The sequence below is a fragment of the Vulpes vulpes genome, chromosome 10, assembly GCF_048418805.1.
Source record: "Vulpes vulpes isolate BD-2025 chromosome 10, VulVul3, whole genome shotgun sequence".
In the NCBI taxonomy this organism is placed as follows: Eukaryota; Metazoa; Chordata; class Mammalia; order Carnivora; family Canidae; genus Vulpes; species Vulpes vulpes.
Window position 1 is genome coordinate 56,071,559 of NC_132789.1, and position 284,415 is coordinate 56,355,973.

A 284,415-nucleotide genomic window follows, 5' to 3' on the forward strand; every position below is an offset into this window, starting at 1 on the left:
AGAGAAAGGGATGGTCACTGGCTTCCAGGATGAGCAGACACTAAAAAATGACCCAAAATGCTATGCACCAATTCTATAATCAGAAAAATTGATTTCATTTAAAATAAGTAAGGTCCTTATTCCTGAATGCCTAGTCTTTTTTTTTTTTTTTTTTTTAAAGTAAGCTCCACAACCAGCATGGGGCTTGAACTCAGAACCCTGAGATCAATAGTCACATGCTGGGGATCCCTGGGTGGCTCAGTGGTTTGGCACCTGCCTTTGGCCCAGGGTGCGATCCTGGAGTCCTGGGATTGAGTCCTGCGTCGGGCTCCCAGTGTGGAGCCTGCTTCTCTCTCTCTCTCTCTCATGAATAAATAAATAAATCTTTCCAAAAAAAAAAAAAAATAGTCACATGCTTTATGAGCTGATCCAGCCAGGCACCCCAAAGTATTTCATTTTTCATTTTAAGTAATCCATTCCCCAGTGTGGGGCTTGTACTCACAACCCCGAGATCAAGGGCCACATGCTCTACTGACTGAGCAGGCCAGGCACAACTTAGTCTTTTTTTTTTTTTTTGGCACCACTTAGTCTTAAAAAGTGGTCAATACCACCACAAAAAAAAAATGCTGGTGTGTCATGTCCCATCAAGAATGTATTGATAAGGGATCCCTGGGTGGCGCAGCGGTTTGGCGCCTGCCTTTGGCCCAGGGCGCGATCCTGGAGACCCGGGATCGAATCCCACATCAGGCTCCCGGTGCATGGAGCCTGCTTCTCCCTCCGCCTGTGTCTCTGCCTCTCTCTCTCTCTCTGTGACTATCATAAATAAATAAAAAAAAATTTAAAAAAAAAAAAAAAGAATGTATTGATAAATTCCCCCTACAACTAAATGCAGCCTGCAGAAGATATCCTAAAGTTGGACATAATTGACTGGATTTTTCCTTTATTTCAGTGCCCTCTGGGATCTCCTATAGCTTGGGAACTGATACGACATCACATCTCCTGCGTACAGCACATCAAAGGACCTATTAGGGATATAGACTGATACCTCTGATGGTACCAGTGTCGAAAGGTAAATTGTGTCTGAAGGTGGACATCTTTTAAAATCAAAACAATAGGGCAGCCCCAGTGGTGCAGCGGTTTAGCGCCGCCTGCAGCCTGGGGTGTGATCCTGGAGACCTGGGATCGAGTCCCACGTCAGGCTTCCTGTATGGAGCCTGCTTCTCCCTCTGCCTGTGTCTCTGCCTCTCTCTCTCTCTCTGTCTTTCATGAATAAATAAATAAAATCTTTAAAAAATATAACATCTTTAAAAAAAAATCAAAATAATATTCAGTCTGTCATTGTGGGGCATCTTGCCGGCCTCCACAGTAACTGCTTTGCTCTCAGCTCTCTTCCTCAATCTCCTCAACATTTTATTCCTAAATTCTTATAACACAAGTTTTACTATGTGAATTTAGGAGATAAAGCTAAACACCACCACGACAAAAGCGAAGAACAAGTGAGTGGTCTCGTTCCTCTATCCATGTGATTAGCCCCTCACTCTCACTAAGTAGGGTGGGCAATCTAAGATGAAAGAGCACAACCCCACAAGACCTTCTTCCACACTTACCTTTTTTGTAACTTTGTTCCTAGTCTCCCACCACTCAATCTTAACCATAGCTATTATTGAATCTATGTTCACTTGATTTCACCTTTATAAAATTTTTTCAAGGGTAGGATGCTTTATGCACTGTCCATGGGTGCATAAATGGTGAGATCACTTGGGAAAAAAGCTTGGCATTATCTAGTAAAGTTGAACATGCTACTTTACTGCTGGGCAAAAAATTTGCAGAAATTTTTGCAGTGTGTACCAGGAGACATATACCAGAATGGTCATAGCTGTGTTATTCATAAGACAAAAAATGGAAACAACCATAAATGTCCACAGTTCAGAAAATGAATGCACATTGATATATATTCATACAATGAAATTACACATGTATTTTCTTTATAATAAAATAAATATAATAGTATTTATAAAATTATGAAGAAATATGAGGTAGTAATAATAGAACAATCAAGATGGTAGTCACCTCTGGGGGAAGAAAGAAATAGTATGGGTGGAAACTTACAGAAGGTTCTTCGTGTACTAGTGATGTTCTGTTTCTTTTTTTAATTTATTTTTGATGTTCTGTTTCTTTTTTTTTTTTAATTAATTAATTTATTTATTTACGATAGTCACACAGAGAGAGAAAGAGAGAGAGAGAGAGAGAGGCAGAGACACAGGCAGAGGGAGAAGCAGGCTCCATGCACTGGGAACCCAATGTGGGATTTGATCCCAGGTCTCCAGGATCGCGCCCTGGGCCAAAGGCAGGCACCAAACCGCTGCACCACCCAGGGATCCCCTGATGTTCTGTTTCTTAAGCTAGTATGTGTGTTGGTGTGCACCTTATTCTTCTTCAAACTGTCCATTTATATTTTATTTCCTCATTCATATGTGGGAGATGTATACACTAACATTTTTATAATAATATATATATGTTGTAATAACAGTTTTATTGGGATATAGTTTACATGCCATAAAATTTGCTCATTTAAAGTGTACAATTCAGCAATTTTAAGCATATTCAGAGTTTTTTGCAAATTCACCGCCACTAATTTCAGAAAATTTATTCATTTATCTATTTATTTTTAAAAGATTATTTATTCATTCATTCATTCATTCATTCATCCATTCATTCATGAGAGACACAGAGAGAAAGGCAGAGACATAGGCAGAGGGAGAAGCAGACTCCCTGCAGGGAACCCGATGTGGGACTCGATCCCAGGATCCCGGCATCACAACCTGAGCCAAAGGCAGATGCTCAACCACTGAACCACCCAGGTGACCCAATTTCAGAGCATTTAACTACCCCAAAAACAAACCCCGTAGCAGACATTTCCCGTGTCCCTACATAGGGCCCCTAATAATCTCTTATCTGCTTCTAGGCTCTATCTTTGCCTATTTTGGACATTCTTTGCAAATGAAGTCATATAACATGTTATTTTGTGAGTCTGGCTTCTCTGACTTGGCATAGTGTTTTCAAAGTTCATCCATTTTGTAGCATTTATCAAAACTTTCATTCCTTTTATTGCTGAATAATATCTCATTGTATGATCATACCACATTTTGTTCATCTATTCATCATTTGGGTTGTTTTCACTTCGGGGCTATGATGAATAATGCTGCTGTGAACATTTGTGTATACGTTTTATGTGTGGACATGTTTTCATTTCTCTTAGGTATATACCTAAAAGTGGAAAAGCTAGGTCATATGGTAGCTGTATGTTTGACATTCTGAGGAAATGCCAAACTGTTTTTAAAGCAGTTGTGCCCTTTTATGTACCTACCAACAATGTATGAGAGTTCCAATTTTTTCATATCCTCCCTTGTTATTGAAGTGATATCTCATGTGGTTTTTAAAAATTTCTTTCTTGGGATCCCTGGGTGGCGCAGCAGTTTGGCGCCTGCCATTGGCCCAGGGCGCGATCCTGGAGACCCAGGATCGAATCCCACGTTGGGCTTCCAGTGCATGGAGCCTGCTTCTCCCTCTGCCTGTGTCTCTGCCCCCCTCTCTCTCTCTCTCTCTGTGCGACTATCATAAATAAATTTAAAAAATTTATTTAAAAAAATAATAAAAAATAAAATTTTCTTTCTTTTGTGGTTTTGATTTGCACTTCCCTAATGAATTATCACACTGAACATCTTTCTTGTCTTTATCAGCCACTTGTATAGCTTCTTTGCAGAAAAGTCCCCTTAGATCTTTTGTCCATTTTTATTTTTTAACGATTTTATTTATTTATTCATGAGAAACACAGAGAGACAGAGAGAGGCAGAGACACAGGAAGAGGGAGAAGCAGGCTCCATGCAGGGAGCCAGACACGGGACTGGATCCCGGGGCTCCAGGATCATGCCCTGGGACGAAGGCAGGCACTAAACCACTTGCTGAGTCACTCAGGGATCCCCTTTTGTTCATTTTTATTTTTATTTTTATTTTTTTCCTTTTGTCCATTTTTAAATTGACATGTCTTTTTATTGTTGGTTATAACAGTTCTTTGTGTATTTTGGATACAAATCTCTTACTGGATATATGATTTGCAAATATTTTCCCATGCTGTACATTGTCTTTTCACTTCCTTAATAGTGTTCTCTGAATCACAAAAGTTAATTTTGATGAAGTCCAATTTATATATTTTTTCTTTTGTCACTTGTGCTTTTAGTTTCATGTCTAACTTCATAGTGTCATGTTTAACACTGCCTAATCCAAGATCACAAAGGTTTCCTTCTGTGTTTTCCTCTAATTACATTTTTTTTCATTTAAATTCAATTTGCCAACATATAGTATAACACCCAGTGCTCATCCCGTCAAGTGCCCCCCTCAGGGCCTGTCACCCAGTTACCCCAACCCCTCACCCGCCTCTCCTTCCACAACCCTTTGTTCATTTCCCAGAGTTAAGAGTCTCTCATGGTCTGTCTCTCTCTCTGATTTTTCCCGCCCATTTCCCCTCCTTTTCCTTATAATCCCTTTCACTATTTCTTATATCCCATGTAAGAGTGAAACAATATGATAATTCTCCTTCTCCGACTGACTTATTTCACTCAGCATGATACCCTCCAGTTCCATCCGCATTGCCTTCTGTGTTTTCTTCTAAGAATTTTGTAGTTTTAGCTTTTACGTTTAGGTCTGTGATCCATTTTGAGTTAATTTTTTTTTTTTTTAATGATGTGAGATAAGGATCCAACTTCATTCTATCTAGTCACCCAGTGACCATTTGTTGAAAAAACTATTCTTTCCCCTTTGAATTTTCTTATGTTTGTTGGAAACAAACATGTTGGCATGTTTGTTGGAAAGCATTTAACTGTAAATGTAAGGGTCTACTTCTGGACTCTCAGTTTTATTCCATTTATGGAATTGGATATGTTTCCTATATCAGTACTCTGCTGTCTTGATTATTCTAGCTTTATAATAAGTTTTGAAATCAAGATGTACAAATCCTCCTACTTTGTTATTTTTCAAGGTTATTTTAGCTATTCTGGGTTCCTTGCATTTCCAAATAAACTTTAGGATCACCTTGTCAATGTGTGGGGAAAAAAAGCCAACTGGAATTTTGGTAGGGACTGCGTTGAATTGTGGAAATCTTGGCATCTTATCAATATTAAATCTTGAAATCCATAAACATGGGATGTCTTCCTTTTTTTTTTTTTTTTTTTTTTTAAGATTTTACTTAAGGGCACCTGGGTGGCTCCACTGGTTAAGTGTTTGCCTTTTGGCTCAGGTCATGATCTCAGGGTTCTGTGATCGAGCTCCGCCCCCCCCCTCTGCCATGGGGCTCCCTGCTCAGTGGGACATCTGCTTCTCCCTCTCCCTCTGCCCCTTCCCCTGCTTGTGCACATGCACAGGCTCTCTCTCTTCATCTCTCAAATAAGTAAAGTTTTACTTCTTAATGTGTTAATAAATAAGTAAAAGTAATGTGTTAATAATGTGTTAAAGTTTTACTTATTAACGTGTTAACAAATAAGTAAAGTGTTACTTATTTATTTGACAGAGAGTGAGTGAGGTGGTGGGGAGGAGCAGAGGGAGAGGGACAAGCCGACTCTCTGTTGAGCACAGAACCCAGTGCAGGGCTTGATCTCATAACCCAGAGATCATAACCTGAGCTAAAATCAAAAGTCAAACACTTAACCAACTAAGCCACTCAGGCACCCCACATTGATTGATTTTCATATGTTAAAACCAGCCTGTATTCCTGGGATAAGTTCCCTTTGGTCATGGTGAAAAGCCTTTTTATGTGCTGTTCATTTCAGTTTGCTATTATTTTAATGTTAATTTTTTTCAAATTTTTATTTAAATTCTAGTTAGTTAACATACAGCACAATGTTGGTTTCAGGAGTAAAATTGAGTGATTCATCGCTTACATACAACATTCAGTGTTCATCATATCAAGGGCCCTCCTTAATACCCATCACCCATCTAGCCCATCCCCACCAACCTCCCTCCATCAACCCTCAGTGTATTCTCTATCTGTAAGAGTCCTTATGCTTTGTTTTCCTCTCTCTCTTTTTTCTTTTCTTTTTTTCATAGCACATCTTCTTTATCCATTCACCTATCTTGGGTTGCTTCCATATCTAGACTATTCTAAATAACGCCAAAGTAAACATAGGGGTGCATATATCTTGTCAAATTCGTGTTTTGGGGTTTTTCGGGTAAGTACCCTGTAGTTGAATTAATGGATCGTATGTTAATTCATTTTTAATTTTTTTAAATTTTTATTTATTTATGATAGTCACAGAGAGAGAGAGAGAGAGAGGCAGAGACATAGGCAGAGGGAGAAGCAGGCTCCATGCACCGGGAGCCTGATGTGGGATTCGATCCTGGGTCTCCAGGATCGCACCCTGGGCCAAAGGCAGGCGCCAAACCACTGCGCCACCCAGGGATCCCCTCATTTTTAATTTTTTAAGGAACCTCCATACCTCCACATTTTCCACAGTGGCTACACCAATTTATGTTCCTACCAACAGTGCACGAGGGTTCCTTTTTCTCCACATCTGTGCCAACACTTGATATTTTTTGTCTTTTTGGTACTAACCATTCTGACAGATGTGAGGTGATATCTCTTTGTGGTTTTGATTTGCATTTCCCTGATTATTAGTGATGTTGAATATCTTTTCAGATCTTAGTTGTTGTTGTTTTTATTTTATTTTATTTTTTTAAAGATTTTATTTATTTATTCATGAGAGATACAGAGAGAGAGAGAGGCAGAGACACAGGCAGAGGAAGAAGCAGGCTCCATGCAGGGAGCCCGACACAGGACTCAATCCCAGGTCTCTGGGATCATGCCCTGGGCTGAAGGCGGCACTAAACCTCTCAGCCACCCGGGCTGCCCCTGTTGTTGTTTTTAATTAAGCTCTATACCACATGTGGAACTTGAACTCAAGACCTCAAAATCAAGAGTGGCATGTTCTGCTGACTGAGCTAGCTAGTTTGGGACCCTATAGTTTCTTGGCTTTGTTTTTTCTATTAAGTAGGCTCCATGCCCAACATTAGGCTTGAACTCATGACCCTGAGATCAACAGCTGTGTGCTTTACCGACTAAGCCCGCCAGGCGCCCCACTCATATCTTTGTCTTTTTTTTTTTTTCCTTTTTTCACATCTTAGTTTTTTTTTTTTTTTTTTTTTTTTAATTTATGATAGTCACACAGAGAGAGAGGCAGAGACACAGGCAGAAGGAGAAGCAGGCTCCATGCACTGGGAGCCCGACGTGGGATTCGATCCCGGGTCTCCAGGATCGCGCCCTGGGCCAAAGGCAGGTGCCAAACCGCTGCGCCACCCAGGGATCCCCACATCTTAGTTTTAAATATAATTCTCCACTAGAAGGAACCAGGGGTTTGGGCAAAAAAACGTACAAGGTTAACCTAGAAACATCTTATTATATCCAAAAATGTGGAAATTCTCAAAAACTCATAGAGATATTTCTAAAGGACACCAGAACCAGCTGAAAAGGCTCACACTGGCTGAATCTGGAACAATTTGAGTGTCAACATGAATAATGATATTGATGGATTATTCACCCATTGAATAAAATAGGAATCCATGAGATTGCATACATATAAATAAATATATTAATAAATAAATGTAGTAAAGAGAAATTTTTACCTTATAGTAGAATTCCAATTAATAAATGTAGAAGGAATAATAGAATTAGAATTATACTGTGGTTATGTCCTTATTTTCAGGAGATATACAATGAAGTGTTTAGATGTAATGGAATATCATTACAATTTACAATGTACAATTTACTTCCAAGTGATTCCAAGAAATAATAGAGAATATATGTAATATTACATATTGTGAGATATATATATTTGTAAAACAGTTGGACAGATTTTTTAAAAATATTCTATTTATTTATTCATGAGACAGAGAGAGAGAGAGAGGGAGAGAGAGAAAGGCAGAGGGAGAAGCAGGCTCCATGTGGGGAGCCCGACATGGGAGTCGATCTTGGGTCTCTAGGACCAGGCCCTGGGCTGAAGGCAGCGCTAAACCACCAAGCCATCCGGGCTGCCCAGACTTTTAAAAAGTTAAACATACACCTATCTTATGACCCAGCTATTCCACTCCTATGTATTTACCCAAGAAAAATTAAAACATGTCCACACAAAGACTTATACAAAGATTTTCATAGCTGCTGTATTTGTAACAGCCAAAACCTAGAAGCAATTCAAATATCCACCAACAGTAAATGGATAATAAATTATGGTATATCTGTACAGTGAAATGCTACCAGCAATCAAAAGAAACTACTGATAGAAGAAACACCGTGGATGAATCTCAAAATAATTATACCAAGTGAAAGAAATCAAACCACCCCTCTAAACTAAAAAATAAAACGAGTACATAATGGATGTTTCCACCTATATAAAATTCTAGAAAATCAGAACTGTAGCAACAGAAAACCATCATCAGTGGTTGCCTGGGGACTAACATGGAATTGGTGTTAGGGTAGGGTGGAGAGCAATGGATCACAAAGGGGCACAAGGAAATTTGGCAACGATGGATATAGTCATTATCTTATGTGATGGTTTCACAGTTATATACAGATGTCAAAATTAACCAAATTTTTACACTTTAAGTATATTCAGTGTATTACATGCCAATTACACTTCAATAAAGCTGTTTTTTTTTTTTTTTAAATGTATGATTTCCAAAGTCTAAACCAGAGTGGTGGTAGTGGTGGCTGCAGTGGTTCTGAGACTGAAGTTCTGAACTCTTTCCTCCAGGAAAGGAGCTATATTTTGAGCATTGGAGTCTTAAGATCTTTCTCATGAGATCAGACCTGACTGTGGGTCAGTGAACACTCACACACTGAAAAGGTACTCTACTTTCCTCTGCTTAGACCACGCAGATGCTCTATGTCAAGGAGGCAAATTTGGGGACAGTTTCTCCAAACCACGAAAACAAATGAGATGACTTGGTAATCAAGAAAGGTTTCTATCCTTTTCCTTAGTAAGGGTTTGAAGACAGTTGTGGGCACAACTTTGTCTAGGTCCAAATTATCTAGTAAGGAGAAAAAAACAGAAGAGTAAATTAAAAAGAAAAGTTAAGTAGATTAATAGCTTTGTTCGATATTTTTATTTTTCTATTTTTTGTTTGATATTTTTATTTTTTTAAACATTTTTAAAAAATTTTTATTTATTTATGATAGTCACAGAGACAGAGAGAGGGAGAGAGAGAGAGAGGCAGAGACACAGGCAGAGGGAGAAGCAGGCTCCATGCACCGGGAGCCCGATGTGGGACTCGATTCCGGGTCTCCAGGATCGCGCCCTGGGCCAAAGGCAGGCGCCAAACCGCTGCGCCACCCAAGGATCCCTGTTTGATATTTTTAAAAAGAGAATGTACTTTCTTTCTTTTTTTAAGATTTATTTATTTATTCATGATAGACATAGAGGGAGAGAGAGAGAGAGAGAGAGGCAGAGACACAGGAGGAGGGAGAAGCAGGCTCCATGCAGGGAGCCCGACGCGGGACTCGATCCTGAGACCCCAGGATCGCGCCCTGGGCCAAAGGCAGGCGCTAAACCGCTGAGCCAGCCAGGGATCCCAGAATGTACTTTCTAGACAGGATGTTGAGTCATACCTTATGCTGGAGCAGTATGGAATGATATTCCACATCCAGGAATGATCTGAAATGATAAAGAGATCCATTAGCATGCATTTCATATCCTTCCTGAATTTTCTCTCAAATCAAGATAGACTGAAGCCCTTTGGACAAGATGTGATGAGACACCTGATGGGTTAAAAAAAATTACATGTAAAATAATCCCTATGTACCCTTTCCTGGGACTTTAGGTAAGAATATGAAAGCTCAACCACCCTTGAGCAGAATGAGCCGGGAAGAATTGGAGGACAGCTTGTTTCGTCTTCGTGAAGAGCACATGTTGGTGAAGGAGCTTTCTTGGAAGCAACAGGATGAGATCAAAAGGTACCTTGTATTCTCCTTAAGACTTTTTTTTTGGTAACATTTTATTTATTTATTCACAAGAGATAGAGAGACAGGCAGAGACATAGGCAGAGGGAGAAGCAGGCTCTATGGATCATGGACTCTGGGATCACACCCTGAGCCAAAGGCAAACAAAGCTCAACCACTGAGCCACCCAGGCATCCCCTCCTTAATTCTTTAAAAGCTGGAGAACAAAAGGGCAAGTAAGAGAAGGAGGTTTTTATTTGCAAAACAAAACCAAAAATCATATTGGTCATTTACTGTATGTAAGGCATGTTGTAAGTTCTTTATATATGTTAACTAACTTACTGTTATAAATGCAATTAACTTATTTAATACTAGGAGGGAGGTGTTAGTAAGAGGAAAAGGAAACATAAAGAAGTTAAGTGACTTCTCTAAAGTCAAAGCTAATGGGCAAGTGGCAGTGCTGAAAGCTCTTAACTCTGAAATTATACCATGTACATTACAGTATTGGCTTTCAAAAGTGGATCTCTCAGGTGAGGACCTGGAGAGGAATATGAGATGGATTGTGTCTAGATAAACAAATGGGAAGAATGGGAGTTCTGAAAGTTCAGACTTTATCTCTAGGACATATTTTGAAGATATTGGTATCAATGTCTTTTGGCCAAAGACTAGCAGGAACATACCTGTAGTTGAATAAGTTTGGTTTATTACCCGTTGCAGCTAGAGAAATGCACTCCATGGGGAACTATAGTCATCTCAGTAAGAATGTGTTGGAAAAAATCTATTATAGGATTTGAATTTCATTTGGGTGATTTGTGGGAGGGTCCAAGGAAACAGGAGTTTGCTCCAGATTTGATACCGTTAGAAAGCTGGGACAATCCTGTATTTGGTATCTCAGTAAATTTTTTTGTTTTTTTAGTAAATTTTTTTAAAGGTTTCGTTTGCTTATTTTTTTATTCACTTTAATTTTTTTTAGAGATTTTATTTATTTATTCATGAGAAACACAGAGAGAGAGGCAGAGACACAGGCAGAGGGAGAAGTAGGCTCCCCTTGGGGAGCCCAATGTGGAACCTGATCCATCACCAGGACCCCGGGATCACGGCTTGAGCCAAAGGCAGACACTCAACCGCTGAGCCACCCAGGCTCCCAGATTTTGTTTATTTATTTGAGATTGCACGTGCATGCACACAAGGTTTGGGGGAGGGACAGGGGGAGAGGGAGAAGCAGATTCCCTGCTGAGCACAGAGCCAGACACATGGGGGCTTGATCCCAGGACCCCAAGATCATGATCTAAGCTGAAGTCAGACACTTAACTGACTGAGCTGCCCAGGTGCCCTGATACCTCAGTAAATCTTATCCATGGGGAAGGTAGACTAGAGTGAGGCTAAGCTAATTGGTTAGAATAGCAGTCATTCATTAACTAGGAAAAGACAGTGTTTGGTATTTTGTGTGTAGCACAGTGACCTTGTTTTTGTCTGTGTTTAGACAAAGTGATGCGTTGGCCTTGTTCGGTATCACTCCATCATGATTTCAGTGGCCTTGTCTGATGTCGGTGTTCTGTGGGATTATGTTCAACAGGATAATAACATGGTCTAGCTGTGAGCCCCCAGCCCACTTCAAACAATACTGGGAACTAGTCATGTCAGACCAATTCCCCAATGTCAAGAGCAACTTTTTGCTTTCTCACTGGTAATCCCCAAGAGTGGTTTAGAGCTTCATTTTGAATCTACGGGATACAGGGGCACCTGGGCTCAGTTAGTTAAGCGTCCGACTTTTGATCTTGGCTTGGGTCTTGGTCTCCAGGTTGTAAGTTCAGGCCCTATATTGGGCTCCACATCCAGCATGGAGCCCACTTAAAAAAGAAAAATCTGGGCAGCCGAGGTGCCGCCTGCAGCTCAGGGTCTGATCCTGGAGACCTGGGATCGAGTCCCAGGTCGGGCTCCCTGCATGGAGCCTGCTTCTCCCTCTGCCCCCCTCTCTCTCTATGAATAAATAAATAAAATCTTAAAAAAAAAAAAAAAAAAGAAAAATCTGCAGGATACGGGCTTCCATTGTATGTCAGCACTCTTCAGAGTAGAGATTCTTTTATAATGGGGAGAACTCTAAATCTGGTGAAAGCAGGAGGTTGCATTGGCCAAAAAATCTTGCTTCTTGGTTGATAACTAAAAAGTACTTGAGAGAAAAAAAAAAAAAGTACTTGTGATTATGGATGTTAAGTAGCTAAATTAGATTCCATTCCCCTGACCCCCCTTGCTTTGGGCAAATTACCTGGCTATATTTTATGATTTGTTTTCTCTATCTGGATATAATGATATGTAAGAATAGCTAACTCGTACAGTCCTCACAATGCACAGCACTGTTTTGAACACTTTACATAGATTAATTGATTTAATCCTCATAACAATCTACTGAAGTAAATGTTATTTATTTATTTTTTTAAAGATTTATTTATTTATTCATGAGAGACACAGACTGAGAAAGAGAGGCAGAGACACAGGCAGAGGGAGAAACAGGCTCTTTGCAGGGAGCCTGATTTGGGACTTGATCCTGGATCCTGGGATCATGACCTGAGCCGAAGGCAGGTGCTCAATCGCTGAGCCACCCAGGCGTCCCAGTAAGTGTTATTTTTATCTTTATTCATAGATGAGGAAACTGAGCACAAAAGGTTAATGATATGCCCAAAGCCACATAAACAGTATGTCAGAACTGGCAGGTGTGGGGGACCACAGACTCTAATGGTGAAGGTTGAAAGCATGATTTTAGGTCAAGATGACAAATAGTGAGGGGGGTGCCCAACTGGCTTAGTCTGTAGAGCATGCAACTCTTGATCTTGAGGTTATAAGTTCAAGCCCCACCTTGAGTGTAGAGGTTACTTTAAAAAGATGGGATCCCTGGGTGGCTCAGCGGTTTAGTGCCTGCCTTTGGCCCAGGGCGTGATCCTGGAGTCCCGGGATCAAGTCCCACATCGGGCTCCTGGCATGGAGCCTGCTTCTCCCTCTTCCTGTCTCTGTCCCTCTCTCTCTCTCTCTATGTCTATCATAAATAAATAAATAAATCTTTAGAAAAAATAAAAATAAAAAAAAATAAAAATAAAAAGATGGCAGGGACGCCTGGGTGGCTCAGTGGTTTAGCTCCTGCCTTTGGCTCAGGGCATGATTCCAGGGTCCCTGGATCAAGTCCCACATTGGGCCCCCTGTAGGGGGCCTGCTTCTCCCTCTGCCTGTGTCTCTGCCTCTCTCTCTGTGTGTCTCTCATGAATAAATAAATAAAATATTTAATTAATTAATTCATTAATTAATTTAAAAATAAATAAAAAGATGACAGCGATTGACTATCCACTATAAGTAAGGCTCAGAGTCTACTGGGGGCTGTAGAGGAGTACATGTACTTAAAGTTGGGCACATGTACAGGGGTGTGCAGACAAATGGGATGGGAGAAGTAAATATTAAACTTTGTGCTTATATTTAATTATCTCCCCTTTAAAAATTAGCCTTTTTGTTTATGTTGTAACATGACCACGATTTATTGGGACAGAAGTAAATGCATATAATCTAAAAATAAACGTGCAGGTAAACATCTTGAAGAGTGTCCCCCAACAGTCTTTACTAAGACGATTGTGCGATCACTGCGACAGAATGGACACCACAGTGTCCCTGCCCTCAAAGAGTTAATGGGGGATAGAAAGTCAACTTTTTAAAGTGTGAAGACTAGACCACAGTAGGTAACTGCGTGTCACAGGTTGGTCCACGGTTATGTGCCGCCAAAGCAACTGTAGAAACTGATTCACAGAAGGGGAAGGCTTGCCACCGTCTGTCCCTTTGCTCGCAGGGCGAGGACCGCGCTGCTCCGGTTGACGGCTGCGCGCCGGGACCCCAGGGCCCCCGGGGACCCCAGGAACCCCAGCACCCCGGGGGCAGAGGCGGAGAAGCCTGCGAGGCAGCGGCAGGTGCAGCGCCCCGCGGGGCCCCCTGCTCCGCCCGGCCGCCTGCCCCGGGCCCGCGGGGTGCACCGTGGGCTGCGCTCTACGCGGGGACCCGACCGAGGCCAGAGGGGTGAGCTCCGACCCCCAGCAGCGCCGCCCTGGGGGAGCATCTGCGGCCGGTCGCTCCGCCTCTACCCCTCCAGCCCCTGGCCCCCCCATGCCTCCTGCCTCCTTGACGTCTTTGTCCCGGGTGCTCGTCCAGGGTCCACGTCCCCAGTTCAGCGTCAAGGGCTGCCCAGGAGAGAATCAGACCAAAGAGGAATGTTGCTGGTCACGGTCTGCAGCATCCCCAGAAAGAAGACTAGAATGCACAGTGGTGTCCCCTCCCCGGGAGCACAGTCCTCAGAACAGGGCCCTCTGCAGACACAGGGGGACCCCGCATCCCATGGCCCTGCCTCTAGGGCCCACGGTCTTTAAGGGCACTCCTTTGGAAGCACAGTCAAGGCGAGGCCTCCTCTCAAGAAAAATGCGCGTACACAGAGTGGAAAGTGTGCATGCTGTGCATCCGGGGAGCTGGCGGGTGCCCCAAGCCCACTCCTGAGGTCTAGGCCCAGAGGTCAGGCCGTTTGGACAAGTTGAGCCTCTCTTCCTCAGAATTCCCACTTGCTAGAGTCTCTGGCGGCTGGAAACCCAGCACTGGATTCAGTAAAATAAATACGTTTCAGTTCAGTTTGGCGTCAGCATTAGGGAGCACCAGTTACATACCGGCCACCAGATAAAGATGCACTGGAGTCAGACCCGGGTCCCTTTCTTGTATTCTCCTTCTTCCCGCTTATACTCCTTCACTTGACAATCCGTAGCCTGCGGCTGTAAGCCTGCAGGTGCGCATCTACGCGGAGGAAAGACTGAGAACCTCTGCTCTGCGATCAGAGACCCTTAGGAGGATTCACACACCCCCACCCCCTCACCCCCTACCCCGCGGGTCTCCAGGCTCCCTATTTCTAGCACTGGGTGGTCTGGAGAAATCTGTTGCAGAGTCTACATCTTCTGCTAAACTTTCAGAGCCCAGGGACCGGCCGAGCTACACAGCCCCTCCTACATTCAGGGACCAGGCGACAAGTGAGAAGACCCGAGGTGAAATACCCAGTGAGCCGTGAGTTCTTTTCATTTACCTGTACCGTTTGTTACTCTTTCTTTTCTTTTTTAAAGATTTTATTTATTTATTCATGAGAGACCCAGAGAGAGAGGCAGAGACCCAGGCAGAGGGAGAAGCCTCTTTTGTTACTCTTTCAACTTTTAATTGGAAATACATCATTGGGCAGCCCCGGAGGCTCAGCGGTTTGGCGCCGCCTTCAGCCCAGGGCCTGATCCTGGAGACCTGGGATCGAGTCCCATGTGGGGCTCCCTGCATGGAGCCTGCTTCTCCCTCTGCCTGGGTCTCTGCCTCTCTCTCTCTCTCTCTGTGTCTATCATGGATAAATAAATAAAATCTTAAAAAAAAAGAAAAAATGAAATACATCATTTAGGGAACAGCGAATGGTGCATTTTCAGGTCTTCCCAGCATAATCAGAGAAGATGAAAGCCAGCTTTAGGTCATATTCCAACTTCATTGCTTAAAAATGGGAAATAAACATCTCTCTGTCTTTGAAGGAAAGGCAAAGGCCTTTTCCTTAATTGAGGGTATTACCTCTCTTTCCGTTTCTATTTCCCCCCCTTAGGTTGTAATTCATTTATATTTCTTTCTTTTTCTCATTTATATTTCTGTTTGGCACTTGAAAGCTGTATTTGGTAAGATTATCCATTGCACATACCAAAAATTACCTCCTCTAACTTTCCTTCATATATGCGGGGACTCAGTTCTAAGCCCCTATAACAGCAGTTTCCATTTTTTCTTTTTGTATAATGTTCCTACTTCTAACAGTGCAATTTCTTTCAGCAAAGTCATAATTATGCCTAAAATCATTGGTCTGTATATGCCTAATGCTCTTCATGTTATGACCAGCAATACTCTGCTAGTGGAAGAGCCACCCAAATCTCTGGAGAAAATGTGGTCCAAAGGTGAAGAGTTTGAGCAGAGAAGCTCTTTGGAGTGTGCGCAGAAGGCCGCAGAGCTGCGGTAAGAGCGTGGCAGTCCCCCCCAGACTGTGCGAGCTGAAGAGGTCAGAGCTTCTTATTTGCTTCTTTCCTGTGTCAGAGGAAAGGCGGATGCTCGGGGTTAGTCAGCCTGCGAAATAGCCCTGGCTTCCCACCCGGGTTAGGAAATGGATTCAACCTAAGAGAGGGTTTACGTATCTTAGAAGATTTGCAGTTTCATGTCACAGAAGGAACACTTTTTCATCCTTATCACCAGATAGGCGTTCTCAGTTGGACAGCTTTTTTTTTTTTTTTTTTTTTTTTAAGTAGACTCTTCCTTTTTAGAGAAGTTTTAGATTCACAGTAAAGTTGAGCAGGAAGTACTGAGACTTCCCATATACCCCCACCCCAGCTCCCACTCTAACAACAGCCCATCCCACAGGCATTCTTGTGACAGTGGATGAACCTGCACTGAACATCATTATCACCCAAAGTCCATAGTTTACCTTAGGGCTCACTGTTGGTGCTGCGCCTTCGTGGGCTTGGACAAATGTTGAATGCGTGTATCTCCCACTGTGTATCACACAGAGCGGGTTCAGCCTCCTAAACATCCTCTGTGCTCTGCCCGTTTATCCCTCCCTACCTCCTTACATCTGGCACCACTGATGTTTTTACTGCCTTTATGGTTTTGCCTTGGCCAGAATGTCATATGGTTGGAGCCATACATGATACAGCCTGTTCAGACTGGCTTCTTGCGCTTGGCTCTAAGCATTTCCGTTTCCTCCATTTGTTTCCATGGCTTGACAGCTCATTTCCTTTAGCATGGAGTAGTGTTCCATTGTCTGGATGGACCACAGTTTATTTATCAATTCACCTACAAAAGACGTCTTGGTTGCTTCCAGATTTGGGCAATTATGAATGAAATGGCTGTAAACATCCATGTTCAAACATAGTTTTAAATCTGGAGACTTATTAAAACCACAGAAGCCTGGGGGGAGGTGTGGGGAGGTAGGTTAAATGGGTGATTAGTATTAAGGGAGGCACTTGTGATGAGCACTTGGTGTTGCATGTAAGTGATGAATCACTAAATTCTACACGCGAAACCAGTTTTGCTCTGCATGATAACTAACTGAAATTGAAATTAAAATTTGGAGGAAAAAAAAGAAGTGTTCTATTCCAAAAAAGACAATATTGATTAAGAAACTAAGAAATGACATATGAGGTAATACAATATGGAACATATCCATCCATATGGAACACAAAAATCGATAAATAAGTTAATTAAATAAAATCAAAAGCTTGTACATATTATATAATTTATTTCATATAAACAGATCCTGAAAATTAAAAACAAACAAATGTAGAGAACCTGGGCCCCACCCCAGAGATCCCCTGTCAGTTATTTGGGGGTGGAATTCAGGCAGTATAATTATAAAGATTTCTTCTTCTCTAGATGATTCTAATAAGCAGCTAAGACTGGGAACCACTGAGATAGAGCTAATGAACCCAAATTCACCTCAATACCTTTCAAATAATAAAGAAAATACAATATCCTAGGTTGAGAAATCATCTTCGCTTGGATTTCCCTCCATATCCATACCTTTCTGGTTTCTTTAAGGAAACAGGACTCAGACTCAGCTGGACTTTGCAAAGTTTATGGGAAATTGTGAGCACCATAATTTTAAAAATAGCTATTATGTTTTCTCAGAACAGAGTTTAAGGTGGGAGGTGTCTCTATCGAATGTCAGGCAATGTGAGGAAAAATGGGAGAATGGTTATTTATTGGCGTGTAGATTCGCTTCCTACGTCTGGTGTGTTGTGGCTGAGACAGAGATGCAAGAGGCAAGAGGAAGATATTCTTATTGGGTGCAGTGTTGGGGGGAAAGGTGTTTAATTCTGTCCATTCACAGAATGTTTTAGCAGAGTCTTCTTTTTCCAGAGCTTCCATTAAGGAGAATATAGAGCTGATTCGGCTTAAGAAGCTCTTACATGAAAGGAATACTTCATTAGTAGCAACAAAAGCACAGTTAACAGAAGTTCAAGAGGTGAGGCGCCAGGGCAGGGCAGTGTGGGATGGTCTGGGGTACTCTCAAATCACAGATCCCTGGGGTCCTTGGCTGTTTGAGAAGCCCCAGGCCCAATCAGGCCTCTAGTTTCAACGAGAACTCTCTGTCGCCAATTTGGGGTGGGGGAGAGAGCCAGTTAGTAGTATTTTCTCCATTATATACACAGGAGACCACAACGGAGGGAAATTAAATTATTTGTCACACAACTTAAAGGGGATATTCAAATCCATGCCTTGCAATTCAGAGTCCGTTCTTTTTCCAGTACTTCGCGTTATCTATTAAGAAGGCTCAAGCCCTGCCCTTCTAAAGTGGAATTAAGTGTGGTTAACCTGGGCCAGAGTTAAGGTCCCAGCCAAGGGTTACAACCAAAATGTAATTAAGTTGGGAAGCCAAGAGCAGTCACAGGGGAAGGGAAGGAGACTATCTTCACTGAGCACTTGGTATGTGCTGCACTCTGACCCAGTTGCTTACACTCATGATCTCATTTAAGGCTGACGCAACCCTCCATGTAAGTACGTTTAACAGGTGAGGTCACTGACCCTCAAAGAAGCCAAGTAACTTGCTCAAGTCATAAAAAGAGCAAGGGTAAGAGCAGGCTTTGAGTCCACGTTTAACTGGCACCAAGGCCTATGCTCTTTTCTTATTACCACACAAGGGAAACTCCTGTGTGAATGGCTGGAGTAGGGCAACAAGGGTCTAAGTGATTCTTTTACTGAATATTTACTGAGTACCAGGAACCCTGGAAAGCACCTGGACTCAAAGATTACAAAGTAAAACAGCTCCTGCCTTCAAATAACTTACCAGAGCAAGAGAACCAGATGTGAACAATCCAGCCATCCACACAGAGGGTATTGACAGGCACACACAAGAGCATAGCTCTCCCAGAGAATGGGATGTGGGGTCCATAAAGGATTCCTTTTTTTTTAAGATTTTATTTTTTTTTAAAAAAGATTTTATTTATTCATGAGAGACACAGAGAGAGAGGTGCAGAGACACAGGCAGAGGGAGAAGCAGGCTCCATGCAGGGAGCCCGATGTGGGACTTGATCCCAGGTCCCCAGGATCATGCCCTGGGCCGAAGGCAGCGCTAAACTGCTGAGCCACCTGGGTTGCCCTAAAGATTTTATTTATCTATTCATTAGTCTCTCTCTCTCTCTCTCTCTCTCTCTCTCTCACACACACACACACACACACACGCACACACACACACACATGCACACACACACACACAGGCAGAGACACAGGCAGAGGGAGAAGCAAACTCCAGGCAGGGAACCCAACTCGGAACTCCACCCTGGGACTCAATCCGGGGACTCCAGGATCATGCCCTGGGCCGAAGGCAGCACTAAACCGCTGAGCCACCCAGGACGTCCCGAAAAAGGATTCTTTTTTTTTTTTTTTAAGATTTTTATTTATTTATTCATGAGAGACAGAGAGAGAGAGACCCAAAAAGGATTCTTAAAGGAGTATATTCATGAACCAAATATTGGGATTCTGAATGATTAGCAGGTGTTAATGAGTGTGCAGGAGAGGGGAAGGTTTTCCAGGGGAGGAGAGATTGTAGGTCAGGACATGGAGGTGAGAAACATCAGGGAAGCCTACCAGGATTTTAGACTTTATCCCATAGACAATGGAGAGCTGCAGAAAGGTGTTTTTTTTTTTTTTTTTTTTAAGATTTTATTTATTTACTCATGAGGGGCACAGACACAGGCAGAGGGAGAAGCAGGCTCCATGCAGGGAGCCCGATGTGGGACTCAATCCCGGGGAATCCAAGATCACGCCCTGGGGGCGCTAAACAACTGAGCAACCCGGGCTGCCCAGAACGGTTTTAAGTAAGTTGATAACGTGATCAGTTTTTTCCCCAAAGAGATCACTTTGCGTTTTTCTTTTTTAATGTTTGAATTTTCTTGGAAATACATTTTAATAAGGAAATATGCCTTTAAAAACTATTATAAAACAATAGTAATGATTAACTCTGGGTAGTAGAATTATAGATGACTGATATTGTAGTCTTTATATTTTTCTGAAATTTTCAACTTAATCAAAAATCACAAAACTACAAGGAAGTATCATCTGGCAGTGGAGTGAATGGTATAGGTTGGCTGGCAAAAGTAAAGTGATCGGTGAAAAATGATTGCAGTTGTCCGGGGGAGACAGGATGAGGGTCCCAACCAAGGCAGTGGGAGAGGCCCTCGGAGAAAGGACTGTACTGGGAACTTCCAGGAAGTAGAGGAATGGACTTCATCGCCAAAAAGGAATGAGTGGAAGAAAGGGGGAAGTGAAAGGCAGCTCCTGGGTGGTTAGCATGGGCGAGCAGATGGTGGTGGTGGTGTCATTCATCCGGATTGGGGATTGGCTACAGTTACCTCTGCCCCCGGTACTTCTGTTCTGATGGAGACGAAAGGCATCTTTATCTTTACGAGGTCAACCCCCAGACCTGTGTTTTGGAGAGAACTATGCACATGCTTGTATTTTTTGACTTGGTTAATTTGGGTAGCACTTACCGAATGTGGAAAGAGGAGAAGGAAGGTAATTTTAAATTGTACAGGTAAACAACAATATTTATAGGATTATATTTTTTAAAAACCCCATCTATTCCTCCATTGCATTAGAGGAAGAAAAGGAAGCAAGCCGTTCTAAATCCTTAGCCATGGTAGCGACAGAGTAGAGATGACCTAAGATGGTGAGTAATCACCAATAATTGTTTAAAATGTAGGTTTTATCATTTGTTTTCTCCAGAAGTTTGCCTTTCTAGTCATCCTTTCTTACACATGTACTTGAAAAAGTTTGCCTTTTCCTGCTCCCTTAGCAGTAAACTCTGTTCATCAGTAGCACCGACTCTGGGGTCAGGAGGCTGAGGTAAGGCCCGTGACTCTGAGCAAGTGACTTAGCTCTCTGAGCTTTGGGTCCCTCGTTTTTAAGGTTTTGGTAATAATAACTCCCTCTCGGATATACTGTGAGGGTTAAACGAGATGATGTCTGTAAAATAATTACAACAACCATAGTGTAACAGGTAATTAAACACACAGTTCTGTTCAACCAATAACAGCTGTTGTTGTTAGTTTGCTTAGCGTTGCTTTTTCTGTTTCTAAAACCGGAAAGAAAACTTTTCCGAAGCATGCTGAGTAAGAGCACCTACTCTGAAAATAAGTACTTTTCTTGGATACTCCACCAAACGCGATACAAATGTGAATAAGTGACCCTCCGTGCTTTTTAAAGAAATTGTGTTATCTTGGGATCCCTGGGTGGCGCAGTGGTTTGGCGCCTGCCTTTGGCCCAGGGCGCGATCCTGGAGACCCGGGATCAAATCCCACGTCGGGCTCGGTACATGGAGCCTGCTTCTCCCTCTGCCTGTGTCTCTGCCTCTCTCTCTCTGTGACTATCATTAAAAAAAAAAAAAAGAAATTGTGTTATCTGTTATGTTCACAGACTTCCTGGCAAGCTAGGGCGAGGGAAAAGTAGCAGCAATTAGTAAACAGGGAGTCAAATGGACTTGATTTCTCGGAATTTTTAAATCTTCCTTAAACTAACCATTTAAACATTTGTGTTATAGAGATAAATATCAAAATAAATATCAAGTAAATAAATCAGTAGAATAATATGTATTTCTTTCTTTCAGGCATATGAAACTCTGCTCCAGAAGGTACTTGATAAAGATTCTTTGAATCTCTTTTTCTTAGTAGTAAGAATAATAAAACCCAAAGAAATTTGTATTAATCTTCAAGTCACATAACGCCAGAATTTAGCCAAGTAAATCGAAGTTATTATGACCTCGAATTCCTATTAAGACAAACGTCCTATTACTATGATCAGAAGATATTTATTGTGGTTTTCTCATAAAACCAAAATATGAGGTCTGAAATACATGGGAAAGTATTTTTCAACCTGTTGCTGGAGAGAATTATATAGCATTTGTTCGAAATTCCTGAGTATTCCTCTAGTGTGTATAAGGTGACGAAATATAACAAAGTTGTTGCATAGTTTCTGTGATGTTCTGAAATGTTCGGTGCCATTTAGTCCTGCCAGTGGGGTGCAGGTGGAGCTGGGTGAATGGCCACGATTAAGACAGTCACTAAGGCAGAGTTCCCAGCCTGAAGAGCTGTTCCTCACCAGACATGTCCACCAGAAAGAATGCACACTTCTAAAGTTAGCATGTCACTTTGCTAGGTCAAAGGGAAGAGTGTATCACCCTAAGAAGCATTCAAATAGCTTAGATACTAAAGGCAACTGTGACAGGTGTCACTTCACTTAGAGCCAGGGTTTAATTTGAGCCTCGGGAGAAGGAACGCTCCAATTATGGATTATAGTTTCCTGGAGTGGAAAATCCTCACTAATAGGGAAATGATACTTCCCGAGAAACTCTAGGGTGATAAGCAAGGCCAGTTTATAGTACAAAGGTACCTACCATGTTATCAATCAAAGCCATTCTTCTTGACATCCACTGGGGAACGCTAGGGCTGCTGGTATCTTGAGATCAGGTCTGCTGGGTGATACGACCGTTCCCAGAGTAACTTCCCTTTTGATCCAGAATCAGGGAATCCTGAGTGCTGCCCATGATGCCCTCCTTGGGCAAGTCAGTGAGCTCAGGGCGGAACTGAAGGAAGAGAGCAAGAAGGCTGTGAGCTTGAAGAGCCAACTGGAAGATGTGTCCATCCTGCAGATAACACTGAAGGAGGTAAATAATAATAACTGGAAGGTGGCATCAGTCGTAAGTTACATTTCAACTTCAGAGGTGTTAAAAAGCATGTCTTAGCAACAATACGGCTATTTCATTTTTTCAAATGAGAAAAATAAGACTCCAAGTGATTAAGTAATTTGCTCAAGTTTACACCATTAGGGGGAAAACTGGGATTTACATTTGCGACTGTTCCCCAAAGTTTTTGCTGTATTATAATGTTCTGCTGCTTCCTTAACGGTAGAAACCCAGGCACCATGAAAATTTGCTTCAGTGAATCCTCATTATTTCCAATAAAAGTTTCTATCACACCTTCAGTTGGTTCAAGTCTTTCTAGTTGAGTGGCTCCTCGTAGACATGAGACGTGAACATAGAAAGCCTCCTGCCCAGGCCCCACTCTGCCACAGAAGAGGGGAGACGTGCAAGGCAATAGGTATTACGATACTATCTCAGGCATTCTACTGTCATTCTTAGTTTCAGGACAGAGTTGAAGATTTGGAAAAAGAACGAAAATTGCTGAATGACAATTATGACAAACTCTTAGAAAAGTGAGTACCAAGTTTGGGTCCTGTTATAAAAGACAATTATGGAAAAGTGCCCTTGCATTATAAAACAACGCCTAGTGCTCGCTTTGGCAGCACATATACTAAAAGAATGCCTAGTGTGGGTAAGGATGTAGGGAAGCTGTTACTCGACACTGTTAGTGACAATATTAGTTGGCACAGTCTTTTTGGAAGGGGATTTGATGCTATCTATCAAAATGCTAAACGTGCATATGCATGTATTTGCAAAGATAATGTATAATAAGAATATTAACTACTACATTGTTGCTAATAGAAAAAAAGTGGAAATACCCAAATTTCCTTTGATAGGGATTGATTAAATAAGTAAATCATATTGCGTCCCCACAATAAAATACTATGAATCTATTAAAAATGAGGTAGACTTGGGACACCCAGTGGCTCAGTGGTTGAGCACCTGCCTTGGGCCCAGGGCGTGATCCTGGGGTCCCGGGATCGAGTCCCACGTTGGGGTCCCTGCATGGAGCCTGCTTCTCCCTCTGCCTGTGTCTCTGCCTCTCTCTGTGTCTCTCATGAGTAAACAAATAAATTTTTTTGAAAAAATGAGGTAGACTTATATATATATGATATATTATTAAAAGAAAAGTCAAGTTACAATGGACATGTTAACTTTGACTTACTTTATGGGGAATATGTGTGTGTGTGTGTGTGTGTGTGTGCGTGTGCACGTGCATGCATATGACAGAGAGAGAGAATCTGCAAACTTCTAATGAGATGAAAGAATTCGAGTAGGGCCAAGAGGCACCTTAACTTTTAATCTGTATACCTTTGTATCATTTAAATTTTTCACAAGCATATATTCATTTATTAATTTTGAAATTTAAAATATTGGAAGTTTAGGGGCATCTGGGAGGCACAGTTGGTTAAGTGTCTGACTCTTGGTTTCAGCTCAGGCCATGATCTAAGGGTCATGAGATCCAGCCCCACATCGGGCTCAGCACGCAGTCTGCTTAAGACTCTCTCTCTCTCCTCCCTCTGCCCTCCTTCCTCATGCTCTCTCTTTCTCTCTCTCAAATAGATCTTTAAAAATAAAATAACTAGAAGTTTAAAAAATTTAAATATACCTTCTGACTCAGTTAAAGGCAGCAGGGGATAGTTTGGGGAGGTGGTATTGGGAGCATCCTGGGAATATCTGATGCTCTTCAACTCAGTGAAACAAAGTAGTGTGGGGATTATCACTTTGAAGACTCTGTGTAGCCTCTTCCCTCATCACTCAGAATGTTATCTGCTTGGATTATCATGTAACATGCGGCTAGGAAGTACCAGGAACTTTTTTCTTAAAGTAGGCTCCATGCCAGTGTGCAACCCATTGCCGGGCTTGAACTTACAACATTGAGATCAAGAGTCAGATGCTTAACCAACTGAGCCACCCAGGTGCTCCAATAACTCTTTTTTTTAAAGAGTTTATTATTTTTTTTTATTTATCTGAGAGAGAGTAAGCACGTGAGAGAGAATACGAGTGGGGAGGGGCAGAGGGAGAAGGAGAAGCAGACTTGCTGCTTCCCAAGCAGGGAACCTGACAGGGGGCTAGATCCTGGGACCCCAGGATCATAACCTGAGCTGAAGGCAGATGCATCCCCAACCGAGCCACCGAGGCGCCAGCCCCACCCCTCGCAAGAACTCTTAATACTGGCTTAAGCAAATTGTTTTTATTTTTTAATTACATTTATTTATTTATTTATTTATTTATTTATTTATTTATTTAAGAGAGAGAGTGAGAGCAGAGAGGAGAGGGAGAAGCAGACTTCCCACCAAACAGGGAGCCTACCATGGGGCTTGACCCCAGGACTCTGGGACCATGACCTGAGCTGAAGGCAGATACCTAACCGATTGAGCCACCCAGGCGTCCCTAGCATGTTGTTTTTAGACCACATTTATTCAAATGATAAATAGGAAAAAGACATCTACAGAAGTAATAGCTTGATTATTATCAATGTCCTTTCACTTAGGTAAATAATCAAAAGCAGATTGTGTGTGTTTTACACTCCAAATGGGTCTGGCCTGACAGCCAGTTACAATGGTGTGCAGGGTATTGTCATTGAAAAGGTTAGTCCCGGGGATCCCTGGGTGGCTCAGTGGTTTAGTGCCTCCCTTCAGCTCAGGGCATCATCCTGGAGACCTGGGATCAAGTCCCACATCAGGCTCCCTGCATGGAGCCTGCTTCTCCCTCTGCCTGTGTCTCTGCCTCTCTCTTTCTCTCTGTATCTCTCATGAATAAATAAATAAAACCTTTAGAAAAAAAAAAAAGAAAAAAAAGAAAAGGTTAGTCCCTGCCCTTCTGTGTAGTAATTTATTAATCTGGCTCAAAGGCAAATATTGTCTAAACCAGCCATTGGTGAAGGTAGATAGAGGAAAGGAGTAAGAAAAAGAGGAATATTTTTTTCCTCATTTTTTTGAAAGTCTATTTATATAAGTAACCTCTGCACCCTACATGGGGCTCGAACTTACACCCCCACAATCAAGATTCATGTGCTCTTCCAACTGAGCCAGCCAGCTAGGTGCTCCTGTTCCCCATTTTTAATTCAGCAGGCCTGAGAATGTCCTGGTACACAGTATCATGCCTACAGAAAGCCATCATGCTGGAGGAATTCCTTGGGAACTAGATGTGATTTGGGTGGTTTGCTCAGTGGGGTAGCTGAGACCTGAACAGAAGTGACACTAAGGAACTCTGCCACCAGGCCCAGAAGTTCCGAGGCAGTTGGTAAATGACAGTTACACAGAAAGCAGGGACAGTAAAACCATGTAGGGGAACGAATGATGCACTAGGCCCAGGAGATGCTGAAACTGTGCAATAAAGACGTCACATCACACACCTCTGAGTATTTATCTGACAACTCTCGCCTCGCTTCTTACCTGCTCCCCATTCCCAGCATGCTGGCCAGCAGTAATCAGCCTCACTGGAGCAGTGAGCTCGTGGGGGAACAGCTACAGAAAGTCTCCCAGTTGCAGGACCAGCTGGACGCTGAGCTGGAGGAGAAGACAAACGTCTTACTTCAACTGTCCAGAGAGAAAGGTAGGTCAGGCTGTGAAGACCTTTCTCAAATGAGGCGCCTTCTACGTCTTGTGTGGGACAAGGGAACTCGGGCCAGCAGTTCTCCAATCCCCTCACCTATCCTGTTTTTGTGTAGATCACAGATAACTGCAATAAAAACAGTGGCAATCAGGTCAGATTCACCATCAAGAGAGGTGACACCTACCTCACATGCATACATTTTTACATGTAATGAGTTTTCATTTGAGAGGATGACAACTCTTAAGTTTATTGGTTTAATTTAATTTATTTATTTGGCGGAAGGCAGAGGGAGAGGGAGAGAGAGAATCTTAAACAGGCTCCATGCCCAGTGTGGAGCTCCATGTGGGGCTCGATCTCATGACCCCGAGACCATGACCCATGCCGAAATCAAGAGTCAGGCACCCCTTAAATTTATTATTTTTAAACATTCACTTTATTAAAAGTATTGAAAATGAATTTATCTGCCTTTTTTTTTAAATTTTTTATTTATTTATGATAGTCACACAGAGAGAGAGAGAGAGAGGCAGAGACACAGGCAGAGGGAGAAGCAGGCTCCATGCACCGGGAGCCCGATGTGGGATTCGATCCCGGGTCTCCAGGATCGCGCCCTGGGCCAAAGGCAGGCGCCAAACCGCTGCGCCACCCAGGGATCCCTCTGCCTTTTATTCTTACCCATCATTTTAGAGGTGATCGGGAGTCTTGTTTTTTGCTTTGTTTTGTTTTAGCACCTGCTACCTCAAATTGAGAAGCAGATGCCCGGGCAGCCCGTGTGGCTCAGTGGTTTAGTGCCGCCTTCGGCCCAGGGCCTGATCCTGGAGATCCGGGATCGAGTCCCACGTTGGGCTCCCTGAGTAGAGCCTGCTTCTCCCTCTGCCTGGGTCTCTGCCTCTCTCTTTGTGTGTCTCTCATGAATAAATAAATAAAACTTAAAAAAAAAAAAGAGAGAGAGAAGCAAATGACTGCTCTTGGTCACCACTGCCATTTCCCCCTGTCTTAACTCTGAGATCACAGGAGACAAATCTTCAAATACTATCAAAGAGACCTTTGTTCTCACTTTTTCCAGGCTGGACCTTGATACTTAGTCATCTCAAAGTTAGATTTCATTAGATTCCAGTATATTTGCATAAGAGAGTGAAGGAAAAGAGGTATGACATCAAGAAAAATATGGACCCAGAACCATAAAAGAATAAAGCTGAGGACTGTGTAGTATGTATGAAGTACAGGACAAGTATTGTGAGGACCTTGGGATAATCTAAACTCCCCCCACTATCCGGGAAGATTGGTGCAGCTCCTGCTTCTCCAGGCGGGGCTGTCCTGTTCTGGGGACACTCGCCCCGGCCTTAGCCAGGTTCCTCGGGGGCCCCTCCCCCTTGGATGCCTTTTGTTTATTTGTTTTTCCCCCGTCTTCCTACCTTGATAGAAGCATGAACTCTTCTCACTGTAGCGTTTCAGCTGTTCTCTCTTTAAATCTCAGGCCGAATTCGTAGATTTTCATGATGATTTGAAGGTTATCTAGGTAATTTGGTGGGGACAGGTGACTTGGGGACCCTACTCTTCTGCCACCTTGCCCTGCCTCTAAACTCCCCCCACTAAACACTGATCACCTTCCTTCCCTGAGACGCCCACCCGAACACATGAACACAGAAGTGCCCAAATGCCCAATCTCTCTTCTTTCAGGTCAGGTGGGAGTGGGAGGTGCCACAGGGAGCCAATAGCATAGAAATCAGAATGGAGTTGGGGAGGAGCTGGAGAGATACTGGTTTGGCTGGTGCTATGACAAAGTTTGCACTGTAGGGACACCTGGGTGGCTCAGTCGATTAAACGTCTGTCTTTGGCTCGGGTCATGATCTCCGAGGTCTGGGATTGAGTCCTGTTTCAGGCTCCACACCCAGCAGGGAGTCTGCTTCTCCCTCTCCGTCTGCCCTTTACCCCCAAACTTGTGCTTTCTCTCTCTCTCTCAAAAAAAAAAAAAAAATACATAAAATCTTTTTAAAAAAAATTATGCAGTAAAGGTACCTGGTTGTCTCGGTTAGTAGAGCATACGCCTCTTGGGAGGCCTGGGTGGCTCGGTGGTTGAGCGTCTGCTTTTTTTTTTTAATAATTTTTTTTTTATTTTTATTTATGATAGTCACAGAGAGAGAGAGAGAGAGAGGCAGAGACACAGGCAGAGGGAGAAGCAGGCTCCATGCACCGGGACCCCGACGTGGGATTCGATCCCGGGTCTCCAGGATCGCGCCCTGGGCCAAAGGCAGGCGCCAAACCGCTGCGCCACCCAGGGATCCCCGAGCGACTGCTTTTGACTCAAGTTGTGATGCCTGGGTCCTGGGATCGAGTCCTGCCATTGGGCTCCCTGTGGGGAGCCTGCTCTTCCCTCTGCCTGTGTCTCTACCTCTCTCTGTGTGTCTCATGAATAAATAAATAAATAAATTTTTTATAAATAAAATCTTAAAATAAAAATAGTAGAGCATACAACTCTTAATCTCATGATTATAAGTTCAAGCCCCACATTGGGTGTGGTGGCTTCTTAAATTAAAAAAACAATTTACAGTACCCCAGTCTGTCAAACGGCTATTTGCTGTTAGTGGTGGTGTTTTCTACAGTTCTACGGGTGTTTTTTGTTTTTTGTTTTTTAAAGATTTTATTTATTCATGAGATACACAGAGAGGCAGAGACAGAAGCAGAGGGAAAAGCAGGCTCCATGCAGGGAGGCCCTATGAAGGACTCGAACCCTGGGATGGCAGGATCATGCCCTGAGCCAAGGCAGACGCTCAACCGCTGAGCCACCCAGGTGGCCCTTTGTTTTGTTTTTGGAGTCTAAGTGTCAGCTCAGTTTAGTGGGTCAATATTTCTCTCTTTTTTTCTAAAGACTTATTTATTTCTTCATGAGAGACACAGACTGAGAGAGACACACAGAGACACAGGTAGCAGAGAAGGAGGCTCCTTGCAGGGAGCCTGATGTAGGACTGGATCCGGGATCCTGGGATCTCGCCCTGGGCAGAAGGCAGCGCCCAACCGCTGAGCCATCCAGGGATCTCAACAATATTTCTCTTTGTAGAAATAAGAGGAAATTGCTTCTCTAAAGGCAAATTTATTTATTTATTTATTTATTTATTTATTTATTTATTTATTTATTTTTGAAGACTTTATTTATTCATGAGAGACACCGAGAGACAGAGAGGCAGAGACCCAGGCAGAGGGAGAGGCAGGCCCCCTGCAGGGAGCCCGAGGCGGGACTCGATCCCGGGACCCCGGGTCACGCCCTGGGCAGAAGGCGCCGCTCAGTGCTGAGCCCCCCAGGGGTTCCCAAAGGCAAATTTATAAAGTGAACTAAGCATTGGTGGGAAAATGTAATTCGCACTGGGTGCAGCTTTAAGCCTGGCTGCCACCAAGCCGGGCGTGCACTCCCGGGTGACTTGTCCCCAGCCCAGAGCCAGGGCCTGCGGCTCGAGATCGCCAGCCTGCGCGGGGAGCAGGCGCGGGAAGCGGAGCTCGCGCCCTCGGGGGACAGGCTGTGCAGCGGTCCCCACGGGCCGGCGGGGGTCCAGGACGCCGGCCCGGCCCAGGTAAGAGCTCGTCTACGTGGGCGGGCGGGGCCCCGCATAGAGGCCGCTGCGGGGGGACGGGGGGGGGGGGGGGGGGGGGGGGCAGCGTGTCCCAGGGTCCCCCCCGCCGGGCGCCCCCCTGACCTCGGCCTTCCCGCCGCAGCCCCGGGACCCAGGGGACCAGGGGGACAAGACGCTGGCGCAGGTGGTAAGTGAGCTGCAGGCATCCCAGGCCGAGACGGCGCTGGAGCTGGAGAAGGCCAGGGACATGCTGGCCCTGCAGCGCGCCATCAACGTGTGTTACCAGGTGTGGGGGGGGGCGGGGGGGGCCGGGGGGGGCACCTGGGCGGGCACCTGGGCCTGGGAGCCCGGAGGGGCCCTGATGACAGCCACTGGGGACCGTAATCCTAAGGCTCGATCAGCACAAGTGGTCCAGGAGGAGACTGTGATGAGCCCAAGACCTCTCCTAGCTCAACCTGCCTTGTTTTGTTTTTAAAGATTTTGTTTATTTGTTTGAGAGACGGAGAGTGAGCGAGCCAGAGGGACAGAGAGAGCAAGCGCAAGTGGGGTGAGGGGTGGAGGGGGAGGCAGGCCCCCTATGGAGCAGGGAGCCTGTTGGCTGGGCTGATCCCAGGGCCCCGGGGTCATGACCTGAGCTGAAGGCAGGTGCCCACCCCACCGAGCCCCCCAGGCCGAGTGTCCCTTACGCCCCTAGGGCCCCCTTTCTGTCTGGCTCCTGGATGCTTGCTCCTGAGGCACAGCTCGGACGTGGTTTTGTCTCAGGAGGAACTGGAAGCAGTGATGACGAAAGCGGACAATGACAGTAAGGATCACACAGAGACACTGCAGAGGCTGACCCGCCTCCTGGACCTCAAGAGCCACCGCATCCGTCAGCTGGAAGGTATATTGAGAAGCCGCGGCCTGCCACTACCCGGCAAGTGTTAGTCCCTGCTCTCACCTGGACCCGTCACATAGCTGAGGCCCGTGCACCTGGTGGGAGGCGGCCTTTTGTGTCTCGGCATGGACACGTCCCTCCTGCTCTTTGTCCTGTCGTCCGTGGTGTTGTCATACATGGTCAGCCGCCGCTTTCCCCCCGCGTGTCCGTGTCCTCCTCCAGTTTCTCAGAAGAATGGCAGAGGCCCCGCAAGGCCTGAGCCGGTTTTGAGAATTGAGGGCAGACGGCCGTTGGCCCCCAGAGTGGGGTGACCCCCGCCCCCTCTTGAGCCCAGGCCCATAGAGACGCTTTATCACTTGGCTCTCACCATCCTTTTCTGTGATCCCCGAATTCTTTGCTGTAGTTCGAGGATGTCGAGGCGACAGGGCAGCTGGCCAGACACTTGTGCAGGGTGCGGCGGGCCGTGCTGGCGGTACTTAGCGCGGTGCCTGCCGACCAGGAGCGGGTCTCGGCCTGGCCTGCCCGAACAGGGGCTTTGGTATTAGACCCAGTTGTCAGAGACCTGACCTACACTAGACCAATTCACCAAAGATCATTATTTAAGGAGTAGCATCTTTTTTTTTCAAGATTTATTTATTTTTATTTATTTATGATAGACATAGAAAGAGAGAGAGAGAGAGGCAGAGACACAAGAGGAGGGAGAAGCAGGCTCCATGCCAGGAGCCTGATGCGGGACTCGATCCCGGGACTCCAGGATCGCGCCCTGGACCAAAGGCAGGCGCCAAACCACTGAGCCACCCAGGGATCCCCCAAAGATCATTATTTAAATCAGAATATTCATTAATAAAAAAAAGAATATTCATTAATTACTTTTTGGTAGTGGCTGTTTTGTTGCTGCCATGAGACCTTCTGAAACTGCTCTTCAGGGCAGTGCTCCCCCTGGAAGGCAGAACCAGTGAGCAGGTTACAAAGGAAATCCTCCCTTGGGCTGAAAATTCTCATCAGATTCAGGGTCTTTCTCCTGGGACAGTGGGATAAATAAATACTCTTAACTACTTCTGAAGATTCATTTGCTTTAACTTTTTTTTTTAAGATTTTATTTATTTATTCATGAGACAGAGAGAGAGAGAGAGGCAGAGACCCAGGCAGAGGGAGAAGCAGGCTCCATGCAGGGAGCCCCATGTGGGACTCGATCCCGGGTCCCCAGGATCACGCCCTGGGCCGAAGGCAGGCGCTAAACCGCTGAGCCACCCAGGGATCCCAATTTTTTTTTTTCATTTGCTTTAACTTATAGGTCTTTCATTACTGGTAAGATCAAAGAGTTTTTCAAAAAAAAAAAAAAGAGTTTTTCATATGTTTAGCAGTTATTTGTATTGTGTCTTTTGAGAATTACCTATTTCTGTCCTTTACCTGTTTCTTGATAGCATTTTATTCATTTGTAGAATTCCTTTATATGCTGAGATTATTGGCCCTGTGTCACATAATGCAAACCTTTGAATCTATTTTAGTTATGTTAACCTTATCAATTAAGAAACCATTAGTCTAATCTTTATATTCCATTTATTTTGGGCAGGAAGACGTTCTGATGTGTTCAAAATATTTTTATTCTACAACATTAACTCTTAATATAGGACTTTCGCCAATGACACATTGTGACCATTCAAATACTCCCCAGTTTGAAGCAAACTATATATCATAGTTTCTGATTGGTTGGACATGGCAGGTAATGCACAGATTTGGTACATGTCTATATGTCTACATCCCATGTCTACCTCCCTACATGTCTTTTCATCCCATTGCCAATATTTTCAACCTATTTCCAGTAAGTTTCCTCTCCAAATTTTTATTCCATTACTCTTTGGCTTACAGTGGATTGGTTGATTGATTGATCGATTTTTGCCTTCTTATGTTAAAACCAAATTCTTAACGGAATGAAGATCCTTGTGACTGATCTGGCTGGGAGGGAAACCACTTCTTGGTGGACTCTCATGTAATAGGCACTGTGACTATAACTTGGCATTCTCTTGATGGCCCGTATCCCAAATTTTTGGAAATACTCGTATTTTGTGTATCTAGTGCTTCTCTTGGAATTAACAATTAATTCATAGGACCTTGCTATAAAACAATGACATCTGTAGATGAAACTGTGTCTCCAGTGTTTTCCTGAACTTAGCATTTACTTTCCAATCAGTCATTTTGTACCTTATCTCTAAAGCAGGCCTTGGGTTATTTGGCCCTCAGAATTCATGCTCTTGCTTTTTCCTTTTGAATTACATAGTGTCTCAAAATAATCAACAATTTGGACTTTCATCATGATTTTTATTCTCCTTCTGTCCAACTTATTTTACCCTAAGGAAGAGCTCTCTATGCTTTAATGGATAGGCAGTTTTCTTTTCCCTCTAGAACAGCTCAAAGATGTGGTTTATGGGACTCGACAGTTGTCATTATGTCTGGAAACACGGCCAGCTCATGGAGATGAGGATAACGTGGACATTTCTCTACTGCATAAGAGTGACAATCTTTTTGAACTGCACATCCACCAGGCCTTCCTGACATCTGCTGCCCTGGCTCAGGCTGGAGACACTCAACCTACCACTTTCTGCACCTATTACTTCTATGACTTTGAAACCCACTGTACCCCACTGGCTGTGGGGCCACAGCCCCTCTATGATTTCACCTCCCAGTATGTAGTGGAAACGGATTCCCTTTTTTTGAATTACCTTTATGGGGCTTCAGCTCGGCTTGATCTACATCAGGCTGTAGCCAGTGAGCACCACACCCTTGCAGCTGGCTGGATTTGCTTTGAGAGGGTGCTGGAGACTGTGGAGAGGGTCCATGGCTCTACCATACTTACTGGTAAGTGCTGTCAGCTTCCCACAGCTCCCGGGACTAATGTGGAGTTTCCCAGAGTCTAGAGTTGCTCTTCTGGTGGTTTCCCATCTTCTTCCTCTGCCTTTATTCTTAATCTTCGCCACACCATCTGTATCCTTCTTGCCTTTCCTACTCTGCTATCCAGGAGCTGGTGGAGAAGATTTCGGGGTGTTAGAATACTGGATGAGGCTGCGCTTCCCCGTAGGATCCAGCCTACAAGCATCCAATAAGCGAAAGAAAGCTCAGGCCTATCTGTCAGCCAATGTGCCTGGAGCTTGGGAGGCCCAGGAGGATAAGGTGAGAAAAAGGATGTGCCCATGCACCTCAAAGGAGCCTCAGCCACGAGCTCATGAGAACAGCGCAGTCTTCCATTCTCAATACTTGTTCGTTGAATGTGAATGAAGGAGAAAGCCTGTCATTCCACAACTAATCCAGATTCTTCCCTGGTCAAGCTTGAGTTTGAAATGAAAGCATACCCTTGCAGCCAGCTGCCCACCCCGCTATGAACAACATAGCTTCTCCGTTCCCTTCTCTAAGATAAGGCTTGAGGGCCAGCACCTGTCTGGATGACTCTGCCTGAGCCAGTCTGCAGGCAGGGGAAGGTCCTTAGGTTCCTCTGCGCTCGGTCAGAATTCAGCACTTCCTGGGGTCAGAGCTCGTCCTCCTCGGGGTGCTGGGCTTCACGTGCGGCAGTTCTCTCAGGCTGCCCTTTTCCTTCATCCAAGACCAACATCTTTCCAGTCCAGATTGGAGACTTGGAAGCATCAGAATGAGCTGCGGGTGGAAATCATCAGATGCCACGGCCTCCGGAGTCAACGGCTGGGAACCCAGCCCAGTCCATACGTCATGTACCGCTTCTTCACCTTTTCTGACCACGACACTGCCATCATTCCAGCCAGTAACAATCCCTACTTTAGAGACCAGGCTCGATTCCCAGTGCTTGTGACCTCTGACCTGGATAAATATCTGAGGCGGGAGGCCCTGTCTGTGTATGTTTTTGATGACGAAGACTCAGAGCCTGGCTCGTACCTTGGCCGAGTCCAAGTGCCCTTGCTTCCTCTTGCACAAAACAAATCCATTAAAGGTGGGAGTTCAACGTTATTACATCTTCATGCTCTCCACCCAGTGTTCCCTTCCTGTCCTACTTTTCTTTGATTACTTGCTTGGAACAGTCTCTCTTAAAAAACCTGCTAAGAGGATTTTAGAATATGGTCAAGAGCAATGGAGCAGAAGACTTGGTGCCTCACTAATCCTATGGAAACATTGGCTTCTGCCTTTTTTTTTTTTTTTTAAAGCAAGATTCTTAAGTCCATACATCCATCTCTGAACAAAAAAAATTTTTAGTGCTACTCAGTATTTGTATCTACTTAAGGCCTATTGTTTCTTAGCACCTGACTAGATATCAGATTAAAGCTGTGTCCTTAATACTCTCCCATAATTCTCTTGCTTCTTTGAAGCACAAGTTAAATTTCATGCTGCATCATGACAAAGGCAAATTTCTTGGATCCTTTTTCCTCTTTTCCTCCGCTATGGAGCTGAGGTGAACTTAGGAAGGGTCAACTCTCTGGTTCCAGTATTGGGAGTGTGAGGCAGGGGTGTCTGTGCTCTCATTAGTAAGTATGGATGGGTAGAGCCAGTACCAACCATGTTTAACAAGCTTCTGGATGTGTGAGGCCTCTTTCCTTCCAATACCACAAGAGCTAAAAAAAAAAAAAAAAAAAAAAAAAGCCAACACTTTTGCTCACCTCATTCTTTGCCAAAAAGAAGAGGCAATATGGGCCATCTGTTAATTTAATCAATGTTACAAATCAGAAATCTGGCATTTAGGGATCCCTGGGTGGCGCAGCGGTTTGGCGCCTGCCTTTGGCCTGGGGCGAGATCCTGGAGACCCGGGATCGAATCTCATGTCAGGCTCCCTGCATGGAGCCTGCTTCTCCCTCTGCCTGTGTCTCTGCCTCTCTGTCTCTCTCTGTGTGACTATCATGAATAAATAAATAAAATCTTTAAAAAAAAAAAAAAAAGAAATCTGGCATTTAGAAAAAGCCATTTTGCTGAAGTTTTCTTGGCTTTTGTTATTTTAGAAATAGGGACCACTTCAGTATATATATATTTTGTTTTGTTTTGTTTTTGGTACACCTAAGGCCTAGCAAGCATTAGGTAACAGCAATAATCATGTAATCATGTTTATTGGCCAGGTGACTGATAACAAGCAAGATATACCTTTCCATACATCTTTATCTTTTGACTGTCTCTTCCTGAAACCTGGAGATACCCATCTTCCATCTTCCCCTACAAATATTCTAAGTGAATATTAATATTTACTGCTATTTTATGTTATTTCTGAATATATTATCATCATGCTTATGTAATGGATGTTAATGACAAACAAAATATGGGAAAATTCAAAGTGGGGGAATAGATAAGGTGCTGATAAATACTTACCTACTTCACGTGATCAGATTTTATTAATGTCTGTGTGTCTCTCAGGTGATTTTAACCTCACTGACCCTGCGGGGAACCCCAATGGATTTGTTGAAGCACAACTGGACTGGAAGTCTTTCTACCAACCCCCAGAGAGCTTCCTGAAACCAGAAGCTCAGCCTGAGGAGAACAGCACCAAGGACAGTTTAGAGAGCTCATCTAAAGAGGTAAAGGCTTCCTTTTCTCCCCAGGTAGCAGATTTCCACCGATCCTGTGAAGCATATTTGAGGAAAACAGTATTAAAATTGTAGTATAAGAAATGCCTTCTGTGAATGCCATGTGTTCTGCAAACTTATTCTGCATCCCTCGTAATGCATTAGCCTACTGAAGAAGCAAAATCCTGGGGTTTTTTTGTGGGGAGAAGAGAGAGATGGCATCTCCCAGCTCTGTGGCAGGAGAGGCACAAAGTCTCATGCTAGCTCATAAATCCCTTCCTTGAGTATCAAGGCTGTTAAACTCTTTTTTTTTTTTAATTTTTATTTATTTATGATAGTCACAGAGAGAGAGAGAGAGAGGCAGAGACACAGGCGGAGGGAGAAGCAGGCTCCATGCACCGGGAGCCTGATGTGGGATTCGATCCCGGGCCTCCAAGTTCGCGCCCTGGGCCAAAGGCAGGCGCCAAACCGCCGCGCCACCCAGGGATCCCAAGGCTGTTAAACTCTTATCTGGTAAGGCTGTCTCTGATCCTTCTATATAGGACCAGATGGCATTTGCTGAGATTCCCACCGAAGCTGGCCAGTATCAAGCTAAGCAAAAACCTCCACAGGTGGGAGAAAGAAAGGAAAGGGAACATCAGGTTGCAAGCTACTCAAGAAGAAAACATGGCAAAAGAACAGGCATCCAAGGAAAGAGCAGAATGGAATATCTTAGTCGTAACATCTTAACTGGAAATACATTACAAGTAAGGCCTTAGAAACCCTGCAGAATTAAAATATGGGTTGTAGTGTCTCCAGATATATTATTCTCACGTAGAAGCAGACATCTAAGATAAGCAGTAATCATGGTTCTTTTGTGGCCAACATGTGTTTCAAACATATGTAGTTTAGGGACGCCTGGGTGGCTCAGCGGCTTAGCGCCTGCCTTCAGCCCAGAATGTGATCCTGGAGACCTGGGATCGAGTCCCACATCGGGCTCCCTGTGTGGAGCCTGCTTCTCTCTCTGCCTGTGTCCCTGCTTCTCTCTCTCTCTGTGTGTCTCTCATGAATAAATAAAATCTTAAAAAACAAACAAACATATGTAGTTTAATAAAACTCTGAACTGTTCATTTTATTTATTTATTTTTGTTTACTTCATTTTAGTGTAATTTAGTTCAATAGTTTATGGACTCTGCAATTTATGCTGAGAACTTTACCAGTCCACCTCAACTGTAGTCAAAATAAGTTAAAAAACAAGTATTTATTGAACACTTATGTGTTTAATACTCTCTTTTCTTCATTGGAAACATAGATTAAAGTTACTATGTAGCACCTAAAATTATATATATGAGATTATAAATATATGTAATCATATTATTTAATCATATAATCTTTTACATGGTATTGATTGTATAATAATATTAGCATATAATTATTAATTTTATGAAATTATTATAATTATACTATATATAGAGTTGACTTTTTTTTTGTTTAAGATTTTATTTATTTATTCATGAGAGACACAGAGAGAGGCAGAGACACAGGCAGAGGGAGAAGCAGGCTCCATGCAGGGAGCCTGACGTGGGACCTGATCCTGGGACCTGATCCTGGGACTCCAGGATCATGCTCTGGGCCAAAGGCAGGCACCAAACCGCTAGGCCACCAAGGCGCCCCTAGAGTTGACCTTCGAATAACATGGATTTCAGCTACATAGGGTCAACTTATACATGAGGGTTTTCAATAATACAGTATTATAAATGTATTTTCTCTTCTTTATGATTTTTTTCAAATTTTTATTTAAATTCCAGTTAGTTAACATATAGTGTAATATTAGTTTTCAGGAGTAGAACTTAGTGATTCATCACTTACATATAACACCTAGTGCTCGTCACTACAAGTGGCCTTCTTAATACCTACCACCCGTCTAGCTCATCCCCCTCCTACCTTCCTCCATCAACCTTCATTGTTTCTCTATTGTTTGTTCTCTCCTGGTAAGAGTCTCTTATGGTTTCCTTCCCTCTTTTTTTCCTTCCCAAGTGTTCATCTGTTTGGTTTCTAGAATTCAACATATGAGTGAAATCATATGGTATTTGTCTTCCTCTGACTCATTTCATTTAGCATAATACACTCTAGCTCCATCTACATTGTTGCAAAAGGCAAGATTTCATTCTTTTGATGGCTGAGTAATATTCCATGGTGTGTGTGTGTATATATATATATATATATTTTTTTTTTTTTCTTTTTACCTCTTCTTTTTCCATTCATCAGTCAACGGACATTTCAGCTCTTTCCATAGTTTGGCTATTACTGATAATCCTTATGATTTTCTTTTTCTTTTTTTTTAAGATTTTATTTATTTACTCATGAGAGACAGAGAGAGAGAGAGGCAGAGAGAGACACAGGCAGAAGGAGAAGCAGGCTTCCTGCAGGGAGCCCAATGTGGGACTTGATCCCAGGACTCCAGGATCATGCCCTTGGCAAAAGGCAGATGCCCAACCATTGAGCCACCCAAGCATCCCCTTATGATTTTCTTAATAATTATTTTCTTTTCTCTAGTTTCTTTTATTGCAAGAATATAGTATATAATACATATAACATACAGATGCATTAATCAACTGTTTATATTATTGGTAAGGTTTCTGCTCAACAGTAGGTTATGAGCAGTTCAGTTTGGGGTGGAGGTCAAAAGTCATACACAGATTTTTTTTTTTCATACACAGATTTTTGATGCCCCTAACTCCCATGTTGTTCAAGGGCCAGCTGTAATTATATTTGTTGTCTGTATTCTAAAGCAGGTGAACTACACTGAATGGAAGTTCTCAGGACTGAAGAGCTCCATAGATGATGGTTTAAAAGATCAGCAAAAGGAAAAGGAAATGACGTCATCTCATTCAGTAGCGATCCAGAAAGAAGCCCTAAATCCTGTGAATGGTATTGTCTTTTTAAAATCTCATTTCCTGTTTAATCATTGGATTGTTTTATCAAGCCAGTTATTTACATTTTTTTCTTCTTGCATTGCTAAACTTTTCATGGAAAATTAGTACTGAAGATTCTAGGCTTAGTTTTATGTTACAAGTGCCCTGGTTAGACCAACCAAGGCTGGAATTCTCAGAATAGCTTTCTATGTATTTAAAGCTAGTTAGCGGGATCCCTGGGTGGCGCAGCGGTTTGGCGCCTGCCTTTGGCCCAGGGCGCGATCCTGGGGACCCGGGATCGAATCCCACATCAGGCTCCCAGTGCATGGAGCCTGCTTCTCCCTCCGCCTGTGTCTCTGCCTCTCTCTCTCTCTCTGTGACTATCATAAATAAATAAAAATTAAAAAAAATAAAAAAAAAAATAAAGCTAGTTAGCCTGCCAGTTTGGTTACCTAGCAAGTATATCCTGTGAATTATGGTTACGAAGATATAGGAGAAGGAATGTGATTGGCTTATTTGTGATGTCGATCTAATTTTTTTTTTTTTTTTTTAATTAAGGCAAGGCTTTTTTGTGTTACGGTGAAAGGTAGAAATGATTTCAGGTTATGGTATGGGCAAACCAGATAATTCAGACCAACTCTCTCATTGAGGACAACTAAAAAGCTAAAGTTAATATATTTTTAAAGATCTTAACATTTCTTAAAAAGCATTAAATAGTCGATAAGGAAGAATTACTTACCTTCGATCAGGGACATGATTGAAGCTCAGAGAGGTGAGATGGAACTGCGTCAGCCCTGGGACATTGTCAGTCTGGAAAAAGTGGTGGAGAGGCTGAACCATGCTTTTGCTGGACTTTTGAGGTGGAGAAATAGGCTACAGTGTGAATCTGGTGTCTACCCAGTAGAGGAAGAGGTCCGGGCTGGGCAGAAGGGCCCACTGGTCGAGACCCCTGGAGGCAGCACCATTCTGAGTCTCGTAGGTTCTGGGAGGTAGCACTGCGCTTCAGGTACCTGCAGGGCTAGGTACCTGCAGCCAAGGGCTGACCCAGTGCCCACCAGGACTCAGATATCACAGTTATCAGACATAGCCTGTGTAACAGCTGTGCTCACAAGCTTCACGGAGATAAAAGCTGAACTTTAAAATTTCAACAAAGAATTGGCGCTATGAAAAAATTGAGATCATAAGTTTTAAAAAACATTTTGTCTTAAGATAATTTCTAACTTACATAAGAGCTGCATGACTAGGACAGAAAAATTCATATACACACAAATTCACACATTCACCAACTTTTAGCATTTTCCCACTTTCTGCTTTATCATTTTTTTAAGCATTTGAGAATAAGTTGTCCACCTCATGCCTCATTACTGCTATATATTTCAGTAAGGAAAAGGATATTATATGACCACAGAGTTATCAAGTTTGCAGACTTATCTTGGATACATAGTACCTATTGTACAGTCAGTTTTCAGAATTTGCTGGTTGTCCCAGTAACATCCATTATTAGCAGTCTTTTTTTTTTTCTCTTATCTAATCCAGAATCGTACATTGCATTTGGTCATGTCTCTTTAGTTTCCTTTAACCTGGAACAGTTCCTAATCTTTGTCTTTCCTGATAATTGACATTTTTGAAGAGTATAGGTGGGTTGTTCTGTAGAGTGTTCCTCAATTTGGATTTGTCTGAGGTTTCTTTGTGATTAAATTCAGGTTATGAATTTTTTACAGGAATACCACAAAAGTGACATTGTGTCCTTCTCACTGCATCACATTAGGAGGTACATGGTGTCAGTTTGTCCCATTATTGGTGATGTTAACTTTTATCACTTATTAAGAAAGCATCTGCCAGGTTTTTTCAGAAGTTATCATTTTGCCTTCGTAATTATTAAATAATCCATGAGAAGATATTTTGAGACCACATAAATATCTTGTTCCTCATCAAATTTCACTTGATAATTTTGGCATTCATATATGGGCTTTTTGCTCAAATCACAAAGTCTTTACAAAATACATTGCAACTTTTGGAAGTGAATCAATAGAAATTATAGCACTGTTCAGTAGAGAAATTTATCAGAGGAATAGATGGTTCAAAAACAGATTAGATACAACTGAAGTGAGAATTATTAAGAATAAAGCAAGGAGAGATAGAAAGATGGCAAATAGAAAAGAAGGAGACATAAAGAATAAAATGAAGAGCTCTAGACTACATTTAATTAAATGTAGAAGAGAAGAAGGGGCAGAAGCAGTATTTGAAGTGTTAATGGCTTCGAGTTTTCTAGAATTACTAAAGATATTAATATTCAGTGAAATGAAACTCAAGTAGGGTAAGTTTAAAAAAACAAAAAACAAATATAGGAGTGCCCGGCTGGCTTAGTTGGTGGAGCATGTGATTCTAGATCTTGGGATCGTGGGTTCGAGTCCCATGTTGGGTGCAGGGATTAGTTAAAAATTAAAATTAAAATTAAGAAAATTTAAAAAATTTTTTTAAAATTCAGATCTAAACATATCAGAGTCAAAATGCAGAAAGTAAAATCAAATAGAAAATACAAATAGAAAATATTAAAAACATCCATCTAAAAGTAAAAGATAGGGGCACCTGGGTGGCTCAGTTAGTTTAAGCATCCAACTCTTGATTTCCGCTCAGGTGTTGATCTCAGGGTCACTAGTTCAAGCCCTGTGTTGGGCTCCACCTCCATGCTGGGTGTGGAGCCTATTTAAAAAAATTTTAAAAGAAAAAATAAAAGAAAAAGATAGTCATGAGTCCATTGATAAGATGGATAACCGACTTGTCAACAGCTACAATATAGCCAGAAATCAGCAGCAAGATGCCTTCGGGATGCCAAAAGAAAATAGTTAACCGCCAACGAGGAATTCTCCACACAACAAAAATATTCTTCCAGAATGAACACAGAATAGACAAAGACAAACCAAAATGGAGAGTTTGCTTTCAAGCTACATCTTGAGGTTGCTCTGTAGGCTGAAGGAAAATTATCTCAGAAGGAAACACAAGGATGCAACAAGAAATGAAAAGCGAAGAATATGGGTTAGTTTAAGTGTATAAAGCAAAAATATCAGCTTGTGGGGTTAATGGTGGCCCCCAAAAGCAATATCCATGTTCTTAACTCCAGAATTTGTAAATGTTACCTTATTTGAAAACAGATTTTCTTGCAGATGTAACGAAGCTAAGGATCTTGAGCTTTAGAGATCATCCTGGATTGTCTGAGATGCATCCTGTGCATCTGCACAGACAGAAGCAGAAAAGGAGGCGATGTACACGCAGAGGCAGAGTTTGGAATGACGTGACCACAAGCCAAAGACTGCTGGGAGCCAGGCATTCCAGAAACTGGAAAAGGCAAGGGAAAAAAGGAAAAGGCAGATTATTCCCTAAAGCCTTTGGGGTGAGCATAGACTTCCCAATACTTTGATTTTGGACTTCTAACCTCCAAAACTGTGAGAGAATAAATTTCCAGTTGTTTTTTTTCCCCTTTCCGTGTGAATGTTTTCACCTTTACTTCTCTTAATATTCCGGAGATAGAGATGTTTCATCCAGAACGAGTTTAAGAGACGCGTACATGCTGTATGTACCCCAGAGGCAAAAACCAAGGCTAAAATAATATCTGGCCCAGCAACTAACATCACTGAAAAAGCTCACGGAAAGTTCACTATCATCTTATATATCCGTTACTTTACTGTAGAATGAATGGCTCTACAGAAAAAAGACAGATGAAGGATAAAATGAGGAGGTCTAAGCTACATTTAATTAAATGTAGGAGAAGAGCAAGGACGGAGACAGAGGCAGTGTTTAAAGCGATAAAGAAGTAATTCACATCCGCATTCAGAAAATGGAATCCTGAGAAGAGGCTGTTTTTTCTGGGCTCTCAGTTGTTAGAACAGCTTGTGAAAGGATGCAGTTGCCTTCAAAATAGCCCTCAATAGTTAGTTGCGGATTGCTTTCTTTGATGACTTTCAGGAGCTTCTAGATTTGAGCCTCAGATTCATCTGTCTTCATCCTGTGTGTCTTGAGGGGGCAGTTTTGAAGTTTCAAGGCTTCACACAGCATCTTTACTCTACTAGACCACCAAGGAGTTCTGACCCAGGCCCAGCATGACCAGTTCTGTTGCTGCTGAGGGCAGAGGAGAGGTCTGCACACCTGAAAGAAGCGATGGCACATCCACACAACCACAAGTATCTCAGGTTACGCAGTGGTTTCTTCAAAGCCTTACAAAGAACCATAGTAATTCCCGTGTCCCTTAGCCCCAGATGCAAGGGTATTACCTTGATTTTCTTTGAGAAACTTTGATGATTGCGGCCATCATTGGTTCTGTTGCAGCACCATAGTGCCAGAGTAATGTAGCTTTACGGTGGGGGTAACTCAAGCCCTCACACAGAAGTTTGAGGCTGCCATCCATCCCATTGAGACTTCTTTGTGCAGAACAGGTATGTCAGGCCCATTTGACTTTCATTGACATTTGGAAGTCAAAAGTCATCTCCAACTCCCGGCTCTCTTTTTTGTTTAAATGGTGGACTAAGAAGTCATCACACTTGGGTCAAGTTGGCATTGTTTAGTCTTTCTTGGAGAGTGGCCTCTGCACATCCCTAATGTCCCACCTGAGGCTTTCCCTGTCTTCCTCCTCTTTACTCTCCAGAACATAGAACATGGTGGCAAGAAACTGCTGGACACTGAGGTGGGTGAAGGAGTAGCGGCCCTTACGGTGTTTGCCCTCCTGGAAGATATATTTGTTCAGGAAAGGAGGGAGGTTGGACATTTTTGACACAAGTCTGCAAACGTCATCAAACACAGATACCTGTGTCCACGTGCCCTCAGCAGCCAGAAGACATGGAGCCTCCATTGGAGTTTGGTGGTACTAAGTGGAACAGCTGTTAGGTGCCTGCATGAACTGGCTGCAGAGGAAACAGAAACAGCCATGTGGTTGTTTGGCCAGTCTTCCCCCTTCTCCATCTGCAGGTTCAGACAAGTGTAGATGATCCAGCACAGAGCAGGAAATGAGCTCATATGGAACAAGGTGGCATTGCTCTCATCAGGTCAAAAGCTCACAGCACTTGATCCTTATCTTCAAAGTATTTCAGTGAATGTGCCTTCTTGCCCAGCTCTGAGAACCCTTCCATTTTTATGCAGAAGGATTGATCAACCAAGAGTCCGCACTCTCTCAAGGCCCTGGGTTAGGTGGTGATGAGTAAAGTGGCCTTGGGTAGCATTTTTCTCTTTAGCAAACTACCCAAGAGGAGGACACCAGCTTCTGGTTCTTCCAGTCACCCCAAAATCATGGATAAGTGTCCCCGAGGAGACTCTCAGCTCATCAAAATCATGGATAATGAACAGAATTTTCTGCCCTTGGGCTAGAATCTCTGGGACGGCATCCTGCAGTTCAGGATCCTGGTCCTGGAGACCAGCTCTGCAAAATTGTACAATCCATTGTGGTTGAGTTCTTGGCACCTGAGATAGAAGGCAGAAAGAAATCTTTGTGAGGTTGACCTCCGTATAGTCCAGCATCAGCTTCTTTTCCAGTATGGATTTCCCCTGGCCTGCAGGACTGTGCAGCACCACCATGTGTGGAAATGCCCTGCAGACATTTTAGGATTTCGTAATGGGATCAGCATCTCACATATTGGAAGGATATTGACGTTTTCACTAGCCCCAGGCCAAAAGTTACTCTTAAGCCACTAAGTTTGTGGTGTTTTGTGACAGCAACTGTAGAAAACTAATGTGGGCAATAACAAATATTTGTTAATTAACCAACATATTTCTAAGTAACCCTTGCATCCCAGAAGAGCTGCTAAGGAAAATTAGAAAATATATTACACTGAATGAAAATGAAAATACAACATATCACAATTTGTGAGACGCAGCTAAAGCAGTGCTTATAAGAAAATTGTTATAGCTTTAAATGCTTATCACAAGGAAAAAAAACTATCTAAACTCAATACCCTAAGCTTCTACTTTAAGAAGCTAGTAAAAGAAAGTAAAATCAAACCCAAAGAAAGAAATAGTAAAGATCAGAGCAGAAATCAGTGAAACAGAAACAGAAAAGGGATAGAGAAAATCAGTGACCCCAACTTCGTTCATTTGAAAAGGTCAACATAAAAAAAAAAGGTCAACAAACATGATGAGCCCTGAAAACAAAGCAAAACACTTGATCAGCCTTTATATAAAATGGCTACTGATTAGATCCAACCAGAAATTGCCTAATAATTCGGATAGGAGAAGCTTAATATAAAGAGTTATTAACTATAATAGGAGATTGGACTGGGGGGAGGTAGATGAGGATTGACTAGTAAAAAGTAAAAAGAACTCCAAAAAATACAAAAGCAGATTTATTTATTATTATTTTAAGATTTCATTTATTTATCTATTCCTGAGAGACCCAGAGAGGCAGAGACCCAGGCAGAGGGAGAAGCAGGCTCCCTACAGGCAGCCCTATGCGGGACTCGATCCTGGGACCCGGGGTCACGCCCTGGGCCGAGGGCAGAGCTCAACCCCGGAGCCCCCAAGCGCCCCGGAAGGGCAGGTTTAAGGAGCACCCTTTGGTCCCCAGAGCAGAGACAGTCCCCACAGGAGACGCAGGCCGCATCCCGGACCCGGTGGAGGCAGCGGAGCGGTGCTGCCCGAGGGAGGCCCAGGCACGGCCCGCACATGGGGCTGGGGGCACCGTGAAGCCAACCTCTGGGGCTCACAGGCAAACCATTCACAGGGGCCACGGGGCCTTTCCCCGCAGAGCTGCCTTGCTGGGGGGTGTACCAGGAACTGTGCCCAGGGAGGTGCCCTGTACGGGCCCAGAAACTGCTAGAACTGGATGCTGCAGAGGCCACGTGCTACCAGGGATGTGCTCTGCAGGAACCTGTGCTGCTGGAGCCAGGCCCTAAGCTGCGGAAGCCTGTGTGGGAGCCTGGTCTGCAAAGTCCCTGTCTTCTGCAGGAGTCCACCTTGGTAAGCATATTGGAACCAGGGAGAGATCTTTTTCTTCTCCAGTGATCCTCCTGTGCTCTCTACTGACGGGACAACATGGTGCCAGCTGGCAAAGAGGAAATATTTACAGGGTCCAACCCCATCATTGCAGAGCAGGCAATGGAGCTTTTATTTTGAGCTGAGAAGCAATTAATTGGTGACTGGCTGCTGATCAAGAAAAAAAAAAAAAAAAAGAACGAAGACACAAGATAGCAAAATCAGGAATGAATGTAAGGCCACTACAGACTCTATAATTAGGACTCTAAAAGAATATTATGAACAACTTTATGCAACTTAGATGGAAAAGACAAATCCCTAGAAATACTAGAACTGATTTAAGAAGAAATAGAAGAGCTACATTAACATATAAAAACTACAGATGAAAAAAAATAAAAAATAAAAAAATTAAAAGTACAGATGAGAATTAGTAATTTTAAGTATTCCCCACTGAAAAAGTCCAGTTCCAGATGACTTCAATGATGAATTCTCTCAATTTTTGAGGAAGAAAAAAAAATGCTGATCCTTCATAGTCTCTTTCTGAGAATAGTAGAGCAAGGGAAACTTTCTAACTGATTTGATTACAAAGTGGTATTGTCTTGATACCAAAGCAAGCCAAAAAGACATAAAAATAAAGCAGCTATAGACCACTATTCAACATGGACACAGATGCAGTATCCTAAATGAAATATTAGCAAACCAATCCAGCAAATATAAGAATATGAAAAGGGTTGCTCATCATGATCAACTGAGATTTATTCCTGGAATGCAAGTTTAGTTTAATAGCAGAAAATTGTTTAATACACTTTAATAGAATGAAAGCTTTATGATCATCTCAATAGATAAAAAAGCCTCTCACAAAATCCAACTCCCATTCTTTTTGTTTTAGATTTTTAAAAATTTTATTTAGAGAGAGAAAGAGTATGAACCTGGGGAAGGACAGAAGGAAAGGGAGAGGGACACTTGGGTGGCTCAGCAGTTTAGCACCTGCCTTTGGCCCAGGATGTGATCCTGGAGACCTAGGATCGAGTCCCACGTTGGGCTCCCCACAGGGAGCCTGTTCTCCCTATGCCTGTGTCTCTACCTCTCTCTCTCTCTCTCTCTGTCTCTCATGAATAAATAAGATCTTAAAAAAAAAAAAAAAGGAAAGGGAGAGACAGAATTTCAAGTAAACTCTGTTCTGAGGGCAGAGCATGATATGGGGCTCAATCCCATGATCAGATCATGATCTGAGCCGAAACCAAAAGTTGGTCACTCAACTGACCTAGCCACCCCCACACCCCCCAACTCCCATTCTTGATAGAACTCTCACCAAACTAGGTAGAAGGAAATTACTTCAAACTAATAAAGCATAACAAAACCTGTAGTTAACATCCTACCATGTGGTAAAAGACTGAATGCTTTTCCCTTAAGATTGAGAACAAAGAAAGGATGTCTGCTTTCACCACCATGTTTGAACATTGTAGTAGAGATTTTATTTTATTTTATTTTTAATTTTTTAAAATTTTTATTTATTTATGATAGGCACACACACAGAGAGAGAGAGGCAGAGACACAGGCAGAGGGAGAAGCAGGCTCCATGCACCAGGAGCCCGACGTGGAATTCGATCCCGGGTCTCCAAGATCGCGCCCTGGGCCAAAGGCAGGCGCCAAACCACTGTGCCACCCAGGGATCCCTGTAGTAGAGATTTTAATCATTGCAATAAGACAAGAAAAAAAAATTAAAGTCCTACCAATTGTAAAGAAAGAAGCAGTGCTGTCTTTATTTGCAAATGACATGATTTTATATTTAGAAAATCATGGGCAGCCCCGGTGGCTCAGTGATTTAGCGCTGCCTTCAGTCCAGGGCCTGATCCTGGAGACCTGGGATTGAGTCCCATGTTGGGCTCCCTGCATGGAGCCTGCTTCTCCCTCTGCCTGTGTCCCTGCCTCTCTCTGTGTGTCTCTCATGAATAAAAAAAATATTTTAAAAAATGCAAATAATTTAGAACAACTAAAACAACTTTGTAAAGGAACAAAGTTGAAATTTTTGTACTACCTGATTTCAAACCTTACTATAAAGATAGAATAATTCAGGCAGTGTGGTTTAGCATAAATATAGACTTGCAGATCAGTGGAACCGAATTATGAATCTGGAAATAAACTTTTACATTTATGGTCAATTGATTTTCCACAAATGTCCCAGGACAATTCAATGGGGATATCTAATTCCCATAAATGGTGCTAGGACAATTAGATATCCACATAGAGGAAGAACTTAGACCACTATTTCACACCATACACAAAAATCAACCAAAATACATCATAAATCTAAATATTAGAACCAAAACTATAGCATTTCTAAAAGAAAACATCAGATAATAAACTGTTTGACCTTATTCTATTTCTTAGATATGAATCAGAAGCATGATCCATAAAATTAAAAATTGATAAAGTGGGGATCCCTGGGTGGCGCAGCGGTTTGGCGCTTGCCTTTGGCCCAGGGCGCGATCCTGGAGACCTGGGATCAAATCCCACGTCGGGCTCCCGGTGCATGGAGCTTGCTTCTCCCTCTGCCTGTGTCTCTGCCTCTCTCTCTCTCTCTCTGACTATCATAAAAAAAAAAAAAAAAAAAAAATTTAAAATTGATAAAGTGGACTTTGGCAAAATAAAAATTACATGCTTTTCAAAGGACACAATTAAGAAAATGAAAAAATCAGCTACAGATTAGGAGAAAATATTTGCAAATCACATTTCTGATAAAGGGCTTGTATCCATAATCAGTAAGGAATTCTTACAACTCAGTAAAAAGACAACTCAATTTAACAATAGCCTGATTGTACATTGCTTTTTCTTGGTTTGGTCATTTTCTCCAGCCCATACAAAAGGACCAGCCTTCTATTTTCCTTCCTTCCATTCTTTCTTCTTGCCCTTTCTTTCTTTTTTTTTTTCTCCAAAAGGAAGCTCCTTATTTGTCAGGTTTCTGAATCAGTGAATCTTTGAAAAAGAGGGTTTGAATCTCAGTAAATGAAGCCAAAATCTAGGTACTCAGAACTTGTGCCCAGACAGTGGATCGCAGATGTAGGTACTGGGCAAGATAGGGTGCTTGGAAATAGTTCTGTAACTCCAGCCTCTTCTCTTGCAGATAAAGAATCCTGTGAACAAGCTTCTGAAGCCAGTGAAGCACAAACTACAGATAGTGATGACATAGTGACACCAGTATCTCTGAAATGTCCTAAGGCAGTAAGTACTGGGATAATCACTACGTATGAGACAAGGTTGTAAATAATGACATTGTGCCTAATGGCCACATAGGTGAAAATAATCCAGGGTTAATGAGCCCAATGAGAAATTTAAGCTATTTAGTTAAATTTCCATTGTGAATGAATGGAAGTCTCTCGATACAGTCTCTGTTGGAAGGATCACAGTCTTGATTGGATATAAATGAGGACTTGCCTCAATCCTTCTGTTCTTTATTGGATCCCTTGCCTGGTTCCTTCATTGTGTGCTGTGATCCATGTCCAGCTTGAGTGATGCCCATTTCTTAAATCCACCTAAGGAAAGCAGGCTTACTTTGGGAGGTGGAGGCTAGAAAAGAGGGCAAGCTCAGAGAGAGCATTCAGTTTCCAAAGTTTTAGGCCTAACATTTAAAACCTGTAATTGTAATTATTTATCAAATATTTCAGCCTCAGATCTCTTGTGGAACTAACTGGAATACATACATACACATAAATATATATATGACTAAATATCCACAGATATATTTAACAATCATTGTATTAGAGTCTTGTGGGGGGATCCCTGGGTGGCACAGCGGTTTGGCGCCTGCCTTTGGCCCAGGGCGCGATCTTGGAGACCCGGGATCGAATCCCACGTCGGGCTTCCGGGGCATGGAGCCTGCTTCTCCCTCTGCCTGTGTCTCTGCCTCTTTCTCTCTCTGTGTGTGACTATCATAAATAAATAAAAATTTTAAAAAATTTTAAAAAAATAAAAAATAAAATAAAAAAATATTAAAAAAAATAGAGTCTTGTGGGGTTATAAGTGAGGTAGGAAACAATCACTCTCTTGAGTGCTTTCTGATACATTTGTAGGTGCCCAAAAATATTTGTTGAATGAGTGACTGAAAGATTGAAATCTGACTGAGGATTATGAGCTTCATTAGAAACAATATGAGTATAGTGTGACCTCAAATCCAGTGGTTGGATTATGTAATAGAAACTCTAGGGTTTGTAAGAATTCAGAAAAGTGAAATTATTGCTGCTTTTTGGAAAGGTCAGAAAGCTCTTCCTTGAAAGTCAGAAAGGTTATTGGAGTGAGGAGAAACCACTCAACATCAGTAGACCTGGGACTGAGTCACTCAGTGGTTGAGCTTCTGCTTTTGGCCCAGGGTGTGACCCTGGGGTCCTGGGATCGAGTTGCACATGGGGCTTCCTGCACGGAGCCTGCTTTTCCCTCTGCCTGTGTCTCTACTTCTCTCTCTGTGTCTCTCATGAATAAATAAAATCTTAAAACAAAACAAAACAAAACAAAACAAAACAGTAGACCTAAACAGTTAAGATAGCAAATACTTAAGTGTATTTTCTTCTGAATTTTTACCTGTCTTATTTTTCTTTCGCCATTACATAATTAATATCTTGAGAAATGCTTATAAGATAGATCAGAGCCATAAGATGTTGGAACAGAACTATAACACATTAGAGATCATAAAGGTGAAGAAGATTAACTGATGTGTCCAGGATAGAGAGCTAGCTAGCAGAAGAGCTGATCTGCAAAGTTTCTAAACTAAGCCACCTCTCAGATCACCCTGAAAAGCCGTCAGCTGGTCAGCAAATTTTTTAACTACAAGCCAGACATATTACATTTAAAATATTATTCAGGGATCCCTGGGTAGTGCAGCGGTTTGGCACCTGCCTTTGGCCCAGGGCGCGATCCTGGAGACCCGGGATCGAATCCCACGTCGGGCTCCCGGTGCATGGAGCCTGCTTCTCCCTCTGCCTGTGTCTCTGCCTCTGTCTCTCTCTCTGTATGACTATCATAAAAAAAAAAATATTATTCAAAATTAAAGGCTCCTCAATAAGATCTCTTTTTAGAATACTGTTGTGCATCCAAAAATGCTATTGGAGAAACTAAGTATGAAAACTGAGCTTACTGGGGATCCTGGGTGCTTCAGTTGGTTAAGCATCCGACTTGGTTTCAGCTCAGGTCATGATCTCTCAGGATGGTGAGATGAAGCCCTGCACTGGGCTCTGCGTTCAGCACGATGTGTATTTAAGATTCTCCCCCTCTCCCTCTCCCTCTGCTCCTCCCCTGCTTGCACTTGCTTTCTCTTACTCTCTTAAAAATAAAAAGAAAGAAAACTGAGCTTACTTAGCAAAAACTTAGTGTTATCATCAAATTAGAATCATAGCACAGACACATAGAGTTGACCTTTGAACAACATGGGGGTTAGGAACATGATCCCTGGCACAGTTGACAATCCACATACAATTTTTGATTCCCCCCAAAACTTAACTATTGATAACCTACTGTTGACCAGAAGGCTTACCCATTATATAAACTTTTGATTAACTTGTATTTTGTATGTTATATGTATTGTATGCTGTATTCTTACGATAAAGTCAGCTATAGAAAATGTCATTAAGAAAATCATAGGGAGAAGAAAGATTTACAGTACTGTACTGTATTTTTTTCTTTTCTTTTTTTTTAAATATTTATTCATGAGAGACACACACACACAGAGGCAAAGACACAGAGAGGCAGAGGGAGAAGCAGGCTCCATACAGGGAGCCCAATGTGGGGCTCGATCCCGGAACTCGGGGATCACGACCTGAGCCAAAGGCAGTGGCTCAACCGCTGAGCCACCCAGGCATCCCTGTATTTTTTTTTTCTTAAAGATTGTATTTATTTATTCATGAGAGACACAGAGAGAGGCAGAGACCCAGGCAGAGGGAGAAGCAGGCTGCATGCAGAGAGCCCAACGCGGGACTTGATCCTGGGTCTCTACGATCACGCCCTGGGCCGAAGGCGGCGCTAAACTGCTGAGCCACCCGGGGCTGCCCTGTACTGTATTTTTTAAAAAATATTCAAGAGAGAGAGAGCATGCCTGCAGGAGCAGGAGGAGGAGAGAGGGAGAGGGACAAGCAGACTCAGAGCTGAGCACAGAGCCCACACGGACTCAGTCCCATGACCCTGAGATCACGACCTGAGCTGAAATCAAGGGACTGAGCCCCCGGGTGCTCCTGTACCGATTTATCCCAAAAAATCCACATATAAGAGGACCCATGTCATTCAAACCTCTGTTGTTCAAGAGTCAACTATACTCAATCATTATTATATTTCAGAATAGCTATGCATAAAGATCGAGGGGTTGTAGGACCAGAGATGATACTTGAGCTTTTTTTTTTTTTGCTTTCTTATGAATGATATTAAACAGTACATGTTTTTCTTTTTAAAACCTTCAAAAAAAAAAAACCTTCTTATTTTGGGGCACCTGCTCAGTGGTTGAGCTTCTGCCTTGGACCCAGGGTGTGACCCCGGGGTCCCAGGATTGAGTCCTGGGATCGGCTTCCCCGCAGGGAGCCTGCTTCTCCTCTGCCTGTGTCTCTGCCTTTCTCTCTGTGTCTCTCATGAGTAAATAAATAATATATTTAATAAATAAATAAAAACATCTTATTTTGAGATGACTAAAGATTTGTAAACAGTTGCACAAAAAATGTACAGGCAGGTGCCATGTACCATTCACATAGTTTTTTGAGTGTTTTTTCTTTTTTGGTGTACATTATTCTGAAATGTGCATTTACCATCAGTAACATTTTGGAGTCCATGCATGTTGATATATTCAGCTTTTTCTAGTTCATTTCTCTTAGCTGCTGATCAGTATTTTGTTAAAATAATATGTGACTTTTTATTTAGACAGACCTCAGTGGGCAACGCTGACTGAACTTTAATGCTCTGTACTTGACGTTCATTAACTCACCAAAGCCTCAGGGCAGCGCTGGGAGTTGTTAAGTCCTTAGTAATTGCGGGATGTCTTAGTATTTGCCAGGCTCTGTGGACACAAGATGACGACTAAGCCAGACTTGGTCCCTTCACTCTTGAATCTTACATTCTACTGAGGGAAAACAGATGTAAATCAGTGAACAAAGAAATAAGGTATTTGTTGATTTTAAATACAACAAAGAAAATTTGAATAATAATTAGCAATAGAATGGGTTGTGGCACCTGGCTGGCTAGGGGGTTGTAGGTTTGAGCCCCAGGCCGTGGGAAGAGATTACTCAAAAATAAAGTCTATATAAAAAGAGACTCCTGGGTGGCTCAGGGGGTGATCCCCGGGTCCGGGATCGGTCCCGCTTTGCGGCCCCCCCCTGCCCCCCGCAGGGAACCTGCTCCTCCCTGGGCCTGTGTCTCTGCCTCTGTGTGTGTGTGTGTGTGTATGTGTGTGTGTGTCTCTCCTGAATAAATAAATGAATCTTGGGCAGCCCTGGTAGCTCAGCGGTTTAGCGCTGCCTTCAGCCCAGGGTGGGATCTTGGAGACCCGGGATCAAGTCCCATGTCTGGCTCCCTGCGTGGAGCCTGCTTCTCCCTCTGCCTGTGTCTCTGCCTCTCTCTCTCTATGTCTCTCATGCATAAATAAATAAAATCTTAAAAAAAAAAAAAAAGAATCTTTAAAAAAATCACTAGTGAGACCCACCTAGCTGACCCATAAGTGTCAAAACCCACACTTGGGGAACACTGTGCAGAGCCGGTGTTTCCTGGGCGGGGATGGTAGGAGGGCTGTGCGAGGGTTGCCGAGAGGGCCGCATCATGGTTCTGATGTGAATTTATTGAGAAACACGGCCTCTGAGCTTCCTAGAAGGCCCAAGAGCTCTGCTTGCTTCTCAAGAGAAGAAAAGACTGGGGTGGGGGTAGATCTTTGGAGAAGTGAGGGTATTGGCCCGGCAAGCTGCAGGACCGGAGAGCGCTCCCAGATGACAAGGGCCAGCCGGGGCCATTGGGGCCATCCCGGATGCTCCTTGTGTGTCATGACAGGGCCGTAACCCTGCCCTCCGCTTATTTCTTGGAACTGCAAGGAACTCCCGGTGTTCCTAATACAAAAACGGGCACCGGGCGTGGGGAAAGCGAGGCCAGGGCCGCGGCGGCAACTCCGCAGCGGGGGCGAAGGCCTGGCCCCCTGGCAGGCACCTGTGGGGTGGGAGGCTCTGGGGGCAGCTTTGCCTCTCGCCCATTCCCAAGCTCCGTTAGACGGAATATGTCTAAGGTTGCGTCCGGGAGGGTAGCGTGCTAATCAGATGGAGCATCGCTAATCTATAGGAAATAAGTAAGAGTTTTCCTTGTCAGGACTCGGAGAAGATGTGCGTTGAAGTTATCTCCCTGGCCTTCAACCCAGAGGCCGAAGTGATGGGTGATGAGACTGTGAGGCAGGTGTACGTAGAGTACAAGTTCTGCGATGTGCCCTTGTCAGAGACAGAGACTCCGGTGTCCCTGAGGAAACCGAGGGCAGGAGAAGAGATCCACTTCCACTTCAGCAAAGGTGACGCATCCCTTGTGATTGGCTGGGAGGCGGTTCTGAGGGCTCAGGCCTGCCCAGCCCAGCCAACGGGCTGGAGGCAGCCATTTTCTTTTATTTATCAAAGTGATATATGCATATGGTCTTACTTAATTTTTTGTTTTTAAAATATTTTACTGTTTTTTATTTTAATTCCAGTACAGTTCGCATACAGTGTTATAGTAGCTTTAGGTGCACAACATAAGGTGGGACAAATCTATACCTTATTCAGCGCTCCTCGTGGTGCACACACCCTTGCAATCCATCACCTATTTCACCCATCCCCCTACCCTCCTCTTCTCCATACTTAAGAGTCCGAATTTTTGGTTTGTCTCTTTTTTTTTTCTGGTGTTCATTGTTATTTCACTCACCCTTCTATCCTCTAGATCCATCCACAGTGGCTGCATCAGTTTGCATTCCCACCAACAGTGCAAGAGATTTCCTTTTTCTCCACATCCTCGCCAACACTTGCTGTTGGTTGTGTTTTTAGTTTTAGCCATTCTGACAGGTGTGAGGTGAGATCTCATTGTGCTTTTGATTTGCGTTTCCCCGATGGTGAGTGATTTTAATCATCTTTTTATGTGTCTGCTGGACATCTGGTGAAATGTCTGTTCATGTCTTGTGCCCTTCTTTTATTTTTTTGTTTTTTTATTTTTATTTTTTATTTTTTTTCCTACTTTTAAATAAGATTATTTGTTTTTTGAGTGTTCAGTTATATCAGGTCTTTATATATTTTGGGTACTAACCTGTAAAGGGTGTGTCATTTGCAAATATCTTCTTCCATTCACAAGGTTGCCTTTTAATTTTGTTGATTTTTTCCTTTGCTGTGTAGAAGATTTTTATTTTTATTTATTTTTATTTTATTTTTAAAGATTTTATTTATTTATTAGAGACACAGCGAATGAGAGAGAGAGGGGCAGAGAAACAGGCAGAGGGAGAAGCAGGCTCCATGCACCGGGAGCCCGATGCAGGACTCGATCCCGGGTCTCCAGGATCACGCCCTGGGCCAAAGGCAGGCGCCAAACCGCTGCACCACCCAGGGATCCCCAAAGATTTTTATTTTGATGTAGTTCCAGTAGTTTGTTTTTCTTTTATGTCACTTGCCTTAGGAGACATGTTTAGAAAGAAGTTGCTATGGCCGACGTCTGAGAAGTTACCGTCTGTGCTCTCTTCTAGGATTTTTATGGTTTCAGGTCTCAAATTTAAGACTTTAATCTATGTTGAGTTTATTTGTGTGTGTGATGTAAGAAAGTGGTCCAGTTTCATTCTTTTGCTGTAGCTGTTCAGTTTTCCTGACACCATATGTTGAAGAGACTTTTTTCTGTTGCATATTTTTGCTTCCTTTGTCAAAAATCAATTGACCATGTAATTGTGGTTTTGTTTCTGGGCTCTCTATTCTGCTCCATTGATCTATGTGTCTGTTTCTGTGCCAGCACCACACTGTTTTGATGACTGCACCTTTGTAGTGTATCTTGAAATCTTGGAGATTGTGATCCCTCCAGCTTTTTCTTTTTCAAGATTATTTGGCCTATTTCGGATCTTTTGTGGTTCCGTACAAATTTTAGGAATATTGATTCTAGTAATATTTATTTTACTGTGAAGAATGCTGGTGATATTTTGATAGGGGTTGCAATAAATCTGTAGATTCCTTTGGATAGCATGGACGTTTGAACGATATTTGTTCTTCCAATCAATGCACATGGAATATCTTTCCATTTGTTTGTGTCCTCTTTAATTTCTTTCATCATTGTTTTATAGTTTTCAGAGTACAGGTCTTTCATCTCCTTGGTTAAATTTGTTCCTAAAAAATATTTTATTATTTTTGGTGCAATTGTAAATGAGATTGCTTTCTTAATTTCTTTTTCTGTTACCTCATTATTGTACATAGAAATGCAATGAGGAGTGCCTGGTGGCTCAGTTGGTTAAGCATCTGACTCTTAATCTAAGTTCAGGTCTTGATCTCAGGGTTGTGAGTTCAAGCCCAGTGTGGAGCCTACTGAAAATAATAATAATAAGAAGAATAAGAATAAGAATAAGAAAAGCAGCAGATTTCTGTTTTTCATTTTGTATCCTGCGACCTTACTAAATTCATTTATCAGTTCTAATAGTTTTTTGGTGGAGTCTTTAGGGTTTTCTATACATAGTATCATGTTATCTGCAAATAGTGAAAGTTTTACTCTTCCTTACCAATTTGGATGCTTTCTTTTTTCTTTTTAAGATTTTATTTATTTATTCAGGAGAACACAGGATCAGGATCAAGCCCTGGGCTGAAGGTGGCGCTAAACCACTTAGCCACCTGGGCTGCCCTAATTCTTTTTTCTTATCTGATTCCTGTGGCTACTACTTCCGATACTGTGTTGAATAAAAGTGGTAAGAAAGAACATCCTTGTCTTGTTTCTGGTCTTAGTGGGAGAGCTCTCAGTTTTTCACCATTATGATGTTCGCTGTGGGTTTTCCATTATGGCCTTTTTTATGTTGAAGAATGTCACCTCTAAACCTACTTTGTTGAGGGGTTTTTATCATGAATGGATATTGTACTTTGTCAAATGCTTCCTCTCCATTTATTGAAATGATCTTACTGATGCGATGTATCACATTGACTGATTTGCAAATATTGAAATACCCTTGTATCCTGGAAATAAACCCCACTTGATCGTGGTGAATGATTTTTTAAATGTATTGTTAGATTTGGTTTGCTAATATTTTGTTGAGGATTTTTGCATCTGTGTTCATAAGAGACACTGGCCTGTAGTTCTCTTTTTTGTAGTGTCTTTATCTGGTTTGGTATCAGGATAATGCTGGCCTCATGGAATGAATTTTGAAGTTTTCTTGCTTCTTGTATTTTTAGGAATATTTGAGATATTAGGTATTAACACTTCTTTAAATGTTTGGTAGAGGGATCCCTAGGTGGCTCAGCGGTTTAGCGCCTGCCTTTGGCCCAGGGCGTGATCGTGGAGTCCCGGGATTGAGTCCCATCAGGCTCCCGGCATGGAGCCTGCTTCTCCCTCCTCCTGTGTCTCTGCCTCTCTCTCTCTGTCTATGATAAATAAATAAATAAATCTTAAAAAAAAATAAATGTTTGGTAGAATTTGGGGATCCCTGGGTGGCTCAGTGGTTTAGTGTCTTCACTAAGACACTTCAGCCCAGGGCATGATCCTGGAATCCCGGATTCTAGTCCCACATTGGCTCCCTGCATGGAGCCTGCTTCTCTCTCAGCCTGTGTCTCTGCCTCTCTCTCTCTCTCTGTGTACACTCTCATGAATAAATAAATAAGATCTTTAGAAAAAAAAAATGTTTGGTAGAATTTGCCTGTGAAGCCATCTGGTCCTGGACTTTTGTTTGTTTTTTTGGTAATTGGTCTATTCAAATTTTCTGTTTCTTGTTTCTAGGAATTTGTCTGTTTCTTCTGGGTTGTCCAATTTGTTGGCATATAATTTTTCATAATATTCTCTTACAATCCTTTGTATTTCTGTGGTGTCAATTGCTTTTCATTTCAATTTCCTCTTTCATTTCTGATTTTGTTTATTTGAGTACCGCCGCCCCACCTGTGGATGAGTTCGTCTTTCCAAAGAACTAGTTCCTGGTTTCATTGATCTGTTCTATTATTTTTTTTAAAGTTTCTATTTCTTTTATTTCTGCTTTACTTTTTATTATTTCCTTCCTTCTGCTGGTTTTTGGTCTTGTTTGTTCTTGTTTATTTCATTCCTTTAGGTATAATGTTATAGGTTGTTTTTTTGGAATTTTTCTTGCTTCTCGAGTTAGGCCTGTATTCTTATACACTTCCCTCTTAGAATAGCTTTTGCTGCATCCCAGGTTTTGGACCATTGTATTTTCATTTGTCCCCATGTATCTTTTAATTTCCTTTTTGATTTCTTGGTTGACACATTTGTTGTTTAGTGGTGTGTTATTTAACCTCCATGTATTTGTGCTCTCTCCAGACTTTTACTTGTGGTTGGTTTCTGGTTTCATAACATTATGATCAGAAAAGATAGATGGTGGGGCACCTGGGTGGCACAATTGGTTGGACATCCAACTCTTGGTTTCAGCTCCGGTCATGATCTCAGGGTTGTGGGATCAGGCCCTGAGTTGGGCTCCTCACTGCTTGGAATTCTGTCTTCCTCTGCCCCTCCCACTTCTGTGTGTGTGTTCTCTCTCTCACAAATAAATAAATCTTTAAAAAAAAAAAAAAAGAGGGGATCCCTGGGTGGCTCAGTGGTTTGGCACCTGCCTTCCGCCCAGGTTGTGATCCTGGAGTCCCAGGATCGAGTCCCACGTCAGGCTCCCTGCATGGAGCCTGCTTCTCCCTCTGCCTGTGTCTCTGCCTCTCTCTCTGTGTGTCTCATGAATGAATAAAATCTTTGAAAAAAAAAAAAGAGCAGATACATGGTATGACTCTGATCTTTTTAAATTTTTTGAGACTTGTGGCCTTATATGTGATCTATTCTGGAGACTGTTGCACATACACTTGAAAAGAATGTGTATTCTGCTGTTTTGGGATGGAATGTTCTGAATATATCCGTTAAATCCATCTGGTCCAATGTGTCATTCAAAACCACTGTTTCCTTGTTGATTTTCTGTTTGGATGATCTGTCCATTGATGTAAGTGGGATTGTGCATATGGTTTTAAAATATCAAATAGGCCTAGAAAGATTTTTAATTAAAGTTAAACAGTCCTGTGGTACCTGGGTGGCTCAGTGGTTGAGTGTCTGCCTTTGGCTCGAGTTGTGGTCCCGGGATCCTGGGATCGAGTCCTGCATCATCAGGTTCCTTGTGGGAGGCCTGCTTCTCCCTCTGCCTGTGTCTCTGCCTCTCTCTCTCTCTGTGTCTCTCATGAATAAATAAATAAAATCTTGTAAAAAAAAATAAACAGTCCCTTTTTTCCATTCCTTCTCCACAAATCAATCCGTTGTCATCCCCAGCCTTCTCAGTCCACCAACCTCTTATCACTTTTTCTGCTGTATCTTGTATTTTATTTATTTTATTTTATTTTTTTGTAACTTGTTATTTAACTCCATATTTCTGAGTAATGTTTCTGTTGCAATTTCCTAACACACCAGTTTTAGATATTATCTGCTCACTTCCTGTCATGGCACATAAAATTTGTCTCTTACTCTACATCCATGTTCCCTTCCTCCCATATAGTTGGATCATAACTTTCATTTAATCCAACCCTAGTTGTCTCCATTATTATGGATATGTAAATATTCTTTTTTTAAAAAAAGATTTTATTTATTTATTCATGAGAGACACAGAGAGGCAGAGACACAGGCAGAGGGGGAAGCAGGCTCCATGCAGGGAGCCTGACGTGGGACTGGATCCCAGGTCTCTGGGATCAAGCCCTGAGCTGAATGCAGACGTTTAACCACTGGGCCACCCAGGCATCCCTGGATATGTAAATATTCTTATAGAACCAAGTGGCATGCCATGGTTATATTTCCTTTTTTGTTTATTATTTTGCATGAATTTTTCATTTGCTCCATTTTCATTATGCCTGTTGTAGTTCTTTTCACATCCTCTAACCACTTTCCAAGTTTTCCAATAATCAAACCTGTCAAATGATGCATCAATTGTTTTTCCTTGAAGACCTCTCTTCAGCCCAGCATTCAGCAATTACCGGCTGCTGCCATTTGGAGAATTTGATTTAATTCTCACTATTCTAGATTTCCTGTCTCCTGGGTTCTCTGTAATCCTCTGATTCACTTCTAATGGATCATATTTTGTCTTTTAGAGAAAGAATATATTGGAAGGAAACATTTTGAGAGAATGATGCATGAAATCTCTGTATTCTACTCCTTTATTCAGTTGATTATTAGGCAAGCATAGAAATCTGTTTTTAAAACATTGTTATTCAGAATTTCAAGGCAGTTGGTCAGTGGTCTTCGCCAGGAGTCTAGCCTTTGTATGACAGCTACCTCTACGTGTCCAGAAGGCTTTAACATTTTGTTATCTTTAGTGTTCTTAAATTTCAGAATAATGTGTATATTTTCCTCTAATTGTTCTAGCCGTTCAGGGGGCTCTTTCAATCTGGAAGCTTGTGGCTTTTAATTCTGGGAAATTTTGTTGCATTTCTTTGATAATTTTGTCCCCACGATTTTCTTTTTTTTTTTTCTTTTTTTTTGATTTTCTTTTTTTTAGTAGAGTTTCTGAACTTCCGAATTGATGTTCTGATTTTTTAATTTCCTTCCTATAATCCTACCTCTACCTTTTCTTTGTATTTTGGGTAAATTTCCTTAAGTTTTTTTTAAGATTGTATTTTTAAGTATGGCTCGGCCCGTTAAGCGTCTGACTGTTGGCTTCAGCCGAGGTTGTGAGGTCCACCCGGTCCGCGGGGGCTTGGAGCCTGCTTAGGGTTCCCTCTCTCTCCTTCTGCTCGTCTCCCAAAACAAACAAAAACAACGCACACTGTAAGGAGGGGTGGGGGTGGGGGCTCAGTTCCCACCGGGGTCTTACTCCGTGACCCGCGGGCCCGCACTTCCTCCTTCCTCCATCACCAAGGTCCTGAGGTCGGTCCTGGATGTGCGCGGGCCGCTGGGGAGGCAGCCTGGGGGCGCGGTTCTCCCTCGGCCCCCGCTGCAGGCTGCCCCCCCCGCCCCCCGCCCCCCTGGCCCGCGTGCCCCGCACCCCTGCGGCCCCGGCTGCTGCAGCGGAGGAGGGTCTGGGGCTGCCGCGGTCCTGCGCAGACACGGGGGTGGGGTGGGGGAACTGGGGAGGCGGAGCTGGGGGGGACGGAGTTGGGGGGCCCGGAGCTGGGGGGGCGGAGCTGGGGGGCCCAGAGCTTGGGGGGTCAGAGCTGGGGGCCCGGAGGTGGGGGGCCCGGAGCTGGGGGGGCAGAGCTTGGGGGGCCAGGAGCTGGGGGGCCCGGAGCTGGGGGGGCGGAGCTTGGGGGGGCAGAGCTGGGGGCCCGGAGGTGGGGGTCCCGGAGCTGGGGGGCCAGGAGCTGGGGGGGCGGAGCTTGGGGGGGCAGAGCTGGGGGGCCCGGAGGTGGGGGTCCCGGAGCTGGGGGGCCAGGAGCTGGGGGGGCGGAGCTGGGGGGGCAGAGCTTGGGGGGCCCAGAGGTGGGGGGCCAGGAGCTGGGGGGCCCGGAGCTGGGGGGGCGGAGCTTGGGGGGGCAGAGCTGGGGGCCCGGAGGTGGGGGTCCCGGAGCTGGGGGGGCGGAGCTGGGGGGCCCAGAGCTTGGGGGGTCAGAGCTGGGGGCCCGGAGGTGGGGGGCCCGGAGCTGGGGGGGCAGAGCTTGGGGGGCCAGGAGCTGGGGGGCCCGGAGCTGGGGGGGCGGAGCTTGGGGGGGCAGAGCTGGGGGCCCGGAGGTGGGGGTCCCGGAGCTGGGGGGCCAGGAGCTGGGGGGGCGGAGCTTGGGGGGGCAGAGCTGGGGGGCCCGGAGGTGGGGGTCCCGGAGCTGGGGGGCCAGGAGCTGGGGGGGCGGAGCTGGGGGGGCAGAGCTTGGGGGGCCCAGAGGTGGGGGGCCAGGAGCTGGGGGGCCCGGAGCTGGGGGGGCGGAGCTTGGGGGGGCAGAGCTGGGGGCCCGGAGGTGGGGGTCCCGGAGCTGGGGGGCCAGGAGCTGGGGGGGCGGAGCTTGGGGGGGCAGAGCTGGGGGGCCCGGAGGTGGGGGTCCCGGAGCTGGGGGGCCAGGAGCTGGGGGGGCGGAGCTGGGGGGGCAGAGCTGGGGGGCCCGGAGGTGGGGGGCCAGGAGCTGGGGGGCCAGGAGCTGTGGGGGCGGAGCTGGGGGGGCAGAGCTGGGGGGCCCGGAGGTGGGGGTCCCGGAGCTGTGGGGCCAGGAGCTGTGGGGGCGGAGCTGGGGGGGCAGAGCTGGGGGGCCCGGAGGTGGGGGTCCCGGAGCTGGGGGGCCAGGAGCTGGGGGGGCGGAGCTGGGGGGGCAGAGCTTGGGGGGCCCAGAGGTGGGGGGCCAGGAGCTGGGGGGCCCGGAGCTGGGGGGGCGGAGCTTGGGGGGGCAGAGCTGGGGGGCCCGGAGGTGGGGGTCCCGGAGCTTGGGGGCCAGGAGCTGGGGGGGCGGAGCTGGGGGAGGTCCCGGAGTTGGGGGGCGGAGCTGGGGGGCCCAGGCGGCCCTCGGGTGCCCGCGGCGCGGCGGCGCTGACCCTCGGCTTCCCCTCCCCGAGCCCAGTGATCCACCTGGACCCGCTGACGCACGCGACCCGAAGGCAGTTCCTGCGCGACGCGCTGAGCGGACAGGGCCCCGAGCAAGGACGGTAAGGGCGCCTGCGCGAGGGGGGGGGGATCCCGGCAGCCCCAGCCCGCCGCCCCCTGAGCGCGTCCGCCTCCGGCGACTCCGACCCGGCCTGGGGCCGGACCGCGAGGCGCCCCCACGCATGGCCGCAGGACACAGGCCGCTCGCCGCCCGCTCTCCCGACGGTTCCATGTTTAGGGTCGTCCAGTAGCCTCCACACCCGGCTCGGAGCCCAGCGCGGGGCCTGAACTCACAACCCCGAGATCAAGGTGTGACCTGGGGGCAGCCGGGGGGCGCAGCGGTTGAGCGCCGCCTTCAGCCCGGGGCCTGATCCTGGGGCTCTGGGTTCGAGTCCTGCCGGGCTCCCTGCGGGGAGCCTGCCTCTCCCTCTCCGTCTGTCTCTCTGTCTCTCTTGAATAAATTAAAAAAAAAAAAAAAGGCCGTGCCCCGCCCGAGAGCCGCGCAGGCCCCGAGGCTGGGTCTTCACAGCCCCGTCTGCAGGGTCGCGCTGACCGTGGTGCGGCTGCGCTGAGCTGTGGGCTGGCCCCGTTTCAGGCCGGTGTCCCTGCTACTCCCGCGACCCCAGGAGACCCCCCCCCCCGGAGGTCCCCAGCGAAATGCACGGGACGGTTCCGAACAAACGGGCTCACGGTTTCGCTGACATCTGGAACTCAGATGTGAGTGGGCGTCTGCTTGCGGTTTTCGTTTGGGGCCGGATCAGCGACCGGCGTCCCCCCAGGCGTGTGGCGGGAGCCTGCTGGGCGCCGCCTTGGCCCCGCACGTTCCTGGACTTGCCCGGACTCCGTGTGCCTCCGGCCGGGAAGGGCCCCACGAGCCCCGGGCGCGCAGGGTCTGGGCAGGGTCACCCGCGCAGCCGGCCTCCAGCCCCCGGCCTCCCGCCCCCGGCCCCCGGCCTCGGGCCCCCGGCCTGCAGCTGGCCCCCGGCCTCCATGCCCGACTTACTGTCTCTCTTCCGCCCCCCGTGTTCCTGGGACACTCCCTCCCTTCCCTCTCTCGCAGTGGTAGGCCTTTTTCTGGGGGGCGGGTTTCCTATTCAGTTTTAGGTCCCGATTTCTACCTCCCTTCCTGCCGCCGCCCCCGGGCCAGGTTGTGGGCCTCTAAGGAGGCCGCGTGGCTCCAAGGCCTGACCCCACTCGGGGCCCTCTCGTCCCTGAGCATCACTGGGCGCGGCCTCTGGGCCACACCTGAGACCACGAAGTGTGTCGGAGGCGCCAGGGTCTGGCGCGCTCAGGGAAGCCTCCGACCCTGATCTCAGCGCAGCTCTTGACCTCGGGGCTGTGAGTCGAAAAATACACACACGCACACACACAAGACATTCGCACAGCGGCCTGGACCCAGAAAGGGCGACTCGGCGGCGCCGCGACCCCTCAGCGGCTGACCCCTCACAGACGAGTGTCGCTTGGGGCCCAGCCAGGTCACTCTCAGGATTTCTGCTTTTTGGCTTGATCCTGGCCAGCTGCGATTTTAAGAGCCTGAGGTTTTAGCCACACTCTTGCTTCCTTAGCACTATTAGTGACCAGTATCTGCTTTTAAAAAATTACTAGGGATCCACAGTGTCCAGAATAGGAAACCCAGCAAAGGGCAGGTTGCCTGGGGGCCTCCCAGGGGAGGGGCGTGCCACCGTGAGCACAGCCTGGGGGCAGTCTGAGTTCACCGAACACACCGAATTGTGCACTTTAAAATGGTTGAGATAGTGAACTTATGTGCGAACTTTATCTCAACGAATCTAGTAGGTGCTAGGTGTTAGGTGCTAGAACTCAGTGCCGTTGTTTGCTGGGCCGAATCCAGAGAACAAGGGGGGTGGTCGCCTGCTCACCACGGGTGGAGGTGCCGGCGCCCCAGGGCCCCTGCCTCCAGGCTTGCGGCTTGGAGGAACCCGCTTTTTAACATATATATTTTTTTTTTAATTTTATTTATTTTTTTTTTTAAATTTTTTTTTTTTAATTTTTTATTTATTTATGATAGTCACAGAGAGAGAGAGAGAGAGAGGCAGAGACACAGGCGGAGGGAGAAGCAGGCTCCATGCACCGGGAGCCCGACGCGGGATTCGATCCCGGGTCTCCAGGATCGCGCCCCGGGCCAAAGGCAGGCGCCAAACCGCTGCGCCACCCAGGGATCCCGGAACCCGCTTTTTAAACATTTTGCAATTCTGTATTCCTTCTGTCTTTCTCTGCTCCAGCTTGATACCCAAATTTTCTTTTATTTAGTAATCTAAAACTCTTCTCATTCTCCTATAATCTTGGTTTGTGTGCAGATACCTTCACTGCCCTGGTCAAATCTTTCTTTCTTTCTTTCCTTTTCTTTTTTCTTCCTTTTTGTTCTTAAGATTTTATTTGACACACACACACAGAGAGAGAGAGAGAGAGAGAAAGAGAGAGAGAGCGCACAAGCAGAGGGAACAACAGACTCCCCGCTGAGCAGGGAGCCCTGGACCCTGGGACCATGACCTGAACCTGAACCCCAGGGCAGAGGCTTAACTAACTGAACCCGCGGGGGCTCCTGCTGGCCCCAGATCTTTCTTCAGAGCTGCAGGCTCTCTTGCAAAGCATCTCGTCTAAACAGTTTTGACACAACTTGATCAACTACACCGTCTCAGTCTTCATTCCAGCCTCCCCGGGCCTGGCGTTGCTTCGCACAGGCTCCTTACTCTGGCTATTCGTCATGTAGGATGCAGGCCAGGGAAGAGTGGCTCAGGGGAACATGGTATAACTTGTGACGGCTCTGACCTTCGTGTATGTACTTTAGGCCCTACGGTAGCAGCAGTACCGAGTTACATGGAATTTTCCCCTCTTTAGTTTAAAGTTCACGGTGGTAAGTGATCCTCTGGACGACGAAAAGAAGGAATGTCAAGAGGTGGGATACGCGTTTCTGGAGCTGCGCCAGGTCATGGAATCAGGAGACCTCGTGGAACAAGAGCTAGAGAGTGAGTAATGAGTTCTCATGCTTCTCAGTCTGACTTCTTTCTCAGGCGGTCAGCCTCATCACGAATCCTTTTTCTGTTTTACCTTCATTTTGTGATGATCACTGTGAAGCTGATTATACGAATTGGGTCCAAATCCCTACGGGCATAATTACTTCTGGAGCAAGCGTCAGGGCGCTCTGTTGTCTCGGTTGGCCTGTGTGCATGACATGCGGTTCAGGACAACTGGAATACAGTTTTTTTTTTTTTTTAAAGATGTTATTTATTTACTCGTGAGATGGAGGGAGGCAGAGGGAGACGCAGGCTCCCGCGGAGCTTGGTCTCGGGGCTCTGGGCGTCCGGGGTGCAGGCTTTTAGGACTCTGCAGTGTCTGAAATGGGGATTTTGGAGAGCCGTATATGTAGAGATCAGAATCCCTGATGGCTCTTCAGGATGTGAGGTCCGTAAAGGCGGCCCGTGCGCCTCCTGTAAGGCACAGCCTCGCCCGTCTCTCCCACAGAAGCCGACTCTCCTGCCCCCTTGGGATTTGTTGCCAAATTCGTTTTGGTTCCCAGAGCTTACCGGCCTTGCTCCAGAAGTGGCCGCATCCTCTCACTTCCGCCCCATCTCCACCTGCTACGGTGCTTCTGCAAAGTCTGACCACCACATTCTTCCGAGGCCCATTTTTAACATTATTTGCTGCAAGACTGGTGGGCTTCGGAAACCTCTGCACTGGAATGCCGGCGGGCAGGCTGTTCTGCGCTTGCTGGGGTCTCCCCGTCACCTCCCCGCAAGGCTCTGTAGGCTGGGGGGCTGCCCCCAGCGGCTGCTCTCCAGGGGTCCCGAGGCCGCCCTTGCCCGCCTTCCCCAGCTCCGCTCCCCCGACGCGCCGGCCCTTCGCACTGTGCAGGGATCCCCTCAAACCTTCTCTAGTCAGGACCTCGACATTTCTAAAGCCAATGAGGTTTCGATTCTTTTGATTTTTTTGATCATCAAAAGAGACACTTGTAACTTCCTGGTTGTGGCTGCCCCTTCTCTCCACTCAGGCTTTAAATCCTGTTGGTCTGATTTGAAAACCCAGAGCCTGTTTCCTAGCCTGCTTCTCTCTCAGACTCAGCTCCTTGAACTACTTGCTCAAGTCCGTGCAGTGCTTCAGCTACGATCAAGTGTTTTTTTTTTTAAGATTTTATTTATTCATGAGAGAGAGAGAGAGAGAGAGAGGCAGGCAGACAGGCAGAGGGAGAAGCCGGCTCCATGCAGGGAGCCTGGTGTGGGATTTGATCCTAGGACCTCGGGTCCCGCCCTGAGCCCAATGCAGACGCTCAACTGTCGAGCCCCAGGCATCCCACTCCCAGGATTTTAATTGTGGTCTAAGAATGATCTCAAATCTAGGTTTCCAGTCCAGATTTTTAATAAAACCTAGGCTTATGGTGGACCAACAGTCCCTACCTGTGTCCCTTAGTACATAAAGCTGGACCCTCTCTGCACCTCGTGTCCCCTGACCCACCCCCAGTTCTCCAAATGACAGTGCTTGACAGTGCTGTCCTGGACTCCAACCTACTCCTAACTGCCAACGGTAATCACATTTCAGTACTTTTCTCTCTTCAAGTGCAGAACCCCGTCCTGTCCCTCAGCTGCTTCACAGCGCACTGTAGAGGCTCCTAGTAATGGCTGCTTTTCTGGAACCCAAGTATGAATCCCCACTTCGCTTCCGTTAAAGCCAGATTCCTTAGAAGATAAACAGGGCCCTTTGTGACCTGGCCTGGGCTTATCTATACAGATTCGCTTTTTTTGTTTTTTTAAAAAGATTTTATGCAGTTATTCCTGAGACCCAGAGAGCAGCAGAGGGAGCAGCAGGAAAGCAGAGCCTGACCGCTGGGCCGCATGAGCCACAGCGTCCCCAGATTCACGTTTTAAAACAAAAAATCGTGTCCTGCGGGCGGGGGGCGGGGGGGAAGCGAGCCCTGCCCGGTAGCCGCCTGAGGAGCCGCCGCCTGACTGAACACCCGCCTTTCCTCTCCCGCAGTCGTGAGCCCCACGGAGCGCGCCCCCATCGGGAGGCTGAAGGTGGGCGTGCGCGCGGCCGCCGCCCTGCGGGCCGTGTGCACTGAGACGCGGCCGCCGAGCTGAGGGAGGCCGCGGAGCTAAGGGAGCCGGAGCTGAGGGAGCCGAGGGGGCCGAGCTAGCGATCCGGAAGCAGCGGCCCCGCCGCCAGGGTGCTCTCCCGCAGCCCGGCGACCTGGCGACCCGGCGACCCCGGCCTCTCAGGAGCCGCCCAAGAACGGTCACAAAAGGTGAATTTACAAAAACAAAACAACAACAAAAAAAACCACAGTTTATTTATCTTTTTAGTTCTTCCAAAATTGAAAATATCAAGTCCTACTGCTAAGGAGAAAAAAAACAAACGAACAAATAAAATCCGAGACCCCTCCCCCCCTCCTCTCTTAAAGTCACAGAACATGGAAGGGACTGCAGCGCGGCAGGTGGGGGCAGAGAACCAGGAGGGGAGGACGGCGAGAGAAACTCCCCAAATACTTAAAAGCTGTTCAACAGAAACTGTGATAAATACAGGACAAGGCAAGACAAGTAAAAATAAGGAGCAGCAGTGACGAGGGGCTGTGCTGCAGCCGGGCCTCCCTCCCTCTTCTCTTCTCTCTCCGGGGCATCCCAGACCCAGGGCTGGCCTGCCCCTCTCAGAGCTACGCGGGCTTCCTGAGCTCCTGCTAGGGCCCCTAGAAGTGGCGGGAGGCACAAACATCCTTCCTCGGACACACCGGGAAACACACAGTGGTAGTTCTGCCCCTGAACCATGTGTGGGTCCATGAGGAGGCGGACCTCGGGCAGGCAGGCCGCTGCGACCCAGGTCTTCCAGGGCAGCAGAGGCACCTCTATCTGCATGAGGCAAAAAAAGCAGGAAAACTCAGGCGGAGGTACCAGCCCAATTTGCCTCACTAGCTCAGGTTGTACACTTTGTCACGGCTACTAGCCGATCCCAGGAACCTTCTCTTGAGCACTGCAAAGATGGAGCGTAAAGAGAGGTGAGGAAGGTCATGGCAGGTAGGGTGGGATGGAGGGTCGAATCTGCTGGTCCAGAACCATGGTACAGGTGGTCAGGGGTCACCCGGTACCAGTGTCTTGGAAACACAGCTTTGAGACATCAAAGAATAAGCTGTCCGAAGCCACTGATGTCCCGGCAGAAGGTGGCAGGAAGAGAGAGGAATGAACGGTATTAACAGCGGAAGCCTCTGCCCTTCTTCAAGAACACCTCCTCCCTCGCCATCTGGATGGGGCCACTGGCACGTGTCCTGGTGGGCCTGGAATTCCCCGAGTAGATTGGTCCACACAAATGGCCCCCTAAACCCATAGACTCAAATGGCAAAACTTCAAAAGGGGAAAAAAAAAAAAAAAGGAAAAATACAGTTTCTATGTCATGTAAAATTTGTAGGGGTTGGCTGGATAAAGAATGGAGGTGTGGACCAAAGTTCACAAGTTACTTCCTCTTTTTCTTGGGGGGTGCAGAGCTGTGTCTGGAACCACGGTTAGAGCCACGGCCTGAACTGTGCACAGATGCCTTCCTCTTCCGGCTCATACTTCGACTCTGTTCTTCTTCTTCCTCGTAACGACTTTCTCGGTCCGCTAAGCAGGAGAACGAGGCATTGCTAGTTAACGACAGGTTAGCTGTGATACTAATAGCACGTGATAGCAGAACTACGACAGGCAGCGCACCCTGGAGTCAAACTTAGGTTTTAATCTTTCAAATCTCTAACGCTTCTTAGTTGTGTGATCTTGGGCACGTACTTAACCTGGCCGAGCCTCGGTTTACGTATTCATTCGATGGAAAATTATTTCACGATTCAATGAGGTGATCCCAATGCTTAGGATCCAGTAGGTATTTCCCTTTCATCTTTGATCTGGCGTTTGGTTTCAGTCATTAAACTGATAGTACAAAAACAACCCTAACCCAGAAGAGGCCCAGACAGGACTTAGATTTGGAAACTCACAGCCTAATTCTAGAGACTTCCCAGACTATGTGGCTATCAGCACAGCTGTGAGCCCACATGAAGAAAGCATCAGCTAGTCACGCCACCTGGGAGACTATGCATGCGTTCCAGAGCTCATCTGCTAAAGTCGGAGCTATAGCTCCACAGGAATTTTTATAGTGTTCATTTGTTATTCTTATTAGGCAAATAACATATCAAAATACTAAAAATCTGTTAGAAATCTGTGCCTCAAAACTAACACCACACAATTTACCTTTTCGGGCTTCTTCCTCCAGTTCATCCCAATCCTTTCCACTCTCTTCTTCACTGCCCAAGGATTCCTTGGAATAGTCTAGAATAAAATTAAGTAGGTCATTAGACGGAAATGCAATGCCAAAATTCTTCCCTCCTTTATGGGTTTCCAGAAATGACATTAGATTAAAAAGTCATGGAAAAAAAAAAAAGTCATGAAAAATTTTCCCTATAAAGACAAACCTGATTCTTCGGCTTCTGATGAATAATCTTCATCACTGTCCTCCTCCTCCTCTTCATAATCATCCTCTGAAGGATTAAAAGTCTCATCTTCAATTTCAGACTCTGAATCCCCTTCCTCAGCATCACTCCCCTGGTGAGTCAGAAAGCATAATACTATTTACTGGGTTCTTTTTTTGACATTCACTTGGTTAACTTAATGAATTAATTCAACCCACTTAGCACACCAGCATTATTTCTATTTTACATGAAAAACATAAAACCCCAAAACCTCAACTGACCACAAAAGGACTAATAGATATTTATCTAGTAATTGCACTTCACTAGTAATTTTCAAATTCATATATATATTTTTGATTTTATTTATTCATAGAGACAGAGAGAAAGAGGCAGAGACACAGGCAGAGAGAGAAGCAGGCTCCATGCAGAGAGCCTGATGTGGGACTCGATCCAGGGTCTCCAGGATCATGCCCTGGGCGCAGGTGGCGCTAAACCGCTGCGCCACGGGGGCTGCCCTCAAATTAATATTTCTTAAAGATTCACTTCATCCTTCCTACCCATGAAAATTAACATTAGAAACACTCTTGGTAATAATGCATTATGCAGAAGCGGAAGAAACATTTCTTAGAAAACAAATTTTGCAAAATGCCCTAAAGTTACACCTGAAACTAGTATTATGCTGTAAGTTAATTATACTTAAAAAAAAAAAAAAAAGGTAAAGTGCTCTGAAGTATTTTCCCCAAGTGTAAGACAGAACAATTCTGCAATTTCAAAGCCGTGTGACTGGCCGCCAGGCCCCAATCAATTCCCATCTACCCGCGAAACTAATGGAGACACGACATGGTGTCTCCCTGCCTGCTCCCTCATGTGCCACTTCCCTGGCATTTCCTAGCTGCCCACATAGTAACAGGCACCACTGTGACCAGAAAAGAAACCCCACACTCACGCACCTCACCCTCAGGCTCTAGGAAAGACCAGCCACCTTGTTCGAAGAAGCCCTCGGGGTCGTCGACAATGGTCTTCATGATTTTAGTCCAGTTGAGGGACTGCACTCCTTCCGTGTACTTTAGGTCACAGGAACTGAGAGAGAGGATATTATTATGAAGTCAAAATCATCCTCTGTGCTTTCTGTGAACGTTACTGTGTCATCTTCTCATAAGCATGTCTGAAGAGGAGATAACCTTTCCCGAAATACAGGAGAGCAGACATTCTTTGCGTTATGCCACCAGGATAGCCCCCAACAGCTGGTAACTGGTCTCCGGGACAGCAGCCCCTGGGACAGAGCGGCATTCCAACTGAAGCAAGCTTTGGCCCTCAAACAAAGCTCGTCTCCTTGTTGTATCGTTTTCTTTCTTAAGCATCAATTTCCCTGTTCCTCCTTTAGCCTTTCTCCTTTTCCCCTGCATTTTCCCTTCTCTGACTCCACTCTTATTTGCAAGTAGTTTCAACTTATAAGCACTTCTCTAATTCTTACTTTTCAGCTCTGGATCATTCACACCGCTGCGGTTCAGTATTAGGAACCGGCCCTAGCTTTCTCTCCCCAATCTCCTACTGATTTCTTATGTATTACTTATTTGACGTAAGGTCTATCTGAAAGGAGGGATAAGTTTTTTGTTTGTTTAGTACCTAAAGTGCCCTGTATTAAGATGTTCAAATGACTTTCTGTTATGTACTTCTGTTGAAAAGAGCTCAAATCAATTGAAGTGGGTGGGAAGGAAGAGAAAAGACAACCGAAGAAATGACAATAGTGAGGATCACAAGAAATATGTAACCACTGCCAGAAGTCCAGGACAAGCATTACATCATACACACTGTAACCTCTGCCTCTAGCCCTGGTGGAAAAACAAGAACTAGATACACCTTTTCATTTAAAAAAAAACCCACAAAAAACCAAGTTATGAAACAGCTTTCAAAGACTGGATAAAGGGGGCCCTGTGTGGCTCAGTCAGTTAAGCATCTGCCTTTGGTTCAGGTCATGATCCCGGGGTCCTGGGATCGAACCCCCCCGCCATGGGGCTCCCTGTTCAGTGGGAAGTCTGCTTCTCCCCCCTCGCCCCGCTTGTACTCGCTCGCTCTCATATATCTTTTTTAAATGTCCAAGCTTTTAACTTTTTAAAATTTTTATTTATTTATGATAGTCACACAGAGAGAGAGGCAGAGACATAGGCAGAGGGAGAAGCAGACCCCATGCACCGGGAGCCCGACGTGGGATTCGATCCCGGGTCTCCAGGATCGCGCCCTGGGCTAAAGGCAGGCGCCAAACCGCTGCGCGACCCAGGGATCCCTCAAATAAATATCTTAAACCCACAAAACATTGGATAAAAAGTAGCACAGGATTATAGTCCCCTAAAGAAGGAAACAAACGGGGTTCTGTTTTATGACTCCCCAAGTTCTCTGCCTGGAGGCGGTTCCCAGGCTGCTATGAAGGGAAGGGAACCCAATCAGAACCTGAGAGACAGAGAAGGATTTGAGGAGGCTGAAATAGAATTTGTGAAGCAGAGAGTACTAGAGGAGAGACAGTAATAGGAAATGTTCTGGAAATATGCAGAGGGATCCCTGCCAATCGTAGGCCGAGAATGTATCTGCACACGCATGAGAGGAAGCTCAGGAGAGGTGGGCAAAGCAGCATTGGAAAACAGTAGGCCAGACAATTCCCAGACCTCACACTAAGCTGGAAATAGTTCCTGTTCCTACCAGCCTCAGTAGAAAGACCTTGTAACACACAGGGAATCAAGAGTCCTCAAAAGAGTACTGCCTCAGCAGTGGGGTAAATCCTAGACAAGTTTGAAAAATCAAGTGGTATCCAAGTCCCTAAATTATATCTAGAATGAAATCTAGAAAAAAAAAACTAAAAAAAACTAGCACCCAAAAATGTGTAGTTACAATGTTTGGCAGTTGATCACAAATCACCAGACATGCAAAAAAGCAGAAGAAGGGCAGCCCAGGTGGCTCAGTGGTTTATCGCCATCTGCAGCCCAGGGCCTGATCCTGAAGACCCCGGATCGAATCCCATGTCAGGCTCCCTGCGTGGAGCCTGCTTCTCCCTCTGCCTATGTCTCTGCCTCTCTCTCCCTCTCTCTCATGAATAAATAAAATCTTTAAAAAAAAAAAAAAAGGCAGGAGAAAAACCAATAGAAATAGACCCAGAAAATACAAAGATGGTGGATGCAAGTATCAGATAATGATGTTGAAAGAACTATAATAAATATGCTCCATATGTTCAAGAAGGAAGAAACTGGAAGATGTTGAAAAGTGATGAAATGAAATACATGTAATTAGTCTCAGGGAACAAAAGGGGGGGGGGGGGAAACTAAGCAAGAATATTAGAAGAAAAATGGCCAAAACATTTCTAGATGTGATGAAAACCACATACCCAGCAGATCTGAGGAGCCCAATGCATGCTAAGCAGAATAATTATTAAAAACAAACATACCAAACAAAACACAGCAAAGCATCTAACAAACTGCTAAAAACCAATGATACAAATAGAAAATAAAATATCCTGAGGAGAAAAGACCTATAAAGAGGTACAAAGAACAAGAGCAAACACCTGAGCAGAAACCCAGTAAGCTGGAAGATGGTGAAGCAGTATCTTATAAATATTAAAAAAGACCATCAGCTTACAATTCTACATGCAGCAAAAAACATCTTTCTGAAATGAAAGGGAAATCTTTCAAGAAAAAAGCTGAGAGAATGTGTCACCAGAAAACCTGCCCCTCAAATACTAAAGGAGATTTATGAGGCAAAGAAAAAGCAGATAAAAGGTCAGAACCACACAATGGAATGAAGAGCACCAGGAATGGTAAATACATGAGTAAATATCCAAGACACTTTCTGCAATTTTGTCAATTAAGAGATAACTGCCCAGGGGCATGTGGCTGGCTCAGTCAGAGGAGCGCATGCAACTCTTAATCTTGGGGTCATGAGTTTGAGCCCCATACTGGGTGTAGAGACTACTAAAAAAAAACCGGGAATCCCTGGGTGGCTCAGCAGTTTAGCGCTGCCTTCAGCCCACGGCCTGATCCTGCAGTCCCGGGATTGAGTCCCACATCAGGCTCCCTGCATGGAGCCTGCTTCTACCCTCTGCCTGTGTCTCTGCCTCTCTCTCTCTCTCTGTCTTTCTTGAATTAAAAACAAACAACCAAAACCAACGCCCCCCAAAACACCTTCATATACAATCATAAAATTAATCCGAAAGGTGGCATAAACAGAAGAGAAAAGCAACAAAGAACAGATAAGAAAACGAAGAGCAAGGTGATAGATTTGAACCCAACCATACTGATAGTTAACAATAAATAAATGTAAATGGTCTGTTTTCACCAATCCAATGAAAAGAATAGATTAAAACAAGCGAGACTCAAATGTTGTCTCCAAGGAAGCCACTCTAAACGTAAAGTTTGAAGGACAGAAAAAAGACATGTTATACAAACACTAACCAAAATAAAGCTAGAAGTCCACAGTAATGATATACATCAAGTAGATTTTGAAACAAGGACTGCTATCAGGGATAAGGAAGGACATTTCATAATGATGGGAAAAAAAGTAAAGTTAAACTTCTAGGCAGACTGACCAACAAAAAGATAAAACAAATGATCAATATTAGGAGGAAAGGGAACACCATTATATAAATTATACAAATACTAAAACGGTAAATTAAAAAGACCAGTTTGTTGAAAGACACAAGATGATTCTAGAATTTACAGAGAATAGCCAATGCAATATAGCCAATTGTGAAAAGGAATGAAATTGGAGTTACACCACCTGATTTCAAGAATTACTATAAAGCTACAGTAATTTTGACAGCAGTACAAGGACACACAGATGCCAATGCAACAGAACACCATCCAGAAATAGACCCTCTCCTACATGGTTGATTTCTTTTTTTAAAAAAATATGCCAAGATAATTCAGTAACTAGGGGATAATCCTGTCACAAATGATACTAGAATAATCAGCTATATGTAGGCAAAGTATGAGCCCTGACCCTATGCTACAGTAAAAAAAATTAGCTCCAAATGGATCACAGACCTAAATATGAGACCTGAACCTGTAAAACTCTAGGAAAAAAACAGAAAATGATTTTGGGTTACTCAATTTAATAGATGAGATGTAAAAAGCACAAACTACAAAAGAAAGAGTAGATCTAACAAAGTTCATGAGAATTTTACACATCTAGTCTTTAAAAGACACTCAAGGAAATGAAGAGGCATAGAAACCACTGAAAAGGGCAGTCTGGGTGGCTCAGTGGTTTAGCGCCGCCTTCAGCCCAGGGCGTGATCCTGGGGACCAGGGATTGAATCCCACATCGGGCTCCCTGCATGGAGCCTATTTCTTCCTCTGCCTGGGTCTCTGCCTCTCCCTCTGATGAATAAATAAAATCTTTAAAAAAAAAAAAAAAGAAAGAAGAAACGACTGAAAAAATACATACAAGGGGAGCCTCTTGATTTCAGACGAGATCGAGTGCGTTCAGGGTGGTATGGCCATAGACGCACCTCTTGATTTCAGCTCAAGTCATGATCTTGAGCCCTGCACTGGGTTCTGTGCTCAGCAGAGTCTGCTTAAGGATTCTCTTTCAGGGCACCTGGGTGGCTCAGTCATCTGCCTTTGGCTCAGGTCATGATCCTGGCGTCCTGGGATCGAGTCCCACATCAAGCTACTTGCTCATTGGGGAGCCTGCTTCTCCCTCCACCTGCTGCAACTCTCCCTGCCTGTGTGTGTGCGAGCGCAGATGATTAAAAAAAAAAATCCTGTCTCTCTCACTCCTAGGCTCAAGCTCTAAAAGAAATAATCTTTTTTTTTTTAAAGAAGAAAACATACACAAAACCTATATTTGATTAAGGATTTACATCTAAAGACTTTTTAAAATTTAATTTCTTTTAAAAGATTTTATTTATGCATGAGAGACATAGAGAGAGGCAGAGACACAGGCAGAGGGAGAAGCAGGCTCCACACAGGAACCTGACATGGAACTCGATCCCAGGTCTCCAGGATCACACCCTGGGCTGAAAGCGGCGCTAAACCGCTGAGCCACCAGGACTGCCTTAAATTTAATTTTTGGAAAGATTTTATTTATTTTAGAGATAGAGCGAGTACACGAGGGGGGAGAGGCAAAGAAAAGATCTCAAGTAGACTACAAGCTGAACCCGGAGCCCGATGCAAGGCTCAATCTCATGACCCTGACATCATGACCTGAGGTGAAATCAAGAGTCAAACACTTAACCACCCACGTATCCCTAACCAGTCTGAAGAATTCTTACAACTCAGACAAGCAATCTCCTTTTTAACTTAACATGGGCAAAAAATTCAAAGTTACTCCCTCTCAAGACACGGGATGACACATAAGCATATGAAAAGATGTTCAACATCAACATCAAGGGTCGTCACGGAAATACAAACTGAAGCCACGATGGGACCAGCACTGCACACCTACTCTAATGGTCAACAGCAAGTGTTGATTCGGATGCACGGCAACAATTCTCACACATTGCAGGTTTTTCCAGGTTTTCTGGAAAGTGATTTGATAGTTTCTTGCAAAGATGAACACAGAGACTTAAAAACAAATCATATGACCCAGGAGTGCCACACTTAGGTCATCTACCCAAGAAATGAAAACATACGTTTACACTTTAAAGACCTGTGTGTAATGAAGTGTGGAGTTTCCATGCTCCGGCATGCTCCCCGTAACGAACAGCGGTGATGCACTCAGCAACTTGAACAAATTTCCAAAGTACTGAGTTAAGTGAAGGATGCAAGATACAAAAGATAACATACTGTAGGCTTCCATTTTGTGTGAAATTCTAGAAGCAAGCTGTACAGTGATAGAAACCAGGGATAAGCCTATAGGAAGGAAAATGACTATAAAGGAACTTTTAGGAGTGAAGACATATTATCCTAATTATGATGGTAGATTCCAGACTGTGTTACATTTGTTAGAACTTCTCAAATCAGAACTTAAATTGGCAAATTTTATTACATGTAAGTTTTCCCTCAACGAAACTTGTTTTTCAAAAGTCATATATGCATTTACACATAATGTCTGTGACATTACATCACCTACCTACATGTTTCGCAGGAAAATCCTCAGGGAAACCATAAATTTGTATCTTTCTCCTAATTTACTTTTTTTTTCTTCTACTATTTCTACATTCTCTCAACCCACTTCATAAGAGGAGGTTTATTTTTTTTTTTTTTAAGAGGAGGTTTATACTTACAGCACTTCCCTGTCACAGGTAATTGGGGGGTTGGGGGTGGAGGGCGGAGCAAACTATACTCATGGCTACCCAAGCTCACCCTTTACACCTAGGAAATAACATCTTCCGGATATAGAGTTCTGCTACTTCCACTGAAAAATCCTTTGAGCTGAAATGTGTATATATGGATGTCAAAGGCTAAAATAAAAAGAATTTCTATCTCATCTTTCAGTAAAAATAAGAGAACTAGTAAGAAATATGCCCCCCTTTTTATAACTAAACTATTACATGTGTTTAGATTTTTTATACCCCTCTCAAGTAGAGTTGAAAAAAAAAATCTAAAGATCGTATGTGTGTGTGTGTAAAGATCCATCAACTACTGTTGGAATTTCAGGAAAAAGTTAACTCTTAATCCAATAGATCCCAAATTTTTGAGTCCAAATTTTTAAGTCCTGGGCTATAACTCAACCCAAAGGCAGTTTCACCCTTAAGCACACCAGCAGGTTTTATATACAACACACCACACTTATATTCTGTAAACCAGGCCTCTTGGGGTAAATGGGAGACTGCTGGCTGATTTACTTACTTCAACCATTCCTTGATGGGGTCTAGGGAGGCTACAGGAATGGCGTTGATCATCGTGACTTTCTTGCTGTAGTCCTTGTACACTATCACCATATCAAAGTTCTTCAGGTGAAACTGAACCCGCTCGAAGTGAATCAGCTCCACTTCATCCAAGGTCACCACAAAAGGTGGCTGTCAGGGAGAAACTGGATCACTACCACATAAATCCCCTAAAGCATTAGCATTTTCAAATTGTGCCAGAATCCAAAAATCACTCCTGTTTTTTGGGAAAGACTAAAAGCAATACAATGTATTGAGAAGCGCCAGTAAAAGGATTTGTGAGATCAAAATCTTTCCTCAGGAGAAAAAATTTAAGGAAACTATAAATAAATTCTTCAAAAAATTATTTAAAGAGACCTTTGAAGAATCATCTATTCAATAAGGTATGCCTAAGAAAAGTAACTATCGAGGTACCTGGGGGGTTCAAATGAGTTAAGCAACCCTCCGACTTGATTTTGGCTCAGGTCAGGACCTCGGGGTTGTGAGATCGAGCCTGGCATCGGGCCTTTGCACTGGGTGTGGAGCCTGCTTAATTTTCGCTCTCCCTCTGACCCTTCCCCAAAAGTAACTATCAAAAATGAAAATCATCAGAAATGATGATAGTTTTCAAAACACCTATCCTTCTGCTTTCTTTTCTCTAACAATTTTCTTCCTAAAAGGAGATAAAAAAATACTCACCCACTCTGTAGCGTTTACCAGCGCACTACTAGTGGGCTGAAGGAGGCAAGTACTCCTGTAAGGAGCTCCATTAAATCTGAAAAAGAATAAGAGAAGAGATGCACATAAGGTCGGGCCCAGTGCAAGAGAAACTTGCTGCCAACAACACACTTCTTTCCTTTTCCCTTCTAAATCCAGGTCCAGCACACTCACTGGAGCCTCATTTACAGGGAATCCCCCCAGCCCTAAAAATGTTCAAGGGGAACGGATGTCTCAGAGCTCTTCAAAGAAAGAAAGAAGGGCATGATCTGTTATGTTGCTTTATTATAAAGGAAGAATAACTTTTCTAATAGGGAGACAACACATTAGGCCAAAAAGAGATGTTACCCCAAGTCCCTAAAAGGCACTTCAAATTCCAGTTCCTCTTTAGTTAGAGCCTCTACTTTCTCAATGAAATTTTTAAAGGCTGTTTTCAGTTTGTGCCTCATTTCTCGTTCCATCTGTGGAAGAATAAAATACTAATCAACCATAGCCATCATCTGTTAACAGTACATCCGAGTTCTCACACCCATGCTGCCGACACAGACGCTTTCCTAGAGACCACACCATTGATCACACAGCCACACTCGCAACCGACACGTAGCCCACGAGCCCCTGCCTGGACCATTCGCACACACGCCTGTGGGGTGCTGCAGGAAGATTCAGGGGTTACTTGTAAAATACCATGACCAAACTCCGATCCGAACCGCGAGCCACCTCAATACCCTGCAAATAAAATATGAAACCTCACAGACCTGCTCGGCATAGAGGTCATCTCGGTCATGCATGTGCTGATGTTTGCCCAAGTCCGTGGTGATCTCCCCCACTTCTGTGTAGAACTGCACGTCTGTGTGCCGCTTCTTCCCAAACATGATGGCATTCTGGGGGCGCAGAGCAGAGAGGACAGAAGTCAGAAACCCCACAGGGGCAGGTAATGACAATAAACACCATGGAAACAACATCTATGCTGGAAACTGCATCTGTTATGTAAAGATGGTGAAACCATCCCTGGTATCATCACAAATAACGTGAGACTGTACGAACTTTAAAAGTACTATTTGTTAGGATGGACTTTAGACATGATGCTGGCAATAAACTGCATCCAACGCCACATTTTTCTATTTCAGAAACAGGAATTTGGAGGAAACCTTAGGTTTCAGTGGTCATTAGATATTACAACAAAGGAAGATACACGCTTAGCACCTTCTAGATTTCAGACACTGTGGACTTCATAAACATTATCCTATTTGGTCCTCTTAATAATCTTCTGTGACAAGTGCTATTTTCATCACAATTTTATTTATTTATTTTTAAAATATTTTATTTATTCATGAGAGAGAGAGAGAGGCAGAGACACAAGCAGAGAGAGAAGCAGGCCCCATATAGGGAGCCTGACATGGGACTTGATCCCTAGTCTCCAGGATCAGGCCCCGTGCCAAAGGCAGCGCTAAACCGCTGAGCCACCCGGGCTGCCATCATCACGATTTTAAGGAAAGAGGGTGACAGGAAGATCTTGCCCAAGATCCGACAGCTAGTAAGTGGACAGGCATACCTTGAGGTGAAAGTGCAAGACAATGATCATTTCTCCATCACACGGCTGGAACAAAGCATGCTTGATGTTATTGTACAGGATATCCACTTTGTCTCCTCGAACAGATGTGAAGCGGAAGCCTGAGGACAAAGGAATGACGCTGCTAAGCATCAAGCAGCATCATGAGGGGAGGCCAGAAGACACTGCTTTTCTGGCTGGTTTGAACAGGGTTTAGAGAAAATGCCAAAATCTATACAGTTTTCCTTTCCTTGTGCACATAGAGCAATGTAATAAGCACATTCCTCCCAGCATTTCCCTAACATACTGTATTATCTGATAGGTCATTCCTACAAATGTGCCCCAGAGACAAAGCCCAGTCCCACGAAAGATCATCCGTACCATTGACATGGGCCTCCAGTGAACCCTGCATCCTCTTTTGGGCAATGTTTGGGCGAATGTATAGATCTTTCAGTTTGGGATTACTCCGGTTGAGATTGATGACCAGGGAGTCTTGTTTCACAATGCCCTAAGAAGAATGAGAATGAATGTGAGCCCTCATGCAGCTTTGTGGTATCTCCCAAACCCACACACACCCTGTTGGGTGTCCAGGCGCACCTCCTTCTCCTTCTCTTCTGCTTCCCGGGTCTTATAACGCTTCTGTACTTCTTTTATAATTCGGAAAGCATTCTGGAGGTTCAAGGCTGGTACTGTCTGTTCTCCAGGTGCCTTCATATTTGAAGCTCGGTATGTACTGTTAAAAAGGGGAAGCCACAACTTATGTTACATCATCAGGCCAGGTAACTTGCACTCTTTACTCTATTTTTAACTGACTTAGTAGCTTTCAGGAGAAAAAGGTACCAGTGAATGGCGACGCTGTCTGCAAAGCTGAAAAACATCTCTCTTCTCTCTTAAAGACAGAATCTTATAAATGCCTAATCTATTGGGTGGAAAATCACACTTAGTTTTCACACCTGGCATAGCCAATTATTCCATCCCATCCCATGAAGGGAAGGACTCCAATGAGGCACACATTTCCTTATTTATGATTCTATTGCAAAATACATGTTATCAGTTTAACATATTTTCATGAGGACTCCAAATTGGGTTCCATCCTTAGAACAGTACAAGGCTAGCAGGATGATCCTAAACAGGTGCCACTGAGGGAGGACACAGCACATGGATATGTTTCTGAGAGTACCACTCCAACCAGCAGGGATTTGGGGATGGTTGTTTTCCTGGAACTCACATTTCCTTGACAAAAGTGGCTTCTGGGTTAGGAAAGATGTTGCCCTCATTCCTGCCCAGAGCACTGCCTGGGCAATAGAAGTTGATTCGCAAGTAAGTATAATCTCCTTCCACGGACATGCTTATATTCTGCTCAAAGAAAAGAAAAGAAAAGCATTAACAAAATAAATAAACGGGTTTCTCTCCAAATAAAAGATTAGTAGTTATGGAGACACTAAAGTTAAGATGAGAGTTAAAAGCTGGCTGATAACCCTAACCTGTAACCCTTGATCTAGATCAAATTGTCTGTAGCTTATTATTTTTCTTTTATATGACCAGAAGAACCAGACTTCTCAGAGTACCTGGAGCCACAAGTCCAACAACATGTTAAAAAATGCACAATGCAAATGGTGTTTCTAGACTAGATCACTGAACTTTCTAACAAAGTGAAAACTGGAAAGGAAGGAGAGTGAGGACAGGAGGTAAGGAGAGGGGGACCCTGTAAAGTGAGAAGGGCAGAGTCGGCGAGAGCCGGTGCAGTGGGAGCAAGAATCTGCAGAGAGCACAATTCCCGGCTTGAGCAGTAGTCCGGCCGGAACCCAACGCAGCACTCATACCTTGATTGTGGCAATGTGAAAGGGGGTCGCGATACCGAACACGGGCATTATCACAGTTTCGTATTTCTTGTCAATATAGATCTTCATTTCCCGAATATGCGGCTCTTTAGGCATCAAAGATGGGTTTTTATAGGACACGTTAGATTTGCGAGCTCTGGAGTGGGAATAGAAACATTTTTTTGAGAAATTTCTACCAATGACACACAAGTCCACAACAAACTTGTGGCCCGATGCCGACCCTTACTTCTGAATCTGTTGTTCTCCTTTCTGTTCGGTCAATCGCCTCTTTGCTTCCTCGTTGAGCTGAGCTGCCAGTTCCTTTTGATGCGCTCTTCGTTTCTCTTCTGCAGTCATCTCGTTCTGGAGAAGGGCAAAGCCAAGTCAGCGAACTGCCATCCCTACAAAGGTGCTCCAGACGGACCACAGGACAGGCGGTCATCACTGGAGACTGAAATAGTAAACTCACTCGTGTTCTTTCCGTAAGTAACGCTGCCCGAGAACCTCTCCCCAACAGGTCCTCGGCTTCATCTTTCTCCTCCTCCTCCTCCTCTTCATCCTCATTCTACAGAGGGAAAAAAATCAGACTCAGAAATCCCGGTTTTAATCTGCTTAGCCCTTATGATTTTAGCCTTTTCACAGTTCCAAACTTCCCACACCATTTATTTTTCTTTTTCCTACCTTCAGGAAAATCCCCACATTCTTCACTTTCTTCTTCACAGAAGTAAGAACAGTAGCTGGGCCATCCTGGAATAAAAACAAGAAGCCAGACATTTATAAGATTATTTAAACGAGGCACTTTCACTTTCTAGCCTAGTACATAGGGAGGCAATGCTTTGAAACTTCTAGGTACTAAAATCTTAGACAATGAATACATACAGATTTTATTCTCCCAACCTCATGAGGAACTAAAACTTGGGAGGCAACACTGAGATAACGACTAAGAATACAGGCTGGATTGGAGACCTGGCTTAATCACTTCGTAGTGCTGACATCTGGCTACTTACTGCTACTGTTCTGTGTCCCAGTTTCTTTATCTGAGGGTAGAGTATCTGCTTCGTAGAGTATTATAATTCATTGAATTACTGCATAAATGTCCTTACATAATAAGAATACAGAAGTTGCTATTAACATTTAGAATCAGTTCTAAGTGAAAAAAAAAAAACAAACCAGTTACAAAAGGCCACAAAGGCCTAGAACAAACATATCCTTAGAAAGTGGGTTGGTCATTGCCTAGATTTGGGGGGCTTGGGAGAAAAGTGGGAAATGACAGCTAGCATATAGTGTTTCTTAAGTGATAAAAATGTTCTAAAATTAGATTGTGATGATGGTTGCAAAACTGTGATTATACTAAAAATCACTAAATTATACACTTTCACAGTGGGTGAATCGTGTGGTATATACATAGCTCCATAAAGCCATTATTAAAAAAAAAAAAAAGGAAAAAGGAAGAATCAGTTCCCGATATTATCATTATCAAGGTTCAAGCCACAAGGTGGTGAACGGTTTGGTTTATTTCATTCCCCGTACTTGGAAGACGACCTCTATTCCTGGCTGTATTAGGTCACTGTCACAGACCTCTCCCTTCAGCCAGCATTTAGCAAACAGTTTCAAGATAAAAACCCCACAGCGTACAAAACATACTTCAAATGTCAGTTCATGTGCACTCCAATGCCGAAGCAGCAATACCCACCTCATCCACAAGCACTGTGTCACCAATGAAGAGAGCATAGGTTTTCTCTTCTGGTTTCTTCCCTTCCTTGTTAGTCAGATCTGAGAATCCCAAATTGATGCTGAAAACCATCCCTACAACAGCAAACAGGAATTAGTCTCTGACTGTGGGAGAATGGAGAACGGTAGATTTTACACAGAAAAGGGGGACATAAAGCTACAGAAAATTATTCAAAAAAGGATTAACCTACTGCATGTCTGTAAAACTCACCTTTTTTCAGTTTGTACTGATTTTTACTATTAATTACTAAAGAGCCTTCACGGAATTCAATTCCCATTCCGAACCTAAAAAAGAAATGAAGGGAAACTGCAACAACAGGCTACAATCTCTCTCTCTCTCTTTCTTTTTTTGGCTACAATATCTCTAATGTGGGTCCCGTATGATGAATTCTATTTCAACTTTCGGGATAAGGCAGGCAAGTATGTTGAGTGATTGGTCTCTGCTCTTTAGTCAGTTAAGGAAAACAGGATTCCGGGATAGTCTCCGAACTAACAATAAGTTGAAAAGACTCTCCTAAAATTAAGTACCTCGTGTTAACATTTCTTACATCAAGCCCTCATTTCAGCTTACTCACAGAGAGTTGAATTTTAATATTGTACCATGAAATCAAGTTAAGAGGCTTCCTATAAAAATTGTGGCAGACTGGGGCAGCCTGGGTGGCGCAGTGGCTTAGCGCTGCCTTTGGCTCAGGGCCTGGTCCTGGAGTCCCGGGATCGAGTCCCATGTCGGGCTCCCTGCATGGAGCCTGCTTCTCCCTCTGTGTCTCTGCCTCTCTCTCTCTCTGTGTCTCTCGTGAATAAACAAAATCTTAAAAAAAAAAAAAAAAACAACCGTGGCAGACTGTTAATGGGTACACTACCAAGCCTGTAATAAGCGGATCAAGCAGGGTGACTGTTAGTGGAATACTGATAACTAGGATTCATGAAGTCATCTGGGCCAAGACGTGGTACAGGTTGATAGACTTCCTCTTGTCCACTGGAGAAATCCAGAAAGAAACTATCCCAAACTACTTTCCATCTAAGGAAACTGTCCAGAGCCAGAGCCACTGTTCCCAAAATGTCTTTGGTTCTGTAAGATGTTCTTAAGTATTTGTGGGTGTTCAATGTTCAAATATATTTGAGAAATGTTGAATTAAATAAAAATGGAAAAAAAAGGTTAAGTAGTAAGACATCTCTGAGTATTTCGTTTTGTTTACAAAGTGAGCTGCAGTATTCTGGGAGGGGAAACCTAGTCCACAATGTGTCCCAACACAAGTAGTTTAAGCCTAGAACATCTATTAGGATCCACTATATTGGTCTGGAAAATCTACTCCCCATCCCTGGGAACAGAAATGAAATCTCTCTTACATTCTCTGATAACACTGCATGCCTGGCACGTAAGTTCAGTATTTAGTAGTCCATACACAGGGTTCGGGAGGCTCAGTGGGTTGAGCATCTTTCCCTTGACTCAGGACACGGTCCCGGGGTCCCAGGACCGAGCCCCACATAAGGCTTCTTGCTCAGCAGGGAGCCTGCTTCTCCCCCTCCCTCTGCCTGCTGCTCCCCCTGCTTGTGTTCAATAAATACAGAAATCCTTTAACAGAAATAAAAGCCCACACATGTTGGGTGAATCAATCTAGAATCAATCCAATTCAGCCTGACCACGCCAGTCATGAAAATGGTTTGAGTGACAGTACATCATCACATCTTACCCTAGATTTTTGGTAATTTTGTTCAGCAGCTCTGGCTTCTGCTTTTTAACCACGTCCATGACAGCATTATACACGTCACATATCTTCACACCTAATGACAAGACAGGAAGGAAAGAGTATCTTTCAGAAAAAATAAAACCAAATCAAATCTTTTTAAAAAAGATTTTATTTATTTCTTCATGAGAGACACAGAGAGAGGCAGAGACACAGGCAGAGGGTGAAGCAGGCTCCCTGCAGGGGAGGGACTCGATCCCGGGACCCCAGAATCATGCCCTGGGCTGATGGCAGCCACTCAATCGCTGAGCCACCCAAGTGTCCCAAACTAGCTCTTAGTCAACATTTTCTTACCTTCCCCTAAAAGCAGAATTTCTCAAAGTGTGAAACAAGAAATTCAGCTGTGGGGCGCCTGAGTGGCTCAGTGGAGTGAGCCTCTGATTCTTGATTTCAGCTTAGTTCACGATCTTGGGGTCAGAGGATCAGGCCCCAGGTAGTGCTCCAATTATCCTTGTCCCTCTCCCTCCCCACCTGCCCCTCCCATGTGTGCACACATGTGCTCTTTCTAAAAATATATTAGTAAAAACTTTTAAAGATTTACTTGAGACAGAGAGAGAGAGAACACACGTGTGTACACATGCAAGCAAGAGCACAGGGAGGGGAGGGAGAGGGAAAATGTTAAGCACACTCCGGGCTGAATGCGGAGCCCAATGCAGAGATTGATCTTATGACCCTGAGATCACAACCTGAGCTGAAACCAAGAGGTGGACGCTTAAATGACTGCACCGCCCAGGTGCCCCAAAATAAAAACCTTAAAAAAAAAAAAAAAAATACAGCTCCAGCAGTGGTAGGGCTTAGAAATTTGCATTTTTAATTTTTGAAATTTGTGTTTCTAAAAACAATTCACCTAGTTAGGATGCTAGGTAGTCTCAGTGAAATAATTTAAAATCTGAGAAGTGGTATGACAATAAAGTTATCATACATTTTGAGAAAAAGAAAGGTAGGACCTGAATGGGTAAATTACTATTGAAAGGACTCTGGCCTTAATTTTTCATGATCTAGGATAGGAACAGACATGTCAAGTCAGAATAGTTTAGATATGGTGGCTTCAAAGGTCTATTTTTTTTTTTTAATTTAGGATTTTACTTATTAATTCATGAGAGACAGAGAGAGAGAGAGAGAGAGAGAGGCAGAGACACAGGCAGAGGGAGAAGCAGGCTCCCTGCAGGGATCCTGACGTGGGACTCAATCCCGTGGACTCCAGAATCACACTCTGGACTGAAGGCGGTGCTAAACCGCTGAGCTCCCTGGGGTGCCCTCAAAGAGGTCTTAATCCTAACCAAGCTACCTGTGACTATCACTTCCAATAGGATTTCTCAAGATTGACTTGAGGTCATGAGGAATGTTTCCCAGAAACAAAGGGGAACATGGGTGGGCTTACAGACTGTAGTGGCTTAAATGTATAACACATGAAGTCCCATTTAGCCAACTGGAAGTGTTGAGTTTCAAGACCAAAGAGGTGTGGTATCAAGCACTTTGCCGCCTTTTGAGGTAGGTAATTGCCTGCTTGGCAAAATTGCTACCAGTTCTGCTCTTACACTATGATTCTTTGTATCCAGTTGATGCAGAATTAACAATACACATTCTATTGCCAGAGATCCTAGTTCCTATAACCTTCTAAAGAAAATAAGGCCAGGGTATTTTATGAAGATCTGGACAAAGAGGCCTAACTAGTCACATAAGTTTTTTGTAAACACCAATGTAAAACCACAGTTAACTACGCATGACTAAAAGACGACTGAAGAATGAAATGCTAGGATGATTCAAGGTTAGTAAAATCTGATTCTATTTTTAGTACAAGAGCCTCAGGGAAAGAAATGTACATAAACACTAGAAACATTTATGTTACATCATTTCCAAACCTTCTTTTCTAGGGCACCTCACCATGTCTTAATTCCTTCAGCAGTTCCTCTTGAAGTTGGAGCAAAAAGTTGTAATTTTCTTGGACTTCCTGAGAAGGGTCAACCATCAAAGTGCGAACAAGGTTGGAGCAGTAAGATTTGAAGCGAATACCCATGGCACAAGTGATGGCCCCAAAATGCATGTGATTTTTGTCACTAGAGACCAAAGGAAGAAAGCATTTCATTACACAAACCAGTAAAGTCCTTAGTATCACTGATATATGACATCTGTAATCACCACCTTTCCCTGCTCCATCCCAAAGCTGAAGCAGAAGGACCTAAACTCTTTTTCTAAATAAACAAACCAGCTTATAAGGGAGTAAAGTTACGGACCCTCATAGGATAAACATTCAGTGCAAAGCTGCTGTGGTATCCTAAGTAGACAAACAATATACTAAATTCTGTTCATTATGGTTTGGCAGTTGGGGGTAAAGCATCACTTACCCACCCTACGAACTGTGCATTCGTTATGCATTAGTCCCTTCAGCCCAACCAAGAAAAACAGCATTCTTTACAATATTTTTTAAAAATTAAAAGAATAAAATTATGGCATATCTAATAATATTTTAATGGGCTTTCTCAACACGTTTTACATTTTTTTCTTGGTATTTTTAATCATCTGGAAAAGCCAAATCAAATAAATGCTAAAGTAAGAAACGAGTACCAATGTGAAATAAAACAGAAATAAGCAGGGGCATCTGGCTGGCTCAGTCGGTAGAGCGGGCAACTCTTGATCTCTCGGTTGTGAGTTTGAGCCCCACACTGGGTGTAGAGATTAAAGATAAAATCTTAAAAAAAAAAAAAAAAAAGCATAGAATAATATAAGAAGATAATGGAGAAGGTAAACTAATGGTTATTGTATCTCTTCCCACTTTTCTGAATTCCAGAATGAGTCCAAGAAAAAAAATACGCTAAAAGTTGAAATGCTCTGATTGTTGTTACATTTGAAGTTCTCTCTTTTTTTCCCTAAGATTTTATTTGAGAGAGAGAGAGAGTGAGTGAGAGAGCGCGCGCGAGCGTGCGCGCAGAAGCGTGGGGGGAGGGGCAAAGGGAGAAGCAGACTCCCTGCTGAGTAGGGAGCCTGATGAGGGACTCGATCCCAGGAGCCTGGGATCATGACCTGAGCCAAAGGCAGACACATAATTGACTGAGCCCCCCAGGTGCCCCATATTTTGAAGTTCTCATACTTACCTCACCACACTGAACTTGAGATTATAGTTGCCACCACTCTGAATGATAGGAGGGTAACACATTTCCACAGTAGAAGGGTCTGCCCCGGCTAGGTATTTTTTCTCTTCAATGGCCTTTTCCACAGACTCAGCCAGTTTGCTGTGTCGAACTTTCTGTAAGTATGCCCAGAAATAACACAATATTTATAATATTCATCAGACACTGGCAAAGAGTTTTGGGGTTTTGGACATTATTGTTTGAAGACAACATATATGGGATTCCTGGGTGGCTCAGGGGTTTAGCACCTGCCTTCAGCCCAGGGTGTGATCCTGGAGACCCGGGATCGAGTCTCACATTGGGATCCCTGCAGGGAGCCTGCTTCTCCCTCTGCCTGTCTCTGCTTCTCTCTTTCTCTGTCTCTCTCATGAATAAATACATAAAATCTTTAAAACAAACAAACAAGAAAGAAGACAACATATATCCTGATATCAGGATGTTATAGAAGTATTACAAAACAGTTTACACGTCAGATAATACAGTGGTATACCTGCAAAGCAGATTTTGAGCATGTATGAAATTCACAACTGCGCATGGAATTGTTAAATAAAAATACTGAATAACCTCAAGAAACTACAGTGCAGGTTTATAGTTACTTTGAAAGACAACTGACAGGGCACTGGGTGGCTTAGTCAGTTGAGTTTGGTCAACTCTTGGTTTTAGCTCAGGTCATGTCTCAGGTCATGAGATCAAGCCCTGCAACAGGCTCCCTGCTCAGCAGGGAACTAGCTGGAAATTCTCTCTCTCTCTCTCTCTCTCTCTCTCTCTCTCGCGCGCGCGCACGCTCTGCCCCTCCCCTAATGCAAGCAGGTACATGAGGGTGCTCTCTCTCTCTCAAATGAATCCATACATCTAAAAAAACAACAAACGAAAGAGCTGGCACAATTATACACCACCACCGTTATGTGTCAAATGCCTAATTTCAAAGGAAGCTGAACATACACCAAAAAGCCCTGCATGGCAGGGACTGACTTCTGCTTCATTCCAAAAGTGAAGACTTTCCCCTTCCATTTACCTCATCCGCATCAACTATTTCCATGACTCTTTCCTTGAAGAATTTGTTGAAGACCTCAGAAGTGATGCTGGCTGCTTTCTTCATTAGGTTCAGCTCTCCGTCCTCCTTTACAGCAATGGTATAGGCCACAACCGCACTGATATCTATCTGCAGTCAAAGCGGTAAGAGTTGCCAACGTGCCGGTACAGAACTGCTAAAGAATGCCTCTCTCCCAGTTTGACTGTCATCAGTGAAGATACCTGGTTATTTAACATACTATTCATCAGTAGTTTACAGAATACTGAAACACGTTTTTCTTGGATTGAATAAACATTTTAAATAGCTCTGCACTGGGTCATGGTGTGTATTCTAACAGGTATTAAACTAATGAATCATTTAAATGTAAACCTTCTTCTCTAGAGGATTTTGTATGAACAAGGAAGAGAGGCAGGACAGCAGGGAGAAAATATGTATATACATACACACTTTCTGGATAAGAGATTTTTCTGTTTCCCTCTGAAATAGCAGAACTATCTTCCCAATGCCTCATCCCTGACTGAAAAGTCAAACTGGCTTACTGGCTCAGCCAAGCAGAATGAAAAATGGAAATGTGAAGGAATACACAGTTTCCCCCAAACAAATACTTTACACTATCTGTTATGGAAGCCTGCCACACTTTTGTCTTCTCAACTCTCAATTTGCTGGTTTCCCAGAGTATTCTTACTTTGTCAAAGCCCTCTTTGTTGAGGCAGTCATTCCAGTTCTTCATAAACTCTCCAGGGAATTTGTCTTTGCTGAACACTCCAATCTTCTTGCCATTCTTGCTTTCTTTAATGGCTTCAATCATTTTGTCAAAGCTGCTCTTATTGCTTTCATTCTATTGCCACAAAGAAAAAAAGGGGTTTGTTAATTAGTTTTAGAATTAGATATCTATGTTATACTAGTAACAGGCAGAGATGAATATTTGGAACCAGAGAAAGAATAAATTCTCTCCTTATGTCCCATCTACTTCCTTGGAGTAGACTATAACATACTAAAAGTTAACACAAAATTTCTTTGGATATTTTTACATACTGAAGTGCCACATAAGTTGACATACTATTCTTTTTCTTCAGGAACAGCTAAAACATTCATACAGGTGAACAATATTCTGAGAAAAAATGTCAGACAGAAAGGACGACAGAAAGATCACATGTGGGGTGCCTGGGTGGCACAGTAGGTTACGTGTCCATCAGCTCAGGCCATGCTTTCTGGGTCATGAGATTGAGCCCCGTGTCAGGCTCTGCACTCAGCCTGGAGTCTGCTTAAGACTCTCCTCCCTCCCCGGTGCCAGCACACCCCCCTCCTCTGTACCTCCCTTACATTGCACATCCACACAACACACTCACATGCACTCTCCCTCAAATACATCTTAAAAAAAAAAAATCACATGTGATAAAAACTGAAAATGAGGTAAAGCTCAGTTTCCTTAAGGATATTTAAAGCTGAGACTCCTGGGTGGCTCAGCAGTTGAGCGTATGTCTTCGGCTCAGGGCATGATCCTGTAGCTTTGGGATGGAGTCCCACATCGGGCTCCTTTTGGGAAGCCTGCTTCTCCCTCTGCCTATGTCTCTGTGTCTCTCATGAATAAATAAAATATTAAAAAGAAAAAGATATTTAAAGTTATTTACAAAAAAAAAAAAAAAAAAAAAAGGGATCCCTGGGTGGCGCAGCGGTTTGGCGCCTGTCTTTGGCCTGGGGTGTGATCCTGGAGACCCGGGATCGAATCCTACATCGGGCTCCCTGCATGGAGCCTGCTTCTCCCTCTGCCTGTGTCTCTGCCTCTCTCTGTTGACTATCATGAATAAATAAAATCTTATAAAAAAAAAATAAAGTTATTTACTGTAGGGGCACCTGGCTGGCTAGGGCAACAGAGCATATGACTCTTAATCTCAGGGGTTTGAGTTCCAGCCATATGTTAGAGGTAGAGACTACTTAAAAAAAAATTATAATAAAGTTATTCTGATGAAGGAACTAAGATGAAAACAAGTGGACAGTATTCTCGATAATGCACAGATAAAGTGAATGTTCAACAGACTATCACAGCCTCTATGTTTTGCTGCAGGACAGGGTTATCGAACTTTTTTCTAACAAACACAACAAAGATGTGACTAATTACAACCACAGTCAGCTAAACCCATCCCCTGTATCCTTTTAAATTCCTAGAGGGCATTTCTGTTCATCACTTTTAAACATTCTTTCACATTTATGATACATTCTTTTTTTTTTTTTGATACATTATTAGTTCTGACCTTTTCCCTTATCAGCAGTGTGATCGCAGGGGCTCCGTTAGCATTCTCATTGCCCTTAGTGTTGGCAATCTGTTTTAAAAACTCCACTTTCTTCTTGCTGGCCATAAAGATGATTTTGTCATCACAGAAGACCATGATAGTATCAGTTAGTTCATAACCAAAGAGCCATGTCTATAGGAGACAATAACGGTAACAGTATTTACAGATTTTTAAAAATCAATATATACTTATTCAGAAATATTTATAAAATATCTGGAATGAACTTCAAAATAATGTAGATGTGGGGGCACATGGGAGGCTCAGTAGTTGAGCACCTGTCTTTGGCTCAGGGTGTGATCTCGAGGTCCTAGGATCAAGTCCCACATCAGGTTCCCTGCAGGGAGCCTGCTTCTCTCTCTACCTATGTCTCTGTCTCTGCCTCTCTCTCTCTCTCTCTCTGTCACTTGTGAATAAATAAATAAAACCTTAGGGGAAAAAATGTATATGTGGATACAAATAAAATGAAACTGGCTAAGAGCTGGCAATGGATAATGGGTACATGGGAGTTCAATATAGTCTTTTATCTACTTTGATGTTTGAAATATTCCATAATAGGGATCCCTGGGTGGCGCAGCGGTTCGACGCCTGCCTTTGGCCCAGGGCGCGATCCTGGAGACCCGGGATCGAATCCCACATCGGGCTCCCGGTGCATGGAGCCTGCTTCTCCCTCTGCCTATGTCTCTGCCTCTCTCTCTCTCTCTCTCTCTGTGACTATCATAAATAAATTAAAAAAAAAAAAATTCCATAATAAAGACCATCAATTCATCTGGATGTTTCATGTTTATAGGAACTATATGGTTTAGTAGGACAGAAATGCATAAAACCAGGGACACAGTAGCACATCAGGCAATTGCACATTCTACCTACCCCAAAGACTACTGGTTGCCTACCAATTATTCATTTCTGCTTCCTCAGAAAGATGGGATTGTCAGCTGGGCACAGTTACTCAGCATTAAGACTATTTCTCCTCTTTGGTCACAGCTAAGTATGACCATTAAGTTCTGGCCAATATGTTATAAGTAGAAGTATTTGGTGGGACTTCAAGCAAGTCTCCTTATAAAGAGAAAAAAAGTGTCCATTTTTTCCCGTTTTCCATTCTTTGTTTGGATTGTAGATGTAATGGCTAGAGCTCTTGCACCATGGGCTAGACTCTATTTTTAGCAGAGACCTCAAAAATGCTGCGCCCCTGAAGCATTGGGTTCAGGGCGCCTGGGTCACTCGGTTAGGCTCAGATCATGATCTTGAGGGATCCCTGGGTGGCGCAGCGGTTTGGCGCCTGCCTTTGGCCCAGGGCACGATCCCGGAGACCCGGGATCGAATCCCACATCGGGCTCCCGGTGCATGGAGCCTGCTTCTCCCTCTGCCTATGTCTCTGCCTCTCTCTCTCTCTCTCTCTGTGACTATCATAAAAAAAAAAAAAAAAAAAAAACTTAAAAAAAAAAAAAAACTTTAAAAGAAAAAAAAGATCATGATCTTGGGGTCCAGGGATCAGGCCATGTGTCCTGTCCCACACTCGGAAGGGAGTCTGCTTCTTTCTCCCTCTGCCCCTCCCCCCACTCATGCCTGAGCTCTAATACAATTTTTAAAAATAGGAAACTATTTTGCTTAATTCACTGTTCGATTTTTGTTATATCCCAACTTACAGACTTCTCTGTCCTTATGTTCTAAATCAGCACACTCCAGTAAACTTTTATGTTCCTTTTTTCAGTTGAAATATAGTTGTTTCTTTTTATATAAGGATGTGTTTAAGTTTTTAAATCTTCCTTTTTTCTTCTTTTTTTGGGTCCACTGAACTTTTAGTGAGAATGGAATACTCTCTACCTGCTCTAACATGGTAGCCAGTACCAAGTACTCAAGACTTGGGCTTGAGGAATTACAGTTTTAATGTGGCTAGTGACTACCACACTGAACAGTGCAGGTGATGATTCAATGACTCTCAGGGCTGAGACTGCCATAAACCTCTTACCTGTAAGGCAGTTGATTTGGCATAAACAATTTCTTCATCAACACCCACTGATACAACAATGGCATCAACGTTGGCATATTCATCTTCTCCTTTCTGAAAAGTAAAGAGTGGGTAATTTGGTCATTTTCTTTTTATCCTAGAAAAACTGGAATGCAGAGTTCAGTATTTACCCAGGGTGTATATATATATATTTTTTCCTAATAAAAATTCCAACTTTAAGGTACACATTTCCTTGGCAGCCTCACAGTCATTAGTTACTCTATTTGTTAAATAGCTTTCCTGAGAGATAATTCACACACAATTCATCCATTTAAAGTGTGCGATTCAATGGTTTTAGTGTATTCAGAGTTATGTAACCACCACAATCTAATTTTAGAACATTTTCATCTCCCCAAAATGAAACCCATGAGCAATCACTCTACATCTCCTCCCAGCCATAGGCAACCATTAATCTAATTTGTCTCTATGGATTTGTCTATCTATTCTGGACATTTCATATAAATGGCCTTTGTCTGGCTTTTACTTAACATGCTTTCAAGGCTCACCCATGCTGTAGCATGTGTCAGTACTTTGTCCTCTCTGTCACTGAATAACAATCCACTGTATGGATCTACCACATTGTATCTATTCATCAACTGCTGGACATTTGGGTTGTTGCCATTTTTTGGCTACTATGAATGGTGCTATGAACACTCATGTAAGTTTTTGTGTAGACATACTTGAGTATATACCTAAGTGAAGAACTGCTAGGTCATATGTTTAATTCTATGTTTGACTTTTTGTTTTTTTGTTTTTTATTTTACTTTTTTATTTATGATAGTCACACAGAGAGAGAGAGAGAGAGAGAGAGAGAGGCAGAGACATAGGCAGAGGGAGAAGCAGGCTCCATGCACCGGGAGTCCGACGTGGGATTCGATCCTGGGTCTCCAGGATCGCGCCCTGGGCCAAAGGCAGGCGCTAAACTGCTGCGCCACCCAGGGATCCCTATGTTTGACTTTTTGAAGATAACAGTTTAACCAGACTGTTTTCCAAAGTGACTACACCATTTTATATTCTCAACAGCAATATATTAGGGTTCTAAATTCTCCATATTCTGACCGCTTGACTTTTTTATTAGAGCCATCCATTGGGTGTGAAGTACTATCTCACCATAGTTTTGATTTGCATTTCCCTGACCGCTAATGATGCCAAGCACCTTTTCACATGACTATAGGCCATCTGTATACCTTTACGTGCCTATTCAGATCCTTTGCCCATTCTATAACTGAACTACTGCTTTATTAAATTTTAAGAGTTCCTTTTATATTCCAGATACAAGTCTCTTATCAGATAGGACTTGCAAATTTTTCACCTTTCAGTGGATTCTTTCACTTTCATAATGATGTTGTCCTAAGAAATAAAAATTGAGTCCAAATTATTTTCTTGTGCTCTTTCATCTCATACCTAAGAAGCCTTTGTCTAATCCAGAGACATAAAGATTTACCTGTTATTTCTACAGTTTAGTTTTAGCTCTAATATTTAGATCTAATGATTGATTTTGAGTTAATTTTTGTGAATGGTGTACAGAAAGGTCCTAACTTCCTTTTTTTGAATAAGGATATCCAGTTTGAAAAGACTGTTCTTTCCTTCATTGAACTGTCCTGGGGGGCCTAGGTGGCTCAGCTGGTTTAAGTAAGTGTATGACTCTTGGTTTCAGCTCAGATCAGGATCTCAGGGTCATGAGATCAAGACCTGCCTCAGTCTCTGAGTCCAGTGGGGAGTCTGCTTAATAAGGTTCTTTCTCTCTCCCTCTGCTCCCCTCACTTGCATGCATTCTCTCTCAAATAAACACATAAATCTAAATAAAATAAAAAACAAATGATACAAATGTAAAGGTTTATTTCTGGATTCTCAATTCTATTCCATTATCTATGTGTCTACCTTTACACTAATAGCATGTCATTTTGGTTATTGGAGCTTTGTAATCAGTTTTGAAATTGAGAAGTATGAGTCCTTCAACCATGAGCTACCCTTGAATAGCTCAATAAGATCACGACTGGTAATTATGGGCTAGAAGGTCACATCTTTAACTTCCCCCACAAAGTCAAGAAAAACACATACATAAGATTCTTCACCTGTCAAGGCTTCTGGTTGCCAGTAAGAATCCAAATATAATACCAATTGAGTTTTAAAGACTTTATTTATTTATTTATTTATTTATTTATTTATTTATTTTAAGACTTTATTTATTCATGAGAGACACACACACACACAGAGAGAGAGAGAGAGAGAAGCAGAGACACAGGCAGAGGGAGAAGCAGGGTCCACACAGGGAGCCTGATGCGGGACTCGATCCCTGGACTCCAGGATCACACCCTGGGCTGAAGGCAGGCGCTAAACCGCTGAGCCACCAAGGGATCCCTCCAATTGAGGTTTCTATTGAATTTCTCTACCACAACAAAATATATAACAAAGAAATTGCTATGTAGAAACCATGCATTCACTTACTGATTGTCAGTGAGAAAATGTTTTCTTCAAGTTGGTAAAGTTTTATAATTAGTTCTCAGTGATGATGCAAAAACAATGGTAGTTAAAAATGGCCAGTGCCTTTTCATGAATCTAGGCAGTGGCACCCAAGTAATTCTTCACTACTGCACTCTCATGGAAGGGGGGTGGGTGGGTATGAGCAGCTTCTCTAAGAATGTCCTTGATGCAGCAAAAATGATTATAGTAAGAAATCCTTGAGGATGTATTTTCAACATTCTGTGTAAAGAAATGGGAAGTATACTAAAGCACTTCTGTGTGCAAACTGAAGTATGATGGTTGTCTTAAGGAAAACTTTACAATCACTTGAATAACAAGTTGAAGATGCCATTTAGGCCGACCTGAGTATCTAGCATACATTTACTTGAAAATGAAGTGAGTCTGTTACTTCAAGGAAAATGATGTCTTATGTAGTTGATAAAATTTGAGTTTTTAAGCAAAAATTAGAATTCTGAAATAGCTGATTCACCACTGTGAACTTAGTTTCCCTGTTAGTGGTGATATTAACATACACAATTCTTTGATATCATATAATAAAATGTTTAACATTTAGAACATCTGCACAACTGAGAACCAATGCATGATATTACAAACTCATCCACAGGTAAAGGATCAAAGGTACAGTAACTAGAGTATAAAAAGTAGAAGGTTTTGGTTTCAAATTCCACATTACAACTAACTTTTAAAAGATTACCACTCTGGGGCGCCTGGGTAGCTCAGTTGTTGTTGGGCATGTCTTTGGCTCAGGTCATGATCCTGGGATCCTGGGATTGAGCCCCAAGTGTCAGGCTCCTCACTCAGCAGGGGGTTGGCTTGAGGATTCCCTTTCCTTCTGCCTCCCTCTCCTTGCCTGTGCACGTGCACACTATCTCTCAAGTAAATAAAATCTTTAAAAAATAAAACATTAACACTTCTCGAGTTTTAATGTATCAAAGAATAGTCATAATTATCTAAAAAGGTTATTAAAATATCCTCCCCCTTCCAGCTTGATGTATGTGTGAGGCCAGATTTTCTCTGTATACTTGATGCAACCAATACAAAGAAAGGCTCTTTGGGGTCCTGCTATCAGAGCTTGAGAACCACTGTGTTATATGATTCCTATGACATAGCAGTAATACAGTAATTTTGGCATTCAACATTCTGTCCTCTTCCAATTTTTGCTACATTTGCTTCAGTTTTTCAGTAAACATGGATTTTGTGGCAATACTAGTACCACTACCTTAAATCTCCCCCAAATTTGCAATAGGCACTTGCCTATATTTAATGCTTACATGTTTTAGATACAAATCAATAGATCAATGGTCCACTGATCCCAATTTTTCCTACATATGCTCCAATTTTTCAGTAAACATGGATTTTGTGGCAATACTAGTACCGCTACCTTGAATCTCCAAAAATTAACAGGCACTTGCCTATATTTAATGCTTACACGTTCTAGATACAGATCAATATAATCTCCCCCCCACTGGGATTACAGTATGTGTTTGCAAAAAATGCCACTGAAATTAATTAGAAAGTCCATTTTAGTATTTTTTGATACTTGAAGTCTTACTCCAGTCAAAATTTTTCAACAAGGAAAAAGGTATCAACACATATAAGAATTCAAAATACATAGTAATACATTTCTTAAAAGTATACAAAGAGTGGGATCCCTGGGTGGCGCAGCGGTTTGGCGCCTGCCTTTGGCCCAGGGCACGATCCTGGAGACCCAGGATCGAATCCCACATCAGGCTCCCGGTGCATGGAGCCTGTTTCTCCCTCTGCCTATGTCTCTGCCTCTCTCTCTCTCTCTGTGACTATCATAAAAAAAAAAAAAGAAAAAAAAAAGTATACAAAGAGTATAATCATGTAACTTAATCACTAGTAACATGGGAAAATCATCCAAAGGGATCTCAGTCAGATTGAAAATATGGAGAGAGGGGGTGCCTGGGTGTCTCGGTTGAGCCTCTGCCTTCAACTTAGGTCAAGATCCTGAGGTCCTGGGAGTGAGCCTAGTGGGGAGTCGGCTTCTCCCTGTCCCTCCTCCTGCCTGGGCTCCTACATGTGCACACAGGTAAACTCATAACTCCCACTCTCTCTCTCTCTCTCCTTCCCTCAAATGGATAGAAGGAAGGAAGGTAGGAAGGAAGGAAGGAAAGAAGGAAGGGAGGGAGGGAAGGAGGGAGGGAGGGAGGGAAAAGAAAAGAGAAAAGAAGAGAAGAGAAGAGAAGAGAAGAGAAGAGAAGAGAAGAGAAAAGAAAAGAAAAGAAAAGAAAGAAAAGAAAAGAGAATGAGGAAAAAAAGGCCCACATATTCAGCTTTTTCATGCAGATGCGGAAACAAACTCAACTATCCTATGGATTTCATTGTGTAAAAAATGCCTAGTTTTCTAATGTCAATCACAAAGATGCGAGGGTGAATCCTAATTTCTCTTGGAACCCAGCTGCTCTGACCATTTCACAGAAAGTTCTTGATTGATTCTTCACAAGAACCAGTGGGCTCTAACCCAGGAAAGAAATGTATTAACAGGAGAATTTTAGATATTTAAAGACCATGAATTTAGAAAAATATTTTCTTAAAATGTGATTCAGTGAAAAGGATTACAATAAAACCAAGTATTTTGGACAGCAAAATCTGAGATGTCATTTTGTATTTTCAAACCATATGAATACAAACACCTTGTACAGATCCCATCTGAAACTATGGAAGATTTTGTTATTTGTTTATAAAACTTGCCTAAGTTACCGGAAGTAACGTAATATATAATAATGTAAAATATTTCTATTACATGTTACATATAAAATATATTTTCAGATTAAATTATGTTGGGCTTTGTTTTATTTTTTTTAATTTTTTTTTAAAGATTTTATTTATTTATTCATAGAGACACAGAGAGAAAGATCGAGAGGCAGAGACACAGGCAGGGGGAGAAGCAGGCTCCATGCAGAGAGCCTGACGTGGGACTCATCCCTGGTCTCCAGGATCACACCCTGGGTTGCAGGCGGTGCTAAACCGCTGTGCCACCAGGGCTGCCCGGGCTTTGTTTTAAAATATAAGAGTGGAGGGGATCCCTGGGTGGCGCAGCGGTTTAGTGCCTGCCTTTGGCCCAGGGTGCGATCCTGGAGACCCGGGATGGAGTCCCACGTTGGGCTCCCGGTGCATGGAGCCTGCTTCTCCCTCTGCCTATGTCTCTGCCTCTCTCTCTCTCTCTCTGTGTGACTATCATAAATAAAAAAATAAATAAATAAAAAATAAACAAAAAAAATATAAGAGTGGAGTGAACTGGTTGAAAAAAGGAAAAAGAAAAATACTACAAGGCCACCAGCACCTTGTCCCAGGACCAGCCCACCCCCAATGCCCAGCGCCAGCCTGGCTCTTGGAGGGAGCTGGGGCTCGGCTCCGTGCTGCTTAAATGGCCCCAGATCCCCACACGCTCCCTTCTGCTTGGGCTGATCTGCAGAACTCAGACGCAAGCCTGTCAAATCTGGACCTGTGAGCCCAGTGCCCCCTTCCTAGATGGGCCCACCAGTGGCCCCTGGTGTGCAGATTTTCAAAGTTCACCAAACTCTTTCTGTCTCCAAATTCTGCCGCCTTCCAGTCTGTTTGGTCCACCTGACATCCAAGTCTTGCTGAAATGGGTGTTTCAGAGGGAATGACAGTATTTACTGAGCAGGCCCTTTTTACGTGCCTTGCGTTTATTATTTGTAATCCTCATGATACAACCTGATGTACACTATGCATCACCACATTCAAAACCCCAGTCCCGACCCAGCACAGAACTCCCACACAAAGGATGGAAGCAGTCCTTACACTCATGATCATTTAGACTTTTTATTAAAAAATTTTTTTTTTTATTATTTATTTATGATAGTCACAGAGAGAGAGAGAGAGGCAGAGACACAGGCAGAGGAAGAAGCAGGCTCCATGCACCGGGAGCCCGACGTGGGATTCGATCCCGGGTCTCCAGGATCGCGCCCTGGGCCAAAGGCAGGCGCCAAACCGCTGCGCCACCCAGGGATCCCTCATTTAGACTTTTTAAAAAGTGCTGAAAGCCTAATTAAAATACACATGTTAAATGTAAAATACATACTTTCCATTAGCATACAGTTCTTACAGAGTATCAGATTAAAGTTTTACTTTTCCTACCATCTCTCTTTTTCAGTTAACAAATCAGATGAGGATTTCATTAGGATCCTAAAGATAAAAACGTATCCCTTGGAAGGTTTCTGATTTTTACCTATGAAGAGACTTAGTCTTTTGACAAACTTTTCAGGTAAGATGTTAGCATTGGTGACTTCTTAAAATTAACAGAAAATTCTTCAGCAACTGCAAGCAATATGTATCAAGGTCTGTCTTCTGTATTTAGAGTGGCACCAATGCCTCCTGGTAAGGGGTCACTCTGTAAACAGACTGCCTGGGTTTGAATCGGTGATCTCACCACTCACTGTGATTTAACATCGATATGCTCCACTCTCTTCAATCATAAACAATGCTGCAAGAATTAAATGAGCTAATGTATATAAAGGGCTCTGAACAGTGTGTAGCTCACAGTAATTACTATGTATTTGTCATCATTATTATTACAGACCAAAAGGCTATTTGTTAAAAATTCACTACATACCACACCACTACAGTTACTGGTGTCAAAGATTAGTTTTTGATTGCATTATTAGCACAGAATACGTACAGTACAACAGACTTTCTGAAAGTGTGTGTACACCCCATATAGGAGATGATTTTAGATGATCCAGATGTGGCTCTAAATATTCAATTACAGAGCAAAAAAAGTTACAGATTTTTCTTTTTAAATCCACTCGATCATATCAAGACTATCTGTTGAAAAAGATATTTACAAATGACATATCTGATATAGGTAGGGTTAGTATCCAAAATTAATATAAAGCACTTATTCAACTCAACATAAAAAATAATCTAATTAAAAATGGCAGAAGACATGAACCGACATTTCTCTAAAGGAGACATACAGATGGGCACCAGACATATAAAAAGATGCTCAACATCACTGATCATCACGGAAATGCAAACTGAAATCATAATGAGATACCACCTCACACCTGTCAGAATGACTAAAATAAAAAATACAAGAAACAAGTGTTGGCGGATGTGGAGAAAAAGGAACACTTGTGCACTACTGGTGGGGATGCAAACTGGTACAGCCACTGTGGACAACAGTAGGGAGTTCCTCAAAAAGTTAAAAACAGAAATATCCTACGATCAGTCATCATGCTACTGGGTTTTTAACCCCCCCAAATATGAAAACACCATTTGAAAGGATATATGTACCCCTATGTTTATTGCATTATTTACAATAACCAAATTAGGGAAGCCGCCAAGGGTCCATAGATAGATGAATGGATAAAGATGATGCAGGAGATATATATACATACACAGCTATGAAAAAGAATGAAATCTTACCATTTGCAATGATATGGACAGAGCTAGAGAATATAATACTAAGTGAAATAAGTCAGAGAAAGACAAATACCACATGATTTCACTCCAATGTGGAATGTAAGAAACAAAACAAACAAGTAAAGGAAAAAAGAGACAAACACAGATACAGATTCTTAACTATAGAGGGTCACCAGAAGGGATGTGGGTGGGGGGTTGGTAAAATAAGTGATGGGATGAAGAGTACACTTATGAAGAGTATGGACTAACACAGAATTGCTGAATCACTATACTGTACACCTGAAATTAATATAACACTGTATGTTAACTATACTGGAATTAAAATAAAAACATAAATAAAATTTTAAAGAAGATTGTATATGTTTAATGCTAGTCCTTAACACTTGCTACAATTTAATAACGCTGCTATGATTACATTATCTTTATTTTTTTTAACAGCTACTTTTTATTTTTGGAAAGTGACACAATTTTCCATTCATAGCGATGTAAAGTATCATTTCTGAATATATTTAGGTTTAAAGAGTTCAACAGTTTTTTGGAAGATGAAGAGGACAAAGAGTGGGGAAATGACTAAGCAGAGCTGTGGTAGTTACACTCCAAGAATGCCTGACAAGCATTCTCTCTGGTAAGGTATCAGTAGATATGCATACCTCAAACACTGAACTTAGGAGGCACCAAGTAGCATGGAAAGGGAATGGGGTACACATTGCACTTGGAGGAGTTCAGGACTAAAAACAGGAGGTCTGGTCAGTAAGCTTAAGAGAGGGACCCCCCCACCCCACGCAGTTCTTGGAAGCCCTGACACAACACCTAATCCCTATGCAAAAAGACTTTATTCTCTGAAAAAAATGGGCTCAAAAAGGCTGTAGACTCAAATATTAGGCCTACCAGAAGGCAAGTAATTTTTAGAAAATTAAATGAAAGTCTGTACTTTGAATGACCATAATAGGGAATGACTATCCCAAAGAAAACAATTGAGAGAGTTTTTCTTTGTACATCCTCACTGAGTTCAGAGAGAACACTTGAGATGCTGACATCTGGGGGTCCGTCAAGGAGTGAGTGAGCCTATTCACTCTACAGTTACACCGAACTAGTTGAGAGGCCCCATTCACGCACAGCTGCCAGTTTCTTATCTTATTATTAATACGGATGGGTAGCCAAGCCTTATTTTGGTTTCTGTGAAGCTGTCAATATTTAAGAAAGCAAGGAAACCCAGAGGAAACAGACAAGACAGAGGAGAGAAGATAAAAATAAAAACATCTCCTATAAAATAATAAATATAGCACATCAATGAAACAAAATAGAGGACAAGAGTGAACTTAAAAATATCTAAAATTTTTTGAAAAATCAATAAAAAGTGGGAAAATAAAGTTAAGAAACAATACTGGAAATAGAAAAAGAAATAAACCAACAAAGATAATCACCAAACTTAAGCCAAGAGATCTAAACCTCCTGAATAGGAATTTCGGGGGAAAACAAAAGAGACCACTAAGGAAATGGAGGGAAAAAAGTAACCAATGAATGATTCTATCACTGAGTCCTGAGACTAAATGGGCCCCTGACTTCTCAACTCAATAAGAGGAGGAGAAAAAAAAAAAAAAAAAAAAGACTCCTACCAAGGCAGTGAAATTTCAAAACCCAAGGGATAAGAGATGATTCTAAATGTTTCTGAGAGAGCAGACCATATATACGCCATCAGGAAAGAGACCCATCCGTCTTCTGAAAAGTAATACTTCAAGTCTCAAGACTGAAAAACAGTAGCTTTGCAATTCTGAGGTGAATTCTGAGAGATTTTCAACCTTGAATTTTATTCCCACTGAGCTATATTACCAACCAAAAGTGAAGATAGAGTGAGGCACACAACAGCTCTGGAAAATATATTCTCTATAACCTTTCTTAGGAAGCTCTTGGAGGAAATGCTCTAACACAGAAAAAACAAATCAAGACAAGGGTTGTAGGACACAGAAGACCCAACACTGGAAAGTCCCGAGTTCAAGGGGCTTGGAGGACAACCTGCACAGATAGAACAATATAATGTAATCAGGCTGGGGGTGGTGGTGGATGGTGTTGGTGGTTGAAAAAAAATAAAAAAAGAATTAAGATATCTGACAAGTGTGAGAATTTTAAAAGGAAAGATTGATAAGATTATGACAGAACACGGGCAGCCTGGTGGCTCAACGGTTTAGCGACACCTTCAGCCCAGGGCCTGATCCTGGAGACCTGGGATCGAGTCCCGCGTCGGGCTCCCTGCATGGAGCCTGCTGCTCCCTCTGCCTGTGTCTCTGCCTCTCTGTCTCTCATGAATAAATAAAATCTTAAAAAAAAAAAAAAAAAAAAAAGATTATGACAGAACTGCATGAAAAAGTTAGGGTTAGGGATATTTAAAAAAAAAAAAGGAAAATTTAGGCAGTCACTAGTTAGGAAAAATGAAAAACTGTGTAGAAAAGGAAAGGTAACTGTACTCTATTACTTCATCTACATGAGCATAAAAATGTAAATGGACTACTGATTTTAACAAAAATTGTGAAAAAACTTATCAAGAAGGATGGATGTGATAAAGCAAACATAATAACATGTCAACTTAATCGAGGTGGTGGGTACACAAGGTGTTCACTATAAAATTCTTTCACTTTTCTGTATGTTGGAAGCTCTTCATAATTATGTGTGAGGAAGAGATTTAGAAAGTATTAGGAGGTAGGGAAGTGAAAACAAGTGTGGTGGTACAGAAAAGTCAAATTTAAAACTACCAAAACAACAGTTAATATCTAAAACTGACAACCCAAGAAGTAACAGTATATAGACAGTATTTCAAAACATGAAACAGAAGAACTAAAAGCCATCGCTTCTGGGGCAGGTGACTGGTTTTTAAAAACCTATACTTGCATTACTTTTTTTTTTTTCTTTAAGTAAGCTCCATGCTGGGAGTGGAGATTGAACTCATGAACCCGAGATCAAGACTTGAGACAAAATCAAGAGTAGGATGCTTAACTGACTGAGCCGCCCAGGCGCCCCACTGTGTATGTATTACTTGATTAAAAGCAATTTTTAAAGTACAAGGTACAGCGGCACCTGGGCGGCGCAGTTAAGCACTGGCCTTTGGCTCAGGTCATGATCCCGAGATCCTGGGATGGAGGCGATGGAGGCGACGGAGCCCCAGGTTTAGGCTCCCTGTTCAATGAATAATCTGCCTCTGCCTCTGCCCCTCCCCTGCTTGTACTCTCTCGCTCTCAAATAAATAAATAAAATCTTAAAAAAAAAAAGTGCAAGGTACATATAGTTAACGAGGAAAGAGGAAAAATTGTGAAGGTGACATCAGAATGATAAAAGTTGGGGAAATACTGCAGCATAGGAACTAACTTCTTTGAAACATTTCTGAAGTCCCTTGTTATAGCTAGGATATAATTCATCATCCAACCAAGGCAACCTGGAGAATAATTACATAGGGACAACAGGTGAACAGGTCCAGGAAAAGGACTTACGGCCGCCTATATATAGCCTGGACAGAAGTCTCTTGAGACCAAGAAAGGGATGCATCAAAGCTCAAAAACTGTCACCACTGTTCACTGTGTGCCTACTACATGCCAGGCACCACACTTGGTAACAGAAATAAAAAATAAATCTAAGAAAGTGGGTAAGTACAGTAGACTATAAAAGTTGAACACGCAAGAATAAACAAACCCCAACCAGAGGTTTATTTCCATCTAGCTCTCCTCTTTCAATTTTTTATTTATTTATTTATGATAGTCACACACAGAGATAGAGAGAGAGAGAGAGAGGCAGAGACACAGGCAGAGGGAGAAGCAGGCTCCATGCACCTGGGAGACCGACGTGGGATTCGATCCCGGGTCTCCAGGATCGCGCCCTGGGCCAAAGGCAGGCGCCAAACCGCTGCGCCACCCAGGGATCCCAGCTCTCCTCTTTCTTGAAGTCAAGAGACCTATGCACCACTTAACGCCTTTTTCTATCTCCCTCAAAATAAAAGAGCCATGAAAAATGGGATGGGTAGAAGGGACCCATTATCTTGCTGAAAGCAGCATGGGAATTGCCTGTATCTTAATGAACCTTCTTAAGCCATAGAAGGTAACTGCCTGGTTTTGGAGAGCAATCCAGGACAAGAAACTTGTCCGTGATGAAAATCAGCAGAGCCAGCAAGTGGCAACGGAGAGAAGCACAGACACTACGGCATATAGTTTTCTCCACAGGCACAAACTTTCTGTTTAGGGTTAGAGCCACCCACCACTTCAGTCCCGACCGGTGCCAAACACAAGTGAACGAATGCATCGGATCAGCATTCCTTTTGAAAACAGCTGCACATTCTGACATTTTACGGACTTCTTTTGGGATAATAGACAGATGACTGAAGTCAAGGTTCACTTACAGCAGGATGTCCTAAGAGTTAGGTCTCAAATGGGCTACAGGTATGCCTGGATATCGTTTCCCTTGGTTTTCGAAACGCTGGGACTGCACAACGCTGACTAACCTCCTTCACCTCGTACACCATACATAATAATCATAATATCTGGTTAAAAAGGATCACAATGCTCAAGAGGCTGGGAGCTTTGAATAAGGACCCAGTTAAGAGGCCAGAGGAGCAGCCCACAGCCCCCTCTCATGACCCACCACTAGCACCTGGAGTTTACTAACACAGAAATAGGGGCTGCAAACCCTTTCTGCCCACAGCAGTTCTAATGTAAAAATTTTAGAGGCAGATCTGGACCAGACTCAAACATCCAAGCACAGCCATACAACAGGGTAAGTTCTAGTCACTACGGAGATTTCCTTATTTTTGACTCAGCCTTTTTACTCATCTCTCAAATGACACTATTTCTCATTGATGTTTTAGAAATTTCCCAACATCAGGGGGATCCCTGGGTGGCTCAGCGGTTCAGCGCCTGCCTTTGGCCCAGGGTGTGATCCTGGAGTCCCGGGATCGAGTCCCACATTGGGTTCCCGGGATGGAGCCTGCTTCTCCCTCTGCCTGTGTCTCTGCCTCCTCTCTCTCTCTATGCCTATCATGAATGAATAAATAAATAAAATCTTAAAAAAAAAAAAAAAAAAGAAATCTCCAAACGTCAGTATGTGACGCTACAACTATTTTTAGGGTGTAAGTTATAAAAGTTGTAATTAAGAAATAATATATTACTGGGACCCCTGAGTGGCTCAGTTGGTTAAGCATCTGACTCGATTTCGGCTCAGGTCATGATCTCAGGGTTGTGAGATCAAACTAGGCAGCGGGCTCCACACAGGCTTCACACTAGGCATGGAGTCTCAGATTCTCTCCCTCTCCCTGTTCCCACATGCACGTGCTCTCTCTCAAATAAATAAAGTCTTAAAAGAAAAAAAAAAAGGAAATATTTTACTTGCAGTACCCTCATAATATGTATCTAACCCAGACTCAATTTGCAGATAAGGGAGATTAGGAGCCACATTAACTCCTGTTCTTAAAAATAAAACAATTTAAAGTTAGTAGTTTTTCGGTTCTCTACTACTCTGTGGCTGAAGAGAGTTGGAGCTACCAACTCTGAAAACTCTACGTTTGAAGGTTCTCTAAACTAAAGTTAGTGGCACCAACTAATTTCCTAGTTTGCGAATCTTTGCCATAGTGGCTATTTCTCTGAACAGGAGTGTTGACCACACAAAGCTTGGGACTCATACAGCAAGTTAGTCTCTTATCTCGATGCTAGTTTCATTAAAAAAGGAAAAAAGTGCAAAAAATGAGTATAGTATGCACCTATATATATTTCATTATCTTTCCGCTACAGCCAAGAGAATAAGCAAACAGAATTCACCCCAGACTACCAAGATCTCTGCTTAAGCAGAGGAGAATGGAAGTCCTGTAACTGGGAAAGGCTGTGCACACAGAGAGGAATTCTACAGGTGGGTTCTGGGCATAGTTCTCCAAACTGACAGTTACAAGAAAGCAGAAGGTTTATTCAAATAAGATTTTGGGGGACGCCTGGGTGGCTCGGCGGTTAAGCACCTGACTTCAGCTCAGGGAGTGATCCCGGGGTCCTGGGATCGGGTCCCACGTCGGGCTCCCTGCAGGGAGCCTGCTTCTCCCTCTGCCTATGTCTCTGCCTCTGTGTCTCTCATGAATAAATAAATAAAATATTAAAAAAAAAAAACAAATAAGATTTTGGTAATAATGAGCCACAAGTTTTGCTAGTGAGTACGTTTTTGTATGGACTTGGCTCGAAACTTCATATAACAGCATTAACATCCAATATACCTCTTCAAAGTGATGTAAGTAGGAGGGCCAGTTTAAATTTTAATGATTTTTGAGAAACAGACAAAAAGCAAGGGCCAAGACTGACACTTGCCTACTAGCTTTGTCCGCCTGTCTTCAGGCCTGGAGCTCCTCCCAGTCTCCTGCTGTGCATTTCTCTACCGCCTAAGGGAACCGGGCTCTAGGCTCATCTTGGCTTTTGTGAATGGTCTGTAGCAGGTGAAGAATGACTTGATAAACTCTGTACCACCGGGACTACAAACACCCTCCACATCCAAGGTGTGCAATTTCAGGGGCTGAGGGCAGGGGAGGGGGCTTCTGATTTACTACCGTAGCACCCTTGCGCTTATTAATCTTCAGAAGACGCTGCAGCCGGGCCCGGCGGGCTCAGCAGTTGAGCGTCCGCCTTTCGCCCAGGGCGTGATCCCGGGGTGCCAGGATCCAGTCCCACATCGGGCTCCCTGCATGGAGCCTGCTTCTCCCTCTCCGTCTCAAATAAACAAACAAGTAAAATCTTAAAAAAAAAAAAAAAAAAAAAAAAAAAAGACGCTGTAGCCTTTTAGAGTTTTTTTTTTAACGTGGATCACGTTCGAATTTAAAAATGTCAACAGTGAATCCGAGAGGCCAGACACTCGCCGGAAATTAACCAATAACAGAATCTCTAAGTTAAAACTCACGTTCGGCATCTAACTGGCCTTAAAGCCCTCATCTTTCTCTTATCTTTTCATGAAAAAGCCCACAGGAGAGCCCGTTTTATTTTCGGTGACCTAATGCGATTACCGGCAAAAGATGAAACAGACGGCGCGAGCCCTTGGGATGAATGGCAACGAACCGACCAGCGTGAACCGGCTCGGCTGTCAGCGGAGGATCGCCCTGGAAGGCGACTTGCGGTCGGAACTGGTCATTTCTGCCAGGATGTGTCTCTTTAAGCTTTTAAAGTCTTTCTGAATTTTGGATGACACAGGTCGGAGGCCAGGCTCCGGCCAGGCGGCTCGGCCTGCGCCACGGGATGCAATCAAACGTACGAACCCATCAATCGCTACCGTAAAAGCAAACGTTAACCGCGGGCGCTTTGCAAGCGGCACGAGCGCCGACCTTCAAGGCCCCGGGGCCGCAGCGGCGCTTCTCCTCGACACGTGCCCCGGATGCGCTCCCGGGAGGAAAACTAAGGAGGCTCCAGGCATCGCGTCGTTTCTGCGCTACTGGAGCCGCCCGCTTCTCAGCTCCAGCCTTCCGTGCGACCCACGGCAGGGCCTACAACACACGGTTGCGCGTGATTACTATTTTGCTTGCTTTTTCCCCTTTTTTTTTGAACTCCAGCGAAAGCCCCCCGCAAGCAACACACGCACGCCCTGCGCGCCGTCCCCCCTCCGCGGACGCGGCCGGGTTGGTGGCGGGACGCTGGGCGAGCGCGTGGGTGTGCGGGGGCGCGCCCGCGGGCTGGGGGGCCGTGCCCCTCGCAGGGCGGGAAGCGCGAGCGGGGCGGCCGCGGGCCCGGGGGGGGGCGGGGGCGGCCTGCGGCGACCGGTCCTGCGGCGGCTCCGGGGGCGCGACGCCGAACCCGGGAATTCCCGGCGGAAAGGGGAGAAAAGGGCGCCGAGAAACGGGGCTATTATGGGATGGCACAAGGGGGCTCCCTGGGGAGGGTTCCGAGCGCGCTCTCACCCGCCAGTTGCTGTACAGCCGCTTCACTCGCCGGTAATAAGCGTCTTTGTCCAGAGTCACAGCCATAGCCACGGACGCCGCTCCTGCTCGGGCTCCGAGAATCACGCGAGGTCCCGGATCCACCACCCGCTCTCGGCCCCGGAATCCCGCACTCTCCCAGTGACCCGGAAGTACCGACCTCAAAGATGCCCTTTCCGCTTCCGGGTCCCGACGGCGCTCGGGGGCTTATTTATTTATTAAAAAAAAAATTTTTTTTTTAAGATCTTGTCTCTCCGGAGGTTAGGGGGGAGGCGAGGAAGAAACACAGTGGGAAATCAACAAAATGTGCAACGCAAAAAAGAGTCTAGATTTTCGCGGGGTTTTCTGGTCAACTGAGCAACAGCCGCACGTGAGGCGACGTCATCACGTGACGCAGCACCCCGCCCTTACTCCGCTCCGCCGCGGTTTCCCGGCGCTCCGGCATCTGGCCGCGGGGGGGGGGTAAGGGGGGAAGGGGGGGAAGGGGGCCGGCCTGCCCCGCCCGCCCCGCCCCCGCGCGCCGCCGCAACGGCCCCACCCGCCGACGAGCGGAGGCGAAGCTGGAAGCGCGGGAGCCCGCGGTGCTGGGGCAGCAAGACCCGTGCTGCTCCAGGGCTGCAGGGATCCCTGCTGGCGGGGACGGAGCCCCGGCGGGGCGAGAGGAGCCCACCCTCCCGGTAACACTTCGCCGTAGGAAGGCAAAGAAAACGCCCAGGCTCCGTCTGCGCGCTGGGACGGCAGGTGGCCCCGGTGCTTCCCAGAACCCCACCCCACCCCGCCCCCCCAGGTCGGCACAAGGTTCCTCCTCTCGCCCTCGCGAACGATGACCACTCCCAGGCTTCCCCCAAGCGCTGTTACTTCAGTTGATTCCAAACAGAATGTGCATGGTTCCCTCAAGAAATTGGGAGTTTGAATCTGGAACATCTGCCTACACTTAAGTAATTCCCTTGCTTTTACTTTAGCAAGCTGGACAGACTACACTGACACATACCCTTTAACGGAGTACAGGTGACTCGTCTGCCCTACCCAAGGTAACTGCATGAACCACTTTAGCAAAGTGGTACCGAAATTACCCATCATGAATTCAAAATGAACATTTATACTGGGTTTGAGCAAATATAGAACAAGGGAAGAGTGGAAAAGGATTAACTTAAATTTATTAATGCCAAGGGGAAGGAAGGGAACAGTTCCTGACCCTCCAGCTGTATCCACAGTTCGGCCAGGAACAGGCTCTGCCAGAGGCGAGGGCCAGCGCTACATAGTCTGTGGTTAATGGAGGGGTTTAGGGAGGGGTGAGCACATCAGCTGCTCTAGTCTCCTTTCCTTCCCCAGAAATGAGGAAGTGGTCATGTAGTATTTTAGGAGTTCCCCCTGCCCACCCAATCCTCTCAAATTTGGAAGCAATCAGGTACGAGTTTTCTTTTTCCTTTTCACCTCCTGGAGTCCTGGGTGTCCCCACATCTCCCCCTGCCCCTCCCACTTTTCCATAGTCCAAGGGCCAGAGTAATTGAAAATACAGCAGCCACCCAAGCAATGGGGACCATGCTGGGGCTTCAGTCATCAGCATCGTCGCTTGAGTCTGAGTTGGCTGGCATCATAGGATCATCAATGAGTGAGAAGTCCCTTTCTGAGCTATCATAGCCCTGAGATAAATCATCATCATCATCTTCATCCTCATCGTCCTCATCCTCCTCAGGTTGCAGTGGTGGCAACCTCAAGGCAGTACCAGAGGTGGTAGTGGCTGGTGAAGAAGGGTAGCCAGTGGCTCTCAGGCCTGGATGGTGATGGTGGTGATGGTGGGGGTGGGGGTGGTGGTGGTGGTGATGAAGCATGGTGCTGGAGTCTACATGAGGGGATGATGCTGCACCACCCATCACAAACGGCACAAAAGGCAAAGATGCAGAAGTGGCACTGCTGTGGCCCAGGGAAGACACAGACTGCAGGCCACTACTGCTGTGTTGGAAGGTATTATGCAGAGAGAGGGACCCAGTGCCTCCGCCCTGCATCAGGGCCATCATCTTTGAAAGGTCTGGTCGCATCCTACGGGCCCGCTTCTTGCCGCTGTCTGGTGCAATAGGCCCTGGCAAAACCCGGTTGAACACAGTTTCAGCATGGTGACCCTGGGAGGGAGCAGAAGACAGTAAAAACAAAGGAATTTAGAGCAAACTAGAAGTCAACAGAATCCTAGCTTACAAGTGCTTTTTCACTATCTTCCGGAGGGGCAAAGGAAGCATAGTCAGACAAGGCCAGATGGTAACAGGAGGAGGAAATGCATGTAGCTGCTTGAAGGCTATTGAAGCTAAAATCAAGGAATTGATACTGATACTTCTATGAAACCAGAGTTTTGCTTCTTTTCCATGACTGTTGTACCTTTACTCCATCTAACCATTTCCCAGACGCTTACCTTTGTTAATAAGGAGCTTAAGTAAGCCAGTGAGTGAATCAGTATTTGCACTGTATACTTTACTGACAGCAGGTTGTTCACGTGATTTTACCATGTGAAGTGCAGCATGACTATACTGACATTTACAAACTATTACTCATTAGCACAGCCGGCTGTGGTAACCTAAGGACATGTCAAGACTCCCGAATGTCTAAAACAACAAAAAGATTGTGGGTAGCTCCTCACGAAATTTAATAAAATGTTTTTCACACTGATAAAAAAACCAAATGGTTGAATTTTAAGTTGCTTCTAGATGTTCTGGCTGTAAAATTTTTTATTTTATTTTTATTTTTTAGAGAAAGAATGCAAGCAAGCCGGGAAGGGCAGAGGGAGAGGGAGAGAGAGAAAATCTCAAGCAGGCTCCATGCCCAGCATGAGCCCAACATCATGATCTGAACTGAAATCAAGAGTTGGACACTTAAGTGACTGAGCCACCCAGGCGCCCCTGGATGTTCTGACCGTAAATTTTGATTAAATACACTGAAGCTGGAACGTATCACTTCTAGTGCCTCTGACTGGTACACTGGGATCAAACTCAGACAGTTAATATCTGTGTCTCTGGATTCTATTTACCAATCTAAGCCTAACACCCGACATGGGAATATACCTTTATAATTAGGAAAAATAAACATCTCAATACTCTGTATTTGTATGCAAGTTTTTTTTTCTTTTTTTTTTTTAGTTATTTATGATAGAGAGAGAGAGAGAGGCAGAGACACAGGCAGAGGGAGAAGCAGGCTCCATGCACTGGGAGCCCGATGTGGGATTCGATCCCGGGTCTCCAGGATCGCGCCCTGGGCCAAAGGCAGGTGCCAAACCGCTGCGCTACCCAGGAATCCCTGTATGCAAGCTTTTAAAATATACCGATAATAGCATTTAAACTCCTGCAGGTACCAGTAATAGCACACCATTAATTCTGTCTGCATTAAGAATTCTGTACTGAGGTGACTTGGGTGGCACAAGTTAGTAAAGCATCTGACTCTTGGTTTTGGCTTAAGTCGAGATCTCAGGATCATGAGATCGAGCCCCATGATGGGCTCTGTGCTCAGCAGGGAGTCTGCTTGAGTCTTTCCCCTTTTGCTCTTCCCTCAGCTCACACACTCCCTCTCTCTCAAATAAATTCTTTTTTTTTTTTTAAGATTTTATTTATTTATTTATGAGAGATACAGAGAGAGGCAGAGAGAGAGAGAGAAGCAGGCTCCATGCAGGGAGCCTGACGTGGGACTTGATCCCGGGTCTCTAGGATCACACCCTGGGCCGAAGGCAGGCACCAAACCACTGAGCCACCGAGGCATCCCATCAAATAAATAAATTCTTAAAAAAAAAAAAATTCTGTACTAGTCATGATTTTCTGTGATTCCCAGTGATCTTTTCTTTCTTAGATTTATCAACTGACTCTAAAGAAGTAGCAAAATACTTGAAGAAAAATAGATAATAAGGGAGAAAAACACTGAAGGAACAGTCTTTTTATAGGCTGTTCTATAACATTAAATTCAAGACAGAGAAGGTACCAGCCTTCCAGCCACCAGCCTCCCATATCAACCACTCTCCTTATTACACTCTTGGTCCCATGGAAGGGTATGAGAAAAAGTTAAAATATTCTTCTATGGGGCACCTGGGTGGCTCAGTGGTTGAGTGTCTGCCTTTGGCTCAGGTGGTGATCCCAGGGTCCTGGGGTAGAGTCCCGCATCGGGCTCCTCACAGGGAGCCTGCTTCTCTCTCTGCCTGTGTGTCTGCCTTTCTGTGTCTCTCATGAATAAAACAAACAAAAAGAACTCTTCTATGGTAACAATATTTATATGAAACCACTTTCACCATGCAGCCCAGGTGGCTCAGCGGTTTAGCACTGCCTTCGGCCCAGGGTGTGATCCTGGAGACCTGGGCTCAAGTCCTGCGTCAGGCTCCCTGCATGGAGCCTGCTTCTCCCTCTGCCTGTGTCTCTGCCTCTCTCTCTATCATAAAAAAAAAAAAAAAAAAAAAAAAAACCCTACAATGTGGTTTTACATATATATTTCATATTATGTATAACAGATCTATAACAGATCCAATGGCGGATGATAAGTGCTAATCATTTTAAACAATTGCTTGCCAAACACACCATGATTTAATATGTTTAAAAAATACAACTGACCAAAGTAAGGCAAACATGGCAGAGAGAAATTTTCATTCTCCGATTTTGGTAGAAAATCTACCAAATGGCCTATAACTGGGATAAAAGCATAAGTACATTTAAAAATAATGGAATAACCCAAGTTGTTATTATAAACTATAAAACAGGTTTCCCGTCCTTTTTCCATTACTGGCAATATCAGCGAATCTCAACATCTCCCATGTTGGGAAATGCTGTGACTATTGTCTTTGGTAGCCCCAAGTCACTTCTAAAATATATTGAATCATAACACTTTTAAGAGCTTATCTGCTCCTATATCCTCAACTTTTCAGGATGTGCAAACTGAAAAGGTTAAAGGATTTGCCCAAAATCCCTTAGTCAGTCAGTGGAAGAGGAGAAAGCCTTACTGTCCCAACACATCTTACACATTCACTTTTTAGAATTTTATGCTCTTCTATAGATGACCATGCTAAGGACTGTAAAAATACCAATAAAATTATCCTGGTTTCCTGATTGGTGTACCGAAGATACAGTTTTTCACGCACTGGAAAAGGTTAAAACATGAAATAATTTCTCCAGGCACATCCAGCTTGGGAACAGAGCGGGGATGCCTCGGTCTCACTCACCTTCTTCCCATTCCTAGAGTTAGCCGTCTGTGCTGGTTCCATTCCCAAACAGTTCAGTTCCGCCTTATTATTTTTTTTACATCTCTGCCACTTCTGTTTTCTGCGATCCTCCATATACTGAAATAGAAAACTATGAGTTATCCTGGAAGAATACAAATCTCTGGAGTAATTGTTAAGGTACTAGTGTCTAGTTTGACAAGAAAGGCTGACTGTATGGATAAATAAAGGCTTAGTGCTAGTGGAAAACTGCCAGTTAGCAGATCTCTCCCCCCAAAACTAGGTGGTTATACAACAGTTTAATAGTAAATATTTGCCTACTATTTAGGTTAATAAGTGCTTTAATGTTATTTTATTTTGAGCCTCACAACTACTCTGTGAGTTAGGAAGACTGGGTGGTATTATGGTGGTATCGGGCAGATACAGAAAAAATGACATGATACGGCATGCTTCCTCCCTCTCACACAGCTTACATCCCAAGGGAATGACTTTAAATCTGCTGGATGGAACTGCCACTCACCGCTAGAAATCGGGGATCGACAGCGAACTCTGGATGACCCTGTAACCACATCTCCAGTTCAGCCCGGCGAGGGGCATCCTCACCCACCAGCAAAGTACCATCCACCTTATTGATGACAGGGATCCGGGTCTCCAGGTCCACGTCAAGGTGATTAGGCTCTTCCATGCACTGCACCTCCAGCTGCAAACCCAGAATCCACCCCCATGAGCACATACTCTTCTTTGGGGCAGGGAGGGAGGGGGAGCAGAGCCAATGGTAGCCATAAAACGATTCTATTATCTTCTAGTCCCTTAATCCCAACTGCCTTCATCAATGAGTGAGAATAAAAAACCTAATCATCACGGTAAAGACTTTCTCTCCCACTCACCTCAACTAGCTTCTTTCTGTTTCCCTTCTTCTTATGAAACAAAGGATGTCCATCTCCCATTACTCCATTAGCCATCAACTTGTGCTTCTGGAATGTTAACTTCAGTCCTTCCTCCTAAAAAGACAACCCACCCACCAAAGATGTCATATGGCACACTTTTTTTTTTTAAATTAAAAAAAAAAAAAAACTTTTTTAAAGACTTTATTTATCTATGAGAGACAGAGAGGTAGAGACACAGGCAGAGGGAGAAGCAGGCTCCATGCAGGGAGCCTGACGTGGGACTCGATCCCAGATCCCAGGATCACACCCTGAGCCAAAGGCAGACACCCAACTGCTGAGCCACCCAGGCATCCCTGTTTTTAAAATAAATATTAAGCTCTGGGGATCTTAGGGTAAGGGTCATCTTCTGGCTCAATGATGAGAAGGAAGGCCATCTGACTAAAGGGTAGAAATTAGAAATATATCTAAATTTATATACTTCTAACATAGATTTCATCTCTTTTTTTTTTTTTAATTTTATTTATTTATTTATTTATTTATTTATTTATTTATTTATTTATTTATTTATTTATGATAGTCACAGAGAGAAAGAGAGGCAGAGACACAGGCAGAGGGAGAAGCAGGCTCCATGCACCGGGAGCCCGACGTGGGACTCGATCCTGGGTCTCCAGGATCGCGCCCTGGGCCAAAGGCAGGCGCCAAACCGCTGCGCCACCCAGGGATCCCCATAGATTTCATCTCTTGACCTAGTGCCCCTCAGGTGAATGTAAGAGAAGAATTTATCTCAACAACATCCTGTATCTGGTGTCTTAATATTAGCATGGCTACTCATCACAGGGACAAAATCCTGGTAATTCCCATCACATACTAGTTTAAGAAATTTTTCCTGGAGCACCTGGAGGGCTCTGTCATTTAAACATCCAACTCTTGATCTCAGAGATGTGAGATCAAGTCCTGTGTTGGGCTCCATGCTCAGCATGGAGCCTACTTAAAAGAAAAAAAAAAACCAATATTTTCTTGTTGAATACTTGAGGATCAGCTAATAGGGTTTCAACAGGGAAGATGACCAGGAAAAATAAAATTTCACATCTATAAATAACACTGATATAATTTCACTAAGAATGACTTCTTATTTTTAACTTAATAAGGCCCATAATACCTAGGTGTCCTTTTAACAACTTTCCCACAATTTGATTTCAATTTTTAAAAACTAGGTTTCTAGGATCTAGAAATAAGCCACCCAAAAGAAGCCTTATATCAATTAAATTTTCTTCCAAAAATATGGGTTCCTTTAATCTAGTCCTCAGGAGACACACAATCCCTCCCTTTACTGCAATGACTTTTCCTCAATGGAGCTTTATAAACTAATTTTTATCCCCTCTCATTTTTATTTTTACTTATTTATTTTTAAAAGATTTTAAGTCATCCCCACACCCAATGTGGGGCTCAAAACTTACAACCCGAAGATCAAGAGTTGTGTACTCTACTGACTGAGCCAGTTAGGAAGCCCAATTCCTCTCTCATTGTTAGATTTTATTTATTCATGAAAGACACAGAGAAAGGTAGAGACATAGGCAGAGAGAGAAGCAGGATCCTCAAGGGGAGCCCAATGTAGGATTCGATCCCAGGACCCTGGGATCAGGACCTGAGCTGAAGGCAGACACTCAACCAACCACTGAGCTACCCAGGCGTCCCTCCTCTCTCATTTTTAAAGGTAACTAACCAAATGAGTTCAGTATCCTTTTAGTGAAGTAGTTAGCAAAACGAAAGCCTCCTTCCCCACTTCCCAGTGTCTAAATGGTGAGCTTACATCTTTGATCTGAACTGTAAACTCCTTTTCATCCATGCCTCTGCGAAGTTTTGTGAACTGAGCTGCTGCTGTGGTGACTGCAGACACTTCCTCCTCTGCCATGGAAGCTGCGCTGCTACTTCGTGGTGTGGGGACTGGAGAGTCACCATATTCTCCTGGAGTCAATGAGGGACTATCTAGCAAGTGGTTGCCTGGCCCCAAAATTCCTCCTGTCACCATTTCCTGGCTTCGGCGGCTAGAAGGCCACTTCCCTGAGAGTACAGCCTGGCAGACGAGGTCAATACGGTTTATAAGGACACGATCCTGAGTGGGGGGAAAAGAAATGAACACTGGTTTTAGGGCCTGAATACCAGCTATGTGATTCTGTGACAAACAACAGTGCCATCATTAGCAGGATGGGTAAAAAGAGGAGGAGGGAGGTAAAAGTATCAGATCCCTAAGTCAACTGGGAAGAGTTGCATGACAAAAAGTGTGGCACTAGATACAATTAAAGAAAACCAGAACCATCTGTTCCTTGTTCCCGGTTTTTGTTACACTGTATCTCTAGACCATATTAACCAGGAATGAGGCTGTTACCTTGGGCCACTCAGAAGCTCTTTGTCTTTCTTGTAGCAGCAAAAGCTCAGGGGTCATTTGTTCTCCATCTTCATTTGGGAATCCATCTTGGGACATAGTGAGGGACAGAAGACTCTCTTCATCATAGAGCTTTGAGCGGGACCGGTCAGCACCTAGAGATCATACAGAATGTGAGCAAAGATGGAAGAGTGAGGTTATATATAAATGGAATTATATGCGCTTTAAATAAAGGCCCAAAGTATAACAGATCTCTTTCGGTGTTCTATCAAATCAACGTCCAAATCTCTCCCAGAGGATGCATTTGAAAAAGAAGGTAAAGAGCCTGGTGATGGGGGTGGGGAGTGGGAAATAGGGAAAAGGGCCAACAGCCTGTCACATGCACTCACTTAGCTTTTCTTCCTTCTCGTCCTCACTCTCATCAGTGCTGGAGCTGGAGCTGGATGAGGATGAGGAAGAAGAGGATGATGGTGACAGCTTGCTCAAGTCCAGCTCAGAGTCTGAATCATCCTCATCCTCCAGTTTGACTGGTGGAACATTCCGGGAAACCAGAGGGGTAGTATCAGAGGGGGCTACTCGCATCTCATAGTCTTGTGGGGTTGGTCGGCTCCTGGCCACCACCTCATGCTCTAGTTTTAAAGTCAGACTCTCCAGACTGGGGACCTGGGCAGCTGTCTCCTCAGGTGGCTTTTCAACAGGAGCATCTGGGCGCAGGGGCAGTGGTGAGGCAGTGCGCGAGGTATACTGCTGGTGTAGCAGTGGCGTAGAGCAGCGTGACAGGGATGGAGCTGGTGCTCCTGCCTGATGGTTCTGCATGTAATTCATACGGGCAGCCAGAAAAGAGAAGTCTGGGTCCTGCATGATGTTGCAGTCTGTTTGGCTCACCCCGTGGCGGGCTGCCCCTCGTAGAAGCTCCCCATCATGCCGAACGGGCTCCCACCATTTGGGCAATTCAGGACCTGGAGGCTGACATAACGCTAACCGGTCTTCCAGAAGGGGATGGCATAAAACTTGTTCCCGTAAGCGCCGAAGCAATTCAATACGGTAGAGAGTCCGTGAGGCCCTCTCCTCAGTGATGGGCTCAATGAACAGATTAGGGTCTGGGGGCTCTGCAAGAGACAGGAGTGGAATGAGCCAAGTCAGTTCTGTTGCCATCCAATCCCACTCACCTGAGACTCTCCAGTTTTGCTTACCATCTCCAGCTGCTGGGGGAAGGCGGCACACTTGGCGACACATGGCCACAAAGCCATGGAAGTACTTGGTAAGGCTTTCATCCGTTTTTTTGTCCAGTCGGGCAAAAGTACGGAAGCGATCCCAGTGGAACTGCATGGTATCAGGGTCATACTCCACACCAAAGGTAGATACTACGCGATAGAAATCAGTTTGTTCACGCCTTGTCCATCTAAAGGGAAGAAGAATCAGGCAGCAATGATCAGAAAAACACAGCGAAGGGGCACCTGGGTGGCTCAGTTGGTTAGGCATCTTGCCATCAGCTCAAGTTGTGATCCCAGGGTCTTGGGACCGAGCCCTTCATCGGGCTTCCTGCTCAGTGGGGAGCTTGCTTCTCCCTCTATCCCCATACCCCCTTGCTCATATATATATATACATATATACATATATATATATATATATATATATATATATATATGTATGTATGTATGTATAGGACCCATAGCCAAAGGCAAGCTTACAGTTCATCTCAAATTCTTTTTTTTTGTATGTGTGTGTGTGTTCAGCTCAAATTCTCAGCCACACTTTACCGTTGCTGTTTCTCCCGCCGTGCAATTTCTTTTAGCTTGAAGGCTGCCTCACAACGCCGCCGTCTCCGGTCCCCTCGTTCTGCAGCCTCTATCTTCATCTGTTCTCTCTTGTAGCTGCGTTGATAAGCTGTTACTAGGCGCCGAAGCCTAGCTGTCAGAGCAGAGCCTGGAGGCCAGAAGAGATGGCCTGGCTGCTGGGTTACCTGGGCTGTGGAAAGAAACACAGAATGAATAAGTACAGGAAAGGTAGTATAGATAATACCAGTATTTCAACCCACCCAAAAGCAAAGCTCTTAGAAACCCCAGGAAAGGACAGAATTTAGTTAATAATTCCCCAACCCACCACCCCATACACAAGATTGTACTAGTTGACTTAGAAGTTTACCTTCATCTCCATCAATCACTGAGATCTCCTCATCCATCATCATCAAGGGATCACCCTAGAGAATGAGATCCACCCCACAGGATGGAGGGGGGAGGGAAAGGGGGGGAAGTTGGCACTCTGAAGTCACTTTCTTATGTGTGTCCTTCTATGGCACCCAAGGATCAAGAAAAATGTCTAATGAACCCTCACAAAAAATGGAAGCAACCAACTAAAGGAATAAGAAAGCAGAACCTGAAAAAATCAGTTGTTCTTAAGGGCTTGAAAATAAAAGGACTCAGGAATTTAGCAAATAATATACTTTAATATCCAGCTTGGTCCCACCTCTTCCTCCACAAAGCCATCCCTGGTCTCCCCCAGCTGGTGTTAAAAAATCTTTTTCATTAGTACTTTATATTCTCAAATAGTAATTACTTTCCATTTTGTATTATAAATTAAACAATATACATTAGGATCCAGGGAATGGGAGAAAGCTACATTCAAATGAGAATTCCTCACCTCATCATCTTGGTCCTTTGGAGGACCCTGGAGTGGTTTATATTCAGGGTCTTCACAATCCTTATCAAAATCAACCCTAAAATTATCCAGTCGTTGGGGAAAACAAAAACAAAAACAAGAATGTATCTTCTTTCACTAAGGGGAATTTAGGATAAATACCTGGCCAAACATAAAAATCCAGCATGGAACAGTGGTTTTCTTTAATGCTCAAAGAAACGGCAGGCCAGGTGGTAAGCTCCAAGTAAATTAGGTACAAAATCCAACAGGACGAAGAACAGGAAGAAACTGACAAAGTGCCATTCTAAATTACTTCAATCTGAAATGAAACACTTTGGCCAGCATACTTCTTTTCTCTTGATAGTTCTTTTTGTTTACCATTCTTCCCTACCTTCCTATTTACTTTGATTGTCACATTTGAATAGTCCACGTTTGGACTTTGCTTGTTTTACTCTGCTCTGTTAAGCAGAAGGGTGACATAAATGATTTGCAACGAATAACTGACCCAATTTCCTTTGAGGGCCTTGCACTAAGCAAACTAAAGTTGTGATCATCAAAGAGAAATCTCTCAACAGCAGAAGACTGCATGGGTATATGAATTAAGTCAACTATTTCACATGCCCCTCAGGTCTCCACGTGAGAAGTTTTGTTAAACTCATTGGCACCCAAACTAGGGCAACACTGCCCTACCTGGTGACTCAGTATTAGCATGGCAACTCATCATTGAGGCATTTATCCAGACAGAGTATATACCTGTATGTGTCAGGCACCACTGAGAGATGATAAACCAGGGCTAAAAATCTCCTGAGGCTCTACCACATAAGTGGCATAGGAAAGCTGCATGGCTATTATCTTTCAAGACAACCAGCTGTCCTCTCAGTTACTGTGGCTGTACAGAAAAGCACTGCAGAAAAACCTGAACAGAACATTAAATAAGCCACTTGGGAGTAACCCTGATTTTCATCTTTGGTTGCATCTTATGGCAATGTGTGGTTTTAGCTTAGTTTATGGAGTCCTTTCTGCTGATCCTACTCTTCGTTAAGAATTTATCGTTAATGAGTATAATCACCATTAAGAATACCAATAGGTTCAATCAAGGCTAGAATTATCTCTTTGCACAAACAACTAAGAGCCTTCATGGGGTAGACTCAGAACTTCAGGAGAAACTAAACACCAATCCTTACCCTTCCACTATGTCAGAGAAATTATCCAACACTCGATGTTCTGCTGCAATGGCTTTGTCATCTGGTCGACCGGCCTTTTCCAGGAAGCATAAGGCTGGGTCTGCCCTCATAGTATTGTATTTCTCATAGCCTAGAAATAAAAGGACCAAAAGCTGAAGAAAATAAGAGATTAACTTTGCCCAAAATGTGCTGGAATAATTGAACTATATGGGCTTTTATACTCATAATACAAAATATTAACTTGGACAGCTGTTGGGTTATATTACTGTATTGAGTAGTTCTCTAACAATTACAAAGAGTTTTATCACTAGTTAGGAATGATAGGAATTTGATCAGAATACTTAATATAGAATGCTGACAGATTTACACAGCCATTTAACTGGTAATTTTTGTATTATCATTCTTACTACAGAGATGGGGAAACGAAAAAACTGAAATAATTTAGGGCTAGGTCACACATTTTCAAATGATGGATAAGAAACACCTGCAAACAAATAGGCACTGAATGATGAACAGAGAATGAATGAATGAGGGAATGAACATATTTCAGGATGGTTGGACTGTTCTAAACCTCCTTATCTCACAAGTAAATTTGAGACTAGAAAATGTTTTTTTTTTTTTTAATCCATTAAACTTACTGAAAACATGTGGATAAGTGGCCTTATTTTTATTTTATAGATATAAACAGAAAAGTAGAAATTATATTCTAATCCACTAAATCACTGGGTTGGGAGTTACTCAGCTCTCTCTGCTTTAAATACCTGAGATTTGTTATTAGGCTGGACTGAAAAGGCGGTACTCTGCCTTTTTGTACTCTATTTTTGTTTCTCTGTAGCTCACACCTCCATCAATGACTGCCAAACATTTAGACAAATGGGATGTTATGGAAGTAGAATACTTTCATACAAGTTAAGCCTGAGTATTATTAATGAGTGGGCATATATTACCTCCCGTGATTTGTGGAACCTTAATGGAGATGTGTAACATATAGACGATGACACTGATTAGAGAACAGACGGGAGACCCCCCACCTTAGGATTTACCTATCCATCTAGTCTTTTTGAACATCTATTTGTAGAAACTAATTGCTTGACTCTGGATATTTAAGAACTAGCTTCCTATTCAAATATAATTTCATTGAAGATCAATTAGAAAACTCAGTCATTGGCCATGAGCATTTTGATACATGTTTTTTTTTAATTTATTTTTTATTTTTTTAAAGATTTTATTTATTTATTCATGAGACACACACACACACACACACACACACAGAGAGAGAGAGAGAGAGAGAGAGAGAGAGAGAGAGAGAGGCAGAGACACAGGCAGAGGGAGAAGCAGGCTCCATGCAGGGAGCCCAATGTGGGACTGGATCCCGGGACTCCAGGATCACGCCCTGAGCCAAAGGCAGGCGCCAAACTGCTGAGCCATCCAGGGATCCCCCTTGATACATGTTCTATCTGTAGGAATGAAAGTTCCTACAACAGGAATGGAGTAAACTAAGAAAAGGTACCTACCATGCTTAAAGACTCCAATGAGCAGGGACTTGTCAGCCTCACTGTCCCACCATGTTGTTGGAACCTCTAGCTGATCCACTACTGGGAACCATATGTCAATCTCACTAAAGGTGTAAGACAGCAGAATCAGTACAGCAATGAAGGGAATTAAAATGATAATCCTTGGAAAGTTTATTATAGGTATCTTCTTTTATCCATTAATTTACATGCTCATGGATCTGCCTATTTCTTTCCACTGGTATTAAGCATAGGATCAAAACCTGATATAACACAGCTCTTAATTACCAGTTATCCCAAAGACAGTATAGAATGAAATAAGTACACCAATCTTCTGGAATAAGGCAGGGCATACGTAGAAATACATAAGAAAAATACAGCATAACCGTACCTGGCAATGGCACCCCCTAACACCTTCTCTGCCTGGTCTCCAATAACCTCCTGCCTCAGATAATATAGCATTCGTACCCGCAAGAGCACCCTAGATGAGAGGGAAGAAGAGCTGGCTCAGTAATAATGCAAAAACTTTGAGGTGGAGAATGCTTTAGTCTTTGCTAATTCCCATCCTTACTTGTTACACTGATGTTTTAAATGCTTTTTGTAACTCTCATCTTGAAACAGAGTATCAGGATTATATTTCCGGATCCAATCTGCCTTATGGATATCAAAAGTGCTTTGTGACTTTACTTTTTTCCCCTTGCGTCCACGGGGCACAGGGATAGAAAGACCTGGGAAAGGGGAGACATTGAAGACTTGGATTGAGAAAAAGCCTTGGACCTGAAAAAGACTAGGTAACCTATAGAAATCTGAAAAGCAAAGAGTTGATAATTACCTGAATGATTCTGCAATTCTTTCGTCTTGCCATTTTCAGCGGGGCTAATCAAGTCCCAAATGAAGCCTTTGATATTTTCATCCCCACGATAGTGCAGAAGACAATATACAAGGATGGCCCGGCAAATTGTCTCCACATCTCGTTCAGTCATACGTCGCTTGAAACGTCCATGAGACAAGATATCTCGCCACCGTCCCCAGCTAAAAAACCAGAAAACTGTATTAATATCTTCCTGGGCACTCCCAAAAGGCAGGAGACAAAAACATCTGGGAACAACATGGTAACAGAACAAATAGAATACAGTTTTTTCCCCATTATCCCCTCTTTGGTCACAGCCTCCAATTTGAAAGGCGGAGTGTCTATCAGGATGGAAATACACTACCTATAGGGGAAAAATGGGATCTTACCCATATACCAAGAGGTGCTTTTCCACCCGAAAACAGTCAGTGCGCCCATATGTATGATGACGGTCATGTCGGCGAGACCGTGGCCGCTCATCATCTTCACTTTCCAAATCAGAGAATTCCACTAGGTCATCATCTTTCAGAGTGCTGAAGTGGCGGGTCTGTTTTCGTACTCTAGGTGTGTCAATCACCAAGTTATTCTATACAGAGAACAGAAGTAGAAGAGTAACTCTTTTCATGATATGGCAGTGGGAAAGGAATTAAGACAATTATGGATTGAAACAGACTTGGATATAACATTTATAGATACTCAAAGATAGATTTTTTTTTTAGGACATACAAAATAATCTATAGGGTCTCAGGAAGCAATGTTCAGTGGTAGATATCTAGGTAGTTTTCTGGGGCTTGCCATGCAGAAATTTTTACAATGGCTCTTATACACAATACACCACCATACACCAAGATCAGCATCAAAGAATCAAAGCAGCTACAAAGATTCCTGAAAGTAATGTGTCTTCTATAATACTTTCTAAAAGAAAAGTAAGCTTACCTTGCTATTAAGTAGATCCATGTCTAGGTCAGCCTTCTTGGCCCACTTTTGCCAAAAGTTGGGGTCATCCAGAGAAATATCAGTCCTATTTTCAGAAGCAACAAAGCTTGCCTAGTGAGGAACAAAGGGACAAAGTAGACTACAACACTTTTAAAGCAATGGGAAACCAGTACCTACATTTAAAAAATCTATATAGGGATGCTTGGGTGGCTCAGTGGTTGAGTGTCTGCCTTTGGCTCAGGGTGATCCCGGAGTCCCGGGATGGAGTCCCACATCGGGCTCCCTGCATGGAGCCTGCTTCTCCCTCTGCCTGTGTCTCTGCCTTTTGCTCGCTCACTCTCTCTCTTCTGTGTGTCTTTCATGAATAAATAAAATCTTTAAAAAAATAATTTTAAAAAAATCTATTTTAAATTCTAGAAGATTCCTCTACTGCTGCTTCCTTAGCATTTGGCACAGACAGGACATACCTTGGCGAAAGTTGAACCCTTTCCTTCAGATTCAATGGTGATGGTTGTGGTTCGTCTTAACAAGATCTGGTCAATGTCTTCTTCACAAAACTTGGAGCCCTCATCATCTTCTTCCATTATGGCTGCATATGCTCCTTTTCGTAAGAGATCTTCAATCTCCTTCTTGGAGAACTGTTGGATCTGCAAAATCCAATAGTAAGATGAAAAAACTAACAAGAGAATATTATCGAACCATATCATAATAATTTAGTTCATATTTTAATAATAATTAAGAATCTAAACAAGGTGGTCAGGTTCCTGTGCAAAAAAATAGCTTTCTTTCCCTCTAACACTATGACCAGCCAAAAATATATTATAGACTAAGAGGACTCACTCCAGTAATGTTGCCATCCCGACCACTCATGGACTGAAGCACAGCTTTATCCAATCCCAACTTGAGGCTAGCCTTATCAAACATCTCTCTCTCGTAAGAATTACGAGTGATGAGACGATACACCTTCACAGCTTTGCTCTGCCCAATTCGATGACACCGTGCCTGGGCCTAGTTAAAAAGAAATGGAAAGAAAGAGCAAAGTTAACATAAAATTGGGGCAGAGGCGGGCGGGGGCAGGGGATTCAAAATACCAATTCACGTCTATAAAGCAGCCATAAGATCAATTCAAAACCAAAAGTTAATTTCAAGATGAAATTATCATCCCACCAAGTATACCAGGGGTCAGCAAGCTATGGTCTGCACAGCTACATGTTTCTATAAATAAAAGTTTTTACTGAAATGCAACCCCACTTACTTATATACATATTGTCTATGGCTGCCTTTGTGCTCCAAGAGCAGAGGTGAGTAGTTACAACAGAGACCGTATGGTCCACAAAGCCTAAAACATTTACTACCTAGCCATTTACAGAAAAAGTCTGCTGACCTCTCAATGAAGATTGCCTCCCTTAAACCTCTCAATGGAGACTGCCACCCTTACACTAAGTAAACAATTCCATACTCTTTGAAGGACAAATCTTTCTAAGAGATCCTGATCCTGTTGACAAACCTCTTAGGTTAGGTAGTTAGCCCCTAGGACAATGATTTCCTCTACCTGCAGGTCATTTTGTGGATTCCAGTCTGAATCAAAGATGATGCAGGTATCAGCAGCTGTGAGATTAATACCGAGTCCACCAGCCCGGGTGCACAGCAAGAAGACAAAGCGGTCTGAGTCAGGCTTGCTGAAGCGGTCAATAGCTGCCTGTCGAAGGTTACCTCTGACTCGCCCATCAATTCGCTCATATAGGTACCTGTATGGCAGTTACAGAAAAAAGTTTAATTAGTCAAGCAGAAAGAGAGACCAAAAAAGATGAGCATCATACCAGTATCTCTGTATTTAGTTGACCAAAAACCTTATCAGCAAGTTGAGAGTGAAAACCTTAAATACCTCTTTTATCCCAGTCCTGGCCAACTTTAAATAAACCCGACCTCCTACTTCTGCAGTTTTATAAAGCTACAGAAAACACAAGGCAAGGGATGGATGTCTTTTTTCTCACCTCCTCTGGATTAGATAATCCTCTAGGATATCTAGGCAGCGTACCATCTGGGAGAAGATCAGAACTTTATGGCCACCAGCTTTAAGTTTCGGGAGCAACTTGTCAATAAGAACCAATTTGCCAGCTGAACGAACCATGGCCTGCAAGTGGAAGTCATGAGGTATAATATGGCAAGCTTCTCGAAATTCTGTTAGGATTTTTTCTTCTGCACCTGCCAAAAGAAAAATCAAACTTGATGATGAGATCCAGAGAAACATACTAAGCTATAGTTTACTTAGCAGAGATAAGGAAGCATAGTTACCTAACTTTAGAAAAACATTTTCTCATAGAGAATTTGAGCACCCAAAAATTCCTACTAAATAATCTTCAACTGTGTTATACAAAATACTGCAAATAAGTCAGACTTAAGATTATAATTGGATAAAACATATGTAACAATGAGAACTAGGCTAATACCTGCAAACAACTATTACCATCCTACTGGCATCCAAAACAGAAACTACAAAATAGAGTACCAATGAGGACACTTATCCAAGAACAGAATGACTTGAGGTCTGCTGCATGAAATTCTAAACAGCAAATCCTATATAATTTTGAAGACCAAGGAGGATCAAGGGGGAAGAAACAGAAAAAGACATTCCACATAAGAATTGTTTTAAAAGAGGGGTACTTGGGTGGCTTAGTTGGTTAAGTGTCCAACTCTGAATTTCAGCTCGGGGCAGGACCTCAGGGTGGTAAGACTGAGTCCCGCACTGGGCTCTGCACTCAGCAGGGAGTCTGCTACTTTCCCTCTGCCTGTCTCTTTGCTTCTGTCTCCCTCATGAATTAATGAATAAAATCTTAAAAAAAAGAAAGAAGAAGACCCCCCTCTTCCCTCCCAAAATTAGGCTGGGTCAGTCAATGTATCCACTGTTCCTGAGGAATATCATTAGAGAGTAAACACAGGTGATACAGAAATGCAGGTATTGTCCAGGAACTCCCTCACCATTGATGAGGTAAGGGTGGTTGCAGCACTTGCGCAACTCCATCATTGTATTGAGTAGATTAGGCATGTTAGTATGACCTGCTCCTTTGGAAAGGAAGGAGAAATTCTTCTCCAAAATAGCCCGATAATATTTCTTCTGGATGTTGGTCAACTCTACTTCAATGATAGTTTCCTGTTTGGGGGCTAGGTTTTTTTCAACATCCTCTTTAAGTCTTCTTAGCATCATTGGCTTGAGAATGGCCTGTAGCTTTTGAACCTGTGCCCAGTACAGAGAGAAAAGAAATAAGAACTATGAGGACAAACATTTTTACATTATGTGGGAACATGAAGAAATACAATGAGAGCTTTCCATTATCTGAAAAATGTGGATTTTGCCACAGATGATGTAGGCACAAGGTTATAAGAAGGAGTTGAGAGTTCCTTGCAGCCTATGGCAATAGATGTGTGCCTAGTACAAACTTTACCTTTTTGTCTAGATGGACTTCCTACCTGTTCCTCTGTCTTGAGATCTCCAAAGTCCTTGAGGAATTCTGACTCTGAAGGAAACTGTGATGGTTCCAAGAAATGAAGCAAGCTGAACAGTTCCTCCACAGTATTTTGCAATGGCGTTCCCGTGAGTAGCACTTTGTGTTCCTAGAAATGGAAAAAACAAAACGAAACAAAAGGTAAAACTCAAAAACACAAAGGACTTCTGGGGTTTTCTATCAAGTATATAACTTTAGCTTTAATTTCTTTATCTATACAAATTATGGGAATGGACCAGATTACTATCTTTCACTTGCTCCCTCTTTTGATAAACACAAAACAAAACAAAAAAAACCCACCTGATATTATTTAACAAAAATTTAAATAGTATTACAATTAAATAAATATGCAAAATATTTTTTTTTCCAATTACATATGCCTTTCCACACTCAACTCCCCACAGATATCCTAATATGTCCCCGTCTAGGGAATGTACCTGTGCTGGATTAAATATGGCCATTAATTCTTTGTAGTTCCTCCTATCAAGGTTCACCCCTTGAATCTGGGCTTGCCTTGTGGCTTGCTCTGACAAAGAGAATGTAGCAGAAGTGATATTGTGTGAGTTTCAGAGCCTATACCTCAAAGGCCTTGCAACTTCTGCCTTTGCCCTCTCTGGATACTGCCCTGACTTTATCATGTTAAGAAGCAAAGTCTGGCCTACTGGAGGATGACAGGTCATGTGGAAGATGACCCAGGAGTCCACCAATCGCCAGCTGCAGCCACATTACTGACTACAGACAAGAGTGATGGCCTAGCTGAGTCCAGCCCAAGTTGCTGAACTAGAGAATCATAAAGTAATAGGTGTTGTTTTAAGACATTAAATTTTTGGATATTTGTTATATAGCACCAGGTAACTGAAACAATATCCCACCTCTCCACCTAGGTAAGAACTACTAAATATAATTACCTTTCAATTCTAAAATTTATAGGACTTTAATATGACTTTCAGATGTCCATTCCCATAAGGCCAAACCCACCACCCAATACTAGGATTCTGATTTTCTTTCTTCTAAGTTATATTAATTCCACAGGGAATTAGGGTTATTTTAATTCCAGGTGTTTCTGCCCATAAGTCAATGTAAGGTACTCACCAGGTCCATGTGCTTGAGGCTATCAAGCAGCTTGCAATTACGGTTCTTTAGTCGATGGGCCTCATCAATGATGACACACCGCCATTCAATCTCACGAAGCTCAGGACAGTCTGACAAAATCATCTCAAAAGTGGTGATCAGGGCATCAAACTTGTATGCGCCTGGGATGAGGCGCCCCTAAGCATGAAGGCAATAAAGTTAAGAAAAGGCCTAATATGCACCTAAATGGTGACCTCCTCTGCATTACACATTTTCTTTTCTATATTCAGGCAGGCTCAATAAGAAATATAAACAGCACCATCACCCATCTCTGCTGCTATTTATCTTCCTGATAAGTAGTACCAAATCACTTAATATAAGATACAATGTCTCTTCAAGGTACTCAGTTTCTTGGGAAAATGACAGACCTCAATGCATGAAGCTGGACAATTTTGACTCTGCTGTATGCCTAGCTCATCATGTATCTCAGACCTAGATTTTTTTGTTAGTTAACACTGAAATCCACAAATTTGGGCACTGTTGAAATATACAAGACAAAACTGAAAGTGAAATAGGTAGTATCTGTTCCTGTCTAAAAATGGACAGAATTGAATCAGTTTAACAAAATTAAAAGCAGCAAAATATGATTAAAAGAATGAATAATTCAAATTTTTATTTTCAAATTTGTATAGAAAAAGGAACTAATCTTGATGTAAATTTTAGTAGACGTAAACAAAAAGAAAGAAAATGGCTTAATTTTATCACCTCAATACTTTCTTGATGAAAACTCTATTTAAAACTTAACACGTGTTCATAAATAAAGTCAGAACTTCCACTGGATCAAAATGTCCACTGGATTAAAAGAGCAAAAGTTAAAGAAAAAATTTCCCATGCAACCTAGACAAAATGCCATAAATCACCATAGGAAACCTCAATAAAAGTCTTTTATTTATATAAAAGCCTCTAAAGTATCAAATACCTTGGCCTCTCTAAACCATTACATTCCCATGATCTACAACTCACCCGTGAATCTTTGCAGTACATTTCATATTGCTGAATCATCTGACGGCTTGCCAGACTGCCATGGTATACAATAGTGTTCATTTCTGTCCATGTATTGAATTCTCGCTCCCAGTTAGTAATTGTGGACAGTGGGGCAATGACCAGGAAGGGGCCATGGATGCCCACATTATATACCTCCTGCAAGAAGGCAATGGACTGGATAGTTTTGCCCAGTCCCATCTCATCAGCCAGGATACAGTTCTGCCTGAAGATTCATCATGGAAAAAGAAAAGCATGTCAAAAGATACCATCTTTGAAAAAGTACGTAAAAAGGAAATGTTTCAACAGCGAACAAATAAAGTAATTCCAGACCAAGCCTACATTTCATGGGCCTACTCTTTTCTGTACCTGTTATACCAATTAAAGAGCAGCCAGTTGACCCCTTCCAACTGATATTCCCGTAACTGGTTTCTGTTTTTATACTCATGTGACAGCTCCAACTTCTTCCAGGCACTTGCCTGTGGACGATTCTACAAAACAGAAAATCTGAGTAAGTGGGGTGAAGCCACTAACAAAATGAGGCAAACTTACTAGGTAGTTCTGGTAGTTAAATTTTGATTCAAAACCATGAGTTGAGGGATCCCTGGGTGGCGCAGCGGTTTGGCGCCTGCCTTTGGCCCAGGGCGTGATCCTGGAGACCCAGGATTGAATCCCACGTCAGGCTCCCGGTGCATGGAGCCTGCTTCTCCCTCTGCCTGTGTCTCTGCCTCTCTCTCTCTCTCTCTGTGTGACTATCATAAATAAATAAAAATTAAAAAAAAAAAAAAAACCATGAGTTGAAAACGTCTAAAATATATTCAAATTCATGAGTTCATAATAAAGCTTAAACTAAAATGAAGTTTTAAAAACTAAAAAAGAGGAAAACCAAGAGAGGAAAAACCCACTGGTCACTTTTGGAGCATGCTAGAGTACTTCATTATTTTGAAAACTGAGAATAAAGAGAGAAAAAAAGCATTTATCCTTCTTTCCTATACCATCTGTACCTCAGAGTAACCAAATAGCAGGGGAATATTTCTTTTTATAGAAAATTCTGGCTAATAAATGAAGACATGATACAATTAAAATAACATCTTTGAGATCCTTATAAGAATAGGCTGAGGCAATGGATCATAAATGGCTAATATCACAAAAGAAAACCTGATAGAATCACCCATGAAGTAAATTTAGTGGTCTCCCTTCCCCATTTGATGAAGCCTTTATTTAGGAGAGTGGTAGCTAATGGAACTGTGTCTATGATGATGTTTTAGATCTGCCACTAGCCACATGTGACTACTGAGCATTTGAAATATAGCTAGTGGCTACTGTATTAGCACAATGCTAAAAAGTTCCAGTGGACAGCACTGTTCTGTATCTAAACCATTTACATAAAATATAAGGGACAGAGAACATGTTAGAAGGTTCCAATGGAAAAAATAATAATAATAATAAATAAATAAATAAATAAATAAATAAATAAATAAATAAATAAAAAAAGAAGGTTCCAATGGGGATGCAATTGGTAAACTTCAGACTATGGAAAACTCTAGAGAACAAACCACCTGATTTCTTCAAGAGAAATTATAAAGAAGAGAGAGGAGATGAAGGGGAAAACTAAAATTAAGAGACATTTGAGACACATTAACTGACAGCAATATATAAACCTTTATTCAAAATCCAAGCACTTTAACAAAAATTAGAAGATGATCAGGGAAATATATATAGTATTGGCTATTTCACGATACTTAGAAATGATTAAATTTTCTCAGGTGTAAAAATTGTATTAACCTTTAAACATAGACACTGAAATATTTACAGATGAAATAAAGGAATCTGGGATTTGCTTTAAAATCATCTGGTAAATGGGGCGAGGGGCTGGTGGTGACTACATGGCTCAGTCAGTTAAGCGTCTGCATTCAGCTCAAGTCATGATCCTAGGGTCCCGGGATCGAGCCCCATGTCATGCTCCCTGCTCTGGGGAGCAGATAGATGTGGGGAGTCCACTTCTCCTTCTCCCTTTGCCCTCCCGCACCCATTTGTGCTTGCTCTCTCTCTCAAATAAATAAAATCTTTTAAAATTAATTTATTAATTAATCTGGTAAATAGGAAAATGAGTAAATAGAGAAATATACGAAAAAAGATTGTGTGTCAATTGTTAAAGTTGGGTCGTTGATACATTATTTCTTTTACTTTTGTATACGCTTGAAAATTTCCATAATAAAAAGCTAAACAACATAAACTTCTACAAATAAAAAATTAAATCATTGCCTACACAGGCTTTATACTCTAAATTCAAATGTACTTACCACTCTTTTGAGTTCTGGGTGCCTTGACTGGATCCGTTTAAATTCTCGAATCTTGCCCTCATCAACATCCTCTTTCAGCTCCCACGTACTATCCTCGTAGGGCAGAGAGCACCATTTCACCAGGTAGTAAATCACAGGCTAGGAGAGAAGAAGCTAAAGCCTTAATAAATGGATTCTGTATTCTCTGCTATGATTAAAGAAAGGGTAAGATTTGACTACAGAATCAGATCACAGAGTGTTAATACGTAAAAAATGCTTTAAAAAAAAAAAGGCAGGCTGGAAACACCAACCATAGGCTCATCTGCTGAGACACTGTATACTATTCATGGCTTTGATCATTTTTCCAGGCAATTTATCAGAATTTGTTCTAAAAGGTAGAGTTTTACCCTATAGTTTCTAGAACACTAAGCACTAAAACATCATGCTCATCAACCAAGCAAATGCAAAAAAAATAAAATAAAAATTTTCCTTTATTATGTTGAATTAGGTTGAAACTAAAAGATAAGGGTCTGCTTTGTTCTTCTGCCCTTGCACCAAATTCAATACAGCGGAAGAGTAGAAGCCAGGCTATTTTTCTAAGCGAGGAACAGATTAAACCCGTAAGCTGAGCTTCTGTAACTGTGAATGCAGATGCTACTTCAAAAAGCAGTCATATGGTAACAAAGAGATTTCCCTGTGAGCTAAGAGATAACTAGGAGAGGTGTCACTGAAGACAGGTAACAAGAGGGAAGAGAGGAAAGTGCTGAAGCTTCAGCTAGAGTACTGCGCTCTATGGAGGTGTTCTGCTCCAAGTGATGGCGCAGTGACAAAATGGGTCCTCTTATCACTACTCAAAATGATCACTGCACTGATGGCATTTCTATTTTTCTTTTATATGAAACAAGAAGGATTAGATGGGCCTAGTATAGTCAACAAGAATCTCTATTATCAATTCATAGAATACCCTTAAAACAGCCAACAAGAAATCTAAAGATATAAGCACCTTGACAGAATCACCGATCAAGAAATCCCAAGTATTAATCTAGTTGCTCTTTACTTTTTTCTTTATTATAATGACTCAGGTCAGTTTCTACATAAAGCCATTTGTCCAGGACAGGCATTTCCAGCATCATAACTTACTTTTCCAAGGACTTTATTATTTATAATAATGATTGCCACTATTAGGTCATGTAAAAGGATGACAAATTAAACTTATTTGGGGAGGGAAAAAAATGGGTACACAGAATGTTGTTATCCAATATTGGGAGCACAAGTTATAGTACCAGGAAACTAAAACATTTCGTCTGTCTTGTCATTTCCAACAGTCCAAAGATCAATTATTTTTGGAAGAGTAAAAAGTATGCTGGTAGAGAGCGTAAGATTTTTAAGGCTGAAAAGGCCGAGATCCTGAAAATGATGAGAAGAATTTAAATAATAGTTAACCTGTCCATTCTAATAACTGGTCTATTCCCGACTCAACTCCCTCTAATGAACAATGAACAGTAACTCCTCCCACTCCAACCCAAAAGAGTAGAATATATGTTATCTGAATCATGCCTGTCAAGATTTGAAGACACTGAACTGTAATAGGCCCTGGACATCTAAAGTTCTGAGTGACCCTATTGGCTTATAAAATAAACTTGGAATTGCAGACGGAAGACTTTTGATTCTTAGGTCCTGTAAGGATAATGTATGGAAATGTGCCACTTAGTTTGTAAGTAAGCCTAGCTTACCACCTGGCATGACATTTGAATAAGGCTGTTGTTCTGTATTGGTTATTGGGTAAGCAGTAACCGTCAGAGGTGACAAACACTTAATGAAATGTGGCTCTACCAAGAACTGCTACTTGAAGTGGGAAAAAAAAAAAAGTGAATGATGATGGTTCACAGTCTTAAGTAAGTTTGAAATAAATTTAAAAGAGCCATGTTGAATTCACTATGGCTTAGATCTTCACAACTCTTATTTGGAAAATGAAAGTGATTTATGAAGCTGTATCAGTAGGTGTTTTAGCATGTGTAAAATCTGCTAACAGAGTTTTTAGTGCAGTGATTCTGAAATCAAGCTATGCCTAAGAATCCCTTGGAGAACCAACTTAAAAATACAGATCTCTGGGTCTTACCCAGAGACCAACTGAATCTGAAACTGTGGGAATAGGATCTCACAATCTGCTTAAAAGTACAGTCAAATGCAATAGGTTGGTTTTCATGATAAAGATGCATTTAACTGATGGTAAGTCCAAAAAATAATTCTCAACAATATGGAGAAAGCTAGGAGTCTGTGCAGGCATTTTCTATTTATAAATGCGGAGATTTGTGAAGTATCCCTATGCCTCCCCCCTTCTATCACCCTTAACTGAATGTCGGGGTCTCCTATGTAAAATCTAGAAGAAAACAAGATCAAGGTGAAGAAGTACTTGTTAATACAGCTCCTGGTATTTATAAATGAAGCTCCAGAATGTCTGACTTTATGGGAAGCTTTCCTTTTAGCCTCTCTCCCTATTCTCTTATCTTCCCAATATCATTCTAAGGAGATCTCAGAAAAACTTAAAAATACCTTTTTGTCCAAGGGATTTTTCAGCCATATCTGAAAAATAAAGGATGGGCAAGAAAACCAGTAGAAATCTATGAGACCTTTAGTGTCCTTCCATGCTCCCAACTCACCTCTCCATTGTCCTTGTCAATACTGTGAGACTCATCCAATATCCTATCCACCTCTACATAGTCTGGATTGAAGGGCTCTTCATCCTAGAGGAGTTATGAAACAAACAATAAGATCAAAAGACCACTGTCCAGTAAACCCAATCTTCCACTCCACCTTTACGTGATGATCTTACTTCGAAATTTTTTTTCTTTAAAAGACACCTTCACCAGGGAGTTCCCAATTTCTACAATACCAAATGCTAAAAACTTACCTAAGCCTGCACCCATCTTCTCACCTATTACCAGAGCAAGTGTCTCCTAATAGAGGCTAGTCTCTCCATACATGCTCTGGATTCGATCCCTTCTCACCTTCTAAGGAATCCCTCCCTACTGGAAATTTCCATAAACACACCAATGTACTCTACTATTTCACATCTTAAAAAGACCTCTTTTATTCTTATCTGCTTGCAACTACTTTTTCTGTTCTGCTTCATACGCAAACTGTCCCAACCGTTTTTTTTTTTTTTTTTAAGATTTTATTTATTTATAAATGACAGACACAGGGAGAGAGAGGCAGAGAGACAGGCAGAGGGAGAAGCAGGCTCCATGCAGGGAGACCGACATGGGACTCGATCCCGGATCTCCAGGATCACACCCCAGGCTGAAGGCGGTGCTAAACCGCTGGGCCACCAGGGCTGCCCCCAACAGTTTTAAACACAAGGTAGCTCTCCATGTCATCACCTCCACTGTCCATCCATTCCACTCTTCCTTCTACTTCTTTCACACAACTAAACTATTCTTGTCAAGGTCATTAATGATCTCCAAATTGCCAAATATAATGAAACATTTCTGTCTTCATCTCACTTTACCTCTATAAAGTATTCCACAATTCCTAATTCTCTCCTTTAAGCACTGTCTTCCCTTGGCTTTTCTGATACACTATACTCTCATCAGTAGCCCTGCACCCTTTATTTTGGTTTTAGTCAACTCTTGATCACCTTTGCTGGTTATTTTTCTTCTAAGTCACTGGTATCCAACTTTGGGTGGTATCTGAAAATAACCCAGGCTCCAAAGAAAGGTCTCAAAGAAACTTTAAAGAAAACACTCTTCTTTCTTAAGACATCTTTTCCCCTCATTTTTTGTGATTTATCTTTTTCCTAATCTTTCTCCTGACACTCTGGCATACAGTTCCTTCTCCTTCACCTGGACCTCTAAATTTGGAGAATTCTCAAGCCTTGGTTCTGGGCTTATATCCATTCTATTATAGAAAGACCCCCTTTTTTTTTTTTTTAAAGAACTTTAACAAGAAAATATAGAACTATCAGAATGTATAGAAATTCCTGCCCCTCCCAACTGTGACTTTAGCCATTATTAAGGTTTTAATAATTATTTATATGATAAAATCCAAATTTTAATTGCAGCCTGAAAAATCGAGATTTGTATATGTGTTAGTGTTAAGGAATTTTAAAGTTAACACAGTCTAAACTAAATTCTTGACTTTCCCCATATTGGCTGCTTTTAACATTTTCTACACTTTAATAAATGATCCCATCTCAACTCATTTGCTCTGACCACAAACCTGTTTATATAAGCCATCACACCAAGCCCTGTCAATTCTAATCCATCCATTCTATCCACTTGAAACAACTCTACTCTAAGCCACGATATTTCCTACTTAAAAATCTTCAACTGCTTTCTTACTGCTCATCATACTTTTGTGCTTACTCTTCTTCAATCCATTCTCCAAAGTCTAGGTGATCTTTTAAAAGTGAACACTGGATTATGTTTTTGACCTGTTTTAAGTAATGTAACCATTTTCCTTTGCACCTAGAATAAAAACAAAACTAAAACCAAACTACTTAAAAGGTCTGTATGCACCTGCTTGCCTAAATTTCTGATATCATTTTGGGCCATTCACTCTCTTTTGTTCATCAACTGCACTGTCTTTCAGTTCCTCAGACTGTCTCAGGGCCTTCATATATACTGTCCCCCATGTCAGTGGTATTATTTACATGAGTTCATGGCCTTCCTCCTATTCATAATTCAATTCTCAGAGAAGTCTTCCCTAATTATCCAAAGTACGTGTTTCCTTCCCCTCCCCCTTGTGCTCTTTCTTTTTAGGCACTTACCACAATTTGAATTACTTTTTAATATTTCTCTCTCCAATTAGACAGTGAGCTGCATGAGAACACAGACCATGTCTGGTTTGTTCTCCATAGAGACTAGCACATAATAAAGGATGAATAAATGAATGATTTGGTTAAATGGTCTACCTATATATGGAGATTTAATTGGCACGAGTTAGCAAAGACTGGTTCAACAGTCATGAATTATACATCTAAAATATCAGCTGGAAGGGGATTACAGTTTCATTGTACATTTCACAAATTATGCTTTAAAAGAACATAGATGAAAAAATACAACCCAATTATTTTCATACAAAAAGAAATTATAAAACTACATAGCCCTACTTGCCCTCTCCAGTTTTTTGCTAAAACTATGCATTTAGTTCCTTCCTTCCCTCGATCTTTCTTACTGTACCTTTTCCCCTTTAGCTCTAACATACTTTGAAAAACAATCTGTCTTCTCAAGGCACCCAGTTTTACATTATAATAAAGATGAAAAATCCCTTTGTCTTTGGCAAAGACATATATGTGCACAAAGCCTTCAAAGCAAAATGGACAGTTAAAATATGGCTCAAGAGACCCTTATGCATGCCCTAGTGTTTAATCAGTAGCAAAAATGGATTTGGGAAATTAACACTCCTTTATCACCATCTCTTGTTATACTAGATTAGAAATTTTTGAAAATAAATGTTTTTTCCTAACAATACAATAGCTTATACCTACAGATACCACCAACTGCTACAGACTAACATTAGAAGAAAGCCTCAAGTGGATCAGTGGTCAGTTTAAAAATCCGTCTTGAAAATATTTCCATGAACACTGAGCAAGTCAATACCAAAATATCCTAATAACTTATAAAAAGACCACATTTAGACCTGCTAAAACGAAAGCATGGGTAATTAAGTAAGGAAAGTCCAGTGATCAAAATTAAGACTTCATACCCATATATGCAAAGCAATTACTAATCTTTTTTTTTTTTTTTTTTTTAAGATTTATTTATTCGTGAGAGAGACACAGAGAGAGAGGCAGAGACACAGGCAGAGGGAGAAGCAGGCTCCCTGCAGGGAGCCTGATGTGGGACTCAATCCCAGATTCTGAGATCATGCCCTGAGCCGAAGACAGAGGCTCAACCACTAGCCACCCAGGTGTCCCAATTACAAATCTTGAATAATCAGTCAAGATGGATAACCCCAGTAAATTTATGCTTCTATGAAACAAATGATAGGCGATACCTATTCCTAATTACCTCGTGGAAGAAGTGTCTCATCTGAGCCATTTTGGTTTTGAAGCGCTTTAGTTTCTGATGGATCCTTTTATCCTTCTCTAGTTGGGAGATGGTGGCCCATTCACAGTGTAGATAGGAGCTGAAGGGGATGGAAATAGCCAGTCATGGTGTGAGAAAAAGAACTGGTAGGCTAGATTTGGGGATAAGCCAGAAGCAGGCAAAATGAGTACAACATACTTAAGCGGGGAGACAGACTCCTAGGTTAGTGTTTCTTAAGCTTGATTTTGGATACAAACACCTGATCTGGGGCTGGAATGAAAGTTCACATTTCTAACAAGCACCCAAATGACACTAATTCTGTTGGTTCACTGACCACATTCTGAGAAGCAAAGTCTTAACATTAGACTAAGGTATAGAGAACATCACAAGGGATTTTATCAGGAACCACCCTTTACCCCACCTTCCTGCTGGGAAATAGAAGAGTCATGCCAATTCCTAAACTTCTCTTTGAATAGACATTTTCCTCAATGAAAACAGCAATTTGGGCTAGGAGACTATTAAAAGGGGATACATTCCCACCCGGGATAGACTATACAGGAGAACTTTTTACAACCCTGTGGAATTTAGGGTGAAAAGCTTTTTGCACAGATCACATACTAGTTCTTGTACTTGACAAAGAATTCTTCTGCCTCAGTATACTGTCCAGAAGGAAGCTGAGAAGAAAGAAATTATAGTTATTAATAACCTTATCTGTCAAAGGAAGAACCTTCAATTTTCACTATTCATGGCAGAGCTTCATACCAATGTCCCTAGAGTATATTACTGAGGGGTTAAAGAACTAATCTAGTACTCCGAAATAAGAGATCTGATGGCTGTAGAAAATAAGCCTTTATCTATTTTAAACCAATAAGCAAAACAAGAGACAGTAAGACAGTTCCTATTTTCTAGCTAACTTCCTCCACCATCTCATGATTACACTGTAGTAATCTATCCTGACATCCAAAGATGTTTATTAAATAGAGTGAATGCAGCATTATGGGCTGACATTAAAGGTTATAGCCTCACCTCCTTCTTCACAATCCGCATAGAAAGCACTTTGTCTACTATGGCTGCATCTTCTTCACTGGGATTCTCCTGTAGCAAAAAAATGCAGTCAGTCAACACAGACTGCGAGGAGCAGAACAACCACTCATACTGCTTAAGTTCTCAGCTTACCACAAAGAACTGCATGGAAGGCAGAGTCTCGCCATCTGGTTCCTGCACTGGTTCAGGGAGGATAGGCTCAGTTTTTATTGGACCAGTTACATCCACTTCTTCTTCTTCTTCATCATCTGTGATCTTTATATCCAGATCCTCTGTATATTTTTTTCGCTTAACTTGGCGGTTTGAGCGTCTTTTCTGTAGAGGCAAGAATGGTTAAGATAACTGTGTAGGTTTCTCAGAGAGAAAACCTTCAAAACTATTTGCCTATAGTCATATACTTAGATTTTACTCCAAAATCTCTATGAAAAATCAAGCCAGAAAGATAAAGAGCTTTTTTATCAAATTATGCAATATCAAACCATATAATTTACTTTATGTACCAAATACATATTAACTTGCTGAATTGTTTTATCAAGTATATCTGTTTTATCAAGAACCAGAACCCAGCTGAAAGCAATCTGGGTACTACTGTGAAGAAGCTCTGGTAAAATGAAATAGGACTCAACCTGCAGGGTGCAATGTGCTTTCCAGAAGTTCAAGGGTATAGATATTTTGTTACTAACTTTGGTTTTTTGTTTTAGTTCTAAAGTTTTTTTTTGTTTTAATAAATAGAATCATACTATATGATTACAATATTGTTCTTCTACTACATTTTTTATTAACAATACTTCTTAGGTTTTCCGTATCAACACATTTTAGATTTACATTATTCTTTCAAGTGATTGAGTAAACATTTTTTTAAGGTTTTAATTTAGAGAGAGAGAAAGCAAGTGAGTGTGTGTACATGTGTGCACACCAGTGGGAGGAGGGGCAGAAGGAGAAGGAGAAAATGTCAAGCATACTCCACAGTGAGCACAGAGCTGGACTTGGGGCTCAATCCCACAACCCTGAGATCATGACCTGAGCCAAAACCAAGAATCAGAAGCTCAACCAACTGAGCCACCCTGGCACCCCAAGTAAAATATTTTTTAATTAAGTAATGTAAGGACTACTTTGCAGCTCATGATACAAAACTGGGAAGGATAGGGAGATAAAATTGTTTTTCAATCATGATTATATCCCTGTGAAACCCAAACAAATTAAATGAATTACTAGACACAGAACTATTGAAATTAAACACACTTCCCTGGCATAAAATCAATTGTTAAAAATAGCATTCTTAGGTTGCCTGGGTGGCTCAGTTTGTTGAGGGTCTGCCCTCAGTTCAGATCATGATCCCAGAATCCTGGGACCCAGCCCCTTATCTGGCTCCCTGCTGTACGGGGAGTCTGCTTCTACCTCTCCCTCTGCTGCTCCCCCTTCTTGTGCTCTCTCACTCTCTGTCAAATAAATAAAATCTTAAAAAAACCCTGTTCTTATGTAGACTGAGTCATAAAATAGAAGATTCTATATATGAAAACAAAAAAAATCACTTATCTAAAGAATTAAATTTAGTAAGAAATATATAAAATCTATATGAAGAAAACTTTAAAACACTCCAGAAGGACTTAAAGAAGACTTGACTAAATAATAAAATACATTGTTCTGCAATAAGAAAACTTAGTTCTAGGGGCAGCCCGGGTGGCTAAGCGGTTTAGTGCCGCCTTCAGCCCAGGGAGTGATCCTGGAGACCCGGGATCGAGTCCCACGTCAGGCTACCTGTGCGGGGCCTGCTTCTCTCTCTGCTGGTGTCTCTGCCTCTCTCTTTTCTCTGTGTCTCTCATGAATAAATAAATAAAAGATTTTTTTTTTATAAAAGATCTTTAAAACAACAAAAAAAGAAGACTTAATTCTAATTATATACCTTACATAAGTATGACAAAAGAAAATTAACTTTTTAATTAGATAAGCTAATCCCGAAAATCAAAGAGAGAAATAACATTTAAGAATAACCAAGAAAGGGATCCTTGGGTGGCTCAGCGGTTTGGCGCCTGCCTTTGGCCCAGGGTGTGATCCTGGAGTCTCGGGATCAAGTCCCACATCGGGCTCCCTGCATGGAGCCTGCTTCTCCCTCTGCCTGTGTCTCTGCCTCTCTTTCTCTCTCTCTGTGTCTATCATAAATAAATAAATCTTTAAAAAAAAAAAAAACAAGAAAAATAGGAAAATTGTGCTTGGCCTTACTAGATATTAAGGACCCTAAAGATCTATACTAATTAACAAAGATTGGTACTTCTCCAAGAAAAGATAAACAGGTCAATGAAATAATGTCCAAATATAGACTAAAATACTTATGTAGATATAGAACATGGTAAAAATAGCACTTCTAACCAGTGAAGAAAAAGTAGATTATTCTATAAATGGGATTGGAAACAAATGGCTAGGCACATAGAGGCTGACAGAAACTAAATTACATAAAAGATTTCAAAAATCTTAAAAAGATGTAACATTTTTCCAAAAGCAAGCATGGAAGTACTTTTTATAATCTCATAGTAGGAAAGGAAATTGACCAATTTTACCTCGCAAAAAATTTGAGAGACTTCTATATCATAACAAAGTTGAGACAAATAATAAACTGAGGAGGAAAATACCAAATGATCCATTTCCTAAGCATAGAATTCTTTTGAATAACTAAGAAAAAGCTTCATAACATGTCAAAAAGATGGGCAAATAACATGAATAGACACTTAACACTTAGTGAAGAAAGTGGCTTTAAATGTAAAAAGACACTCACATTCATAATACAGTAAATAATTACAACTGCAAATGAAAAATAAACTGAAATAACTCCCCCCACACACACCTAACAGACTGGTAAAAATCAGAAAGTCTGATCATATATTGAAAGAGGAACTTATACATTGTTGTTCAGAGTATAAACTGGCACAACCTCCATAAAAGAAAATCTGATGATACCCTTTGGGTCCAGAAATTTCACTTCAAAGATATCCTACAGATAAATTTGCACATGTATACAAATCTTTGTAGCATTCATTACCTGTAGTGGCAGAAGACCAGAGAAAACCTAAATCCCCATTAATGGAGGACTGGTTAAAAACAGTATGGTATATATATAAATAAATAAATAACAGTATAGTCTAAATATGGAATACTACAAAACTATTTTGAAAAAATGGGGTCGTTGATAACCCCAAATACTGAAGATGTGGAACTGGAACTCTCATTACTGGCGAAAACGTAAAATGACACAATCACTTTGGAAGTTGGCAGATTCTTACAGAGTTATAATGTTTATATGTGCAACTACCCTATAGTCTATCAATCCTATTCCTTAGATTTAGCTAGGAGAAATGAAAATCTGTGCCCATGAAGTACTACTAAGACTGTTCACTGCAGCTATTTGTAATAGGTCCAAATTGGAAACAACCCAAATGTCCATCAATAGGAGAACGGATTTGCAGTTATTTATTTTATTATTAATTAGTTTTTTAAGTAATTTCTACATCCAATGTGGAGCTTGATCTCACAATCCCAAGATCCAAGAATTGCATCCTCTACTGACTGAGCCAGCTAGGCACCCCTCTGCTTTGTTCTTTTTAACTGCCATGCAGTTTTCTATCCTGTGGATTTTCAGAATTTTGTTATTGCAAATATTGCTGCAATACATTCGCATCATTACATACTTTTGAGAGTTTCCTATGTGCAGAATCACTAAATCCAAGGGTATTAACATTTAAAATTTTATTACATATTGAAATACTGACTTGCCAAAAAGATTGCCTCAATGTTCCCATCAACTGGGTGAAATATCTGGTTCCTTAACTCCACTGTCAACACTGGCATTACTACTTCTTATGGGCTGACTTATGCCCCCTAAAATCATTAGTTTTTAAAGATTTTATTATTTAAGAGTGAACGAGAGAGAGAGAGAGAGAGAGAGAGAGAGAGAGAGCACGCACACACCGGGTGAGGGGTCCAGGGAGGAGAAGCTGACTCCCCGCTGGGCAGGGAACCTAACACTGGGCTCGGTTGCAGGACCTGGGATCATGACCTGAGCTGAAGGCAGACACTTAACCAACTGAGCCACCCAGGTGCCCCAACCCCCCACAAATTCTTATGTTGAAACCCTAATCCCTAGTACCTCAGAATGTGACTGTATTTGGAGACAGAGCATTAGAGAGGTGATGGAGTTAAAATGAGGCTGGTAGGGTGAGCCCTATTTCAACTTGAATGGTATCCTTATAAGAGGACGTTTGGACACACAGAAAGACACCAGGGATGTCTGCACCGAGAAAACACCAATGTAACGCCATAGTAAGAAAGCAGCCATCTACAAGCCAAGGGCAGAGGTCTGAGGTAACCAAATCTGCTGTCCCCCTGATCTTACGCTTCTAGTTTTCAGAATTGTGAGAAGATAAATTTCTGCTGTTTAAGCCACAGTCTGTGGTATTTTATTATGGCAAGCAGCCCTAGCAAACTAATACATCACCTTTTAAAATTTGTATTTCTTCTATTACAAAGATTTGCTTTCAGTTTATCTTTTGATTATTTAACAATTTAACCCTTTATTTCATTTAACATACACATATAAAGCTCTTTCTATACTCACTTACCATGAGCTAAGTACTGTTCTATGTGTTTAATAAATGCTTCCATTTAATCGTCCTAACCACTCTACTTGGTAGGCATTATTATCTGCATTTGAGAGATAAGGAAACTGGGGCACCAAGAGGTTAAATAAACTTGCCTGAAGTGACAACGTTAGTAAATAGTAGAGTTGAGAACCAAGGAATTCTTGCTTCAGAGTTTAAGCTCTTAACCATTATGTTATTTGTAGGTTTTCTGTTATACGTGCAGTATTTTTGTATAGTCAAATGTATCAATTGTTCCATTTATGAATTCCAAATTTTAATACCCTCTTAGAAAGATCTAACCTACCTGATAATTATTTTAAAAATCCATACATGTTTTATAGGAAGTTCATGATTTCAAGATTTATATTTGGATCTTCGATTAAACTAATATTTGTGTAAGGAGTGACACAAGAAATCCAGGGTTTTTTTTTCTAAATGGGTAGCCAGCTGTCCTAACTTATTGAATATTCTTTCCATTAATTTAAAATGCCATTTTAATTCACATACTAAATTCTCATAACTATTTGAATCTATTATCGGTACTAACATTATTTCTTCTCTAATTCCAAATTCCTAGTAATTATTATTTCATACTATAATGTCTGTTAAATCTAATTTTTGCCTCATTTTCAATTGTATCTTGGCTATTCTCACATGCTAATTTCTCCAGAAAAATCCAAGTATCAGTTTGCCAATGTACTGAATGCGTATCAAGAAAGAGGGAATGCATTTCTAAGTATTAACAGCTAGAGAAGCACTTAAGGTTGTGAAGTACAAGCCTCCATTTACCAAGGAAAAATTCAGACACAGTAGCTAAGTAAATTGGTCAGGTTCATAGTGCTACTTAGAAGTACCATGGGTCTCCTGAATCTTAATACCAGGTTCTTTGTGTGGTTGGAAACCAGAGCCAAAGGTGACGCCTTAAAGCAACAATCAGAGACAGAGGACTAAACTTCTGGTCCAGCTTCTTTTATTCTCTTCCAATGTTTCTCATCTTCAAAAGGTTGGAAAAAACAATGTGCCTAAGCACTCAGTTCACAGAGTCAGAACCCTGAAGTGTAGAAAAGGTAAAGCAAAAGGACAGATGGACAGTTCTAAGAGAAACCAAAGTATTGACACAGCCATAAAAACAACCATGCAGTATAATTTCATACTTGCTTAGTTTTTGAAACACTGGGATTTCAGAAAATGACTACTGCTATCGTATAGTATTATTATTGTACAGTAATATGCTTTTTGCCTGAAAACCCCCAAAATTTAAAAGACATATGACCAGGTCTCATTGCTTTTACCTTTTATCCCTACCTTTCTTTTAGAAAAAGTCTTGAAATGTGCATAGCCTTATAGTTTCTTGTATCTATTCCTGGTTTGTCTGTCAGAATTAAACTTGATTTTTCTAATTTCTTTCAGGATCCTTTTACCTGAATGCTGCTTTCTTCATCTTCCCGGGGTGACTGGGCAGGCATGACTTCTACATCTGAATTATCAGATGAGGTATTACGCTTTCTCTTCTTACCCACCACAGGGGTGATGGTACTAAGAAGGAAAAACCAAATTCATTTTCAGTGAGGGCCAAATTCAGTTAGGAAAAGAAAAATATAATTAATCTAAACTATCATATATGAAACTTCCTAACAGAAGTGTTTAGTTTTTCAGTCAGTAGGACACACAGCTATGGAATAAGGTGCTTGAAAAATAGAAGATATTCAGGTTTCTAAGCCACTGGCTGACCTTTACACTAGATTTGACAAACCCTTGCTACTACTGTAACTCACAAATACCTGGAGGAAGGTGGCATAAGACAGCAGAATAGATACTGGCCCAAGAAATACAAGACCTCACTTCAGTTCCAGTTCTGTCACTAGATGGACATTAGCTTCCTTATTTATAATATAAACACCAATGGTAATACCTGGCCTGAGAGTTGTTGAGGATTAACTATGGCAATATGAATTTTTTTTAAAAAAGCTGAAAAATCCCTTCCAAATATAAAGCATGATTATAATTCCACCACAAAGCCTAAAGAATCCTAGGGAGTAGAAGCTAAGGAGAAAGGAGTGAAGCTACACAACATGGAAGGGAAAGAAAAGACACTCAATTGTGATAAGCCCTGGTTCTGTCAACACTGTTTAAAGCTGACAATGGTTGCTAAAATCTCTAATTCACAGATGAGATATAAGAACAGGGCAGCTACATCTCCAGCAGCTCTTTTACTGATGTGGGTGGTAGGGGGATAGTGAGAAATCTTTTTCACACTTTAGTGATACAAAATCAGGAAGATGTATAAAAACATTCAGCTTTTCAACATAACCCCCAATACCATAATTGGCTATCTTTCCTGTGCCTTGTTGTTTCTCTTTCAAAATATGCTAATTTGCAAATTTCGGTTTAACAGACCATATAAACATTGGGACAGAGAAAAGAAAGCCCTTATTATCTTCTATGATAGACAGATCACCTTGAACCATGTAGTTGCTAAATACAAGTAGTCCCTAGGGACCTGGGTGGCGCAGCTGGGTAATAAGCTTGACTCTTGGTTTTGGCTCAGGTCATGATCTCAGGGTCTTGAGATCAAGCCCCATTTCAGGCTCTACAATGAGCATGGAGTTTGCTTGAGACTCTCTTACTCTGCCTCTCCCTCTGCTCTCTCTCAAATAAATAAATCTTTAAAAGCATACACACAAGTAGTTCTTCTCAAAACTAATTTTTTCTTAAAAGATTTTATTCTCTTAAGTAATCTCTACACCCAACATGGGGCTGGAACTCGTAACCCCAAGATCAAGAGTCATATGCTCTACCAACTGAGCCAGCCAGGCACCCCTCAACACTAATCTAAAAACAAGTACGCTGCCCTCAAATGTCCCAACAAAACAGCAAAGGGCTGTACTCACTTCAGCTTACTTTTTCCTTTAGTTTTGGAGGTACCAGATGTTTTGCTCTTCTTTGGCTTTTCTTCCTTGAGCCTCTCCCCACTGTTCTTCTTCCTGCGTTTCTTCTCACCTTCTTCCTCAGGCCGAACACTAGGTAGTTCATCCTCATTTAGGACTCGAGGTATGTTCTGCTCACCCCGGGCACGGGCCCTAGCAATAGCTTCTGCTACAATCCGATTGGCTTTCTCTTGCTTCTTCTGGTGCTCTAGCCTGCGGTTCTCCTCCATTCCTATCTTGCCCCCCGTGTGAGGAGCAGAGCTTGCTGGTGAAGACAGAGCTGCCACTTCACTGGCACTTAGAACTTTCACTACGGAGAGCCCAGAAGAGGCCCCTTGGGAAGAGCCAGCCTACAGAAATAAAGATGCTAAAATTTCAACATGCTTGTGACTAAATGGCCTAAATAAAACCCAGCTCTAAGGCAGATAGGCTAGAAACTTTCCATCTCTAATTCCTCAAGAATGAGATTCAGATCAAGTCTTACTGAACTTGGACACATTAGCGGGAAAAAAGTGTTTTTTTAGTGGGAAAGGGATGAGAAAAGGCAAGAACTGTGCCAAATTAAACTTCAGTATCCTTCAGCCATGCTCCTCATGTCAATACACATCTCCATTATTCTAGAAAATTTTCAAACAATACAATCAACCTTAAACTCCAGGCCAAAAGTAGGGAAAAAAAACCCAAAACATTCTACTCTCGGCCTACCTTTAGCTTCTTGGTGGGGGTAGGGGCGGGAGGAGTGATAATCACTTGATCTCTTTAAGACAACTTCTTTATCTTTCAAATGAAAGAATATTGCCAATCATTTTTACTCCACAACTATATTAGGAACAGAATGTAAATGAAACAGCCCAAAGACAAACCAGATAAATCATCAATCATCTCTTATCCTAAAGCTAACAATAACCCTCAAAACTTTTCATATAATTAATACAAAGTTTCCATGGGTAAAAGAAGTAAAAGCCTGTATTTCAGTTCAGAGGCATGACTCCAGTGACCCCACATTCAACAATGAGTGGTTGCTAAGGGTGACAGCAGAGGGCCCAGGGGTCTATCCTCCTTGCTACCTGTAGAAGTCTCACCTGTGGCTGCAGCACCACCTTGAGTGGTACCGAAAGTCTTTGTCCTGGGCTTTGTCCTGGTCCCATTATCTGAGCTTGCTGCACAGAGGAGAGAGTCACTGGTTGGGTTGAGGGTGGTGGTGGCGGCTGCGGCTGCGATGCTGGCGGCTGTGGTACAATCTGGATCTTCTGCTGTGGCTGTTGCACCTGCAGCTGGATAGTTACTACTTTGGCAGGCTGCCCCTGAGCATTCTTGGCTTGAGTCAGGGCTGCCAGCTGGTTGCCCTGTAACACTATCTTGCCTGGTAGACTCCCTAGTACGACATGCCGGTGTCCTTGGGGACCTCCAGACTGTGGCTGCTGGAGGACCAGGGTGATGCGTTTCGATTCACCCTAGAGTGAAGAAAGGAAATTGCAAGAGAGGTACAACATTAAAGAATGGTATACTCTTAAATATTTGCGCCAGTTTTCCTCATCCTAGAACCATAAAAATTGAGGGTCAAAAGACATAGTACAATTTATTTTGTTCATCGTCCTATCTGTCCTGATTGAGTCTTCTCTGGAACACCTCTGCCCAATGAGTATCAGGCCTATTTTGACAAACTCCTGATGCAAGGCTATCTTCTAAGGTAGTCATTCCATTTCCTGGCAGTCTATTAGAACAAAAGTCTTTATAATCCACCTCCTCATAGCTTCTTTCCACTGGTCCTACTTACTTTTAATACCACCCAAGGCCTTGCAAACTCTTTTGGCCCTTTAATCAGAGGCTAGGACCTCCGTTTTCTTACAATAGAAACTAGACTTTTCAGTGGATAGAGGAGGACAGTCTCAGTAATAAGAACAGGGAAAACATACACATAGCTTCTGTAAGTCTTGCAAATATAAATAAATAATGACTCTTTGTTCCCATAGCATCCAGTATTTCTCATAAAACTTTGTATCATACAGTATTGTGAATTCGTTTAATGTCTGCCTTCTTGGCAGACCATGAGCTCTGTAAGGACAGGGACTGTGTCTGTCTTGTTCACCACCAGCTAGGCACAGTGTAAACATACAGTAAGAGCTCAAAAAATGTCAACATTAACTGCTTCCACCTAGTAAGTAGTAAGCATGTGGCTGTCAACACTAACTGATTTTTTAAAGCAAAGGTAGAATTTAAACAGGATTCCTAGAGATAGGTCTCGTGCTCTCTTCTCACAGAGTTGCTGGGCCCTCTACTAAACCAAAATTCACCTCCCCCTTTCACTCAAGTCACCTGGGTAGGTGTAGAGGTCAGTGTAACTGCAGGCTTCAGTGGGGGCCCTGTGGCCCCAGGGTTTCCAGCAGGAGCTGAACCCTTAACTGGCTGTAGGACCAGCTGCTTTACTGGTCGGCTGGGCTGGACAATGCGCTGAACAGTAGCCTGGTTCCCAGGGACCTTGGCGGCCAACACTGTATTACCAGAGACAATGGAAACACCTGGTCGAAGGGGAGTGCCGGTTAGCACTTTGGTAAAAGTAACTTTTCCACCATTGGCTGTGCCAGCCACTAGGGGCTGAGCTGTGCTGGTGATACCTTGGGCCTGAATTTGTGCCACATGGGCACCAGTGACTGAGGAGCTTGGTGGGGCCTTAAGGATAACGATCTTAGGGGCTGACTGAGGTGGTTGCCCTCCAGCACTACTGGAGGAGACAGCTGTGGCAGAGACACCCATGAAAGGATTCCCTTGGCTCAGGATCTCCTGGCTCTTGGAGACCTGCAAAAGTCCTGATGTTGGCGTCGGTGTCTGTAAGACAGGTTGGGCTGGCTGCTCCTGGCTGACGGGCTGAGTGGTATAATCATGCAAAGTTAAAGATTCTGGAGCTGGAGCTGTTGATTCTTTGGGAAGTTCTGTGGGGGCTGTCTCGTCTGGTGGGGGGACCAGGTCACTTGCTGATGAATTCCCCACATCACCACCTCCACCATCCTGGTTCATCTGATCCAAGGAGTCCAGAGAGCTTGGCAGTCCAAGGGCTTCCTCAATGGGGTCTTGTGTGACCTGGTTGAAGCTGTCATCAGTCAGAGAGTCCAGGCCAAATAAATTTGGGTCATCAAACAGATCCATGATGGGGTCTGCCATCTTGGGAAAGCAATGGAGGGTACTTCCCCAAGGTCTAAGGAGGGAAGGGGAGGGGGGGTACTGGCTCTCCCCTCCCCTCCCCTATTAAGAAAAAAATGTACACAATGGAAGAGGACTACTCTTCAGGTAAAGAGGCAAGAAACAAGTGCATGTCAGATTGTCCTGACCTTCATGGAGCAAGATGGCTAGGTCTTCAGAGGAAGATGGTGAAACTCCTGTTGTGAGAAGACAAATGAAAAATAAGCAAAGTTGGTGACCTCAAGGAAAACTTCTCCTTAGGTACTACCCTTAATATCAACTGGCATCAAAATAACGAGAAGACGGAAATGTGAGGTAATCCGAGGACAGAGACAGAGCAGAAAGCACACGCACATTTTTGCTTCAAACTAAAACTATAAAAGAAATAAACCAAACCCCTTTTTGGACTCTTACACCTACACACTCTGAAGTTTCTGTCTGTCAAGATCTCTCAGTCATCCCTGTCCGTTTCTTTTTACCATTATCATTCTTAGGCAGAAATCAGGGAGTTTAACATTCACTCACCTTCTACTTCAGGTTAAGCTCACAGAACTTAACATTCCAGTAGCATTACAATAACTGGAGATAAAGCTTTCTGAACATACTGCAGTCCATAAATTTCCCTTGTATTTTAGATGCTTTTACTCACTACTGGCAAAAATAACCACTTTTCCCTGCAGTACAATCTCGCTATACTTACTGTGTACCTTTACCCAGGAAGTTTCCTAAACGTTATTCTAGCTAACATATCAATCTATACATACTATTTCTGTGAAGTCCCCTCCCCCTTTCTCGTATTTAAGATCAAAAACTTCCTTTGCAAGAAGTTCAAACAACTGTACATTTTAGTTCCACTTATATTCCCAACTTTCTCTGTCACCGCTTCCTATATATACCCTACATTCCAGGCCAACCAGACCACATGGTGCCCCTAATGTGATTCCTATCTGCATGACTTTGCCTATTATGCTGTAGCTTCAGCCTAGAACACACCCTCCCCCCTCCCAAGCAGCTCTCCCAGCTGAAATGTTTCCCACCCTTTCAAAGGTCTTCCTTCTGTTCCAAAAGGTGAGCCCTGAACCTCTGCCCCTTTAACAGCAAAGCAATTTGTGATGACTGGTCCTATCACCCTCCTTAAGTACTCAGTGTTGTCTCTGCCTTATTTAAAGCACTTAGACCATACTTAATATTTTACTAAAATGACCAGTCTCTTGTCCATATTCTCTGAAGGCCCAAATGGTTCCTTTGTGCAAATCATACAATGCGGCCTGCTCCTTAAGATGCTTGTCTGCCATCTGCTGGAAAATTGTCATACTAAACATATTATTGATGATGATAATAATGAGTATGGGCAATGCACACCCTGCACAACCCTCCACGGTGGCCCAGCTGCTCTTTTCCTAAGAGACAAAAAGTTCCTGGATGGTAGGAACCATCTCTTGTTTATCTGTGGATCCCTAAAGAACCAAGAGGATATTACGTACACAGCAGCTACTCAAAAAAATACTTAATGAGTTAATATATTTGCTTGCAGTATATGGGATGAACCATTCAGTCCTCATAAAAACTAAATGCAGGCTCCTGGGTGGCTCAGTTGGTTAAGCGTCTGCCTTTGGCTCGGGTAGTGATTGAGTCCCACATGGGGCTCCCTGCTCAGCAGGAGCCTGCTTCTCCCTCTCTTCCCCACTCATGCTCTCTCTTGCTGTCTCTCTCTCTTAAATAAATAAATAAATAAATAAATAAATAAATAAATAAATAAATAATCTTAAAAAACAAAACAAAACAAAACCCAAATGGCATTCCCCGATTTTAAGATGAGACAGTAGTTTCCCATCTTGAAAAATTATCCTACAGATAACGGAAAGCATGTTTACTAAAATCCACATTTGAGGATTTAAGTTATGAAAATGTTGGAAAAAGAAAAAACTAAAGCAAGGAATTATAAGTACACCACCATACAACTAAACTATATGAAAATATGAACAGTGCCTGTTCTTTGTAGACGATGTCAGTACTTGACAATTCAGGAAAGCCTAGCTTGACAAGACCTTTTCTCTTAACTTTTAGAAGACATCAGAGAAGAAATCTGCCGGTGACAGAGTACATACAGACTTCACTGAAGACTTTTCCATACAACCCACCAAGTACTTTTACCCTTCTTCAACTTATTCCAGTTATCCTTATGAAACAATTAAATGTGGGTAAATAGCCCAGAAACTCAGATATAAAGAGAACAGACTGATCAGTAGATGGCACAACAAAATTACAAAGTACACATAGCATCTCCACCAATGTTAAACAAGACCTTCCTTGCTTCAGAAATTGTATACCCTTCATACCTCCCCCAGGATCCATATGGCTTCCCGTTTCTGGCTAAACTATTCCACCGGTTCATTCCAGCCTCTCCGATCTAATACTTGCCCCAAAGTTGCTCCAAATGACAATGAGAAAAATTATATGTACTTCTTGATTTAACAAAAATCTACTCAATAATTTTATGAATTTCTTCAACACTACCATCAGCTTTTTCTAGCTATGCCCTATTTGGCTACCTAGTATATCTTTCAGCTATTCACTGCCACATAAGTTATACTAAATATCCAATTAGGTGTCATAGAAAAACCACAATAAGGGCACCTGGGTGGCTCGGTTGGTTAAGCAGCTGTCTTCAGCTCAGGTCATGATCTCAGGATCCTGGGATAGAGCCCCTGCATCAGGCTCCCTGCTCATTGGAGAGCCTGCTTCTCCCTCTTCCTCTACACTCCCCCCACTGCTGGTGTGCACATTCTCTCTCTCTCTCTCTCTTCCTCTCGCTCTCTCTCATGTGTGTGGGTGCTTTCTCAAACAAGTAAATAAAATCTTAAAAATAAAAAAAAAACTACAATAAAAAGTTTCCATTAACTAGAAATTTATGCTGATAATAGTTTATAACCTGCTTCTTCTTCTATGGGAGATTTTGTCCTTTCTACTTATTCTTTTCCTCCATAGCAGCCTGGTATCAGAGAGAAATCTCACCTCACATTTTTCATGGAAAAAACAACGTTAACAGTTTCTGAAATATTTACTTACTCCTATACAATTCAAGTATTAGTTTTCAAAAGTAAATCAATCATTTAACTCCCTTCCCAATTTTTGGGCCAAATTTCTACTTCCTCGGTTCAGTCTGGATTTGTTTGTTTGTTTGTTTATTTTACAGAGAGAAGCAGAGACACAGGCAGAGGGAAAAGCAGGTACCCTGCGGGGAGCCCTATGCGGGACTCGATCCCAGGACCTCGGGGTCACAACCCAAGCCAAAGGCAGACATTCAACCACTGAGCCACCCCGGTGCTGCTGGGCCTGATAATTTAAAAACATCACCAGTGACTTAATGCCACACCACCAAGTTTCACCACTTCTCAGTCCCCTCGCATCAACTCACCTCTACTGACCTAATTCATCCCGTACATATTCATTAATCCTAGTTGCCTGATTATTCTCTAACTGCCATGTTTAAGTTGCCCTTGACTCTCAAAAGATGAAACCTCCCATCATACACCTCTTTCTTTACCCCTACTTCTATTCTTACTTTGTGGGTCATCCTGGCTATATCAACAACTGGCCTATTCTACCAACTTCATCTATCCCATGAATTATCTTTCTATGGTTCAAATCCTGGTAGCAACACTAAATAGATGTTGAAGGGATGCCTGGTGGCTCAGTTACGTGTCTGCCTTCAGCTCAGGTCATGATCTCAGGGTCCTGGGATAAAGCCCCGTGTCCTGTCTGGCTCCCTGCTCAGAGGGAAGTCTGTTTTTCTCTATCCCTCTGTCCCTCCCTCCACTCTCCCTACCTCAACCCCAACCCCAACCCCATAATGCTCTCTTTCAAGTAAATAAAATGTTAATAAATGAATAAACGTTAAGCTTTCAAATACACGAAGCACCTAGAGATCCCTCAGTAAAACTACCTAAAGAAGTCATACCAAGACTTTTCATATTGAGAATGAAAAGCCAGTCATAGTCCACCAGTGCCCCAAAGAGAAACACAAGTATATGCTCAAAAGGAAAGACAGTTTGATGACTGCACTTAATCATTTTCTATAATTTAAAACTAATGACAGAAACCTGGAGGGTTGGGAGCTGTGGAAAGATGAACCATACAAGCCAGTTAAGGTTGGAATCCAAGGCCACCAATCCATAATGTCCATGTAACAAACCAGTTAATGCTAAACAAATACTTTATATAACAGCCTTTCATCTCACCTTCTTTTAAAGAGGAAACTACTCCGTATTCTTCTGCAGATTTACCACCTTTGATATACTTCCTTTAAAAAAAAAAAAAAGCAATCTATAGTATCCCAACTCTCCTGGTTTTTATTTTACCAGTCTCCTTTATTTTGCCCATTTCAACAACAACTTGTATGATCATAAAGGACTTTGTTTTCATGCTACTCTATACTTTTCATTGTAATGTTCCCATACCTTTCAACAGAGTAGTGATTCTCAACTGGGGGATGAAAGGTATGTGTAGTTTGAAAGTACATACTCAGTGTCAAAATTCCACATCTATCAAATGGAAAAGGAAGACACACCTCATTGTTTAGGTTATTTATATTCAATAAAACTAAACAAAATCTTCCTCGCCAGTGAGGATCTGCAAAATACAAGTGGGGGTGGGGAGTGGAGAAGCATGCCTAGATTGGAAGGAAGGGTTATCGACACCTCGTATGGTAAGATTTCTTACGGCTTCTCTAAAGGGAGTTTATTATAGTTTATTGTTTATGATGGACAAGAAACACTGAGATTAGTCCAGCTGTCCAAAAGATGCAATTATATAAACTGAACTATAGACATCCATTTTCCAGACTTCTCTGTACTGCTCATCCTCTTAAAAGACAATGAACTAATGCCATATTGACAAATACTGACTCATTTGGTAATATGCACTTCTGAAAAGTACTACCCATGCCCACTTAACCTCTAACTGCTCAAAGATTCAAAAAAGAACAAACTATTGTACTTCAAAGTATAAATCTTGTTATTGGAAACTGTATCCTTTCAAGAGGATCAGCTGAAGACAGACATAAACACATGTTATTGAAACACAAGATGGGTAGAAGCTGTTTAATCTAAATGAGAAATCCCTTGAAAATAAAATAACAGAAGGCCTAAAATGAAAATCACCAACATAATTTTTAAAAAAAGGAATTTAAACAATGTGCCATGGAGAGACATTCCTAAGACCCAAAGAGTCCCGAATCTTATAAAGAAATGGGAAGTAAGCAGCCAAGGTGAATATAATCACAATTTAGGGTCAGCAAAAGATCAGGATGGAAGGACACAGACCGTAAGAAATAGAGCTATTAACTAGGAGCCCCTCAAGAGATTTCCTCAAGATCAAGATCCTAGGCCATTTTCTCTATCTTCACCATTCTCACTGCCAAGTGTGTGGCTACTGTTTCTGTTTCCCCAGTTACTGAAGGAGAAAGCACTCACGCCTCCATCAGGGGTACGGACATCTGGGGGCAAACATGGCTGGTAAAGTGAGCCTTTCTGAATAAACAGGAAAGTAAAATAAGCAACTAACAAAGCTAAAAGCATGTACGTATGTTTAGGGGGCAGAAGGGAAACTACAGAAATTATGTCCTCACATGAAAGACCAGAAGGGGCAAGGTAAGGAAGTGAGGGGTTGACTGAGAGGGAGACGCTACTGGGGGTGGGGGTGGGGGTGGGGGTGGGGGTGGGAGCGTCGGTGGCGGGGACCCGGGTCCATTACCTGCTCACACTGCCGGGGTTGGTGCCAGGAAGGCCCATACAGCAGAGGGGCGGCGCTTCAGGCAACTGGCGCCCCCCAAACGGCAATGAGGTACATGCACTTGACGGAGGGAGCAAGCGGGGTGCCCTCCTGGGTGGGGATGGCCAAGACGGGAAGATGCGGGGGGAGGGGGGGTGTGGATGCCCGGGTGGGAGCAGTGTGAGGGCGGAAGCCACAGGCCGGAAGGCCCGACGAAGACCCGAAGGAGAAAAGGAGCGGTGCCTCGCCCAGGCGAGCCAAGAGAGGTGCCTTTACCTGCAGCGGCCGTGGGGGGCCGGTTCGCCCCTCTCGCTGTCTCTCCAGCACCAGTTCCCCCCTCCTCCTGCGCAGCCTAACTTGATGCTCCCGCCCGCCCCGCACGCCCATTGGCGGCAGCCCGCTGCCACTCAGCACAGGGGCAGGAACGCGGCACAGCGCAGAGGGCGGGACCACGGAAGGCTTCCCCTCCCCCGCCGCCGTGGGCTTGGTTGAGAGCGCACGGAGAGGCCTATCCGGTTTCTAGGGCCCAGGCGAAGCCTGCAGCTTGCTTGGAAAAAAGGGGCCTGGCCAGAGGCACAGCCTCCTGCTGCGGCAAAGTAGTCCTGGGGATTAAATTCCCCACCACCTACACTGTACTCTGCACACCAGAGCGTGTAAACCGGGAGGGACGGTTCCACACTGCCAACTCCGCCTCCAGTAAACCCCTACCTTCTACAGCCCGGTCTATCCCTCTCCTGTAGTAACTATACCGGATCCCACTCCTCATTAAGAAGGGACAAATCCTCCCTCCCTCATGGGAGTGGGTCAACTTAGTTGCTTACATGGTTTACTCTTAACAGATAAGCACTTTCTGCCACAACCATAATGCTGGTTTGTAGTCTCAATATTCCAACCTCTGGGCAGCAGTATCACTTTCTAGAAAGTAATTCCAGGTGCCCTCTGGCAATTCCCAGACCCCTCCCCTCCAAAACACACATCCACTCCTCACCCCTAAACCTGATCTCTGACCCTCATCACATCACTTCTCTTGAAACTCAGCCTGTCTGACATATTAGCCAGTATCCACTTTGCAGTGCCACTTGAGACCACTCTAATTCCCAATGAAACCAGTCAACCCCCAAATGATGGTACCCAATCTTAAATCCATCAAAGTAAACGACTGCTAAAATCAGCTGCTTACCACTAGTTTCCCCTGAAATGTAACTAGCTTCAACACTGAAATCCTGTTTTCTATACTCTAGGACACAACTGAGGAAGGTCAACTTGGCCTTAGCTTTCCTATTTTTTAAGATTCTAGCTAGCATTATCACTATTGTTAGGAACACCAATACCACTCCTTTAAATTCCCATTCACTCAGACTCAAAAATTCAAAGACATCTCCAAAACCTCCTCCTGAATCCACCATCCACAATCATTTGCCAAATCCCATGGACTATCCTGAGATGTCACAGACAGATCCCGGAGTTGGCAAGGACTTTGACAATTATATCAAGTCAACCCTCTTGTACAGATGAGAAAAAACTGAGGCTTAGAGAGATGAATAATTCAACTATGAAATTAAAAGGAAAGTTAGGTTTTGTATTTCTGACTCTCTTATTTCTGCTGCCACCTCTTTATTTATGCAGTTGCTTGTGAAAAAAAAAACAACCCTCAAAACTGATTCCTTCCCCTATAAATCCATGTGCTACCAGATTAACTTCCTAAAACACACTGAGGTCAAATCAGTTTCCTCCTTAAAACCTTTCAAAAGTTCCCTGTTACTTAAGATACAAATCTTAAGACTACACCTTGCCTTTCCAGACTTATTTACCATTATCCTTCTACATAAACACTTCTATGCTAGCCAAAAAACAAAGAAAAACCACCCCAACTTCCTATTGTCTCAATTTTTCTCATAGCCTAGCTAATGTTACTGTCTTCAAACTACACTCCATCCTTACTTCATTTTTTGCCTCATGAAAATCTTATCCCCTAAGATCAACATCAACTGCCTCTTCATTTTGCTGAGCATATAATACACTAACTAATGTGGAAATATTCAAGAACCAAAAGTGAATAAGACATAATCTCTACCATATATATATATATATATATATATATATATATATATATATATATGTATATGATGAGTTTGGAAAATACGGACTATGAAAATAATAACAAATGTAAACAATTATAATACAAGGTGGTAAGTGTGATGTCACTTCTTAAAAGATGAGAGGAGTTAACTAAGGAAGGTAAAGTGGCCTACAAGAAAGGAGTTTTCAGGCAGCAGGAATAAGAAGAAAGTCAAAGCACAGCAATAGCAAGCAGCATGAGACACGAAGAGGAAACTCTAAGGAACTCTGCTGTTGAGTCTTGCCAAAGTGTAAATCACAAGAAGAAATTAAGATAAGATTGAAAGGATAAGTGAAGGGCCAGGTCGTTCAAAGAAGGCCTTGAGTACCATGCTAAAGCATTTTCTGATAGGTGGATTAGGAGCCACTGAAACATAATGACATGATTAGAACTGTGTTTTGGTTAGCTAAGTCTGGCTATTGAGTGGAGAATACTTCTGGGAAATGAAGGGTCAGAGGACATAGAAGCAGTTAGGAGGCTACTGTGGTAATCCAGAAAAGAGCTATATAATAGAAATTTGATTTTTTTTTTTCTCAGCAACCATAGCCTCTTTCCTATATTGGGGAAACAGCTTAAGGGAGAAGTCTCAATGGAAGGCTGGATCTCACCTCCCACTAAAGGAGATGGAGATGTAGGAGATGGGAAATCAAGAGCAGGGCCTGGAGGGAGCGGTTCCACCTCCTCTTCCTGGCAAAGACAAAGTACACGCATGATCTAAAGTAGTTAGAGTGGACAGTCCTTCAAAGAAATGTGACTGCACAGGTAATGCAAACACCCAGAACCAACCAACAATACTCAGCAGTGGCAGACATTAGAGTTCTACTACAGCATCCTAAGTAGACTACTCAGTAGTATGACCTGGGATGTGTTCTCTGTCTCTAAACTCTTTGTTTCAGATCATTTTCTAATCCAGATTGTCTAGCATTTGTATTGATTTTGTGAGCCACACAGTATCTTTCCAATAAATCCCCTTTCTGCTTAAGTTAGCCAAAAGATGATTTCTGTTGTTTGTAACCAAGAACCCTAACAAGGCAATTAGTGCCTGAATCATGGCAATGTGGGTCAAAAGGTAATGATAAGGAAGGGACAGGGACACCTGGGTGGCTCAACGGTTGAGCATCTGCCTTCAGTTCAGGGAGTGATCCGATGGTCCCCGGATCGAATCCCACATCAGGCTCCCTGCATGGAACCTGCTTCTCCCTCTGCCTATGTCTCTGACTGCCTCTCATGAATGGATAAAATCTTTAAAAAAAAAAAAAAAAGAAGGAAGGGACACAGCAAAGTAACACTTAGGGGATAAAAATGCCTAAAACCCAGAGTTTAGAGAGAAAGATGAGTTCAGCTATGCTGAGTCTGAGTTGCCCAAAGCAAGTTAAGTAGTGATATTTGATAGTTGACTGGATGTATTAATCTAAAAATTGGCTTGATGATACATATAGAATTCTCAGTTTTAACAACGGAGATTACCCTGGGAGTTCACAGAACAGATCAAGTATACAAAAAGCTGCACCAATACTATTGGGGAGTCAACTGAAAATGTTGGGGTCTGTGAAGGATTGAAGAATCCATGACCATTACAAAGAGAGTAGCTGCTAGTCAGCTCTAGTTTAGTGTTGCCATATGGAAATGCACATCCAAGGTTGAGCAAGAACTTCAGATTTTTCAAATGCCAGAAATAGAGTTTTATGTAAATCTAGGTTTTAAATGTAGACAACTAATTAAAAAAAATTTTTTTTGAACACTCTGCAGGCTAAACAAAACACTTAGCTGGAAACCCAAGTGTTGAGATTTCTGATGTAGAGTGAGAAAGTTAAGGAGGAACTCAGGAGAACATCAGGATTTAAGAATCAGGGGTACCTGGCTGATTCAGTTGGGAGAGTGTGCAGCTCTTTGAGGGGTGGAAGGAGAGAAAGAATCAAGCAGGCCCCACACCCTGCGCAGGGCCTGAGGTGGGGCTCAATCTCAAGACCCTGAGATCATGACCTGAACGGAAATCAAGAGTCTGATGCTTAACTGAGTGAACCACCCCAGGCACCCCAGAGCAAGCAATTCTTGATCTCAGGGTCATGAGTTCAAGCCCCACATTGGGAGTAGAGATTACTTTGATAAAACAAAAAAACAAAAAGGATTGAAGGGGATCCCTGGGTGGCGCAGCAGTTTAGCGCCTGCCTTTGGCCCAGGGCGTGATCCTGGAGACCCGGGATCGAGTCCCACATCGGGCTCCCTGCATGGAGCCTGCTTCTCCCTCTGCCTGTGTCTCTGCCTCTCTCTCTCTCTCTCTCTGTGACTATCATAAATAAGTAAGTAAGCAAGTAAATAAATAAATAAATAAAACAAAAAGGATTGAAGAATCAGAATAAGAGGGGCACCTGGCTGGCTCAGTTGGTAGAGCAAGCAACTCTTGATCTTGGGGTTGTGAGTTCAAGCCCCAAGTTGGGCATGGAGCCTATCTAAAGGCGGGGGGGTGGGGAGGGAGGGGGGGAAGCAGAGGGTGTAAAATAGATGATGGGGATTAAGAAGTATACTTGCAGCGATAAGCACTAGGTATCGTATAGAAGTGTTGAATCACTATATTGTACACCTGAGACTAATATTACACTGTATGCTAGCTAACTAAAAAACTTTAACAAGTCAAAAAAACCCAAAACCTACCTACATAAGTAGGTAGAAAAGGAAAAGCTAGAGAAGCAAGCAGTGCAATGTCACAGAGGAGAGCATTGCAGGGGGGAAAGACTGACTGATTATATTGAAAAGCAAAAGTGTCTAACAGTATAATATAATTTAAAATGTCCACTGGATGTAGTAATTGAAAGCTTTCTAATCTCTACTTTTTTTTTTTTAAGATTTTTATTTATTTATTCATGAGAGACACAGAGAGAGGGACAGAGACACAGGCAGAGGGAGAAGCAGGTTCCCTGCAGGGGGCCCGATGCAGGCAGGACCTGACCCCAGGACCAGGGGATCACGCCCTGAGCCAAAGGCTCAACCACTGAGCCACCCAGGAGCCCCTACTCTACTTCCTCGTCAAGCCCAAAGTAGTTTCTTTTGAGCTTTCATGGCATTTTGTTAAGTACTCTTTTAGGGGAAGTATCTTTTACTTTATATTTTAGTTATACTTGTACAGGAAGGTATAATGAGCTTTGAAGTCAGAGGGGGTTCAAATTTCTGTCCCACCAAGTAAATTAACCTTTCTGAGTCTAGTGCATTTGCATTCTTCTGTACAAAGGGGAATCAAGTTACAGGGCCATTAATGAAGATTAATGAAACCATTAACACAGTATTTGGCATATAAACACTATGTCCTAGGAGATACTCAACAAATGTTGCTGGATAGATTGTTGGGAAAACAATTTGGTTTCGCCATTGTCTCCATCTACCTACAAGATGCTAGTCAGCTTGAGAAGGGATCACCACTCAGATTAATGGCCTCTAAAATAATTTGTTAATTTCAGCAGGCTAATATCTATGTACTTGAATGTGCACTCAGGCTCTCTTCCTCTATATTAAATCTAAGGCAAACAAGAATAACTACACTTTAGATTCTGAAGTTTGAACATTATGTTCAACTAACTGGGTTCAGTCAGCCTAAACCTGCTATATGACTTAGATGTTCTAGGTCCCTAGTATGCAACCTTGAATGGTAAGAGACCCAAAGAAGGGTCACAAAGATTTTAGAAAAACCACTCCCACTCACTTTTTTGGGACTGCTTTCAGGACATCAGGATGACTTTTCTGGTTTTCCTTCTCCATCTCTGGCCACTTCTGCTTTGCTACCCTTCTCCTCTACCAGCCTTTAATTGTTGAAGTTCACGAAGGTTTGATTCTAGGCCCTCTTTAATTTTCACATTCTATACTTTTTTTTCAAGAATGTCTAATTTACATACATGGCCTCAACTATTATTATTTCTTTCAACAAATTATCTACATATTTATATCTCACAGCAAGAAGTCAGCCCTGAACTCCAGACCTTTACATCTACTTGCTTACTCAATGGCTTTTCTTGGTAGTGAGTGTCTCTAGTCTCCGTGGCTGACCCACTTGTCCAACTCTCCCTATAACAGGCTTATTAAAAAAAAAAAAGAAGAAGAAGAAGAAGAAGAAGAAGATGTATTTATTTATTTGAGAGAGAAAGAGAGCAAACGTTTTCTTGCAAGTTGGGGGAGGAGCCAAGAGAGAAGAAGAGTGAGAATCTCAAGGGGACTCAGCACTGAGCACAGAGCCTGACTCAGGGCTCAGGCTCAGGACTTGATCTCATGACCTTGAGACCATGACCTGCGGTGGAATCAAGAGTCTGATGCTTAACTGACTGAGCCACCTGGGCACCCCTCTGTACAACAGACTTATTACCTCAAGGAGGCTGATTCCTTGGTAATCTTTCTGGTCTCCTTCATCACCACCACCACCAGTGCACGCACACAAGGAGGGTAATCATTCTTCAGCATCTCCTATTCAGTCACAGCTGCAGAGACCAGAAAACCTCTTCCTTTCAACCCATATCCATTATCTTAAAATCCTACCTTTACCTTCTAAATATCTCTCAAAAGCATCCACTGCTGGGATGCCTGGGGGGGGGGGGGGGGGAGGACCTCAGTGGTTGAGCCTCTGCCTTGGGCTCAGGCGGTAATCCCAGGGTTCTTTTTTTTTTTTTTTTTTAATCCCAGGGTTCTAGGACTGAGTCCTGCATTGGGCTCCCCGCAGGGGAGCCTGCTTCTCCCTCTGCCTGTGTCTCTGCCTCTCACTCTGTGTCTCTCATGAATAAATAAAATTTTTTTAAAAAATGCATCCACTTCTGTTTCTACTGCTATTCTGGATCAATTTACCATCTTCACTGTCCTGAAGTATTTCAAGTGCCTTGTAACTGGTTCCCCTCCATTTTGCCTATTTAACTTACATATCTTGCCACATCATAATTTCAAAGAAAAGCATTCCCTGATGTTGCAGACAAAAAAACAGCCTAATTTCCTGAGTATACGTTACATGGTAAGCACTCTTCTAAACAATGAAAATGCAGTAACATATTTAGTTCTATTAAGCCTGAAATAATTATTTTTTTTTACAGATAAGGAAACTGAGGCACCTAGAGATTAAGTTATTTGCCAAATATCCCACAGCTAGAGAAAAGTGGTGCCAGATTCAAATGTAAGCAGTGTGGCTTCAGAAGTCACTTTTTTTTTTTTTTTTTTTTTAAGATTTCACTTATTTATTTGACAGAGAGAGAGAAAGCGTGCATAAGCAGGGGAACAGCAGAAGGAGAGGGAGAAGCAGACTCCTGTTGAGCAGGGAGCCTAATTTGGGGCTTGATCCCTCCGATCCTGACCTGAGTCGAAGGCAGATGTTTAACCATCTGAGCCACCCAGGCGCCCCCAGAAGTCACACTCTTAATCACCTTACTACACTATTATAAATTCCCCTGTAAAACCCGTAATTCATTTTTGTAGTAGAGATTAAATAACTGCTTATATACTTAACTGTTTGATGTCCCCCCCACCCTTAGAATGTATGTTCCACAAAGGCAAAAACTGTGTATGATTTCACTACAATATTCCCTTTGCTTATCAGGTGGTAATGGGCATTTAATGTACTTTTCTTGGAGGAGCGTATTTTCGACATCCGGCCAAAGGTGTGTGGGAGTGAGGCTGTGGAGAGGTAACGGGGAGGTTTCTGAGCAACAGCAAGGGCTTCTCTCAGACTGCAGAGATAGTAAACGGGCAGAGGCATGTTTCCTACTAGAAAACATTCTTAAAAGGCATTATAAAATCATAAGAATTTTCAATTTTTAGAACCTGGGCTATCTGCAATATACATAAAAAACTATTTTCTATACTGTGATTGATTACTTTTGAAAGTAATGAAATTTTAGTTATCTCCTTTAGGCTTAGGACCACAAAAAACCCTCAGTGGTGGTCAATTTAAAGCTGTGGCAAGAAACAAACAGATGGGGATCCTTGGGTGGCTCAGTAGTTTAGCGTCACCTTCAGCCCAGGGCCTGATCCCAGGGTCCTGGGATCGAGTCCCACGTCGGGCTCCCTGCATGGAGCCTGCTTCTCCCTCTGCCTCTGTCTCTGCTTCCCTCCCTCCCTCTCTCTCTCTCTGTCTCTCATGAATAAATAAATAAAATCTTAAAAAAAAAAAAAGAAAAGAAAAGAAACAAACAGATGACCTATACCTATATGACCCAAAAATAGGGCCTGGATTCATTTTCAAGTCAGCCTCATTGTAGACTTTTTTCCAGTAAAACTCTAGAGTTTTGGCCTAAGTATGAAGACATAAAATAAGACCCTAATCTTTAAGGATCACTGCCCTCAGGCCAAGTTAGCTAGAAAAATTCTTTGCTGGCACATGGTCACCAAGGTAAAAATATTATTTTGGGTTCCAGCTGAGGAATATCTAACTGGATCACTACATGCACCTTGTATGATGCCACTTGTGGGCATCAGGCATAAGTAACAATATATATATACAAACTTCAGTAACAAAGTCCTGATGTCCTCCTTATGCTCCCCTGCCACAACACATTTTAAGTGGGCCAGGTATGCATACATTTGTTCAGCCTAACAGAAAAACATAAAGACTTAATTATTTATGAGGCATTGTTTCATTGCAACATTTATGTTAAAAAAAAGTGTATGGGGCAGCCCGGGTGACTCGGCGCTTTAGCGCTGCCTTCAGCCCAGGGTATGATCTTGGGAGTCACGAGATCGAGTCCCATATGAGGCTCCCTACATGGAGCCTTCTTCTCCCTTTGCCTGTGTCTCTGCCTTTCTCTCTCTCTGTGTCTCTCATGAATAAATAAATAAAATCTTAAAAAAAAAAAAAAAAGTATGTGTTGAAGGGAGGAGAAACATTATAAGGCACTGTTACTATCACAGGTGGTTCCAGGCACAAAAAATGACCCCAGTGAAATGGGCCTGATGAAAATTTAAATTTAGTGGACTAGTCTGACTTGCACTGGCTAAAAAATAGTTATTTGCAAGACTGACCAAGTGAATTCCCTCTGTAGAGCTTAAAGTGTTTCACATAATCTTATCTTCAAAATAAGTTAAATAAAGGAAACAAACGATTATTCTTTTTTTTTCCTTTTAACAGAGATACAAAGACAAAAATAAATCTTACATTCCCAAGGTTCTTCAGCTGCTAAAGGTACAGCTTTAACAGGCTACCGAATGCCTACTGGTACAGTGTGGTCAGAGACAGTTGTTCCACAGGGGTCAGCACTGAACTTTTCAACGGGGGGAGGCTGGGTCATGAATGTGGTTTTTGAAGTTGGACAGACCAGAATCCCACTCCTGGCTAAGTTATGTAACCTCACTAAGTCTTATTTTTTTCTCTTCTGTAAAATGAAGCTAACATCACATGCATTTCAGGGTTACTCTGCAGATTAAAAGATAATGTACAATGTTTGGCACATAGTAGGCAAATGAAAAGGAGTTTATTATTCCCTATCCAATAATTTCAAAGAGTACCATTAAAGGTTTCTCTCAAAGCAAAATCACTCCTTAGAGACTTGGCTGTGCTGGGTCTACTAAGCAGAATGGTGGGATACTGAAATAGATGTAAAAGTTTCACAATTAGAATAGCAGGACTGCTGGGCAAGATGAAAAGACTCTGAGAAAGCAGTACAGCCCTTTAACCTTAAAACCACGGAACAGACTTAAACCAGCCCTGGTGTCTAAGGCAACATCCAGGTAATTCAATTAATCATGTTTTTGGGGTTTGTAGGAATGAAGCCAGTGTCTATCTCATAGTACTCCATTTACTTCACGATGCCTGCTGTGGGAACATATAGGTCTCCAACTGACTAGCCTGCCCCTTGAGAGTTCACACGTCCAGATCCAACTGCCCAGACTTTTGACTCCCATGACTTCCAGATCTGTGGATAGAAGTGACCATTACCTATACACATTTAGAGCCTCATGAAGAAGGTACCCTCCCCTCCACAGGAGACATACCTGAAAAACAGGCAAAAGCATTACATTTTATAGGAGAACTGATGTGTAAATAAACAAAGAGCTGACTAATGTTCTCCACTCCCCAGACAAGGCGAAAAAAAAAAAAAAAAAAAACTAAATACTGACTGGAAGCAATGAAGAAAAAAACACTGAGTGAAAGGTCCACACTCATGAAACATGGTAGCCCTTGTTTAAAAATCCAAAAAAATCTTCCCTTTCAGTTTACTTAGATCGATATTTGCTGTGTATCTGATCTCTGTAATAGAAAATGAAAACTGTATTCTATTAAGAAATTGTTAAAAAAAAAAAAGGAAAAAAAAGAAATTGTTATGATATGGGCTCTAAATAAGCAGCTAAATTACTGAAATCACTGGTTTCTTCTAGAACCAACCAAAATGAAATTCCCATGTCACTAATGGGACAATGTACCTCTGAATATGTCCCAAAGGAATAGTTCCTATGGACATAGTGTATACCCAAAGTAGGTAGGCAGTGGAAAAAAAATGAAAACAGGATATTCCAAAGGTTTCTATAATGACCATGAGAGACAATCTGAGAAACCTATAAAATTTTACAGCTCCTGAATGTCCTTCCTCTTGGATGAAAATAAGAATTCAGTTAATACATATCCTTTCTGGGATCCCTGGGTGGCGCAGTGGTTTGGCGCCTGCCTTTGGCCCAGGGCACGATCCTGGAGACCCGGGATCGAATCCCACGTTGGGGTCCCGGTGCATGGAGCCTGCTTCTCCCTCTGCCTATGTCTCTGCCTCTCTCGCTCTCTCTCTGTGTGACTATCATAAATAAATAAAAATTGAAAAAAAAAAAAAGCTATATAATACATATCCTTTCTCAGAAAGATACTGACATAATTTTAGGAGAATTACAGACTCTCAAAACAAAAAGGTGTTATTACAGAATTACAAATTACTAGATAATATTGGGACATTACCAAAAGGATTGTAACTATTACATTTAAGTTGCTGACATACAGGAGAGAAAAAAAACACAGTCCTATTACCACCTAGTAATTTCAGTAGTATGTCATTTAATTACTTTTTAAAAATGAAATAAACACTAAGATACCAAATGAAATGAAGCCATACAGAATAAATTTCTGTGGAAATATACAGAGGGGATAATTCAGGGATGTCTCATTCTTTTTATTTTTTTTTTTAATTAATCAATTTCAGAGAGAGAGAGTGCACCCAAGCCAGTGGGGGAAGGGGTAGAAGGAGAGAATCCTCAAGAAAACTCCCTGCTGAACAGAGTCTGACTCTGGGCTCAATCTCACCACCCATGATCAAGACCTGCGCTGAAACCAAGGTGCCCACCCCCCCCCGCCCCAGGGATGTTCCATTCTTTCAATGATAAAGCCAATCTTTTCCTAATAATTATGCATAAGCATAAGTAATCTTTAAAATTTGGGGTTGTTTTTGGGACACCTGGGTGGCTCAGCAGTTGAGCCTCTGTCTTTGGCCTAGGGCATGATCCTGGGGTCCTGGAGTCTCCACACTGGGCTCCCTACAGGGAGCCTGCTTCTCCCTCTGCCCGTATCTCTGCCTCTCTCTCTCTTTCTCTCTGTCTCTCATGAATAAATAAATCTTTAAAATCTTTAAATCTTAAAAAAAAAAAAAAAGATTATGAGTGAGTCTGACGTTCTGGAAACTCCTATCAAACTAATGAGAATATACTTAGTCTGAATTTGTAGGGGTTAGATCATCGTCTAGATTCTCTACACCACTCTACTGCTTGGAATGTATTCCAATATATCCGTCCCTGCTGAAGACCAACATAAAGTAATTATCTATGCCAGTCTTTCTGTTTATGCCTGCTGGACTTTTTTTATTATTATTATATCGTAATGACCTACATTGGTGAGTAGAAATGAATTGCTTTATTTTTAAAAGTCTCCCGCTGCATTCTGAAGAATTAAGATATTTTAAAATTAGTCTAAAAGAAACTGAATAAAAGGCACTGAATTATCAGTCTAAAAAAAAAGATATTTTAAAGTTGACCATTTTGCTTCATGTGACAAACAACCGAGTCTAGTGAAGGATAGAAAGCAATGGATAATAAAAAGGGCAAAAGAAATGTTACCTACAGAACAGCTTCATGAGGAATCTCAGAGACTAACACACTTTGTAGTTTAAATTGAAAACAGTAACTACAAAGAGACAGACTTATTTTGCCACACGAATACAATGAAAATCTTAAAGGCTATGTGAAATAGAGTGAGAAAATGCACACAAAAAAGCTTAATTACAACTTGATTGTACAGTTGTACACACAAAACAAAACAGAACTTAAGGTAGGGAAAGGTCATCCAGGATAAAATTTAGAACGTAATAAATGATGAAATAAACCTTCAGGCAAAAGTAAATGGTTGATGCACCAGCTTTGTTACATAAAAATACAACTGTCACTTGAGTACCAGATACCAAAAGAACATATCATTAAAATTAGGGTCTCTTTGCATCTCTTAAAAAGCCTCAACAGGGATGCCTGGGTGGCTCAGCAGGTTGAGCATCTGCCTTTGGCCCAGGGCGTGATCCTGGACTCCCCACATCAAGTCCCACATTGGGCTCCCTGCATGGAGGCTGCTTGTATCTCTGCCTCATTCTCCGTGTCTCTCATGAGTAAATAAATAAAATCTTAAAAAAAAAAAAAAAAGCTTCAGTTAGAAGCAAAGAAAGCCCCAATATCAGTGAATTAAAAACAAAAAGTGAACAAAATTGTAACAGGAGGATGAAAGGAAGACCACCAACTTTGTGAGGAAAAAGAATAAAAAATTAATTGAAGAAAAGATATAAAAAGTTAAGCCAAGAAAAATAAGAAATGATACTGTATTATTGAATCGACTGCTAATGGTAAAACAGTAAATACTAGGTCCGTCACAGTCGTGCAAGGCAGGTCATGCAAAGACCTGCAGATCCGGAACTTGCCCAAATGCAGGTCCAGAAGTGGAGTGACCCTTAAGGTTAAGGATGCCGGGCCAGAAAGTATCTGAATTGTTTATCCTCCAGGTATCAGGTCAATGCAGGCTCAGAAGACAGCTGGACTCTTGCAGGGCGGTGGACAAACAGTATCTTGGAAGCATTAACGATCATCTGCGTGTTCTACAAATGTTACGGTCCTTCCACAGATGATAATATCAAATCTCATTCTTTCAGTAAACAAGTTTAGTTCTCCGCACCCACACAGTAATCTTAAGTGATAGTTTAGCTTAAAAAAAAAAAAAACAAAAAAACTCCCCCTCGTCAAAAGAGATGGGTACAACGGTCTCTTTTAAAGACTGACTTGGGGATCCCTGGGTGGCGCAGCGGTTTGGTGCCTGCCTTTGGCCCAGGGTGCGATCCTGGAGACCCGGGATCGAATCCCACGTCGGGCTCCCGCTGCATGGAGCCTGCCTCCCTCTGCCTGTGTCTCTGCCTCTCTCTCGTTCTCTCTCTGTGTGACTATCATAAATAAATAAAAATTAAAAAAAAAAAAAAAAAAAAGACTGACTTGCCTCGCCATCCTACATTGACTACGGGCAACTATCCTACGCGTCAGCCCCTCATGTTAAGTGTCAAAGCTCTTTCCTCTTATAACCAAACCCCTGCACAAAGCCGAGATTTCCCCACCCAGTCATCTGCTGGCGCCTCTTTCCTCTTATAACCAAACCCCTGCACAAAGCCGAGATTTCCCCACCCAGTCATCTGCTGGCGCTGCAGAGGAGGCTATCCCAGAAAATACATCTACGTTTCCTGGCGATTCACGAGCAGCTCAGATTGCTTTCCATTTCTAGCCTTTTCTATCCACGTCTAAATAGGTGGATTCTGTCAATTTGGGAACGGACAAAATCAAAAGGCCAGATGCACAGGTCGGACCACACCTGCGGGAGGTGTGAGTTGTGCAAGTACCCACACGCTATTACATTGAATCCCTGTTCGGGTGTTACACCTTCCCCGGGGCCTGATGCACCGCACACACCTACCCTCTCTTTGGCCCGCGGCCTTCCTCATGCCTTGCCCCTCTTGGTCTCCTTACACAGAAAAACGTTTTCTTTAGGAACCCGTTTTAAAGGGGGGTGGGATGAGTCCAAAACACCACGATTTGTGCGGAAGCCTGTTTGGTGAGCCCTACCAACGAAATTCCGGGGCAGAAGACGTAGCTCATTAACTGACAGAGCCCTCCGACGTCTCGAGGGTCCCGAACCGGACAGGCCAGGGAATCCCTACCTGAGTTGACAGGCCCAGAGCAACAGAGGAGAGCGATCGTGTGTGGATGCCGGTTGTGAGGGGAGGTTGCAAGGGAGCCTGGCCGCGCTGGGGTCTGGAGCCCTGCGCCAGGACGCCTCATGGAGCTCCAGGTCTCCGACTCCTAGCTCCCTACGCTCAGTCGCTGGGAGAAACGGCCGACCCGCTGGACATGCATGCACCTGCCCTGCACTCCTCGGAAGACCTTCCTCCCTTCGCGACGGCCGCTTAAGGGCAAGAGCTGCTGCTGCTGAGGCTGCTGAGGCTGCAACGGCTGGAAAATTCTCTGCGACACTAGACACAGGTAAACGAAGGTCCAGCATCCGCTCCGAGGCAGGGGGAGGGGTCTCCGGCCTGGAGAGAGTTTACATAACGCCAGGCCAGGCCCCGCGGGCTCTGCGGACCTGTCAACGGAGACGCGAGGCCTGAGCGGCCCTGTCGCCGCCGCCTCTCCACACGCACCCCCGCGGCGCTCGCACCCGGTAACCGGCAACGACGGGCGCCGGCCCGCCCCGAGCTTTCCGACCCACCTCCATCGTCAGAACAAAACCAACAAACAAGCAAGAGAGAAAGGAGAAAAAAAAAAAAGAAAGAAAGAAACGGAAAAAAAACAAAAAACAAAAAACCCACCACAACTACCCTGACCTCCCACTTCTGGGTCCAAAGCGCGGTGACCCGGGGGCCGGGGGGTCTCGTCGCCGCCGCCAGCGCGCACCACGCCCGGGACGCGCTGACAGGCCCCGGCGCCCCGGCGCCCCCCGGCCCCTCACAAAGAGAAGGGGGCGGCCCGGAGCAGCCCCCCGCGCCTAACCCCTCACGCCCCGGCGGCGCGGGGAGCGCGGAGCTGGGAGCGCGGAGCCCGGCGCGGGCGGGCCGGGGGCTCCCAGGGGCCCGCCCCGGGCGCCGCGGCCGCGCAGGGGCCCCCGGCGCAGCGCTGACGAGCCGGCGCGAGCGGGAGCCCTACCTGAGCCAGTCCCGCGGCGTCCCTGCCAGCCAGCGCTTCCCCTCACCGCGTCGGAGAACAAGGCGCCTTCCGGCGGAGCATGGCCAGCCCTCGCCTCAACCTAGCTTGCTGCCAGTCCGTGCGCCGCAGGCCCCGCCCACCTCCGGGACGCCCGCCAATGGCAGGGCCGGCCCCGCCCCCCCAGCAAGGTAGTGTGAGCGCCATCCCGGAAGTCCCCGGAGGCGGGGAGGTCCTGCAGGGCCGATAGGGATACGTAGGCAACCACGGATGTGCCTGAGTGGAAATAAGATCTGGCGGCCGCGGGCCCCGCTGTTCGGCTCGCGGGCGTGCGGGCCCCCGCCGGCTGCGCCCCCGCCCGCCGCCGCTGGGGGCGCTGCGGGCCGCGCGGCCTGGCCCCGGGCGGGGGCGGCCATCTTGGGTCGGGCCGCCGGGACGCGGAACCTGGGGCGGGCCGCGCCGACGTGCTTTGTGCGGTCCGGCCGGGCGGTCGGGAGCGGGGCCCGGTGCGACCGGCGGCGGCCCCCCCACCGTGGAAGGGAGGAGACCCACCGCGTCACGGCAGCAGCAAAAACAGTATTTTTTTTTTTTGGAATGCGAACGGGTTCCCGCGCAGCCGCAGGGTGACCCTCTGTGCCCCCGCCGGCCCGCTGAGCCCCAGGTCACGTGGGGGGTGGCGCGAGCGGGGCCGCCGTCGAGGCAGCGCGCCCCGCGGCCTGGGAGCCCCGGCCACCAGCTCGGGTGGAGGGAGCACCGACCGTGTCTGGTTTGCGTCTTCGGCCCGAACGACACCCGCCGCAGGAAGCCGCGGTGGGCGGTAGGGGAGGGGACGGCCTGCCCAGGAGGCCTCCGCCCGCGGGGACCTGTAAGTACCAGGCCGCACGGCTCGCCCCGAGCGGGACCGCAGCGGCCCCTCCTCCTCCTTTTCCAAGTTTTCCCAAGGTGGGGCCTGAACTCAGGACCCCGAGATCAACAGTCCGTTTTTCGGGACCCCGGGGTCTCGGGATCGAGTCCCGCGTCGGGCCCCCTGCATGGAGCCTGCTTCTCCTTCCGCCTGCGTCTCTGCCTTTCTCTGTGTGTCTCTCATGAATAAATAAATAAATAAAATATATTTTTAAAGAAAGAGTCCGTTTCTCTATCACCTGAGCCGGACATGTGCCGGTGCTGGCCTTTGACAGCCAAGCATGCCCTCATCAGACCTCCCCTTCTTCACACGGGCTGGGGAATCTGCTTCCTATCATGTTTCATGACCATGACCGTGTCTCTCTGATCACCAGCAACGATCAATAGAGGTTATGAATTTGCCCAAATAACTTTTCTCATGCTTCCCTTACATGGATGAAATACCCAAGTATAGAAGGTTAGGAGTGTTCTGGGGTTTTAAGTTTAAATTTTTTTTTTTTTTTGTAAGTAATCTCGGCACCCAACATGGAGATTGAACTCACAACCCTGAGATCGAGTCCCACCCTCTTCCAACTGAGTCAGCCAGGTACCCCTCACTTCCTGAAATTTTAAACTAATGACAGAAACCTTGGAGGTTGGGAGTTTATGTACAGAAACTAGAAAGTTACAGTTTTGCTCCTGGCAGAGGGGACAGGCTAACCCCAAATTCAACAGCCTCAGATCCTTTTTGGAATGAGGTAGGATTTTTTTGTTTTTTTAAAGTATAGTCAAAGCACTACCCTAAATGTCCTCCAACTTTCTGTGGTGTAATGTTAACTAATTATTACTAATACAAGGAGGTAAATCTAGTATAAAATGAATGTATCTGCATTTGTTGTGATGAGCACGAGGTGAAGTACATAAGTACTGAATCTATTACTATATGTTAACTGAAATTTAAATAAAAACTTAAAAGTATCTCAAGAACACTTCTTCCAATACCTTTAATTTCCTAGACGGAGAACATCTATATATGTTTGGGATAAAATCAGAAAGAACACATGAAATATGAGCAGCTTGGATACATGCATATATTTAATAGTGAAACAATTCATCAACAAAAAATTAGAAAAATTCATGAGACCTCAATGCTGTGGAAGAGAACAGGACATCAAGGCAAAAGATACAAAAAACTGACCCAGAAGGCTGCCTGATGAGTTAAGCAAAGGCAAATTTGCTTAGGATAGTATTATATGCCGTTGAAAAGCAAAATGGTTGGAGAGAGGTACCCACTTATTTGCGTGGAAGCTGACAGCCTTACCTTATGCTGCACAGAATGGAGGCGAAGAGCCAGGGAAGGGAGAGGGGTGACAGAGGAAGAGCAATAGGGAATCCAGGGTAAGCAGATGGAAGAGACACAGAGTTAGAAAGAGATGACTCTAAGGCCTTTTGTTTGCAGTCTACAATAAACCTGTTCCAAGTCTTTATGTCAGTCAAGTCCAATGATCACATAAGGAGTAGCACTAGGAGTGCAGTGAAGAACAATGGAGGGAGTGGTTTACAAAAGTAAAGGGATAACATGGTTCCTGCTCTCAAGGAGCTTACAACCTATATGGGAAACAGATTCCACACACAAAACAAATTTACAAAGTAACATAAATATAAATAAATATACATCTGAATAAACAACATATGAAAGCCTAAGGGGCACTGGGTCAATACTTATCTAGAAGTCCATAGGTCAAAGAAGGCTTTCTGAAGGAAAAACTTGGGGACTGAGTATAATGTTAGCAGAGAGTAGGGCATGTGCAAAAGCATAGAAGTGTAAGTAAATATGTCCAGGAAGCAGATTAGCTTGATTAAAGTAGAAAGTCTAAATAGGTCTCGTTGAGAAGTATGGTGAAACAGTAGGGGGTTAATTTGGTGAAAGACACTGCAGTGTTAGGTCTGGTGACTAAAGCAAACAGGGAAAGAGGTTTTTTTTAAGTAATGATGGTAAGTGGCACATGTCCAGGAGTAACTCCACTGCTCTCAAAAGTTTTAGTTACTCGGAGACAGAGAAACTAGCAATGGGATGGTAGAGAAGTATTTAGCATCCTTGAGCAGTTTAAGAGAAGAAACTGCCTTCTGCAAGAACACTTGCAAAGTGGCAAGTGAAAACAATCCATGAAACTCCTAGATTCAGGATCCACCATCCCAAAGGCCAGCCAGATCCCAGTAAAATCAAGTGCTCAAGTAGAATGTCCTAGGCCCTCATTACCAATTCTTAGTGGGGAGCGAATTGTATATGCTTATAAAAGAATTTATTTTTGAGCTACCATGACAATCAAGTTTGATCCTAACATTCTAGAAATTAAAATAGGAGGATGAGAAGAGCCCTAATCTATAGGGAATGCTCACGTCCCTGAAGGAGGACAGGTCAGTAGGGCCCAAATTCTTCCCTGGTCTTTATGTGGAAAGGCAAAACATCTGAGAAAAGAGGCTTTTCTCAGCCAAAGCAAGTTAAGACCTCTTTCTTTAAACCTATTGATCTGAAGTTGTTCCAGGAAGGAAAAAAAGAGTCCAGGCCAGATATTCAGCAGCAGCCAGAATTGGACCCTATTTCATTAGAGCTCCGCTGGGAGGCGCTGGGTCCTACTGATGTTGAAATACACTGCTGAGGACCAATCTTGATGCCATTCGCCTGTAAGAGAAAAGAGGCAAGAGTTCCACCTCAGTGCTAAAGTAAATGGGAGAAAAGGGATAAAAAAAGAAATCATAAGTTACATCTTCTAGAAGCAGATACGGCTTTGGCACTTAACCATGTGCCCTAGGCAAACTGCTGTGGGACAGTAGTCTTCAACCATAAAGATGAGAGGACAAGCTCAGATAAGTGTTATAGATGAGATCCTGACCTGGGCTGAAACCAAGAGTCAGACACTTGAGCAACTGCGCCACCCAGCTGCCCCTCTAGGGCTCAATTTTAAGGTGACTATTGTATTTAGGTTTCATGGCTATGTGTAGAATCAGGATGAGATTAGATAAGAGCAGGAGGAGGTGAAAGACTAGATGTTAGCACAGAATTCTTTTTTGTTTTGTCCCAGAATTTGCTTTATAGAAATGGCCCTGTTGAGCAATTAGGAATTACCTCACCCCTAAACACTGGGATAGTAAAAACTCTTCGCAAAGATAATCTCCTATACTGTGTAAACATCTTAGATCACCAACTAATGACCTCTTTAAGCATTCTGGGCCTCGGACTTGAGAAAAAACAGAAAATGATGACAGATTTGTAAAACATCAAGTATGAATTAGCATAGCTTCAAAAAGCACAGTGTTAGAAAGGAAATGCTCACATTCTAGGGGGTTTCTTGTCCTATTTAACACAAAGCAGCAAAGTTACTTGTCAGCCTCCCCCCACCCTTTCTCACCTCATTGTGGACATCAAATAAACCCTGCTGGATCTTCCTATATATTTCTTTGGCTGTGTTAATGAAGGCCTAAGGGAGACAGAAATCATATTATTAGGCTCAAGTTTAGATAAATTAGAAAAGGGGAATACAAATATTATTCCTACTTGGATTTCTAAGGTAAATTAGGAACCATTAAGAGACCAGAGTAAAAATACAAAAGATCCCCCAAAGTCTCTGTTTCAAAAAGAAAAGGACTATATGGTATTTTGATACTGACCCAAGATGATCCTTGACTGGCCCCTTCTAAAAAATAAAACAAACATGCTCTGTTCTCAATTAATTACTAAAGATAGAATCAACAGCAGGCTTCAGAATGACTACCGTAGAACCCATGAGACCCTGCAACTGAAATATATACAAGTAACAGTAGTGTCTAATCCATACTTGCCAATTAATGTTACACAAGGCAAAAGTAAAACCCTACTGTAGGAACAAAGACAAAAAAAAGGGGACAACTCCCTTAAAGGGAGAGATACGGACATACAGTCAATGTAACCACAGACACCCTTTCCTTACCTACAGTCTTATAGAAGAGAATCCTGAATAAAAGAATAAAGATATGTTGTCATCTCTCAAAAGCTTTCCCTACTTTTTCCCAAGTAGTACCTCTTCAACATTGCAGGCTGTTTTGGCTGAAGTTTCCATGAAGATAAGTCCATGCTCCCGGGCAAAGGCCTCTCCTTCTTCTCTCTTCACATCCCTACGGGATTCTAAGTCACTGCAAGAGATGATTGGGGAGAAAACTAAAAAAAGATCCAAGTGAAAGAAGAAACTCATATTCTAAAAGAATCCCAGGGCTGTTTCAACCACCAGTTAATACATAAAGCATGTAGATCCCACATGACATTCTCTCATATAGGATTACTAATTTCTGTAGCTTCTTGGAAAATGATCCTTTAAATTCACGACAGGTGTTGCATGGCTGAGGACAATAACTTACTCTTACAGAGAAAAAGGTTATTTGACAGAGAGAGTGGCAAGCAAAGGGGGAGGGAGAACCAGACTCCCCACTGAGCAAGGAGCCCAATGTGGGGCCTGAATCCCAGAAACCTGGGATCATGACCTGAGCCAAAGGCAGACGCTTAACTGACTGAGGCACCAAAGTGCCCTGAGAAAAAGGTTTATAAAAGGTTAGGCAAGCCCCATAGTTAGTCAAGGCTTATTGTGTTCCATGCTTCTTTTTTGGAATGAGATCTAGGGAGAACCAAGGAAAGAAAATGAAAGAGAAATTCCAGTTGTTAGAAAGTAGAAAAGTCCTAGATGAGATCTAGGGAGAACCAAGGAAAGAAAATGAAAGAGAAATTCCAGTTGTTAGAAAGTAGAAAAGTCCTAGATGGCCCAAGTTGTAATGAGAAGTGACTTCCTCTTTTACTGGCATCAACCCATAAGAATAGAGGGTGGGGGCAGCCCCAGTGGCGCAGTGGTTTGGCACCGCCTGCAGCCCGGGGTGTGATCCTCGGGACCTGGGATCAAGTCCCACATCGGGCTCCCTGCATGGAGCCTGCTTCTCACTTTGCCTGTATCTCTGCCTCTCTCTCTCTCTTTCTCTCTCTCTGTGTCTCTACGAATAAATAAAATCTTAAAAAAAAAAAAAAAAAAAAGAATAGAGGGTGCCAGGAAAAAGGAGAACACAGTTGCCTTAACTCTCACTAGTCTTACTATTAACATATATAATTGCAGCTTGCCACTAGGGAAATAAAAGACTCAGAGAAAAATATGATGTATAATGTTAGGTGATATGAGGAGGGGAAAGGAGCCACAGACTGAGAAAAGAGAATCCGGTGGCATGGAAAGGCTTCACGACAAGACAGGATAAAAGGCTGTGGACAAAGGTAAGGATGGACTGTCTGATTTTCATTTTTCTAACTGGAAATTTGCATTTCGGAGGTTTCCAGTTTCCCAACATGAAATCAAGGAGCAAGCCCACTGCAACAAATCTATAAAATGTGCAGTTATCACTCACCAGCTGTGTGAAGACCAGGGAAGAGCTATCCATCTAAATGTCTACCTCTAGCCCAGCCTCTCCTCTAAGCTCCAGACCTTCTGTCTGTTTGTCTGTTCTTTACTACAAATCTGATGCATAAAAGTACCTCAAACATACATCAAAATAGAACTTGATCTTTCTGCCCAAACTGCTTCTGACCCAGGCTTCCACATCTCCATAAAGGACACAAACTAAATCCAAGACACTATTATTTTCACAGCTTTTCTTTCTTTACTCCAAATACCTGATCCACCCCAAGGTACTTCCAAAATACACCTTACCACCATTATTTTCCCCTCTCTCCGGTATCATCACCCAAGCCCATGCCACCATTCTCATTTAGACTACTGAAACAGACATCCCACTTCAACCCCTGCCCCCATCCAGAGTGATCTTTTAAAATTGAATCAAGCCACATCTCTGCTTAAAACTCTTAAAAGCTGGGACGCCTGGGTGGCTCAGTGGTTGAGTGTCTGCCTTTGGCTCAGGTCATGATCTTGGGGTTTTGGGATCGAGTCCTGTGTTGGGCCCCTGGTAAGGAGCCTCTGCCCGTGTCTCTCTCTGTATGTCTCTCATGAACAAATAAATAAAATCTTAAAAACAAACAAAAACAAAACTCTTAAAAGCTTCCTACTGTGTTTAGAGTAAAATCCACACTTCTTCCTAAGGCCTGAAAGTGCTAAGAGATCTGGCCCCTGCCTACCTTCCCAACCTCATCTTGTACCATTCCTCCTTGATTTAGCCCAACCATACTGATTTCTTTCAATACTATGACCTTGCCAAGGTTCTTCCCAGTTCAAAGCTTTCAGTTTGTTCCCCTTATCTGATACTTTTCTGAACTCTTTTTTTCTTTTTAAGATTTTATTTACTTATTCATGAGAGACATGGAGAGAGAGGCAGAGACACAGGCAGAGGGAGAAGCAGGCTCCATGCAGGGAGCCCCAGGTGGGACTGGATTCCTGGACCCCGGGGTCACGCCCTGGGCCAAAGGCAGACGCTCAACTGCTGAGCCACCCAGGCGTCCCACTTTTCTTAACTCTTACTTAAATCCTTCAGATTCCAGTTTAACCATCACCCTTAATTAAAAATAAGTATCTTGTTATGCTCTTGTATAGCAGCACCCTTTTTTCCTTCATTGCACTTATTGCAATTTGTAATTAGATACAGATCCTTTTATATTTAACACTTATGTCTCCAATAAACTATAAACTCCATGGGAGCAGGGGCATGACTCCTCTTTTTTTTTTTTTTAAAGATTGTATTTATTTATTCATGAGACACACAGAGAGAGAGGCAGAGAGAGGCGGAGACCCAGGCAGAGGGAGAAGCAGGCTCCCTGTGGGGAGCCGGATGGGGAGAGGCTCAACCACTGAGCCCCCCAGGCATCCCAGGGGCAGGACTCTCCTTTTCTCACCCTGTACACTCAGGATCTGGCAAACAGACACCTAGAAACACAGTTCAAACAAATGAGTACAATAAGTCTGTGATCACAGTTCTCAAATGGTGCACTCTAGGCACTACTACAAATGCACAAGGGTGCCACAGGATATTTTTTTTTTTTGCCACAGGATAAATTTTAAGGGAAACACAGTTAACAACACCAGAGCACCACGTGAATTATAAGCTTAAGACAGTTCACAGTGTCACTGTCAGATCACAATAGATCCTGTTCAATATTTGCATATATTTGTGTAATCTGAGTTTTTGGCAGTTGTTGTGATAAAAAGGAAGTACAAAACTGGGAGGGGAAAAAGGGATGCCTGGGTGGCTCAGTGGTTGAGCGTCTAGACGCCTTTGGCCCAGGGCATGATCTCAGGATCCGGGATCAAGTCTCACATCAGTCTCCCTGCAGGGAGCCTGCTTCTCCCTCTGCCTGTGTCTCTGCCTCTCTCTGTGTGTGTCTCTATGAATAAATAAAAATCTTAAATGAATAAAATAATAAAAATCACTCAGGGGCACCTGAATGGTTAATAAAAATCACTCAGGGGCGCTGAGTGGCTCAGCTGGTTAAACATCTGACTCTTGATTTTGACTCCGAGATCGAACCCCACATTGGGCACCATGCCGGGTGTGGACCCTGCTTAAGAGTCTCACTCTCTAGTGCTAGTGATGCTCAGCACCACAGAGGACAGTGGCTGGGAATCCCCTTTGTTTTCTGGGGTGCAGGGATTGCCCATGGAGCCTGCGCTGCTGCAAGAAGAAACTATTAGTTCTGTGTGTTCCTAAAGGGAGGAAAGATGTGCAGAGAGAGAAGCAGATGAATGCATTTTTTAAGACCTGGGAAAGAGCTCAGCCTTGCATTTACTCTTTACTCTAGAAAGAAGGAGTGAAACTGTGTAAGATGTTAACAGATAATTTTTGCACCCTGTTTGTTTTTTTTGTGTGTGTGTGTGGTTTTTTTTTGTTTTTTTGTTTTGTTTTGTTTTGTTTTGTTTTTTTGTTTTGTTTTGTTTTGTTTTTGTGTTTTTTTTTTTTTTTTTTACTGCTTCTTGTAGCAATTGGTACAAGATTTAGTGTTTACCTATTTTATTTCACTCTTTAATTGTAGGCTGGAGTAGAGTGAGCTGCCCTCTCAGGCAGAACTGACATTGGGGGCAGAAGAGAACAACTAATTTAGCCTTAACATTTTAAATCTGTTTTTTTGATATATTACCTCAGTAAATTTAAGAGTTTTAAAAATGTAAATCTAAAGCAATTAAAAATTTCTCTTTGGGGCGCCTGGGTGCTCAGTTGGCTAAGGTCTGACTTAGGCTTGGGTCATGTTCTCGGGTCCTGGGACTGAGCCCCACATTGGGCTCCCTGCTCGCGGGGACTCTGCTCATCCCTTTCTCTCTGCCCCTCCCCTTGCTTGTGCTCTGTCTCTCTCTCTCAAATAAATAAAGTCTTTTTTAAAAAAAAGTTTCTTTTTAAACTTTTTTTTCAACTCTTTGAATGAGAAGATTGAATTTATACTGTACTACCGAGATTTTTTTTTAATGTGTGAGACAAATCTTTCTAGACAAATCTTTTGTACAGAAAAGATTCCCTCTTTCCTTCTCCTCCCATTCCACTTGCTCTTTTTCTTAAAAAAAAAAAAAAAAAAAAAAGTATAACATCAATTTGGAACAGAAAATGAGAGTGGCAGTATTCAATCTTGATTCCAACTTTGAGAAGCTGTGCAGCACCTGACAAGCACACTCAGGGTATTAGTAAGTAATTATGGACATTTAAAGATGAAAATCAAATTTCTTTATGTTTTTCATTTTTCAAAGTTTATTAAGTTGTTATGACAAGAACACTTATGTTGCTTATATCTATTTAATAACAAACTGTTAGGTATTTCTTTTGGCCTATGAGTGCCATAGAAAATTTACTGAGAATAACAAGTGTTGCTGAGAATGTAAAGAAATTGAAAAAAAAAAAAAGAGAGAGAGAATGTAAAGAAATTGGAACTACTGTGTGTTGCTGGTAGGAATATAAATTATGCAGTTGCAAGGAAAAACAGTATGGTGATGCCTCAAAAAAGTAAACATCTAATTATTATAAGATCCAGCAATTCCAGTTCTGGAATTCAAAGAAATGAATTCCCAAACAGATATTTGGATATTGACGCTGACAGCATTCTTCACAACAACCAAAGAAGGATAGAAGCAATCTGTCTACCAAAAGATGAATAAACAAAATGTGGCAAATACATACAAAGGAATACTATTCATCCTTAAAAAGGAAGGAAATTCTGACATGATCTACATTATGGATGAACCTTGAGGTCATCATGGTAAATGAAATATGCCAGTCACAAAAGGACAAATATTAAGATTCCACTGAAATTAGGTGCCTAGAGTAGTCATATTCATAGAGACAGAAAAGAGAATGGTGATTGCCAGGGGCTGTGGAGATGGAGAATGTGGAGTTAGCATTTAATGCATATAGAGCTTCAGTTTGGGAAAATGAAAAAGTTCTGGAATTGGATGGTGGTGACAGCTACAGAACAACGTCAATAAACTTAATGCCACAGAACTGTACACTTAAAAATGGTTAAAATGGGATCCCTGGGTGGCGCAGCGGTTTAGTGCCTGCCTTTGGCCCAGGGCGCGATCCTGGAGACCCAGGATCAAATCCCACGTCAGGCTCCCGGTGCATGGAGCCTGCTTCTCCCTCTGCCTGTGTCTCTGCCTCTCTCTCTCTCTCTCTCTCTATGTGACTATCATAAATAAATAAAAAATTAAAAAAAAAAAAGGTTAAAATGGGGACAGGGTGTCTGGGTGGCTCAGTCATTTGAGTTTCTGATTCCTGACTTTGACTCATGCATAATCTCACAGTTATGGAGATCAAGCTCTCCATCAGGCTCTGTGCTCAGTATGGAGTCTGCTTAAGATTCTTTCTCTCCCTCTGCCTCTGCCCCTTCCCCCTGTGGACATGTGCACATTCTCTCTCTCTCAAAATAATAAAACCTTATAGAAATGGTTAAAATGGTAAATTCTACATTATGCTTATTTTACCAATCAATTTTTTTCTTTTTTTACTAAGAGCACCCTAAACTAAAAAAGTTTAAGTGATTCAATGTCCATAGAGCACTTAGATGATTTCTTATTTATACAAATAAAATTTTACCTCTTATTCCCAATCAGCATGATAACCATGTTAGAGCTGGAGTGTTGCCGGGCATCCTCTAACCAGGAGGTCAGGTGGTTGAAGGTTTCACGCCTACAGTAGAAAGTTTACAAAGTGGGTCAGAGGCCCATTTCAAAATGTCAAAAGTAATTCCAAATGCATGGGAAAAGGGGGAAAGCTACATATGTAAAGGAAAATATTAGAGACGCCATTCCTCTTTAGCATTCTTACCAAAACCAGAAGACAGCAAAAAAAAAAGATTTTGAGAACATGGGGAAAAGACTCCCTCCTGCCCACCTGATCTGACTCACCTTGTGATGTCATATACTAGCAGTGCTCCAGCTGCTCCCCTGTAGTAGGAACGGGTGATAGAACGGAAGGATTCTTGCCCAGCCTTTCCCACCAACATGGCAACAAAAAATCCCAACAAAACAAGGTTATTTCCACAGAAATGACTTGATCACATGCTACTCTAACACAGACCACTTACTTTAAAAAAAACCTCTATTAAGAAAAGGGAATTCGAGAAAGGAAACCCGACTGCCCAGAGAGATGTCCAGGTGGGAAATAAACATTTTTCAGTGGAAGCACAGTTAACAGTGGGAGTGGGACAACTGTTCCTGTGGGACTGTCCATCAAACAGCTGAATGTTTAGCATCCCTGGTTCCCAGACACTAAATGCCAGTAGCACCCCACTGTCATTGTGACAGTCTAAGACATTCTTATACATTTCCAATATTCCCTAGGAGAGAACTGGAAATAGGACTACAAACTCAAGAGCATTTTCAATCCCCTCATGATGCTGAACACATTACATTAAACTGTTTGTAAAAAAAAAACAAAAACAAAAACAAAAAAACCTGTTTGTATTCTTCTATCTGTAAAAAGGAAACTTCTCTTAGAAGGCCAATACCCTGTCTAAGGAAGTTTCATTCGAATGGGTCAATGTAGAAAAGTAGACAAAGTACTTAAATTGAACATATGCTAATTGACATTTAGGGTTCCACTACTAACAGCACTACTAACAGCAGGACTACCAAAGGATGTTGTCATAGCAAATAAGAATAAGAAACAGGGAAAAACGCTCAGGGCCCAGGACAGAGTTTTCCTTAAAAAACCCAATATTCACACTCTAATCTCATTTCCAAATGGGGCCAAGATATTTATAACTGAGCAATTTATTAATGCCACCATATACTGGGTACTTTTGCTTTTTTAATGCAATAGTGTGGTTTTGTCCTCTTAGGGGAAGCAAAAACATTTTTTAGTATATGTGCTGCCGAAGTGAGCACAAGCAAAAGCATTTTTAAAATAATAACATTATTAATAATAATATCCTGAACACTGAATCTGTCCTATTAGAAAAGTTTTCATATTCTTTGGCTCAGTAGGTGGGACATCTGACTCTTGATCTCGGGGTCATGAGTGTGAGCCCTGCATTGGGTCTGATTACTCAAATAAATACATCTTTAAAAAAAAAGTATTTTTCACACTTTTTTAAAGATTTTATTTATTTATTCATGAGAGACAGAGAGAGAGAGAGAGAGAGAGAGAGAGAGAGGCAGAGACACAGGCAGAGGGAGAAGCAGGCTCCATGCAGGGAGCCCGATGTGGGATTTGATCCCGGGACTCCAGGATCATGCGTTGGGCTGAAGGTGGCACTAAACCGCTGAGCCACCCGGGCTGCCCTATTTTTCACATTCTTGAAATCATTTATCCTCATATTCCTACATAAAGATTAGGAAGCAAAACTACTATTCTTATTTTATTTTATTTTATTTTTTTAAAGATTTTATTTATTTACTCATGAGAGAGAGAGGCAGAGACATAGGCAGAGGGAGAAGCAGGCTCCATGCAGTGAGCCTGATGTGGGATTTGATCCTGGGTCTCCAGGATCATGCCCCGGGCTGAAGGCAGGCACTTAACAGCTGAGCCACCCAGGAATCCCTACTATTCTTATTTTAAAGACAGAAAAACTAAAATGTGGAGATGGGAAGAAAACGGCCTTCTCATAGTATAACAACAGTAAAAGTGAATACTAATAGTAACACAAATGGGAAAATTGAAGCTCAAAGGATTAACTGACCCAAAGTTTTAAATCTATAAATGCTTGGGATGCCTGGGTGGCTCAGCAGTTGAGCGCCTGCCTTCAGCCCAGGGTGTGATCCTGGAGTCCCGGAATCGAGTCCCACATCGGGCTCCCTGCAGGGAGCCTGCCTCTCTCTCTGCCTGTGTCTCTGCCTCTCTGTGTGTGTCTCTCTCATGAATAAATAAATAAAATCTTTTTTAAAAAAATAAATAAATAAAACCAAATCTATAAATGCTTGGGGTGCCTGGGTGGCTAAGTCAATTAAGTGACAGCCTTAGGCTCAGATCATGCTGTGTCAGGATCCCTGCTCAGTGGGAAGTCTGCTTCTCCTTCTCCCTCTGCTTCCCCCCACTTGTTTTCTCTTTATCTCTCTAAAAATAAATAAATAGGGATCCCTGGGTGGCGCAACGGTTTGGCGCCTGCCTTTGGCCCAGGGCGCGATCCCGGAGACCCGGGATCGAATCCCACGTCGGGCTCCCGGTGCATGGAGCCTGCTTCTCCCTCTGCCTGTGTCTCTGCCTCTCTCTCTCTCTGTGACTATCGTAAATAAATAAAAAATTTAAAAAAAAAAATAAAAATAAAAATAAATAAATAAATAAATAAATAAATAAAATAAAAATAAATAAATAAAATATTTTTTTAAAAGTCAAAAAAACAACAAATCTATATCATCATCTCAGTCCAGTTCATGAACCTTTGTTGAATCAATAACCTAGGAAGAGTGATTGGTTCAATTTGGGCTGGTCTGTCTGCATTGGTTTGAGGTATCTTTGTCCAACCCCATTAAACAAATCTGAAGCAGCAAAGAATTAAGATGAAGATATGATAAAGAGAATTAAAACCTTTTGAATTTCTCCCAAGTGGAAGCATCGTATTATGGTTTCAAGATATATACAATTAACCCTCACACAACATGGGCTTGAACAGCTCTGGGCCACTTACATAGATTGTTTTACAGCACAGCACTGTGAATATATTTTCTCTCCCTTATGGTTTTTTTTTTTTCTACTTTATTTTTTTAATTTATTTTTAAACAAAAAAAAATTTTAAACACCAACACAGGGCTTGAACTCCCAACCCTGAGATCAAGACTTGTGCCATGATCAAGACCCAGATAGTTAACCAACTGCGCCACTCAGGCACCCCTTTCTCTTATGTTTTTTTTTTTTTTTTAAATGTTTTATTTTATTTATTCATAGAGACGGGTGGGGGGGCAGAGACACAGGCAGAGGGAGAAGCAGGCACCACACAGAGAGCCTGACGTGGGACTCGATCCTGGGTCTCCAGGACCACGCCCCGGGGCTGCAGGCGGCGCTAAACCGCTGTGACACCGGGGCTGCCCTCTCTTATGGTTTTAATAACATTTTCTTTTTTCCAGCTCACTTTGTTATAAGAATACAGTATATAATACATATAACATACAAAATATGTGCTAATCAATTTTTTGTTATGGGTCAGCCCTTCTGGCCAAATAGTAGGTTATTAGTAGTTAAGTTTTTGGGAGTGCCTAGCTAGCTTAGTCAGAAGAGCAGACGACTCTTGATCTTCAGGTCATAAATTCAAGCCCAAGCCATGGGGTAAAGATTACATAAAATAAATAAAAGTTTTTAAAAAAGTAGTCGAGTTTTTGGGAAGCCAAAAGTCATATGCAAATTTTTGACTGTGCAAGGGTTGATACCCCTAACGCTCACATTAAGGATCCACTGTAGCTTGAAGTATAAATCCCTACAAAGTCAGATGGGCTTATTTCCTCAAGAATCAGAATGCATTTTGAAGTAAAATACAAATGATTTTGCGATTAACCAGTATTTTATATTCACTACAGTATAACACCTCTTCATTTAGTATGGATTATTTGGGCATTTATATATACAAAATGACAAAAGATTAAAAAAAATGACATGGCTCCCTGGGGCACCTGGTTGGCTCACTTGATAGAATATGCAACTCTTGACCTCAAAGTCATGAGTTCAAGCCCCACATTGGGCATGGAGACTGCTAAAATTTAATTAATTAATTAATTAATTAATTAATAAAATAAAATGAAATTTAAGAAAAGGTAACATGGCTCTCTAAGTCCTCATCAATAACCAGAAAAGTGACAACAAAGAACTTGGATAACTTGATCTCTTTAAAAATTCCCTTCATGGTAATCCCTAAATATTTTCACACAGGATGACTTTGGGAGTATATGAGAGGATGAGGTCATCAAAATGGGAAAGCAAGATGAGTAAGCAATGTGTAGATCAGGACTGACAAGGGAAAACGATCAGCTTACCCAGAGGGTGGCAGACAAGAAATGCACTACATTAGAGGCAGCAATCTCTTAAAAATTTTCAAATAGAAAACCCCAGTATTCTGAAACCTGGTATCTTTTTTATGATTCAACAAAGATTAGTCTAATCTAAAAACAATTATTAAAAAGGAACAGAAAAGAACTAGGTCAGTTGCATCACAAGTGACTATCAGGCCATACGGCCCTTGAGGATCCGGTCAACAGAGCAGTGGCTCTCAACTTTCTTATTTTATGATCCACTGTCTCATGGTACCATGTAAGGGGGAAAAAACCCACAAAATCCAGCAAACCAACATTTTAACACAATCATAACTGTGACTATACCACTAACTGGCAGCTATTGGGTCTCCTGACGTGAAAACATCCGTTTTTGGAAACAGCAGAAGTTTAAGTTAAAAAGACAGAATTATGGGATCCCTGGGTGGCGCAGCGGTTTAGCGCCTGCCTTCGGCCCAGGGCGCGATCCTGGAGACCCAGGATCGAATCCCACATCGGGCTCCCGGTGCATGGGGCCTGCTTCTCCCTCTGCCTGTGTCTCTGCCTCTCTCTCTCTCTCTCTATCATAAATTAAAAAAAAAAATTAAAAAAAAAAAAAAAGACAGAATTAGCTACTACTTTTGACATCTATAGGCTTCACTCTGTCACCTACTCACAATTTGTCCCGCAGCCTCTTTAGTTAGCAGGGCAAATCTTTGTGGGAAATATAAAAATCAGGAGATAATAAAAGGAGAGTTACAACATACCTACTTGGGTTAATAGTGACAAAGAACTGCCAAACAACGAAAGGAGAAGGGGACAAGACAGTTGTTTTAAAAAATATATGAACTTAACGTTGGCAGCAGACAGAGTATTATCTCTTAGGCCTAGTTTAGAGAAAAAGACTAGAGACAAAACTAGTCAAAAGAGCAAGTTGGGAAGATTTAGAGGAATGTCACTAGTGCTTCCACTATTAGAAATGTGAAGTCTATTCAGAAGGGCAAAAGGTTATTAAAATACTTGCAAAATACAACCAAATAATGTATAAGAGACTATCATCCTAGTTAAAAGCACTCAATAAATCAGTGCACCCAAAAGTGGGAACCACCTTGGAGGCCACCAGAAAAGGACTCTGCAAAAAGGGCTTAGAGCAGCAAGTTAACTTACAGTTGACTCCGGAACAAGAGAGGAGTTGGGGAGGCTGGCCCCCTCGCAGAGGAAATTCCTCGTGTGACTCTGACTCCTCCAAACCATAACTACCAATAACCTACTGTTGACCAGAAGCCTTGCCCATAACACATCATGTCAACAGCATTTGTTATGTTATTTATATTAAATATTGTATTTTTACAGTAAAAAAGCCAAAGAATAAAAATGTTAAGAGAAAATACATTTACAGTACTGTAGTACGTTCATTGACAAGAAATTCACATATGAGCAGACCTGTGCAATTCAAACACGTTATTCAAGGATCAACTGTACTTTTCAGACAGATAACTACACGTGTTGGGAGACGGAGGATGGAAGGAGGGGAGAGGGAGGAAAAAAAGGAAAAATCACTGTGTACTGCTTACAACTATAAGGGCTTCAGCTCTGAGTTTTGAAAAAAAAAGAAAACAAATAGTAAGTAAACAAAGACAGAAAGAGATTTTAGCTGAGTATTAAGAACTCTGTGCTTGCTTCCCTCAGAGAAAAAAAAAGATATAAATCAAATGAGATAATACACATAAAAGCAATTTATCTAAATAAAACAAAATTATACTAAGTCAAGCTAAATTTTGGGCCAGTCTACCTTTGCCAAATTTTAAAATGTGCATAACCTTTGACCCAGAATTTCCATTTCTGGGAAGGCATTCCACAGAAATTCTCAGACATTTGCATAAAGATGTGGTAATCGAGGATATTCAATGAAACTTTGTAAAAGTGAAAACTGGAAACCTGGATTTCCATCATTGGAGGATAGTTAAGTAAATGACGGGAAGACTTTTTATGAGTCTATACAGTGGTTAAAAGGAATGCAGTAGAGATATATGTATGTACCAACATGGAAGTGTCCAAAACAGAAGTTGTTAAATAAAAAAATTTAGCTCACATAGCTAGGTGTACTCTCTCATGATTCTATACTAACAAGAACAAAACAAGAACACTAGAACTAATAAGAACAAAACCCCTATCCTGTATTTGTACATGTGTACCTATCTGAACACAAAGAAAAAGTCTGAAAGTATAAGCACTGAAACACTCACACCGGTTAGGCAGAAACCAGGAATGGAAGGAAGAAGAGATTTATGTGTGTAAAAGGAGACATTCACATTTTACTCTATACACTTATATAGTTTGCTTTTATTTTTACTAGAACAAACTCATACATTACTTGGGTAATTTAAAAGAAAACTACAAAGATAGGGTGTTCAGAATTTTAACGGTAACAGATCAAAGTGAAAGCTCTTCCCCTACTCTCACTTCCACCAACAACCTCACCCTCATAGCCCTTTGCCCCCACATCAGTCTTTACTGATCTATTTAGATCTCGGTCAGGGACTAAGTCATCCTGTTTTCTCTCACCGTGTCCCAGATTTGCAGTTTGATTTGTTTTCCATCAATGTTGACCATACGGGCCCCAAATTCCACACCTGTCAAGTGAAGAGCAAAAGAAATAATGACCATCACCACACGTTCAGAGGTTCATGTTCTCCCCCAATGCAGCAACTGACTTCTTCTCTGTCAGCACTTAGTACCACTAAGCCCATTACTGCTATTTGCTACAATTATTTTTGTGTTTCTTAAATTTTCATTTTCCTTCTAGAATTAAAAACTGTGATCTAGGTGATAATGACTTTAGGAATGTAACCAAAAGGGATGCCTGGGTGGCTCAGCAGTTGGGTGTCTGCCTTTGGCTCAGGGATGCCTGGGTGGCTCAGCCGTTCGGTGTCTGCCTTTGGCTCAGGGTGTGATCCTGGAGTCCTGGAATCAAGTCCCGCATCGGGCTCCCTGCATGGAGCCTGATTCTCCCTCTGCCTGTGTCTCAGCCTCTCTCTCTCTCTCTCTCTCATGAATAAATAAATAAAATCTAAAAAAAAAAAAAAAAAAAAAGAATGTAACCAAAAAGCAGATACGGAGATGAAACTAATTAAAATGTAAAAAAAGGGGCCAGCCCGGGTGGCTCAACGGTTTAGCACCGCCTTCGGCCCAGAGCATGACTTGGGATCGAGTCTCATGTAGGGCTCTCTGCATGGAGCCTGCTTCTCCTTCTGCCAGTGTCTCTGCCCCTCTCTCTCTCTCTCTGTGTCTCTCATGAATAAACAAAATCTTAAAAAAAAAAAAGAGGAAAGGGGGGAAAACCTCCAGATTCATTCTATGCAGCCAGCATTATCTTGATATCACCTGGATAAAGACACCAGTAAATAAAGAACGACAGTCCAATGTCCCTAATGAAGAGAGATGCAAAAATCCTCAATTAGGGATCCCTGGGTGGCGCAGCGGTTCGGCGCCTGCCTTTGGCCCAGAGCGCGATCCTGGAGACCCGGGATCGAGTCCCACGTCGGGCTCCCGGTGCATGGAGCCTGCTTCTCCCTCTGCCTGTGTCTCTGCCTCTCCCTCTCTCCCCGTGACTATCATAAAAAAAAAAAAAAAAATCCTCAATTAAATGCTAGCAAACTGGGATCCCCGGGTGGCTCAGTGGTTTAGCATCAGCCTTCAGTCCAGGGCGTGACCCCGGGGTCCTGGTATCGAGTCCCGCATCGGGCTCCCTGCATGGAGCCTGCTTCTCCCTCTGCCTGTGTCTCTGCCTCTCTCTCGCTCTCTCTCATGAAAAAATAAATAAAAATCTTTTTAAAAAAGATAAATAAAACGTAAAAAAGGTGAGCACACTTCTAGCAATATTAACGCTCAAATCGCATTAGATGGCACAAGCTGTGCCTTAACACAAACGTGCCGGGAAAGCTCTGGGACTATGCCACACTCTTTCCTCTAAAACCATCAGTTTCATCTTTTAACTCTAACTCAGGGAGGGCCCTTCAGATTAATTTCTTCCTCTCCAACGTACACAAAAACCTGTGTTGTTGGGTGACCACTCTGAAAAACATACGTGAAAACGGCTGGCACTAATTTAACCGCAAAAGCAAGGCGAGCTCTTGCACGAACAGTGAAGCTTTTCCGTGGGGTTTCCCGTCAAGGTACAAATCCTAGTCCGGGGGGGGGGGGGGAACCGCCCCCAGCGATGGGTGCGAGGCCTCGGGCCGATCTTCCGCTGCGTCTCCATCACTTACTCGGCAGCTTTGGGCCACTCGCTCCTCGCCGAGCGTGAGGCCGGACTAAACCCGGCAGCGGGCGGGGGGCGCTTCGGGCAGCGACTTCGGCCGCCGGCGGCCTGTGCGCGGCGGCGCCCGCTCCGGCGCCGCGTCCTCCGACAGGTGCGCCGACTTACCTATGGTGAGGTCGTGCACCGGCTGGAACCGCTTGTCCGTGAACTGCAGGAGGAGACATGACTTGCCCACGCCTGAAAGAGGAGCGCGGACGTCCTCGCGGCGCGGCCCGGGGTGCCGGCGGCCGCGGGAGGGGAGCCCGGAGCCCGAGCCCCGCCCCCGACCGTCCCGCCCCCGCCCGCTCCCGCGCCCCGCTCCGTTGCCCAGCCCACTGCACGAGCCCCGCCCCACGCCCCACGCCCCGAGGTGTGAGCTGCGGCTGCTCGCCCCCGCCGTGCGGGCCGTCGCCCGCGGGCTACCTGTGTCCCCGATGATGATGTACTTGAACAGATAAGCATAAGTCATGGTCCCGTTTCCTCCGATTCCGGGTCCGCCCGACTTCCGCAGCCACTTCCCTCCGGCCTCTCTAGCCGCGCAGGCAGCCGCCCTCCGGCCGCTCTAGCCCGAACAGCGTCTCTATGACTCTCCCTGGAGTCGGCGCTCGGCGGGGGCGGCCGTCCTCCCTCGCGGCGCCGGCGGCTGCCATTGCCCCGCCGGGCTCCAGGGGGCGGTAGCCGCCCCTCCCGTCCGCTCGGCCTTCCCGGCAGCCGCCGCGCGGCGCTCCCGCCAATCAGCGGACAGCGACGCGCCGCCTGGCGGAAGTGACGCGAGGCAGGCGGCGGGGGCGGGGGGGCGATGAGGGGGCTGAGACGGAGGTAACCGTTGTGTGAAGATGGAGGTAGGGGCCTGGGCGGCGGAGCGCGGCCGGCCGGGTGGGAGCGGAGGCGGGGAGGGGCGCGGGGGCGGGGGACAGAACCCTCGCTCCCCGCTGACCGCCCGCCCCGCCTAACTTAGCCCCGCGGCTGTCTTTTGGTTTCCAGTTTCCCGGAGGAAATGACAATTACCTGACGATCACTGGGCCCTCGCACCCCTTCCTGTCGGGGGCCGAGGTGAGCACGGGCTGCGACGCTGTTGGGGGCGGGGGGGCGACCCGACCTGGGGGTCACGGCCGGGAGCACTTCCGCCCGCGCGCGGGGCCAGCGCGGAGCCGCGGGAGCCGGCGGCCGGACCCGCTCCCGGTTGCGGTCCAGGGTCGGGGGTCGCGACGTCTGTCCGCAGGGCTTGTTCTGCCGGTGGCCGGAGGGAGGCGGCAGCTGCCCACGCCGGGCGTGGGGGCGCGCGTGGGGGCGCGCGTGGGGCTCGGCGTCCGGCAGGGCCTCGCCTTGGGCGGCAGCCAGGCGGTGCTGGGAGGGGAGGTGGCGGTGGTGGCAGGCGCTCTACGGGGCGCGCGGAAGCCTCGCCTCGGACCCCGCGACGGGGACGCCCGCCGGGGCGGGGCCAGCGCAGAGGTGGGGAGCAGGCAGATGTCAGTCCCTTGGTCTCGAGCTTTCTGGGGTTTTGGGGTTTTTTTGTTGTTCTTGTTGTATTTTTTGAGAACCTCCTTAATTTTTCCCCCCAAACTAATGTGAACCACTTGTGTCGGGTTTTGTTGTTTTTGTTTTTTTTCGTTTTCGTTTTGTTTTGTTTTGTTGTCCTAAGAATTTTCCGTTGCTGTTGAATCGGGCTTACCCTGTGTGACCCCTTATTATTTTCAGGGATAAGAATTAGATTGAAAAGGGGACAGGTGCTAGTCTGATTCCTTTGCTGCCTGCCATTCACCGGTTACTGGTGTCCTCTTACGGAGGGCAAAGTGTAAACTCAAATGAACAAGGGATTTAGAAATGACACAAAACGAAACCTCTGTGATGCTTTCCAGTCCGTTTTGCCAGTTTCTTGTCAAGTGACATCTCGATGGTTTTAGTTTCGTTATTTGGAGGGTTGTTAAGTCTTCTGTGGGCCCCATTCCCCGTAAAAGTGCATCGTTGCCAATTTCTTCTGAATCAGGTTTAAATCTAGAGTATGGTGAATTTCGCACGGGCCTCTATCCTTTGGTTTTGTTTTTGTGACTTAAATTTAAAAAAAAAAAATTATTTTGCCAAGAAGCTCACAACTAAATTTCAGTGTCTTTTTTTTTTTTTTTTTTTTTTTAGCTTAGGTCTTTGTCATTGCTAACAATTCTTCTCATTACAGCTTCACTTTCCCTTCCCCTCTTTTTTTTTTTTTTTTTTTTGACTTTTATTTCAGTTGGTTTGTGGTTTTTGTTGTATTTGGTCTTATTGTGAACCACCCCTAATAAAACTTAGAACTAGGTTAAAGGTGATGTTTTTACGTTTTTCTTTTAGAAAAAGTGATATTTGGAATTTATTTGCAAGAAAAAAGATAGCTGCCCCAAAAATACTAACCATAAAAAATTTTTGAAAAATTGGACTTTATTGAAGTGAGGAACTCGTTTTCATCAAAAGACATCATTAAGGAGTTAAATAGGTATATCACAGACTGGGAGAAGATATTTTAATACACGTATCTGACACATTCAGGATATATCAAATACTTACATAGAGTAAAATAATCTAATTTAAAAATGGGCAAAAATATTTGACCACACACTTCACAAAAGAGGGTATCCAAATTGATATTAGGCATATGAAAGAGTGTCATCATTCATCAGAGAAATGGCACTTAAAATTATAACAAGCACGACTGTATACCCACTTGAATGGTTAAAATTAAAAACACTGACGATTACAAGATTTTGCAAGGCTATACATAACTTTTTTTTTTTTTTTTTTTTTTTTAAGATTTCTTATTTATTCATCAGAGAGAGAGTGAGAGCATGGGGGCAGGGGCAGGGCTTGAGGGAGGGGAAGAAGTAGACTCCTGGCTGAGCAGGGAGCCAGATGTGGGGCTTGATCCCAGGGCCCCAGGATCATGACCTGAACCAAAGGCAGATGCTTAACCAACTGAGCCACCCAGGGTGCCCGGGATGTAGATAACTCTTAATCATTGCTGACGAAAGTGTAAAATTGATTCAGTCACTTTGGATAACTGGCAATTTCTGCTAAAGATGAACACATACCTACCCTATGACCCCGCAGTTACACTCCTTGATGTATACATGAGAGAAATGAGAAATTCACCAGAAACTGTAACATAGCAACTTTACACATAATAGCTAAGTACTGGAAACAACCTAGATGTCTATAAACTTGTACATTTCTAGAAAGGGACACTACACAGCAATAAAAAAGGACATCAACTACTAAATGTACCTCAAGTGATCTCAAAAATATATGGTGTTTAGTAAAAAGCCTGACATAAAAGAGTAGCCACTATAATAAGTTCATGTTTTTAATGAATATTAGGAATGGACAATGTGAAACTATGGTAATTGAAATCAGAATAATAGTGCCTGTTGTGAAAAGGAGAGAGTATTGATTGGGGAAGAGTATGAAAAAATCTTTTACAGTGATAGAAATGTTCTATATCTTTGATCTGGATGATGGTTAATTGGATATTTACATATATAAAGATTCTTTGAGTTACATACGTTACATCTGCATACTTAATTTTACCTAAATAAAATAAATGATACTAAAGATTTTTAAGGAATAAGTATCCAGAAAGGAAGGTGTAGCATCTATTATATTATAGCATTGCTAGAGACAGGAAAGTTCTGCTATCTGAAGAGAGTTTATTAATCTTTTTGTTTCCCTCATTCAGGTTGCCTCTTCTACAATGATACTGTGCTTTGAGCACTTTTTGGGAAATAATACAAAGATACCTTTTTTTTTTTTTTTAAGATTTTATTTATTCACGAGAGACACACACAGAGAAGCAGAGACACAGGCAGAGGGAGAGGCAGGCTCCAAGCAGGGAGCCTGATGTGCGACTTGAACCTGGGACTCCAGGATCACACCCTGGGCTGAAGGCAGGTGCTCAACCAGTGAGCCACCCAGGGATCCCCCAAAGATACCTATTTTTAATTAGGAAAAGTACTTACGATATTAGAACCAGTTAATTAGGGATCCCTGGGTGGCGCAGTGGTTTGGCACTTGCCTTTGGCCCAGGGCGCGATCCTGGAGACCCGGGATCGAATCCCACGTCAGGCTCCCGGTGCATGGAGCCTGTTTCTCCCTCTGCCTATGTCTCTGCCTCTCTCTCTGTCTCTCTGTGACTATCATAAATAAATAAAAATAAAAAAAAAAAAAAAGAACCAGTTAATTATTTCAGGCTGGATAGTTAAAATTTTCACTACTATAGCATTTTTTGAGAACCATGAATCATCTCAATGATCCATCGTACCGATGTACTGTGAGTAAATACGTATTGGATTAAGGTAAATTTCTTTAAAATGAGTAATCTACACTATTTAAAGAAATACTGGGTTGTATGTTTTGGCATGGGGAAATAGGAAAAGAGAGGAAAATAATATTTTTTATTTTTTGGTTCTCTAAACATCCAGAGCTGAATATTCTTGTTTATAAACTGTAATTCCCAAATCATTTCCTCCCTCAAAAAAGCCCATAAATTTAAGAGAGAAGGAAAAGAAAGCTGAAAGAGACGGTAGCTGCATCATGTTCCTGTTTTCTCCTTCTGGGTTGAAATAATTTATTTTTACCTGAATATTTCCTACAATTTTATCTATGTTTTATATGTAATAGAGTATGCTCTAGCAATGTAGTAGATCCACTAAAATAAAATAATTAGCTTTTCATTATTGTTTTTTCCCCGTAATGTTATAGGTCATTTATGGTAGTAAAAGAGATTTAGAGTGAATCTCTGATGTTATTCTAGCCCGTGGTTTTACGCCTCTGTATTCTTGATCATTTCTATTTACTTTTTTTACTTCAGGAAGAAACAAATAAGCAAATCAACCCCCCCCCCTCAAAAAAACAACAATATTAAAGCTGTGGATACTGAATGACAAAGCTGTTTCCACATTCCAGGGGGTGGTGCATAGAAAGAATGCCTTGTTAATTTGATACAATGGGATCTCTGCTTGTCTGTTCTTTTAGTGTAGTCCATGAGAGCCCTCCAGATGGTTTATGAGGGGTAGTCCTTTTCAGAACACTGGTCTCTTGTTTCAGATATGAAATTTTACTTTTTCAAGTTCTCTTTAATGAATAGTATCATTTTCATACCTTGGCAGAGTTGCCTTTTTATTTGTTCTGTTAAGCAGAAAAGGATAGGCATCTTTTGCTTTCTCAGATCAATCTGTATCTTGTAAAAAAAAAAAATTGAAAACTAGTCGGACGCCTGGGTGGCTCAGCAGTTGAGCATCTGCCTTCAGCTCAGGGCGTGATCCTGGAGACCTGGGATCGTGTCCCACTTCGGGCTCCCCGTAGGGAGCCTGCTTCTCCCTCTGCCTGTGTTTCTGCCTCTCTCTGTGTCTCTCAGGAATAAATACTACTACTGTCATACAGCTATTAATCTCAGTACAGTAAATGTTTCCCCTGATCCTTTTTCCCATAACTTTGCTCGTATGACAATTTGGTAGAAATCTTTGTACTTTCTTCTTGAAAAATCTCACATAAACCTAAACTGAAATTTCAGAGAGTCATGGACCTGAAGTTCAGAACTTTTTCACACAATAACAAGAATTATAAACTGTGTACTGAGAAAAAGTTCAGTTCTTGGGGAGATTTTTATTTTCCCATCAAGAACTGCTTGCTATGTTCCTTGTGCCACTCTTATCTTACATCTCAGACAACTACCAAATTTTTATTATATTAAGTAAAATAGTAAGGATCTTGGAGGAAGAAAATGTAGAAATGAAGCTGTATCCGTATCTTTTTGTCTTCTAGGAAACATTTTTCAGTTTGCTAATGTGATAAGGAGAGATTAGGCATTTCACAGACATACTTTTTTCACCCTAGTTTCTACTAGATGGAAATATTCTTTCCAGCAATGTCTTGTATTTTCTTTTCTTTTCTTTTTTTTTAAGATTTTATTGATTTATTCATGAGAGACACAGAGAGAGGCAGAGGGACACAAGCAGAGGGAGAAGCGGGCTCCATGCCGGGAGCCCAACGCAGGACTTGATCTGGGGACTCCAGGATCACACCCTGGGCCGAGGGCAGGTGCTAAACCGCTGAGCCACCTGGGGATCCCTCCGGCAATGTCTTCATTAAAATAAAAATTGTGGGGCACCTCGCTGGCTCAATCGGAAGAGCAGAAGAGCGAGCAAGTCTTGATCTCAGGGTCTTGAGTTCAAGTTCCACATTGAGTGTAGAGATTACTTAAATAAATAAAACGTAAGAAATAAAATAAAAATGGTGATATTAATGAGGCCCTTTCTGAGGAACTCTTTAAAATGCATCCTTTAGGGCAGCCTGGGTGGCTCAGCAGTTTAGCGCCACTTTCAGCCCAGGGCGCGATCCTGGAGACCCAGAATCGAGTCCCACATCAGGCTTCCTGCATGGAGCCTGCTTCTCCCTATGCCTGTGCCTGTGCCCGCCCCCCCCCCCCCCCCCCGTCTGTCTCTCATGAATAAATAAATAAAGTCTTTAAAAATAATAAAATGCATCATTTAATCATGGGAAAGAAGCATGGATACCTATTCAATTTGATCTGAATGAGTTGATATTTACTATTCCATGTGTTAGGTTAATTGCATTTAAAGTTTCCAAAATTCCAATTATCTATAACTAATTAGCAGATTGGGGCGCCTGGGTGGTTCAGTCAGTTGGGTGTCTGCCTTCAGCTTGGGTTGTGATCCCTGGGTCCTGGGATCAAGCCTGGCATTGGGCTCCCTGCTGAGCGGAGAGCCTGCTTCTCCTTCTCTGCTTGGTCTCTCTCTCTCTCTCTCTCTCTCTCAGCTGAATAAATAAATAGATAAAATCATAGAATAAAAAAAAAAGCAGGTCACAAGTTAATAATTACAATATCATCATTAATAGCAGTGGTTTATAGTTCTTAAACAACTATAGATATGAAATAATGTGATGAGGTTTTGTTACTGAATCCCATTAATTATAATAATATAAGTAGACTGTCATTACAGCTCTTATTTTATAGATGAGGAAAACCCCTTCCAAGTCATATAGTAAGTGGCAAAGCTGGAACCTGAACCCAGGCCTCTCTGACACCAAAGTCTCTTGCAAGTATTTATAATATTGGCATTTCAGGTTTTTAGTGTCAAGAAGGAGCTGTAGCATTTAATGTATCTTAGTTCAGACATTGGTCTGTTGTTCTGGGTCTCTGAAGAGTAGACCCACTCAGTATAGAAAGACTATGTATTACTATAATTGAGTTCAGAGGAAGGAATTGAGGTTTATAGCCAGCTGGAGTAGCCCTTTTCTCCTTCTCTTGCAGAAAGGCTCTGTCAGAGCAAGACTAGGAATGTTAGAGAACCAGTTTGCCTGTTGGCTCTAGCTCTTAAGAAGGTTTTTCTCCTCAGTATTAGACTTACCTTGGCATTGTTGGGTTTTCCAAGAATGCTGTACAAATGGGAATCTTAATTGTTATGATTTCTAAGATGGAACTCTTAAGTGTAGATATTTTAGAAGAGGATATCATTCTCATGACAGTACCTTTTAGGATTTGCTTCAAAGGAACCTAAAAACAATAGTCAAAAGTATAATTATCTGGTTGACAATGAATTTCTGTGGTCTAATAGTTCGAGTAACTGCTATTAGAATCTTTTGGGAGTTTTTGATCACCATAGGCAAAACAATTTATATTAAGACTTGGGTCCTTACCAACAGTGCTGAAAGAGTCACTCATTAGAACAGTAAGCATGATAGGACAACTGAGATGGCAAAAATAAAGGCAGATTTTAAAAACTGGAAACTGGGGATCCCTGGGTGGCGCAGTGGTTTGGCGCCTGTCTTTGGCCCAGAGCGCGATCCTGGAGACCCGGGATCGAGTCCCACATCGGGCTCCCAGTGCATGGAGCCTGCTTCTCCCTCTGCCTTTCTCTCTCTCTCTCTCTCTCTCTGTGACTATCATAAATAAATAAAAATTAAAAAAAAAATTTTTTTTAATTTAGTATTCCCCAAAAAAATAAAAAAATAAAAATTGGAAAATGTGATTGATTTTGGCAGCCTCGTATTTGCCTTATGACCAAGGCTGTGAGGAAGAGAGGTTTATTTATAAAATTAAATAGGTCCTAAGAAATTGATAACAAAAATAGGACCCAGGCTGGAAAAAGGTGCACTGAGAAAGCAGTGCCCAGCTGTTCTTGACTTGGCGGTATGCAGGTCCTCTTTCCACTAATTGTCTTTCCTTTTCTCCCCCTACAGACATTCCATACTCCGAGCTTGGGAGATGAGGAATTTGAAATCCCACCTATCTCCTTGGATTCTGACCCCTCGCTGGCTGTCTCGGATGTGGTCGGCCACTTTGATGACCTAGCAGACCCCTCCTCCTCTCAGGATGGCAGCTTTTCAGCCCAGTATGGGGTCCAGACATTGGACATGCCTGTGGGCATGACCCATGGCTTGATGGAGCAGGGCGGGGGGCTCCTGAGTGGGGGCTTGACCATGGTAAGGGCAAGACATTATCAGGCCTCCCAGGCTTTGGGCACGGTGCTGGGCAGACACGGGCAACTCTCCCCGCTACCACACTTGGGTATTACTTGGTTCTCATCCTGTGGTTAAAGGCTCACCAGCAAAGATTTAATTTCCCCTGACGGACATTTGAGTCAAAACTTGAAAATGATATAAAAATCAGTGTTGACCCTGATGTGAAAATGATTGTGATGGGGGGGGGGGAGGTCGGTGTGTTTTTTTCCCTTCTGCTATTGCCTTCACATCCTAGGATTAAAATGTGAGTGTGATAGCTGGCATGTTCATTATTCAAAACCATCCGAACCAAATGTATTGATTGTGGAGTAGTCTGTGTTACATGTCAGTGTATTGGGTTTCCAGCACACCTTATCAGCACATCTTCACACTATATTTGATGCCAAACATCTCTAACATTGGCCTTATCCACTCTTGATCGTGTTGCAACTTTTAAAACCATTATTATAGAGAGTACAGGGAGGAAGTTTTTCTTTACCCTATGTGTCATCACTACCTCCAGATTACAGAATAACTTATTCTTTAACTTGTCCAAAATTAAGACTTCTCCGGTTATTTTTCATGATTTTGGAACAGGCTTTTAGTACAAAGAAGTGACTTTAATTACATTTCTGTACTTTATTAAAAAGCTTAATATACTTTATATATAATTATTTGATGTTTAGTCTTTTAAAAGATGATACAGTCTGGGTAAGCAAGGGTTTATGAACTGTCCTGAATTCAGTGGGGGGAAAGAGTGGTGTTTTTTATATTTAGTGTTTAATTAGTCCTTCTGCTTCTCTCAGGACTTGGACCATTCTATAGGAACTCAGTATAGTGCCAACCCACCTGTTACAATTGATGTACCAATGGCAGACATGACATCTGGCTTGATGGGGCATAGCCAGTTGACCACCATTGATCAGTCAGAACTGAGTTCTCAACTTGGTTTGAGCTTAGGGGGTGGCACCATCCTGCCACCTGCCCAGTCACCTGAGGATCGTCTTTCAACCACCCCTTCACCTACTAGTTCACTTCATGAGGATGGTGTTGAGGATTTCCGGAGGGTGAGGCATTCCCTGCCAAAATAAATCTGCCATGATATTCTGGGATAAAACTCTTGGCATACAGAGCCTACTCAGTAGTATTTGCTCCTGCCCTGCCATCTCCTCTGCTCTTTTCTGGGTATGGGGTCCTGCCTCTCAGTCTCCAGTTTATAATGCTTTTCCCAATCCCCACTCTAATTGGTCCTCACATACTTTACTAATGTCTTAATCCTATTGCCTCTTTTTAGCATTTCTGAAAATTCCATCCATGTGCCTAGTTAGTTCCCCCCATATAAAAGTCCTTTTTTTACAGTTCTACAGACATGATACTTCCTTCTTCCCTTTTGTAATTCTCTCTTTTCTCCCCTGCAGCAAGTTCCCAGCCAGAAGACCGTTGTGGTGGAAGCAGGAAAAAAGCAGAAGGCCCCAAAGAAGAGAAAAAAGAAAGATCCTAATGAACCCCAGAAGCCAGTTTCAGCATATGCTTTATTCTTTCGTGATACACAGGCTGCCATCAAGGGACAGAATCCCAATGCCACTTTTGGGGAGGTTTCAAAAATTGTGGCCTCCATGTGGGATAGTCTTGGAGAGGAGCAAAAACAGGTGAACAAAACATGGAGAGACTAGTGGGTGGTGAATGTCCTAGAAATTTTTAAGTAGGGGGATAAACTAAGTTTTCTTTTAACTTTTTAAGTTCTTATTTAATATCAACTCTTTGTTAGTAGCATTCACAGATCATTCTGTCTTAGAAGTTGCAGCCACCCACTGAATCCAGAAAGCAAATCTAAAATTACTAATTTAAAAAAATAATAATAATAATAAATAAATAAATAAAATTACTAATTTTTATAAAAACACTGAATCTAATTTTACTAAACTCCATTTTGTCCCCATCTGTAAAATTAGGCCATTCCTTGGTAAATTGCATCTCTAAAATCCACTAGCCTAAACTTGAACTTAAGAGTTTTATTTAGTTTATGGTTTTCTCATTGGCCTAATATAAATTTGAAAACTATAGTTAATTTCTCTAAATTTAATATAGATTTTAAAAAGTAAAGGCCCCTGAATGGCTTTGTTGGCTAAGCATCCGAATCTTGGTTTCAGCTCAGGTTGTGCAGGATCTTAGGGTTGTGAGATTCAGCCCCACATTGGGCTCTGCACTGGGTGTGGAGCCTAAGATTCTCTCTCTCTCTCTGCATCCCCTCCCCTGCTCCATTCCCCTCTCGCTCTCAAAATATGAGTGAAAATTATGATGTAATATATGTACAATTAAATATGTGTAAATATATGATACAATTAACATTGAAGATGGCTAGAATTATCATTGTCCTGTCATTTGCCCCAGATCTTGTGTCAAAGTGAATCTGCTACTTAATACTTGTTTTTAAAGATTTTATTTATTTGAGAGGGAGTGCACACAAGTGGGGTGAGAGGCAAAGGGAAAAGCAGATTCCCTGCTGAACGGAAAGCTTAATGCAGGGGCTTGATCACAGGATCACAACCTGGGCCTAAGGCAGATGCCCAAGAGACTGAGCCACCCACATACCCCATGCTATTTAATATTTGAAAGAAAGGCTGAAATTTATTAACTTCTAGCAATTACTATTGCTGTTCAACAAACCACAAATTTAATAGCTTTAAATAGTGGCAGTTTATTATTTCTCATGATAATGTAAATTGGTTAGATGGTTTTCCTCACGTTGCCTGGGCTCATTCTTTTGGTGGTAGTCAGGTGACCGCTGGTATGGCCGACGGAGGTGACCTTGCTCTCATGTCTGACATTTGGTTTAGATTCCTGCTCATTCACATGGTCTCTCCTTCAAAAGGCTAGACTGGTTTCTTTATAGTATGGCAGACTTAGAGCAAGGTCTCTCTGTCACTTTCTTAGGGTCAAAGCAATTTGTAGAGCTATCCCAGATTCTGAGTAAGGGGAAATAGGTTTCAGCCCTTGATGGGAAAAGTATGCAAGATGGGAGTTCTTGTGGCCATCATATGTTGCAAATAATTTGCCACATTCCTTAAGGGGGAGTATACCCATTAGACACAATCCCAGGCTGAGCAGACTGTTGATCTTATACAATGTTTGGATACAAAATTTTTTTAGTTACAAAAGTGGGCATGAGTTGGTGTTAGCTTTAGAAGTGTTGTTGTTGGGCGTCTAGGTGGCTCAGTAATGGAGCGCCTGCCTTCGGCCCAGGGCGTGACCCCAGGGTCCTGGGATCGAATCCCACATCAGGCTCCCTGCAAGGAGCCTGCTTCTCCCTCTGCCTGTGTCTCTGCCTCTTTCTGTGTGTGTCTCATGAATAAATAAGATCTTAAAGAAAAGAAAATTTGACTTTTTTTTTTTTAAGATTTTATCCATTTATTCCTGAGAGACACAGGCAGATGAAGCAGGCTACCCAGGACTCCAGGATCATGCCCTGAGCTCAAGGCAGACGCCCAACCGCTGAGCCACCCAGGCGTTCCAAAACTTTGACTTTAGGGGGGGAAAAAGTGTAGTTGTTCTGGCAAGATTTCTTGATTGACTTTTAGATGCATGGTCACTTGCAAAGTCTGCCATAGAAGTTGTCTTGGTTATTAGCTTCCAGAAATGTTTTTGCTAAAAAAGAGTTGGCAATATTTAACTGAATTGTCATTCATTGATAAATAACATAGAATTTGTCTTTTCTAGGGACATGCGGACTTTTTAAACAGTCTCTCCTTTTCCGATAGGTGTATAAGAGGAAAACTGAAGCTGCCAAGAAAGAGTATCTGAAGGCTCTGGCTGCGTATAAAGACAATCAAGAGTGTCAGGTAAGAGGGTTATTTAAGCCAATAAAAAGAGGTGCCCAGGTGGCTGTTAGTTAAGCACCTGCCTTCAGCCCAGATCATGATTGCAGGTCCTATGATCAAGCCCCACATGGGGCTCCCTGCTCAGTGGGGAGCCTGCTTCTCCCACTCCTCCAGCTTATGCTCACATACGCGTGCTCTTTCTCTTTGTCAATTAATCTTTAAAAAAAATAAACCAGTAAAAATATGTTCGGAGCTGATTATTAGCAGTTATAAGAAGTAAATACCACTCAAAAATTTGTGGGACTTGGGATCCCTGGGTGGCGCAGCGGTTTGGCGCCTGCCTTTGGCCCAGGGCGCGATCCTGGAGACCCGGGATCGAATCCCATGTCGGGCTCCCGGTGCATGGAGCCTGCTTCTCCCTCTGCTTCTCCCTCTGCCTTTATCTCTGCCTTGTCTCTGCCTCTCTCTCTCTATATATGACATATCATAAATAAATAATAAAAAAAAAAATTTTTTTTAAATTTGTGGGACTTCTTAATACTATGTAATATTAAAAGCTTAAAAGTATAATACGTTTCCTGTTGTCTCCACCATAAATCTTGCCACAATCTGAGTTTATCTCCGTTATTTAGTTACTCCATTATTTACTCCCACAGCTCTTAGATCTTTTCTTGGGAGGTGATTAGTGCAGTGAATGTGTTCTGGGGAGGAGAGTAAATTTCCCAATGACTTGGTGGGTGTTTTTTTTTTTGTTTTTTGTTTTTTTGTTTTTTTTTTTGTCTCTTAGGCCACTGTGGAAACAGTAGAATTGGATCCAGTGCCACCGTCACAGACGCCTTCTCCACCTCCTATGGCTACTGTTGACCCAGCATCTCCAGCACCAGCCACAACAGAGCCCCCTGCCCTGTCCCCTTCCATTGTTGTTAACTCCACTCTTTCCTCATATGTGGCAAACCAGACATCTTCTGGGACCGGTGGTCAGCCCAATATCACCAAGTTGATTATTACTAAACAGATGTTACCTTCTTCTATTACTATGTCTCAAGGAGGGATGGTTACTGTTATCCCAGCCACAGTGGTGACCTCCCGGGGGATCCAACTAGGCCAAACCAGTACAGCCACTATCCAGCCCAGTCAACAAGCCCAAATTGTCACTCGCTCAGTGTTGCAGGCAGCGGCAGCGGCAGCTGCTTCTATGCAACTGCCTCCACCTCGACTGCAACCCCCTCCACTGCAACAGATGCCTCAGCCCCCCACTCAGCAGCAAGTGACCATCCTGCAGCAGCCTCCCCCGCTTCAGGCCATGCAACAGCCTCCACCTCAGAAAGTCCGAATCAATTTACAGCAACAGCCACCTCCTCTGCAGATCAAAATTGTACCTCCACCCACTCTGAAAATGCAGACAACCTTAGTCCCACCAACTGTGGAAAGTAGTCCTGAGCGGCCTGTGAACAACAGCCCTGAGGCCCACACAGTAGAGGAAACTTCTCCTGAGACGATCTGTGAGATGATCACAGATGTAGTTCCTGAGGTGAGCCTGTTTTTCAAGTCTTTCTCCAGATCAGGAGAAAGAATTATTTTGGTTGCCCCAATAAAAGTGGAGGTTGCTACTAGCATTTAATGTCTGGCAATCAGGAATTTTCCTAGGACTTCCCTGTGACTGTGACTTGTCGTATGCATGATAGTATGTAGTGTTTTTGGTGAGAAACATTAAGGAGGATATTCTGTGTCATACTGCAATCCTCTGAGAGAGAATGTCGTCTAACCATAGTGTTATTTTTCAGAGGTGTCTATCCAGTGGAAGAACTTAAATCTCCAAAATTGTGGATTTAAGATCTTGCATTTCTCCTGTTTCCGCTGCTTGGCTTAATGTTTTAAGCAGGGGATGGATAGCTAGAAAAAAATTGGTTTATATCATTGAGTCTTTTCAAAGAGACATAAACAGATGCCACGTACCCTAGTTTTAATTTGTACATCACCAGTAGTCATTAAAAAAAAATACATCTATGGATCTGTTTGGAGACTCTAGGTCCACAATTAAAAATTAAAGAGTACTGGCATGTGGCCAGCATTCCGCCAGTTGGAAGACTCTTATGTCAGTCTGCTTGGCAAAGTTTTATTTTATTTTATTTTATTTTATTTTTTTGCTTGGCAAAGTTTTAAAGCTGCATATAGAAAGGGAGACCAAGAACTCCTCTTTTTTTTTTTTTTTTTTTTTTAAGCACTCCTCTTTTAGAACTCTACCCCCATATGTGAAGGATTGTAATACCTGGTGCTCCATTGACTCCCAGAGTTAATTTGATCAGCTGGCTAGTTAAGTAAGTAGCAATCTGATTCATTTTTGGTGCTCTCTCCCTCTCATAGGTTGAATCTCCTTCTCAAATGGATGTTGAATTGGTGAGTGGGTCTCCTGTGACGCTCTCACCTCAGCCTCGATGTGTGAGGTCCGGCTGTGAGAATCCTCCCGTTGTGAGTAAGGACTGGGACAATGAGTACTGCAGCAATGAATGTGTGGTAAAGCACTGCAGGTGAGTTTACAGTTTGCCTTCTTATAATTCAGGTATTACTAAGTTAACTGTTGGGAAACATGGCAAACCTGAGCGTATAATCAGAATCACCCGACCTTAGGTAGACTAGATTGTTATATATACGTCTGATTATGGGGGCTACTAGAAAAGGTCCCCTGCTTAAGAGCTTACATTTGCCATATAGACAGATGATATAATTAGCAGTTTCTGCTTTTTGGTTACATATGCTCTTGTAAAAAATTATAACACTTTAAGCTGTTAGATTACAGATATTAGCTTAGCCTTTCCTTAGCAGAAATCCAACCACTCAGGGAATTAGAATTCGAGGAGGGGAACACCTGGGTGGCTCAGTGATGGAGCGTCTGCCTTTGGCTCAGGGCATGATCCCAGAGTCCCACGTCGGACATGGAGCCTGCTTTTCCTCCCTCTGCCTGTGTCTCTGACTCTTTCTGTGTTTCTCATGAATAAATAAAATCTTAAAAAAAAAAAAAAAGAATTTGAGGACCATTATGCCAAGTGCTAAGTAGCACAATAAGATGCCAGGTGTGGCAGGAGTAGGGGTGGATGGTAGGGGCAAGAGAAGTTCTGAAGATTTTGCCCATCTCCTCAGTTTTCCGGGGATTTACCTTTATCTATGAAACAAGTATTGGTACTTTCTTAGTCAAATCGTCTTCAGTAAATTAGGACAGCCTAAACTTTCGAGGCCCACTGTCCTTATATTCCTATTGGGTAATATCATTTCATCTTAATGAAGCTATTTAAGAGAGTTTAAAAGAGTATATCAAAAAATAAATAAATAAATAAAATAAAAGAGCACACCTAGGCTGTAATTCTAAATTTATATGTATCTCTCTTCTCTTGTAGGGATGTCTTCTTGGCCTGGGTGGCTTCTAGAAATTCAAACACAGTGGTGTTTGTGAAGTAGTCCTTCCTGTTCTCCAAGCCAGTGAAGATTTATCTGCTGGGAATGTCTAAGAGCCTTTTTATAAAACAAGCTGAGCTTCTGGTAGTGCCTGATCTCAACCCATGACGGTCTTCATGCTTCTCCCCTTTCTGTCTCTTCATCAGGGGCCAGTGTGGAGCAAGGCCGGGGAGTTTGCTATAACCTGGAACTGCTTTTTACTTTCAAGTACAAGTGAGCATTGCAGTGAGCATTGCAGGGGAGAGGTGAAGGGAATATGGACAAGCAGAACATAGGGGTGGTACTGGTGGGGGCTGTCTGAGGAAATGCAATATAATTGTCATAGGACATGCCTCAAGTTATTAAAATGATGGGAGAGACTCAGCTTTGAGCCTAGGATAAAACACTGTGCATCCATTTTAAAGGGGATAAAAGGTTGCATTATAGGTTACCTCTTAAACAGGAATGATTGCTATCACACCTCTACATTGCTTTGAGAACTAAAGTTTTCAACAGAATAGGCACACTGGGCTATAGGGGAACTATCATCACCTAGGAGTTTATTTATTTCTCTTTACAAATAATGTTATTTCTGTAGTCCATGACCATCCTTCTTGCAGTTACCACATTTTATGAGTGTAAGGGGCAGAAGTCTATATCCTTAATATAAGAGGTTTTACGAAAGTCTAAAGAAGTTGTGTTCACTTGTGTTTAATGAAATCTCTCTTTAAAAATGTAGGCTTTCTGTACACTGTAGGAATTCATTTAAATTTAATGTAAGATGGGCTTATTTTTCTTGGAAGTACGTAAAGGAAAAAAAAGATGAGCAAAGCTACATAGCTGTAACACAATAAACTATTTAGAGCATGTTAGCCCTAATAACCTTAAGTGAAATCAGATCTTACCTTGAGAAAAAGCTGTCCTAGAGAACCCCCTTCTTGATTACGATGTTCACGTAGTACTAACTGCTAATCACTTTGATCCTATACAGTATAATCAACATTTTAATGCTTTGTGTCCACTCATTAAATTTGAACCCTTACAACCCAATGAGGTAGATAGTATTCCCAACTTACATATAAGAAATCCTACTGAGAGATAAGTTACACAAGATCACACACTGTTAAGTGGCAGAGCCAGATTTTGACCTTGAAATCCCAACTATGATACAAACTTTTATTTAAATAAGGGGAAAAAAACTATTGTACAAATAGTACTCTTCAGATGCAGCCTGCAGAGCCATGTAAGGAAGTGCTTCTATAGATTTTTAGGTTTAGAGATGATACCATCTGGATACCTTTGCTTGAACCGAGCAACCACATCTGGGTCTAGTAGGTGGATCCCATCCAGTTGGTTTCCAAGGGTGATCCTGAAGCAAGAATAAAGGGGTAAACCAAAAAATCCTAGAATTAAAAGGCTTAATATTGTTAAAAGATACATACCTTTTATTAAGCCTGCCTATCCTCTCATCAGATATTCATGCCAATTTTTTTAAGACCTTAACATTAGAATAGTATTTGGTCGTATGACTGGTTAGGAATTGGGCACAGATTTTGATGTTAAAACAGGCTGGATCTGTATTACTCAAGGGTAACAGACAACTAACCAGGCGTACTTCACAAAGTTGCTGCCAGTCAGTATATTTTTGGATAAATAAAATGCTAGCAGCAGGTCTTTCAAAGCTCTACTAACAGGATGAAAGATACTAAAACTGTTGACAGGATAAGTGGATTCTTAACCACCAGGGAGCAGATTCAATACATCCCATAGAATAACTGACGAAGACCCTTAGTAGAGACCCTAGAGAGCAGAGGTTTGAGTCTTAAAACCTGTTGGGTCTCCAGTGTTACGTTGCAGAACCCCATAGAACAGTTTAAATACAAGCTTGGATGGCTTATGAATCCTCTGAAGCCTGTTTTTAGACTATAATGCGTCTAACATCCATTCTCAACCATAAACGAGGGCTAGTGTGTCTTCTGGTTGCCTACCAGTTGGGCTGCACATTGTGTGGTCGTCCAAATAACTCAATCTTGCGAGTGCCAGGGGACAGTCTCTCAATCATGCCATAGATTTCATCTGGTTTATGACTGGTAGAACGAACCTAGGAGAGCAAGGCTCTAGTTAACTTTTAAGTTACCAAAGACTGCAATTCTAGCCCTTTCCATTTATGTTTATGATCAAATGAGAGAACCCGAAACACACCTGACTTGAGTAATGCAGAAGGTTTGGATGCCTGGGGAAGCACATACCTCAGCTACGATCACATCGCAGTCCAGACCCTGGTTGAAGCCTTGGGGATTTCCTTTGACACCAACCTGCTCACCACAGAGAACAGATTACCTTATGGAACCCCAGCATTTGAACTTTTTCTCAATAAGATGTCCAACAATTCCTCTTTCTGCTCAACCTATTGAACTGGGCCCTGTTGCTGCTCACCAAGCAGTGTTCCTTCCCATGGTTCAACCAGTGACCTGTACGGCCTGTCCGAATGATACGCTGCAGTTGATTTGTCTTCACCCAAATAATTTCATCTACCCGTTCATAACTGTGGGACATAAGAAAGAGAGCTAGAGCTTTAATCAGGCTTTCACAGTTTAGGGGTAGTACCATTTACTCTACGAGGCAAGGACTCAAAGGGAATACTCTGGGAGAAGAGAACACATCTCAACTACAGCAATTCTCTTTTTATTTCCATCAAAAGAAAGCAACACAACAATCACTACTTACCCCCAGAGATTCAGACATTCTCTGCCCAACTCCATGGCCCTAAAAAGAAAAGGGTTAAACAGCTACTTGCATATCCATATTTTTTAATCCCTTCAAAATACTGAAGTGTTTTCAGTAGACATTCCATGAACATTTACATGCAAGACACCATTAGGGCAACAGGATGAATCTAAGAATGGAAACATAGTGTCTAAAAAAAAAAAAAAAAAAGGAAACATAGTGTCTATTCTCAATGGCCTTACCTTTCACAAGGAAAAAAATGGTAAATAGAATTTAGGTATCATTTGTGTTATAAACAGGCATTAGGTCTCAGTAGCAAAAATAATAGCAGGGCTAGGAAAACCCAGGATTTTATCCCCACCCAGTACCTACTCTGTACTATATCTGCCCATACCTACATATCTTTGAACTGCATTACCTGCCTGTGACCCAGAGGAAGAGAAAGCCATCATCCTGCAGTACTGGTATGTTGAGCCTGCGCATCTCATCATCTGTCAGGGTCCCGTAGGGCAGCTCCATGTGAATATCCCAGGGTGGGTCAGCCATCACAACTGCAAACTTGCCCAAGATACTGACGTCCAGGTAGCGGATATCACAACAGATCCACTGCATAAGGTGGTATTTGGTCATCTTTCCTTCCTTGACTCTAAGATTCATGGCCCCAGTCCCTCTTTTCTGTTTGATTTTCCTGTTCCCTTGTAAATATGTATATCCCACATCATTCCCAATCAGCAAAGGTGATTATGATTATGCCTGCTTTCCTACATGTATGGCTGCCCTACTCAGAAGTCCCTAAGCTGAAGTAAGTTTTCTGAGCAGACAGTTACCTGAGGAGGGAAGAGTCGATCTGCATTGGAGTCCCCTCCAACACTCTGTGTAAGGGCAAGCTCCTGGCTAGGTGTATGGTCTTTGCTCCCAGGAGCCTCAGAATCCATGCAAGCATCAATTTCATAGTGAACATATTTGCAGGTATCCATGTGGAAACATGTGTTAAGGAAAGAACAGTCACCTAATGACTCATCAGTGTGTTTATTGATGATTCGTCTGGGAATTTAAGGGAGGGAGAATGAAAATCAAGACGGTGTTCCAGAGTTAGATCCCATAGTTCAAGTTCTAAATTGTTTAAAATTTTTCTTTTTTTTTTTATCCTCTCCTAATTTTATCTTTAGAGCTTGCTCCAAGAGTTTTCACAGAAAGGAGGCAAGTGACATGGAAATCCATAAATAACACTAACTAAAGAATTTAATTCCTCTGTAAGCAAAGACAACTTTCTTAGGACAGGAAAGAAAGGCTTTTTGGTTAGAGCTGATCTAAGAGCCCAGGTTCCTATTTCTTCTAAGATCATCCTCCTTCCAGAGAACCTTAAGTTGTACAGGGCTTCAGAGACAAAGATGCCTTAATACTGCAAGAAAGGGACATTAAAAAGAAAACATCTGTTTGGGAGTGCAGTCTATTTCCTCCCATAGAACACTACTTCTGAAAGTACACCTTCTAAGATAAATCATTAAAACCATTTAATAATAGGATCAAAGACAGAACCCCAGTGACTGGAAGCAATGTGCTAAAAAGGAATGACTGCTTCCAGGAGCCCTGCCCCACCCCCTACCTCTCTCCCTCCCAAGACACCTGAAGTGCAGCTTGCGGCAGGGCCTGTCAGCATCGCTGGCTTTCATGCACTCCTCTTTGGTTCCATAGTCACAGAATTCTTGTACTTGGGCCCGACCTCGTGAGCGAAACTTCTCAACAATGGACTGTTCCTTGGCTGTTGTTGTATTTAATAACTCTAGGATCTCCTGACTGACCTGTGACATAAGAAGTCTTAGGCTTAAAAGGGTTTGCAGATAAAATGAGCCCTAAACCACCTCCCTAAATTCTACGTGACAGTGTCATGTTATAAGTGGTCAATGAGCTAACCTGATATGGAAAAACTGGGAAGGAAGAAAAAAGGAAAACTGGAACCCTAAGAGAAGAGATTGGTCACGGGTTCAGTCCTTTCTCACAAATCTGCATTTGGGATGGTATTAAAATATAAGCAGCTTGGTTCCTACTGCTAAGCATTAAGCTAACCTTCCCTCCCCAGGAAAGCAATCCTTTCTACCAAAACCACTTCTATTTACATAACCAAGACACAGTAAGTACTGTACTGTTTAGCTGTGTCTGTGCAACAGTTCTGTAAGGGAGGGTACTCTGGTTGTCCTCACATTACAGATGAGAAGACTCAGGCTCAGGAGAAGTTAAATTAACTTCTTCATATTTACACAGCTAAAAGTAGCAAATGGATAAGAATTCACGTAGGCCCAATATTTATATTCAGAACCACAGTGAACTGCCAATTCACATTGTTTAATCATCAGTTTCCATAATTAATGGTCCATGTAACTCCCTTCCAGTATCCATCTCCATTCATCTCCTATTTCTATATTTGTGTCCCTCTTCTGTTGACCTAATGATTCTTCCAATGATAAACATTCTCTAAATCAGTTTCTCAACACTGGCATTATTGACATTTGGGGTGAAGTAATTCTTTGTTGTATGGGGATTATTCTATGATTGTAGGACGCTTGGCAGCATCACTTGCCTCTACCCACTAAATGCCTGTAGCACTCCTGTGTTAGGACAACCACAGTATCTCCAGACATTGACAAACGTTTTCTGGGGGTAGGAAAGGGAGCAAAATTATCCCCAGTGGAGGGATGCCTGGGTGGCTCAGTGGTTGAGCAACTGCCTTTGGCTCAGGTCACGATCCCAGGCTGCCAGGATCGAGTCCCGCATCAGGCTACCCATGAGGAGCCTGCTTCTTCCTCTGCCTATGTCTCTCATGAACAAATAATTAAATCTAAAAAAAAAAATGTATATATATATATATATATATATATATATATATATATATATATATATATATTATCCCCAGTTGAGAACCACTATTCTAAACCTTCAACCCTACAGCAAGAACTCCTCTTTGTCCTTAGGGGTAAATCCCTCCCAAAGCTGTAATTAAAAGTATATATGTAAGGATTGCCTGGTTGGCTCAGTTGGTAGAGCATGCAACTCTTGCACTTGGGGCTGTGAAAGTCTGAGCCCCACAATGGGTGTGGAGATTACTTAGAGATCTTAAACACACACACACACACACACACACACACACACAAACCCAAAGCATATGTATACAAGCATTTCCATCTACCCCTACCTTCTTACTCTGTTGTTCCTTAGTAGACTGTTGGTTCAGAAGGCTCTCTATCTCCAGATCAACATCTGAGGCAGCATGTTTCCTTGATTTCTTGGTTGGCTCCTTGGCTGTTTCTGATGCTGAAGAGGCCAGACCAGAGGCCAAAGAGCTCGCAAAGGCAGCTACTGTGGTTGAGTCCTGCTCTGCACGCCGCTTCTGCCCTGTGATAGTCCCTGCTACCTCCCCAGGGCCCTTCTTTTCTGCCACCGCGCCCATCATGGCAGAAAGCTTGGAATGATCAGCATAGGTCACAAGAGTGGGATGCGCGTCATCTTGTAAGAGACCTCGTTTTACCTCAATCAACTCCTGAGCTGCAAACTTCTGTAGGAGGCTTTCCACACCATCTTGAGTGGCAGGGGCATCTGGCTAGGGAAGGAGGGGAGGGGAAGGCAATAAGACACTGGCCATGAACTGAAACAAAGGAGTAGTATCTCCCAACCCCGTCTTTTCAGGTTATTACCGTGGAGATGGCAAGACGGATGGACACAGCATCAGTGGGCAATGTTAAGGCCAGATCAGAGAGGTGGTGTAGCAATTTCTTCTCTAACTCGGGGTCTGTAGCTAGTTCAGGAACTGCGGAAGCTGTGCTGGGCTTAGGGCCCCCAGACGTGGGCACAGTAGGCACTGGGCTATCACTGCGAAAGTTGGGTGACAGCGCTGCCTCTGGATTTCGTAGATCTAGAAGTGAAGAGAAGTGAAGAAAATGACACAGGGCAACCACCGTAGGTCTATATGCTCCTTAGGAGTCAGTTCTCCAGCTCGTACTTTCATTTCATGTAAAGAATATCTGGCCAAAAAAAAAAAAAAAAGAGTATCTGGCCAAATTTAGCACTAGATCACCTTTCCTCAATCATATACAATATACAAGCATTCACTGCTTTGCCGAGATAATCCTGGATTTTCTGTCAACCACTTACCTTTTCTCTATTGGGTATGAGGTATTTTCCTAATTCCTGTGCCTGCTGTGTTTCAAAGGAAATTAGCAGCATGGTAGATTTAAATGTCCATGGGGATCCCTGGATGGCTCAGCAGTTTGGCACCTGCCTTTGACCCAGGGTGCGATCCTGGAGTCCCGGGATCGAGTCCCACATCAGGCTCCTGGCATGGAGCCTGCTTCTCCCTCCTCCTGTGTCTCTGCCTCTCTCTCTCTCTCTCTCTCTCTCTCTCTCTCGTAAATAAATAAATAAATAAATAAATAAATCTTTAAAAAAATAAATAAACGTCCATACCACCTCCCTTCAGTCACTCTAAATGACAACTGAAATAACCCAAATTTAGGGGCACTTGGTGGGAAAGTATGTGAAGCACCTGCCTTTGGCTCACATGTCCCAGAGTCCTGGGATCAAGCCTTGAATCTGGCTCTCTGCTCAACTGCAGTCTGCTTCTCTCCCTTTGCCTGCTGCTCTGCCTACTTGTGCTCTCTGTCAAATACATAAAATCTTTAAAAGTAAAGGTTTGATTTTTAAGTAATCTCTACACCCAACTTACAAGCCTGAGATCAAGAGGCTCACACACTACTGACTGAGCCAGCCAGGTGCCCCTAGACTGCGTCCTTTAACAAACACAAAAATCTTAAAAAACATTGTGGAAACCCTGGTCACCAAATGAGATTTCCTGACCATTTTTCTCACTTACCCTACTACTTTATAAACCAGGTAGCCATCACAACCTTAACAAGACTTAAGAATTCAAATTAGGATAAAATACTACCTTTTAGGAAGCTTAGTATCTATGATCGTTTACTTAAAATACAGATGGGGGCATCTGGTTGGCTCAGTCGGGAGAGCATGCGATTCTTGATCTTGGGGTTGTGAATATAAGCCCCATGCTGGGTGAGATTACTTAAAAGATTACTTAAAAATAAAATCTTTAGGGGCACCTCAGTGGTTCAGTCGGTTAAGCGTCTGCCTTCAGCTCAGGTCATGATCCTGGGGTCCTGGGACTGAGCCCCACATGGGTCCCCCTCCTCAGCGGAAGCCTGCTTCTCCTCTGACATTTCCCTGTTTGTGCCCTCTTTCTCTCTCACATAAATAAAATCTTTAAAAAATCAGGATTTCAGGGACGCCTGGGAGGCTCAGCAGTTGGGCGTCTGTCTGCCTTTGGCTCAGGGTATGATCCGGGTGTTCTGGGATCAAGTCCAGCATCAGGCTCCCTGCGGGGAGCCTGCTTCTCCCTCTGCCTGTGTCTCTCCTTCTCTCTCTCAAGAATAAATAAATAAAATCTTTAAAATATATATATATAATGGGGCTAAAGGAAGATGTAGAGAAGTTTTAAGTCAATACTCAGGATATGGTCATTTGTTAGGCAGCTATGTAATCTTTAATATTTTAGGTAAGCCATAAATTATTATCCATTACCCCTCCCACTTAATTCATATTCAAACTTTGTGCCAAGTATCTTACATATGTTGCTGCCATTAGTATGAGTTTTATTTTGTTTTTTAAAAAAGGCTTAAGGTACCTGGGTGGCTCAGTTGGTTAAGTATCCAACTCTTGGTTTTGGCTCAGGTCCAGATCTCATGGGTCCTGAAATTGAGTCCCCTCATCAGGCTACTTGCTCAGCAGGGAGTCTGCTAGAAGATTCTCTCCCTCTGCCCCTCCCTCCACTCGCCAGTGCACCCTCTCTAAATAAATCTTTTAAAAAAATGAACACCTGGGGATCCCTGGGTGGCTCAGCGGTTTAGCACCTGCCTTTGGCCCAGGATGTGGTCCTGGAGACCTGGGATCAAGTCCCACATCGGGCTCCCTGCATGGGGCCTACTTCTCCCTCTGCCTGTGTCTCTGCCTCTCTCTGTGTGTCTCATGAGTAAATATATAAAATCTTTAAAAAAGAAAATAAATGAACACCTAAAGGGATGCCTGGGTGGCTCAGGGCGTGATCCCGGGGTCCCACCCAGAGTTTCCTTCCAGTCTTTATTATTATTTTTGTGTGTGTTAAGATCATTTAATGTAAGATCTATGTAAGATTTTTTTGTCTTAGAAAAAATTTTTTAGTTTAATTATTTTTTAATTTTAAAAATTAATCTCTACACCTAACACTGGGGTGGAACTGACAACCCTCACCAAGATCAAGAGTAACATGCTCTGAGGCTGACCCAGCCAGGTGTCCCTTACCATCTTATAAAATTTAAAGTATACAATATAGTATAAGTAGATCTCTACAACTTATTTAACTTGCATAAATGAAGCTTTGTACCCTATGACCATCACCTCCCCACTCCCCTCACTCCAGCCCCTAGCAATCAGCATTCTACTATGACTTTACTATTTTAGATTCTGTCTCAAATATGACCTAGTGAGATTATGTAATATTTGTCTTTTTGTATCTGACTTATTTCACTTAGCATAATGTTCTCTTTGTCCACCCATACTGTCACAAGCAGCAGGACTTCCTTTGTTTTAGGGCTGAATAATATTCCACAGTATGCATATTCCATTTTCTTTATCCAATCATCCAATGATAAACAGGTCGTTTCCATACCTTGCCTATTGTAACACCATGAACACCGGTGTAGGTACCTCTTAGAGATCCGGATTTCAATTTCTTTGGATACCTAGAAGTGAGATTGCTGGAAAATATGTATGGTAGTTCTTCTTTTTTTGTTGGTTTTTTTTGAGGAACCACCATACTATTTTCCATAATGTCTATACCAATTTAAGTTCCCACCAACAGTGAATCAGGGTTCCCTTTTCTCCTTGCCAACATGTATCTTTTGATTTTTTTATTTAATAACAGCTGTCTTAACAATTATGAGGGGATATCTCATTATGGTTTTTATTTGCATTTCCTTGATTAGTGATGCTGAAGAACTTTTCATATACCTGTTGGCCATTTGTATGTCTTCCTTGGAGATCTTTTACATCTTGATTTTGCATATTTTGCTTTTTGCCACGTGACTTAAAAGAAAATGAGAGCACGCTCACTGATTAAAATGTCAAGGGGGGGATGCCTGGGTGGCTCAGTGGTTGAGTGTCTGCCTTCGGCTCAGGTCATGATCCCAGGGGCCGGGGATCGAGTCCCGCTGCAGGCTCCCTGCAGGGAGCCTGCTTCTCCCTCTGCCTGTGTCTCTGCCTCTCTCTCTGTGTCTCTCATGAATAAATAAAATCTAATAAATAAATAAATAAATAAATAAATAAATAAAATGTCAAGGGGCCCTGGGTGGCTCAGTCGGTTAAGCATCCAACTCAGTTATCAGGTCAGGTCTTGTTCTCAGAGTCATGAGTTCAAGCCCCACATTGGGCTCCACACCCAGTGTGAAGCCTACTTGAAAATAAGTAAATAAAATAAAGCATTTTCCATGATTTCAAAATTTCAGTCAGTGCTTTAGAAGTGCTCTCGTAAATGTAATTGAACCTAAATTCTGTTTGGGAACATAACTTATTCATTGCCACGTTACTTTTCATTACTGCCACAATAATGGTTCTTAAGGTACTTAGCTTAAATATGTAATATCACATTACTTTTTTGATAAATATTTTCTCTATTAAGTTTATTTGAAATGAAACCCAGAATCTAACAGTTCAAAGAAAAAAAGGAATCTACTTATTATTGTTACATCTGCTTTTACATTTAAAATAATAATATGGGATCCCTGGGTAGCGCAGCGGTTTAGCGCCTGCCTTTGGCCCAGGGCGCGATCCTGGAGACCCGGATCGAATCCCACATCGGGCTCCTGGTGCATGGAGCCTGCTTCTCCCTCTGCCTATGTCTCTGCCTCTCTCTCTCACTGTGTGCCTATCATAAATAAATAAAAATTAAAAATAATAATAATAAAATAAAATAAAATAATAATATGTAGGGCACCTGAGTGGTTGAGCATCAGCAGCCTCTGGTACAGGGCATGACCCTGGGCTCCCTGCATGGAGCCTGCCTCTCCCTCTGCCTGTATCTCTGCCTCTCTGTGTGTCTCGTGAATGAATAAATAAAATCTTTAAAAAATAAAAATAAATGAAATAAATAAAACATCTTTAAAAAATAAAAAAATAATATCTAATTTTGGTTAAATGTTAAAACTCTGGTTTTCCTTCCTACCATCTGAATTATCTACCCAACTTTTCATGCAAATGTTACTTACTATTTCTAAACTAAATATATATTTTAAAGATTTTATTAATTCATTTAAGAGAGACAGAGAGAGAGCACAAGGAGGAAGAGCACCCAAGGGAGAAGGAAGGTACTTACTGAGCAAGGAGCCTGACATGGGGCTCCATCCCAGAACCCTGGGTTCCTGACCTGAGATGAAGGCAGACACCTAACTGACTGAGCCACCCAACCATCCAGGCACCTGCAAAATAGACATTTTTTCATCTAGATTTTGAACACTCTATCGCACATTATCTCAGTGAGAAAAAGTAGTGATTTTGCTCCAATTTTATTGTCAATGAACTGAAATTGTGCTTTATAATTAACCTACTTCTACTATCAAGAATATAATCATATAAACATTTCTTCTTCATATACAGTTTCCACTTTCTCCACTTAGTAAATGAATTTAGCTTTTTTTTAAAAGATTTTAAGTAATCTCTACACCCAATGTGGGGCTCGAACTTAAAACCCCGTGATCAATTGAGCCATCTAGGTACCCCTACATATGTTTTGACTTATGTATAATTTTTCTTTAAGATTTTATTTTATTTATTCATGAGAGACACAGAGAGAGAAAGAGAGGCAGAGACACAGGCAGAGGGAGAAGCAGGCTCCATGCAGGGAGCCTGATGTGGGACTCAATCCTAGGACCCCGGGGTCACGCCCTGGGCCGGAGGCTGCTGATGCTCAACCACTGAGCCACCCATGTGTTCCTAGAGCTTATTCTTTGGTTAAAAGCTCCACTGAAGAGAAACAAAATATTAGCTCAAGAACATAAAAATATGGACAGTCGATTAATATAACACTATATGTTAATTATACTGTAAGTGTATACACACACACATATATAGCCAGTCTACTAATGTGCTTATTCCTAAAATATCAACATCTATGTGCACATCTTCAGTCCCATTGATGAAACATACTGAGCAGTTCACATATTTACCATGTTCTAAGCCTGGCCAACTCTATTTGTTTCAATTAAAATGAAATAAAAATTTATTCACAGTAATCATCTTCATCTGAAAAATCTGTACTTTGGGCACCTGGGTGGTTCAGTCAGTTAACCATCTGACTTTGGCTCAGGTCATGATCTCAGGGTCCTGGGATCGAGCCCCATGTTGGGCTTCCTGCTCAGCGAGTAGTCTGTCCCTCTCCCTGCTTATGCTCTCTCTCTCTCTCTCTCAAATAAATAATCTTTAAAAAAAGCTGTATTTATTTATCTCTATGGAAAAGTTTGGTGAGGGCACCTAGATGGCACAGTGGGTTAAGCATCTGATTCTTGGTTTCAGCTCACATCTCAGTCTCAGGCATGAGACAGAGCCTCACAAGGGGCTCTGTGCTTAGTGTGGAGTCTGCTTCAGGCTCTCCACCACTCCCCCCATCCCCATGTGCACTCACATCCTCTAAAATAAATAAATCCTTTAAAAAAAAATGTTGATTCTTCAAAAAACTGAAAATAGGGGGCACCTGAGTGGCTCAGTTGGTTAAACGACAGACTCTTGGTTTCAGATCAGGTCATGATCCCAGGGTTGTGACATCGAGCCCCATGTTGGGCTCTGTGAGCATGGAGTCTGCTGGAGATTCTGCAGCACCACCTCCCCGTGCCCACCCCCAGCTTCCCCTCCACACCCACTCATACACATTCTAAAATTAATCAGTTAAATCTTTTTAAAAATCAAAAGTAGAATTACCATATGATCCAGCAATTTCACTTCTGGATATACATCCAAAAAATTTGAAGCTGGATTTTTTTTTAAGATTTATTTATTTACTCATGAGAGACGCAAAGAGAGGCAGAGACACAGGCAGAGGGAGAAGCAGGCTCCCTCCAGGGAGCCTGATGCAGAACTCGATCCCAGGACCCCAGGATCACACCCTGAGCCAAACACTCAGCCAAGGATGGACACTCAACCACTGAGCCACCCAGGCACCCCAAAGCTGGATCTTGAAGAGATTTGTACACTGATGCTTATAGATGCATTATTTACAATAGTCAAAAGCTGGAATACACCCACGTGTCCACTGCCAGATAAATGGATAAACAAAATTTAGAATATACAGAGGCAAGGGGGGGGGGGGGCGCCGCCTCAGTTGGTTAAATTGCTACCTTGGCTCAGGTCCTGATCCCAGGGTCCTGGAATCAAGCCCTGCATGGGTGTCCCTGCTCAGCAGGGAGTCTGCTTCCCCCTCTCCCTCTGCCCCTCCTCCTGCTAGTGCTTTCTTTTGCTATTTCTCTCAAATAAATAAAATCTTTTTTGTAAATGTGGTAGAAGCATAAAATGGAATCTTCTTTGGCCTGAAAAAGTGAAGAAACTCTGACACATGATACAACAGGATGAATCTTGAAGACATTATGCTAAGTGAAATAAGCAAGCCACAAAAAGACAAACACATTAGGATTCTGTTTATATGAGGTATATATAGAGTAGACAAACTCATTGAAACAAAAAGTGGGACGATGGTTGCCAGGGACTATGCAGGAAGGGAAAATAGGGAGTTATTGTTTAATGTGTACAGAATTTCAGTTTTGCATGAAAAAGTTCTGGAGACTGGTCGCGCAACAATGTGAATATACTTTAAGTTACTGAACTAGACACTTAAAAATGGTTAAGATGGCAAGTTTTTTGTGTATTTTGCCACAATTGAAAAAAAAAAAAAAAGCTGTACTTTAAAAATGTCAAACTAGGGCACCTGAGTAGCTCAGTGATTGAATGTCTGTCTGCCTTTGGCTCAGGTCATGATCCTGGGTCCTGGGAAGAGAGTCCCGCATCAGGCTCCTCACAGGGAACCTGCTTCTCCCTCTGCTTATGTCTCTGTGTCTCTTAAGAATAAATAAAATCAGGACGCCTGAGTGGCTCAGCAGTTGAGCGTCTGCCTTCAGCTCAGGGCATGACCCCAGACCCTGGGACCATGACCTGAGCAGAAAGGAGATGCTAAACCGCTGAGCCACCCGGGCGGTCCCTGTTCTTTCCTCTAATCAATTTGGTTATTCCCAAGAATCTATTTCTTTGAGACACAGAAAGAGCATGAGCTGGGGTTGGGCAGAGGAAGAAGTTGACTCCTTGCTAAACCAGGGAGCCTGATGTGCGGCTCAGGTCCTGGGATCCTGCCCTGAGCCAAAGGCAGATGCTTAACCTACGGAGCCACACAGGCACCCTCCAAAGAATCTGTATCTTTGAGCATTAGGATTCTTAGGAAAACATGAGACACACTCTGCTGGTTTATTAATCAAGATTTCATGTAAGATATAACCAAAGGTGGGGATCCCTGGGTGGCTCAGCGGTTTGGTGCCTGCCTTTGGCCCAGGACATGATCTTGGAGTCCCAGGATCAAGTCCCGCGTCGGGCTCCCTGCATGGAGCCTGCTTCTCCCTCTGCCTGTGTCTCTGCCTCTCTCTGTCTCTCATGAATAAATACATAATCTTTAAAAAGAAAAAAAAAAAGATATAACCAAAGGCTTGCTAAAAATGTAGGTCATTCAATTCTTTTATCTCAGGAAATAAAAATTTCCATACTACCTCTTGATTTTATAGCATTATTGAAATCTGATACTTAACTGTTTACTATTATGTATTAAGCTCAGTGAGAAAAGTGAAGGATATTAAATGAACTAAAATGTATTCAGATCAGGGGATCCCTGGGTGGCTCAGCGGTTTAGCGCCTGCCTTTAGCCCAGGGCGCCATCCTGCTGGAGTCCCGGGATGGAGTCCCAGGTCGGGCTCTCTGCATGGAGCCTGCTTCTCCCTCCTCCTGTGTCTCTGCCTCTCTCTCTCTATGTTTATCATAAATAAGTAAATAAACAAGTCTATAAATAAATAAATAAATAAATAAATAAATAAATAAATAAATAAAATAGAATGTATTCAGATCATTAATGACTGCAAATACCATGGACAAAAAAATCATTGGGAGACCTTCCTTAGTTTGGCTTTTTTGTTTGTTTTTTGGAGATTTATTTATTCACGAAAGACACATTTTTCCCTTCCCTGTCTGCAGTTATTGTGGATTCATTCAGTCAGCATTTTACATACTATCATAGCATCACTCTGAATTTTTATAAGCATCAATCCTTGATCCCCAACTAAATTCTGACTCCGAGAGCAGGAAGGATGTGTCTACCTTTGTCTATCTACACATATGCCCACACTGCAAATCCTCAAGACATGTTTGTCTATTATGATGTCAGAGTCCTGACAAGACACCTACTTTCAGCCGCCACAACGCAAGCACATGCACCGAGAGGGAGCAAGGCCCGATGTAGCGGGGGACTGCATTCTACTACAGCCCGGGACACACTGCCACAGGGTGGCAGGGATTCACTCTCCTTGCTCAGCCTTCTGGTTGATTTGCCTTAAATGATCCAGAGCTTGTGCTGGGAGAGAGGCGGCTGCAACTGCACAATCTTTTGAGGCTCCTTCAAGTTTTAGGGCTGACAGGCGGCAAAAGGAGGGCAGGAAAAGTTTAAAAACAGGAGAAACACTGTGGCGCCGGGGTGGCTCAGCGGTAGAGCATCTGCCTTGGGCTCAGGGCCTGACCCGGGGTCCTGGGATCGAGTCCCGCGTTGGGCTGCCTGCGTGGAGCCTGTGTCTCTCTGCCTCTGTGTGTATGTCTCTCAGGAATAAATAAATACAATCTTTTAAAAGTCATAATAATAATAAAAACATAAAACATAGGGCAGCCCTGGTGGCCCAGCGGTTGGGCATCTGCCTTCAGCCCAGGTCGCGACCCCGGGTCGCGGGATGGAGTCCCCCGTCGAGCTCCCCACAGGGAGCCTGCTTCTCCCTCTGCCCGCGTCTCCGCCTCTCTCTCTCTGTGTCTCTCGTAGATAAATGAATAAAATCTTTAAAAACAAAACCCATAAATATCCGTTTTCAGGTTTCTGCTCGGGATGCAAACGGCCGGGGCAGCGCGGGGACCCCAGGCCCCCGGCAGGTCTGCGGCCCGAGCCGTCCTCCCCTCACAGCGCCCACGGGGGCCAGGCGGCGGCCGCCGAAAGCCGTCGCCCTCCCGGGGGAGAACGAGGCGCCACAGCAGAAGACAACGGGGACCTTCCCGCTCCGGAGGGCGGGCGCGAGAGGCCCGGCACAGGCGACGCGCGGCGGCCTGGGGGCCCGGGGGCCGAGCGCCGCCCCCGCGCAGCGACCCCGCGGGCATGAAGGCCTCCGGGAGCGCCGCGGCCGAGGGCTCTCTCGCTCCGGGCCCCCGCCCCCGCCCCCGCCCCGGCCCGCGCCCCGCGCCTCACCCAGGTGCCCCGAGTCCTGCTTCCTCCTCCGCTGCAGCCTCTCCCGCAGCGAGTCCAGCTGCTTCTTGTGGGCCTGGATCGAGCTCCACGTGTCCGACATCCTCGTCTCTCGGCCGAAGGCGCCTCGAATCCGGCGCGTGGGCTAGCGCCTCCCGGGGCGGCCACGGGAACCCTAGCGGCCGCGCGCCGACGCCCCCGGGCTCGCCGGAAACGGCCGGGGCCACGCGCTCGCCCGGCACTCACCTTCCGTTTCCCGCCCGCTAGGGAGGAGAATGCAGAGCCACCTGAGGTATTGGCAGCAGGGCGGAAATACTTTCTAGGGGCGCTCTCTGCGTCTTCCGGGCGCCGTGAAGCTGTGGTTGCCATGTCCGTGCCTGGCAGCGCCTCCATGTTGCTTATACAGGCGCGCGGCCATGTTGCATCTGAGGGGCTGAGGCCTTCAGGCAGCTCCGGTAAAGCAGCCCGGGCAGCACACATCTGCATTAATTTTTCTCAGATTGTATTTTTTTTTAAGATTTTACTTATTTATTCATGAGAGACACACAGAGAGAGGCAGAGACACAGGCAGAGGGAGAAGCAGGCTCCATGCAGGAAGCCCGACGCGGGACTCGATGCTGGGTCTCCGGGGTCACACCCTGGGCCCAAGGCAGACGCTCCACCGCTGAGCCCCCCGGGCTGCCCAAATATTTTATTTTTTATGTTTTTATTTTTTCCAAAGATTTTATTTTAAGCAATCTCTACACCCAGAGTGGGGCTCAAACCTCCAACCCCGAGGTCAAGAGTCACCTCCACTCACTGAGCCAGTGGTTGCCCTGGTTGTTTTTAATGGAGCCTTGTGAATGCAAGCTTTGGGAGCCCCTGATTTGTCAAATGTCTACAGTTGGCCCTTGAATGACATGCGTTATTTAAAAAAAAAAAAAAAGAAAAGAAAAAGGCAGTCCGGGTGGGTGGCTCAGCAGTTTAGCGCCTGCCCTCGGCCCAGGGTGTGACCGCGGGGTCCAGGGATCGAGTCCCGCATCGGGCTCCCTGCAGGGAGCCTGCTTTTCCCTCTGCCTGTGTCTCTGCCTCTCTCTTTGTGTTTCTCATTAATAATAAACTTAAAAATTAATTAACTTAAACATTAATAAACTTAAAGACATGCCTTTGAACTGCAGGGGCCCACGTCTATGTGGATTTTTTTTCTCAATAAATACAATTCTGTAATTATATTTTCTTTATGATTTTTTAAAAGGTTTTGTTTATTTATTCATGAGAGACACAGAGAGAGAAAGAGGCAGAGACACAGGCAGAGGGAGAAGCAGGCTCCATGTAGGGAGCCCTATGTGGGATTCCATCCTGGGACTCCAGGATCATGCCCTGGGCCAAAGGCAGACGCTCAACCGCTGGGCCACTCAGGCGTCCCATCTTTTTATGATTTTAATAACATTTTCTTTCCTTTAGCTTACTCTATTGTAAGAGTACAGTATATAATACATACACAAAATAGGTGTTAACTATTTGTGTTATCAGTAAGTCTTCAGTATGCAATTAGTAGGTAATTTTGGGGGAAGTCAAAAGTTACAAATTATGACTGCACAGGGCAGGGGAAGGATTGGCTCCCTTAACCCCTGCATTGTTCCGGGGTCAACTGTACGTGATGCCAAACAGTGTGTCAGAAAGAATAGCTTGAAAAGGCCTGGTTCCTGTTTTCTTTTCTTTTTTTTTTTTAATTTACTTATTTATTCATGAGAGACACACACACAGGCAGAGACACAGGCAGAGGGAGAAGCAGGCTCCATGCAGGGAGCCCGACATGGGACTCAATCCCAGGACTCCAGGACCACGCCTTGAGCCAAAGGCAGGCGCTAAACCTCTGAGCCACCCAGGGATCCCCTGGTTCCTGTTTTTCTTTTTTTTTTTTTATTTTTATTTTTTTATTTTTATTTATTTATGATAGGCACACAGTGAGAGAGAGAGAGAGGCAGAGACACAGGCAGAGGGAGAAGCAGGCTCCATGCACCGGGAGCCTGATGTGGGATTCGATCCCGGGTCTCCAGGATGGCGCCCTGGGCCAAAGGCAGGCGCTAAACCGCTGCGCCACCCAGGGATCCCCCTGGTTCCTGTTTTCAAAGAGTTTTTGGTCTGGTGAAGAAGCTACGATCCAGCTTATTAATACTGAACCATCTTTACAGCACATGGCACCATGAGCGTGAACTCTAAAAAATAAATGTGATTGCAAAGAAGAGGTGGGATCCAAGGCCAGCTGATGCAGGAAGCCATCGGAAAGTCTTGAGGGGCACCTGGCTGGTTCATTTGGTAGAGCATGTGATTCTTGATCTTGGGGTCATGAGTTCAAGTCCCATATTGGGCATGGAGCCTACTTTAAAAAAAAAAAAAAAGGCTCAGGCTTGAAATGACAGATGGGGCTTCAATAGCTGAAGCTTTGGAGAGAATTCCAGGCTGAGGACATGATAAAAAGCAAAAATCTATAGAGTTAGGGAAGCATGATGTGGGTGCCTAGGTGGCTCAGGGGTTGAGCGTCTGTCTTTTTTTTTTTTTTTTTAATATATTTATTTTTTTAAGATTTTATTTATTTATTCATGAGAGACACAGAGAGAGAGGCAGAGACGCAGGCAGAAGGAGAAGCAGGCTCCCTGCAGGGAGCCCGATGCGGGACTCGATCCTATGTCTCCAGGATCACACCCCTGGCTGCAGGCAGCGCTAAACCACTGTGCCACCGGGGCTGCCCAAGCATCTGTCTTTGACTCAGGGTGTGATCCTAGGGTCCCAGGATGGAGTCCCATATCTGGGTCTCAGCAGGGAGCCTGCTTCTCCCTCTGCCTCTGTCTCTGCCTTTCTCTCTGGGTCTCTCATGAATAAATAAGTAAATCTTTAAAAACAACAACAACAACAACAACAAAAAGGAAAGCATGATGTATGTCCTGCCAATCCAGATTGGTTTGCTAGAACAAAGAGAAGTATATTAGAAAATTTGGGAGGATATTCATGTTTCCATATTCAAGGCCAGATGGCAAAGGGTACATGTTACCTTAGTACCTTCTTTACCTTCTTAGTAAAGAAATTGCAATTTATTCAGAATACAGCAGGGAATACTTTAGGGTTTGTGAGTCGGCAGCTCTTTAAAGATTAATCTAGTGTTCTAGTTGGATTGAGATAAGGAGGAAGGAGAGTTTAGAGACAGGGAAAATAATAGCCTTTCTTTTTTAAGTGGGCTCTATGCCCAGTGTGGGATTTGAACCCACAACCCTATGTAAAGGGTCACATGCTTTACCAACAGAGCCAACAAAGCACACCAATTAGTAGCTTATTTTACCTAGTGTTTGGTTATAGGGCCTTTAACTCAGAAGCTGATTATGGATAGTAATCGTAAGGAAGGGATGAATATGGGGGGCGCTATTGAGAAGAAGGATGTATATATGTTGGAATGTGGCAGTTTCATCCATTTACTCAGCAAATATTTGTTCAGTGACTACTATGTGCTAGGAACTGTGCAGATTTAATAGTGATCAAAATATTCGTTTCTATCTTGTTTTCTCAAGAAAACTTACCAAATTACACCATCCTTTGGGATGTGTAACTTTGTTGTTTGTTTGCTTGAGATGCATGGCTTTATTTTTTTAAAGATTTTTATATTTGGGGGCAGCCCGGGTGGCACCGCCTTCAGCCCAGGATGTAATCCTGGAGACCCGTGATCGAGTCCCACATCGGGCACCCTGCATGGAGCCTGCTTCTCCCTCTGCCTGTGTCTCTGCCTCTCTCTCTGTCTCTCATGAATAAATAAATAAAATCTTATTTATTTTTTTAAAAGAATTTTAGGGGATCCCTGGGTGGCGCAGCGGTTTGGTGCCTGCCTTTGGCCCAGGGTGTGATCCTGGAGACCCGGGATCGAGTCCCACATCGGGTTCCTGGTGCATGGAGCCTGCTTCTCCCTCTGCCTGTGTCTCTGCCTCTCTCTCTCTCTCTCTGTGACTATCATAAATAAATAAAAATAAAAAAAAAACATTAAAAAAATAAATTAATTAATTAAAAAAAAAGAATTTTAGTTATTTATTTGAGAGAGAGAGCACAAGCAGGGAGCAGAGCAGAGAGGGAAAGGGAGAAGCAAGCTCCCCACAGAGCAGGGAGCCCAACACGGGGCTCGATCCCAGGACCCTGGGATCATGACCTGAGCTGAAGGCAGACACTCAACCGACTCAGCACCCAGGTGCCCCCCCTTTTAAAATAATTTTATTTATTTATTTGAGAGAGAGAGCACAAGCAGGAGGTGGAGCAGAGAGGGAAAGGGAGAATAAAATGTTTAAAAAAAATTAAAAAACAAGGTAAAGCATGTTTCCTCTCCTCTTGAATCTAAGCAGGCCTTCTGACTAATTTGGCCAACAACATGTGGCATAAGTAATATTCTTTGAATTTCAGAGCCTAGGTCTTCAGAGGCCTTGCAGACTGAAGCTTCTACTTCTACCTTCTTGGAGATCTGGGCCATCATAGAAGTCCATTTATCCTGAGAGAAAGAGAGAGAGAGCCTAGAGATTGAAACACTTTAAAGGGAAAGGGGCTCAGAGGATGCAAGACAATAAGGAAAGAGGCTTCAACATTGCAGCCACTCTGCTTTAGGGCCAGAAGTGAATGAACCACCTTGGATCCTTCAGCCCAAATCAAAGCTGCCCACGTGAGCTCACCCCTCACTACATGGAACACCGATAAGACATCTGATCTGAGGCCTGCCGAAACAGTCCATGGAATCACAGGCAAATACATTATTGTTTAAGATACTAGGTTTTGGGATGATTTGCTTCATATCAATGGGTTACACAATGGGAAACATCCACAATCCTGACCAACTACTATACTTCTTACTTGTCCTTTAGTCAAATAAGTTTTTGTTTGTTTGTTTGTTTTTTTTTTAGATTTTATTTACTTATTCATGAGACACACACAGAGAGGCAGAGACACAGGCAGAGGGGAAAGCAGGCTCCATGCAGGGAGCCTGATGGAAACTCAATCCCGGGACTCCAGGATCATGCCCTGAGCCGAGGACAGGTGCCAAACTGCTGAGCTACCCAGGGATCCCCAGTCAAATGGTTTTTAAAATTTTTTTCTTACTCAATTTTTATTATATGATCAAAAGCAAAATGTCCAGTGAGGTTAGTCAATCTGTTATTAAACATTAGTGGAGTGCCTGGCTACCTCAGTTGAAAGATCACATGACTCTTGATTTCAGGGTTATGAGTTCAAGCCTCACATTGGGTATAGAGATGAATTTTTAAAATCTTAACAAAAAAAAAGGAAGAAAGAAAGAAAAAGAAAGAAAGAAAGAAAGAAAGAAAGAAAGAAAGAAAGAAAGAAAGAAAGAAAGAAAGAAAGAGGCACCTGGGTGGCTCAGTCAATTGAGCGCCTGGCTCTTGATTACATCATGATCTCAGGATCCTGGGATTAAGCCCAGCTTTGGGTTCCCTGCTCAGCGGGGGATGGGGGGAGTTGGCTTGTCTCCCTCACCCTCTGTTCCTCTTCCCACTTGTGCTCACGTGCTCTCGCTCTCTCTCTCCTCTCTCTCTCTCTCTCTCAAATAAAGTGTTAAACAGTAGAAAAAAGGAAGGTCAGAGTTGGTCTAATTGAAGAGTAATGCTAGTGAAGTCTGTCTTGTGGGTCAGGAGACAGACACTCCTTGGTTTACTGACAGGTCCCAGGGATGACAACCAGAGCCTCAGGAGTAGAGCTTGTGAAAGATGAAAATGTGCCGATAGAAGCAGGGCCTTTTGCATGAGTAATACAGGTTGAAAACCCTGAGAAGCGGTGCTGAGGTAGGATTAGGATTTCAAACGTTTTAATGAGGAGTAACACATATGAAAGGGAAAAGGAATGAAAGCAGTTTGGGGCAGGAAGAACTGTCAGACTCCGAGGCAGCCCTGACAATCCTGACAGCCCAAGTTCTAGAGCAAAAACGCTCATGGGAGCCCCACGTTCCATGGAAATGGTTAAGCTCTGGCACCACTCACCATCTTGCTTAGTCTTTGGCCAGAGGGGTGAAGAGTGGAATGGCTGAAGGGTGCCAGTGAACCAGGCTGCTTGCAGCTAGGTAGCCAGTTCTTCCTTAAAGGGGAACCTCTGGGGGCACCTGGGGGGCTCAGCAGTTGAGGGCCTGCCTTCGGCCCAGGGCATGATCCCGGAGTCCCTGGACCGAGCCCCACATCAGGCTCCCTGCATGGAGCCTGCCTCTCTCTCTGTCTCATGAATAAATAAAATCTTTTTTAAAAAAGGGAGGGGGGACCTCTAGAGCAGCACATCTCTGTATCTGCCAAAGAAGACTTAGCCTATCTTATGTAGGTTCTTAAATGACAACTGCGTTGGTCCTTAGGTTGTTGTATGGGTTGTTAATATATTTGAGGGTGGTTATTATGAAAGCTGAATTTGGGATGCCTGAATGGCTCAGTGGTTGAGCGTCTGTCTGCCTGTGACTCAGGCTGTGACCCTGGAATCCCAGGATCAAGTCCCGCATCCGGCTCCCCACAGGGAGCTTGCTTCTCCCTCTGCCTATGTCTCTGATCTGTCTGTCTCTCATGAATGAATAAATAAAATCTTTTTTTTTAAATAAATAAAATCTTAAAAACAAAAAGCTGAATTCAAGAGAATTGTACACCCCTCCCCTCTTCTCCATCTTTGCATTATGAGTTATTTCCCTCTGGGAACCTGCAGGCCATTGTTTGCATCTATCATACTGTTTACATATCATATCAAAATGTTTACATTTTTCTTCATTCTAGGCTGAGCTCCCATAGGGGCAGAAGTATCTTACTTTTGGACCCACCCAACACTTGGTGTCTGAAACAAAATAAATCCTCAGAAATCAACTCAATGAATGAGCAAAGCTGCCTTATGATAGTGATGCTCTGCACCCATCTGATGTGAATTGGATCCACTGTATCTATTTAATGTAAAGTGTTTTGAAAACTGGATTTATTTAGATTCTCAATCCAGCAAATTAGAGTTAAATCGCCTTCCAAAAAGATGATCAACTGAAAAGTGATTGGAGAATTAGAAACGGGGAGGCAGAGGGTAGGGATTGGAGGAGCTACAAGAAGAAACTAAAGGAAAAAAAAAAAAAGAAGAAACTAAAGGCTCCAAGAAGACACAGAATAAATTAAAGGTGAAGAGAAAAAAGAAAAAAATAATAAAACTGCGGGATAAGAGAGGTCAACGAAGGGAGCCCTAGGTCCAGGAATCAAGTCCTGCATCAGACTCCTTGCAGGGAGCCTGCCTCTCCCGCTGCCTATGTCTCTGCCTCTGTGTGTGTGTGTCTCTCATGAATAAAATCTTTAAAGAGAGAAAGATCAACGCAGAAGAAAAAGGAGACAGAAAGGAAAATAGAGCAATGAAGGAGGGATGCGGGGAGTGAGGCGCAGTGCTGACTTGCCCAAAGAGTATCCACGAGTTGAAGCCTTAAGACAACTGTTAGCATAATGGGAACTGGCATGTAAAGAGAGGGCAAGTCTAGTTTAATTAGTTAAATGGCATTACTCATGTCCAATGGGGGTAGGGGAGGTAAATGGAATAGGATTGGTGACCTACCTCCTTCCATAGGCTGAAAGGAGAAAAAGATTTACAAAGCTTTGCTAGGAATTAAAGAGGCAGAAGCTGTTTCTTCCCCAGTTGACTTCACAAGATTGCCATGTATTCCTGTTCACCAGGACCTTTTAATTAGCAATAATTGCACCTCAGATAAACCTCATTGGCTAGGATACTACCCCTGCGCAAAGCTCACCAGGACCTTTTAAAGGGGACCTGTCACTACTCTGGTGGGGACAGCTAGAATCAAACATTGGTTATTTACCTTGAATGGAGTCAAGTATGGGCTTCCTCACCTCCTCCTGTCTTCCAGCCAGCCTCACATCAGGAGTCTCACGGGATGTAGCAGGAAGCAAGCACCACCCCTGATCACTGGTGGTAGTACTAAACTGGGATTCTTAATCCAAGTCTGCCAGTAATTGGCTGAGTGGCTTGGGCAAATCATTTTACCAGCCTCATCCTTTCAGCACTAAGATTCAGTGATACGATGATCTTACAAATGCAGATCAATCAATCAATCAATCAGGGGAATGTTCTCTAAAAAACCAAGATCTTAGAGTCAAATCTAAACCTCACTGTGTTGTGGAGACAAGGTAAAAAAAATGTATATGTTTCGTTTGACACCCCACGTACTTCCACTGTTAAGAATTTTCCTTTAAATGATCCCATTGGTAGAAATTATTAATGTTGAGTTACTTTTTTTTCCTGTTTATAACCTCAGATCTCAAGGATCATAGAGATTTATTCATCTTGGTTCTGCAGGTTAACTGATGTCAGGTAGGCTAGCCTGGGATTCAGGAAATAGGGAAACAGCTTCCAACCTCCAGACAAAGCAAAAAGCAACCCACAAAAGCCTGGTGGTGGAAAGTTCTAGGGATAGAAAAAAATCTAGACAACGACTGCACACAACGGACAAATCCTTTACTTTTTGAGAACATAAACTCCATTTTCAAGGGGAAATTACATTCACTGGAGTTTGTTTTAGGACAAGGCTGAATAAATTAAATATTTTAACACCATATGTTCAGCTTTGGCATGAGATGTAGGTGGGAAGGGAATCTCAATGTTAGGGGAGGCCCATATCACACCCCAGCTGGCTAGTTAGTCATGAAATAAGGAAAAATACACAAATATTTGGTTAAAACACTTTTAATGAACATGGAAAGACACTATTATCTCCCTTGTCTGCTCTTCACATTTTACTATGTTAGGAAGCTCTGGAGCCTATACCTTTGGAGGAGAAACCATCATTCAAGTCAGTCAGTAGCAGAATTCTCACTCTCTCCCCCTCAGAACTCCTGTTCCAAATGATCCTATGTTAAGAGTAAATACTACATCTCATTACAAGACGGAGAGGCAGGGAGCACACCACCTAGAGCTCATCTCCCAAAGTCTGGGACTCTAAGAACCAGACAGTGGCAAAGACATAAGCCCTGGTCCATAGACAGGCAAAATGGGGAGGAAATAGGCCTTGAGAAAGGAAGATGAGGAAAATCCAAGGGGCCAGGGAATTAAAGGAGGGAGTTATCTAAAACTAGAAGCACACTAGTGCTAGGAAATCCCCTATGACCTGTGGCGCACTGTTGCACACTAAGTCACTAATAGTCCAAAAGAACATTCATGAGACTCATCCAGTCAAGAATTCGAGATCCCCTCCCTCACATCATGCCCCTTTCTTAGTCTCATAGGTTCCCAGCAAGCCCTCTGCTTTTGCAACACTCTTCAGCTCTCCATCACTACTCCTTCAACGACCCTCACCAATAACGCTTCTTAAAGGTATGAACTTCACATTTCCCTAAATACCCTGGGGAAGCTCTGTTGGCAAGACACCTGCTTGTTTCCTAACTTTGAGAGGCCATGATGAAGGGACAGGAGAAGCTGAAGGTGTCTTGGCGTATTAACCAGCCAACACCTTGGCCTGAACGGGAGTTTACTGGGAAGACTGTCCCGTATGCCCCTCATTTCTCCCTTTCCCTTAGGGCCGAGACACCAGATGCAGATACTGTCGCGTCTTCATTGCTGGCACCTTTTGGAGCAGGGAAAAGAAAGTAGTGTACAGTCTGCTACTTCTCTTCTATGATGGGCTTCCCAGGCACTGCCTTATATACAGGAGACCGAAATAGGAAGAAGGGGGCTCTCTTCTCCTTGGCCTCTCTGGATGCCATTGCTGGAGGCACATGCCCAGCCACAGTTCCCGGGCCAAAGAGCACGGGTGGTGCCAGGCCTAAAGTGGTAGTGGAGGTGGAGCTGGAACTCCGGGGCTTGGTGGGCAGGTCACTTGACAGGAAAGCTGTGTACTGGTTCCAGAAAGATAGAGGACCTACCCTCACCAGTTGGGCAGGAACGTCCTGGGACAGGAAGTCCTGCAGGTTGACCTGGTCACCAGAAAGGAGTGGCACTGGGCCCTCCAGAGACAGCTGCCGCCCCTTCGGGCTGGGCTGCAATTCCAAATGTGGGTGCTCAGGTGCACCTGCCAAAGGGAAAGGGAGAGGAAGAAAGGAGAGGGGAGGAGGGTCACCCCAGGGAAGGTGGAGAGGGTTCCCCTTGGGAAGCTGAAAGCTGTAGAGAGAGTCTATTTTCCTCAGGTACAACGAGTGAAGAGGGAAGAAAAGTTCACCAGGCGGCCATCCCCTGCGAGCACAACTATTTCCAAGCTCGGGGACTAAAGAAGAGTCACTAGGGATGTATCACCACGGAAGGACTCAGAGAAAAAGACAAACGGGGGGGCGGGGGGCGCATCCGTCTCGGAGGTCCTCCTACAGAGCTCTTGGCTTCTGCTTCCTGCGTCCAGGGGCAGCCGGTGCGGAAAAGCAGGCTCACGGGATCGTGGGGTCATCTTTTCGGGGAAAGGGGGAGAGCCCCGGGGAGGTGACGGAAGGTGAGCAGCCTGGGACCAGGGAAAGAGCAGCAATATTCTGAGGGCCGTGGGGGGCAAAGGGTTGTACCTGGTGGTGAGCCAGCAGCATGTGCTTCTTGAGGATGGCCCGCTCGAGAAAGCTCTGCCTGCAGAAAACACAAGTGAAGAGCGGCCCTTCCCCGGGGTGGGCCTTCTGCGGCTCCTCCAGGGAGGTCTGCGCGCACAGCTCGCACGCCTTCCGGCCACTGCCTTCGCCTGCCTCCTTCCTCCGCGCCTCCGGGGCGCCCAGCTCCTCCCCGGGGGCGCCGCCGCCGCCTTCCCCCTCCCGGGGCCCCTCCCGGGCCGCCGCCGCCGCCTCCGCCTCGCCCCGCTCCGGCTCCTGCGCGCCCAGGGCCGAGGCCGCGCCTCCCTGCTCCGGGGACAGCGTCTCCTCGGGGCGCTCGGGCGGCGGCGGGGCGGCCAGGCAAGGCTGCTGCGCCCCCTGCTCGTCGACCTCCGGCCGCGGCCCGTCCTGCCCGGCCTGCCCCGCCGCCCCCGCCGCCGCGGTGGCCCCCACGTCCTCCTCGGCCCCGGAGGCCTCCTCCGAGTCCCCGCGCACCGAGATGGCCTTCTCGCCGCCGCTCTCCGAGCCTCTCCCCGCCAGGGAGTCTTCGTCAGTCCCGTCCTCGTCGTCGTCCTCGTCGTCGTCCTCGTCCTCCGACAGCTCCTCCTCGGGGGACGGCTGCTGGGACGGCGGCTGCGGGCCGGGGCCGGGCCCGGGGACGGCGGGTAGCTCGGCGCCCTGGTCCGGGGCGGCGGCCCCGTTGGGGATCTGGCCTCCCAGGTGCATGCGGACGTGCTGCTGCAGGCTCACGGCGTTGGTGAACTTCTTCTGGCAGATGGGGCAGGAGTTCTGGGCGCGGGCGGCCGGGCTGGCCTTGTGGCCCACGAAGTGCGCGCGCAGGTTGCCCCGCGTGGAGAAGGCCCGGCCGCACACCTTGCACTTGAAGGGCCGCTCGCCCCCGTGCTGCCCGTAGTGCAGGCGCAGCGCGCGCGGGCAGCTCAGCACCCTCAGGCAGATGACGCACTGGTTGGGGCCCGAGGCGGCCGCCGAGGCCGCGGGCCCCGAGGCGGGGGGCGCCCCCGAGGTCGCGGATGCCGCGGCGCCGGCCCCCTGCCGGTCGATCTTCTCCACCAGCTGCTGCAGCTTGGACGTCTCAGACGGCGAGGCCCCCAGGGGCTCCAGCACGTAGGGGAAGGGAAAGCCGCCTGCGGACTTGAAGTGGCTGGTCAGCAGCGCCCAGCTGGGCAGCGAGGTCACCAGCTTGCTCAGCTGCAGACGGGCCGCCGGGCCCCCCTCCGCCACCCCGGCCGCGCCTGAGCCCTCGGCCCCCGGGGGCGTGTTTTCGTCGGCCTTGCTCTTCGGCTCGACCGCCTTCATGAGCACGAACTTGTTGAAGGCGGGGAGCGCGGGGGCGGCGGCCGCGCCCGCCCCGGTGGACAGCAGCGTGAGGCTCTCGGTGGCGCTGAGCGCTGCGCTGGAGGCCGCCAGGGGCTTGCGCTCCCCGCCGCCGGCCGCCGCGGCCACCTCCTCCTCGGCCTTCTCCGGCGGCACCGACATACCGTAGGGCAGGCCGCTGCTGGTCAGGACGTAGTCCAGGTGCTCGGGCACCGGGTGCGGGTTCATCTGCACGTGCGGGTACTTCTCGCGATGCCGGTGGAAGTGCACCTTGAGGTTGCCGCGCGTGGTAAAGCGGTTGCCACAGACATTACACTTATAGGGCCGCTCACCTGTGTGGGAACGCAGATGGATCTGCAGCGCACTGTCACTACCGAACACTTTGGCACAGAAGCGGCATTTGTGCCGGCCGCCGGGCTTCTCCAGGGGGCCCATCACTTCCCCGTAGCCCAGCTCACCGCTTCCGTTCTTTGGCTTCAGGAGCCCCGGGGAGGCGGCGGCCTCGAGGCCCCGAGCCGCGCCCAGGCACTGCGCCGCCAGCAGCCCCGTGGCGCCGGGGAACGCCAGGTGCGGCGAGGCCATCAGCGGCTCCGCGCTGCCGGGCAGGGCTGCGGAGGCGGCGGCGGCCGGCTTGTGGCTCCGCCCGGCGCCCCCGGCGGGGAAAGCGGGCTGCGCCCCCAGCGGGTGGTACAGATGGAAGAACGCCTGCTTGGGCGCTTCGGCCCCCGAGGACGACGACGACGACGACGAGGACGGCGCCAGCGTCTTGCCGCTTTGCACGGGCTTGATGGGGCTGAAGAGGGGCAGCAGGGGCTTCGCGGAGGCGGCGGGCCCCGTCCCGGGCAGCTCGGAGGGGCTGGCGGGCGTGCCCGCGGCCTGGCCCAGGGAGCCGAGCAGCAGCACCTGGCGGCAGATCTGCTCCGTCATCTGCATCTGGTGGATCTGGCGCTGCTGCAGCACCCGCAGCTCCTCCAGGATCAGCGGGATGTTCAGGTGGCCGCTGCCCACCCCCGGGGGGGGCGGTGGCGGCGGCGGCGGCGGCGGCGGCGGCGGCGCGGGGGCGGATTCGGGAGGCAGCGGGGTCGCTCCCAGCTTGGGACTGGCCAAGATCAGGCCCCCGCCGCCCCCCGCGCCCGTGCCGGTGGCGGCGACCAGGAAGTGGCCCGCGGGCTCCTCCACTCTCCGCTCCGGGCCCCAGCTGGGGTCCGCGGGCGCGGCGCCCCCGGGGGCCGGCGGGGTGCTGTGCTCGGCCTCCATGACCTGGGGGCTCCTCCGACCCTCCGCCCGGGGCTCGGAAGACGTCGCGGAGCTGCTGGGGTTCTCCTGGCCCCCGATTATCACCATGACAGGGGGCTCGGTAGAACACGCATTCTGGTGCGCGAGGAATTCGGCTGGGTCGGTGAACTGCGCGCAGCACTTGGCGCAGACCTGGGGGTGGTCGTCCTCGCTGGCGTCGCCTGGGAGGAGACAAGAGAGCGTGGGTGGCGCGGGCGCGGCGGGCGTGCGGGAGCTCCGACTGGCCCCCGGCCCGGGGGGGGGAGGGTGGCTCGCCATCAGGCCGCGCGGGACGCCGGCTCGCGCTCCACCGGGCGCACGCGGAACAGCCCCGCGTGGGGCGGGTGGGGGAGGGGCGGGCGCGCTGCGGCTCCTGCCCGGCTCCTGCCCGCCCCGGCCGCCCCCCGCCCCCGCCCCCACCCCGGGCACCGCGGGCGCGCGGACGGGGACCTGGGCACAGAATCCAGCATTTCCCCCACCCCGCCGCGAAAGCCGCCCCCCGGGGCAGGGCCCTACCGCACCTCCGGGCTCCGCCGGCTCCCCGCAGGGCCCCCCGAGGCGAGAGCTCCTCCCGGTTTCGTGCGCCATGGCTGCGGGGGGGTGGGGGGCCGGGTGGAGGGGGAGACAATGGGTATCGGGGTTGCGGGAGGCGGCGCTGGCCGCCGGGGCTGCGGCAGCCTCCGCACCCGGGGCCCAGACTGCGGAGACGGAGAGCCGCGGCGGCGGCGGCGGCGGCGGCGGCGGCGGCGGGGCGGGGAGCGCGGGGGAGGGGAGGGGAACGCAGGGGAGGGAGGGGGAGGGGAGCGCCGAGGGGCGGAGCCGGAGCGAGGGCGCCGCGGAGGGGAGAGGGGGGCGGAGCTGCCGGGGCGGCGGGAGCGGGAGCGCGAGCGCGGGGAGGGCGCGGGGGCCGCGGCTTCCCGGGGGCTCCGTGACAGGTGCCTGCGGGGCGTGGTGGGGGTCCGCCCCCCCGCGGGCCCCTCCCCTAGAGGCCTCTGCCCAGACCTGCCCCCGCCCCCTCCGGCTCAGGGGGGCACAGGGGGGCACACGGCGCTGCTCGGTTGAGCAAAGCGCCTGGCTTCTTAGTTCTCTCCGGATAAAGGATCCGCTGAGCCTGGGAAATGTGGACCCAGAGAGGGGGGTCTGAGGGCCCTCGCGGGCCGGGCAGCGCGGCCCCTCCATCGCTCAGCGCAGCGCGCACCCCCAAGCACCCCGACTTTTGTCCAGGCCTCGCCACCTTCATCCCCACCCTCCCCCCATCCCTCTCCACGAAGGACGCTTCCCAGGGTGGGGGGCTGCAAGAAGGAATTTCCGAGGAGGTCCTTCCAGGGCCCCTCTCTGCGGAACGCGGAGCCCCCCTAGCCCCGCCCCTGCTGCCCCAGAAGAGCCGGACGCAAGTTACCCCCCCCCCCCCCCCCGGCTCATCCCCGCCCCGCTCACACCTGATTTATGGGCTGCGTGCCCACTCGGGGAGCCGGCTCCTCCCTTCCCTGCCCGCCCGCCTCCTCCACCGCCCCTCCGCGGCCACCCGCCGCACGCTGTCCCTACCGCGGGCTCTAGCGGTTGGGAAGACGCCGGCCTGCAGGGGCCTACGGAGGCCCACCTAGCTCTAACCTGGGGGGAGGGGAATTCCTGAAACAATGGGGAAAATGCAGGGGGAGCTACCGGCGGCCTCGGGTCTGCTTGGAAGGCCTGGAAAGGCCTGAGCCGCGGCTCCCCTGCAGAGACGGCGGTAGGAGTGAGGGGTCTCAGTAGACCAGAGACTCTTCATTCCCTTTCTACCTTGAAATGTGTCTTCATAGGGTTTCCCATTTCCTACAGGAGTTTATCTCACTTGCAGGAAGCGACCCCAAGTAAAAAAAAAAAAAAAGGAAGCGACCCCAAGTCACTTAGTTTTGTGGACTGCCTGAGCCTCAGCAAACCTACCTTGTGCTAACCCCAGTTCTATCCTGGCCTGGCTGGTAAACGGAGGTCCAGGGGTCAGTGATGCAACCATTCCCGTTTTTGCAAAGTGGCAGTGTTGCAGCTGCGTTATCTTTCTCAGATGAATATTGTGGTGACAAAAACTTGAAAAAATCTTGACAAGTCACGTGAATATGAACATATTATGGGTGAGAGAATTTACACTGTCAATGGCAAAACGGTCCAAGTAACCTGAAATACACATATACTAAAATCAGACCAGTTTTTCATGCTGCTTGTTGGCCTTACTAATTTCTGAGGGTATCATTGGCATTTGCCAACAACAAGGAGCCTTTTTTTGGATGGAGATGCAACAACCTAATGTTGGCAGCACCCACTTCACGGTTCCATGGGAATTTCACCATCTTTAAAGAAATGAAAACCTTTTACGGAATTAGGGTTGGAAACCTCGGATATTGGCAAGGATCTTCACAGTATGAATGATGGCTCTCAAACAGGTGAGCTCTGTGCTCTCAGGTCTGACCCTTACAGGGACAGAGAGGGGAGTGCATTTCGTTTATGGAGAGTCACGGGTTACTGCAGTGCTGTTTATTTTCACACATGTGGAAATTGAAGCTTGGAGAGGTGAAGTGACTTTTCCAAGTTCACACCATATCTCAGTGAAGCGCACATTCGGAATTTTGACTCCTGTCCAAGGCTTTCGCAAGCGCATCAACACCGTAGGGCTTCTCTATGGCTGGAGAAAGGGCCCTGTGTAGCTAGCTCCTACCTGCCATTTGCTCTCTGGCCTCAGTAAGGGAGAGGGAATCAGATGGAGGCTCTCTACCCAGCATTTGTTAATTAGCATTGAACATTTGATATCAAGTTGCTGTTTTGTCAAGTCTTCTGACAAGAAAAGAAATCCTTTTCTTTTCATCTTCTCCTGGGAAACACTGTCCCCTTTCTTGCTCTCTAATGAAACTTGCTTTCTGCTGTGTAATTCGATCTGTGCTCTTCTTTAAGGTAAATTTAGTTCCTGCTGAAAGGTGCCGGATCAACAGCCACCTGTAAGAGGAACCCTCTCTTTCTCAGCACTTTGCACTCACTGCCCATCCTGAAAAGGGGGGCAGGATTCTTAGGCAGACACGAGTGAAGTCATAAACACAGGAATAAACTAAGCTGGGAATGGTGTCCCTAGATAGCAGATAAAGCGAGGTAAGCTCTCCCGGGTCACACACAAAGTCTGGGATGGATGCGGGGACTAGGACCTGTACATGCTTGTGTGAGTTTATAAAGAGCCCTGCACCTGGGTGGCTCAGTAGGCTAGGCGTCTGCCTTTGGCTCAGGTCATGATCCTAAGAGCCTGGATCCAGTCCCGCATCGGGCTCCCTGCTCAGCGGGCAGCCTGCTTCTGCTTCTGCCTCTAAGGAAAAAATAAATAAAATCTTTAAAAAAATATTTATAAAGAGCTGACCTGACAAGGGAAAAGGAAACCAGGTAGCTCTCTAAACTGCTGCTCTAGACTTGGGAGAGAATCGCTAGGGAGAACAAAGGGGAAAATAGCTGGAGAGCTCACAGCAGGAGGGTAGAGTTGAACAAGCTCTTCTCAAACCCAGCTACCCATTAAATTTACTGGCAGAGCTTTTAAAAGTCCCCGACCATGCCCCAGATCAATGACGTTAGAATCCCTGAGGGGGGCATCCAGGTATCATGCTTATAAAATTCCTTAGGTGATCCCAATATCCGGCCCAGGATGAGACCCACAGTACCTTTCAGGCACCTGCTCTTCCCAGCAAACCTTCCACCCTGCTGCTCGCAAATCCTACCTGCCCTCAACCTGGCCAAAACTAGGATGGTGGCAAAACCAGCTGCTCAATGCCAGATCTTGCTGTCAGCTCCCTCTCTCCTCTGCCCACGGCCATAGGTCAGCTCTCTCATATCCAGCTTCCATGTATGGAATTTTCTTTTCTTTTTTTTTTTTTTTTTAAAGATTTTATTTAGTTATTTGAGAGAGGAAGTGAGTGAGAAAGAGCACTCACGAGTAGGGGGCAGAGGGAGAAGGAGAAGCAGACTCCCCTGCTGAGCTCGAGCCGGATACAGGGCTTGATCCCGGGTCTCTAGGATCATGACCCAGCGGAAGGCAGACGCTTAACCGACTGAGCCACCCAGGTACCCCAGAAATATCTCTTAGGAGATAGAAGTTTATTGAATACATTGCAAGGGAGCGGAAGGCAGGACAGGAAAAGAGAGATGGTTGGCCAGACTATGATATGACTTAGACCTGACTGTTAATTTAAGTGACTGTATTGCTTTCCCCAGGGTACGTGCATTTTTTAAAAAAAGATTTTATTTAATTGTTCATGAGAGACATACAGAGAGAGGTAGAGACACAGGCAGAGGGAGAAGCAGGCTCCTCAGGGGACTCCATCCCGGTACCCTGGGGTCACGCCCTGAGCCAAAGGCAGATGCTCAACCGCTGAGCCACCCAGGTGCCCCATGGATACGTACGTGCATCTTGAGCCACATTTCTAATTTTAAGATAAAGGCTTTGTTCTACTCAGAGTTTGAGCATTGTCCAGCCATTAAAGAAACAAAGCACACTAAGTAAGCACCTGCCTAAACTTACTGTTAGAGTTGGCCCAACACTAATAGTTGCCATAATTATCGATTCCGTAATTGCTGCTACTGTTGCTACAGACTAGTTCTAGGGGAGAATGTCTCTTTTCTTCGTTGCTCCTCCTAAAGACATACAGACTCCTTTGCCACCCACACCTAGTGACACACCCATGGCCTATGCAACACTGCAGGCAAACAGGCAGGTGCATGTGTACATGGGGTGCTAAGAGAGAAAAATACATTTGTTTCCAGAACAGGAATATCTTCGATCAAACACCAAAAAGGGTTTTTTAAGAGACATTTTTCTGACATCAAAGGTGGTTGAGCGGCTGCCTTTGGCCCAGGGCGTGACCCCGGGGTCCTGGGATCGAGTCCTGCATTGGGCTCCCTGCAGGAAGCCTCCTTCTCCCTCTGCCTGGGTCTCTGCCTCTCTCTCTCTGTGTCTCTCATGAATAAATAAATTTTAAAATCTTAAAAAAATATATAGGGGTATAGCTTCAAAAGAGAATGAAATTCTTTTTTTCTTTCTTTTCTTTGGGGGGGGGCAGAGGGAGAAGCAGGCTCCATGCAGGGAGCCCCACATGGGACTCCATCGCGGTTCTCCAAGATCACACCCTGGCCTGAAGGCAGCGCTAAACCGCTGAGCCACCCGGGCTGCCCCAAGAATGAAATTCTTATATATGCAATGACACAGAGGAGCCTTGAAAACATGCTAAGTGAAACAAGCCAGACACAAAAGGACAAATCGTGTATGATTCCTTTATATGAGGTCCCTAGAGTTGGGGAATTCATAGTGACAGAAGACAGAATGGTGACTGCTGGGGGCTGCAGAGACAAGGGTACGCGGTGTTCCTGTGTAATGGGCATGGGTTTCAGTTTCGCAGGATGAGAGAATTCTGGAAATGGATGGTGGTAAAGGTTGCATAACACTGAATATACTTCATGTCACTGAGTTATATGCTTAAAGATGCTTATAATGGTAAATTTCGTTATGTACATTTTACCACACACTCAAAAAATATTTTGATGGAGGTAATAATAGTGGAGTTGGGAGGAATAAATAAGAGGAAACATATACAGGCCTAGCATAGTAATTGCTTCCCCCAAATTAGCGAGGAGGGCTATTATTTAAAAGCCAAAAGCTGGGGCACCTAGGTGGCTCAGTCGGTTGAGTGTTTGACTTTGGCTCAGGTCATGATCTCGGGCTCCTGGGACGGAGCCCCACATGGGCTCCCCGTTCAGCAAGGAGCCTGCTACTCTTTCCCCCTCTGCCTCTCCCCCGACTCATGCGTGCTCAAGCTCTCTCTCTCTCTCTCTCAAATAAATAGATAAAATCATGAAAAATAAAAAATAAAGGCCAACAATGAAGGCTTGGGAGAAGAATGGGCTCACTCAAAGTCACATAGCTTCAAGGTACAAGCTGGGTTAAAAATCAAGCTTTCTGCTTCCTGATGCAGTGCTGGATACTGCACCCCACCCGAGTTACTTTCTATCTACCCAGAGATATTTTCTTTTTCATCTAGGGGTACCTAGGGCTACAAGGCTTGGGCTCGATACCCTGAGGGATTATGCTCTCTCCTTCTAGATATAAAGAGAACAGAGCCCTTAAAACTCTTTTTTGCCTTCCTTCTCCTTTTGCTGCTCTTGATGTCTGCCAACTTCCATTTCTCCCTCTAGATCTGTTTGGCTGTTGTCCTGGTTTCTCCTTCTCACTAAATATCTGGGTTTCTGATCATTTCCTTTATTTCCCAGATGTACTAGTTTACATTTTCCCTATTCACATCCCTTATGTTCTCTAATCCAGATTTCTAGACTCTGTAGGGGAGATAGAAATTTTTTTTCTCTCTCCAGAGTTTTTAAGTAAATAGACTATCTCCTTCTCATCACTATTCTGTTAGGTTTTTGGTGTTCTGGTCAGGGAAGCTGAACAAAGACAGGGCTAGAAAACAGGTTTTTCAGACTGTTTCTTGGTGACGTCTTAGGTCACTGCAGAGATGAGGCTTTTACAATGTGCAACAAAGGCTCAGCATTTGCTTGTCACATATAGTAAACATTGCTTGAAAGAAAGCAAAGACTCCTGAAAACCTTGGTGGCACCCTGGCCTGTTAAATACACGGCTGCTGATGTTCATAAGGATGCCCATGGTTTCACAGGGACACCAAAGGACGGACATACAGTCCCCCTGCCTAATTTGGACCCGTGGAGAACAAGAAAATGTCTTCTGGAAAAGTCAGGAGTCTGGAGATCACAGAAGCACCTAGGAACTCTACCAATAGAAAAGCAAAAGGACACCTGGGTAGCTCAGGGGTTGAGTGTCTGACTTTGGCTCAGAGTGTGACCCCGGGGTCCAGGGATCGAGTCCCGCATCAGACATGGAGCCTGCTTCTCCCTCTGCCTGTGTCTCTGCTTCTCTCTCTCTCTCTCTCTCTCTCTCTCTCTCTCTCTCTCTCCATCTTGGTGTCTCTCATGAATACATAAATAAAATCTTAAAAAAGAAAAAAAAAGAAAGAAAGAAAACCCTCCAGCTTGAAGGCAGGCCTTAAGAGGTTACTACTGCCTTCTTGCTCCTTACACTTATTTTTCTGACTTTTATGCCTCAAAGGCAAAGTCCCAGCTGAAATTTGTGGCTGCCATTGGATTGGAGCCCGCACTGTTTCTGTGGGTATGACTCGGTAGCAGCATCCCCATGCCCTGGAGCATTCAAGGCCCCAAGTAGGAGCTGCAGCTCAAGAGGCCTACAAATCCACTCAGGGCAGTGGTGAAAGATTTCTTGTGACTCCCTCACAGTTTCTTCATCAACGGTGGTATGGGGAGCAGGTGAGCAGACTCGGGAGGTGTGGGGAGAGGAGAGGAGAGATTGTCTTTTGGGGGGCAGGGAGGCGAGGGGGGGCATTGTTCCACAATCCAGCCAGCAGGGGAGCAGGACTGCCAGGCAACTCTGAGGCTCTAAGGGAAGTCTCCTGTAGAGCGGGAGGAAGAAACATCCGGCCTGCAGCAGCATTAAGGAGGGCGAATGTGTCCCAGGAGGGAAGGATGCCACCACCACGAGCCTCTAAATATGAGCACAGTGGGATCCCAGCAAGGCAGTGACTTGAGAATGTGTTCTAACCAAAACACGGTGTATCTGTTAAGGCTGTTCCATAGCAAATGGAGTACTGATTTTTTTTTTTTTAAACAACAGGTGGAGAGGTAAATGTAATCCATAACTTAGTTTTAGTCCCTAGAAGAAATACATTATCCTAGAGCTTTCCACGGCACGGATCTCCTGGAGAAATACTGAAGTTCGCCAAGAGATTCCTGAACTTTGGTCATATTTCAGCCCTTGCAGGAAGTGCCACTGTCCTCACATATAAGAATAATAGTCACGCAGTATTAGGTACTTATTTCTGCCAGGGACGACTATATCACCTATACTGAGCACTTACTTGTGCTATTTATTTTTCCAAGTTTCCAAGTGCTTTCCACGTATTAACTCATTCAGATTCTCATGATAACCCAGTGAGGTAGCTAGTGTTTTGCAGATGAGGAAACAGGCGCGGAGGCCAAGGAAACCAAGGCCGTGCAGCTAACCAAGTGCTGGAGCCGGGGTTGGAGTCCTGAAAGTCTGGCTTCAGAACCTTTGTTCTTAGTTCTGCACCACGCCGTCCAGTAAGTCGACTGCTAAATAGTCCATCCCTGAGGCAGCGCTTCCAGACTTTCACAGCATAAGGGTAGAGAGTCCGATCCTAGGAATTACCTGCACACTCGCAAAGTCATAGACACCAGACTCTGGCCCAGATCCACAATTAAGCAAGGTCGGAAACTCCCAATATAGTAGGGTGAGCACCACCAGTCCTGAGCATCAGGACACGTAGGTTTGGGTCAGACAATGCCTCTGTTTCTGAGACTTTGGGCAACATCACTTTTCCACACCCTAGTTGCTCCACTACCTGCCTCTTACTGGACTGTTAGAAGAATACATCAAACTTTCCCCCTATAAAGAAAATCTGTTAATTTATTTGAAGTTTAATTGTCTTTTTGTAATGTCTACACCCAACGTGGGACTCGAACCCATGACCTCAGGAGCAAGAGTTGCATGCTCTTCAGACTGAGCCAGCCAGGGACTCCCGGAAATCTGTTACTTTGAATACTTTGAAAACAGATGAAGTATGTTAACTCCTACTTTTTTTTTTTTTTTTTTTTTTTAAACTTGGCTTCCCTTGAAGCACAAACCTAAGCCCCTCATCCAGCCCGGCTCCCGAGTCTCTACCCCAGGTGACCCGGACCCACACCCCAACCGGCGGCCTCTGACCGACATTAGCCCTGTCCCTCTGGGAGCTCCGTCCCTTCCCAGCGGAGCCCAACAATGAGAAAGTTTTTTCTCTTCTCCCTCAGGGGAACCTCCACGTTTATCCAATTCATTCTCCTGCAACCCAACTCTCCAGAAAGAAGAGGGGGGCAATCCCACCCCGGAGAGCCGGCCTCCAGGTCTGAGCAGGTTACTTAGCAACCGCACAAAGGCTGGCGAGCCTGGGGGGGGGGGGGTCGGGGACAGCGCTCCTGGGTGGGGAGGCGCAGCCAGTTTGAAAACTCATTTCACCCGGAGAAAAACAAGGAAAACACACAGAATCAGCCCTGAGAAAAGCCAAGCGGGGCTTCTCCCCGGCACAGGTCCGCGCCTTCCGACGCCCGGCGTCCGACACCTGCCCGCCCGCGCCCCCCGCGCCCACCCCCCGGCCGGACCCCCGCGTCCCAGTGCCCCCTGCGCCCCCGCCCTGACCCGCGTCCCCGTGCCCCCCGGCCAGACCCGCGGCTCCCCGCGCCCCCTGGGTCCCCCGCGCCCCCTGGGTCTCCCTGGGTCTCCCGTGCCCCCTGGGTCCCCCTGGGTCCCCCGTGCCCCCTGGGTCCCCCGCGCCCCCCGGCGCCCCCTGGATCCCCCGCGCCCCCTGCGCCCTCGCCCTGACCTGCGCCCCCCGCGCCTCCGCCCTGACCCCCGCCCCCCCGGGCCCCCCGCGCCCCTGGGCCCCCGCGCGCCCCGCCCTGACCCGCGCGGGCTGGGCCCCGGGGCTCCCGCACCCCAGGCACCCACCGCTCTCCGGCGCGCTGGGACCTTCGCGGTCCGAGATTAACTGTTGGGGCTTCCGCTGCTTTCGGCGCGACATTCCGGGCGGCGTGGGGGGCCCCGAGTCCTGCCCGCGGCTGCCCGCGGCCGCCCGCGGTGCGGGTGCTGGTCCCGGGCCGAGCGCTCCTCCCGCCCGCGGACCGACGGCCGACGGCCCGCGCTCGCCGCTCTCGCGCCCGACTCGCGCTCTCCCTTTCTCTCTCAACCTCCGCAAGTCTTTAAAGGGGAGACGCCCCCTTTTTTTTCTCCAGCTTCTTCCCTACGCTTCTGCGGCTCCCATTGTAAAAGCAAAAATCCTAATCTTTCCGCACACTCTTTTCTTTTGTACGGCGGAGGGGAGGACTTAACCCTCTCGTCGCTGCGGGCCGGGCCTCCCCGCCGGCCGGGCCTCGCCCCCCCCGCCCCCGCCCCCGCGGGGCCGTGGGTTCCCCCCCGCCGAGGGGCCGTGCGCTGGCCCGGAGCCCCCCGCCGCCCCCAGCAGGCCGAGACGCCCGCGCCGTGGGAGGTGCGCACGCGGGAGGCGGGCGGGACACGGAGACCTCGCCCACGGACGCGGCGCCCGGCGCTCGCAGGATGCCCCCGCGTCCAGGACGTGCTGCGCATCGCGACCCCGGAGCTCGCTCCTGCCGGTGGGGGATCCTCTGCACCGAGAAGCTGACGGCTCGCGGGGGGCCAAGTGACCTCTGCGGGGATGCGCGGCCGGCGGCGGGGGCGGGCCCGAAGCCCCCCGCAGGTGCCCCCGCAGGTGCCCCCCAGCAGGTCCCCCCTCCCCGCAGGTGCCCTCCCCCCGCAGGTGCCCTCCTCTGGCAGGTTCCCTCCCCCGGCAGGTGCCCCCCAGCAGGTTCCCCCCCCTCAGGTGCCCTCCCCTGGCAGGTGCCCTCCCCCGGAAGGTGCCCCCCAGCAGGTGCCCCCCCCCAGCAGGCTGCTAACTTCACCCCCTGGGCCCTCGCGCGGGGCCACCTGGCTGCTGGCGGGAAGCCAAAGTGACTGCGCCTAAGGAGCCTCCGTGAACACAGCTGGAGCCGGGGGCTGCCGGCTCCCCACGCCCGCGCGGCTCCCGGGGCAGAGAGGGGCGGCCCTCTGCCCGGGCAGGACGGAGAGGCCTCGAGGATGCTTCCGGCTGGAGGCGGGGGAGGCCTCCCGGCCTCGGACTCTCGCAAAGCCCCCTCGGAACTTTCTAGTGCAAGGCCGCCTGGGGCACTGGTGGCTCTGGCAGCAAGTCCCCGCCGGGCTGAGGACACTGTGGGGGACCCGTGGGAAGAGTTCCCCTGTGCGGGTCACATGCGGCCCTCCAACAGGCCCCCGGCCCCCAGCCCGGCCTCCAGGGTCATTCACGCACTGCTCCGACTTCTGGTGGCGGCCCCCCAGGCCCCGGGGCTCCCAGCGCCCGCAGGACGGCCAGGTGTCCCGGAGCCCCCGCCTGATGGGAGCCCTGGGCCCCCGACTGAGGGGCCTCCCACCCTCCGGGCTCAGGGGAGCCGCAGCCGGGACCCAGCAGCTAGGGAAGTGGGCCCCCTTCTCCCTCCCGGGGTTCTGGGCAGGGAGAGTTAAGACGAAGCCCACTCACAGCGCTCGGTGCAAAGTGGAAGCTCCTTGGGTCCCAGCGGGACCCAGGTCCTGGCTGGTGTGACAGTACTAAGGAGAGCTGACAACCGATGGCGGCGGTGACAGACAAGGCAGGTGCCCACATCTGCAGGGCTTTGGGAAGCACTCTGACCTCCGCCCTGCAGCTCACCAAATCCCCAGTATGTGTCCCGGCCTTCGGGGTCAGGACCCCGCAGGCTCTCTTGGGTCCCACCCCTGGAGCAACTGGACATTGTCCAGCTCATCCCGTGGACTTCCCGGTACTGGACAGGTGCAGCTCCCTGGGGCCGGCCGTTGGGGGGGAAATGGGCACCCTGGGGCCAGGGGCTCCTAATTTCTCAGTGGAGTAGACTGGGTCCTATCTCTCTCAGGCCACTGTTCCCATCATTTACTCCCTTTTTGAGGCAAAGAAATGAGAGAGAGAGAGAGAGAATACAACTTTCCGCTTTTCTCAGGGGTCCACTTGCAAGGGCAGACTGGGGAGTCCAAGATCCCCGTCCTTCCTGCGTCCTGTCTTGTCTTTTCCTATTCCCCCCCCCCCTTCTTGCCAGCCTTATTGTGAAAGGAAGGGCTCTTTCCCCTCCTCTCTTTTCTTCCGCCCTCCCCCATTTACCATTTTTTTTCCTTTTACCTCTCCACTGTGGCCTCTTGACCTCCCCACAGAGTTACAAAAGTAAAATCCTTGAAGAGATGCTGCTGTGGGAATGTTAATGAGCCTTCCCCACAAAGGGGCAAAGACTTTACTTCACTGAGTTGGAAAAAAGCCCCTTTGAAAAGGGGTTTCTGTGTGTGGTGAAGTAGAGAGGGGAGGGGAAGGAGAGAGAGGGAGGGAAAGAAAGAGCGAGAAAATGAAAGGAGGAGAGAGAGATGAGAGAGAGGCACGGACTTCATAGCAGATGAGAATATTAAAACAACACTTCTCATTCTTCAAATGATGGTTTAATTTTTGGAAAATGTTCCCTGGTCTTTTGACCTTGTAAACTAAGCGCTTACATTCCTGAGAAATGGAAGAGGCACTCAAGGGCACTGAAGATAATAAGGGACAGGAAAAAGGGACTTCTCCTGGCACCCTACCCCGTTCCTTGCCCTGTGTGGGAGCCTGGGAGGCTCTAGGGCCCTACTCTGGGCGGGGCAAGCTGGAAGTGAAGATAGGCTCTCTCTTCTGGCTTTGTGGTTCCCTCTTATGCTATTTCCTAATTTTAGCAACATTTTCTATGTTGGCTTTTCTGTTGGCAATCAGCCCGATAACTTTCTCTCCCTTCAGGAAGAACTTCAAGTACTATTGAGGCGTGCACATCACTGAGCCAATTTTCAAGCCAGACCACCTGAGTGTGATCTCCGTGACCTTCATCTGTGAGCACAGGTTGCTTCTGAATTGGTTAAAATGGACGTGAAGGTATTTTTAGTGTCAAAATTAAGTTCTCAAAAAGAAAAGAAGTGTTGCTGCTCTTTAGAGAGAGCCAGTCATTCTGTTGGACTCTCAGAGGTCTTCCTACACATTGTTTTGTGATGTCAGCGCCACACTCCAGTTAAAGAAGCCCTAGTTCTAGAAGCAAATAAATCCTTCTCTTGTAAAGGAGTGGGGGGTGGGGTAGGGATGGGGGGAGAAGCAGCGGCCCCAAACTGTGAGGAACAAAGGAAAGGTGATTGGAATGAGGTCCCTGGAAGAGACCGAAGGGGCTAGTCGGGGCGGCTAATTCCTAGAGCCGCACACGCCCCCGGACTCACTGTCCTCCATGGCCAGTTACAGAGACTTCGCATTCCTGGTCTCTATCCCTGTCTTCTCAACCCAAATCTCTGAGTTTTAAATGAACTCTTAAATGATTCTTTTGCAGAGTCAAGCTTGCGACATTTGTGCTTGACTGGTGGTTTCTAAAGCCTGGGCTCTAGATTCCTGGGGAACTGCGGTGTTGTTGCGGGAAACCCACGTCCATGAGAAGGGAGCCCAGCCTGCGGCGGGATGGATAACACGCCTCTCAGACGAATGGACTCCTGTTGGCCAAATGTTTGCTTATGTTGTCGGGATTAATACACTTTTAAGTAATTTGAAAGTGTTTCTAAACTTATAGTGGCTTTTGTCCTAAAAATACAACTATAGTCACGTGGGGGTCTAGCAAATTTTTTGGCATTTTATTCAAGGCCTCTTTTCTCAGGACAATATACTGCTCTTAGCGGTCCTCCTTTTTTCTAGTTTGTAGAAGAGCAGGTGTTGTGGAGGCAGATCCTCTACCTTCCAAAGAATTAGAATCCTATGAAGAATTTGATTTTTAATTGCAAGAGAACTAAACTCAGAATCTGGAAAGGAACTTTTTTTTTCTTTTTTAAAAGATTTATTTAGGGACCCTGGCTCAGCGGTTGAGCATCTGCCTTCGGCTCAGGGTGTGATCCCGGGGTCCCAGGATAGAGTCCCACGTCAGGCTCCCTGCATGGAGCCTGCTTCTCCCTCTGCCTGTGTCTCTGCCTCTCTCTGTGTGTCTCTCATGAATAAATAAATAAAATCTTTAAACAAAAACAATTTTAAAAAAAGATTTATTTATTTGTTTTAGAGGCAGGGATGGGCAGAGGGAGAGGGAGAGAGAATCTTAAGCAGACTCCATGCTGAGCGTGGAGCCCAGTGCAGGGCTCCATCCTACAACCCTGAGATCAGGATGTGAGCGGAAACCGAGAGTGGGCTACTTAATTGACTGTGCCACCCTGGTGCCCCTATTTTTTTTTCCTTAAGTAGGCTCCATGCCCAGCCTGGAGCCCAATCTGGGGCTTGAACTCATGACCCAGAAATCAGACCTGAGCTGAGATCAAGAGTTGGACACTTAACCAACTGAACCACCCAGGCGCCCTGAATGGCACATAACATTTCTGTTGATAGCAAGGATCATGGTTTAGGTGCATTCTGTGTGCCACGCCCTTTGAATACATAATCTCATTTAACCCTTAAAATAACTTAAAAAATTAGAGAGAGTGCACATGTGCAACCTATGGGGAGGGGAGGAGGGAGAGAGAAGCCTACTGAGCAAGGAGCTCTAGGTGAGCGGGTGGAAACTGGGGAGCAGGTGAGTGGGTGCAGTTTGAACCTATGACCCTGATATAACAACCTGAGCTGAAACCAAGAATCTGCTTTTAACCGACTGCGCCACCTAGGCGCCCCAACCCTTGAAATAACTTGGTAGAGAAAGCATTATATAATTATCACCTTAGACATGCAGAACACAGCATTTTGCAAATGAGGAAACTGAGGCCTAGTTCATAAATAGCTGATAAACGGCAGGTTGAACCTTCCTCCACCAATGCCTCATTGGCATCACTTATTTTTTGGTTACAGTGACACTTGTTGCCATCCACTGATTTCTGCCTCTGTTACAGACCTCTCTTTCTGGCTGTAGACCCAGGGGATGACTTAAAAGTAAACAAAATGTCAAGACCTATAAGTAAATATCTATAACAAATCATAGTTCCCATAACTATATACTACCACATGTGCTTGGTCTTGCTAGCTTTCGGGGAGTAACACAATAAAGAGCAAGAGAAAAGTACCCTTTGCAAAAATTGACTAACTAAGAAAGCCTCGGCCAACAATCTCTGGTCTTATTAGATTATTTCAGCCTGGCTTCTTTCAGGTGGCAGTTGCCATGGTGTCTCGGGAGGCAAGGGGGGGGGGTGAAGATCAAGGAGGGTCTCTGGTGTTCCTTTTCAGAGTCCATTCCTCAATGGATGGGAGGAACTTAAACATTCATACGAGGAAGGACAGAACTTATTGTTGCTTTCCTTCATTTCTCCATGATACTCACATTAAATAGAGGGGAAATAGAGTTTGTGAAGAGGACAAGGTAGTGGAACAGGAAAGGGAGGTTGTGGGGGAAGGGCCAAGAGCCTCACCGGTAGAGGAAGAAGGCTAGGGTGGGGGCGGGGAAGACTGTGTGAATGTGTGCGTTTTCCAGGGAGAGATTATAGGAACAATTTTCTAAAGTTCTGAAGATCCTGAGGTTGGTCATTTGAAAGAAAATCAACAAAGAGTAGAGATCAAGTAGAAACAGTAGGGCGAGAGGGGAGCATGATGAGAAAGGGGGGAAATATATATATAATCCCAGGCCATAAAAAGGAAAACAAATCAGTGATGGGAAAGAAAGAGTTAAGCTGTAGAGGCAAGTCTTCCGAGGAATAGGCACACAGGGATTGGAGTACCTCAGACAATAGAGGGACTTGATGACCTGTGGTAGAAACGTGGTCAGAGTCCACAGGAAGAACCTGGAAGGAGGGGAGCAAGTTGACTCCCAAGGACTTCGGAGCTGGAAGGGGCCAGAGGCACCATCTTCAAATCTCTCCCTTTTCAGATAAGGAAACTAAGACCAAGGGAAAGGAAGTGACTTTTCAAGAGGTTCTCCAGACCGGATTTTAGCTCAAGGAAGTGCCCTTTCCCCAGCACATGGAGCCAGAGAAGAAAAGAGGCAAGAATGTGTGGGAAGCCAAGCACAAGTGAAATTTGTAAAAGATAGGTTTTAATTTCTACATCCTCTTTAGAAATTATGTACTTTTTTTTTCTTATGGGGACTTGTGTAATTTTAGGACCTAAATCCATTTCGATAACTTCATACTTTAAGTTATTTCAATCAGATAATAACCCCTTCCTCACTTAGGAGGCTATTCCCAGGGAAGGGATCCTTCAGTGACTAAGCACTGAGAAAATTTTTGATGATGTTTAATTGATTTATAATTGTATCTTTTTAAAAAGATTTTATTTATTTATTCAAGAGAGACAGAGACAGAAGCAGAGGGAGCTGGAGAAGCAGGCTCCCTGCAGGGGGCCCACCCAGGACTGGGGGGGGGGGGGGGAAGGGTAGGGGGGATTGCGGGATCGCCCCTGAGCTGAAGGCAGAAGCTCAACTGCTGAGTCACCCAGGCGCCCCTGTAATTATATCTTAAATGCAAATCCTTTAAACCTGCCCTTGGTAGAGTTTATTTATTCACATTTGACAAACACTTTTTAAAGCACCTACTACAGGGCAGCCCCGGGTGGCTCAGCGGTTTAGTACCCCAGGGTGTGATCCTGGAGACCATCCCAGGAGTCCCACGTCAGGCTCCCTGCATGGAGCCTGCTTCTCCCTCTGCCTGTGTCTCTGTGTCTGTCATGGATAAATAAATAAAATCTTAAAAAAAAAAAAAAGCACCTACTATGTGCTAAGTACCTAGGAAATGAAACAAACACAATCCAGTTTATTGTTATGCAGCTGTTTTATAATTGTTTGGATTTAAATTGTTTGGGAATGTCTGTTATTTTTTATGTTATTTCCATTTCTAGATTATGCCACTGTTTTATTTCTCATCTATAATTGGGACAATTGATGTCAGGATTCTTAGGGATTTTCTGATGTGTCTCCTCATCTGTTGTGGAACTACTTATTCTTATGGCCTCAGAATAAGCCAGGACAAATGGTTCACATGGAGTTGATTAGAGCAAGTTTACCACAGAAGATTGTTCAAAGTAAGGAGAGCTGACAAGGCAAATCAAAGCCAGAATCCTTGAGGAACTACGAGTAGCTGACGATTTCACAAACAACCTGCGAGTCCAAAGGGGCTGGAATAGAAGAGCAAATGAGTTAAAGGAGAGAGGAATTTAAGAGGTGGAAGGATTGGGACACCTGGCTGATTCAGTCTGTAGGGCATGTGATGCTTGATCTCGGGGCCATGAGCTCAAGTCCCATGTTGGGTGTGAAGCGTTAAAAAAAAAAAAAGACTTTGGAGGATTGCTGTGAATATTGACTTTACTGGACTTGGAGATTTGAGGTGAATGGCAACTGGCTTATCTTTGGTATGGAGATTAAAGATGCAGAGTTAAGGGCTCTGGTATATATTGCAGAGAATTCTGTAACTTCCTGTACTTGAGCATCTCTATGAGATGCAATGTTGTACTTATATTATTTAATAATCACTATTTTTTGTCCATTTTAAAGTGCATTGTAGGAGTGTCTGGGTGGCTTAGTTGGTTGAGCGTTGGACTCTTGGTTTTGGCTTAGGTCACAATCTCATGGTTGTGAGATTAAGCCTTGGAGTCAGGCTCTGTGCTCAGCAAGAGAGTCTGCTTCAGATTCTCTCTCCCACTCCCTCCTACTCTCTCTCTCTCTCTCTCTCTCAATAAATAAATAAATAAATAAACAAAATCTTAAAAAATTTTAAATTATTTTTTATTTATTTATTAATGACAGAGAGAGAGAGAGAGAGAGAGAGAGAGAGAGAGAGAGAGAGAGGCAGAGACCCAGGCAGAGGGAGAAGCAGGCTCCATGCAGGGAACCTGAGGTGGGATTCATCCCAGGTCTCCAGGATCACACCCCAGACTGAAGGTGGCGCTAAACCACTGAGCCACCGGGGCTGCCCCTATTTTTTATTAAAAAAATATTTTGGGGATCCCTGGGTGGCTCAGCGGTTTAGCACCTGCCCTCGGCCCAGGGCATGATCCTGGAGTCCCAGGATCGAGTCCCACATCAGGCTTCCTGCATGGAGCCTGCTTCTCCCTCTGCCTGTGTCTCTGTCTCTCTCTCTCTCTCTCTGTGTCTCTCATGAATAAATAAATAAAATCCTTTAAAAAATTAAAAAATATTTTATTTACTCATGAGAGATGCACAGAGAAAGAGGCAGACACATAGTCAGAGGGAGAAGCAGGGACTCGATCCCAGGACCCCTGGGATCACGACCTGAGCCAAAGGCAGATGCTCAACCACTGAGCCACCCAGGCACCCAATAAACAAAATCTTAAAAAATGGTTAAAGTGCATTGTACATTTCTTCATTCCACTTCATCCCATGGAATCCATTTGTGTGTATGTGTATCTATATCTCTATCTCCACATTCTACTCCATGAAGTTAAGATTTTTTCTTTGCCCTATCGGGTTCAATGAATCTTTTGATTAAGAGATAAATGTTGCCTGGGTGTACGTGTGTGTTTCCAAAAAACTGGATGGAAGGAAGTCTGAAAGAAAAAGGAATAGGCGTGATGCAGTCGGTTAAGGGTCTGACTCTTGATGCAGCTCAGGTCATGATCTTAGGGTTGTGAGATGGAGCCCCACTCTGCAGCCTCTGCAGAGTCTGCTTGATTCTCTGTCTCCCTCTCCTTCTCCTTCTGCCCCTCCTCCCTCCTCTCTCTAAAATAAATAAATAAATCTTACAAAAAAAAAGAGGGTGAAGTGGGAAACTGGGAGAAATAGGTCTGTTACTCAAGGGGTTACTTCTTCCCTCACCTATCCCCATCTTTACACTACAAACCTTGCCATCCTTTCACACACACACACACACACACACACACACACACACACACACTTCCAAGCTGTCCATCTTTACTCAGTCAGCTTGAAATCCCAGTATTGACTTTTCTTTCTTGAAATGCAAGAAGAAACACACTCCTCTCTCCACCAAGATACCTGAAAAGAGACTTAGGAAATAAACACAATAAACTCACATTACACAATTAAAAATCTTGGAAAACAAACAAGAAACTGTCATTACCATTATGGTGGTATGAGATCCCTTTTAAATTTAAGATATGTTTAAAAGCCATTTAAAATATATAGTACAATTTTCACAATAAGCACACATGAATTTTTAAAAAAGATTTCATTTGTTTATTTGAGAGAGAAAGAGAGCACAAGTAGGAGAAGTGAGAGGCAGAGGGAGAGGGAGAAGCAGACTCCCCGCTGAGCAGGGAGCCCAGTGCTGGGCTCAGTCCCAGGACCTTGGCATCATGACCTGAGCTGAAGGCAGATGCTTAAGTGACTGAGCCACACAGGCACCTCTGAATTTTAAAAAATATTTTATTTATTTATTTTTAAAGATTTTATTTATTTATTCATGAGAGACACATACAGAGAGGGGGGGGGGGCAGAGACCCAGGCAGAGGGAGAAGCAGGCTCCACGTAGGGAGCCTGACGTGGGACTCGATCCGCGGTCCCCAGGATCACGCCATGGGCTGAAGGCGGCACTAAACCACTGAGCCACCTGGGCTGCCCAAAAATATTTTATTTTTAAGTAATCTCTACAACAAACATGGGTTGGTTGAACCTACAAACCTGAGAACCTGAGGTTCTCCCATGGGTTGGGAGAACCTACAAACCTGAGATGGAGAGCTGCACACTACTGACTGGGCCAGCCAGGTACTCCTCCATGAACTTACAGTGTGGCCATTCTGGGAGGCCCCCTGGCTAACCCCTCTATGTTAGCTGGGCATGAGGTACGTGAACATGAGGGTACCCTCTATGCTCCAGGAACTTATATTGAAAGCCTACTTCACAAAAAGCTACCATGACACATATTTCCAGTTTTATTGGAGAAATTGTTGCCATGGATTCTAGTTAGACTCTTCCACTTGCTGGTTAAATTGCCCTGAGGAAATATCTTTATCTACCTAGACCCCAGTTTCCTCATCTGCACTGATGATGTTGGACCGGATGATTTTGTCATCTAGCTCTAACCTCTGTGCTTCATATATAAATAGCTACCTCAGTCAACACACTGTGTCTATGGCAATAATTTCTACATACAGCTTTGCAATAAAAACATTAATAGGAAAAAAAAAACATTAATAGGAGGGCAGCCCCCCCCCAGGGGACTCAGCGGTGGAGTGTCTGCTTTCGGCCCAGGGCATGATCCTGGGGTCCCACGTCGGGCTTCCTGCGTGGAAGCCTGCTTCTCCCTCTCCCTATGTCTCTGCCTCTCTCTCTCTCTCTGTGTCTCTCATGAATAAATAAATAAATACATTTTTTAAAAAAAAGGAAAACCAGAGTTTGAATAATTGCATTCTTTACACAGTTGTTTTTCTCCCTTTCTCTTGCAGACCTTAATGCAGTTGTAATTGAATTTACATATTGAAATTTAATTTGGATTAAGTTAATTTAAAATATTAGAGTCTATCAGCAACTCTCCGACCTGCTGATCTACGCGACCTCCAGGATTTAAGTCCAGTCAAAAACCAAAGCAGCTTCCGGGGTTGTGATTCTGTACCTCCAGTTGGCATTAGAACCACCTCAGGGTTTATATCCAAGCCCAGACCAGAGAGATCCTTTCCTTCTTTTGGGACGTAGGACCAAGCTAGGTCTTTTAACTAATTATATTCTCAACAAACATTTATTAAATGTACTTCTTATTTCACTCACTGGGCCTGCATGTAGGGGGCAAGAAGAATTTAAAAAAATATGCTTTTTTCCACATGGAATCACTCATGACCATGTTAACAGAAGTGCTGGGGTTACAGAGATAATGAAGACCCAGATCCTGCTTCTCCTTGAAAAGGGAGGCAATATTAAGCAAAAAAATATAATACAATGCGAGAAAATTTTGTAGAAGCCTGCATAAAGTTCCATGGGAAGGAAAAGGGAGGCCTGACTTGGAACGATTGTCCACAGGCCAGAAATTATCCCTTCACCCCCTCCTCCATCTATCTCTCCATCCATCCATCCATCCATCCATCCATCCATCCATCCACTGAGCAAACGCCTATGGTTAGTTACTGTATCTAAAGCACTGTGCTGGAGGTTACAAATTCAAAGAAAATAAAAACAGATTCTGAAGGAGTGTCCACTTGGCATAGGAGATGAAACAGGTAAGCACGTAATAATAGGCTCCTCGCGGGCCACTTCTTTATGCTAAGGCTACGCGAGGCTCTCCACCTTGGACTCCCTCTAACAGTAAAATCCTGTGAGGTAGACGTTGGTAGACTCTTTTTAGCAGTTAGGAAACTGAGGTTTAGAGAGGTCAGTAATTTGCTGAGGGTCATGCAGTTGTGGATTATGGAACCGAAGCTCTCACACATTTATCTTCTTTTTTCTTCTCATTAAACTTTTGTTTTAATGGGTCTCAAAAATCCGTGACAGATTTTTGGTCAAGTTGTTTCCATTAAAAAGGACTGATTTTAAAAACTAGTAACTTAAAACTGCCATACACGCAAAAAACAAAAACAAAAAACACTCCAAAAAACCCCCAAATGGTCCACAAAACATTCTCCTTCCTTTCTGAAGGCTTTACGATGCATTGTTCTCATTAACCAGTCTTATACTATTAAACATAAATGCCCAAGGGGATCCCCGGGTGGCTCAGTGGTTTAGCACCTGCCTTTGGCCCAGGGCGTGATCCTGGAGTCCCGGGATCGGATCGAGTCCCACGTCGGGCCCCTGCAGAAGCCTGCTTCTCCTTCTGCCTGTGTCTCCACCTCTCTCTCTTTCTCATGAATAAATAAATAAAATCTTAAAAAAAAAAAAAGACCAATTGACACAAACAGCTCTGAGACGTGCTCACACCCTGATTAAGCCTGGGGTGCCAGGTGTTGGGGATAATATTCATTTAGCCTCTGAGCTTCCTGGGCAGACTAGGTGACCTTGCTGGCTCCAGCTGCCTCTGTCCACTGCTTGGGTGACCCCCACAGCCACCGTCTGTCTCCTGTCACAACAGCAGATGGCCCAGAGGAGGATGGTCGGAGAAGCTCTCAACACACACAGGTTTGACGTAGGTTTGCCAGGAACCATTTCCACGATGGCAGCATCACCAGCTTTCAAGAACTTGGGACCATCTGCCAGCTTTCTTCCAGAACGACGATCTGTCTTCTCCTTCAGCTCAGCAAACCTGTGAGCACTGGGGTAGTGTGACAATCCTTCTCCTTCAGCTCAGCAAACCTGTGAGCACTGGGGTAGTGTGACAATCCCCACGTGCGTGTGCAGCACCGGTTTGGCCTGGAGGGTCAGCCTAATCACCTGAGCCCTGAGGCCAGCTGCTTCCACGGGTGGGTCATTGTTGCTGTCACCTGCCACGTTGCCACCACGAACATTCTTGACAGGTACATTCTAGACACTGAAGCCCACGTTGTCCCCAGGAAGAGCCTCACTCCGAGCTTTGTGGCGCCTTCCGACAGACTTGACTTCAGCTGTCGCAGTGGCCGGAGCGGAGGCCACCAGCAGGCCGGGCTTGCCACCAGTGTCCCTCGGCCCATGGGGATGGTACCCGTAGCACCAATATCGGGGCGTCCAGGAGGGGCAGACGCAGGGCTCACGAGCTGGCGAGCTGGCGGTGGGGTGCAACCCCGAGTTCCAAGCATGTGCTTCCACGGGCACCCCCATCGTCGCGGGGGACCTCCATCCCTGAACCAAGGCAGTTAGCACTTGGCTCCAGCGTGTTGCCGCCGCTCCGGCCTGGAGTTGGCCCACATGCTACGGCGTCGGGGTCGAGCCGATTTCCCCTAATGCAGGCGCCGACTTCCTCGGCGATTCCCTCACATCTCCCCTGGCTGCTCTGTTTACACCAATAGTCCGCTGTTTGACCCGGTGTGTAGCCGAGGGCACGCTTCCCGGGTCGGCGCATCCTTGGGGACACCTGCGTCCCGCTCAGCGAGGCCAGCAGCGCAGTCAGGTCCGCCCGGTCAGCCCCGATGCGCCTCTAACCACGTTTTCCGGGAAGGCTCTGTGTCCCGGGGCATCAGTGAGGGTCCCTAACACTGCTGGCTCGCATTTCCACAGGGGGACAGCAGTGGAGATGCCACGTTCACGTGCAGCCTTCGGTTCCCCCAAGACCCAGGCCTACCTGAAGGAGCCCTTGCGCATCCCAGCAGCCTCCTTCTCCAATTTTTTGGTAGTTGTTTTGTTGATCCCACTGCGTTGGTAGGTCAGATGGCCAGTGGCGGAGACTTGCCCGAATCTATGTGTCCAGGGACGAGGATGTTGACGTGAGTCTTTTCCTTTCCCATTTGGGTTTAGGTTTAGCGGTGGTTTTTACGACACCTGTGTTCTGGCGACAAACCCGTTGCAAAAAAGTCGCACACATTTATCTTATGACAAAGTCTATGCTCCAAAGACTGGATTTTCTGGGTGACTTTTAGGGTTTAAATTGTCTTCACCACCTACCAGCTGCATGGCTTTGGGGGATGTTAACTTCCCTGAGCCTCAGTATCCTCATGAACACCAGGTTGACAGCATCTCGTTCAGAGGACTGGGGTAGGGAGCCAACACCACTCCGATCCGGTGTGCATGTGGCCCAGGGCCTGGGCCAGGCCCACTACATCTGGTGGCTAGCGGTGTCATGCTGTCCTGCACGGGTGGGGAGGTGCAGATCCACAGCGAGCACGGTCTGAGGAAGGAAAGGTCACTTCCAGTGGGACAGTGGGAGGGTGAGTAGACTACGGCTGGAAGAGGAGGGGCTCGCTTACGTTGGGGTCAAGACAACAGATAAGACTTGAACATTTAGACTCTAAAATTTAAAGCAAAAGTCTCAAAAAAAAAATAAAGCAAGTCTCTGTGAGGAAGGAGCTTCCTGTGACCTGTGGGAGGTGACAAAGCAATAGAAATGCAAGCAAATAATAAATAAATAAATTAGATCATTACAGAAAGTGGTAATTGCAAAGGATAATGGGAGCGAAAGTGAGGAGAAAGGGGGAGCCCAGGGGACGAGGAGGGAAGACCCGGTTCCACCTGCAGGTAGAGGCTCTTCACATGTAGATTTACTGCCGCGGCCCAGGGGCACTGCCAAGCGGCCCAAAGGATGGAAATGCAAATACCGCCAGAGCCTGTTAGTAGTGATGCAAATGTGGGAAACCTCTGAGTCAAGCAGAACAACAACAAAACACCCTAATCAATCTTTGAGTCAATCGATCCGTGAGTGAAGACAATTATATCCTCGTGATTTTGATGAGAGAAAGACAATATATGTTTCTTGTCCTTAATTTGTCCTCTTGCCAGCCAGTACTAGGAAAGATTAGTCAAGGTCATCCTATTCTTATTGTCTGTTTATTATTTGAATTTACTTTTTTTTTTTTTTTTTAAGATTTTATTTATTTATGAGAGACACAGAGAGAGGCAGAGACACAGGCAGAGGGAGAAGCAGGCTCCATGCAGGGAGCCCGATGTGGGACTCGATTCCCGGGCGTAGGATCATGCTCTGGGCGGGAGGCAGATGCTAAACCGCTGAGCACCGCCCCCCCACGCCCCGCCCTTACTGTCTGTTTAGTCATCCGTTCAACAAACATATTCCTGGAAGCTTACTATGTGTCATCACCCCCAGGGGGGATGGGGGGGTGGGGAGGGACGGTGGGGGGATGATGGGGGGATGGTGAGGGGACAGGGGGCACGGTGGGGGGACGAGGGAGGACGGGGGGAATGGTGTGGGGACGGGGAGATGGTGGGGGGACGGGGGAGATGGTCGGGGGACGGGGGAGATGGTGGGGGACGGTGGGGGGGAATGGTGGGGGGACGGGGGGAGATGGTGGGGGGACGGGGGGAGATGGTGGGGGACGGTGGGGGGACTGGGGGAGATGGTGGGGGATGGTGGGGGGGAATGGTGGGGGGACGGGGGAGATTGTGGGAGACTGGGGGAGATGGTGGGGGGACGGGGGAGATGGTGGGGGACGGTGGGGGGAATGGTGGGGGAACGGGGGGAGATGGTGGGGGGAGATGGTGGAGGACGGTGGGGGGGAATGGTGGGGGGATGGGGGAGATGGGGAGGAATGGTGGGGGGAGGGGGGGAGATGGTGGAGGATGGTGGGGGGAATCGTGGGGGGACGGGGGAGATGGTGCGGGGATGGGGAGGAGATGGTGCGGGGACGGTGGGACGGTGGGGGACGTTGGGGGGACGGGGTGGGGGACGGGGGGGGCGACGGTGGGGACGGTGGGGACGGCGTGCAGTGTCGCGCTCGCAGGGCTTTGGTGAGGGCCCCGGGAGCGTGCGGCCTCATCTCCTGCCGAGGGGACCGAGGACGCGGCGCGGGGAGGTCGGCGGGGCCCGGACAGGCGCGCCTTCCGCAGCGCGAGCTCGTCCTTGGGACGCTGCTCCCGCACCCCGCGGCGCTGGCCGCCCGGACCCGGGAGCCCTAGACGCTCACCCGCGGGTTCCGCCCGGGCCGGAGGCAGGGCCGGCTCGCGTCACTGGGGCCAGAGCCCCCCAGCGCCACCCACCCCGCCCCAGTTTCTTAGCCTCTCCCGGGCAGAGAGCGGGACAAGCGGCGGGACAGCGCCCCCTGGTGGCCCCCGGCCCAATTACCCGCAAGGAGAGCGCGGCGGCCACCCCGGCGGTGGGAGGCCCGGCGCATGCGCTCCCGGAGGCCTCCGACTGTCAGGACCTTGTACTTGCTCCTTCTCAATATATATATTTTTAAGATTATATTTATTTATTCATGAGAGAGACACACACACAGAGAGAGAGAGAGACAGAGGCAGAGACACAGGCAGAGACACAGGCAGAGAGAGAAGCAGGCTCCCTGCATGGAACCTGAGGTTGGACTCGATCCCGGAACCCCGGGGTCAGGCCCTGGGCCAAAGGCAGGCACTAAACCGCTGAGCCCCCAGGTGTCCCCCTCCTTCCCAATATTTGAAGAATATTTCAGTATCATCTTCATGGTGGTGACTCAGGGTTTTTGTTGTTGTTGTTGTTGTTTGTTTTCCACTCAGTCCAAGCGTGTCTCCTGATTCCACTACAGGTACTTCCTATTCCAGGATCTCGTCACCGCAAATTCAGCAGGGCCCTGGAGTGAGGAAGGTGCCCTGCCCTCCCCTGCGCCTCTAGAGGCAGCCTTAGCCCGCTTACTGGGGAAGGGGAAGCCGGCAGGCCTATGCTAGGTCTCGGCCCTCCCGGGAGTGACCCTTTCTGCGGCCCTCGATCATGGTGTCCCCATCCTCCTTTCCCTGTAGGCTGTCCCCCTTTCTCTTCGGAGCTGCAGGGACGCGGGGAGGGCAGATCCGTTGCTTTCCCCTTGCTTCTTGACTTCCTCAATCGTCCCAAGACGATTATGCTGGAATAACTGTGATATTCTTACCTGGAAAATTAGGGCAATTTCAGGAAGAAATTATGATTTAGGAGAAATAAAAATTGACCTTCTAGGGGCACCTGGGGGACTCAGTTGGCTCAGGTCATGATCCCAGGTCCTGGTATTGAGTCCCTTCTCAGCGGCAGGTCTACTTCTCCCTCTCCCCCCTCTCCCCACCTTCCTTCTACTTGTGCTCTCTCCCTCTCTTACTCTGTCAAATAAAGAAATGAAATCTTAAAAAAAAAAATTGATTTTCTAGGTAGTTGGGATTTTTCCTCTCACTGTGCAAAGAAAAGTACCTCCAGACTTGGATCTCACGTGTCCTCCCTTCCATTCCTGACCCGCCAGTGGACTGAGTCAGGTTCCAGTTTCTGGTGGTTTTAAGGTTTTTTATTTTTTAAAATTATATTTTATTTTTAAAAATTTATTTATTTATTTATTTGAGAGAGAGAAAGGGAGAGAGAGCACAAGCAGTGGCGAGAGGGAAAAGCAGAGTCCCCCTGAACAGGGAGCCCGTGCGGGGGCTCAACCCCAGGACCCTGGGATCATGACCTGAACCAGAGGCAGACGCCCAACTGACTGAACCACCCAGGTGCCCCTAGTTTTAAAGATTTTAAGGAATCTCTACACCCAGCGTGGGGCTCAAATTTACAACCCCGAGATCAAGAGTCACGTGCTCCACCTAGCTGAGCCTGCCGGGCACCCCAAACTTCTGAGTTCTTTAAATCCAGTTTTTCATTCGTGAGAGCTGTGGGCTTGCTTGTTTCTCCACGTTGATCTATTAAGTAAGCACGTGTCTCAGGATCCCTTATTATCAATATTAATTAAGTCAATGTGATGGGGAGCACGGGGCTAGCCAGGGACAAAGCCAGGCCCTTGACTCAGGCAGAGGGACCTTCCTGTAGGGACCCAGTGGCCTCCACGGCATCCTTCCCTCGGGGCAGGAGGCAATCCTAGCCCGGCCCCAGCAGCCTGTGAGTCTACGCTGACCTACAAAAATTCCTTAGAAATCTGCACCCATGAGCCCTGGAGGTCGGCGTTGGCGATCGTCCCCAAACCCACGGCCCACCGGTACACACCTGCAGGTCTCAGACTCAGGTTCTCGGGGACGGTGGTGAGTGGCCCTTCCCAACAAGGGGCAGCCCCTCGAGGTCCTGGGGACCCGGCTCCCAGAATTCCTCAGAGGGCACGCTGCCACACCCCCAGCTCCTGGGTCCCCTGTCGGCCTCCGTCACAGGCCCCAGGCGGCCCGGCCCCGACCCTCGGGTCCCCTGGGCTTCACTATCCTGTCCCCAGGCTTCACTAAAGCCACCGGTTTGCACCAAAGGCGTCTCAAGACTTCTGGGTGGGCGGCTCCGGACCTCACCTACATTCCAGAACTGCTTCAAATACGGTCCAAATCCTCCAGTGTAGTGGAGATACACTGTTGTCACCGAACCAAGGTGACTTTGCTCCTTGGTGAGTCAAAGATACTCCAGATGGGGTTGTCACACAGAGTAAACTGTATTTGCAGCAAATAAGGAGATCACTGGGAATAACTTCCAAAGCCGTGACACCTTGAGCAACAGCGAACAGGTTCCTTTTATTTAGGGTTAGGATGAATATTTAGGTAAGGAAGCCTGCCATCCCATGTAGAGGCGGGCATAGGTCTGCACACGCACCTTAAGGAGACATTCCTGGGGCACCCGAGAGGCTCAGTTGGTTAAGGGGTTAAGTGTCTGCCTTGGACTCAGGTCATAGTCCCCGGGTCTTGGATGGAGCCCCACATTGGGCTCCCTGCTTCTCCCTCTCCCTCTGCCCCTCTCCACCGTTCCTATACTCTCTCTCTCTCTCTTGTTTTCTCTCAAATAAGTAAACAAAATCTTTGAGGAAAAGAAAAAGAAATATTCCTGTACGTACATTGTATATTATGTAAATTATGCTTGTGCCCCTCCCGGTGGAGATTTGTGTTGTAACGAGGTAAAGATAGTTGTCGGTCATTCTAGAGGTTAGTCCGTGGTCCATCTAGAAAGGCCTGAGTTTTGGGGGTTGCACTCAAACTAGCCTGGGTGGCTTGGGCTGGCTGGAGGCCTGGCCAGGATAGCGAGATAGCCAGACCCTGCTATCACTTGAGGGGTGGTTCCTGTTTCCATTTGCCTGAGTCAAGACAGAAGCTGGAAAAGAAGAGCTTAAGGAAGAATGTGGGACACAGACCAGTGAGTATAAACAGGTGGGCAACACAGCTCAGGGCCTGTGGTCTAGCTGGTGACACTACTTTCCTCTTGGCAAGGTTCAGGGTCTTATCTTGAGTCAAGGAATGTATGATGCCTTCTTATTCTTCTGGGAGGGCTTGAGGTTATAAAACACCTCATACCCTTAGTATCTGACTCTTCGTCACAACAGGTGCTAAGCTGGACAAAATTTTTCTTTTTTAAAGATTGTATTTACTTATGAGAGACCCACAGAGAGAGGCAGAGACACAGGCAGAGGGAGAAGCAGGCTCCATGCAGGGAGCCTGATGTGGGTCTCAATCCCAGGTCTTCAGGATCACACCCTGATCAGAAGGCAGTGCTAAACCGCTGAGCCCCCCAGGCGTCCTCAAACTGTATCTTAAGTGTCAGTTCATCATGTCCCTCGTGTGTCACGTCTCTTAGTGGCTCTCAGAGTGCTGCTACCATCGGGAGCACTCCCCGGCATTCCCGAGGCCTCATCCCTGCCGCAGAGCCTTAGCTCCCCTTCCGCTGCAGCTTGGCGGGGCTCCCTCCCACCCCTACCTCTGCCTGCCCCTCCTGGACACTCCAGCCTCTGGGGCCTCAAATAACTTTAGTATCGTGGCCACAGTCTGGCGTGGAACAGCCTCTGCCACTCTTTGCAATGTGTGATAGTTTTGTCCCTCCAGCTAGTCAGGCCTAACTACAATAGCAGCTCTCTGGGTGCAGGGCTGGACACCCTGGAAGTTCCCAACTGACACCTGCCCATTAGTCTGCTGGCAGGTGAGCCACCCCCACCTCCCCTTTCTCCGTGTTGCCACGGCACGTTGTTATACCTGGGTTATACTACGTACCATAGCTTACCTTTTATTAAAGGTGGAGCTCATACCTGTTTCTTGGGCGGCACTGGGCCTTCCTCAAGCATAGAGACCACATTGCAATGTGTTGCCCTGGTCACAGCCTTTAGCAGAGGGCTGTAGAGAGAAGCAGCGCAACACCTTTTTTTTCCCCTGGTGTGAATATTTTTATTCAACTGAAGGAAAACAAACCACATATTTTTAAAGTAAGCTCCACACCCAAGGTGGGGCTTGAACTCCCAACCCCAAGATCAAGAGCACATGCTCTACTGACGGAGCCAGCCAGGCGCCCCTGGAGTCTTTTCTTTCTAAAATTTTACGTACAGACAGTAAGCGTTGTCTCTTTCATCACGTAGATGCTGTGGATAATCTGTTCAGGGGAAACTCACTTAGGCCACCCTGGTGGATCCCACATCCTTCCACTAGTGTCATAAACCCCAAGGCTATATTTCAGCATCAGATCATCCCGGTTTGAGCAGAGGTAGCAAGAGCGAGAAGCCTGGCTAAATTTTCATGGCTGGTTCCAGTAGAGCTGCTGGTGGTCCACCTTGCTTTCAGAGGTATGACAAAGCAAAAGGCCAACAATTTTTATAGCCATATCAAATTTTTCATGATCCTGCGTGGCTCTTCCTCCAGGATTCTCTCCTGATAATGATAATAGTGACAGTAATAATAGTAGCAGCTAATGCCTATCTAGCATTTATAGATCCTTATTCTATGCCAAGCGCTGTTCTAAATGCTTTGCTCATTTAACATTTACAACAACCTTATGAACCGGGGGGGAGAGGGGGACTGGGGCTGAGGCACTGACTCAGGGTCACACATGTGCACGTTGGTGCTCTAGCTGCTTTTCTTGCTCCACCCTAGTCCTGGCCCTGCTTATGAAAGAGTTATTATCTACACTGTTTTTCCAATGAATAAACTGAGGCACTGAGAGATGAAGTAACTTGCCTAAGGTCACACAGGTGGCCAGTGGCAGAATTGGGATTTGAATCCTAGCAGTCCCAGAATCCTTCCAATCTTTTTAGTTTTTATTTTTTAATTTAAATTTTTTATGATTTTATTTATTTCAGAGATAGTGAATGAGAGAATGAGAGAGAGAGAGAGCATGAGTGGAGGAGGGGTAGAGGGAGAAGTAGACTCCCCTCTGAGAGGGGGGCCGGACGTGGGACTCAATCCCAGGATTCCAGGATCATGACCTGAGCCGAAGGCAGACACTCAACCGCTGAGCCACCCAGATGCCCCCTCAAATGTTCATGTTATGGACACGATTATATATGGTATAAACTGTAGATCCAAATAGACTGGAACTATGTGCCTGAAGAGACGTGGACGAGGTAAGTCCATCATGGGATGTGGGAACGTGGGTGTGGTGAGGGGAGGCAGGCTGCAGAGTGTCTGTGACTAAGGAAGCAGACTTAAGTTATCTGATTGCGTGGTCATCTGCCTGAAGAAAGACTCCATAAACATAAGAGGGGCGGCCTTGGAGCCTAAGGAAAAGGGGTCAGAGATCAAGACTCATAGGTGGTACTCTCTGAGGAGACGATCTGTGGCTACTCACCAGGCTCCACCTGGGTCTGGGTAAACAGGCCTGTTGTGGGCTGAGTTGGGTCCCACTCAAATTCATATATTGAAGCCCTAACCCCCAATATCTGTGTTTGGGAGATAGGGCCTTAAAAGGAGAGAGCAGCGTTATTAACAACAGCCAGAGAGTGGAGACACCCAAGTCAACATCAACCGATGAAGGGATAAAGAAAATGCGGCATAGCATGCGGCCTTAAAAGGGAGTGAAATTCTGATATATGCTACAACATGGGTGAACCCTAAAGACATTATGCTGAGTGAGAAACATGACAAATTATAGGATTCCACTTATATGAGGTACCTAGAATGGGCAAATTACTTGATTAAAAATTTTTTTTGATTACTTGATTATATGACACAATTCTGTATATTTCAAGCCTTGACTTTCCTTTACCATCCCACATACTTTTTATTTCCAGGTAGTTTTTCTTTTCTTTTCTTTTTTTTTTTTTTTTAAGATTTTATTTTTAAGTAATCACTATACCCCGTATGGGCCTTGAACTCACAACCCTGAGATCAAGGGTTGCATGCTCTACTGACTGAGCCGGCCAGGTGCCTTGAGGTAAACAGCTCTTTACTTCGGTGCTCCATTCCATGGTGTGGGAATGATGGTCCCTGCCCATCGGCCTGTGGTAGGTCGGTGGGCCCCATATCGCATGAGCGGTTGTGGAGTGTGGAAGGAGGAGACCCAGAGGGGCTGAGAGGTCAGGGTGCTAACAGTCAACATGCAGGAAGCAAAGACAGTGGCCACCACCTGAGGGTGACAAAGGCTGCAGGAGTCAGGCAAGTGGTTCTAGGTGTGGTTCCAGGGCAAACATTTGGAAAAGAAAGCTGTGGCTGCCGATGGAGGGAAGAGAGACCTTGAGTATTAGTGACTGAAGTCAGAGCAGCCAGGAGGCCATCAGAGTTGTTGCCAACATCACCAGCCTCCGCCTCTTCCCTCAGACCCCAGGCCCTGCCCTTTCGCTTCACGGGTCCCTCAGCCCCTCCTCACTTCTTTCTTCCTGCCCTCTGTCTTCTGGAGAACTAAACAAGATCTTCCTCAGGGCCTTTGATTAGTAGGTCCTCTGGGCAGAGAACGTCAAGGCTACTTAGGGGGCGTGGAGGTTGCGGGGAGCTGAGGTGGTGGAGGCTGTCTTGCTGCCTGTGCCGGGTCAAAATTGGTGGAGGGGTTTGCGCTGTTGCAGTTGTGTCAGGCCCTTCAGAACCCCAGAGTGCAAGACAAGTCACCTTGGAGTCTCAGAGTCTAGCCTTTCCCTTTGCTTCTCTTTGCATTTCAGACCACGTGAGGCCTCCGATCCACAGGATAACATCTGTTCTTTTTTATTATTATTATTAAGTTTTAATTTGAACCCCAGGATGGTTAGCATACGGTGTTCTATTAGTTTCAGGTGTACAGTATAGTGATTAAGCAGAAAAATTCTGCCCTTGATGTCTAGTGTCATTAAATGGAGCCTAGAAAGAGGTCTGCCTCGGATGTCCGGCCAGAAAGTCTCAACATCTCGCAGCATCAGAAAGCGATGGGTCGGGACCCAAGTTGCTCAGCCCTGACCTGTCCAGCTCCAGCCCCCTACAGCTACGTGCCGTGGCAACACAGCCTAGAGGAAGGAGATTCCAGGATCTCTCCAGCCAGACTGTCCAGGCCTGGCTCTCGGGAGCAGCAGCTGTGGCTAGGAGACGGGCGCCAGGGATGGAGGCCGCCTGGGTGAGCTACATCGCTGGACGGTAGCGGGGCTGTGCGGCCTTGCTGGGTCCAGAGGGAAAGGTGGGAAAACAGGAGTGTGTGCGGGGCCAGGTGAGGGTCCCACAAGTGATGCAGAATAACGCAAGAGGAGGGAGAGGTGGCGGGGGCTTTCCTTCGTGCAGATCGGAAGCAGGTTTCCAGCGAAGGGCTGTGCTTGTTGCTAACGCCGTAGGCCCGTCCACCTGGCTATGCGGAACTCAGTGGAGACTTCTCTCTGGCTCCAGAAGCTCAGCAACATGATGTTGTATGACTTTGTTTTTTTGTTTTGTTTTTTTAAGATTTTATTTATTTATTTATGAGAGACACACGGAGACATAGAGAGAGAGGCAGAGACACAGGCAGAGGGAGAAGCAGGCTCCATGCAGGGAGCCCGACGCGGGACTCGACCCTGGGACTCCAGGATCAAGCCCTGAGCCAGAGGCAGATGCCCAACTGATGAGCCACCCAGGGGTCCCTGTTGTATGACTTTGGACAGTTTGACACTGTTTTGAAAACCCAGTGATTAAAACTGGGTTACTGGGGCGGCCGGGTGCTCGGTGGCTTAGCACCGCTTCAGCCCAGGGCCTGACCCCAGGGTCCTGGAATTGAGTCTTGCATCGGGCTCCCTGTAGGGAGCCTGCTTCTCCCTCTGCCTGTGGCTCTGCCTCTCTCTCTCTGTGTCTCTCGTGAGTAAATAAATAAAATCATAAAAAAAATTTAAAAACTGGGTTACTGAAATAACTGCCTTATCTGACAGATAAAGAGTGACCTTGGATAAGTGGGAGGTCCTTGTAAACTCTAGAGCCTTGTTATTTGAAGTTTGGCTTATGGACCAACAGTGTCAAAGTTACCCAGTAGCTTGTTACAAGTGAAAATTTCAGGTCCCATTCCCAATCTGCAGAACCACAACCTGCATTTTAACAAGATCCCCAGATATTTGTATGCATATGAAAGTTTAAAAGGCATCACTATAAAACACTCTGTAAATTAGTTTACTGCTTGAGGGAGAACCAAATATCACTTGGGATTCAGTTTTGTTCTCTAATAAAAGACCACAAGGGAGTGGGAGGTGGCTACCTCTATGAGCAACAGATCCCTCTACCCTAATTTCTTTAATAAGTGTAGTTTTAAGAAGGATGGTTAAGAATGTCCTGGATGGACCTAGAGGGTATTATGCTAAGTGAAATAAGTCAGTTGGAAAAAGACAAATGACATATGATTTCACTCATATGTGGAATTTAAGAAACAAAACAGATGAACAGGGATGCCTGGCTGGCTCAGTGGTTGAGCATCTGCTCAGGACGTGATCCCGGGATCGAGTCCCACATCAGGATCCCTGCAGGGAGCTTGCTTCTCCTTCTGCCTGTGTCTCTGCCTCTCTCTCTCTGTGTCTGTCATGAATAAATAAATAAAATCTTTAAAAAAATCAGATAAACATAGGGTAAGGGAAAGAAAAATAAAATAAGATGAAAATAGAGAGGGAGGCAAACCATAAGAGATATTGAACTCTAGGAAACAGACTGAGGGTTGCTGGTGGGGAGGTGGGGGGGGATGGAATAACTGGGTGATGGGCATTAAGGAGGGCATGTGACGTGATGAGCACTGGATGGATATTCTATGCAACTACTGAATTACTAAATTCTACTCCTGAAACTAATAATATAGTATATGCTAGCTCAACTGAATTTAAATAAAGAATTTAAAAAAATATCCTAGCAGTGAGCTAGGAGGAAATGAAGGAAGGAAGACCCTAGAGAGAAGAGAAGGAAGATGGTTTTTGGAAGGAGGATGGCCTAGAATGATTTTCTGGGATGAGTGCAGGGGAGTATTCCTAGAGACAAGCAGAGAGCATTTGTAAATGTGCAGGGCGGGGGCGGGGGAGGCTTTGAGCACATGAAGATTTGGTTTTCTGGGCTAGGAGAGAGGTTTCTCTATTAAGCTACTTTTTCCTTTTTCTAAAAGAAAGTGTGCTTCCAACACGGACACTCCTCTTGCTCCTCTGCTGGACCAGCCAGGCTTCTCTGAGACCGACAGCTTCCATCATCAGGCTCAGGGCGAAGGCCTCTGCCAAGTACAAATGTTGCCGCGATGATGAAGGCTATAGGGCTGCCTGCTGGGAAGAGCTGTAGGGAAAGTAAGACCTCTACCCACCATGTGTTCCCCAGCACAGGGGGCCTCTGTGGGGCCCCAATGGGGAGATGGGTGAGGAAGCCTGACTTTTACAGGTGCTACCTCAGCATCTTTTTTTTTTTTTAATAATATTTTATTTATTTATTCATGAGAGACACAGAGAAAGAGAGGCAGAGACACAGGCAGAGGGAGAAGCAGGCTCCACACAGGGAGCCCGATGTGGCACTCGATCCTGGGACTCCAGGATCACGCCCTGGGCTGAAGGCAGACGCTCAACCGCTGAGCCACCCAGGCGTCCCTACCTCAGCATCTTTTAAGCCACTCAATACCATCTCTACCCAGAGGTTTGCCCCTACACCGTTACTACCTTGGTTGTACCTTCTGGAGGGATGTGAGTATGATCTCTCTGGGGAAACATCCAATTTGCTTGGAAGAGTAGTCTCTGTACCCTGTCATCAAGGTGTCTGCCTGTTCTGCTCCACACCCTTCCCACATTCCCACTGGGAGGGTCTGCTCAATCCTAGCTGGTTTGGATTCTCCCCTAGAGCCTGGAGTACCTCCTTGTTTACTAGGAACCTCCTTGTCCTGACCCGTGCTCTTCCCACCTGCCCTGTGGATATTTGGTAGAGGTGGAGGGGAGACGGGCTTGTCATGAGCCCCCTTTGGGACTGTTAGTGCTTGTCCCAATTGCCTTGCTAGGAGAGAGCATGTTGATGCTAAGTACTTTCCTGAGGTTTGGCCCCCTTTCTTCTTAGGATCTCACTCCAGGGAATCCCTGGGTGGCTCAGTGGTTTAGCGCCTGCCTTCGGCCCAGGGCATGATCCTGGAGTCCCAGGATCAAGTCCCACATTAGGTTCCTTGCATGGAGCCTGCTTCTCCCTCTGCCTGTGTCTCTGCCTTTCTCTCTCTCTCTCTCTCTGTCTTTCATGAATAAATACATAAAATCTTTAAAAAAAAAAAAAGGATCTCACTCCATAGGTTAGTAGAGAAGGTCAGAGGGAGGTTTGTGAGCCTAGTACAGGCAGTTATAACCCAAGGGTCTACTGAGCCATTTTTCCACCAGTGCTTTAATAAACTCACAAGGGCACTGACCATGAGTGGCTCTGAGTGTTTGGGTTTCCGTGACCTTCTCGTTGGAGGGGGAGGTGCAAGTAACAGAGAGGGGTTTGCAGGGGAGACCTTCCTTTATCGAAACAAGTCCCAGAGCTATCAATACCAGCAGTGGGTGGGAGTCTCATTGTCAGGAGGTGGGAATGACTTGGACCCACCCCAAGTGGCACAGTCCCTTGTCTGACATCCCTCCAGCTGTCACAACTCTTCTAAGCTGCGCTGCCCTGAAGACCTGTCTTAGTGGCTTAGCAGAAAATGTAAAGGAATGTTCAAAAGACCAAACTGATTACTGAGACAATAGGAAAATTAACACAGAGGATATAATTAGCATAGAGCTTACAAAGTACAGATTCTCTAATTTGTTCCAATCTGCTGAAATACTTAAACTCTGGTCCAAAAGGATGTGGAAAGATGTCCAATACATCTATCTACTGACCACCCTCAGCATGCCAGAAACATCGTGGCACCCATACTGTGGAAGGCGCAGGAAGGGCAAGAGAGCACAGAAGATGTCTGCCCTGTATTTTATTTCCTCCAAAGAGCTTTCAGCTTTTGGAATCATTTCCTTTCTACCTCAGTGTAATATTTAAAATGCTAATTCTATCATTTCTATGTTGTATGGTCTTTTGGTTATTAGAGTTCTCACAAGGAAACTGGCAAGGAAAAATTCAGGACCCATGAGGTCATTCTTATTTCTTATTTATTCATTTATTTATTTTAAAAATAATCTCTACACCCAATGTGGGGCTGAAACTCATAGCCCTGAGATCAAGAGTTGCATACTTCACCTACTGAACCAGCCAGGTGCATCCCCCAGGAGTTCACTTTTAAATTTCAGGCTAAGGAGGGCAGAGTCTGGGCTGTTTGGCTCTCTTTCTTTTGTCCTTTAAGTAGCAATTGCTTTTCCATCAGAGGAAAGGCAAATCTAGATTCTTTTCTTTTTTTTTTAAAGATTATTTATTTATTTATTCATGATAGAGAGAGAGAGAGAGAGAGAGAGAGAGAAGGAGAGGCAGAGGCAGAGACACACAGGCAGAGGGAGAAGCAGGCTCCATGCCGGGAGGCCGATGTGGAACTCCATGCCTGGACTCCAGGATCGCGCTCTGGGCCAAAGGCAGGCGCCAAACCGCTGAGCCACCCAGGGATCCCCTAGATTCTTACTCTATGCAAAAATAAGTTTCAGGTGAAATAAAGTATAAACAAAAAAAAAAATCCAAAAAACGTATAGAAACATCAGAAGAAAATTTAGGACAATGGAAAATCTTGGGGTTTGGGTAAACTTACAGAGAAGCCCAGAATGCATAAAAGAAAAACAGTACTGGTCAAAAATAAAAATTTTGGAATGAAAAGAAGACAATAAACACGAAAAAGTGGTACAGTTGGAAGAAAATGTACTCATATAAACAGATGACTTTTCAATATACAAAGATCTCTTATGAATTGATAGGAAAAAGTCAACAACCCAATAGAAAAATAGTGATATAAACAGACAGATGATAGAAGGGGAATTCTGAATAGTAAGTAAATCTAATAAAGACACTAAATTTCTCTATTCATCAGAGAAATTAAAACAAAATGAGCTGCCCAACAGACCGGCAAAGATCAGTTGCTATGACCTAGTGTAGGTGAGAATGGGCATTAATTCATATATACACAAACGCACACATTATATATATAGTTGGTATATATAATTTATTATTGTATTTATTCAACACAATAGAAGCATGAATTGCTACAACTTTTGGGGAGTAACACATTAGTATCTTCTAATGTTAAAAGTAATAATAATAATAATTTTATATTATAATAAACTTGTTAAGAGACTTGATCTTAATTATTCCATCTACTAAAAAGAGATGATAATTATGTGACATTAGAGAAGTGCTAATTATCACTGCAGTGGCAGTTATATAATATATAAATGTACCACATCAATATGTTTTATACCTAAAATTTACACAATGTTTCTTGTCAACTATATTTCAGTTACCCCCTTCAAGCCTCGCCCCAAACCCACACCTATTAACGATGGTTATACGTGTTCTGTGCAAGCCACTTTGACAAGAGTGTTACTTTAGGGAGCGGGTGTAATAGCTTTCCTCCTCGAAAGCAATTCGAGGAATATTTAAAAACACAGGTAGGGGCACCTGGGTGGGTCAATCGGTGAAGCGTCTGACTTCGGCTCAGGTCATAATCTCAGGGTCCTGGGATCAAGTCTTGCGCTGGGCTCCCTGCTCTGTGGGCGCCTGCTTGACATTCTCTCTAGCCCTCTGCCCCTCCCCCACTCATGCAAACTCTCTCTCAAATAAATAAAATCTTCTTTTCAAATAAATAAAATCTTAAAAAAACCCAACCGCCCAAAAAGCATATGTAAGAAAATAAAAGCTATGTGTTCCCTTTGATATTAAAAATTCAAACTTCTGGGGGATCCCTGGTGGCTCAGCGGTTTGGCACCTGCCTTTGGCCCAGGGCGCGATCCTGGAGTCCCGGGATCGAGTCCCACGTCGGGCTCCCTGTATGGAGCCTGCTTCTCCCTCCTCCTGTGTCTCTGCCTCTCTCTCTCTCTCTCTCTCTCTCTCTCTCTCTCTCTCTCTCTCTATGTCTATCATAAATAAATAAATAAATCTTTAAAAAAATTCAAACTTCTAAAATCTATTTGAAAAGTACTAATATAAAAAAAAAAAAAAGTACTGGGGATCCTTGGGTGGCGCAGCGGTTTGGCGCCTGCCTTTGGCCCAGGGCGCGATCCTGGAGACTCGGGATCGAATCCCACGTCGGGCTCCCGGTGCATGGAGCCTGCTTCTCCCTCTGCTTGTGTCTCTGCCTCTCTCTCTCACTGTGTGCCTATCATAAATAAAGAAAAATTAAAAAAATATATTAAAAAAAAAGTACTAATATCTGGGATGCCTGGGTGACTCAGGGGTTGAGTCAGGACGTGACCCCGGGGTCCAGGGATTGAGTCCCATGTCGGGCTCCCTGCAGGGAGCCTGCTGCTCCCTCTGCCTCTGTCTCTGCTTCTCTCTCTCTGTGTCTCATGAATAAATAAATAAAATCTTAAAAAAGGTACTAATATCTGAAGATAAAGGCATTTGGATACTTATTTCAGCTTTGTTCTTAGTGGCAAAAACCTAAAACAATCTTAAATATCCACCAAAGATGAATGATTAAATGAATTAGGGAAAACTGCTCTGAAGAATCCGTGTAGGGGATCCTTGGGTGGCTCAGCAGTTTAGCACTGCCTTCAGTCCAGGGCTTGATCCCGGGGACCTGGGATCGAGTCCCACATGGGACTCCCTGCATGGAGCCTGCTTCTCCCTCTGCCTGGGTCTCTGCCTCTCTCTCTCTGTCTCTCATGAATAAATAAATAAAATCTTTAAAAAAAGAATCTGTGCAGCTATTCAGAAAGAATGAGTTGGGTCTATATATATTGACCTGAAGGAGTGTAGATTGTACACCGTAATATGGAGAATGGGATAAGAAATTGTGGAATAATGTATAGAATCTGATTCCAAATTTGAAAAGGAGAAAAATCTATATATGCTTACTGGTATTTCTATATGTTTCTGAACACATAGAGGCTACAATAAGCCTTTAACATCGTTACCTCAAGGGGTGAGATTAGAGGGGGATTAATTTACTTAAAAAAACCCTCTTGTGTTTTTATTTTTTAAAAAGTTTTTATTTATTTACTCATGAGAGACACAGAGAGAGAGGCAGAGACACAGATAGAGGGAGAAGCAGGCTCCATGCAGGGAGCTCGACATGGGACTCAATCTCAGGACCCCGGGGTCACGCCCTGGGCGGAAGGTGGTGCTAATCTGCTGAACCACCCAGGCTGCCCACCTTTTGTGTTTTTAAACATGTTACAAAGAACATGTACTACTTAAAAAAAATTATTTTTAAGTAGTCTGTACACCCAATGTAGGGCTCGAACCTACAACCCTGAGATCAAGAATCCCAAGCTCAACAGACTGAGCCAGCCAGGCACCCCCAAGTATCTACTACTTTTATAATTTAATATGCACAAATGTGAGAGACATTGAGAAAAGTGAAATAAGAGATGGTAAAACTAGAGGATGGATATGTTCATGAGTGTGGAACAAAGGAAGAATTGGCAGTGGTAAAGAAGGGCAAATAAATTATGCAGAGAAAGAATAATCAAATGGAAAAAAATGACCTTGAAGGACATAGAGATTCTATAAACAGAAGAGAATTAAAAATAATTGGCAACTTAACTTTAATTAATACTTTTAGAGAGACCAAGGCATGAAACAAGGATAGTATTATATGATACAGAATAATCAGAGTAAGAAATAGTTCTTTTTTAAAAGATTTTATTCATTCATTTTGAGAGAGAGACAGAGACAGAGAGTGTGTGCGAGCGGAGGTGGGGTGGGGGCAAAGAGAAAGGGAGTGGGACACTCTCACTAGTGTGGAGCCTAGCGTGGGGCTGATTCCACTGCTGAGAGCTCATGACCTGAACCGAAACCATGAGTCTGGTGCTTGATCCACTGAGTCACTCACATGCCCCTAATAGTTTATTTTTTTAATTAAGATTTTATTTATTTATTCATGACAGGCACACAGAGACACAGGCAGAGGGAGAAGCAGGCTCCCTGCAGGGAGCCCGACGTGGGACTCGATCCGGGTCATGACCTGGGCCGAAGGCAGCTGCTGAACCGCTGAGCCACCCCAGGGTCTCTCTCTCTTTTTTTTTTTTTTAGGATGTTATTGATTTATTTGCAAAAGAGAGAATGAGAGAGAGAGAGAGAGAGAGAGAGAGGAAGAGACAGCAGGCACATGACGGGGGGTGGGGGGGGTGGGGAGGTGGAAGGGCAAAGGGAGAGGGAGACCTCCCCCCTTGAACAGGGGGCCTGATGCAGGCCTTGGTCCCAGGGCCCCGGGGTCGAGACCTGAGCCAAAGGCAGACGCTCAACCAACTGAGCTCCCCAGACGCTCTGAGATGTCACATTGAGACACTACATTTTAGATGACAGGATTCGGAAGTTTTACAACCTATTTACTGTTTCTTAGAAAGCTATTCTAAGGGATGCCTGGGTGGCTCAGCAGTTGATCCCGGGGCCTGGGGATCGAGTCCTGCATCGGGCTCCCTGTGGGCAGCCTGCTTCTTTCTCTCCTGTGTCTCTCATGAATAAATAAATAAAATATTAAAAAAAAAAGAAAGAAAGCTGTTCTAAAATCCACTCTGTAAAAATGAACATGAAAAACAAAAAAATGGGATCCCTGGGTGGCTCAGCAATTGAGCGTCTGCCTTCAGCCCAGGGTGTGATCCTGGAGTCCCGGGATCGAGTCCCACGTCGGGCTCCCTGCATGGAGCCTGCTTTTCCCTCTGCCTGTGTCTCTGCCTCTCTTTGTGTCTCTCATGAATAAATAATTTAAATCTTAAAAAAAAATATTTAAGACACAAAATTCAGGTCACAGAGGATCCAATCTATAAGAAAGACCCAGGATGCCAGTTGTGGGAAGACCAGGACAGCCTGAAATTCAGGGCTGAGGACCCAAAGGGCGCTCTCTAGGGCAAAAAAAGAATTCGTTAGAACAGATGTGATTAAGAGTTTGTCAAAATTTGAGGATCAATGAATGGAGAACAAGAAAACAAGAAATGTAAGCAACTAAAATGTGTCGTGCATTCTTCACACAGTCATAATGTGTAAATGCTTTTTTAGAGGTTTTCTATATTTGAATCACCATGAACAGTAACAAAGGTCTACTGAAGGTTAAGGAATAGAATAGAAATATCACCAATTTTGACAACCAAGAACTAGAGAGGACAGAACTTGGGAGATGTAGGGTAAAGAGGAGGTGGAGGGAGGGCAGGGGTTCTTTCTCCTTTACAAAGTGAAGGGGCAAGAGATTTAAGTACATTCATTCACTAGTTCAACAAGTGCCTGCTGTGTTCCACACACTATGATTATTATCATTATTATTATTATTATTTTTTTTTTACCATTTAACTTGTTTTAATGTTTCTTCACAAATGGTGAAAAATACTAAAGTACAGACAAGGAATAATCATAATGTTGTGGCCAACATTATAAATATGGAATTATAAATTTAAAACATTTTCTGGTTTAAAAAATAAATCTGGTAGTCAATGCAGCTCTGCGGGGTCTCTGCGTCTAGTAGGGCCGGTCTCTGCGTTCCTGACGGTGCTCGCCTTTATCCATTTTTCCAGGTCCTCCACGCCCGCCTCTTCTTCCTCCCATCTGTTCCATCAAAGGTCCAGGGGGCCCACCAGGACCGCCTCGTCTTCCTCCGCCAAAGCCACCTCGGTCCATGCCCCGGCCACCACGGAAGCCCCCTCTGTCTCCACCGCGGCCACCTCTGAACATCCCACCGGGACCACCGCGGTCCATGAGGCCACCTCTTCCTCCCCGCATGCCACCAGGGCCGCCTCTGCCACGGTCACCGCCCGGGGGCGGGAAGGGTGGTGGAAGGAAGCCTTCAGGCTTCGGGGCCTTACACTGGTTGCATTCTGTTCTCCAGGCGAAGTTCTGGTTTCCACACCCCGGATTGGGGCACTGCCAGTCCCCAGCTCGGTGCTGGACGTTTCCTCCTTCAGATGGGTTCCCTCGGGAACCCCAGGGTCCTCTTGGGGGAAAGCCACCTCTGTCTCCTCCATGGCCTCCCATGTGACCCATGGGGCCCCCAGGACCTCCTGGGCCCCCTGGACCTCCACGGAGTGGCGGTGGCATCCCTCTGCCCTCACGGGGAGGCATACCACCCCGCATGCTGTTCATTGGAGGTTTCTTCCGAGCAAGAGAAACCTTAAGTTTGCTTCCTTGAAAATCTTTCCCATCAAACCACTCCACAGCAGCCTTGGCAGTTGGTGGGTCTTCATAGGATACTGTAGCATCACCTTTGGGCTTTCCTGTTTCCTTGTCCAAGTAGATATGGATCATGGGTTGTCCGGTTCTCTTGTTCATCTTAACAACTCCACACTGCTTAAAGAAGTCAGCCAGATCATCTAGAGTCACATTGTCATTTAAGCCTTGCACATAAATTGCACTGTTGTCAGAGTCTTCATCTGGATCTACAGGTGGGCCTAGATCAAGATCTGGTCCTTCATCCATGGGTCCACCAGGCTTATTGAAGCCACCTCCGTCTCCAGCGCTGCCCATTCCACCGCGTCCTCCTCCCCGCCCACCTCTGCTCATGCCTCCACGATCAAATCCCCCTCTTCCCCTGCCCCGGTTATCAGGGCCACTCATGCTCCGGTTCTCTCCTGGTCGGGAAAATCCTCCAGACTCCTGCCCATAAACACCCATGCTACTGGGGTGGTCCTGTCGGAATGAACTCTGCTGCCCGTAGCTGCTGCTCTGTTGGCTATATTGACTTGGAGCCTGGCTGTAGGATCCAGTTTGGGGGGGATAACTAGTGGGCGGCTGCTGCCCATAGCTGCTTTGTTGACCATAGCTACTCTGCTGTCCATAGCTGCTCGGCTGCCCATAGGTGTTCTGCTGAGAATAACTGCTCTGATCAGGGATCCCTGGGTGGCGCAGCGGTTTGGCGCCTGCCTTTGGCCCAGGGCGCGATCCTGGAGACCCGGGATCGAATCCCACATCGGGCTCCCGGTGCATGGAGCCTGCTTCTCCCTCTGCCTGTGTCTCTGCCTCTCTCTCTCTCTCTCTCTCTCTCTCTCTCTCTCTCTCTCTGTGACTATCATAAATAAATAAAAAAAATTAAAAAAAAAAAGATTTAAAAAAAAATAACTGCTCTGATCATAACTAGTTGGTTGTGTAGAGGAGTAGCTGGTAGGAGGATAAGATGGTGGTGCTGTGACTGGCTGCATGGGGTAGCTCCCAGGTACCTGGGGATAACTGTAGTTACTCTGTCCATATCCTAGGCTGGGCTGGTTGTAACCCCCTGTGCTAGATTGAGGTTGACTAGTCTCAGCGGGTTTGTTACCATCCTGTGGTCTTGCAGGTGCGGTAGCTGCTGGCTGCTGCCCATAGGCTGGGTAAGCAGGCTGAGTGCCATATGCAGACTGAGCTGCATAGGAGGCCTGGGTGGTAGTGACCATAGCAGTGGTGGTATCATAAGCACCAGTGCCGTACCCCTGGACAGGCTGACTGTATGCCTGGGGGGCAGTTGGAGTAGTATAACCAGCGGGAGGCTGTCCATAAGAAGTTGCATAGGCGGTCTGCCCATAGGTCGCAGCGGTCTGAGCCTGGGTATAGCTGACATCAGTGGGCCGTCCATAGGTTCCATAACTCTGCTGCCCATATGCCTGGGTGGTCTGTGCATATCCTTGAGTTGGCTGGGCGGTGTATGCCCTGTAGCCCTGCTGGGCTGCAGCTTGGCTGTAGGTACTGTAATCCGTGGACGTCATTTTCTCTCCTTCCCTCTCGTTCTCTCAACGTCTGTCTCCCCATTATCATTATTTTTTAAGTAAGCCCTATGCCCAATTCGTCGTGACCTCAAAGCTGAGATCCGGCGGGGCCCTGCAGCCTGGTCTTAGGGCGGGAGATGCAGCGGTGGGCTCGGGGGCCCCCAGTCTTCTGTGCACCGTGCACGGTGCGACGGCGAGCAGGGCACCGCCACATGGCAGAGCGGAGTCTAGCCCAGATGGGGCAGCCACGGAAGTGCCCCTGGGGTTTCTTTCAAGAAAGAACGAAGCTGGGCACTCCCGGGGGGCTCAGTTGGTTCAGGGGCCTCTTAGCTTCAGCTCGGGTCATGACCTCAGGGTCCTGATGCAGCCCCGTCCTGACTCTCCCTCCGCCTCAGTTCCCCCTTCTCTCTTATTCCCCCCATCTCTAAAAATAGGTAAAATCTTTTAAAAAGGGGGTACCAGTGTGGCTCAGTTGGGTGAGCGTCTGCCTTGGGGTCAGGTCATGGCCTCAGGGTCCTCAGATTGAGCCCCAAGGGTCCAGTGTCAAGAGTCGGGCTCTCTGCTCAGCAGGGACTCTGCTTCTCCCTCTTCCTCTCCATCTGTGCTCTCTCTTTTTTTCTCTCTTCAATAAATACAGTCTTTTATTTTTTATTTTTTTTAAAGATTTTATTCATTTATTCATGAGAGACCAGAGAGAGAGAAAGAGGCAGAGACACAGGCAGAGGGAGAAGCAGGCTCCATGCGGGGAGCCGGATGTGGGACTTGATCCCGGGTTTCCAGGATCTCGCCCTGGGCGGGAGGCAGCGCTAAACCGCTGAGCCACCCTGGCTGCCCCCATTTTTTTTTTTTTTTTAAAGTAGTCTCTACCCTCAGTGTAAACTTGAACTCATGGCCCTGAGATCAAGAGTTGCATGCTCTACTGACTGAGCCAGCCAGGTGCCTACATCCATCTTGCTGTGAGCAATGAGGGGATAGGATATAGTTTTATTTATAATACTGCCCTTATTAGGTGTGATCTCATTCCAGTTGTGGTTGTTTTCCTCCATTTCTTTAACAAGTTTTTCCTCATTGAGCTATAAAGATTAATAGGATGACTTCCTTTTTGCCTCCAATCTCTTATGACCATCTTCCTTGTGGTACTGCCATTATCCTAGATCTCCAAGTGTGAAGCTTGGTATTCACTGGATAAATGCCCTTCTACTTACTCTGATTCATTGATATCCCAGATGTAGCTCTGACATGCATTAAATCCTTTTAATAGGGACACCTGTGTGCCTCAGCGGTTTAGAGCCTGCCTTCAGCCCAGGGTGTGATCCCTGCATGGAGCCTGCTTCTCCCTTTGCCTGTGTCTCTACCTCTCTCTCTCTCTCTCTGTCTCTCATGAATAAGTAAATGAAATCTTAAAAAAAAAATCCTTTTAATAATAAAAGTATAGAGAAAGAAGAATGTGGCACAAAGAGAAAGAACAGGACACTGATGAAATCTCTATGGACTAGTGTGATAGGAACTCAGAGAATGATGGCATTTTACATCTATGTAGTGTTCTCATGATCCTTAGAGGTGTTAAATGACAGAAGAGTCCCATGGCTGAATAGTGCTAGAGTGAGACCCCCAACTCGGTTTTATGGTTTCCAGGTCAGTAGTCTTCCTACATTATACTTAACATTCTTTCCCACAAATAAACCAAGATAATTTAATAAATCATGTTATTTCAGAATGCTAAATTATTAGAAGTTTTCAGAATTCATTGGCAATATTAATTCCCAGTGTCCTGAGGTCATAGGTTTATCTGTGATCTAAATAATTATTTTAAAAGTTTGATGGCTCACTCTGTCAACGATTCTACACTGGTGTTGCTGCTCTATTTCTAAACCTAGATATAGAATTAAGTGCAAGTTCTAAAATCAAACAAGAGTCAATAATTGCTACTAGGAATCTGTGAAGTGGACCATCTCCTTTCCTTGTTGGGCATTCTGGCACACTGAGGATTTCTTTGGAAAGTAGACCACTGCCTGGGGGCTTAGCAGTATTTTCATTTTAAAGACACTTAAAATGTGAAGCTATTGATGCAGTATGTTTTTGAATTGTGATAGGATATTGAATATAAAAAGTCATCTAGTACAAGCATGTTTAAAAAAGATATGGAAATCACTAGTGGATCACAAAATCATTATATACACCTATAAAGTTGATCATTTAAAATTTGTTAGTGACTGATTTGCCCAGGGGTTCAGGTACCTTTTCTAATGAGGCAAAGTGCACAGGCTTGACCCCATTTTGACAAATGACTTTTGCTTAAATCTGGTCCCAAATACATACCTAACTGTAGTCACCTATCTCTCAAATGGCCATGAGATAGATAGATAAATAAATAAATAAATAAATAAATAAATAAAACTTTTTTTTTTTTTTTAAATACAATTAACTCAAAAGACTTTCTTTTAATTTATGGAAAGCATCTCAGGGTCACCTGGGTGGCTCAGTCAGTTAAGCATCTGACTTCAGCTCAGGTCATGATCTCAGGGTCCTGGGATTAAGCCCCATTGGGCTCCCTGCTCAGTGGGGAGTTGCTTCTTCTTCTCTTTCTGCCCGTCCCTGCTTATGTTCTCTCTCTCTCTCTCAAATAAATAAATAAAATCTTAAAAAAGCATCTCAAATATTTAGAAGATCTATTACCATTTTCTGAATTTTCCAATAAGACACGTAAATTGGAAAATCATCTAAAGGAATAACATTGGAATGAATATATACAAATACAATGAGATGAGATAATTTACTAAATCTGAGAAATGAGATAAAACATTTCCATTAACATGGTAAACCCTCTTTAGAGCAGTGAATTTGAAGTGTCTAACAATTTCACTAACAGAAATGAGATTACAATTTTACTCACGTTCATCCCTCAAATTTTGAGCAAAGAACCTGTCCTACAGGTAGGAGATGAGACCTGATAAGGAGCAAACCACAAAGAACAGATATGAAACCACCACAGAGTTCAAGATACTCTAAGGTTCTCTGGTTGGTATGCAATCTAGGTAGTGAATAAATCTCCGAAGAAAGATAGCTTTGGATGAATATGTAGCCAATAAAATAGTCTTGTGGAGATAGTGTTATCTTAATATAAAGCAGCTAAACAGTAGCTGTATAATCCTAACAGAGTAGTAAAGACAATTTCTGTGAGAGCAGAAAGAGAAATCTATTGAATAATTATGCAAGGAAAGACATTGAGAGGACTGAAAGTGGAGAAATCCTTTGTACGGTGTTTGAACCCAGCATTTATTTATAGAAACTTACTGTGTTCATCAATATTTGGGAATATTTTCCTCTCTTCTCAGCACTTCTTTGCCATCAGTGACCAAATCCTGTAGGTGATGTTTAATTCTGGAAAATGGGACAGAACAATGCCAGGTGTCACTTGGGGGAGAGAAAATCCCCTTCACCTGGAGATGTCAGTGTCCACAGAAAACCCTCTTTCAGCCTGAGAGAAGGGATATAAATCTGTTCCTAGAGAGATTTCAATGGTTTTGGATCCCACAGGGTCAGCATAACTTGTGAAGAGCTCATGGCAGAAGACCCGATTAGTCAGTTCTGGCTGGACCAAATGATGGACCAAATTACTGAAAGTTGATTTATTTGCTTATTTGTAGACATCCTCTTCCAATTGCCTTTTGGGTGGGGAGAAGAGCTGCGGCC

At 44.5% G+C, this 284,415-nt stretch overlaps 8 protein-coding genes, 3 long non-coding RNA genes, 2 other non-coding genes and 2 pseudogenes across 41 annotated transcripts; 4 read left to right on the forward strand and 11 right to left on the reverse strand.

Annotated features, from left to right (window-relative positions):
* Positions 1-19,667: 19,667 nt before the first annotated feature.
* On the reverse strand, positions 19,668-27,930 carry LOC140594210 (uncharacterized). Its single transcript, XR_011994870.1, has 4 exons — positions 27,698-27,930; positions 26,126-26,239; positions 22,422-22,610; positions 19,668-21,395 (listed from the first exon to the last, which is right to left on the reverse strand). It is a non-coding gene; the product is annotated as an uncharacterized lncRNA (long non-coding RNA).
* Positions 26,048-67,975, forward strand: RPGRIP1 (RPGR interacting protein 1). The gene is made up of 15 exons (XM_072724402.1): positions 26,048-26,285; positions 29,709-29,848; positions 29,991-30,134; positions 30,611-30,761; positions 33,126-33,578; positions 33,739-33,890; positions 34,335-34,677; positions 36,081-36,265; positions 36,772-36,975; positions 39,001-39,139; positions 49,202-49,299; positions 54,394-54,586; positions 62,718-62,802; positions 65,597-65,724; positions 67,727-67,975. Exons 1-15 carry the CDS (start codon positions 26,048-26,050, stop codon positions 67,828-67,830), a joined length of 2,757 nt encoding a protein of 918 aa, XP_072580503.1. The 3' UTR covers positions 67,831-67,975.
* Positions 67,976-68,018: 43 nt separating this feature from the next.
* SUPT16H (SPT16 homolog, facilitates chromatin remodeling subunit) lies at positions 68,019-110,236 on the reverse strand. Of its 3 annotated transcripts, none has more exons than XM_072724400.1 (26): positions 109,949-110,236; positions 93,945-94,037; positions 91,940-92,110; positions 90,373-90,525; positions 89,670-89,816; positions 88,619-88,770; positions 87,411-87,583; positions 85,473-85,563; positions 83,993-84,066; positions 83,744-83,856; positions 82,732-82,797; positions 82,520-82,615; positions 82,298-82,413; positions 82,054-82,207; positions 81,459-81,586; positions 80,828-80,963; positions 80,612-80,738; positions 80,234-80,352; positions 79,437-79,562; positions 79,030-79,142; positions 78,664-78,739; positions 77,948-78,117; positions 71,123-71,252; positions 70,176-70,305; positions 69,955-70,032; positions 68,019-69,336 (listed from the first exon to the last, which is right to left on the reverse strand). In XM_072724400.1, the coding sequence occupies exons 3-26, from the start codon at positions 92,072-92,074 to the stop codon at positions 69,191-69,193; spliced, it is 2,949 nt and encodes a 982-aa protein (XP_072580501.1). In that variant the 5' UTR covers positions 92,075-92,110; positions 93,945-94,037; positions 109,949-110,236; the 3' UTR covers positions 68,019-69,190. The 3 variants fall into 3 exon arrangements, with proteins under 3 accessions (XP_072580501.1, XP_025847901.1, XP_072580502.1); XM_025992116.2 differs by having other exon boundaries at positions 109,771-110,223; XM_072724401.1 differs by lacking the exon at positions 109,949-110,236 and adding an exon at positions 108,886-109,463.
* Positions 110,237-110,259: 23 nt separating this feature from the next.
* On the forward strand, positions 110,260-112,877 carry LOC140594211 (uncharacterized). The gene is made up of 2 exons (XR_011994871.1): positions 110,260-110,819; positions 112,528-112,877. It is a non-coding gene; the product is annotated as an uncharacterized lncRNA (long non-coding RNA).
* Positions 110,929-172,238, reverse strand: CHD8 (chromodomain helicase DNA binding protein 8). 23 transcript variants are annotated; one of them, XM_072724383.1, is made up of 39 exons: positions 172,101-172,210; positions 171,119-171,540; positions 150,197-151,254; positions 148,963-149,334; positions 147,845-148,230; positions 146,375-146,489; positions 140,455-140,637; positions 140,305-140,373; positions 139,897-139,952; positions 139,261-139,378; positions 135,910-135,993; positions 133,271-133,408; positions 131,337-131,458; positions 130,950-131,193; positions 129,948-130,124; positions 128,821-128,964; positions 128,332-128,587; positions 127,347-127,557; positions 126,905-127,100; positions 126,193-126,360; positions 125,820-125,999; positions 125,353-125,463; positions 124,806-125,002; positions 124,399-124,598; positions 124,138-124,294; positions 123,958-124,047; positions 123,570-123,673; positions 122,056-122,185; positions 120,875-120,950; positions 120,380-120,434; positions 119,995-120,202; positions 119,428-119,636; positions 118,624-119,343; positions 118,238-118,389; positions 117,662-117,964; positions 115,852-115,965; positions 115,485-115,664; positions 114,968-115,084; positions 110,929-111,908 (listed from the first exon to the last, which is right to left on the reverse strand). In XM_072724383.1, the coding sequence occupies exons 3-39, from the start codon at positions 151,037-151,039 to the stop codon at positions 111,342-111,344; spliced, it is 7,752 nt and encodes a 2,583-aa protein (XP_072580484.1). In that variant the 5' UTR covers positions 151,040-151,254; positions 171,119-171,540; positions 172,101-172,210; the 3' UTR covers positions 110,929-111,341. The 23 variants fall into 23 exon arrangements, with proteins under 23 accessions (XP_072580484.1, XP_072580493.1, XP_072580479.1 ...); XM_072724392.1 differs by having other exon boundaries at positions 124,138-124,318; positions 151,207-151,254; positions 172,101-172,197; XM_072724378.1 differs by having other exon boundaries at positions 124,138-124,318; positions 172,101-172,197.
* LOC112915105 (small nucleolar RNA U6-53/MBII-28) lies at positions 116,603-116,691 on the reverse strand. Its single transcript, XR_003234000.1, has one exon. It is a non-coding gene; the product is annotated as a small nucleolar RNA U6-53/MBII-28 (small nucleolar RNA).
* On the reverse strand, positions 121,491-121,600 carry LOC112915104 (small nucleolar RNA U6-53/MBII-28). Its single transcript, XR_003233999.1, has one exon. It is a non-coding gene; the product is annotated as a small nucleolar RNA U6-53/MBII-28 (small nucleolar RNA).
* Positions 172,239-174,056: 1,818 nt separating the features above from the next.
* RAB2B (RAB2B, member RAS oncogene family) lies at positions 174,057-192,354 on the reverse strand. Its single transcript, XM_072724404.1, has 8 exons — positions 192,093-192,354; positions 191,796-191,867; positions 189,935-190,002; positions 183,320-183,402; positions 183,009-183,101; positions 177,038-177,149; positions 176,390-176,458; positions 174,057-175,662 (listed from the first exon to the last, which is right to left on the reverse strand). The coding sequence occupies exons 1-8, from the start codon at positions 192,136-192,138 to the stop codon at positions 175,555-175,557; spliced, it is 651 nt and encodes a 216-aa protein (XP_072580505.1). The 5' UTR covers positions 192,139-192,354; the 3' UTR covers positions 174,057-175,554.
* Positions 192,355-192,392: 38 nt separating this feature from the next.
* On the forward strand, positions 192,393-208,282 carry TOX4 (TOX high mobility group box family member 4). The gene is made up of 9 exons (XM_025992119.2): positions 192,393-192,511; positions 192,654-192,722; positions 199,896-200,138; positions 200,963-201,223; positions 201,575-201,805; positions 203,915-203,995; positions 204,762-205,505; positions 206,339-206,502; positions 207,367-208,282. Exons 1-9 carry the CDS (start codon positions 192,506-192,508, stop codon positions 207,425-207,427), a joined length of 1,860 nt encoding a protein of 619 aa, XP_025847904.1. The 5' UTR covers positions 192,393-192,505; the 3' UTR covers positions 207,428-208,282.
* A 262-nt stretch (positions 208,283-208,544) lies between these two features.
* METTL3 (methyltransferase 3, N6-adenosine-methyltransferase complex catalytic subunit) lies at positions 208,545-224,012 on the reverse strand. The gene is made up of 11 exons (XM_025992121.2): positions 223,689-224,012; positions 213,820-214,037; positions 213,321-213,725; positions 211,757-211,932; positions 210,958-211,174; positions 210,549-210,736; positions 210,131-210,169; positions 209,840-209,948; positions 209,653-209,718; positions 209,392-209,504; positions 208,545-208,772 (listed from the first exon to the last, which is right to left on the reverse strand). The coding sequence occupies exons 1-11, from the start codon at positions 223,786-223,788 to the stop codon at positions 208,661-208,663; spliced, it is 1,743 nt and encodes a 580-aa protein (XP_025847906.1). The 5' UTR covers positions 223,789-224,012; the 3' UTR covers positions 208,545-208,660.
* A 7,361-nt stretch (positions 224,013-231,373) lies between these two features.
* On the reverse strand, positions 231,374-231,441 carry LOC112915078 (U4 spliceosomal RNA; annotated as a pseudogene).
* A 940-nt stretch (positions 231,442-232,381) lies between these two features.
* On the reverse strand, positions 232,382-246,621 carry SALL2 (spalt like transcription factor 2). Of its 4 annotated transcripts, none has more exons than XM_072724408.1 (3): positions 246,402-246,479; positions 238,742-238,969; positions 232,382-237,000 (listed from the first exon to the last, which is right to left on the reverse strand). In XM_072724408.1, the coding sequence occupies exons 2-3, from the start codon at positions 238,809-238,811 to the stop codon at positions 234,065-234,067; spliced, it is 3,006 nt and encodes a 1,001-aa protein (XP_072580509.1). In that variant the 5' UTR covers positions 238,812-238,969; positions 246,402-246,479; the 3' UTR covers positions 232,382-234,064. The 4 variants fall into 4 exon arrangements, with proteins under 4 accessions (XP_072580509.1, XP_072580507.1, XP_072580508.1 ...); XM_072724406.1 differs by lacking the exons at positions 238,742-238,969; positions 246,402-246,479 and adding an exon at positions 237,340-237,572 and having other exon boundaries at positions 232,382-235,875; positions 236,002-237,000; XM_072724407.1 differs by lacking the exon at positions 238,742-238,969 and having other exon boundaries at positions 246,402-246,621.
* Positions 245,922-250,533, forward strand: LOC112914864 (uncharacterized). 2 transcript variants are annotated; one of them, XR_011994872.1, is made up of 3 exons: positions 245,922-245,983; positions 249,283-249,414; positions 249,854-250,533. It is a non-coding gene; the product is annotated as an uncharacterized lncRNA (long non-coding RNA). The 2 variants fall into 2 exon arrangements; XR_003233948.2 differs by lacking the exon at positions 245,922-245,983 and having other exon boundaries at positions 246,821-249,414.
* A 7,764-nt stretch (positions 250,534-258,297) lies between these two features.
* On the reverse strand, positions 258,298-259,346 carry LOC112915056 (elongation factor 1-alpha 1 pseudogene; annotated as a pseudogene).
* An 18,985-nt stretch (positions 259,347-278,331) lies between these two features.
* LOC112915057 (RNA-binding protein EWS-like) lies at positions 278,332-280,722 on the reverse strand. Its single transcript, XM_072724410.1, has 2 exons — positions 280,104-280,722; positions 278,332-279,879 (listed from the first exon to the last, which is right to left on the reverse strand). The coding sequence occupies exons 1-2, from the start codon at positions 280,720-280,722 to the stop codon at positions 278,510-278,512; spliced, it is 1,989 nt and encodes a 662-aa protein (XP_072580511.1). The 3' UTR covers positions 278,332-278,509.
* Positions 280,723-284,415: the final 3,693 nt, after the last annotated feature.

Excerpts from the sequence above, each read along its gene's own strand:
- RPGRIP1 (XM_072724402.1), top strand. The coding sequence starts at position 26,048 with ATGCTGAAACTGTGCAATAAAGACGTCACATCACACACCTCTGAGTAT. Across the intron at positions 30,762-33,125 it reads CCGCGGCCTGCCACTACCCG|AACAGCTCAAAGATGTGGTT; the intron begins GCAAGTGTTAGT and ends TTTTCCCTCTAG. Across the intron at positions 62,803-65,596 it reads CAGGGCCCCGAGCAAGGACG|TTTAAAGTTCACGGTGGTAA; the intron begins GTAAGGGCGCCT and ends TCCCCTCTTTAG.
- SUPT16H (XM_025992116.2), bottom strand. The coding sequence starts at position 109,836 with ATGGCTGTGACTCTGGACAAAGACGCTTATTACCGGCGAGTGAAGCGG. Across the intron at positions 79,143-79,436 it reads ATGACCTCTATGCCGAGCAG|ATGGAACGAGAAATGAGGCA; the intron begins GTCTGTGAGGTT and ends ATTCTTCCACAG. Across the intron at positions 78,118-78,663 it reads TGGTAAACGCTACAGAGTGG|CCACCTTTTGTGGTGACCTT; the intron begins GTGAGTATTTTT and ends TCTCCCTGACAG.
- CHD8 (XM_072724376.1), bottom strand. The coding sequence starts at position 151,039 with ATGGCAGACCCCATCATGGATCTGTTTGATGACCCAAATTTATTTGGC. Across the intron at positions 128,588-128,820 it reads ATCTCAAGACAGAGGAACAG|GTTCAAAAGCTACAGGCCAT; the intron begins GTAGGAAGTCCA and ends TACTGGGCACAG. Across the intron at positions 126,361-126,904 it reads ATCCACAAAATGACCTGCAG|GCCCAGGCACGGTGTCATCG; the intron begins GTAGAGGAAATC and ends CTTTTTAACTAG.
- RAB2B (XM_072724404.1), bottom strand. The coding sequence starts at position 192,138 with ATGACTTATGCTTATCTGTTCAAGTACATCATCATCGGGGACACAG. Across the intron at positions 177,150-183,008 it reads ATGCTGATTGGGAATAAGAG|TGACTTAGAATCCCGTAGGG; the intron begins GTAAAATTTTAT and ends CATCTCTTGCAG. Across the intron at positions 176,459-177,037 it reads CAGCCTGCAATGTTGAAGAG|GCCTTCATTAACACAGCCAA; the intron begins GTACTACTTGGG and ends TGTCTCCCTTAG.
- TOX4 (XM_025992119.2), top strand. Across the intron at positions 192,723-199,895 it reads CCTTCCTGTCGGGGGCCGAG|ACATTCCATACTCCGAGCTT; the intron begins GTGAGCACGGGC and ends CTCCCCCTACAG. Across the intron at positions 205,506-206,338 it reads TCACAGATGTAGTTCCTGAG|GTTGAATCTCCTTCTCAAAT; the intron begins GTGAGCCTGTTT and ends TCCCTCTCATAG.
- METTL3 (XM_025992121.2), bottom strand. The coding sequence starts at position 223,788 with ATGTCGGACACGTGGAGCTCGATCCAGGCCCACAAGAAGCAGCTGGAC. Across the intron at positions 211,933-213,320 it reads AGGAACAACAGAGTAAGAAG|GTCAGTCAGGAGATCCTAGA; the intron begins GTAGGGGTAGAT and ends CTTATGTCACAG. Across the intron at positions 209,949-210,130 it reads GAATGTCTGAATCTCTGGGG|TTATGAACGGGTAGATGAAA; the intron begins GTAAGTAGTGAT and ends TATGTCCCACAG.
- SALL2 (XM_072724407.1), bottom strand. The coding sequence starts at position 246,474 with ATGTCGCGCCGAAAGCAGCGGAAGCCCCAACAGTTAATCTCGGACCGC. Across the intron at positions 237,001-246,401 it reads TCCCAGCGCGCCGGAGAGCG|GCGACGCCAGCGAGGACGAC; the intron begins GTGGGTGCCTGG and ends GTCTCCTCCCAG.
- LOC112915057 (XM_072724410.1), bottom strand. The coding sequence starts at position 280,722 with ATGACGTCCACGGATTACAGTACCTACAGCCAAGCTGCAGCCCAGCAG. Across the intron at positions 279,880-280,103 it reads AACTAGTTATGATCAGAGCA|GGATCCCTGATCAGAGCAGT; the intron begins GTTATTTTTTTT and ends TGCGCCACCCAG.